This window comes from Equus asinus, chromosome 2, assembly GCF_041296235.1.
Source record: "Equus asinus isolate D_3611 breed Donkey chromosome 2, EquAss-T2T_v2, whole genome shotgun sequence".
Classification (NCBI taxonomy): Eukaryota; Metazoa; Chordata; class Mammalia; order Perissodactyla; family Equidae; genus Equus; species Equus asinus.
The window spans coordinates 89,987,437-90,270,835 of record NC_091791.1 but is presented as its reverse complement, the minus strand read 5'-3'; the positions used below and the strand labels follow the sequence as shown (position 1 = coordinate 90,270,835).

The 283,399-nt window shown below is 47.3% G+C and overlaps 8 protein-coding genes across 17 annotated transcripts in view; 7 read left to right on the top strand and 1 right to left on the bottom strand.

Moving 5' to 3' along the window:
* Positions 1-9,652, top strand: part of OPN4 (opsin 4) — an 11,113-nt gene extending 1,461 nt beyond the window's left edge. The window contains exons 2-10 of the mRNA XM_070493691.1: positions 30-175; positions 1,465-1,598; positions 1,928-2,131; positions 2,760-2,931; positions 3,346-3,510; positions 4,427-4,534; positions 5,497-5,677; positions 6,841-6,984; positions 9,286-9,652. Coding sequence (XP_070349792.1) covers positions 30-175; positions 1,465-1,598; positions 1,928-2,131; positions 2,760-2,931; positions 3,346-3,510; positions 4,427-4,534; positions 5,497-5,677; positions 6,841-6,984; positions 9,286-9,408 — 1,377 coding nt within the window. The 3' untranslated portion in view covers positions 9,409-9,652. The remainder of the gene's footprint in view (positions 1-29; positions 176-1,464; positions 1,599-1,927; positions 2,132-2,759; positions 2,932-3,345; positions 3,511-4,426; positions 4,535-5,496; positions 5,678-6,840; positions 6,985-9,285) is intronic.
* A 1,971-nt stretch (positions 9,653-11,623) lies between these two features.
* LDB3 (LIM domain binding 3) lies at positions 11,624-71,994 on the top strand. 8 transcript variants are annotated; one of them, XM_044759835.2, is made up of 16 exons: positions 11,656-11,812; positions 11,906-12,021; positions 21,705-21,856; positions 22,402-22,477; positions 27,883-27,905; positions 28,988-29,191; positions 31,323-31,337; positions 34,095-34,264; positions 34,439-34,475; positions 46,622-46,804; positions 49,914-50,056; positions 56,183-56,606; positions 57,824-58,004; positions 58,608-58,728; positions 63,751-63,866; positions 68,886-71,994. In XM_044759835.2, exons 2-16 carry the CDS (start codon positions 11,929-11,931, stop codon positions 68,973-68,975), a joined length of 2,028 nt encoding a protein of 675 aa, XP_044615770.1. In that variant the 5' UTR covers positions 11,656-11,812; positions 11,906-11,928; the 3' UTR covers positions 68,976-71,994. The 8 variants fall into 8 exon arrangements, with proteins under 8 accessions (XP_044615793.1, XP_014696995.2, XP_044615770.1 ...); XM_044759845.2 differs by lacking the exon at positions 31,323-31,337; XM_014841507.3 differs by lacking the exon at positions 46,622-46,804.
* Positions 71,995-89,529: 17,535 nt separating this feature from the next.
* Positions 89,530-227,102, top strand: BMPR1A (bone morphogenetic protein receptor type 1A). 2 transcript variants are annotated; one of them, XM_044759872.2, is made up of 13 exons: positions 89,530-89,706; positions 163,825-163,939; positions 187,225-187,440; positions 195,982-196,144; positions 197,931-198,033; positions 203,767-203,863; positions 204,027-204,126; positions 214,261-214,405; positions 218,370-218,562; positions 220,071-220,368; positions 221,885-222,060; positions 223,072-223,202; positions 223,286-227,102. In XM_044759872.2, the coding sequence occupies exons 3-13, from the start codon at positions 187,374-187,376 to the stop codon at positions 223,409-223,411; spliced, it is 1,599 nt and encodes a 532-aa protein (XP_044615807.1). In that variant the 5' UTR covers positions 89,530-89,706; positions 163,825-163,939; positions 187,225-187,373; the 3' UTR covers positions 223,412-227,102. The 2 variants fall into 2 exon arrangements, with proteins under 2 accessions (XP_044615807.1, XP_044615816.1); XM_044759881.2 differs by lacking the exon at positions 163,825-163,939 and having other exon boundaries at positions 89,579-89,706.
* A 6,609-nt stretch (positions 227,103-233,711) lies between these two features.
* On the bottom strand, positions 233,712-249,970 carry MMRN2 (multimerin 2). Its single transcript, XM_044759822.2, has 7 exons — positions 249,716-249,970; positions 240,909-241,037; positions 240,712-240,818; positions 240,530-240,610; positions 239,630-239,794; positions 237,747-239,465; positions 233,712-234,904 (listed from the first exon to the last, which is right to left on the bottom strand). Exons 1-7 carry the CDS (start codon positions 249,877-249,879, stop codon positions 234,519-234,521), a joined length of 2,751 nt encoding a protein of 916 aa, XP_044615757.2. The 5' UTR covers positions 249,880-249,970; the 3' UTR covers positions 233,712-234,518.
* A 514-nt stretch (positions 249,971-250,484) lies between these two features.
* SNCG (synuclein gamma) lies at positions 250,485-255,416 on the top strand. Its single transcript, XM_014841513.3, has 5 exons — positions 250,485-251,127; positions 251,959-252,000; positions 252,272-252,399; positions 254,820-254,891; positions 255,133-255,416. The coding sequence occupies exons 1-5, from the start codon at positions 251,007-251,009 to the stop codon at positions 255,151-255,153; spliced, it is 384 nt and encodes a 127-aa protein (XP_014696999.1). The 5' UTR covers positions 250,485-251,006; the 3' UTR covers positions 255,154-255,416.
* Positions 255,417-258,872: 3,456 nt separating this feature from the next.
* On the top strand, positions 258,873-261,480 carry ADIRF (adipogenesis regulatory factor). Its single transcript, XM_014841516.3, has 3 exons — positions 258,873-259,356; positions 260,989-261,051; positions 261,284-261,480. Exons 1-3 carry the CDS (start codon positions 259,296-259,298, stop codon positions 261,388-261,390), a joined length of 231 nt encoding a protein of 76 aa, XP_014697002.1. The 5' UTR covers positions 258,873-259,295; the 3' UTR covers positions 261,391-261,480.
* A 4,310-nt stretch (positions 261,481-265,790) lies between these two features.
* Positions 265,791-275,946, top strand: LOC139041472 (integrin alpha-7-like). 2 transcript variants are annotated; one of them, XM_070493630.1, is made up of 4 exons: positions 265,791-268,564; positions 268,735-268,830; positions 269,006-269,067; positions 273,525-275,946. In XM_070493630.1, the coding sequence occupies exons 1-4, from the start codon at positions 268,539-268,541 to the stop codon at positions 273,692-273,694; spliced, it is 354 nt and encodes a 117-aa protein (XP_070349731.1). In that variant the 5' UTR covers positions 265,791-268,538; the 3' UTR covers positions 273,695-275,946. The 2 variants fall into 2 exon arrangements, with proteins under 2 accessions (XP_070349731.1, XP_070349725.1); XM_070493624.1 differs by having other exon boundaries at positions 265,791-268,599.
* Positions 275,947-276,084: 138 nt separating this feature from the next.
* Positions 276,085-278,963, top strand: FAM25A (family with sequence similarity 25 member A). The gene is made up of 3 exons (XM_014841517.3): positions 276,085-276,454; positions 277,765-277,827; positions 278,774-278,963. The coding sequence occupies exons 1-3, from the start codon at positions 276,100-276,102 to the stop codon at positions 278,905-278,907; spliced, it is 552 nt and encodes a 183-aa protein (XP_014697003.1). The 5' UTR covers positions 276,085-276,099; the 3' UTR covers positions 278,908-278,963.
* The last annotated feature ends 4,436 nt before the right edge of the window (positions 278,964-283,399 follow it).

Below are 283,399 nucleotides of genomic sequence, written 5' to 3'. Positions count from 1 at the left end.
GATGCCCTGGTTTCTCTGTCTCTCCACAGGCAGCCGGGGCTCAGGCTGATGCCTGGGTCCCCTTCCCCACAGTTGATGTTCCAGACCACGCCCACTACACCATGGGCACCGTGATCCTGCTGGTGGGGCTCACGGGGATGCTGGGCAATCTGACGGTCATCTATACCTTCTGCAGGTGCCCAGTTGGCGGGGCTGGGGCCTGGGCATTGAGGGGAGCCAGCCATGCAGAGACAGGGCAGAACACACAGCAGGAATGCTGGTTAAGGCTGGATGAGGAGGTGGGACCAAGCCCTCAATGATCTCAGGCCCAGGCCTCGATCTTCAAGCCCAGGGAAGGGGCTGAAAAGTGGTCCAGGGCAGCTTGAGTGGCACATGCCAATCAGGCCTCAGGGACACCCTTTGTGTAGGACAGGTGTCCCCGTGTTGTACGGGTCTTGGCCCATTCTGCCCTGCTCTCAGCTCATCTCCACCATCACCTGCCCCAGCGGGCATCCTCCCTCTTCCTTCACGAGCAGGCACCAGGGTCCTGAGTCCTCAAGCCACCCGCAACCAGCCCCAGCTTCCTTCCCCACCTGCCCTGTCTGCAGGCCGAATGACTGAGACATGCAGGTGGAGGAGCGAACCGCTGGCTCTACCACCTATTAGCTGAAACGACCTTGGGAAGGTCATTCACCCTCTTTGAGTCCACTTTTCTTGTCTGCAAAATGGGGTTGTGGTTTACTTCTTGGAGTCAATGTGATGATTAAGTAGGGTCGTGGATGTGCTGTGCCGAGCAAATGAGTGTTTGAATCCTGGCTGTACTGCTTCCTGAGTCTTGTGCTCTGGAGAAAGCCACTTCACGAGTGGGAGCCTCAGTGTTCTTATCTGGAAAATGGGGGTAGATGCGAAGACGGGCGAGGGGTGAGGGTGAGGACGGCAGAGATGCTGGAAGAAGGGGACGAGGAGGGGTGTCTGAGGAGGAAGGAGGCATGAGAAGCTCGTGGGAGGGCACAGTCTGAGCTCACAGGAGGAAGAGCCTGGGGAGAAGCCACTTGGAAGACCTTGGCCTGGAGGGGCTCAGAGAAAGGAAGGGTGTGTCCAAGGAGAAAGTGTGGGTCACCCAGAGGGAATCCAGAGGGCAAGAAGAGGAAACAGACGGACGCCTCCAAACACCAGCTTCTGCGGGGCTGCACAGCAACCCTGGGAGAACCATCACTCTCTGCCTCGTTCTGAGGGAGGTGCCCCCAGAACACAGGGCAAGGGTTGCCACCTTGAGGGGGTCTCAATTCTCGGCCCGCACTGCCAGCCTCCAGAGCTGTTTGACTGGTACTTGCTGGGCAGCGGGATGGACCTGCGTCTCAGCGGCTTGTGCTTGCGTGCATGCACACACGCGCATGTGCTTGCGCATGGGCGTGCGTGTCTGTGCATGTATAGTTAGGGAAACTCCCAAGCAGAAGCACCTCCTGACGGCTTCCCCTCTTACAGGAGCAGAGGCCTCAGGACACCTGCCAACATGTTCATTATCAACCTCGCCGTCAGCGACTTCCTCATGTCCTTCACCCAGGCGCCTGTCTTCTTTGCCAGCAGCCTCTATAAGCAGTGGCTCTTTGGGAAGGCAGGTAGACACCGGGGGCTCCCTTTCGCTGGAGGGTGGAGGAGGGTCGTGACAGGGGATGCCCACAGTGGAGGGGATTTGCTTTTCCCGGGCAGAGGGGTAGCCGCCCTCCATCCCGTGAGTGAGCAGGAAGGAAGGCTCCAGTTCCAGTCCCGAGGCCTCCGCCAGACTCCGCCAGATGTGGCAAGTAGGCAGGGTGGAGAGGGACTCAGGGCTGCGTTTCTTGAGAGGTGGGGGCAGGAGCCAAGTACAGGCTGTCCCCAGACCCTCCCTCCCCTGGGGTACATGATGGGCTCCATGCCGAGGGCTGAGTTCAGGGAGCTGTGCCCACAGGCTGTGAATTCTATGCCTTCTGTGGGGCTCTCTTCGGCATCACCTCCATGATTACGCTGACGGCCATCGCCCTGGACCGCTACCTGGTGATCACACACCCACTGGCCACTGTTGGGGTGGTGTCCAAGAGGTGGGCAGCACTTGTCCTGCTGGGCATCTGGCTCTACGCCCTGGCCTGGAGTCTGCCGCCCTTCTTTGGCTGGAGTAAGTGGGCTGGGGGAAGACAGGCTGGGAGGGGAACATTCAAGGGGCTGGTAGATGGACTTGGGGTGACCAGAGGCAAGAAGGGCCAAGGGACTGCCTGAGCCCCGTGGCAGGTGGACATCCATGGGGCATGACAAGCAGCAGAGCTTGCACCCTCGGGCGATCAGAGGATGACCTGGGCTCCCATCCCCAAATACAGAGGGGGAAACCACATGGTTCCTGGGAGGCAGAAAGTGACAGGTGCATCTGGAGCTGGGTTTGCAGCAAGTCAGATGGGCAGGGGTTGGGGTGTGAGGCCTCAGCAGGCAGGGAGGTTGGCAGCAGGCCACCGCCCTACTGGGGCGGGACCAGGAAGCTGGCTGAAGCCCGGGGTGGTAGGACCCTGGGGCTCTGGTGAGGTCTCTGCTCCAAACTGGCAAGAATGAGCAACAGTGGGCTTCGCCAGCTGTCTCCTGAGCTGGTGCCCCTGCCGGAAGCGGCTTGGAAGACTCCCCTGCACAGGCCCCGACTTCCTCCCCGCAATGGGCTGGGGCTGGGGCTGGGGCTGGGGCCCGCGTTCTGGGATTCCAGGCCCCACATCCCAAGTGCCTGCTGCCTGGGAGCCTGATGGCCTGGCCATGGCTCGCAGGCGCCTACGTGCCCGAGGGGCTGCTGACCTCCTGCTCCTGGGACTACATGACCTTCACGCCGTCCGTCCGCGCCTACACCATGCTGCTCATGTGCTTCGTGTTCTTCCTCCCCCTGCTCGTCATCGTCTATTGCTACGTCTTCATCTTCAGGGCCATCCGGGAGACAGGCCGGTAAGAGCCGGGCATGGAGGAGGGGCCGATGGGAGGGGACTGCGCCCTTCGCCAGGGCCACCTCTGTCCCACCCAAGGCTCACATGTGCACCCACCCCCCTGGGCCCTCCCAGCTCCTGATGAACAAAGTCAAGCTGAGCACATGCTTATGGGGTGGGGGCCGAGAGACTAGGACCTTCCGAGGAGGGGACCTTTAGCTCAGCCGGGGGTCTTGGGGGCAGAGAAGGTACTAGCTCAGGCTGGATGTGATGGAGAACTTTCTAGGAGTCAGGGCTGCCCGCACTGGAGGGGATGGTCCCCTCCCGAGTGCCCCCAGGGGCGGGTGGTTCAGGAAGGCCCCCCTGACAGTGGCCATGTCCCTGGCACTCACTGCCACCTGAGCAGGATCAGACCCAGCCTCTGCGCCCTTCCTAGGGCCCTCCAGACTTTCGGGGCCTGGGAGGGCGGTGGCGAGTGTCCCCGGCAACGGCAGCGGCTGCAGAGCGAGTGGAAGATGGCCAAGATCGTGCTGCTTGTCATCCTTCTCTTCGTGCTCTCCTGGGCCCCCTACTCCGTGGTGGCCCTGGTGGCCTTTGCGGGGTGGGCAGTGGCTAAGGGACTGGGGCAGGGGTTGAAGAGGCAGGGGAGGGAACCCTGGGACGGCCTCTCCCTCCTGGGCCCAAGCCCAAACCCCCCACCCTCATGCCCTAAGTCCAGCATCACAGCCTTGTGCTCCTCCTGTGGAGTGAGGCGGCCCCCGCCCCAGCCGGGCCTGCCTACTTCCTGGAGGCATGAGGGCACAGTCAGGGGACCCCTGGAACACACCGAGTTGGGCCTGAGGGCCTACAAGGGATGCCAGATCCTGCTGGACCCCTTGGGAACTCACAGCTCTCCTGGAGGTTCTGGTTCCCTCTTCACCTGGCCTGTGAGCACACAGCTGGGGGTGCTGCTTGCCTCCTGCCGCATAGGCCTTTGCAGCTACAGTCTGGGCACTTTGCAGCAGCATGGGTGTAGGCTAGACTTCGGAAGCACTTTTGAGACAGCGAGAGCTATTAATCCTTGGAAGTGTTTGGGTACTTCTCCTTGCCCAGGAGCAGCCTGATCCCCTCTCGGGCCCTGCTGTGAAGTGAGAAGCAGGGGAGCAATGGGCATCAGGTTGGGGTGCGGTGTGGGGACAGCTGGGCAGGGGGCCGGGTCATTGGGGGTGGGGAGGGCTTATAGCCTGCAGCACAGGCTCCAGGGGATGGTGAGACCTGGAGAAAGCCCCCAACATGGCACCTCTCCTCCCAGCCCCTCCCTGCTTCCAGGGTCCCACTCCCCTGAGATCAGAACTCTCCCTGGTGCTGTGGTCCCTCCCAGGGTGCTGACTTGGCTGTGCTGGTTTGGGCTGGGCCAGGCCGGGCCGTGCCCTCAGCAGGACCTGGCCTAGAGGGAGAAGGTCCCTGAGATGGGAGGTGGGCTGTGGAGTCTTTGCAGAGGGCCAGCTGGCAGGGGGACCACAGCTTCTCTGTCCTAGGTACGCGCACGTGCTGACGCCCTACATGAACTCGGTGCCAGCTGTCATCGCCAAGGCCTCTGCCATCCACAACCCCATCATTTATGCTATCATCCACCCCAAGTACAGGTGCGGCCCTCCTCCAGGCCCCAGCCCCGGGCGGCCAGGCCCATCCTCACGGACACCAAGAGCCTGGGCCAGCAAATGGGATTAGAGGCTGACCATCTTTCCTGTCTCTTGTACATGCATTGGGCAGGGGCCTCTGAGCAGCTGGGAGCCGTCAGTGACACCAGGTGGCATCTGGAGCTGGTGCAACCCCCTCTGCTGCTCCAGCTTGGAGGAGCATCAGGGCTCCCTGAGCAGTGTCCAATCCTAACTATGGGATTTTCGGAGCCAAGGCCAAAAGGCAGTCAGGATAGCTGATCAGCAGTGCTGTCCCCTGCAAAGAGAAGGCCCCCCAGACAGCGACATCCTGGAGAGTCCACAGCAGGGAGAGCTCGGCAGCTCGGCTTCAAAGGCCCCGGCCAAGGCCTGCGGGTGGTTCTGGCCCAGCGCCCTCTGCTGATGGGTCCCAGCACGGCTGGCCTCCCCCATGCGGGGACTTCAGTGCTTCCTTTTGCCTGGTGGTGTCAGTCACTCACCGCCTGGCTGAGGCCAGCTTCAGGCCTCAGGCAGTCCAGCTCAGAGGTTGCTCAGGACTGTCCCGGGTCCTCATTTACAGAGATGTGGCTAGGGTCAGCCACTTGAGGGCTGGAACCGACCACCTGGCTAAACCCACGACCCTAAGGCTCTCTCCCCATGTCCACGGCCCGGCATCTCTCTGTCCATCCCTCCCCCTGTGGGTCTGTCAGTGTCTTTTACCCCAGCATCTGTCTGTCCTTCCTCATCACTTCTTGCAACTCCCAGTGTCTGTCTGTCCACTCCCATCACTCCATCATCTGTCTCTCCTTATAACCCCAATGTCTGGACCTCCCTATTTCCCCTGTGACTGTTTGTCCACTCCCATTAGTCCTGTACTGGTCTGTCCATCCACCCCCATTCCCCTTGTATCTGTCTGTCCATCCCCCTAACTAGATGTGCCATCCCTGCAGAATGGCCATCGCCCAGCACCTGCCCTGCCTGGGGGTGCTGCTGGGCGTGTCGAGCCAGCGCACCCGTCCGTACACCAGCTACCGCTCCACCCACCGCTCCACACTGAGCAGCCAGGGCTCAGACCTCAGCTGGATCTCCGGACGGAGGCGCCAAGCGTCCCTGGGCTCTGAGAGCGAGGTGGTAAGGACGCTGGGCCCTCACTGGCTGCCACCTCGCCATCCTTTACTCAACCAGGCCTCTGGGCGGGGCTGCCTCTGAGACTCAGGGACCCTCAGGACCCTGGGACACTGGCCGGAAGAGCTCCTCACAACCTCCCCATGGCCTTCCCATGCATCATTCCCCTGCCAGGCAGGGGCACTGGGACCAGAGACGCGATGGGTTGGCCTAAGGTCGCCCAGCAGCAGGGCCAGGACTGAACAGTGGTCCTCCCACTCCAGGCCATCTCTCTTCCGTGCTGGCACCAACCCAGAGGCTTGAGCCACAGGTTGGAAAGACTAGCGTTTCTGGCCCTCGATGGGTCTCCGGAGAGACAGGCAGGCGCTAGCTCAGGGACCTTGGTTCTCAGCAGTAAGCTCCCTCCTCTGGGTAGCCTTGAAAAGCCCACAGGATACAGTGGAAGCAGCACTGGCCCGGCAGCCAGAGGACCTAGATCCGAGCCTCAGCTCTACCACGGCCTCACTGTGTGAGCTTGGGCAGGTCACTCACCCTCTCTGAGCCTCTGTGTCCTCCTCTGAAAGGGAAAACAGTTACCTCTACACACAAGACTGGCTAGGGTGCCCAAGAGTGGGTGCTGACCCCACAGCTGTTGTCAGCCCTACCAGCTACCAGCCTCCAGCCCGTCCTTGGGGCCTGGAGCTTCAATGCTTCCCGATGTCCCCAGGACAGCACTCCACACCATGGGCTCCTGTCCCCAGCCACACTCAGGCTCATCCTTCACTGTGCCCACAGGGCCCACTGTGGGCCTCACCGAGAGCCTCCACTGACCTGCTCCCACTGCCCCCATCCCTGGGGGTCTCTGTCCAGGAGGAGCTGGCCCTTGCCTGAACCACTGCAGTGAATGACATCAAGGGGTGAATCTTATCTGATAACAGAGGCCCAGACCCTCATGAAGTCACGCCATCCCACATGCTTAAGAAGGCGCACAAGTGCACACACGCCCTGGCACATGCACTCACAGTTTGCAGGCATTCGGTGACCATCCGTCCTACAAACAGGGTCGTGGGCCTCACCTCAGTGAATATCCGTGGGGATGAGGAAGACAGGCCTGGGGCGGGGGGGAGGGGACAGGAGCAAGACTGTAGAATGCCCCTCTTACCTCACAGCAACTATCTTGCCTCTCCCAGGGCTGGATGGACACGGAGGCAGCAGCTGTGTGGGGCGCTGCCCAGCAAATGAGCGGATGGTCCCCCTGTGGTCAGGGCCTGGAGGACATGGAAGCCAAGGCCCCTCCCAGGCCACAGGGATGGGAAGGAGAGGCTCTCCGGAAGGTGATTGGGCCCAGCACCTGCCAATCTGTAAAGGGTGGGGACAAGGGGCACGTAGCCCAGGGAGTGGCCAGGTAAGAGAAGCTTGCCCAATGCCTTCTGGGACTCACCCCATCCCTGTACCTTCCAGCTGTCTTTGCCTGCCTGGGGGACCTGGGGGGCCTCTGTGACTCCAGGATGCTCCAAGCAGGCCCGAGTGTGGTCTGTGGTTGCACCTGAGAGAGTCTGACCCTGACGTGCATACATAGCAGGTGGTGGTGGCTATGCCATGCTCTGATGAGTATACGGCACGTGTGTAAGTGCGTGTGACCATGAGGGTGTGTGACGTGCAGCCGGCGAAGTGTGAGTCACTTCAGAAAGCCGGCACGTGCTTTCTGTCACTATGACACCACAGCACATGGGATTGAGTGTGCCCCAACGTGTCTGCTCTAAGCTGTGCGTGTGACCAAGCGTGGGTGGTGTGCACCTCTCTGTGTGATTGGAGACTGGACATACCTGGGGTGAGGGGGTGTTGCAAGCTGTGTATGTGCTCACTCCGAATACTCTAAGATTAGGATGTCACCCAGAATACTTGTGGCTATTAAAAGAAGGCCAGCTGTCAGCCCAAGTGCCTATGGAACGGAATGTCGATGGCGATTAGAGAAGGCCGTATTCTGGAACGCTGGAAATGCCATGTGCACAGGACCCGAGGCCACCCTTCCCCATGGGCTGACAGCTCCCCACCCTGCCCTCCGCTCACACCCACACAACAGCTCCCGGACTCTCTTGGGCTTCCCCAGAAAGCCCAGGACCAGAGACACTTTCTGCCTTCCTTCCAGAGGCTGCTCCCCATGTGCCCCAGGGAAGGGGAGCCCTGGGCTGCTCCTACCATTATGGGGCTCCTGCCTCCCCCAGCATTCCCATCCAGGGAGCACCCTCCCCTGATGCTCCAGCCTCGAGGAAGACTCACTGCCAGGCCCTGGGCGGGGGTACCGTGCACGGCCACGGAGGCCAGCCCGGCAGGCAGCACCCCCTAGGCGGGTGAGGGAATGAGGAGGCATGGAGCCTGTCCTAGAGGGAATACTGGGCCGGGGTGGGGCACTGGGCAGAGAGGGACAGCACATCGGCAGTCACCTAACATGTATGATAAGCACTGGCCTCTAGGTGACAGCACACGGGGTGCTGAAAGCAGAGGCAAGTCCCCGAGGGCTCCCCAGGGAAGGCTAGGGGGAGCGGGGATGGCCAGGCAGGACCATGGGGGTGGACTTGAGGTCCAGGCTGAGGAAACAGCTCATGTGAATGCAGTGGGCCACAGGGGAGCTCGGCATGTCCTTGAACGGAATGTCACCCTGTGGCCCCAGGAGCAGCTAAAGGGCCCTGTGAGCCGGTGGTGGGGATGTAGAAGGGAAGAAGGGCAGGAGGTGGTAGGAGCCACAGGGGGGCCCCATCAGGTGCTGGCCTGAGGGGCCTCCAGGCATGACCCTGGGGCAGAGAGCCCCTGGAGGACTTAGCGGGGACGTTGAGGTGGACTTGGTCAGCTTTGCAGGGTAGCTAGGCTCTCTGCCGTGGCTGGGGACGGACGAGTTGAGTGGAGTGCGCTGTGGAAGCCTGGAGGAGCCGGAGCTGGAGGACAGGCAGGGATGAGGCATTGAAGGCAGCAAGGAGAGAGGAGATGCCAGAGCCAGTGTGTGGAAGAGGAGTGGAGGGGAGTGAAGAATGGGATGGTGGGGTGAGGAGAGCTCAAGCTGGAGTTTGAGACCCTAGGGGACAAGCCAGGGGGACGTCCTTAGACATTGCCAGCTCCATCCTCTGAGTCACATTGTCTGTGGTCTGGGGGAAGGCCCATCCCCTAGCCAGAACACAACCTGGCCCCTCCATGCCACCTCTCTTCACCACTCGGTGACCCTAAACACAGAGGGTCATTGGGAGACTGCTCCCAGTGGGACACCCTGCTAAACAGGTGTGTGTGTGTGTGCTGTTTGTTTTCAGATCAAGGGGCTGCTCCCCAGCCTGGACCCCAGGATGTAGGGTGCCCAATGGCTCTCCTTCTCTTCTGGGACACATCCAGCCGCCTCACGTCCCCCTCACACACACAGACCCAGGATTACCCTGTGAGCCTGCAGGCTTTTGAAGTGGCCGCGGCACCCATGCTGTGCTGGATTCACGGCTCCGTACCACTAGACTCCTGCCCTGCTAAGTGGTCTGCACCCACTTCTCAGCTCAGCAGCCTGCACCCCAGGCACAGCCTGCAGAGTGGGAGCGCAGGCCCTCCCGCTTCCAGCATTCTCCACCTCTCCTCAAATGCTGTGTGCTGTGATTGTCCAGGCGAGGACAATGGTGATGGCTCCGTGGGACACATCAGTTATTTATGAGCTGCCTCTGCACCCGGGCTGGGCACTTCCCCGGCACAGGAAGGCCAGCACAGCGTCTCCCGCAGCCGGCAGTTGAAGCCCAGCAGAGATCTGTGTGTGCTGGAAACTGTCCCTCACCTCTGGCTTCTCCCCCCATGTGCCCTTTCCGCCACGGCCCACGCTCTTGTGCACACACGCATTTTCGGGCACCTTCTCCTGTATGTACATATTTGCATGCACACCAAGCACAAACTGCACCTGGGGTTTGTTTCAAATCAGTGGTCTAAATTCATCCCAGGGCTGTGTGTCTCTGACAGGGTATAGGAAAATAAAAAGCAGAGGAGTTCACCTCGCACAAGCATGGTCTCTACCTATTGGTGCCATGAGGGGAGAGAGACCTGGGACCTGGCCTCTGATGCTCACAGTGGTAGCCTCTCTTCCTCCCCTCCCTCTGTCCCAACCTTATTCTCACTCCTGAGGCCCATCTCGAACTGCACTGCCAGAGGCAGAGTGGAGGGGCAACAAAGACCCGGCTTGCCCCCACCCCCACTCCCCAGTGAGCTGCTGTTATCAGGAACCAGCTCTGCTCAGCCTGTGGGTACCAGCTGCTCCCTGGCTGGCTTTGGGTCTCCCAGGGGAGGCAGATGGAAGGAGGCTGGCCTTCCCCTTTAAGAGCATCCTCCAGCTCCCCCTCCCTTTCCCCAGAGGCAGCAGCAGGCATCAGGCGGGTGCCCCAGTCCAGAGAAAGAGCCTGCAGCTCCAGGTACAGCCTAGCCCGGGGCTCCCCCTCCCTGTGCAGGGTCGGCTCCATCGTTTCCCCACACTGGTCGGGCCCTGCTGATGTGCCCTGCTTCTGGGTCCTCCCCAGCCCGGCAGGACAGAGCCCGCTGGGAAAGAGGATAAGGCTGGAGTCAGGGATGGAGGAGATGGGGCCTGGGCAGGGGCAGGGGATGGTATGGGGGAGGGTCAGGTGCTGGCCATGAGCTGCTGGGGTGCATGATACCGGTAGAGGAGGTGGTGAAGTGGAGGAGACAACACAGAGCCCTCCCTGGCTTCTCCCACTTGGTATTTTTGTGACCTTGGGCAAGTTACCAAATGCCCCTGTGATGTGGGGACTCCTTCTACCTTGCATGCTGGATGTGCCAGGCCCAGGGCATGGGGTGGGGTGCTGGCAATTCACACGCAGGCCTGCACTGAGTACTCAGGGCCCAGCTCAGCTCCATTCTCCCAGCCTCAGTTTCTCCAGCTGGGAGCCAGGGTGGGCCTTGATCTGTCTCCTGACCACACAGGGCCTTAGGTTTCTTTTGGGGAAGGGCTGAGGAAGGTATCTGGACCCACGCAAGCAAGAGTCCCCAGAGGCCCAGGCCCCCACCCAGAACACACTGTCTCTGGGTTACCGGCTGAACACACCGCACACGCTTCCCCCTCCCTGGCCCTCCTGGCCCCGTGTCCCAGCAGCTGAGCCAATGGCATCTTCTCCCCTCCTCCCTGCCCCCTGCCGTTCCTGCTCAAAGGGCACCAGGGCCTGGCATGCGACACTGGCAGCTGGAGCTTTCCATGCTGCTGTCAAGTTTTCCAGAGCACAAATGAGACAGGAGAGCCAGGAATAATCGCCGGGCCCCCAGGGGGTCTGGAGGGTGTGGGCCTGCCACAGACCTGCTTTCAGTCCCTGAGCCCAGGGTGCAGGCTGGTCCCCCCGCCTCTGCCGGGTCTGGGCATTGGGAGGTGCCTTCAGCCACTGGGAGCTCATTATCTGGCACGAGTCCCCAGCGTGGCCTGGGTTTACTCCCTGTGTGACCTTGGAGAAGTCACTTAACCTCTCTGAGCCTTGTTTCCCATGGGCCGAGGCAGCAGCCTCTCAGGATCTGAGAGGATAATGGCATGAAGGGCCCAGAGCTGAGCTTGGCTGTGCCTGGCTGCTGCTCTTATGATCGTTTTTATGGCTGGACAACCCTGGGTCAATTGCTGGTCTCCTGACCTGAAGCTCTGTCCAGACCAGCTGGAGGCTCAGCTCAGTCCAAGGCACCAGCAGGGCTCCGTAGTGGATAAGGCACAACCTCAGGGTCCTCACCAGGGAGCACAGGGAAGGAAAGATGCACGTGACAGAGCTCTTGCTCAAGGATGCTCAGCCACAGTCTTCTGGGCAAAGGGGTAGGTGTGGCCGGGCAGAGAGAGAGAACATCTGGGCTCTCCAGAGGGCAGAGGGAGCAAGGAGAGGAGAGCAGGGGACAAGAGCACTATCACCGATCTGGCCAGCCCCCTATCCTGCCCCCTGGGGGGATACTGGGTGCCGGACAGCCCTCCCCAGGGGCTATATTAGAGGCGTGAGTCACGGTGGACTGGCTGGGAGGCTGTGGCGGGCGGGCACAGTGTAGGGTTACAGTCCATTTATGGGCGCGGCAGAGGGCCCATATCAGTGTCCATGGCATTCGTTCCCAGCTATTCTTAGGAGGCTCTGAGGAGCTCCACACAGCCTGGCCAGGCAGCAGGGGACGGAGCAGGCAAGGCTGAGGGTCGGGGCAGGGCCGGGGTGCGGGCTGGGGAGGCCGGTGCATGAGGGCTCTCTCACTCCCCTCTTCTCCCCTTGTCCACAGAGGCCGCCGCTGTCAGCACCAGCATGTCCTACAGTGTGACCCTGACCGGGCCTGGGCCCTGGGGCTTCCGTCTGCAGGGCGGCAAGGACTTCAACATGCCGCTCACTATCTCCCGGGTGAGTGTGCCCTGCCCACAGCCTGGCACCTGCAGGCGCAGGGCATGCTCAGAGGACCGGGCGCGCCTCTGTCCATCTGTCCTTCCCAAGGCTCTCGGAAAGCAGAGCATGCCCCAACCCAGGGCTGGGGGCTGGGACTGGACCTGACTGAATGCTGCTGGCCACAGGCCCCTGGTCTTGGCCACAGCTGTTGCCCAGCTGAGCTGGCCAGCCTGCTGAGGGTGAAACTTGGGCAAGCAGAGGGTGCTTTGAGCAGAGAGGGAAGTGCTGAGTCTGCAGGGCGGGTAGGCAGGTGGACAGAGCGCACAGTACCCTCCCAAGCCCTTATCCTGGAAGGTGGGCTCAAGGTGCCCCTAAGCCTGGAGCGTCTGCCTGGAAGCTGGCAGCCACTTTGGGCAGAGAGCACTCCTGGCATGGAGAGGGCTGGGGACAGGCGGGTGGACAGGTAGATGGACAGACTGTTGACATCGGCTGCCGTGCCGTCGGGGCTCAGGGCTGGCCTGGGCTGGGCTCCAGCACCCGCTCCATCCCAGACTCCTGATAACAGCTTCCTCCTCCCTCCACCTTCCTGGGCCCTCCAGGGACCCCGTGCTGGCCTTGTGGGGCTGGGCCTTCCTCCCTCACCTGCCCGACCCCCCACCCATCCACCCAAGGCCGCTCTGCCCGCCTGTCTCATGTCTCCTTCCCCTTGCTCACCTGGGGAAACAGCCCATGTGTCCTGCAGTGTCTGTGGTCGGGGCACAGCACTGCCTGACGGGGATGTCACAGAACATTGAAGGTTGTCTGAGTGACTCTATTGCCCGGCTGGAGACACTCAAGCCCAGAGAGGTGAGGAGCTGGATCTGCTGGAGAGGAAGGGACTTTGTTTTAACCACCGTTGTGTCCCCAGCACCAACACCCATCACACAGTATGTGCTTGGCCGATATCTGTCCGGTAAACGGATTCCCCAGCAAGTCCGGCAGAGCTGGGGCTGGAGGCCCCGGGCTCAGGGTGGACCCTGAGGTGTGTGAGGGCAGAGACAAGCCCTGCCTGGTGGGGCGAGGCTGAGGCTGAGCCCACGCAGAGCTGGTGTGGGCCAAGCGGGCAGGCTGGGGCCCTGGCTGTCACTGGAGTGTGATGGGTGGGCGGCCGTGTCTGGGTTGCTGCCCACCTGGGGACAGGAAGACCATTCCTTCTCTAGAGGAACAGACCTGCCTTGGGGTGGGGGGAGGGGGTCACCGAGGTGGACAGCCAGGGAAGGCCTGAAAGGCGCTTGGCAGAGGGGGCAGGAGACAATATCCCCACTGGAGGAGAAGGCTTGGTTGTGGAACCTGACATGGGCACTTGGGGGGACCCCAAGAAGGAGAAGCCCCACTCAGGGGAGCCCTGTAACAGCCGTAGAGGTCACATTCCTCCAGGGAGGGTGCTGGCCTTCCAGTCCAGGGAAAAGGCCCTGTCTTCCAACCTTCTGCTGGAAATCTGGCTCATTCTAAACCGAGTCTCCACCCCTCCAGACCCGCTACCCTGCAGACTGCAGGGTCCAGCACTAAAAGGACACCTAGAGCCTTGCACATGCTGCCCGATGATCTGTGACACACGGGCATTTGTGCCCCAGTGGATGCTGCCCTCCCCAGGAGCCTGTGCCCTCCCCATCCCCAGGTTTGCAGGTCTCCACCCTGTACGAGGTGGGCCACGCACCCTCACCCTCATGGGTCCTCTGGCCTCCCACACCTGGGATGGGGCCCAGATCCCCCGGCCCCACCATCCTCAAGGCCTCCTGCTGATGCTCCTGCCCCATCCTTGCAAATGGAAATTAGCCCCCCGGCTCAGTGGTACCCAGGATAGCCAATTACCTCACCCAGGGTCTATGCGCCACCTGGCCTCAGCCGGCCCAGGGCTTAAATTGCAGCACAGAGACCTTAAGCTAGACAGCAGGAAGAATGTCCTCACTGCGGGGAGGGGGTGTATTGGGATGTGCTGGAGCCAGTGACTAGGGGGGAGCTTTTAAAAATAGAACCTGCAGCTCAGGCAGGGCATCGGCGGATGGGCATAATGGCCTCTCAGCTTCCTTCAGCCCCAAATTGCCAAGGCCATGGAGCAAGCTGGACTGGATGCTGGGGCCTCTGGATAAATTCCTCTGGTGGGCCGCCGATACCCTGGGCTCCGGCGTCCAGACTTAGTGCTGCTGGCCAGGCAGGCCCCGGGACACTCAGGGCTGTGGGATCTCCTTCTGGGGCCTTTAAGACCTTCTGCACCAGGAACTTCTCCCCCAGGGAGGATGCAGGGCCAGAGCTCTCTGGAGGAGCCCTACTCCTACCTCAGCCATGCCCCGCTTCCCACTGCGGGCCAGCGGATGCTCCAGCATCCTGGCCTGTGCCTTTGCAACAGGGCGGTCGTGGCATATAGCAGTGGGGGATGGGTGAGGGCAGAGCCTGCTCATTCTCCGCAGGGGCCGACACCCCCAGGGACATGCACAGCAGGCAGGCCTGGAATTACCATCACACTTCAGAGCTGGGCAAACTGAGGCTCGAGTTTGCTTGTGAGCTCCTGTGTCCTTGGTAACCCCTAACTCCCACGCCTGCCCCCTCACCCCTCTGGGTGGGGACTAGCAGAAAAGCACTGAGTGGGGCCTGGCCCTGTCAGCTGCAGGCATAGGCTACAGCCTCTCCTGTAAAAAGGCCAGCCACCTGCAGGCTGGGTGGTGGCTCCCGTACCCACCCCACCTGCTCACCGGCCCCACAGAATCACCCTTGGGGCAGCTGCAGCCCCTCCAGGCCTGCCTTTAGTGTGTCTCCCTCTGTGGGTCCTCAGAGAAGTGGGCTCAGGAGGGAGACCGGGAGGGTGGAGGGGAAATGCCTTTATTTATCCTGGACAGGTGCGGCAGGGCCTGCAACATGAGCTGCCCTCTCACCCCCACCCTGCCCCAACCCCAGCCCGTCCTCCAGGAAGTGGGGGAGGGGCTCCAAAGGCCAGCTCCCACGCCTGTTGGAGGGGCTAGGCCAGGGGCTGGGGCCACCGTCTGGGCCTTGCCCCCTGGTGCAGGTCTCGACCCTCTTTACTGAAGACGGATGTGCTTCTGTTCAACTCAGCTGCTCACAGCTGTGTCACCTTAGAAAAGTCAGTTCGACTATTCAGCCTCGGTTTTCTCATCTGTACACTGGGGACAGGGCCTTCCCGACAGCACATGTGCGAGAGAGCTTTCTCACGCGCACTTAGGAGATATTGACACCTGTTCTTCCGCAGAGGCTGGTTGTGAGGATGGGGGAGCTGTGGGGCTGGGCCTGGACCCAGAGGGGGCCTGTGTCTCTGTCCCAAAGTCTCTACCCCTTAGGGCCTCACCCACCAGTGCAGAGGCCTCTGCCCCTGTGCTGTTTGTGGTTCCAGAGTTTATCGGACTCTCCTAGCCACCGGGGGGACACAGAGGACAGAGGGTCCCTGGGGAGGAGGAGGGGGACAGCCCGCGGCTATTCTGGGGCGACCGTGCTGGAGATTCCTGGAATTTCGAGGCCATCGTGCTGTTTCTAGGGCAGCGCCTCGCAGTGCTGACAGGCCACGCTGTTTATAGCCACGCTGAAGGTCAGGCCAGCCTCCGGAGGGCCCCCCCGAACCAACGAATGGGGAGGATAACAGGACAGAGGCACACCGACAGGAAGACGTTCTTAGAGGTCCCTGGCCAGGCCCTCTCTCAGCACGCGTCCCCTCCATGGGGCTCAGAGCTGTACCTGATCCTGAGGGCCCTAAAGGGAGTGGGCATGAGGCTGGCTGGGTCCTGGGGCATGGACTCTCCAAGGCGCTGGGCCAGGACACAGGACAAGGGCAACCTCATGGGCAGCCCAGGACTCCTGGAGCTGCAGGCGCTGTGGGCCAACAGCAAGTGGGAGCAGAGCAGGGCTCCCTGAGTGACATCTGCTGGGCCGTGCTGGGGCAGCCCCTCTGGCAGGGAGAAGTCTCCCCAGTTCCCTGTGTCTCCGTCCCTCGCTACGTGGTCCCCTCACATCTAGGGGCTGTCCATGATTGCAAAGGCCCCCACCCCAGGCCCTCCTATTCCCAAACACAGCTTCTCCACACCTTCGGAGCCAGATTCCGCCTCTGCTCAAGAACCATCCTAAGAGGCAGAAAGCCGACTTTGCCATGTCCCAGTGCTCTCTGGGGCCCAGAGAGAGTGACGTGCCCATGGGAGCATTCTACTGGTGACATCCAGGACACAGACAGAAATGTGGGCCTGCACAAGATGAGAAGAGAGAGACTCAGAAGGCCAGGGAAGGGTGTGGTCAGCTAGCGAGGGGACCAGTGACCCGTGGCTTTGGGCTTAGAGAGGTCACTGGTATGTGTGGAGTGCTGGTGAGCAAAGCCAGACAGCTGGGGTGTAGGAGGGGTGGGAGAGAGCAGGGGCAGGACCTGCTGGTCACCTCTTGGAGAAGCCTGGAGGGGAAGAAAAGGAGAGAAACATGACAGGAGCCGGTTGGAGCAGCTAAGACAAGGAGAGGGAGAGGCTTTTTTTTTAAAGACAATTTTTTTTAGAGCAGTTTTAGGTTCCCAGCAAAATTGAGTGGAGGGTACAGATTTCTAGAATGCCTCCTGCCCTTATGCGTCCGCAGCCTCTTTCACTACCATCATCCCCCATCAGGGTGGTACTTTGTTTCCACTGATGAACCTACACTGACACTTTATTACCACCCGGAGTCCATAGTTTATGTTAGAGTTCAGTCTTGATGTTGCATATTCTATGGCTTGGACCAACGTGTAATGACATGTGTCCACCGTTACTGTATCATACGGAGTATTTTTACTGCCCTAAAAACCCTCTGTGCAAAGAGACGCTTTTTGAGCATAGACAAGACTCTGGCTGGTTTATCGGCCGGGATGGGGTTGGGGAGTGGAGACGTGGGGAGACAGAAGATTCCAGTGAGAGGCTGAGGGTTGGAGCAAGGCCCCAGGGGAGACCAGATGGGACAGGAGTGGAGCAGGGCATGATAGTAATTTAATCCCACAATGTTAAATGCACTTAGGGCTCCACAGGAAATCCCCTGGGGTGGTCAGCCTGGGAGGGTTGGAAGGAGATGCTGGAAGTTGCACAGTCCATAGCATCTGCTACCTGCCATTGCCCCCATCCCCCACCACACCTACCCTGGCAGATCTAGAAGGGAAGGAAGGTGGGGCCCGTCTGGTTTTTGAGCACAGGGAGTGATGGCTGGGAGCTTCTGTGGAGCCCGGCAGCCCCTTTGCTGCCGGGGAGCTGGGGAAATAGGAGCTGAGGGCATGGGTGAGTCCTGGCCGGCGCCTTGCTGCCCTGGGACCCTGGACAGAAGTCCTCTCCCCTCCAGCTGACGCTCTAGGGACAGACAGCAGGCTGGCTCAGGACTGGTCAGTTGGGGCTGGCCCCTGTCACCCACCCTCTGCCAGCTCTGGATCTTATTTCTGGTGGAGCCGGAGGATGTACCTCCTAGCCTTGGCCTCTCTGGCACCTCTGGGGGGAGGGGCCGGGGCAGCCCCTGTGCCTCCTCAGTTGGGAGCTTCCCTGAAACTTTCCGAGCTCTGCACTCTCCTCATGCAACACCCTATTTAATAAAGGGATCCTCACAGCAATCCCGGGAGAAGGGCACTGGTGCTGTCTTTACACGGAGGTCATGCAGCCGGGCCCTGTAACCTCGGGTCTGGCTCAGACCAGAGTCCGTGCTCTTTGCTGTGCTTCCTCCCTCCCACCCCACCCCCAGACACCCACACGTCACTGGAGCCACAGCTGCTCCTGGGCGCCAGCTATTCCTGTGCCCTCTCTGGGGTGCCCTAAATCACGGCCCAGCAAGAAGGAAGGACTCCTGGGGGCTGGGCGGCCATCTTGGCGCCAAACACCCAGAGCCCGTCCTAGGGAGCTTCTGAAACAGGCCCTCAGTCCTCGAGTTCTGCCCACGGGTGGGGTTCCAGTTGCGGGGGCTGGTGACTGCAGAAGCCTGAAAAGTGAAGTGGGAATGAAACAAAACGATCATTACAAAGAGTTTTCCCAATGCTCAAAAGGGGATAGAAAGACTTTAAGGAAAAAAAAAAATCCTCCAAGGATTTGGCCACTTTGCGTCTTTTCTGGGACAAGGAAGGGGGGCCTGTAGAGAGCCAGACAAGAGCGACATGGGTATAGCATGCCTGGATTCCCTCTTCATCAGCTGGGCTCTGGACCAGGGGATTCAAGGGGGGGCCCCATCCCTCTGCTGGGCAGGCTGGAGGGAGTGGATCTGACAGCCCTCAGGCCAGGCGGGGGTGACCTCCTTAGGGTCCCTTCTCTAAGGAGACCTGGGCAGAAGCAGAAGAGCACCCCTCTTCAAGAGGATTACAGCCTGAGAGGGCATGGGCCTGGCTCAGGGCAGCCAAAGGCCAGGCCAGCTGAGCGCTGACGGGCAGACACAGGTGCAGCAGCGGAGGCGCCAGGCGCAGGCGGGAGCCAGCTCGGCGGCTCCCCAGGAAGTTTGGATACTGACCCGGCCCAGGGCAGGCTGAGCTCTTCCCCAGGAACAAGGATCACCCCAGTCCATACCTGAGGATGAGGGAGAGCCAGGCCAGGGGAAAGCAGGAGAGCCAGCGGGGAGGACTGGGGTCAGCTCGCCCATGCCTAAGGGAGAAAGACGTCCCCAGGGCAGCTCCTCAGGGAGGACGTTCCAGAGGCCCCAGGGCCCTGCGGCTTGCCCTGGCTGATCTGGCCCAGCCTGTCTTGGATGTCATTCTGGTGTCCTTGCTCATACTGTCATCCATGATCTGGACACAACTCTGGTCCTGCCTGGCGGGCGTCACCTCTGCAGGCAATAGGCCCACCCTTCCACCTGTGTCAGCCCTGCCTGGGAGCTCCCTCTGCAGGGGAGTGCCTTTCCTCTCTGGGTGGTGGAGAAGTGTCTTGGGGAGCCCTGGTGTGGGGGAGCCCTGGTGTGGGGCACCCTGGTATATGGCAGCTCAGGTGTGGGGCACCTTGGTGTGGAGGCACCTAGGTGTGGGGGCGCCCAGGTGTGGGTGAGCCCTGGTATGGGGCACCCAGGTGTGGGGGAGGCCAGGTATGGGGTGCCCAGGTGTGAGGGCGCCCAGTTGTGGGGGCACCCTGGCATGGGTGAGCCCTGGTGTGGGTGAGGCCTGGTGTGGGGGTGCCCTGGTGTGGGGCACCCTGGTGTGGGCGAGCCCTAGTGTGGGGGAGCCCAGGTGCAGGGGTGCCCTGGTGTGGGGGTGCCCTGGTGTGGGGTGCTCTGGCGTGGGCAAGCCCTGGTGTGAGGAGCCCTGTGGGCAGTTCGCTAGGACAGCAGAGGCATTGCACACGTCCTCCTGAATGGAAGCACACCGGTCTGCCACTTTCTCTGAAATGCTTCAAAAATAAGATGGGTCAACGGCCGGAGAGAAGGATAGATGTGTGTTACGGCAAGCTGAGTGACACGCTGCCGTGGAGCCTCTGCAGTGGGTGTTTGAGTGTTCGCTGTGGAATTCTTTCTTGTTCTGTGTCTGAGGATGTCTGTACTAAATGTTGGGGATAGCATAGGCCCGAACGGGAGGCCAGAGGGGTAGTGAAACGCGATTTTCTGTGGGACAGGCCTGCCGGCCAGCTGGGCTTGCCCTCGGGGGTCCCCTCTCAGGTTAGAAAGAGTTTTGTTTTTCTTGGTTGTTGTTTTTCATCCTTTGCTCAACTCCTTAAATCAAAGGAAGCAACACACTCCCGCCCTTAGCAGCGGCTCCCTACAGCCATGAATGCAGGGGTCAGGGCAATGTGTATTTTGAGAAGACCTGGGTAGTTCCAAGATGCCCCTACGGGCAGACGACGTGGCTTCCTGGCAATCCAAGGGTTTGCTTCTCTGCTGTTCCTGCCTCGTCTCAGCAGACTTAGGGACCAGGGGAGGCTGCTGTGGGCACAAGGTGGTCAGTCTTTAAGAAGTCCCTGGGGCTGAAATGACGGGTCAGTGGTGACTGGCGAGGGCTCCCCTGGTCTTGCTGTTATTCTCGGTTAGCACGTGCGGTTCCTGGCCCTCCTCTTGGAATGGGCTGCAGCCTGGTCACTGCACGGGCCCTGGTTTGGATGGGAGAGCCCTGCAAGGGGCCTAGCAGGAGGTTTCCATCCCTGTCTGGAAGCCCAGGGCCTGGCCAGAGGCCCACCCAGGCCTGGCATCCAGGGTATGGGACTGTCCCCAGGTCCTCTCCGGGCTCCTTCTAGGATGGTCCCTGGGCCTTGGCTAGAAAATGGCTTCTTCCAGAGTTAGGAGTGGGCCTTGTCTCTGGGGTATAGCCAGGAAGGTGACTGGGATGTGCCCAGAGAAGCCAGGAGGACTGGCTGGTGGACACGTTGAGAAGGAAAAGCCAAGACCCCCCTCCAGTCACAGCTTCGTGGGGGTGGCTCCCAGAAGCTCCTCCTTCCTGTGACATCACTGGGCGAGGCCTGCATGGCACTCTATGTGATGTCACGGGGGGATTCCACACAATGTCACGGGGGCCAGGTCATCAAGTCATTCTGTGTGATGTCAGCAGGAGGTGGGGGTTGCATGATATTCCATGTGATGTCACAGGGGGGTGGGGCCAGAGTCTCCATGACATTCCATGAGACATCTTTAAGGGTGGGGCTTTGTCACATTCCAGGTAACGTCACTAGGGGCCAGCCATCAAGCTATTTTAGGTGATGTCATTAGGCCCTCCAGAATTTTGCATTTCATATGATGTCACTGCAGGGGGGCCCACCATGGCACTCAGTGTGCTATTACTGGGGGCTGGGTGTGCAGAATTTGGCACTGTGCATCACGTCATCGGGAGTGGAGTCTGAGCTATCATGACATCCCAAGTAATGTCCCTGAGAGTGTGGCTTTCCTGACATTGCATGGGCTACTCCCGGCATGGAGGATCCATGGCGTTCAGTGTGATCTCACTGGCACTGGGGCCCCCAGATTCTAACATTCTGTGATGTGATTAGGGTGCAGGGTTTGGGAACCGGCCCCAGGGAAAATCTGGAAGTATGAAGCCAAATACAGAGCACTGAGCTCGGCCCTATGTCACAGCCGACCTTGCTCCCCCAGCCCTCTGCACCCCTCCCTTGTAGCACTGGGCACTTCCCCCAGGATGCTTTGTGAGGGTGCCTCTGTCCTGCCTGCTGGCCTGGCGGTGTGTCTGTGGTGGTGCTGTCTTAGCTCCTGCGTATCCCCTCCCTCCCGGCGCCTCCTGCTCCATGGGTTTTTGGGGTGCAGGTGTTACAGCAAGCTAACTGGTGTAAGAGCCCCCAACTTAAGCACGTGACTTAAGCACAATGAAAGTTTATTTCTCACTCATGCGACATCCAATGTAGTGCTCCTTAATCATCTCTCCTCCAAGCAGGGACTCCAGGATCCAGGTCCCTTCCAGTTAGCGGCTTGGGTATCCTCCTTGGCTATCCAAGGCTGCATCCAGTGAGCCGACGAACAGAGAGAGTGCAGGATAGCAAGGATGGTTGGAGGGGCAGGCCTGGAAGTGGCATGCACTGCCTCCACCCACATTCCACCAGCCAGAGCTAGTCCTATGGCCACACTCAGGTACAAAGCACTAGGAAGCGTGGTGGCTGTGTGCCGGCAAGAGAAACCAGGCTTAGCGAGCGGCAGGCACTGGCCATGGGGAATGAGAGACAAAGGCAGGCATCTCCTGGATGATCCAGGCGACTTCCCTGAGGACTGCTCCATTCTCAGGCCCACCCTCCTCATGCTCACCCCCTCATCTGCCATCCTCTCAGATCACGCCGGGCAGCAAGGCCGCCCAGTCCCAGCTCAGCCAGGGTGACCTCGTGGTGGCCATTGACGGCGTCAACACAGACACCATGACCCACCTGGAGGCCCAGAACAAGATCAAGTCTGCCAGCTACAACCTGAGCCTCACGCTACAGAAGTAGGTGGGAGCTCTCCAGAGCAGGGGGGCGGCGGGTGTGTGGGCCTCAGGGGTCTGAGAGAGGGACCGGCCATCCAGCAGCAGTCACATGGGCCCAGCCCTGCACTACCAGACCTTGCAGGGCAGTGAGGACAGCCCTGGACCAGAGGAAGGACCAGGCCTGAGTTGTTGTCAAGCACCTGCCACATCCGTGCCTCACTTCCCAGAGGAGGCTCAGAGAGGGTGGAGGGTGGTCACGGGGCTGCCAGGGTGTGGGCAGCTGGGCCTGGAAGCCAGGGTCTTCCTGCTTCCTCTTTACCCAGGCAGCCTCCCAAGGACCTAGCAGAGGCCCATGGCTGCAAAGTGCTTGGGGGCCATGATTTCTCCATCCTGGTCAGGCCCAGTGCCTTCCTGGGGACACTGATGCCATGGAGTGGACAGTGGGCCTCGGGCCCTCTGACCTGCTCCCCAGCACTCATTGCTCTCCCCTCGCCTCCCAGCCCAGGCAGGAGCTCCCAGCCCCAGGGGCAACTGTCTTCACTCGGTCCCACTTCTGGTTTCTCCAGGTCGAAGCGGCCTATTCCCATCTCCACAACAGCACCTCCGATCCAGTCCCCTCTGCCGGTGATCCCACACCAGAAGGTAGGTGCCACTGTCGGTGGCAGGCTCCACTCTCTGGGTGGTTCCTGGGGTGCAGTCCGCATCTGCCTGCCTGATCCTTGGCTGGCCCAACTGGGGCGAGGTGGCGGGGTCAGCCCTGCCCCAGCCCTGCCTCTGCCGCGGCTGACCCTGGGGAGGTGGGACAGGCCCTCGGGCAAGGGCGTCCAAGCCCCCATGAAGTGTTGAGCGTGGGGGACCCTGCCTGTGTGCTGGGCTGACGGGATACTGGCTTAGGCAGCTGTGTTCTTAGGAGGGGGCCGTCCTCCCAGCCAGGGGGGACAAGTGTCCCAAGGGCTCTGACCCTCATCCTCCTGAGGCACGGGGAGGGGAGTGACTGTGGCCTGAAATTTGGAGGCCCCAGCTTGAGCCAGTCACCCCAGGAGGACTCCCAGGCATGGAGGGGCCTGCTGGCCCTCCAGGTTCCTCCTCGGACATAGCATCTCTCCCTCTGGTTCCCATTTCACCTGCCATTTGCCCACCCCTGTAGCCCAAGCAGAAGTGCTGGTAGTGGCCGAGAGGCCGGCCCAGGGGGAAGGTGGAGCCCCGGCCCCTTCCCAGCTCCCTCCGGGCAGCTCATCCCCATATGCCCAAGGCATGCAAGGCCCACTCACCACTCCTGCAGGGGCCCACTCCCCACCTCTCCCTCATGACTTCATACTGACCCTGGTCTTTCCAGAGGGGCAGAGTGGGTGATGGGCAGGGTGGGGAGAGGGGAGAGGAAGAGGTTGACAGGGGATGGGGTTAGTGACAGATTGGGGAAGGGGGCAGAGGGCTGCTTGGGAGAAGCTGCAGAGAAAGGCTGAGGGAACCAAATGTCAGCCCCCTACTTCCTCAGTTTCCCCTCCCGCACCTCCATTCTGCCTGTCCACTGCCAGCCGGGGGGGGGAGGATCCCCTCTCATTGACCATGTGGGGGCATTTTAGTGTGGGGTTAGTAGAGCAAGAGCCTGGGCTATGCCCACCAGGTGCCCCTGCTCAGGGGAAGGGGGGACAGATGTAGGACAGAGGCGGCTCCCCCCACACCCTGAGACCCACAGCGCCCCCCTTCTCCAACCCTGCAGGCAGGCTGGCTTGGCTTGGCTTTCTGTGTGGGGCTGTGCATTTTGTCCAAGCAGAGGCCAGCTGTGGGGCTGGAGCCGTGTGCCCACCCCGCTCTTCCTAATGAGGCCCTTCTGTTCCAGGGGCCGAGCTCTGGGCCATGGGGTGGCGGGCCGCAGGGTGCCGCACTGACCCCTCTGTCTCAGGTCCATGCAGAAGCGCTGGGATGCACGTGGCCTCTAACCGCTCTCTTCTCTCTCCCCGCATGGCGGCCACCCTGGGCCAGGACCCTGCTCTGGACACGAACGGCACCCCGGGCACCCCGGAGCTCAGGCCGACCGTTAGCTCCTCCTGCTCCCAGCCCTCCGTCTTCTCCCCACACACGGGGGTCTCTGCACTCGGCCCTCCACGGGGCAGCCCGGGGGCCACGCCCGGCCTGGAGGGGGCCCTGGACTCGCTCAGCCCGACAGCAGCGCGGGGCTCGAGCCGGCCCAGGCAGTACAACAACCCCATTGGGCTGTACTCCGCACAGACCCTGAGGGAGATGGCTCAGACGTATCAGCTGAGCCTCCGAGGGAAGGCCTCGGGTGCTGCGCTCCCAGGAGGGTAGGTAACGGGCCCGCAGCTTCCACTCGTGTGCTGGGGCCACCTGGGTCCTCAGTGCTCAGGAGAGGCCTGGCCAGGTGGTCAGAGCGAGAAGCTGGACTCCATCTGGCCGGCCCCAATCCCAGGAGGCAGGGCAGGAGAAGGGCAACGAACGCAATGACCCTATTGACATTTGCCATGAAGCAGGTGCATCCTTGCTTTATACCACCCTGGGTGACGTGTCGGATTTTGCAGAAGGGGAAACTGAGGCTCAGAGAAGGTTTGGTTGACATCTAGCTGTCCAGCTACTAAGTGCTGAGCCAGGCCTGAATGCAAGAGACTCTGACCCACAAAACTATTAAACCAGGCCACCCTCCAGGACAGGACAAAGCCTGCTGTCTCCAGGAGCTCTAGGGCAGGGGACAAGCTGGTCCCTATACCTCTGGGAGCCATGAGGTAGAAGCAAGGAAGAATTAGATAGGTGGGAGGGCAAGTTGTCTAGGGCTGGGAGTGGTCTGGGAAGGCTGCCTGGAGGAGGAAGCACCGAGCTGGGTGCAGAGAGACTCAGTAATGATGTGAGGGAGGTGGACTTGCAGGACTGACCCTGGCTAGGGTGGGGCAGCAAGGAAGCAGGGCCCCGAGGAGAAAGGGACTGTGCAGGGGAACAGCAGCCCACCCCTCATCCCCCCCAATCTAGCTGGTGGGACTCTGCGAGAAGAGGAGTTAAAACAACCTGGAACTGGGGTGGGCACCATGGCGGGGCTGAGGGGAGGGAGCCCCCAAGTAGGGCACGTATTAGCTTCCAAGTCGTTCACACTTATCGCACTGTAACTCCTACCATGCACCATGCAGTCGGTATATTATCTGTGTGCTCCATCAGAGCAGGCTGAGTCAAGGCAACATGGCCCCATGGTTGGGGATTCAGGGCTCCTCCTGTGCACATGGACACGGACAGTCCATGTCTCAGGACTACTGGGCCGACTGAATGAGACAACACGTGCACAGTGCTGAGCTCTGTTCTGGCGCACTCGCTGCATGCTCCTGTCAGCGTTGCCCGAGTCTCACAGCTGGTACACCAAGGGGTCAGACTGACCCCGCCCATGCCCTTCCTCTGCTCTTGCCACGGGAGGTACCGGGCGCCGGCTCACTGTTCCCCTGGGGATCTCCGGCTTCCTCAGATCCCCCAGCTGATTCTGGGTCTTGAGCGAAGCTGGCCTTGGGCCCTCCACGGTCTGAGCCCCAGCGCCCTGGCTTCCCTGGACCATGGGGGCCGAGTCAGATAGCCCCGGGCTCTTTCCAGCAAGGAGCTTCTGCCAGAAAACTCAGGGAGGGGCAGAGTAGAAATGGCCTCCTTCTCCTGCCTCGGATGGGCTGGTAGCTCTTCCTGGGCCTCTTGGAACTGGCCCCTGGCAGGAAGGTCACCCCCTGGTGGACTGGGACCTCCCCGAGGCCCACTTGCTGTGGTGGTACCATCTCCCTTAACGGAGCCCTCAGTCTAGGGTGGCTAACAGTTCATAAGTGTTATCTAACACAACTCTCTCAGCAACTTCCGAGGTGGGCATCATTTCCCCCATTTTACAGCTGGAAATAGAAGCCCAGAGAGAGTGAGTAATTTTCCCAAAGTCACACAGCTAACCAGTGGCAGACAGGAATACACCTGGGGTGGCCTGACTCCTCCCTGGATGGAGATAGGGACCTACATACCTGCCCGGGGAAGTCAGGGGCCAGCCCCACGCCGACCTCCCACGACTTCCGTGGTGCCCTCCGCTGGCACAGGGACTTCTCACAACCTGACAAGTGTTGAATTATTCTCTGGCACTCAGAGCAGCGGGTCCAACAGTTTCCTCTGGGCGATGGGCTAGGGAGGGAGCGTGCTGGTTGCTTCATCCACAGTGGAGGCTGATGCTGCAGTCCCCCTCCAGGCCAGCAAGGGGCAGCCTCTGATGTGCTGAGGCCACCACCTTCACTAAGTGTCTAGCTGCTCCCAGGTGACACGGTTGGCCACTGCTAATCCCTGTGCCCTTCTGTTGCACACGGAACCCATGTCTAGGGGATTCTGTTCAGTTTGCACACCCCATCTGTGCAGTGGGCAATACCGTCTTGATTTTATGAGTGAGGAGATGGAGGGTGAGACAGTGGCAGTGCTAGGAAGAAAGGGTCAGGATTTGAACTCTGTCCTGTCTGGCTCCAAAAGGCAGCTCCTTCTGCTGCTCACTCTCTGGGCAGCCTGTATTCTCGCTGGAGGAATGGAGAGGAGCAGGGGGGTGTAGGACCAGCCAGGCCTGAGCATCCTCGTAGCTCTCTTCTCCTCATCCTTTCTGGGGCCGGCACTGAAGGGCCGTATCCCTCAGGTCACTAGGGGCAAGGGCCCCTGGGCAGGGCATACATCTTTGGGTCATCCTCCCCAAGACCGGGGCGCTCTCTGAGCTGTGTCTGCTGCAGGCATCTCAGGCTCCAGGTCCTCAGGTGGAAGCGAAGCCGAGGGCAGGAATCAATGACAAAGAAGGAGCCAGCTTGCCTGGGCAGGGAAGGCCAGAGGCCAACACTGCCCTCTGCGGGGGGCACAGCTGGTCAGGGCAAAGCTGACTCTGCAGCTGTCAGCGCTGGCCAAAAATGGAGAAGGAACGGAAGATCCGTGCTGGCCCTTTCCTAATATAGCTCCACTTGCAGCTATTTTGAGCTGAGAGGACAGAGGGAATTTTATCAGCTCGGAGACGGGGGCCTGGGGCTGAGCAGAGGCTGCCTGGGGCTGGGGTTTGGCTTGGCTCCCCAGGGTCCTGGCCAAGGGATGACCAGACTCCCCCAGCCAGAGCCCACCGTGGTCAGATCTGGGAAAGTGACAGAATGGGGGGCAGGAACGCCGCCACCTTCTGCATCCTTTCTCCTCCCATAGGTGCTGCTGGGGTCTGCCCCTGCAAGGAATTTGCATTTAAAGAAACGTAAGGCAGGCAGTCCCTCCCCCAAGGAAATGATGCTCCAGGAGGCTCACTCTCAGATAAGAATGAGGGGTGGGGTCCTTCTTGTAGTGTCCAAGCTGAGCTGCCTTGGCTGGGGGCTTTCCTGCTATAAGCCTTGGCCCCACAGTTCCCCCAAGCCTCCCCACTCCTCCATCCTGCCTCATTGCCCCTCCACACGGCCTTTAAGGGCAGTCACTGGGGACTACACAGACCCCCTACCCCTGTGCCCCAGGAGGAGTGACCAGGGCTGCCTGCCCCTCCTCTGGGAGGGAGAGCAGATCCCAGGGGCTGTAGGGAACCCCGCTGCACACACCTCCCTGAACGACTGCAATTCCTGCTTAATGAGCAGACCCCCCGGAACTGCCCCCCATTAAACAAGGATTAGTCCAGAGCTGCTGTCGGGCCAGGAGGCACTTGCCTTCTCATAGCAGGCACAGCTGGTCCGGTATCCATCTCCAACTTCCTTTCCTGGGGTCTACAGCCAGGTTGTATGTGGGGGATTCATGTACATGGTACATAAGTGCCCATGAAGATGATGGACAAGAAAATCCTTCTTCCTGGCAAAGCTATGGGTTCTGTGGACCTGCCAAGGGGGAAACGCTGCTGTTGGCATCTCTGACCCAAACCAGGCGGCCATGATCGGACTCTGAGCTCTTCCGCTCCTCCCTCCACACTTTCCTCACCCGGAGCCAGTCCAGGTGCTCTGCTGCCACAAGGGCCAGTCTGAGGATGGTGCCGACGCTCACACCTCCCTGCGGGAGCCTCGTTCTGACAGCCCTGTCTTCTTTGCTCTTTCTCTCCTCCCTAGGTGGTAGCCAACTCTCCAGCCAAGTTAGTATGATGGAAAGCATGGGTGTGTCCTCATGTGCATAGCCCAGCATGCGTCCGTGTGTCCAGCGGTCCGGGCAGCGTGCGCCTGTGTCAGCACGTGTATATGTGTGTGCATGTGTGAGTGGGGGTGCATTTGTGTCCCCGAGTGAGCCTGCATGTGTGTGAAGCTGCGAGGATGGAGTGGAGGCACTGGGGAGGGGTCCTGGGGCTCTGTCTGATGCCGCCCCGCTCCGCCGTTCTGTTCCCAACATCCTGCTGCAGCCGCTTAAGACTGGGCAGGCTGGCTCTGGCGGGCGGTGGGGAGACTGCCTGCTGACGCTGGGTTCTGTGTGAGCCTGAAGACGTTTCTGTCCTGGCGGCGGTGGGACCCCTCAGAAGGGCTGCGCCTGACCTTGTCTTTGCCCGGGCGAGCGCCTAGCTGTTGAAAAGAAAAGCCCTGATGGGGAGAGAATGGCGGCCACACAACACGTTGGACTCGAGGGGGCCAGAGCAGCCTGAACCCTGCTCCAAGGAGGACGCAGCACATGCACTGAAGCATCTGGAGGAGGAGAGGCCGGGGCCACTAACGGGGTGGCCTGCAGGATGAGCCCCTGCGTGGAGGAAGCAAGCTCAGAATCCCCGTGGGTGCCCAGTGGGGTTGCTTGTGGCCTGTGGGGCGTTCTCGACTCAGCTTGGGCTGCTGCTGCCTCTCACGCTGGTCCAGCTCCTGTGCCCTCCCCTGTTCCGCCCCCCAACCGGTTTTGTCTCTGCTTCCCGCGGTGTGCTGAGAGAGCTGTCAATGCCTGGCGCCCCCTGCCGACCCTACGAGGTGGTTCAGCTGAACGGGGCCTCCAGGGATGGGGAAAGCCGAGATGGGCCAGAAAAACCTCTGCACGTGGCTCGGCTCAGGGAGGGTGCCAAGAATTTTCCAGACCAGACCTGGCCATCCGCAGTCGGGGGCCTGGGGGGCCTGCCTGGGAATCAGGCTTTGGGAGATCTCTCTCGACACCCTCCACCGCCAGCCCTCCCTTGACCCCCCTGTAACACCGCCTGTTGCCCTTTTCTCCTTTCCCCTCCTTCCCCTCCCCTGCCCCCTCCCCCAGCGCCGACTACCAGGAACGCTTCAACCCCAGCGCCCTCAAGGACTCGGCCCTGTCCACCCACAAGCCCATCGAGGTGAAGGGGCTGGGCGGCAAGGCCACCATCATCCATGCGCAGTACAACACGCCCATCAGCATGTACTCCCAGGATGCCATCATGGACGCCATCGCCGGGCAGGCGCAGGCCCAGGGCAGTGACTTCAGCGGGTAAGCGCCTCCCCTCCGCCGCCCGCCGTGGCTCCTCGCTCACCGCCTCCGCCACCGGCCCCGCCTCGTCACGCGCGGGCGAGGCCACCAGGCCGCTGGGCGCCATCGGAGACTTTAGCCACGGGGACCAGCTTCCCTCCCTGGCCTTGGGCCTCCCAGGGCACAGCGCTTGGAGGGGAGCCAGCCTTTGCCCGGGCCTTCCAGAACATGGTGTTCTCTCTTCAGAATCAATGTCACAGTCAGCTTTAGGAGAAGGGTGGAGAAATGCAGAATATGCTGGTTCCTTCAAGTGCTTTTCCCAGCCTCCTCATTTCCCCAGGCTCCATGATGGGGCTGGTTTAGAAGGAGACTTCTGGAATCCTGTTAACCAGGGTCACATTCTGGATACCCCCGTCTTCTCACAACTAAGCTCTTCTTGCAGGTGGGGGGGGGGGTGGGGGGGGTGGGGGGGGGGTAGTTGCTGCATTCTTCCAATGAGGAGAGCAATTCAGATATGTCACTGGGTTTCTCGTTTGGGAAGGGGCCTCCAGACCAACCTTCTTCCATGGTGCTGTTGGCCGTCAGCCCCACTACAGAGCCCGGGGAGCACCCAGGACTGGGCCCCCGCCTCCTCCCTTTGCCCCAGGGAAGCCTGGCCTCAGGGTGCTGGGACTGAGGACAGCCTTGGTTCCTGGAATTTGCCTGTTAGCGATGGTTGAGGAACTTGAGAGTTGAGTAGGGAAAGAGTTGGCCGAAAATCATTGTGGGTGAAATTACTAATGGTACAAACACTAGTGGGGACCTCTCTCCCTCTCTCAGCATCTCTCTGTATTTCTCTCTTTCTATGTGTGCCTCTCTCTGTCACTCTCTTTCTCTCTGTCTCCTTCTCTGTCTCTTTCTGTCTTTCTGTCTCTGTCTCTCTCTCTGGTCTCTTTCTTCCTTTCACACGCACACTCTGACACTGACATACACACTCACACAGACACACACACTCACAGTCTCTTACTGTTTTCTACTCGGGAATACCATTAGTGTTGAATTAGAGAACTAACTGATGATCTCTTTGGGCAACATCTTATCCCTGAGTCAGGATCCCCAGCAACTCAAGGCAAGAAATCTTAAAATGGTGGTTGGACTTGGAGCTATGAAAAACAGATGTTGTAAGAGGGATAGAGGGGTTAGTCCTAGAGAACCCCTATCGTGTGTGGCCTTTCCAGAACCCAGCCATTGTAGCTGTGACATGAGGGCAGGTTATACAGGGCAGGCTCCAGAAGCCAAAGGATGGAAGGTTGTGTAGACTTGTGGCTCTCCTAGGGAGCGGGACCCTCTCAGGCACGCAGTACTGCCTCTGGGCCACCAGGGGGCGGAGGCTGCTCGCCCTGGAGCCCTGAGTTTCAAACTGGCGAGACTCAGGGCAGCAGCTCCTTGCAGAATTTTAGGCTGGTGTTGATTTATTTAATGCCACCGTTCAAAGCAGAAAATATCACCATGCAAGTTTAAAAACACCACCATTAGCTCATGTGTACCCAGAAAAACAAGGCTGCCTGACTAAGCCAAAGAGCTAACCAGGATTTCCTGTTAACATTTGTGTGCCACGTGTGTCCTTGGTGCGCTCTTAGAAGTGGTAACAGTCGCCAAAGGAAAGTTCATAGAAGATAATGGAAGAACTGCTCTTCACTAACTTTGTATTTTCTGCATCTTGGGAAAAGACTGCTCTTATTTGGTGTTATCACTGGGGCGCTCATGATTTTTTTTTAACATGATGCACCATTAATCTAATCTAGGCTTCTCGAAGGACCTTCCCCATCTCCCTCCTGTCCCCTCCCCTCCCCTGCCTTTGCCTTCCCTTGCGTGTCTGGGAAGCAGCGTCCTTTCCCCTCCCTTCTAACTCAGTCCTGCTGGGCTGATGCTGCCGTGGTGCCCTGGTAAGAGCTTCCCCTCTCTGCCATACGGTGCTCCGTTTCTGCTGTTAATTTCCATGATTCCTTCCTCACTGACAGATTTCTTTTTGTCTCTCTCTCTCTTCCTTCTTTATGCGCCCCACTCTCATAACTCATTTCTGATCCTAACCCTGCTCCCTTGTGTGTGCGCCGCCCCTCTGCCATCCCTTGATGGACACGCACTCACTGCTGGGCTTTCCTCTGCTTGGCAGGGCATCGCCGCTGGCGTAAGTAGACCCCACAGTGTCTGTTCCGTCGTCCGTCTGTCTGGTTTCGGGATGGTGTATGGGTTTGGTGGGATGTGTCCGAGGACGGTGGCTCTGTCCACATTCTTCCTCACACCCGCCTCACAGCCAAATGACATGCCCTGCAGCCTGTACAGGCAAGTACTTGTCTTTTGAGGTTTGCCCCAGATCATGTCACTATGGACACAGAATGAGAGTCCCAGCACCCACGCTGCCCCCCAAGGCCGAGGGTGTCTGTTCTCCTTGCCATGTTTTGTGGGGGCTCCCCCGGCTGTTCCTGTCTGCACACTGGGACAGCATAGACCTGATGTCAGAATCCACACTGGGCCATTATTCAGGGGAGAGGGTGGTAAGGGGGCCTCTTGGAGGCCACTCCCCAGAATCCTCATGGAAGATGGATCTGGAGGAGCCAGCACTGGCCGGGACCACCCATGGGAGGCGAGAGCTGAGTCAGATTTGGGGGCAGTGCACATTGGAGGAAATGCCCAGAGGTGACCTTGATGTTGTAGTGACAGTGGAGTGTCTTTGGTGGCAAGAAAACTCTGCAGGCAGCAGCTCCTGAGAGCAGCCTCAGGCCTGGTGGGCCGCAGGGCCTGTTCCATCCTCTCTCTCTAGGCGTTCTCCCTGAGCCCCAGAGACTCAAAAGGCACAGCAGTTCCTTTATCTGACTCCCAGTCCCTGTCACGGCAGCAACACCAGCCCCTGGTCTTTGCACAGTATAGTGGGAAATGGAGCCAACAGTGGGAATCCCAAGGGACTCCATCCGGCAGCTTTCTTGAACCCTTGGAGCAGTGGAAGGAACAGAGGAGCACCTCAAGGGCCCGTGCCAGGGAAGTGGCCACAAACGCCTTCCGTCTGCTTTCTGGACCACACGTTCCCTGCAGACGGCTCAAGGGCAGGCCTGGGTGTGTGGAGCCACACCTTCCCTCTCCCAGGGCACAACCCACACGTCCTCCCTTTTCCCTCCTAGCAGAGCAGGAGTCCTGGTGGTGCCATCCTATTGCACACCTTACCCAAAGACCCAGCCTCTTCTTTGGGAACCCTTGGGACTCCTCCCTGTGCCAGAAATGGCCTCCCCACTGACATGCTGTCCTCTGCTCCCTGGGCAGCCCCAGGCTCCTCCCTGCCTGGACCCCAGAAGGATCTGCTTGTCTTCCCCAACCGATCCCAACTGTAGGCTGCCAGCCCCTGTAGCTCTCTGGGCCAGGGAAGAGCCTTCAGGAAAGGAAGGGCAGCCTCTCCCAACCTTAGTTCCCTTTCGTCACTTTTCTCCACCTCTGCTGTCGTAGCCCACCCTGAGCCAGGCACAAGGGACCGATCCTGAGAAACTACCAATGCTGGGACATAGGCCAGTTCTTCCATCCAGCTCCTTGCAGACAGGGTAGAAGACGTGGGCCCTGGGTGGGTTCCTCCTCCCAGCCAGCGGCCCCTCTGGGGGGCAGGTAGAGGCATAGCGGCAGGCAGGGGGATGCTGGATGGGGCAAGTGTCTGGGCTGGGCCAGTCTCCGGGCAAGGAGCATCCAGAGTGTGCAAGGCCCCAGGGGCCGAATCAGCCTTCCTGAGCTCTTGTCACCGCAGAGGGCCTGATGGAAAGGACACTGCTGGGAGCCAGGAAGTCTGGGTTTTAACTCAGCGGGGCCCCTACATGCTGTAACCTGGAGCTAGTCGGCTGGCCTCTCTGGACCTCAGTTTCAGCATCTGTAAGAGGAGCGAGCTGGGCTGCTGGCCCATAGGCTGGGGAGGCAGGCTGTTGCTGCTGTGAGCTTCACCCGAGCCTGCTCTGACTCCTGAGAGTGTAGCCTGGGTGGCCTGGATCCCCCAGCCCTCGCTGGCCGGGTGAGTGGGCCTCTAAAAACCTTTTGCTATATCCTGCCCTGCAGTCTGATCTGGGCTGGGAGGCACTGGACCCAAGGGGCCCTGGGCTCCCTTCTGGCTCTGATCTGTGATTCATTCACTCAGCTAAGTTGTGAGTACTTACTATGTGCCAGACCCCGGGAGTCTAAGGGAAGGTCAGCAGGTCCCTCTGGAAGCCCTGTGCTGCCCTGGACAGAGGACTAGTGACCGTCCTGCAGCCCCTCTTGCAGCTCCCCTAGGCCGGAAACCACACTGTTGCGGGCGATGCCGGGCCGCGTGGGCGATGCCTTGTTGCTCCCACCTCCGCCGTGCCGGGCCTGCCTGTTTGTGGCAAAGCCAGCACCCCAGGCCTCTTCCGGGGTAGGCACGACATTGCCACCTCCCTATTTGGATTCAAAGGTGTGAGGAGGATGAGGGGTCGGCCCTGAGGAAGACTCTGGGTCCCCCGAATGGCCTGTCCTCAACAGCCCCAAACTAAGGCCCTCTCGGCGAGGTCAAAATTGCTTCAAGAAGAACTCTTCTGCCTCCTCTTCCCTTAAAAGAGACCCAGGCCCTGGGTTGGGGGTGTCCTCAGGCTGTGCCTCGAGTTGGCGAGTTGGCGTGGGTGGAGGGGTGGCTGGCAGGAGGGAGCCGAGCCCTCTGACCCTCCGTGAGAGGAAGCACTGTCTCACTGTGGCCACCCTGAGCACTGAGGACCCAGGCCGAGCCCTCATCCCAGGCTCTCAGAGGGCAGTGGGGAAAGGGTGTTGGGGTTCAGATAAGTGGGGGGGCCACCCACGGGTATGGGGGTGCAGGGGGTGTGAAGGGGATGCGACGTGGGGCCTTGGGAGGGTGGGCAGCAGGTGGCAGCCCAGCCCTCGCCCACGGCCCCCTTGTGCCTTGCAGGAGCCTTCCTATTAAAGACCTGGCCGTGGACAGCGCCTCTCCCGTGTACCAGGCTGTGATCAAGAACCAGAACAAGCCAGAGGACGAGGCCGATGAGTGGGCCCGCCGCTCCTCCAACCTGCAGTCGCGTTCCTTCCGCATCCTGGCCCAGATGACAGGCACGGAATTCAGTAAGTGACAGCTGTGGTGGGTGCGGGGGCCAGGGAGGGGAGCTGCTGGGGGCCGTGAGAGTCCTGGGTCCTGCTCCGCGGTCGTCAGGCCCACAGAAGCCGGGAGTAGAGCTCTGGTGACTTTTCTTCCTGATGCTCTGTGACTCCTTCTGACTAGCAACTTTCTGCCCACAGTGCAAGACCCTGACGAGGAAGCTTTGAGAAGGTCAAGGTAAGTGGCTGGCCTCCAGCTCTGGGGCCTGGCCCTTCCTAACCCATCCCTTCCCGGGCAGCCCCCAGGTCACAAGACTCATGGAAGGAACCTCTCCAGTCCATATATTTGGAAATTCCTGGCCCCTAAAGGGCTCCAGCAGTGCTGGCTTGGGGCGTTTGTCCCAGGTCAGTGAGGTGGGTACTTGGAGCTGAGTCTCTGTCCCCTGGGTCCAGGCTGCAGGAGTAAGGACTCCAGGCTCTCCTGGCTCTGTCCCTGGGCAGCGGGCAGGGCTGCTTTGGCCGTTGCTGGGCTGTCGAGAAGGAGGCATCTCTCCCTGTGAGCGTCCCAGGCCGGCTGCCTTGCCTCCCCGCTCATCTCAGGGCCTGTCCCCTGTGCGTCTGGAGGCTAGCACTGGGAAGCGGGCACTTGGAGGGCTGTGCTGGGGGTGGGTGCCTTACCCCTGCACTCACCTGTCCAGACCTAGTTATTAGTTCCATAAATCACTCACAGCACAATGGCTGCTGAAAGGAAAGACGAGCCCTGGGCATGAGGAGGGGCTTGTGCAGAGCTGGGTGTCTCCAGGGATGGTCCCCATCCATGGCAGGCCTGAGGCCACGGCCACGAACCTACCACCTGTGGCCTGTCAGGTGCTCGTGGCTCTGGGCATGAGGGGGTCACGCTGCCCCAGACCCTCTGGAACCTACTAGGGCCTTCCATGGTGAGGCATGGGGCCCAGTGTGATTGTGCTTACCCTTCCGGAGGCAAGTGTGTGGTCTGCATGTTCTTCCTGGGAGAGTCTGCATTGGGCCTGTGCATCCCGTGGCAGCCTCCGTGTGACAAGCCGGGGCTCAGAGGTGCTCTTCCACCCTGGGCCAAGCTTACTGTCCTTGCTAACCGGTGCGTAGTGGCCATGGGACTGTGCGGAGAGTGGGGCTGTGGGGTCAGCTGGACCTGATGTGGATTTTATTTTTGAACCTGTATTTCGGCCAATCCGAGTTGCCCCCACTCTTTGGCTGGGACATCCAAGCCTAAAGTGTGGTCCTCCCAGACCTGCTAACGATGGCATGCTGTTGCAGTAATGGTCCTTACGTTGCGGTGCCTGCAGTGTGTCTGTTAAAGAGCCTGAACTGAGACGATACGTGATTTAGCTCACAAGTTAGTATCTAGCTATTTTACGTATGACCGAGCTGTCAGCTGTCTCCTCTCCTATGCTTCACCACTCCTGCGTGCTGGTTCTGTGTCCGACCCACCTCCTCTTTGAAGCCGCCGCATAGATGCTCCAGTGAGCGATGTAGCCTTTACCAAAGGTTTGATAGAGAGGCTTTCTAGCACACACCCCACAGCAAACAGCCTAAAAGTCCCCAAGTTCCCTCCATCCAGAGCTAGCAGGGGCCTTCACCCCCCTCCCCAGAAGGCTCCGACCCCTGCCTCTCTGGGCCCCGCCACCCCCTCCGGAGCACTTCTGATCACTTTATGTTCCTCTGGCCGGTCCCTCTAGACTCGCATGTCACTAATCGGAAGGGCGCTGGTGGAGGCGGACCACAGGGGACTTCCATCTTTTCTATTTCCCCTGGAACATTTGCAGGCTCTGCGAAGTTACTGAGCGAGGAGAACACAAAAGGCAGGATTAAGGTGGTCCCCAGGCCTCCCCCTTCCCCCTTTTCAGAAGCATCTCTTGGGTCTAATTCTGCCTGGTCCTGTAGATATGTGGGGAGGTTAGCCATTCTCCTTGGGGCCTAACCCCACACATGCTTGGTTCAGCTCCCAGCAGGAGGCCAGAGGGTCTTGGGCTTCTGAGAACTCTGTGGCAGGTCCTGGAGCCTCTCCCCAGCTCCCACAGGGTTTCATTGTCAGGGAACGTGGAAAGAGAGCCCGAGAGGAGGTGCCAGCCGGCTTCCTCCCTCGGTGCCAGGCCCCCACCCCGAGAAAGCGGCTGCCTCTCACAAGCACAGTGTCACCGCCAGCCCTTCTCTCTGGGGTTTCTGGCCCTGCAGTAACGGCTCTGGGGACCCAGCAAGCCTTCTGCCCGGCACTGGAAGCGCACAAGGCTCCTGCTCCCTCTCTTTTCCTAACTTGGATTTCTGGAAGGTTATCTTCATAGCCTCCCCCAGAAATGCCCATCCTCCCCAGGGCCACAGAAGGAGGGAGGGCGTTTTCATTTCACTGAATCCCAAGCAGCCTGTGGACCTGGGGCTGTGGGGGAGGGGGAGGTGCAGAGGGTGCAGCCATTCAGTTCTTTTTGTGATTAAAGCCTGAACTAGTGACTGTGGCCACTGCTCACCTGAGTGGCCTTCTGAGCAGAAGGGAGCACACTTGTCCCCACCCTTGGTCCAGGCTGATCAGGAATCTTGCTCCGCAGGGCCTGGGCCCCACTTCCATCCATCCCCACCCCCAAGTTGGAAACTGCACCCCCAGACCCTGCTGACCCATCTTGTTGGCTGAGGGCAGCTACGGCCTGTGTCCCTTCTCCTCTCGCTTTAGTGGCTTTCACAGCGAGGAGTCCAGGGGTCTCTCCTGAAGGCTGCGTTTCCCCAGGGGGCTTCACTGCACACGTCTTCCAAGTAGCTTACTCCAGCAGAGCCTGAGTTTGCCACTCCCCGGCCCGGCAGCCTGTGCGTGCGTGGTGACGGCCTGTCTGGGCTTGGACCCGTGCAAAGGCGCTTTCCCCTTCCTGTGGCTGTGTGGGGACAAAGCTGGCGGGATGCCGTGTGAGCAGCCTCAGGCGTTCTGTGCCAGGCAGTGGCCTGGTGGCCTGGAGGACAGGTGTCAGTCTGCATGTCAGAAGACCCTGCAAACTGTCCCTTCACGTATCATTGCTCCGCCTCCGAGGCCTGTCCCACAGCCCCGCCCTCCCCTCCCCTCCTCTCTCTGGGCCCTGGCTCCCAGCGCTCTGACAGTGTCTCTGGTGTCTGGTAGCAGAGAACGTCCCTCCAAGGCTCCAGTGCCCGCCTGCTGGCCAGCCCAGGGCAGAGCACAGTCTCCAGGGACGCTTCTTTACAGGTGAGGCAAGTGGGCCCCTGAACAGCCCAAGCGTCAGCTGCGGACTTGGCTCCACTCCCAGGAAGGACCCCAGCCCCTCAGCAGACTGTCCGGGCGGCTTAAACGCTAGCCTCCTGCTGGCGTCCACATGGGTGCAGGCAGTCCTGCGGCTCCGGCCTCCATCTGAAGCAGCAGAGCACAGATAGTGCCCCCGCCAAAGGCTGAGCCTCCAATCTCAGAGAGCCCACAGCTTCCATGTGACTTCAGGAGGCCTTCCAGGGCCTGATGGCTCGGAAGTTCGGGTCCATGTTGGGCAGCCCTGACTGGGATAGGATTGGGAGCAGGCCTAGCCTCATCCTGGACCCGGCTTGAATCTGTGAGGCATCTGGATCCCCCTGCCTGGGTGTAACCATCCTGGAGAAGGCCAGTGTGTAGCCCAGACATCCCCTGGCCCCCACCTTGCGGGGCAGCTGTCTACAAGTGCCGTCTCTATGTTTACCTGATGCTCACCTGGGTGGAGAGGTCTGCGTCTCTCTTAGCACAAGTGTTAAGGAACAAATTTGATCTCAGTGACAAGTCCACAGAGAGGCTGAAGGTGAGGTTGCCTCGCACACGCCTCCACAAACGACGTAAGAACCCTCCCGTGTCCCTTCTCTGTTGTGCAACCATCCACGGGTCTTTTTCATCTCCAGTTGCCCCCTTCTGACAGAGCCAGAGCGTGGGGCTGACCGGCCCTGCCCTCCTCCCCCCTGCAGCCTCCCTGGGCACCTGGGGTCCTCTCCCCTTGCTGGGCACACCCGCCTCTGTCCGAGCTCACGGGGCTGACTCTCTTGGTACAGCACAGCTCAGGGTCCTCCCGCAAATAGAGCCCTCGTGAAGAGGCAGTGGACAGCTATCGATATGAGAGTTACCTGCGTTCCGTGGATTTTTAGTCCTTAGTGTCTGCCAGCCTAGCAAGTTTGAAAAACCATAAGTGGAGAGACCAGGACACCCCTGGGTGCCACCTGAGTAGCCCTCGAGGGTGTCCAAGACCTCTCTTCCTCTCTCTCTCGCTGGCTCTCCTCTCTCTCTCCTCTCTCTTCTCACTCCTCTCTTTGGCCATCTGTGAATTTCCAAACAGCTCCCAGCAGAACAGGCTCACTGGACTCGCCAGCCTGCCAGGACTGTCCTTGACCCTGTCCCTGAGCACTGATGACAAAGGCTGTGGGCCTGGCTGGCTGGACTGGCCGCATCTGTGCCCTGGGTGGTCCCATGGGCTGGTGGATTGTTGCCGCCCGCGGTGCTGTCCGTAGGGCAGCGTGGGCCCTGCGGCCGGGCCTCTGCTCGGGCTGCCTTTGCCCCTTCTCCCCGACCTCAGAGGCAGGTAGCAGATGACAGCCGGTGCTTAGATCATGGTGCTCCCCCTGAGTTTCTGTGTGGCTTCAGGCCATTCATGTGATATCTCTGGGCCTCGCCTTCCTCTTGGTATTAGGAAAGTCTGGGCTTGACCAGTGGTTTTCAAATATGTTAGCAGTGGGCCCCTTTTGTCAAACAGAATCTTACACAGAGACCCGACATGGGGACTCAAGGTGTGTGTCGGGGGGCAGCCTGCCTGGTAACGCATATGCGGGAAGGTGGACAGGTCTAAATGCAGGGACGCGGGACTGCCAGCCTGCAGACGCATAAGACCAGACTGCCCCATCCTCTGATTTTGAAAATCCTCAAGCTGGTCTTCCTGACTTTCCTAGGCTGGCAATTCATTTATTAAACTATTTATTTTGAAATAATTGTGGATTGGCGTGCAGTGGGAAGAAATAACACAGAGAGATTCTTTGTACCTGTTACCCCCAATGGTAACATCTTGCAAAACTACAGTACAATTTCACAACCAGGATGATGACACTGATACAGTCAAACACAGAACATTTGCATCACCCCATGGACCCCCCATGTTGCCCTGTTATGGCCACACCTCCCCTCCCACACGCACACCCTCTCCTTAACCTGTGGCAACCACTAATCTGTTATCTGGTCTCTATTTCTAAAATTTTGTCATTTCAAGGATGTTGTATAAATGGAATCCTACAGCACACGACCCTGTACGATTGGCTTTTTCAGTCAGCCTGATTCCCTGGGGATTCATTCGAGCTTTTGAGCATACCAATGGTTCATTTGTGTCTTTCTATTGCTAAGTAGTATTCCGTGGTCTGGCTGTAGCAATTAATTTTTAAAAGGAGTTTTAAACATTGTCCTCATTAAACACACTGTGTTTGTGGCTAGACGCAGCCCCTGCACCCCCCGTTTGCCCCTCTGGTCTGGAGGATGTTAGAGGCCCCTCCAGCCTAGGATTCTGGCATCCGTGGCCCTGGCCATTCCCAGGCACACCCTCGCCTCCATCTCTACGTTTCCGGCTGCTCCTTGCCTGCTTTGTCCTTTGCCCTTGGCTGAGCAGGCTGTGAGTTGAGCCGCAGAGGCCCAGCTGGCGGGAAGCGGCGGGAAGTCCTGGCCCCCTGTATGTGTGCCAGTGGCCTTGTGAGTATGCGTGTGCACGCGTGTGCCTGGCTGTGCTCAGGCCCAGGCGGGCGGGGACAGCCGGTGGTGTTTGAAGGTTTCTCTCTGGGGACAGAGAAGGGTTGGCAGAGGCCAGGGCAGCACAGGGAGGTGGCAGGTCTGCTCAGCAAGCCTCATCGTGGGAACAGGCATTCCTCCTTCTTCATGCCCAGCTTGGGGACAGAGACCATGCTAGACACACCTGCCGATTTGGTTCAGTCCCCAGAGCCCACAACCAAAGCAGCCCTGCCCAGCCCTAACCACACGGACCAGGGAGGACCCAGAGACCCCCACTGCCCAGGTCAGCCCCTCAGGCCCACTAGCCAGGCCCCCTCCCCATGGCTCCCGACTCAAGTCAGGGACTTCAGTCCCTTGATCTTGGTCCTTGGGACTCTGGTCTTGCCCTGGATGAGACAACCTCTCAAAGCCCAGTTCCTCCCTCCCATGCCCTCTGCCCCAGCTATCAGGGGAATGGCGGACACATCCCCTAACCCCTTTCTCTCTTCCTCTCTTTTCTCTCTTTCTGTCTCTCTCTGTCTCTGTCTCTCTCTGTGCCACAGGGAAAGGTTTGAAACGGAACGTAACAGCCCACGTTTTGCCAAATTGCGCAACTGGCACCATGGCCTTTCGGCCCAAATCCTTAACGTTAAAAGCTAAAAGGCTGTCCGGAGTCCTCCCACCCCTCCCAGGCTGGACCCCCTCCCTCCTTCCCCCCACACAGATCTGGCATGTGAGCCCCCACGGTGATGCTTGAGAATGGATAGCTGTGCTGGGGGGGCGCCTTGGATAGTCAAGCGCAGCAGTTCTGCTCCCTGCCCAGCCCCCCCCCTTCAGTGCCACCCTCACCACCCCTCAAATAGCCCGAGCCTCTGCTCCCCTGCCAGGGCCTTAGCTGTAGATCAGAGAGGACGTGACAGGGTTTGTTGGCATAACACCCAGAACTGAGGGAGACAACGTGCTACGGGTCGGTTTCCCACCAACCTCAGGTCCTGGGAGAGGCAGCCTGGCCCAGTGCCGGCCTGGAACAAGTCACCTGTAGGTCAGGGTCCTGGGAAGAGGCCAGCTCCCCGGCCCCACTCGCTCCCTCGATGCCCTCTGGAGCCCGGGCAGCCCAGAACAGGGCTCTCTGCAGAGGAAGTGGCAGCCCTAGGTAGATGAGGCAGAGGCCCGCCCCGGCTGTGGTGAGGTTGGAGTGTGCGCTCTCCTCTCCGCGCTGGCTCCCTAGTTCTCTCCTGTACATATAAGCATGCTGTTCTGAAATAAAGAGCATTTGAAATGAACCAAAACAGCCCCAGTCATGCTGTGCCTGTGTGCGTACCACCTGAGAGGAGCATGTCAGAGACGAGGAGAAGACAGGCGCCACCCGAAGAGGGGTGGGGGGCCCACTGGGGCCGAGACCCGTGTCGTTCTGCCCACCACTGATTTCCCGCCTTGAGGGCCCCATCCAGGCTGGGGCGCTCAGGTGGGGCCAACGGCAGGTGGAATCCATCCTGCAGCCTCCTGGGCAGCCATAGCCTCTCATGGGGCAGTGGTATGCGGGTACTCAGATGCCCCCCACCTCTCCTCCCACACCCTGCTGCAACCAGCAGACTGAGCCAGCCACCCCTCCGTGTCAGAAGCATGCTGCAGGCCTCTGTCCCGGGAACGTGCTGCTTATGCTCAGCCCTGGTCCAGGGTGTGAGAGGAGCTCTAGGCTAAGAGCAGTTCACAGGGGAACTGCTGGGGGTCCTCCGTGGGCCAGGGCCGTGGCTCAGGGGAGAGGAGGTGGAAGATGTGCCTGGTAGAATCTTGCTCAGGTGGCATGAGGGTGGGGAAGGCCTCCAGCTGGGTCTTGCTTCCAGCCCCCACCCACCTGTGGCCTTGTCCTAGTCCTGAGCATTAGGGAAGGACCAGGCTGGCAGGCTCACATCCTCCCCACCCACCCGTCTACCCATCAGCCTGTTCCTTGACTGCAGGAATCACAGGCTGCCAACATGAGAGCAAGGACACTTAGCAAATAAAAGCAGAAGCCGAGGCCCATCCCTCAGGACTCCTCCAACACCTCTGTGGCTGGACTGGGTCAGAGCCTCACTCCTACTCCCTGGGCACAGGCTTTTCTGTGCCTCCGGGGACCATGGCAATCCCACCCAGAAGGGCCAGCCGGGGAGACTGCTCTATCCGCCCGCCACCCTGAGATGCTCCCCAAAGCCCCCCGCAAGCCTGTTCCACCTTGGCCTCCCATCTCTTCCTGCCTCTAGCAGACTGATGCCAGGGCCAGGCAGGGCAGGCTGGCTGGGGGATCATCGGGGCAGGGGGGTGTGCTCCTGCCTACATCTAGGCATTCTGGAGCACACCCATTTTTAGCTGGCCTTTTAATGAGGACTTCCAAGGGTTGTGGGGCCAGGCCTGCCAGACAGAGAGGACCCAGGCAGTGGGTGTCTTAAGGCTGGCAGAGGACCTGAGCCAATGAGAGCTGGTGACCTCACAGCCCCCTCTCCCCAGCCCCCGGCCTGTTGAGCCCTCTTGGAGCAACCTGATCGAAACCCTGAAAGGCTCTCATTTGCTTTCCAGCTTGCCTGGTACCTTCCCAGTGACCCCAAGCCCCTGCAGGCAGCGGCTTGGGTGGCCCCAGGCCAGGGGTCCATGTGGAGCCCTCTGGAGAATACAGCAGAGATGTCCTCATTCAGCATTCTGTGTCCGCGGGTGTTAGTCGGGGTGCCAGCCTGGCTGCTGTGGGTGCCACAGGCATTGGAAAGGGCCGACGTGGCTGTGACTGACCACGATGCAAGGCTGATCGTGTGAGGTCTGGAGACAGGGAGCACCCCTCCGACTGGAGGATCAGGGAAGCCTTCCTGGAAGAAGGGGTCTGTGTGTTTGCTCTCCAAGAACAGTTAGGACTGGGCGTGTGCAGTCAGGAAAGGTCAGAGAGGTACTCTAAGCAGAGTGAGCAGAGGTGCTGGTGAGAAGAAGGGGTGTCCCAGAACCCCAAGTGAATCATTTTGGCTGGAGTGGAGGGAATGCAGAGGATGTCATGGTTAGGAGTGGTCCAGAGCTGGAGTGCCAGGCTCTGGGATTTTGACTGTACTCTGAAGGCAATGTGGAACTGGTGAAGGTTGCAGGGCACCATTCACACGACAGCCCGTGGAGATCGCTGTGTACTGCATGGTTCTTGAGGGGTGTCACTCGCCTAGAGTGAAAAGTCCATGGGGCCCCTGGGGTTGTGCAGTGCAGCTGCCCTGCAGCAAAGCGATGTGGTCAGGGCTGCCCTGAGCAATAGTCATCAGGGTGCAAGATGGAATGCCAACTGGGTGGGAGGCAGCATGAACAATTTCTTGACCAACCACCTGACTGTTGTGTCATCATCCAGTCAACAGAGATGCGCATATTCCATTCTCTGAGCTAATACAAATAGCATCACCACCCTAGTAATGGCAACCACCCCCAGCACCATCAATCACAATGCCCCCACCATCACCAGCAGTTCCATCCTGAGCCCAGTGACCACAAACCCCAAGACCCAGCACCAGCACCATTACCATCCCCATCCTTTTCATATGTAACATCATTGCCATCAATAAGAGCATCAATCAAGGGCCACCACAACAGAACAGGGGCACAGCATTGGCACGGTCTACTTTGATGCCAACTGGCTGAAGGAAGAGAAGGGCTGAAAAGGGGGACTGTGGCCAGGCTGTTTCTCCTCTGGCCACACCCTCCCCGTGTAGCCGTGAGAAGTTGAGGATAGTTGGTTTGGTTTGGTTTTTGGTTTGATGTTTAAACCAAAGATGTGATTACCAAAGCAGGAAGCAGCTGTAGAATCCTAGACCAGGCTGGGGTGACCTCATGGGCACCGTCTTTGGGACTGAAGCCAGGGCCAAGGAAATTCTCTGCAGGGTTTGCTCTCTGAGACCCCCTCCTTGGGGGTTTCTGGGGGCTCATGGAACTTCAGGCAGGAACTGATCTGGGCAAGAAACCAAAATCCTTCAAGATGCTTTTTAGTGCTGCCCCTACTTACCCTAGACCCTGGCTGCTTGGTGTCTGCAGACAGGAGTCTGGATAGGATGCCACTCAGCGGAACCCCAAGCAGCAGGCTCAGGTGTGTGCCCTTTGTCCCAGCTGTGTGGTAGATGATGAATTTTCCCAGGACCCACATTCGTGGATCCCGAGTTCATTTGGAGCTATGTCTGGGGAGAGCAGCAGGTAAGCTGATCTGGCAGGTGACAGGCAAAGCCAATTTTCTATTCATCCTGCAGGATGCTATCCTCAGCCTGGACATTTTCATCACTCCTGTGCGGTGTCCTCAGTTCCCTGAAGCCCCCTAAAAGTATGCGACAGGGTCAGGGAGAAACAGATAAAGGAGCCCAGGTATCCTGTGTCAGCCTGGACATTCCCAGGCCATACCTGCCCAGGCCGGGAGGGTCTGAGCAGCCAGCTTAGCGGTATGGCTTCAGGGCCTACAGCTACTTCTCTGAGGTAGCCATTTCATAGGTGTGGCTTCCAGAAGCCAGGTTCATTCATGGAGGGTGGGCAAGCGGCCTCGTGGAAGGGCCAGGGCTGGGTACTGCCACAGTCCAGAGAGCTGGGCTGCCCTACGTCCTCTCTGAACCACTAAGCTGGGAAAGGGCTGGACAGGACATGGCCCTTGTCCATCCTGGATGCTTCCTACGCAGTCACAGAGAATGGTGCTCCCTTCCGTGGGTCGGTCAACACACGGTCTTGCCACTCCTCCAGCTCTCTCCTTCCCTGACCCTCTCACATTGTTTCCTGCCTCTCTTTACTACCATCCACCTCGCCGGATGGAGGAGAGCAATTCGGCAATGCTTTGGTAGACAGCTCATGGCCCCGGGCATCCCTATGTGGGATGGACCTCTGTAGCACCTTCCTACTCCAAGTGTGGTCTGAGGACCAGCAACATCAGCATCACCTGGGAGCTTGTTAGGAATGCAGACTCCCAGACCTACTGAACCAGAAGCTGCGTTTTAACAAGATTCCCAGGCGATTCGCCCGCATATTAAACTCTGAGAATTGCCGTAGTGATTCAGAACCACCCCTTCTCTGCCACTTGGCGGACTGTGATGTTCCAGCAGAGATTCAACCTCTCTGGACCTCAGGTTCCTCATCTGTATAATGAAGTTGCCCAGCGAGGTTGAAAGGATCAGTGGAGTAACGGAGTCATGCTTACAGCTGTTTAGCACAAGCCCTCGCATCTGTAAGCACTCGCAGAGGGAAGATGATTACTCTAATTATTTCAAAGACGAATAGTGCCTTTTGTTGGGGGAGGACTCTACTTGACTGATTGCAGGCAGGCGTTTCTTTCTTCCTCCATGAGGGGCCACTCGAGGTCCTGGGTAAGGCTTCAAGTCCAAATGCCCCTAATCAGATCCAGACCGATAAGCTGTAGGATCTTGAGCAATCGGACTCTTGGTCGCCACTCCCTCAGCTATTAAATAGAGTCAATAGTACCCGCATCAGGGGGTTGTCGTGAGGAAGTAAAGACATCCTCCCGGCACACAGCACAAGGTCAGTGGATGAATCCCGTACGTAGCGTGGGGAAGTCACCCCCGCTAGGTGTTAAGTGTCCTTGCTGTTGTAGCAAGTACAGAGCTTAGTCCAGTGACCCAAATGAGCAAAAAACGTGCGTTTCTTTGCTTTCCTATAATTTAATTTTTAGCCTCTGCTCCATTTCACAGGTGGCAGAAATCGAATCCCATCAACCAGGCCCTGATGCTCCTCTCTTGCCTGGAGTGGTTTGGGGGAAGACAGGCTTACAGAATGCCATGGCGGGCAGGGCAGGGTGGCAGGGCACCTGGTCCTTGGTCATGGTCTACTGGTGCTGGCATCTGCTGGGTTGTCCCCATCCCGTCCAGTCACGCTGGTCCACACTGGCAGAGCAGTCACTCAGGGCCATGTCCATGTCCCTCTTGGGTATGTGGGAAACCTTCTACAGCCCCCAGGCCACATGATGCGCTGTCTCGGGTCTGCCTGCTACTTCACCATGGGCAAAGGGGACCCTGGGGTCCTGCCTTCCTCAGGGTTTACCCAGAAAAGGGGCATAGCCACCTCTATTCTCAAATCCTCCATGCCACGTTGCCCCCTTTCTGGTCCAGACAACCTTGACCTACCTGGCATGGTTGCGTCCGTCCATCTTCCAAATGTGTTATCAACACCCTGAGTCCTTCGCAGCCTACAGTCCGGGCTCTCACAACAACAGCCTGAGCCCTCGATAGTCAAACATCTTACCTCTGCTTTTGTCTTTGTGTCATCCTTTGCAAAGGCAATGCATGCCTCTGACGAGGTAGGGAAGAGAAAGGAAAAAGGAAGGCTGGATGGAAAGGAACCTTGACTGATAGTCCCATCTACTTTTCCCCCACGTTGTGTTTGCATAATACACTCTGAGAAAGAACAGTTAGGAAGTACACAGAAATGGCTGGGGGCGCGGTGCTCTCCAGACTTGAGGGCATTTTTGATATTACCATGGTATTCTCCCTGTAGTCTGAGCCCTTGTCTCCCGGATCCTGGGGGCCCCTTCCCTGAGCCTGGGGACATGCCTTCTGGAAGATCCTGCTCTGTCTGCAATAAGGATGGTGCCTTCCACCCAGTCCGCATCTGGTGCAGCCACCATCCCCGTGCCCAGGGGCCCCCGTGACCTGTTGTCTTTCTTGGTCCCGCCTCATCAGCACACCTATTGAGCATGCTCCAGTGTGCACCAGCCAGGCCGCCACCCCGCTGCCGCCTGCTTCTGCCCAGCCGCCTGCCGCTGCCTCTCCCAGCACAGCCTCGCCGCCCCCGGCCACGGCCGCTGCCCACACTGCCACCGCCTCTGCCACAGCCCCTGCCTCAAGCCCCGCGGACAGTCCAAGGTAACGGGCCCGCGGGGGCTGGCCCTGCCCGTGGGGACGCGAGGCAGGAGAGGCCTCATCCGGGGTCCATCTGTCGGCAGCCGTGTCCGGCCTGGGAAAGGCCCATCCATGGTGGTCAGGACCCCGAGGAAGCCAAAGCCAGCACTGCTTAATGCTGAGAGTCAGATGGAAGCTGGGGGCACATTTCCTGGGAGTGCACTGTGCCTGGCTGAGGACAGGGCAGGGGTGTGTCGCCCTGCCTCCCAGGGGCACATGCTCTAGTGAGGGAGGTAAAAATCCCACACACACACAGAGTTAGCTAACGAAGGGGACTGTGCAGAAAGGCTGTGTTCTTGGGACCGGGATTAGGGAGAATGACAGTTGTCCCTGTGGGTGGAGGATGTCAAGGAAGGCTCCATGAAGGAGGGAGCGTTGACCTGGGCACAGAAGGAGGGTCAGATTTGGCCAGATATTTACCAACTGACTTGCCCCCATCCCTTAGCCTCTCTTCTCTTGATGGAGAAGCATGCTGACTCCAGGGACCCCCGGCGTGGTAGGATTTGAATCTCTGCTCCACCCATGACTGTCTGTAACCCTCAGAAAGTGACTTGGCTTCTCCAAGCCTCAGTTTCTGCTAACGTATCTGCTACTATGTTTAACGCCATATCTATTTTATAGGGTCAGGATAGAAAAGTGTACATAAAACATCTAGCACGTACAATGCTCTCAATGTGAGTTGCTGCACTCCAGCCTGTCCTCCTGGATACCCAGCAAAGGCAGGGGGTAGTGCTGAAGGGGTGTGGGGCAGGCTGGACAGGTCGTTCTGGAGGGAGCAGGCAATGCCAAAGGCCGGTGGGCCCAGCTCTTTCTGGGCTGCGTGGAGCTGTCAAGTTGGTGTTTGGGGTCAGACAGCTTTTCCAGTCTCCCACACTCCCCTCCCGGGGTTTTGCTGGAAAGGACATGCTTCTCTGGGTCAGGGTGCATAGGTCCCCGGTGCAGCCTGAGGCAGAGTGGCCCACAGGCCTGTGTGCTGTGCCCTGACCCCTGGGTTTCACAGCGACCCAGATGGTGCCACGCCCAGCCTCTCCTCAAGGGGGACCCCGGCCTGGCCTCCACGGGTTGTTTCATCCCAGCTTCCTGGGGGCCCTCAGCAAGCTGCCTCCCCTCTGCACACCAGAGCCTTTCCAGGTAAGAGCACAAAGCAGAAGCGTGGAGGAGGGTACAAAATGTCCCTGTCTTTGAGTGGGAAGATGCCTCCCCAGTTTGGATGGGGAAGCTCTAGATGCAGGGGCCTCTTCAAGGGCAGGCTCCAGCCCCACGCTCCAGGCCTCGGAGTCCTGAGGCCCTCACGACTCCCTCGATGGGGCAAACCCTTCCTTCACAGAGAGAGGAGGCCTGGGTGGAGGTTGGAGAGGGACTACAGGGCTCCCAGCATCGCCTGGAGCTGCAGGGATCAGGAGACCACACCTTGGGGCCAGCTACCTTCCCTTCATGCATGAGGGCTGGGATGGAGCTAGAAGGAGCCAGTGGGAGGCAGATGGGCACCCCAGCCTTTCATGAGAGCATGGCCTCAGAATTTTTGCTGGATGTCTTATGTCTCTGCTTCCTCCCCCAACACCAATCCCTGATACAGGAGCCGTAGCTCCTGGGATGCTGAGAAAGCATCCTCCACTGGTGGGAGCATCTGGCTAAGACCCACTGACCCTTGGCCCTCTCCCACCAGTGGAAGCTGGGCACCCCATGGACCCTGCCTCTTCCTCCTCCATTGAGGCCTCTGCTCTACTGGTCTTAACAGGGGTTTATCAGAGAAGGGCAGGCAGGCCCAGGGAGGGGACACAATGGCCTCACTCAGCCAGAAACACGGCCACTTGGCAGGGCAGGTCTGCACATCCCCAGGTCTGGGATGCTGGCTGCCAGAGGCTCGTTCTACCTCTGCACTGTATGGGGCAGCACCGCACGCCCTTCTGGATCTGCACAGGAGCTTGGCACTAGTTCATCCCAGAACCCTAGAGAGGAAGGGACTTCCTTATCTTGAGCTCCGCCCAGCAGGGATGGGCAGGCCCTGCGCCCATGGGGAATGGGCGGAAGGAAGGCAGGAAGCCATGGGCTGGGGGGTGGTATATTTCCAGGGCCTCATGTCCCCAGCACTCCCATCAATGACCCATTTTCCCTGAGTATGGTCATGTGGTCCCCACTGGGATCTGAAAGATTCAGGGCAAGACCAGGGACGTGTTCTGTAAGGTGTTTGCTAGTTTTAAATGAAAAAGAAAAAAAAGGGTTTCACAGATGAATGAAATTGGGAAACACCGGATCAGACAAAGTTAAACAGGCTGCTTAACTCCAGAAGCTCCTGCAGCCGCTAGCTCTCCCAGAGGAGAGGCCAGTACAGCACTTCCTGAGGGCAATGAACTGGGACGCTTTTTTTCCCATCTCTTTGGTCCCATGGTCCCTGGGTCACAAATGGGAAAAGGCTGCTCTAGGCCTCATGGCAGCTAACCCAGTGGGAGAAGGCAACAGGAATTCATACGGAAGAGAAGCCTGTGTCGGGCTGGGGGGGGAGTTGAGGGGGTCTCCTGGCTTCCCATGAGCCCTCATGGAACACTCTTGCCCAGAAACCTGAGACTTTGCTGCTCCCTCCGGCAACAATAGGATAGAAAGGAGGAGGGGAAAGGCCAGGCAGTGTGAGGCTGTGAGGTGCCCCAGCAGGTCAGAAGGTGACCACCTGCATCTCTCTCTTCTGTCCTGCCTCTGAGCCCTCCGGCCCCAGCCCCACTCTGACAGTCTCTCCCCATCAGGGTGAAAGGTTTTCTGTGCATCCTCCTGTCTGGCTGGTGGCTTTCCTCCATCTCTCCTATGGCGGTGGCACCAGCAATGGGCTGTATTTCTCAAGGTGTCTCTGTTGCTCTAACCAGACTCACCAAGACTCAGCACCCACGGAGCAGCTTCCTCTCCTCTGAGACGCCCAAGGACTTTCCTTCACAGCCTCTGGCAGCTTCCCAGGATCATCTCTGTCAGGTTTCCTCCTCACAGAGGCTCCTGAAGATGGGGGAGCCAACCTGCCACAGCTGCAGGCCCTAGGGCCTGGCTGGGGCTGTCCTGCTGGCTGCTAATTCTTCTCCCTTGGTTCCAGGCCCCAGGCCTCGGCCTACAGTCCAGCCGCAGCAAGCTCTTCGGCACCTGCCACCCATACATACAGTGAGGCCCCAGCTGCCCCTGCACCCAAGCCCCGGGTTGTCACCACTGCCAGCATCCGGCCTTCTGTCTACCAGCCAGGTGAGAAGCAAAATGGGAGGGGCGTGGGCTCCAGGGGTCAGCTCCGAGGCCGCATGCCCAGAAGGATGGTGGTCAGGGAGGCCCCGCTAACGAGGCTCAGCCCTCCTTCCCCCAGCTGTGGGCCAGAATCCTATGGAGCCTGCCTCCGGCCCTGGGAGACAGGTGGGCCCTGCCAGGCAGGGATGAACCCTCCCAGCTGTGAGGAAGAGGACATTCCTGGCGGGGGATTTCAGGCTCAAGGTGAGGGAAGAGAGGGTTTAGAAGGGAGGAGCTTATTCCTCCAGGAGTCTGGGTCTGGCTCAAGCCCAAGGAGAAGCAGCCACAATGAAAATGCCACGGGCTTTGGACAGACCTGCTGCATCACGGTGTGTGCCCTGGGCCAGCTGCTCAACCTGTCTGGTCTTTGGTTTCCTCAGCCGAGACAGGATAACTGGAGGCATGAGAGCACAGGTCATAGGCAGCAGAGCGGCCAGCACAGGGCCTGCTGGTGGCTGAGCTTGCTGGCTGGCTGTTCCATCACTCTGGTCCCCAGTCTTATCATTGCCCAGGGCCCCCTCGCAGGGATGAGGGCTCAGCCCCATGACTCCCTCTTTCCTAGGCAAAGTTGGGCCTGCTCCCCAGGGCCCAAGGGCAATTCTCAAGCTGGCTTGCACCCCACCTTCCCCTGCCTGTCCCTGCTCAGTGAACCTAAGGGCTCTTTAGCAGGGATTTTCCCAGACCAGGGGAAGGTCCCGTGTGCCCTGCTCTATGGGATGTGCCCACAGGAGGGCTCCTGGCATCCGGGCCCCGAGTGCCGATATCACCATTTATCCCCTCCTTCCCACTGGACTCTGACTCTGAATTCCAGGAGGGCAGGGCTGTGGGAGTTGTCTGTACTACAGCCCTAGTGGCTGACTCAGGCCTGGCCCAGAGGACATGCTCAGCAGAGGGGGTGAAAGAAGGAACAAATGAATGAATGAATGCTGGGGAGAAGCGAAAGTCGGGGGAGGGAGCTGTGAGCTGGGCCTTCTGGTGGCCAAACACACAGGGGTAATGGGTCACCAGGGTTCCCAGAGGGGCACCTTGGTGCCTGGTCCACAGATGACTGAGAGAGCATATTAGGTGGGCACCTGCTTTTCATTTAAAGCCTTATACCGTCTACATATTTATCTTTACAGCCGTCATGAAGTTATGGAGAGCAATGACTTTCCACTTGCACGAGTGATACAAAGTGTCCTTCCCCCCTAAAATTATTGCACACCTACCATTTTGACAGATGGTAAAACTGATGAAGCGAGGAAGTTAATGTCCTGTTTGGGAAAGAATGAGGTAGCTAATTCTAATGGGGAAGGCAGAGCGTTTCTCTTTGTCATGCAAGAGAGGGGAGTTGGCTGAGCAACCGCGGGATGAAGTCTGGATTCAGGAGCACCTCTGGTTAAGGAAAATGAGAGACCCCAGAGAGCATTGTCCCTGTGGCTGGAGAGGGGTCGGGTAAGACAGGGACTGAGTGAGGGGGGCCTCGCTCCGGGGAGCTGGGACGTGCTGCGTAGGGCGGTGGAACCGCCGTCACTGTTTTATAGGCCTCACTCTGACAGCTGCGCTGAGTGTGGGCGGTAGAACGGGCTTTGCTATCAGACTGACCCCGCTGTGCTGCCTAAGATCAAGCACTTCATCTCCTGGGCCTGAATTCCCTCGTTTGAAAAATGGGCATGATACTCTGCACACCTCGCGCGCTGGGGAAAATGAAGCGCCAGCACCGTGCCTGGCGCACGGGAGGGGCCCTTCTTTGTCCCTAAAGAGGCAGAGACGCGAAGTTCTGAAGTTAAAAGTCCGCAGGGTCGCTAGCGTGTCGAGCGGGCTGCAACGACAAGCAGTCTCAGTGGGGCTGCCCGCGGCGACCGGCACAGCGGAGGGCGGGTGGAGGGGAGTTTGCAAGAGCAGCGGCGGGCGGGGGTGAGGCTTGGTCGGGGCGCAAGGAGGGCGTTCCCGTCCCAGCCGGGACAGCGCTCACCTCCCAGGCGGGTCCCTCCGGCACCTTCCGGGGCGGGCCCGGGCTTGGCGCCCCCGCCCCGCCGCCCGCTGTCCCCGGCAGGCCCGCCAGGGGGCGGCCGGGCTCCGGCGGTGGGCGCCCTCTCCGCCTGCGTCCCGGGCGGGGGCCTGGGCGCGCGGGACGTGCCGGAGCCCCGGGGCCTCGGCGGCGTTCCCAGGCAGTGCAGACGTTAACTCATTGCTGCCCGGGGCGCGCGCCGGGGCCCGCCCGCCTCCACCCCTCTCGGGGTAGGCTCTGCCACCGGGCGGGGTCCGGGGGCGGCTGGCAGGCGGCCCCGAGAGAAGCTGGGGGCCGGGGCCCGGGCCCCCTCCCCTCCTCGGCCGACCCCCCTCGGAGCAGGCCGGGCTCCGCGGGCCGAGGGCGGCGATCGCAGCCCGGATCTTATCGCTGGCGCCGCGGCCGGGCGGCCTCTCCCGCAGCACCTGGGGCCCGGGAGGGGCGCGGCGGCCGGGCCGTGGGCGGAGGGGCGCGCGCGGCCGGGGGAGGCCACGTCGGCCCGCGGGCCGGGCGGGTGCCGGGCGCTCGCGGGGAGCTGGGCCCGACCTGCAATGAGTCAGAAATCACCTTGTTTAATTACACCTTCCCGGGGCCGCCGAGTGCGATAGGAGCCTTTTGAACTTGCCAATTAGAGATGAAATATCACCTTCTAATTTGGACGGGCTTCATTCCGTCACGCAGAAATAGCAACAGCCCCGGGCGCGGAGATGGGGTATCAGGTCTCTCTCCAGGCATGTCGGGTGGTGTGCGGGGCTGGGCGGAGGGGCGCAGAAGGAAGGGGCCCGCGGAGCAGCTGCGCCCCCGCCCCGCCGAGAGGGAGGGAGGGATGCAGTGGGGGATGGGGGGGAGCTGGCGGCCGTGCCGCGAGGAAGGAAAGGTCCCCAGCTCCGGGTGGGGGCAGCCCTGGGCATGCAAGCAGCCCACCCGGGGTCCAGATTCCGGCCTGCCTCTGCCCTGCTGGGACCTCGTGTCGTGGGGCTTAGGAGAGGGGTCTGGAAGGCCTTCCGGAGGAGGGAAGTGAATGTCTGCCAGGCAGAGGGACAGGGTTAGTACTGCTGGAGGGAGGCAGGAAGAGTGGGCAAGGGCCCTCTTTGGAAGGGGCGTGCTAAAGCCCGTTCTGCTGCCTAGGGAGTGGTTAAGCAGCTATGGAGGAGTCCAGTCCGACTGCCTGAGCCCCAGTTTCAGCTAGGGTAGTTCAGTAGCTCAGTGACTTTGGGGGAGTCACTGAAGCTGTCCGAGCGAGCCTCAATTCCTCATCTGTAAAACGGGCTTGAAAATACTCTCTTCCTCATCGGATTGCAGCGAGACCTGCAGGAAATGAGGCACATAAAGGGCCTGGCCTGGGGAAGCAGTCAGTTCCTGGCAGGCAGTGTTCTGATAAGGACTGCACTGTCCAATAAAAATAAATTTTCTAGTAGCCACACTTAAAAAAAAAAGTAAAAGGAAGCAGGTGAAATTAATTTTAATATATTTTATTTAACTCAGTATATCCACAATATCATTTCAAAATGTGATCGATATAAAATAATTGTTAATGAGATATTTTACATTCTTGTATTGCACTAAGTCTTTGAAATCTGCGTGTGTTTTATCCCGTTCGCACTTCTCGATTCGGACTAGCCACCTTTTAAGTGCTCCACAGCCACATAGGGCGATGTATCGGACAGCACAGGATTAGGGTTCCTAATCCCTTTTATCGGAGATCCCCTGCTTGACAAAAAAGGAAGCAAAATCTTGCGCAGAACCCCATTATGTATATCAGAGAGGAACAAAGCTTCTCTGAAGTCCTCATAGGTCACCTCTCCCCTCACCCCCTCTCTGGTGGCATTCCCCACATCACCGCTGTCCCCAGCATTTTGAGACCCTCTGCTCTGGACACTTGGGAGCTATGCAAGGTTGTTAAGGAGGGTGGCAACACCTTGAATCTGGGCTTCACGAATTTACAAATTGCACATATCGTGTCACTACGGTAGGTCCCCACCCCTCCCTGTGAGGCAGGCAGGGGTGTCATGCATACCACCACCAGCCTGTAGACTCAGTCCCAGTTTATCTGCTTTTAGGGTGTCACATCTCCCACTCCTCCCTCCCACATCCCACAGTCTACCTGGGCTGGGCTCCCCCAGGTGCCCCCCAGGCTGTGCGATGAGCTGACAGTTCATCCCGACCCTGAGACGCAGGAGTCACTTGCCTCACCATCCTCGCTACCATTTAGTGACATGCACACTGTGCAGGTACTAGGCTAAGCACTTTATATTTCTTATCTCCCTTAATCCTCATAACGACCCGGTGAGGTCTTAAGAATCATTGCCATTTTTAGACAAGGAAATTCAGGCCCAGAGATGTTAAGGAACTTGCCCGAGGACACACAGCCAGGATACAGGAGAGCTGAGACCTGAACCCAGGGCTCTTAATGGCTGTGCCATGTGCCAGAGCACGGGGCCTCCTCCATGTTGACAGTTACTCAGTGCACCAAGATTTTCTGGAAATTGGACTTGTGTTCTTTACAGAGGCAGCTTGGCGTGATAGAAAGAATAGTTTTGGAAATGTGCTCTGCCACTTACTGGCTCTGTCTGAGCCGTGGTGACCTCAACCATGAAGGGGACTAACTCAGATGATGTGTTATGTGCCTGGTCTACCTCCTCACTAAGTGGGAAGAAGATTCCTTGTGAAGAGGGTTGTACTTTTGGAGGCCAACATCACTGCCAGGATGGCCCCAGGGCAGGACTGGGAGGTTTTACCCCTTGGGCTTTCCATAACATGGGCCTGGTCCCTACCCACCCCCAGCGCAGGGGTTTCCATGACACCCAGCTCTAAGGACCGGTCATCTGGGAGGAGGAGGTACAGAGTTGGAGCAGCAGGCCACAAGTCCTCCAGGGTGATCCAGGGCAACCAGGTGGGAGAGACCAGAGGCCAGGCCAGGGCCTTTAGCCTGAGAAAGGCCCGCCCTTCCAGGCTGGAGCCCGGTGGGGGCTGCCTTAGCACCCCTGAGCACAGTCCGTCCACCCAGGCCAGGCTCAGGGATGGGGAGGGAGGCTGTCCGGACCTGCTTCTTGGGGTGGAGGGTATGAGCCCTCTTTCCAGAGGAGCAGACTGTGGGCTGAGGTGAAGCTTCTGGAAGCTCTCTCGCTGGGAGAGGAGGCGGCTGGACGGTGTGTGCAGGACACACGCCGCTGGGTCTGCCCCCGCTGGTTCTGTGGTGGAGGCAGGAGAGCACTAAGAAACCGGGGTTTTGGGGGCCCAGCCTCAGAGGCCTTTCTCCTGTCACCCCAAAAAGCTTCTAAGCTTTCAGTGAACTGAAGGAGGGCGTTCCAGAAGTGGGCGGCGCCTTCTCTTTCTACACTCTGACTGCCTTGGGAACCTCTACGCGGTCACTCCGCAGCACTCTCCCATTCCACCAAAGTGATGTGGGGGGCACGGGGCCCCAGAAGCAGTGCAACCTGGGCCGTGTCGCCCCAGCATCTCTGCCCAGGCTCCCTCTGAACGACTCCTTCAAGACCCCCCACTCTAATCAAACCTAGGTGGAATTTCCCCCCAACACAAATCAAGCCAAGCTCTTTTTCAAGAAAACGATCGTAGCTAAACCTGAAAACCCACTGCCATCTGCTTTGTCCCAAAGAGGAGATTAGGTCCAGGTTCAGCAGATGCACCCCATTGCGGTGTTTCAGATACCAAATCACTGGTCAGAGTGCCACCAAAAGCATGTCCCAGTCAAGGCCAGGCTTACCCACGCCTACCCTCTTCCCTCTTGCCCAGCGGACCCAGACAGACGTGAGCCCTGCCTGGCGCCCCACCCCCACCCCCTCTTGTGTAGGCCCCTGGTGGCCCAGGCCTGGCTGAGCCCCACCCCGCACAGCTGCAGATATTTATAGCTGTGTCCCTCTGCCAGCCCCGTGCAAGCTCCCGAGGGCTCCGCTCCCACTGCTCTTTAGCTCCCTCGGCTCCCATTCAAATCTGGGGCATCAGGAGGTTCAGGAACACGTCTCCCATAAAAAGGGCTCTGTACTGCTCTATGTTAAAGTCACCTTTCTCCGGCTGAGGCGGGGGAAGTTGGGGGAAATGAATTCCTGACACAGTTTTCTTTGGATATTTTTGGCTTGCAGTGCCTGCGGCTACCTACAGCCCTTCCCCGGGGGCCAATTACAGCCCGACTCCCTATACCCCCTCTCCTGCCCCTGCCTACACCCCCTCACCTGCCCCCACTTACTCCTCCTCTCCGGCCCCAGCCTATACCCCCTCGCCTGCCCCAAGCTATAACCCTGCCCCCTCGGCCGCCTACAGCGGGGGCCCTGCGGAGTCTGCCAGCCGCCCCCCGTGGGTGACAGACGACAGCTTCTCGCAGAAGTTTGCCCCTGGCAAGAGCACCACCTCCATCAGCAAGCAGACCCTCCCCCGAGGGGCCCCTGCCTACACCCCGACGACGGGCCCCCAAGTGTCCCCCCTTGCCAGGGGCACCGTCCAGAGGGCCGAGCGCTTCCCAGCCAGCAGCCGGACTCCGCTCTGTGGCCACTGCAACAGCATCATCCGGTATGGTCCAGCTGGGCCCCTGCGGTGGAGTGCTGGGAGGTGGGGTTGCAGGGGGCTTGCCCGCTGTCTGGGCCCTGCAGGGGGGCAGGGGAGATGGGGGCCAGGGAGCGGGAGAAGGCCGCGTGCAGGGCAGCCTCAGGTCCCTCGGGCTCGTCCTCTGGTCTCACCCTCTCTGAGCTTTAGCTGCCATACCTGTGTGACACCCACTTCCCTGGGGAGGTGGGAGGATTCCAGAGTGCCTGGTGCCAGGACCGCCCCCTTGGGCGAAGGCCGGGTTCTAAGAATCCCAGTCTTGTCAGTAGGTTTATTGGGCATGTCGCAAGCTAGCTGACGGTGCTAGTTTTGACCCAGCTGTCCTGTAGGGTTGCTTCTGGGTCTTTCCACAGACAGGCCTGTGCTGCTCAGGGCTATATGGTGGGCATCTGTCTCACTGAAATGGAAACGAGTCATTTCACGCTCAGAACTCAGGGATCATGGCGGGTGCTTGTCTGAATCTAGTATGTTTATAGCATGTGTGTGGGGTGGGGGATGTCAAGTGAGCTTGTATCTATGAGAAATACACTTTTATTTAAAAATAAAGTAGTACATACTCGTTAGAGAAGAATTAGAAACCAGAAAAGTGAAAATTAAAATATAAAATATTTCCTTGTAGTCCTACTGTTCTGACTACTGATCTGGAACGAGGCTACCCAAGTTTGTGTCCTGGGTCTACCCTACTGACCTGTGGCCTTGAACAACTTACTTAACCTCTCTGTGCCTCAGTTTCCTAACCTGAAAATGGGTATCATAATAGTACCTGCTTCATAGGATTGTTTTGAGAAATTTTAAGCTTATTAAACAAGTTAATAAATGCGCATTTCTTCTTGAATGGTACCTGGCACAGACTACGCACTTAATAAATATTAGCCATCAGCACCGTCATCACTGCCCTTCTTATTCTAATTATTAGTAGTCAACTGAATGGCTAGTCGGTAATGCGCTTCCCCAGTCCCTACTGGTGGATGTTTGAGTTGCTTCCCCGTTTCTCTTTGTTCTAAGTGATGTAACAATGAATATCTTTTTGCACAGAGTTTTATCTAAATTTCACATTATTTCATTAGAACAGTAGCAAAAGTCAGGTTTATTGGGTCAAAGTATGACTATTGTTGGGAGTCTTGAAATATCTGGTCTCAAGCTTTTGGAGCCACCTTAGTGGGTGCTATGTTCTGCTTCCCTAGGGGCCCCTTTCTGGTAGCCATGGGCCGCTCCTGGCACCCGGAAGAGTTCACCTGTGCCTACTGCAAGACCTCCCTGGCGGACGTGTGCTTTGTGGAGGAGCAGAACAACGTTTACTGTGAGCGGTGTTATGAGCAGTTTTTTGCCCCAATCTGTGCCAAGTGCAACACCAAAATCATGGGGGTAAGTGAGCAGCCTCCCTCTCCTCTGACCCTTCCCTTTTCCCTCAACCAGTCTCTCCCCGCTCCCCAAGATTGTGGAGGTCCCACTGGGGAGCCAAGAAGTTGCTGCTAACAGAAAGAGAACAAGTCCGTGTCTATGCTAGAAGGGAGTTGCTTTGCCGCCAATGAACTAGGGAGAGCGAGAAATGATTACATGCCTGGGCCACATAGCTTGAAGTGGTGGCGGATGGAGCTTCTGCCCAGCGAGTTATCGCTTCATAGCCTGACCTCCCCGTGCACCTGCACGTGGCCTTGACCTTCCGTGCCCCTTTGATAAAATGGCAGTAACAAGCAGTACCTCCCTCCCAGGTTTGATGGGAGGGTTAAGCGTCACAGCTTATGGAAGCACACCCAGAACCTGGCAGCCAGCAACACAGCGTGAGGGAGCCCCTCGTCTGCCCGACCTGGGCCTTTCCTCAGCCTGTCCAAGGCCCTCTTCCTGGGCTCTCCTGCCCTGCTCCCCTATAGGATGCGCCAGCAGAGGCCGGGGCTTGGGGGGGAAGTCAAGCCCAGCTCCCTCTTTCCCCTGGACTCTCCTGTCCTGAGCTGAGGCTCATTCCCCCAGGAAGTGATGCACGCCCTGAGACAGACGTGGCACACCACCTGCTTCGTCTGTGCAGCCTGCAAGAAGCCCTTCGGGAACAGCCTCTTCCACATGGAAGACGGGGAGCCCTACTGCGAGAAGGGTAGGACAGTGGGGCTGTGGGGGGACCCCACAGTCTGGGAGAAGGGGGCGGGCACCGGGAACTCCTGCTTGTGTCTGCTCACATCGAACCGGCAGGAGCCTCCACATGGCAGAATCATGCTTTCTTGGGGGTGATGGGGGGCGGGTGTGTAGGTTCCTTTTTCACACATTCAGTCTGTGCTCCCTTCTTGGCACCAAATATGTGGATTACAAGTTGGCATCTTGTCACCACTGGGGAGACCTTTCCGTTGACTTCGAGTTGGAGACCACAAGGTCTAATCTGAAAAGGCTTTGCCTCTGGGCTTCATCCGGGGTTCTGTTCCAGGCTCCACCTCAGGCTGGCTTTGAACCCCTGAGTGAGTTACTAAACTTCTCTGAGCCTCGCTTTTCCCGTCTGTAAAAGGGGGAAATGCCTCACAGAGCTGTGGGGAGGATTGAACGAGAGAAAGTGGGTGAAGCAGCAAACACGTGAACATCCCCCACCCCGTGCTCCTTTGAAGCCCCTTCAGAATCTGTGGTCTCTGTCTGAATTCAGAGTTGCTCTGTTCCCCAAAATGCTATAGGTTGTCTTAAAACTTGGAGTAAATCATGAATCTGAAGGAGAAGCACTTTATTAGAGTTGGGTGTCCTGGCTAACTGGCCATTCACTTACTCCCCCCCTCACTCATCACTTGTTCACTCATTTCCTCATTTATTCATAGCCTGCCTCTTTCAGACCAGGATTTGAGGCAGGTTCCAACAGAGGTCACACAGAAATGAAGGTTAAGACAATAGAACCAGAAAGTCAGCACCAAGTAGACGAGGGAAAAGCAAGCATGCTGATTATGAGGAATAACAGAGCAGCAGTGATGGGGAGGCAAATTTGAGGGCAAAAAGAGAAACACAGTAAGTTAGTTTACTTTAAAACCAGAAAGAAAACATCCCAGTTCCTAAGCAAAACAAAATAAAATCTCTTTCCCCTGACAATAAATTATAAAAGACATTTCTTGAGTTCTTATATGCTGGTGAATTCTCTTTCCAGCTCTGAAGTTAATTGGATGACTTAGTCAGTCTGTGCCTCAGTTTCCCTATCTGTAAAAAGCAGATAACACCTGTCTTTTCCTTTCTTAGAAGCATGTGGTGATAACTGGTAATTAATAAAAGTGCTGTTGTGCCAATACAAGTTGCTGTTATTAGTTGACTAAAAGCATTATAACTTTCGTAATTTGCGATAAGCAACAATTGGTGTCTGAGGCTAGCAAAGGAATGATCGATTTCGACTATCACCACTGCCCCTTTCCATAGTCACCCCACAAAAAGACTGATGGACATTTGAGTTGCTTCCACTTCTTGGCTGTTGTGAATACTACTGCTATGAACACGGGTGTGCAAATACCTTCTCAAGACTCTGTTGTCAATCCTTTTGGGTATATGCCCAGAGGTAAGATTCCTGGATGAGTTGGTGGTTCTATTTTTGATTTTTGAGGAACCTCCTTGCTATTTTCCATAGCAGTCGCACCATCTTGCATTCCCACCAACAGTGCATGGGGTTCCAACTTCTCTACATCTTTGCCCACGCTTGTTATTTTCTGTATTTTTGGAAGTAGCCATCCCAATGAGTGTGGGATGGTATCTCATTGTGGTACCTTGTCATCATTTTTATCAACAACTTGGAAGAAGACACGGAGGGAGGCTTGTCAAATCTGAGAAACCAGAATGATAGGATCTAGACCCAAAAAGATTTCAGTTGACTGTAATAATGAGCTGACACTTCTGTATAATGATATCTTGCATAGAAGAGAGGTAGAGGGTCAGCCTCTCATTGGTGGGCCTACACCTGAGCAGTGCCCAGGCCTGCTGGCGCATCGCGATCACCTGGGGAACTTTAAAGCTATAGAGAAGATAAATTCTCAGACCTATAGAAGCAGAATTTCATGGGGTGCCCCTCCCTGCCAGGTGATTCTGATATTCCGTTCGGTTTGGGAATCAAAGCGTGGTCCCAGAATTGGCAGCATCAGTGTCACCTGGAACTTGTTAGAAATGCAGATCTTCGGGCCCCACCCCAGCTCTGCTGAATCAGAAACTCTGAGGGGTGGGGCCCAGCAATCTGTGTTTTAATGAACCCTCCAGATGATTCTAACGTTTGAGAGCCTCTGCTTTAGTAAAGCACTAAGCCCTTTTTCAACACCGAGCATCTGTGCCTTGATGGATGTTAATCCTTTTACAATAGCAATAAAATCCATTAAATACAGGGTATGAATTCAACTTGCGGCATAAGACAGTCAAAGAAAATTATAAAGACCTAATAGGAGAAGTAAAGGAAGGAATAAATGAGGAACTAGATTGTGCTCCTGGTGGGCAAGGCCCATGAACAAACTAAATTCGATACCAATTACATTCTCTTTTTGTAGAATGAATGAGGAAAAAAATCAGCTTTTTTTTTTCTTTTACTGTATTAGGGTCAGACCTGTGCTACCAAATTTTAAAACAAAGCGGCAAGTCTCCAGATCATACAGAATCAAGTTTAAAACAGAAAAATCAATCGGTAGGCAAGACTAGACATTGCAAAAATAAATTCAAGCCATTGTAAGAGCTTAATCTGTGAAAAACCATAGGCTGCACAGCAGGAGAAGGAAGCGCTATTTAATAAGGTTTTTTGGAACCATTTCTTTGTTTGTCCATTCATCATTTAGCCATCAAATGTGTGAGACTTCCTGTGAAAGGCACTGAGCATAGAGGAGGGGGTCTCTGCCCTCGAAAGCCTCAAGCAGACCCATCATCATGTGATATGCCGGCATGTAAATAGACAGTTAAGAGATATGAATGAATGAATGAAGGAATGAATGAATGCAGAGGGAGGGAAGCCCAGGAGAAGCCCTCAGGAAGCCCATCTCATCTGTCTTGGTTGGGGTTGGTGATGAGGACTTCCCAGAAGGAAGGCTGGGCCCAAAGGATTGCAGAGCTTCAGGTAGGCAAAGTGGGGAGGGTTTTCCGAGGCCAGGAACTGGTTCATACAGAGACAGGGAGGTCATAGAGAGGGTCTGGGGCACCTGGAGACGACTGGGAGTAACGAGAGAGAAGTGGGGTGTGGGGTTTGCCCTACAGTGGAGATGGGTTAGCCTATAGTCCTGTTCTCAGCCCACACTGGTAAGTTCCTACTGACCACAGAGTGAACAGTAAACCTATTGAAACTTTCCAAATGAAGCAGAATAATGTTTTCCTAGCTCTGGTGAGGTGACAGACTTCTGCCTCCTGAAGAAATTAAGTATTCCGTGAGAGACAGATTAATGGACTGCAATTTATGTAAACGCATTTGCATGACAAACTGTAATTAAACCCCAAAGGGGAAATCATGTGTTGGAGAAAATATGCAAGAGATAGAACTTATCAAAGCTCACTGGGAAATAGATAAGAGGAGAGCATGCAGTCCTGGAAAAAGGCTGAACTTTGGAGTCCTCCAGGCTCCTCACCGCTTCTGTGATGGTACCTTGACAGCCAGGTTCCTTGACTTTACAATGGCAATAATGCTTCTTCGCAGAGCTGCTGTGAAGATTAAACAAGAAACATAGAAAGGCACTAATACTGGCCTGGCACATAGTAGGCACTCATGTCACGTTCACTTCCCTCTTTTCATCATTCAAAGTAAGAGCCAACATTTTTGAGTATTTGTGCCAAGTATTTCACATACAGGCTCTTATTTACTCTGTATAACCCCATGAGTTAGGTACTATAGTTATTCCCATTATTTAGATGGGAAAGTTGAGGCATTGAGAAGTTAGGCAACTTGCCCCAGGTTTGGACAATTTCTTAGGAGAGCTGGGATTTGAACCCAGCTCTGTCTTTCTTTAGAACCCAAGTTCATAACCCCCATGGCACCTGCCTCTCGGCACGTGGTGAGACAGTGAAGGGGCACGCTGTCCACGAGGAGATCTGAGCAGAGACTCACTGTAAGAAAAAACCCGCTGTGGCAGAGCTGTGGAGAGCCAAGTACGTTTCTGGGGGCGTGAAGGCTTTATAAAAGGCATCGAGCTTCTCTCAAAGAATCTGAACGAGTTCTAGAGGGAGTGCAGTAGAAATGCTGCCCCCATGACCCAGAGAGGACAGCTCTTGTCCGGGAGAAGCACGGGACCTGGCCCCTGGGTCTCAGCCGTGTGACTCTGGCTATGCCCTTCACTTCTTGGAGCCTCGGTTTCCTCATCCACAAAATAAAACAAAACAGAAAAACAGTAATAGTTCAGTCTCCGAGGAATTTTGCAAAAACTAAGTTCATTCATTGATTTATTTTTTTATTGGTTCATCCATTCGCTCATTCATTCAACACATATGTGCTGGGTACTGACTTGTGCACCAGGCACTGCACTGGGAGTACAAAGAAAACTAATACATAGACCTTGACGTCGAGATACTGGTAAATAATACCATCTACATGAGAATGCTTGGTAAACTGTAAAGCAGGATACAAATAATAATTGGTATTATTATCTCCTTGGCTGGGGGAGTCGGCGATGCGTCCCGACAAAGTAGCTCAAATATTGTTTCTAGTAGTGAAAATCTGTTGTCAGCACAATTGCCCAATGACAGAAGAATGGCCAAGCAAAGACCATTCTATGACTCTTAAAAGTGTTATGGGTTCTCCTTCTTCCAAAATAAGCATAGCTGCTGGGAAATTTGAATCTTTTTTCTTTTTTGGGATTAGTCTGTTTGGACTACAAGAGGTGACAGGGACAGAGGCCAAGATCACTCTGCAGAAGGTTAACGACAGTTCCAGAAAGTGTTTGCCAATCAAACCAGCGCAGGGTAGTGACGGTTTTGTCACTACTAGTGAATCTGCACGACCTCAGTGCAAATTATTGGAAAAGGAAATTTAAAACACCACTCACATAACTGAGTATTTTGTCTGTAGGATGACAAATAACCAGTTAGTTTTCACCCACTGTCCCAAGCCTAGTGATTTGGGGGGTTGTCCTGGCGCTGGGTCCATGTGGCCAGGACGTTCCTCCCAGCCTGCCTGGCGGCCGGGTCCTCACTCTGCCTTTCATTTCAGACTACATCAATCTATTCAGCACCAAGTGTCATGGCTGCGATTTCCCTGTGGAGGCCGGTGACAAGTTTATCGAAGCTCTGGGACACACCTGGCATGACACCTGCTTCATTTGCGCAGTATGTTTTTAGCCTGGGGTTCTGACTTCCTGAGAGGGGGCAGGAGGGACCAAGGCGGGCCAGAGACCAACCCTCTACATCCCTTTCAGCTCTGGCATCCTGATATTCTGATCTGTTTTAAATGCTGGCAAATACAATGATGCCTTGATATGTCACAGTCAAGCCAAGTTTTATTACTAATAATTTATCAACCATTGTGGCTTTGTCACTTTCCGTTTCATGAAGGACAACAGCAGAATGTCCCAGGATCTGGGAAACCAGCAACTTTCCTCACCAGCGATGCTCTCAATAGGTGGGATCAGCCAGTGACACTGGGGTTTAAATAGGGGGTGGCTTCCTATGGTTATAGATTGTTTTAAATATGATGAAATGATTCAAGGGTTTTCCCCCCGATTTTCACCAGAAACACTAGATCAGAGCATATTGACTAATCCTATGAGAAGCTGAGATAAGGTTTCTTTTGATAGAACCTTTAGAAAGCAGAACTGAGTATCATTTCATTTTCCTAAATGGTCCTGTTCTTGATATATTGTTGCCAGGAGATAAGCCTTAGATTAACTATTAACCATGTGCAGTTTCTTTCTGCTCAACAGCCCGGTCATTTCCACCATGAGATTGGCATTTTCCTTCGGAGGGCTTTGGGTTGGGGTCGGGGCACAGCAATGAGCCCACTGACGTTTCGACTCTGCAGTCGAGTTAGAAATAGTCATCTCTGATGAGGCCCTGTAAGGTGAGACTGTAATGGACTGAGCTGTATTTGGGAAAATTAATGTGCTACTACTACTATTATTATTATTATTACTATTATTTTTAACCAGAGCTGCTCAAGGTAAATTTGGGGAATGTATGAAAGATCTGTATAGTTTAAACTTGAGTAATTTTTATAAACTTATGACACAGGACAACCCTAGTCATAAAGTTTACTGCAACACACTTCAGGTTTCACACTTCATTTCTATACGCCTCCCCCCAACTTGTGGGTGTGTTGTATTTATTCTGTGTATTAGTTTGCTAGGACTGCCATAACAAAGTACCACAAACTGATGGCTTCTACAACAGAAATTTATTCTCTCACAGCTGTGGGGGCCAGAAGTCCAAAATCAAGGTGTCAGCAGGGCCATGCTCTCCCTCCCAGCTTCTGGGAGCTGCCAGCAGTCCATGGTGTCTCTTGGCTTGGAGCTGTGTAACTCCAGTGTCTGCCTTCATCGTCACAGGGCTGTCCTGTGTGTGTCTTCACGTGGCCTTCTCCTCTGTGTCTCTCTGTGTGCTTCTCCTCTTCCTATAGGGACATTGGTCATATTGGATTAAGGGCCCACCTTACTCCAGTACGACCTCATCTTAACTCACATCTTCATTACATCCGCAAAGATTCTATTTCCAAATAAGGTCGCTGCTGAGTCCCTGTGCTGAGTAGGCGGGAGGTACTGGGGTTTAGGACTCTGGTGTATGAATTTGGTGGGGGTCACAATTCAATCCATAGCACTCTGATTTTCCAGCTCTTTGAACAGATTCTCTAGTTGCCTTTTAGGGGCCTTAACTACATCAGGGCCTCCCCTCCAAAAAGGGACAACGATATAAATATTCTGGCTTTAGGATTGTCCTCTGCAGAGCCACAGCTCAGCAAGGCACAGCATAGGGCTCTCTGACCCTTACATTCAAGCCGTGGCTTGTCTGATCCAAAGATGCTGCCTGCACAGCTAGTTACCCGACTTCTAGAAGGATCCAAGAGTCTTGGAGAAAGTCCAGGGAAGACAGTGGCACAGAAGGCCTGTTCTCCGAGGGCAGGCTCATGAGAGATCTGTGTTGCGTGCAGAGAGAAGTATGGCAAAGGAGAGCGTGGGTCTGCGCCCTCAAGCCTGCTGTGTTGGCTGAGAGTCACGATGGTACAAGTCCTGGAGAGAGACCAGAGGAAGCAGTAAAGCTTGGGGTTGTTCAGGCTGAGATTACAAATAAGTTCCAGCCAGGTGTGAGACCCAGAGCGTTGCCCAAAGAAACCAGGGAGGTCCCATCCTTCAGAGAATTGGCATGGAGAATGCTTACATCTTCCCTCAAATTAGCCGTGTGTGGCACTCACTGCCCCATTAAGATATTTCAAAACAGAACTTGGTTTAATTTTGGGAAGGCAATCTTTTGATGGGAAAACTTTGAGGGCTTTTTTTTTTGTTCTCTTTCCATCACTTTATATTTTCAGATCACTTCTAATGAGCATATATTTTTTAAAAAAAGAGTAAGAAAGGAAGATCAGGACCAGCTCTCCCAGCTGATGTGCTGTTTTCCCATCAGTTACATCTCAGGAGAGCACATACTTTAGACTATTTCAATTTACCAAACATTCCTTGAGTTTGGGGAATACGGGAGGATCCCAGAACAAATCTCCACCCTCAAGGAATTTAGAATCTTGAAAGGAAAACAAAGCTGACATATATGAGCAGTTAAAGAGCAGACAAGAGAGCATCTCTGAAGTACCAGGCATATGAAATGGAGGCACGGAAGGGCAGTGTGGGTTGGGGTGAGGGTTAAGCTCCTGTCCGGCTTTGGCACTTGAGTTCCAATGGAAAGGATTTGGGTCCTACCAATCCAGCAGGGGAGAGATGTCTTACTGGCCTCTCTTTTCCTCTAAGTCTAGTTGGTTTCCAGCCCTTCCCTATTGGTGTGGGTATCAGGAGAGGATGGGTGGTGGTGTAACTTTTGTGAGCAGTTAGAGGGGCTGCTGCAGCTAGCCTATTTCAGTGCCTTCCACTCTGTAGGGTCAGCGCTGTCCATGGCCATCACACCTTCCCAGCCAGGCCCTGATGCCACTTGACCACAGAGCCTGGGGGCTGGACCATCCTGCTGTGTCCCTGTGCTGGGTAGGCTGGAGGCCTCCTCCACCATGAACCCGACTTGCATCCCTTCTGCAGTCTCCTGGCCCAAGACACAGCATGCCTCCCTATGACGGTTCCTGCCCTCAGCCCCATCTTATCAATGAGCCACCTCTGAGGCTCTGGCCCTTCCTCACTCCTTGGTCCTCAGTGCCCTGGCACCCTTTCCAGCCTGACTCATCCCAAAGTTGTAGAATGAACCAGCACTGTCCCAGACCAGGCAGGGTCTCCTGGCCAGAGCCCCAGATGTTGACAGGCTGCTCCTTGCCAACTTGCTCCAGAGCTGCCTTTCTGTCTCCCTTGAAACCCGTCCTCATCAGTTGGATCTTGGATGCCACCTTCTTGGACTTGTCTCCAATTTGTCCCAGCAGCTTGAGGCCACTACAAGAGCCTGGTTACACTCAACATCCCTGCATCCACTTGGGATGTTTTTGGACACTTTTTCAGGTCACTGGCTTCCAGGACCTATTGGCGGCCCTGTGTGATCCCAAGTACAACATCCTCAACTGGCCATCAGGGCCTTGCACATGGAGCCACCATGATGCCACTTTTCTTTCCAACTCTGTTGAAGTGGACACATGCTCACTGACCCAAGGTCTTCTCAGGAGGATGATTCTCTATCCTCACGCCTACCTGTTCATGAGAACTCCATCTGCACTACTTCCATGGTCAGAGTCCTGGACGTGGCCCCCAATTCTGCTCCCCATTAGGGATCCTCAGTGCCCTTTCTGGGGCTGGGGCCCACCCCAGCCAATGTGACTTCCCAATTGACTCTGACCGTTGACATTTTGCCCACCCAGGGCCGGCCTACATATTGGTAGTCCAACAAACTCAGAGGGCTACCTCTGTACAAGTCCGTCCGTAAGCCCAGAACAATTTCAAGTAAACATAGCCCCTCTCTGCTGTGGGGTGTGGGAAAAATTAGCATAGAACTGGAGTCTTGCAGACCTAGATAGACATGGATTTCCAGCTTTACAACTTAGTGGGTCTGTGACTTAAGCAAGACTCTTGGGCTCTCTGAGCCTCAGTTTTTCAACTGTGAAATAGGGAAAAGTCATACCTACCCCCTGAGGTTTCCGTGAGAAGTAAATGAGATTGTGTATCTACAGCGTCTGACATCCTGCCTGACCCACAGTAACCTCCTCAGATATTCCTTAGCTCGCTTCCGTGATTTCTCCATCTTCAGACTGCGTTCATATGTTGTCATCATGGGGATATATAATTTCGCCTCTGTTTTTTTTTCTCATAGAATATTTCCCTGCATTCATTTTTCCATATTTGATTTCTTATTTTCGTGGTGGCCTTCTGTTGGAAAAATATACCATAAAAAATTTACTTAATCATCCTCCTATTGAGAGAAATATAAGTAGTTTTCAGTTTTTAGTTGAGTACACATTGCTTTCTTGTTCTGTGCAGTAGTTTCTGCAAGATGGAATTGTCCAGAGTGGTGTTACCGGGTATGGGGTGGGCACATCCTTCTGGCTCCTCCTCAGGGTTGCCACATCCCTTACAAACTGAGTTGAGTCATGTGTCCCCAGCAGTGCACGAGTAGGCCCGATTCCCTTTTGGCATTGCTGACTTCTGATCAATTACATTTTCTTCCCCACTTTCTGGCTACATTCTTGTAAGGTTAAAGGTGACAAGCCATTGAGTTTGTTTGCTTTATTTATTTTGATAGATTCACAGATAGGTGTCTAGTGGTATCTCATGGAGGTTTTCTTTTTCCTATAATTATTAGCAAGGATAGTTTTTTCTGACGTGATTGTTAGTTTACTAATGGTATTTCTTTACGTATTTATCCTCTCAGTGGATATTGATTGGTGAACTTGTCTTGGTTCCTTATAAATTTTGGAGAGCGTCAGTTGGTCCTCTTCATTGTGTATATTTTCTCTATCCCATTAGATTTAATTAATTTAAGTCAATTTGAGTTTTCTTCCACGTTCCTCTTTGGGAGTTTTAAATTTTATATGGTTCAACCCATCTCCTCTAATCTTCAGTCGTGAAGAATTTGTAGTGGGGAGAAACAGCCTGTTGTCTTTTCTCCCGTCTGCATGTGAGGGTGCTTTGTCTTACAGGGGTGACTGAAATCTTTTGCTCAGGTCCCCCTGCCTCATGGGCTATGAGGGCCCATCTCATGCCGGTCTGTTCTCTGCCCCAGGTCTGCCACGTGAATCTGGAGGGGCAGCCGTTCTACTCCAAGAAAGACAAACCGCTGTGCAAGAAGCACGCGCACGCCATCCACGTGTAGGGAGCCCAGGGCGTCGGATGCGGACAGGCTGCGAGCTGCTCCTGCTGCTGGCAACAAAGGATTCAAGGAGGCTGGTGTTTCTTTTGAGGGGAAAGAGGGAAGACAGGAAGCGACGGAGCCCTTTTGAAGTATAATTTTAGTCCTTTCTTCTGCACTCAGATCATGTATTTGCATAGTTCAGACTAGGAGCCAAATGAAGATTCCTAAACCAAGCTAGTAATTAATCCAAGACTGGAATTGTACTTCAAATGTTCAAGGACAGGAATCCAAGAACGCAAAAGTGAAAAACGAAAAGTCACTTTCCCGAAGGCGGACACTTCCCTGAGGTCCCCGGAGCAGAGACGGAGCTCAGAGCAGTTGTGGAGAATCTGGAGCGTCTGCGGAGTTCTTTCGAGCTCCTCTGGCAAACAAGCCAAGTGCCAACAGTCCTGGCTGCGGGGTATTTTTAGAGCCATAGCTGAGAGCTGGTTAGCTAAGACCGATTGGGCTTTCCTCACCAAAAAAGGAAGTGTTATTCCATGACTAGCGTCATGGCTACCTCTGCACATCAGACTTCAGGCCTTGAACAGACTCGAACATTCTAAAGGGAGCCCAGACATCCAAAGAGATGTCTTCCGGGAGCCGCTGGGCAATTGATGGGGCTTCGGGAAGGGCTGTGGCTCACACTGCAGATGGTTGAGCCAAGACGGGCTCTTCCGTTACCCTCTTTCAGTTGGAAACATTGCACTGTCCCCTGAAGGCTTCGCTCCTGTTGGAATTGCGGTGCGAAAGTGGAATTGGGTTTTTCCAGTTTTGCTTTGCTGTGTGTGAGAGGAGATTTTTACGACGACTCTGGGTTGTGTTTGGCCTTTGTTTTGCTTTGTGAGGTGCGTTAGCATGAGTGTCCCGTTTTGTGCATGCATTTCACTCCCAGGCCTATGACTGCTCACTTAGCGAGTCTTCCTTAGCACCCCTTCCCCCAACAGGCTTGGTGACCTGTGGGAAAGAAGAGAGAGGCAGTGTCTGAGACAGGATGGCAGAATAAATAAGTTGAGAACATGCCCAAGCTCCGGGTGGGGATGAAGATTACTTTCTGCCAACCTGAGTAAGAACACATGCGTTGGCAGGCCCTCCCACTCAGATCTGCAGCATCCTTCTCATATGTTCCTTTAAATCCAGCACGATTACGTACAAGTGTGTTGACTGCCGGAAGGAAAAGATGGACTGATAGACACTTATTCGCCATTTTGGCCAATATTTTGAGAATGGGTGAGCTCAGTTGACTTAGCAATTATTTAAGTATTTATTGAAATAGACTTGGGTCTTCAAACTTCTTTAAAATATTAGTGATAGCCTGAGTTAAGTAAGCATTTGAAAGCTGTTTGGTGATAGAAGCTTAGTTCCGGAGGCTGGAGATGGGGTCGTCTCCTTCCCTTGCAGGGAGCACGGTGGCGTGCTCATGGAGCCTGGCCTTGAGGCAGGCTGTGGGCGGCTGCCTCCCACCTGAGCACAGCACTGGGCACTCTTCCCGTCCACTGCTCCTCTCTCCTCACTCCTGTTTTGGATTTTCTCTTTGCACGTTTCACATGTTTTACGGGAATGCATTAGAACACTTTTTCTTCTGAGAACTGAGGCTTCCAGGGCACTGCCATTCTACTGAGTGCGTCCCTTCTCCCCGAGAGAGAAGGAAGCAGCTAGATGGGTCCCTAGCAGGAGGCCCATGTGTTTTTTCCAAGGGTGAAGCCACCACCATCCTCGGGGAGTGCCAGACGCTTTACCTTTGGAGCAATAAGAAGGTGAACATAAAGCACGAGGCAGCAAAGTCTGCTGGGAGTGCCTGGAGGTCTTCCAGGAGTAGCAAACAAGTAACTCAGAGCATTCTGTTATTTTTGGAAAGTTCAAATATACAGGGGACAAGGAGGTTGCTGACTATACAGAAAGGCTCTAAGCAGATCTTCACTAAAAACCCCCCCAAAACAACCAACTATTAAATTAAATTATCAGGGACTGGTTTTGAGGGAAGGAAAAAAAAAGTCCCCTAAAGTTTCCAAAATATCTTTTAAAAGGATTTACACACACACACATACACGCAAACACGTATGATCACTAAAAAGCGTACAGTCAGTAAAAGGAAAAGTGAAATATCTCAAAGGACAACCTCGTCACAGTCATTTATTGAATCGGTGTTTCTACATCTTAGTGTAGCTTGTGAGGCACTCTTATTCACCAAAACGCAAAATAAACAAAAAAAATATTTTCAAGGTAGCAAGGAGAGGAGGTAGTTTTGAATACGGTTCCCTCGGTGTTTGTACGTTTGGCGTAGCGTCCGGGTTAAGGTTGTATCCGTTTCAAGTTAATACTGTGGATGTCCTATGACACCACACACAGTTTTTAACCGTTCACGGTGGAGAATACACTTTGGATTTATAGTTCTTGTCTCTTAATCGTTGACATTTATTTAACATTTACAAACATTAACTTTTGGCAACTGAGTGACTTGTGTCTGCAGTGTTTGTGTTAGGAATCTAGCTTTTATAATGTTAACTTTTCAACCAAGGTATTCTTGCTTTGGGATTTTTTTTTTTAAATTTTAAGATTTCATAAGTGGAATGTAGTGTGTTAGAGGTGTGCACAAAAATATTTTGCATGTCTTTTTTTTTTTTGGCCCGTGTGAATTCTACTTTTTAAGCAAAATAAAACCCCAAAAAGGATGTGCACATACAGATATTTCTGTGTAAAGTTTTTTCATGTGACACAAAACGTAGGTCATTTCTATGCGGCTGCAATTAAAAGCAGGAGACAAAACAAAATGCCCCATGGAGAAGAAATGCAACTCGCTCGTTCTGGTGGCTGTGTGGCCCAACGGTAGTTTAATTGCCTTGTTTAAACAGACGAAGATATGTGAATAATACAAATGTTTTGCATACAAAGCGAATTTACCAGGTAAATAAACTGAAGACTAAGTTTTGCCTTTTCTTTTTGGAAACGTTTATTTATTTAGCTACTTGGTGATTAAATATTTCAGATTTATTTATTTTTATTCTGCTCTTAATGGCTTCATTTCTAGAAAAGTTCCTATATTTTCTTCTGTATGTTTTGTTTTGAAATAAGCTCAAAGAAAAATCCTCTCCTGGCATTTTTTTAAATAATGAAGGGCCTTCTGAGGGCGCTATGCTTAACAAAACAAATGCATTCTTTTTCAAGGTATTCTGTTCCTAGGCATTACTTGAAAAGAAAGAGAAAATTTCCATAATTTCTTTGATTTTTAACACCTGAATCAGATTTTGAAAGAGCTGTGCAATTACAAGCAGACATAAAATCTCATTATTTTAGTACTTTTTAAAGCTATGGCAATTTTTCAAATAGGTAATGGAGGAAAAAAAACGGCTCATAGAGTCATAGGTTCTAAAGTTGGAAGGAATCTAAGAGACCATCTGGGCATTTTCTAGATGTGGGAACCAAGGCCCCGAAAGGGAAAGTGGCTTCCCAGCGTACACAACCAGCGAGGGAGGCAGCTGGCTGCCGCGAAATAAACATGGACTTTGACATGTTAAGACCAAGGTTTACAGCAAAGCTGATCTAATACCACCTGAGTGGAGAGAGTGTCTCTCAGCTTTCCTATCTACCTGAAAATGAAGGTCTCAACACCTGCCTCACAGGCATATTTTGAGAACCAAACGCAATAACTTCTGGAAGAAAATTACCATACCAGTGTTAGTTATTATTATCATCACCAAGAGAGTCGAGTCAGAACTTAAGGCCCTCACTCCTGCTTCACTGTCTTAACTCTTCCAACTTGTCCATCCAGAAAAAATACAGTGAAAAGACAGCAGCCAGAATAAATATTACACAAATTGTCCAGGAATATAAACCACATGGATCAGAATTTGGTATAATTATAGCAAAACTTGAGCCCTCTTCACTGAGGACTTGTGGACAGAATAAAAAGTGTTTGTTCATTTGCCCATTCATTCATTCTTACAACAAGTATTTATTAAGCACCTACTATGTGCCAGGCTCTGCTCTGGACACTGGGAACATGATAGTGAATAAACAAGACAAAAAAACACTGTTGTCGTGGAACTTAGATTCTAGTGGTTTAGAATCAGCCAAACAAGATAAATAACTAAATTATGTTGGATTAGTTCTGAGGAGAAATGTTTAGACTATTTAAAGTCTAACACTGGCATTCAGCTGGACTCAGGCTCATTAATGGTGAAGATGTGGCATGAAGAATGGGTTTTAGATCAAATGTTAGGAAATAGCTGTATATGCTACTCATGGAGAGATTCACAATACACGTGTGTGAGCTGGGTGAGTACTCAGACCTCAGTAACGGAATCTGTCACCTTATTTGAGCACAGAATATGAAACTCCAATTTGGAAAACACTGCCTGAAGTTTTGGTTTGGGTTTTTCGCGAACTCTAGCTTTCCCAGGACAATCCTGACATCAAATAATCCTTCTCGATGTGCCACTCACATACTTATACCATTTCGACAACTTGGACGCTGTATCTTTTTTTTTTTTTATAAATAGCCTGTATGTTTAGAGCAGTTTTAGGTTCATGGCAAAATCAAGCGCAAGGTACGCAGATTTCCCGTGTACCCCTTGCCCCGACTCATGTCTGGCCTCGCCCACCATCAACATCCCCCACCAGAGTGGTACATTTATTACAATCAATGGACGTCCACTGACACATCATTATCAATCCAGAGTCCTTGGTTTACATTAGGGTTCAGTCTTCTTGTTGCACATTCTGTGGGTTTGAACAAATGTATCATGACACGTATCCACCGTTACAATATCATACAGGGTGGGCCTGAGGATCCTCTGTGTTCTACTATTTGTCCCTCCCTCCCCCGTAACCCCTGATCTTTTTACTGTCTCCATAGTTTTGCCTTTTCCAGAACGTCACGTAGTAGGCATCATACAGTGTGTAGCCTTTTCAAATTGGCTTCTTGCACTTAGTAACATGCATTTAACTTCCCTTCCTGTCTTTTCATGGCTTGATAGCTCATTTCTTTTTTAGTGCTGAATAATATTCCAGCAGTGTATCTTTTCATTCCACAAACATGCACTGAGTAGCTAGGCTCTATGGTAGGGATGGAGGACGACAATACAGACAAGGTTCCTGCTTTCACAGAGCTTACACTTTAAAAGGAAGAGACGAGCAATAAACAAGCAATACATAATCCATATAATTTGAGAGAATGAGTGCTATGGGTCAATACAACAGAGCAATGTGTTGGGGGCTGGAGTAAGGTACTTTTGGTTTGGCGGTCAGAAAGGCCTGGGCCGAGGAGGTGACATTTGGACTGAGATCTGAAGGATGAGAGGAAACCAGCCATACCGAAGTTTGAGGCAGAGTGTTCCAGACAGTGGGGAAAATAAATGTGAAAGCTTTACGGGAACAATTTTGGCACGGTGAAGGCCCAGGGCTCGAGAGCAGAGGTAAAGAGAGGGCAGTAGGACAGGAGGTGGAGAGCACAGAGGGCCAGGTAGGCCACGGCAAGACCACACCAGACAGTGCCTCCAAAGGCCGGCCAATTGCAAAGAGAGAAAATAAATATTTGACTACAAGTAAAGAACCTCTCTCTTTTTTTTTTTAAGAACCTCACTTTCAATAGAAGAATGAGTGTTATTTTTCCTATAAGACTTTTCACTTGAACGAAATTTCCAAGCTGTGCATCAAGCCGTTCTGGACGAACATGGCGAAACGGTCAGGGTTAAATGCAGCTGTCCAGTCTGGGAAACAGTCTGTGTGCGTGTGGCACCAAACTGTTTTCTGAAATCTGGGAAACACAGACCCGTGCTTGCATGCACACCCGCACAAACTGCACACACACGTTGTGTTTTAATTAATTGGAATCATACTATACATACTGTTCTGAGATTTGCTTTCTTTTAAAAATGATGTATTTTTAAACTCAATGTCACCGTTTGATCCTACTTAAGCCTCTATAAAATACATATTAAATATTAAGATTATGAGTTAATCGATTTACGCACTTGTGGAATACATCCTGCCCGACAAATCAGAAATAGGTCCTGCCATTAATTTCGTCAAGGCAATCAACCACCTCTCTGAACCATTAGACATCTACACCTTCAGTGAAGACTTTGCTCTGCCGTCTCACCTGGACGTCCTCGCCCATCTCTAAGCTGGCCTGTCTTACTGGCTGGAGGAATGGCCCTATGTGTGTTCTTCCCATCCTTTGTGCTGCTACAGACCCTGCCCCTTTAGGCACAAAGACTGGTTCAAGAAGTAGGTTTTTGAACCAAACCAGAACCATCAGAACCTTCCCGAGATTTTGTCAAAACGGAGCTTGGAGAGAGAGAGAGTCTCTTCTCTCACTGGTGGCTGAGCACAGAGCGTAGTCCAAAGGCTGTCGTTCCCTCCCGTGTGGAGAACGTCTGTCTGTGACCGGAAAGAAGGAAGCCAATGGGCACTGAGAAGCAAAGATTAGAGATGAGGAGGAACAAGTGTTCCGCCAACATGAGGGCTCCTGGGGCTCGTCGTTCCCGAGGCTCCACGCCTCTTTCTTCCTTGGTTTGATGAAGTTCCCCTTGATCCCTGAGCTTGTCTAAACTTGGTTTCTGTCACTTGCAACCCTAAGAATCGCAACGAACACAATGCCCAATGCTGAACGCAGGATGCCGGGGGGACTTTAAGCCCCATAGTCAGCCACTCATCTTACCCATGCCATCCCATCTAAACAGACATACCAACAGAGTGTTCATTATTGTAAACAGTTTCGAGACAAATCCGCCAGTCCCACTGCCCCAAGCCTCTCCTGGGCAGGAATTCGGGAGCCATCACTGGCTGATTTACCAACCTGCTCCTCCTCTTGTATTATTCTTCCTTTGGGTGAATTGCAGGCACCACCCAGTCATTGAAACTAGAATTAATCTGGGAGTCATCCTAAGTGGCTTTCTTCTTCGACAACAGCTCTTTCTGACAGCCGATAATTAGCACAGGCTGCCACGTTTACTTCCTGAATCTGTCTTGAGTCTGTCTTCTCTCCATCCTCAGGAATTCTTCCTGCCTCCAAACAGCTCTCCTCTAGGTTATCTCACCAGCTTCCTGACGCACCCTGTTGTCTGCATTTTGCCCCCTACCGATCCTTAAGTCCATTCCCTATACTGCAGCAAGAGAGCTCTCTTCAGAAATAAATCTGACTACATGGTGCTGCTTGACACTCACAAATGCTTCCCATTATCCCCCCCGCAGAGCCCAAACTCACTGCATCCAAGACCCCACACACTAGGCCTCATGACTCTCTAGCCTCTCAGCCTGCTGTGGACCTACCTTCTTTTTTTCTTTTCTTTTTTTTGAGGAAGACTGGCCCTGAGCTAACATCTGTGCCCATCTTCCTCTACTTTATATGCGGGATGCCTACCACAGCACGGCTTGACAAGCAGTGTGTAGGTCCACACTCTGGATCCGAACCTGCAAACCCCGGGCTGATAAAGCAGAATGTGTGAACTTAACCGCTGTGCCATCGGGCCAGCCCTGGACCTCCCTTCTCAGAACATGACATCATCCTGGCCACTCTGGGTCAGCATTCTCTCCTCAGTCTCTCCACAACACTCTTGCATGTTCAGATTATTTAATAATTGACTGTTTACATATGTTTCTCTCTCTCTCTCTCCTTTTTTTTTGTTGGTGAGGAAGATTTGCTCTAAGCTAACATCCATCGCCAATCTTCCTGGTTTCTTTTTGGCTTGAGGAAGATTAGCCCTGAGCTGACATCTGTGCCCAGCTTCCTCTATTTTGTAGGTGGGACACTGCCACAGCATGGCTTCACAAGTGGTGTAGGTCTGTGCCTGGGATCCGAACCCCTGACCCCGAGGCCGCCAAAGTGGAGCATGCTGGACTTAAACACTATGCTATGAGGCTGGCCCTACATATGTCTTTCTCACTTCTTTACACAGAAAGCAGCTACGAGGAACACATTTATGCGTTAGCCAAACACTGAAAAACTGAACGCTCCTCCACAGCAGTGTATGCATTGGATTACATTTTTTGTTTTATTCCATCTATAATTAGGCATTAGATTGGAGAGATTTCAAACTGAAATGACAAAAGGATGCCATCATAGTTCTTGCTTAGCTGGAAACTGAGTTTCTTTTCTTACAAACAAATTCTATTAAAAATCCAAAACATTTTATTAAGTAAATTCTTACAGACTACCTTTCCATTTGCAAATCAGTTATCCCCTTATCTAACTCTAGTTCAAAGTCTATTTGATGCACAAAAGTAGGTATAAAGAGACTATTTCAGGGCCAGCCCCAGTTCCCTAGTGGTTAAGTTTGGCACATGCTTTGCTTCAGCAGCCTGGGTTTGGTTCCTGGGCGTGGACCTACACCATTCGTCTGTTAATGGCCATGCTGTGGTGGTGGCTCACATACAAAAAGAGGAAGATGGGCAGTGGATGTTAGCTCAGGGTGAATCTTCCTCAGCAAAGACAAAAAAAAAAAAGGGCTATTTCAAAATAGTTTTTAGATTCAGGGGAGAAGCCAGCTAATAGAGGTTTTATCTTTTACTTTTTTTTTTTTTTTTCCTGCTGAGGAAGATTTGTCCTGAGCTAACATCTGTGCCAATCTTCCTCTGTTTTTTAGTATGTGGGCTGCCAGCACAGCATGGCTACTAACAGAGCAGTGTAGGTCCAGACCTGGGAACTGAACCTGGGTGGCCGAAATGGAGCATGCTGAACTTAACCACTAGGCCACCAGGGCAGGTCCCTTATCTTTTACTTCTAATGGAGCACTTGGGAATGCTAGAGGGTCCTAGCATTTGTGGGAGAAGGATTGGTGTAAGGCCTCCCCTGGTAGAGGCAGGAATGCACATAGTGAGGGTGATTCTATCCCACATGTAGTCTTTGCTATGGAGACCCCTGCAGTCTCCTTCCATACTTGTGACTTTCTGGTGAGCTCTGAGATAGGGAGGCACTGGAGAAAAGTAGGCACACATTGGAGAAGAACCTGATCCAGCCTGGGATAAAGGTGTTGTGAGGACATCTTTAAGAGTACAAATTTTAAACACAAAATGAATTACAAAACTGAGTATTCACTTAGAATGAGAAGAACCACAACAAATTACTGGAATTGTGGCTCTCTGGGTCTCTTGCTTCTGAAATCTCTTTAGGCAAGTCATCAGAAGAGCTCACCTAGGAACGCTCCCTGATTGCAACCTGACTTCCCCTCTCAGCCTAGAACATTCCAGCCATCCTCGGCATTCCGGGGACCTTTGAAAGTGAAGGACCCTGAAGCTTAAGCTTCCTTAGTTTCCTGGTAAAGCTACTCTGGACACAGGCCAGTAGAATAAAGGACACAGCCATTTGGGAATGCTGATTCCCTGCTCAGGCTCTGTGTTAGGAACTGGCACCATTTGTCCGGGGGTGTCTCCAGAACCAAGACCACAGGCCTTGGAGGTGGGAGAGTAAATCAGATCACTTAGTGAGGCGAGGCTTGAAACGGGCCCCTACTCTGCAGCTCGCACCTGCTGACAGGTGGCTACCTTCCTCCACCGCCTAGTTGAACTAACCCTATCTCACGGGCCCAGGTTTACGGGGAGCGTAGCTGAGACAGTAAGGCAGCTGTTGAGTGCTATGATACTATTAGGATGGAGGTTCAGGAAGGGGACCAGGGTGTTGCAGAAGAAGCCCCAGGTAGTGGCTCAGACCTCAGGTAGGAATACCAGGTCCTTTGTGAGTTGCCTGGAATGATTCAAATGACCAGAATCATCTCTGAGCATGTAGATTCATAACCAGAATGTGTCTTTCGAAGAAAGAAGCTTTTCTGCATGCACCTTCTATGTGCCAAGCACAGTACTCGGTGCTTGATGAATCCTTTCTCACTGAATCTTCACGACCCTACCAGGTTGGGAAGCCAAAGGTCAGATAGGTTATATACCTTTCCCAAAAAGGTAAGATTCCCAGCTATGATTGTCTTCTCTCCAATAGGCACTTGCTGTGGAGTCCTGTCAGTTCAACAGTCTCAAAGTTCCTCTCCTTGGTGGAAACACTACGTTCTCTCCAAAGGACTGAGAGAAGACAGAGAGTTGAGTTCAGTTCCACAAACATTCCTGCAGCCTCTACTTTGAGCCAGGCCTTGTGCTAAGTAGCTCAGCATCGTGAATTCAGAGGCGAATGAGGCACAAGACCTGCCCTCACAGAACTCAGTCTGGTGGAAGAAATAGATAAGTTATGGCGTAATTTCATACCATATGGCAATAAATGTTTCTCCAACTTTTCTGCAAAGCAGACCTAAAAGCAAAGGACAATAAACAAGTGCCGTCTAGGGACTCTCTGCAATTGTGCAATTTTTTAAATAATCTTTTAACTAAAAAAAAAAAATGCCCCTTAAGTTATTTATTATTAGATAAAACCGATGCCCTGTAGAGGGTGCCTTATAACATCACATACTCCATGCTCAATGCTAGGTACCCTAGTTTGAGAAGCAGAAGGCAAGGTGAAGGAATGGACAGAAATAAGCTTGGGGTGCCACGGGACTACTCAGGAGGGACATAACTCAGCCTGGGAGTGGGCAGCGGAGGCTTTCCAGAGAAGGAAATTCCTGAGCGAAGGCTGGAATGAAGAACTGGAGCCTAGCCCAAGCTGAAGCAGAACTCATACCCTAATTACTGCAAGGCACTGGGCTGTATTTGAAGTAAGGCTCATTAAGAGTTTTACAGTTGTTTTCTTTCCCCTTCAACATAAACACCAGTGGACCAATCACTTTCTAGAAGGAAAAAGGAAAGGTAGCTAAAATTAATTGAGTGTGGACTCTATGCCAACTGTTTTCCATACACTGTTTATCCTCACGTCTGTCTCATTAGATTGATATTATTTACCCTCATTTTATAGATGAAGAAACTGGAATTCAGAGAGGTTGACAAACTCTGCCCAAGGTCAAAAATTAGGAAGTTCAGCCAGAATTCTGTCTCCAAAGTTGGTGTTGCTTAGCCTGTTTCTGAAGTGGGTGGCTGCAGCAACCAAGAAAACAGTGGCTTGGCTTCATGTTTCAAGGATGAAAGGAAAAAAAAACACAGGGTTTCCATGAGTTCTTGTGCCGTCTCCTTTGGTTATGGAAAGTTCTGGAAAGGGACTTCTGGGCTACTCCTCTGGCTGGCATTGCTGAATCTGGCCTTGGAGAAGTAAGGGTTCACGGGCCATCCTTTGGGAGTGTCCATCGAGGTCTGCTTTATAGTTTATAATTTGCTGTAAACAGCTTACTGTTCCTAATTAAACCTGTATGATCATGCCTGAACTTTTAGGAAACGAGAACTTCTTTTTATGGTTCTCTTCTCAGTGGTAAAACTAGAGCCGTCTTCGGCTCCACAAGCCTCCTTAACCTGTTGGGCCCGGCTTCCAAGACTCTGGACTGTAGTCTAGAGCTGTGCGGATGCTGGTGAAAGGCCTGGTAAATGCCTGGGTGAAGGATTGCTGGTGATCGTGAGGCATCTCTTCCAGAGGGATGCTCTGTGATTCCATGTAGCAGGGCTCTAGGGCACCCCAAGCACAGATTCTCTGATGCCTTACACACTAGGATAGAAGGGAATCCAGATCTCTCGACTAAAATCTGCTGGCTGACAGTGATTTTCAAAGACACAGTTGCTCAAAATGACACCTTCCTCTCTCAGGACAGGGGCTGGATGAAACCCCCTTAGTTTGAAACTGGCGACAGAGAAATGCCCGGGTTCATGTATCTTAAATGTGATTTTTACTAATTGTGAAAGGAGTATGTGCTTATGGAATAAAATCTGAAAAACAGTGACATATAAACAGGAAGAAGAAAAAAGGAATCATGGTCCCACTGCCTGGAAACAACCACGATTAGCGTTTTGGCCAATTTTCTACCACTTAAAAAAAATTCATTGATTTTGTATTGTGGTAAGTACACTTCTTACATAACTGTGACTTTACAGCATGGCATAGCAACCCCCATCTCTGGTGTTCTACACGTTCAGAGAAACTCTTCTAGTAACGAACTATAGAAACGACCACTGGAAGTATGGTCTTTCCGCCATTTGCATGGAATGGTGAGAACAGAAACACCAGTTCAAGAGAAGGGCTCAGACTGTTCACGAGGCCTGAGCTGAGCAGGTCAGTCTGTGTCAGTGCTGTCCCACAGAACTATGAAGATGGAAATGTCCTTTATCTGTACTCTCCCAGTACGGGGGCCACTAGCCCCATGTGGCTACTGAGCACTTCCTGAGCCTAGACTAAGAAACCTAATTTTAACTAACTTAAAAATGACATAGCTAGACATGGCGAGTGGCTATTGTACTGGACAGCGCAGGTCTAACACAGAGGATTTATAAAAGAGTCACTTGCTGGTCTCAAAGTGTACGGTGGGCAGAGACTGAAAATTGGCATTGAGAACACAGCACCGGTCATTTCAAATAAGGACGGAACTCAGAATATTGCTCAGTAACGACAAAGGCCACCCTAAGAAAAAGTATAGAGATGGGTTCACAATTAGTCTCTGAAAAGGAAGTCAGTCATTAGCTGCCTTCTGACATCCTAGCAATTAACCAGTGTTGGGAGAACAGGTCTCTCCAAGCAGGTGCCAAATAAATAGGAGATAAGAGACTATAAAAATGAAAAGCCTTTTGGTCTTTCATCACAGGATAATCCAGCGCATGTGAATTAATGGCAAAAGGCTCAATAATAGCTTTTGTGAGGAAATAGGAACAGTGTAGCAGGATATCCTTTTTCCGCACTAAAGCACCCAATTCTTTCAATTTTATATACAGCGGAAGCAATTAATTGTACTAGAAAGAAATCCACAGCTGGCTTTTCCTGATGGCCCCATAAGCAACAAGCACTATTGTTCAGCTTCCGGGATAGATGCACAGTCATTCTACTGCACTGATGAGATTTTTCTGATTGTTTAGTTTGACTTTTCCAAGGATAAAAACGTGTGTGTTAACCTCTAAAATTTAATTCTTCTCATCATCGCACATTTTCAGTATAACCAGCTGTCAGAAATTTTTTATTTGTAATATAATCCAAGCATGTGACTTGATGCTAGCATTTCTTCTAAACTTTATGTGACTGAATCATAAGTTATTCACTTGTGTTTATTCAACGTGTTTATATGCAGTTGAACTGTACAGTCTCTGCTTTTGTGGTTAACATTCATAGTGTGGCTATTCGAGGATTGCACATAACAAACAAATAAGATTCTACGTCAAAACATTAGAAACTCAACATTTCAAACTATTGGCCTGGATAGTGTCATTTTGCCTTTTATGTGCATTAAAACACACTGTATTTCACCAATTCTTTTTTTTTTTCCTTCTTCTCCCCAAAGCCCCCTAGTACACAGCTGTATATTCTAGTTGTAGGTCCTTCTGGTTGTGCTGTGTGAGACACCACCTCAGCATAGCCTGATGAGCAGTGCCATGTCCACACCCAGGATCCAAAGTGGTGAGACCCTGGGCTGCCGAAGCAGAGAGCGCAAACTTAATCACTCATCCACGGGGCCGGCCCCTCACCAATTCTTAGATGTGCACTTTTTGACATTCTATCATCTCTGAAATTAGGATGTCTTACAATTGACGATATGTCATAGTTTAATTGACAGTGTTTTTCTTTGCTAGTTGTACATAAAATGATGCTTATGATCAATGATATCTTGGTTTTGATGAAATATGTGTATAGTTAAAATTTGCTTAGTATGATGCATTATTGCAAGTGTAACAACAGAATAACTTTTGTTATTAAGAAGAATATTCACATTGATCAAATAAATGAAAATTTTGATTAATTACACATCTCACATGGGATTCTAATTGACTTCATTCTGACAAATATGTACCTTGCCCCTTTCATTTTCCCCCAATCTTTTTATCAATTAACCAGTTCTAAAATGTTTATTTTTCTAATTATAAAAGCAATACTCCCCAGTGTGGAGAGAGAAAGCTTATGGAAGAGTGGAATAGCCATCTTTTAGGCCGCTACTCTGACAACTACTGCCAACATTTTGTCTCTATTTCCTTTTAATCTATTTATTTGTATGCATATATATTTTGCAATATAGAATTAACAAATGCTTAAATATATCTTGCCAGATGCCCTGAAAGGTATATAAAGGTAAACAATAGAACAGCTGGCTCTCTCTAAGCAAGCCAGGGACTAGGCTCCCTGCCCCCAATCCAAGTGGCACTTTCACGGCATTCAGAAGGGCCAGGAGCAGGTTTTGTACCACTTGGTCCAGGGAGCACCTTTCACACGGAGGCAGACGTGAATGGCGCTCCTTGGAGCCCAGCAGTATAGTCACCCTGTGCTCAGCACAATGCCTACAGCAGCAGCGGTAACAACCAGGCAAGGGAAGATGGAAAGGAGGAAGGAAGAGGAGTGCCCTCTTTGACCTTGAGGGATAAAGCAGCCAAGGATGCATTGATGATTTGTGACCTCTCTTCCCCTCCAGTTGGACCTTGACAACAAACGGATTAGCAGAGGCAAGGATTTCAGTAAGTACAATGGTAGTCCCAGGCTGGGGCTGCTATTTGGATATCTTGTGTATTTTGATACCCTCTAAATTGTCCTTCCCCAGGCTGGGAGGCTGGGATGCCCCTCTTCAGATGTAAGTGAATAAAGGTATGAAATCCTATTTGGGACAAAGACACAGGAATAGCTAAACTATGCAAAAAAGTCAATGAAACAGACCATAGAGAGAAGAGCTCCAAGAGTTTAGAATGGAGCAAAGATGGCTTCCTGCAAGAGGCAGTCCTTGGGCATTGCAGGCAGGAGAAAGGCATTAAAAGGAAAATGGACGGGGCCCATCCTACAGGAAGTGGAGAGACCAGGCTAGCAGAATGTCGCTGTCCACCAGCTGTTCCCAGATTTTGATGAGAATGGTGTTTCGTTAAGAACAATCGGGAAAAACTGGGCAAGATCAGTTGAAAGAGGGAATGAGCAATTAGGAGGATAGCCAGGATAATTCAGGTATGCAAGGAGGAACGCAGGTTTTAAAGGGGGTAGCAAACTAAATGAAAGATAATCTACATTTTACAAGAAACGCTGACAGGAATTGGTTAATAGTTAAATATATGATTCTGTCCCCCGGGAAAGAAATGAGGAAGTTGTTTTAAAGAGCAAATGGAACTCCAGAACTCAAACACTGTTTATTGAAAATGAATTGTTGGAATTCAAAGTCACTGATAGCTCTGTGTTATCAGGTACAGCATCTTTTAGGCTCCAGTCCCATCAAGAGAAGTGCTTTATCATTAATCCTCAAAAATACTGCCATGAAACCCTCCCCAAAACCAAACCCCGCCTTAGTTGATGTAAATAAATGAGGGCAAACTCAATAGAGAACAAAATGAAGTATCAACTATCTTAATGGCAATAAACTCTGACTCAGAAACAAACGTCAAATGAAGGAATTATGCACGTCTTACATTTACTAGATTTTAAGCTTTCAGAGGACAGGAGTCCACTATGATGCCTAGTACATTCAGTCATTCATCCATGAAGTATTTATGGACTACCTACTGGAGTGCTAGGCAGCACGCTAGAACCCAGGGGTACAACGGAGTAAGAATAAGCCCGTCCCTGTCCCCTGGAACTTCAAGTCTAGTATAGGGATGGGTACCCCCAACACCTCTGACGGATAAACTAGTACGCCTGGTCACATCGGTGGCACCACATCACACCTAGGCATATGTCGGGATAACCGTGTAGACCACATACAGTAGGCACAGCATGCTCAGTTAATGGCTCAGGATGCCTGAGCCAAGATTGTATCTCCCCTGTTATCTCAGCTTGAATCTTGACCACGACACCTTGCCTTCCTTTGACAAGTCATTCACAAGGGAATCATGCCCAGCTCCAGATGCTGGGATTTCTGGACTACTCGCCCCAAAGGAATTCTGGAGTAGAATCAGAGATGGGTTTTCCATATATATATGTATAATCTAATATAATATATACAGACACACAAACCCCTATTGCACTTTGATTATTTTTTAACCAGATACAAACAAAAAACAACTATATAGATATAGATTATAATCAAAGTAAAACCGGTCATAAACTTACTGCTCTCAGGACAGAGAAAGGCAGGGTGATGAAGGGGGTGAACTGCTACCAGGTGGGGAAGGACAAGCTTTAGCGCAGGCGGAGTGGGAGCTGGGGTGGGGAGGCACGCCAGACCTCGAGGCAGTACCTGATAGCCAGAGAGCAGTGAGCAAACAACAGGTGGTGGTCCATGAGGGTGGCAGGTAGCAGGATGTCCAACCTGACATGATGGGGGGGAGGAGGCCTGATAAGGGGATAGAAGATGGACGCAGAGACTCTAGGAACGAAGAGCGGGAGGCAAATAAATGTGGCCACCACGGGTATCGGTTAGTGCACAGCAGAGTCTGTGGTGCAGGGCTGGAGCAGACTCCAGACGACAGGCAGAGAAAATCAAGTTCCACACAGGTTAAGAGGCCAGGGCTTCAAGCACAAGAAAAGGGCTGCGAATCAGTTCTTAGAAAGGAGCCAAGGCGGGGTCCCCAATTAAGAAGCAAAGGCAGGCAGAGGCCGAGTCCCAGGCTTGGGCCTGGAGCTGTGAGAACTGCGCCTGTCTTGGGGCCTGGGAAAGGACGGGGTTCTGCCGTAAGGGGAATACTGGTAGCAGGGGGAGGAGGACCATAGGAACCATAGCCTAGGGAGGACCAAGTGGTGGCGACTCTGTAGCAACTGAGGTGAGCACTCACTCAGTAAACCATCTTTTAATCCTAACAGACAAGTGCTTTGAAGCAAAGAAAAAGGAAAATGGAAACAGGAAAAACAGCAAGCTAGAAGTACAAACAGAAGGATATCGCACCCTTACAAAGAAAAGAACAAATTTAGATTTTTAAGCTTTTCTCTATTTTAGGCACTATTTCCTTTTATATATAATCATCATCTTCTTAAACACAATTTCTGTTTTGGCTTGATCTTTCTAAACTATGATGGGGTATTAGTAACCAACGAAATGACGGAGAAGTGTTCGTGCTGAAAACAGTAGCTGTCTACTCCTCACCACACTTTTGTCCATTTAATATTGGGTGCGAAACCACCTTGAAGTGTCACCCTGCCAAGGGCACCCCTTCACTAGTCCCTCCCTACTGGGCTCCAACTTACCTCCATACCCACAAAGACTCACTGCCGCCTTTTGCCTCATAAAGTCTTTACAACAAGGAAATGACTGTGGATGGATTAACTCGGATTAATCTATTAAACTACTGCCTTCCTGAAGGCGGATGTGTCCACCTCACTGACGATGGTGTAACCCACAGCTTCCCTCACCCTTTTCGTCATAGTCCCTGCCACCTTCTAAAACTGGGTCTTGACAACAAGGTTCAGAAATGCTTAGAGGAAATTCTATCCTTCTCTCTCACTCATTTAACAAATACAGTCCTCCCTCGCTATTCGCAGGAGATTGGTTCCAGGACCCCCGTGGATACCAAAATCTGTGGATACTCAAGTCCCTCATAAAAAATGGCATAGTATTTGCATATAACCAAAGCACATCCTCCCATATACTTCAAGTCATCTCTAGATTACTTGTAATACCTAATACAATGTAAATGCAATGTAAATAGTTGCTATACAGTATTGTTTAGGGAATAATGACAAGAAAAAGAAGTCTGTTCATATTCAGTACAGATGCAACCATCATAGCCTTTTCAATCTGCAGATGTGTGTGGAGCCCGCAGATGTGGAGGACCGACTATACAGACCACTTGCCATTTGCCAGGCACAGCTGACAGTGAGACTGACAAGGTCTTTGCTCTCACGGCGTTTACATTCTAGCGTGGCAGAGAAATTCAGACGATAAACAAATAACTAAATGATAGTAAAAAGTGGTATAAAGACAATGAAATTGGGGGACCAGCCTGGTGGCGTAGTGGGTAAATTTGTGTTTTCTGCTTCAGTAGTCTGGGGTTTGCAGGTTGGGATCCTGGGTGCAGACCTGGCAGCGCTTGACAAGCCACGCTGTGGTGACATCCCACATAAAACAGTGGAAGATTGGTACAGATGTTAGCTCAGCAACAATCCTCAAGCAAAAAGAGAAAGATTGGCAACAGATGTTAGCTCAAGGACAATCTTCCTCACAAAAAAAGAAAAAACAAAGACAACGAAATTGGCTGTGATGGGGTGTTAATTTAAGATAGGTGATCAGAGAGGGTGTCCTAGAGGATCTGAGAACTGCATGGGAAGGGTCGTTTTCCATTCCAAACTAATGCTTCGTGATTGGGCATGCAACTACCACTCTTGGGACCTATACCTCAAACTAACTCTGCAGAGGAAAAAAGTCCCATTTTTCAGCCCGTTCTATTAACCTACTTAAAGGAAAATCATCACATTAGAGAATGTTAAATTTGGACCTTGAGGTGTTGCCTTTGAGTCTGGGGGCCAGACCATCCATGTCCAAAAGTCTCCGTGGGCTTCCTGGCTGCCCCATTCATTTAATGGGCAGGCAGACGGCAGAAACAGGCTGGCACACACACACACGCCAGGCACCAGAGAGAACAGCAGGCCCTGCTCAGTTGTTGGCTCGTAGGTTGCCCGCTGTGATAACACTAAGGATTGAAGCCTGGGCACCAGGTGGGCCTTACCCAAGAGGAGCAAAAGGATGTCAAGTAAAATCCCCAAAGACTTGAAAAGGAGATCCTCTCGTAGAGAAGCAAAGATACCAGGAGTAAAATTCAATGCCTCAATTTTGCTCTCATTTCTATAGTGACATATAACACAACCCAGACAACATTGATTTGTACATTTCAGAAACTTGACTTCACTAATGTTCCAATCTGAGATTCTTGTCTATTTCATAGACTGATTCATGTCTGAAAATGGAACTAGGTTGCAGAGGTTATATTAACACACTTGTCATGGTTTTATCTGTCCTGACACATTGCTCAGCATACATCAATGAGTTCTTTGGCGAATCAGCTTGACTCTCCTCGAGCAAAAGTTCCACCCTTTCCCCTAAAATTAAAGCAGAGTACTACGTAGAAAACTTGAAAAAGAAAAGTGACAAATTTTAGTGGATGCAAGGAAACTCACGTATCACAGATTCTTCCTGCATAGCAACATACTGTAACCCATGACTCTCAAACCTGAGACAGCTGGAGTTCAGAAAAAAAAAAATTAGAGAAGAAAACAGAATTTAAAAAATTCAGAATTATGGACTGTATTTGAGATATTAAGAGCAAATTTACCTTCCTAGGTAAAAGGAAGAGAAAAAGGGGATAGAATATAAGATGGTCAAAAAAATCTTTAAACAAGAACGTAAGGGAATTTAGACATTTAAACAAGAGTATAAGAGAATACTCCAGAAACTAAGCATCTCTTTAGGGAGACTGTGTGTAAAAACAAATATCATTGGCACATTCTTTTCCTTCCCTCTTTGTTTTTGCGCACAGTTTAAAAAGCGATTTTTATAAGAGCACCTCAAAAAAAAAGATGATCTTTTGCAAAGTGATATAATTTAACACAATATATCCGTTGAAATACTTACCAAAGAGATTAAGGTCACATTTGGCTGTTAAAAAGGGGGCCTATACTCTTTCTTCCCATGCAGGACGTGAAATACTTTTTACCAGCATTTCCCACAAAGAATGAGGAGAATGGAAGAAAAGAGATCGTGCCAATTATTTACATTTTCCAAATTGGAGGGCCCGAGCCTCCGGAGGGGACACGAGGTCACCAGAGTGAGCCAAAGGCAGAGAAGGCAGCAGAATCCATAGTCCGCTGACTTCAGATCTGCGGGGCACGCCGCTCCTCTCCTGCCTCCGGACTGCACGCGCCGCAGGTCGCGGGGCCCCGGGCCGGACGCCCGCCCCGACGCGCGATGCTTCGGTGCCCGCACCTCCCTACCTGCGCCCCGGCACGCCGGCAGCGGGCCCGCAGAGAGGAGCCGGGCAGTGGCGGGTGAAGGATGGATGCGCAGGGGCCGCGTTTTCCCTTTGTCGCCAAGACTACTCCCACGACCCGACAATGCCCCGCGCGCCGCATGAGTTCCGAGCGATCGGGCTCATTGCACGAGCCGGGTGCCCAGCGCGCACGGGGAGTCTTAAAGCGTGTCGGGGAAGGGTCTACGCGGACGACTCCGGGAGAGGGCCCGACCGGTGTGCGTCCCGCGGGCGCGGCGTCTGCTCCGCGCGGCTTCCGGAGACCAGCCGGCCCCGCCGAGGCGGCGGCGGTGGGGCTGCGGGGGGAGGAGGGGCCGGCGGGGCCGCGCGCAGGAGAAGCCCGCCCGTCCCCCTCCCGCCCCCGGCAGCCCGGCGCCCCCTTGCCGCCGGCCCGCCCTCCTCCCCGGCAGCGGGGCGCCGGGCCCCGCGGACCCTTCGGGCGCTTCCGCCGCGCACTCGGCTCCTTTCGCGTCCGGGGCGGGGCGGGGCGGGCCGGCGCGGGGCCAGTGCGCGCGCGCGGCGCCGAGGCCCGCCCCGCCCCCAGACCCCGGCCAGGCCGCCCCCACCGTGCGAGTGTCGGCGGTGGCGGCTGCCGAGATTGGAATCCGCCTGCTGGCGCTCGGAGGGAGGAGGGAGGAGGGAGGAGGGAGGAGGAGGAGGGCCGGCAGGAAGGCTCGGGCTCCGGCGCGTCCGTCCGCGCGAGACGACGATCGCACGGCCGCGCGAGGGGCGACCGGGCCGGGCCGCTGCACGCCGAGGGCGGAGGCCGAGCCGGGCCCCCGCGCGCCCCGGCGGCTCGCCGCGCGCCCCCGCTCCGCGCCGAGGGCTGGAGGATGAGTTCCCCGGGGTGCGGGTGAGTTGGCTCGTCCGGAGAGTGCGTGTGCGCGCGCGGCCAAGTTTCGGGGGGCCGGGCGCGCGCGGGGGCGCGCGCGGGGACATCGCTGCGGGGCGGCTCGGGCCGTGAGCTCCGCTGGGGCCCCAGCGCGTCAGGCCGCGGCCGACTGGGCCCCGCGCCCCCCGCCCCGGGCCGCGCCGCGCCGCGCCCCCCGGCCCGGCCGCCCGACGTCGGGCCCCGGCTGCCTCCCGCGGCCGCCCCGCCGCCCGGCCCCTCTTTTGTTCCCCATCCCGGGTTTCAGGCCGAGTTCGGGGAGGCGGTGTGGGCGAAAGGCGCCTCCAAGGACGCTTCTCGAATCCTTAAATGGGAAAGGCGCTCGCCTCACTCGCCCGGGAGCGGCGAGCTTGGTATTCGTGATCAGTCTGTGTACGCTGCTTCTGCTGCTGCTGCTGCTGCAAAAAAAAAAGACCGAAAAAGTCTGTTTCGTGGGGCGGGAGAGGCGGGAGGAGTTGCAAGGCCCCCCCGAACTCGGCCGCGCGGAGGTGCCAGGCTCTCGGAGGTTCACCTGTTGTCCTGCGCTGCCATGTCTGGTGATTGTGCACTTCAGCGCCTGCAAACTTTCTGCTGGATGGAGTGTCACCCATTTTTCGTCTTTCCAGACTCCTAGTGGGGAGGTTTGGCAGGGAGAGGAGATCGCTTGCGTCAGGGGAGGAAAAATGTGCTCTGTGTTAGGGTCTGGCGTCTTGTGCCTTGTGCTGCTCGGTGCTCTCGGCGGTTTGAATTTGGGCAAAGAGCTGCGGGTTCTCTGTTTTTGGACGGTTAGCAGCCTGCTCGGAGCGCACAGTGCGGACTTGGCACGTTCACCTGTGTTACGTCATGTGATCCTGATGAGAACCCTGGTCGTTGCATGCCTCGTTGTTTAGACGAGGAAACCGAGACGTGAAGAGGGTTCAATAACTTGCTCGGCGAGCTAGGGTTTGAATCAGGATTTTCCCTACTGTTCAGGAGCTGTTAAACTGAGGCATTCGATGAGTTTGTTTAAAAAAAAAAAGCAACAAAAACTCTTTTATGCACTTTTACGTTGAACATCACTTTTCGGGCACCCCTAACTTGAAATGATCGCTATTTTGTTGCTTGAGTTGCAAACAACTCGTTGATTGTATTTACTCGTAAGAGGTGTTCAAGTCTGAATTAAAGTAGAATGTAACTTAATGCTTATCACTGTGTTCAGCGGTTGGAGTAAAGTTTGTGAACCAGAATTATTGAAGTATTTAAACTTAAAGCTAAAATACAGGTGGTTCTGAGCTGGGTGTGGGTTTACACGAGGCTAATTGAAATTTAGAATGCATTTTTACAGAACCGGTGTCCTGCTTCTGTTTTGTTTTTTTCCTCCTGCACATTCTCCGTGGAGTTCATTGCAGACTTTTTCGACTTCCTTCACTTCTCCACACCCTTTGATGAAAAGACTGAGGCTTCCAGACTCGTGGATTTTTTGTCATCTGCTGCTTTTTTTCCATCTCGGTGGATGAATATTTTTTGTCCTTTATGCTAGTTAACACCTTGTTTCATTTTTCTCTTCTTTCCTACCTAGTGGAGGATAAATTATCCTGTCTTTTGTCTTAGGGTTCTGAAAAGAACAAATGTGCTGAAGGTTCCTTCAATTTACAAAAAACCTTGCCTGGGATCCACTACTCCCTCAAGCTGCCTTGTTGCTGCTTTTCCTTTTCAAATCATATCAACATTAAAAGAAAAAACACAAACAGTTTTGTCCTTAGGAAAGTAATACATGTTCATTAAGGAAAAATTCCAAAATAGCCTAAATTGAAGTAAAATTAAAATTCAGCCTGTCATAATCTTGTGATATTGCCATGAGTAATTTGCTCTTTCATCCATTCACTTCTTTACCCTGTTACCTGGATTTCACCCTCACAGAGGTCACCTATAACCTAATCAATGTATTTGAGTCCCCGTTCAAAGTCTCACTGAGCTTTTTGTAGCATATAACATTGACTTCTCCTTGAAATGCCTTTCCTTGGCTTTCGTTCATCCGTCTGTTTCTGTTATGAATGCTTACTGTGTTCTAATGCACCATGCGAGGCAATAGGATACAGCAGTGGTTGGGGCCCTTGCCCTCATGGAGCTCAAAGTCTAGTGGGGGAGACATATTGAAAAAGAAATTCTAGAATTAAATATAATTGTGGTTATAATTAAGGTGCAGAGCATTCTAAGAGCTTAAAACGGGGACCTGACCTGTTGCTAGTGGTGCTGGGAGAATCTGAGGCCTTCTTGAAAGTCCTACGGTGGAACCTGGGACAGTTCTGAAGGATGCGTGAGAATTAACTAGATAAAAAGAGGAGTTCTATGACATTAGGCTGACTTTGTTCATCCCTGCCCCTTTTCTGCTTTCTGCTCTTCCTTCCCACTTAATAAAAGTGTTCTCCAAGTTTCACTTTTCAGATCGCTTTTCTATGTGTCTCTAGTCCCTTGACCTTATTATTATTCAGACCCTTCTATCTGAAGAATTCTCAGATCTTTATTTTTTATTTCTCTCCTGCACTTGAGTCCTGTTTTTCCAGCTGCTTTATGCATATCTGTACCTGGTGGTTCTGGTTCAAACGGAACTCCTCTTCCTTACCAGACGAGTTTCCCTGCTCTTCCTTATTTCTGTTGACGTCACACCGAACCCAGACCTTTCCCGTTCAATCGATGGTTCTGCTTTCAGGGTATTGTCACTCTTCTCTGTAGTCCTGCTAACCCTGGTACCATCCTTAATAAATGTTGGTATCAGGGTTTTAATAGACTCATAACATGAGTTGGGCAGCTTTCCTTCTTTTTCTCTTTTTAGAAGCAATTTAGACTGGGGTTATCTTTCACTTGAGAATTTGGCAGACCTCAACTGTAAGAGTATTCAGACTTGGATTTTTTTTTTTCTGGAGAGGACTCTGAATAACATTTCAGTTTATTTAATACTTGTTGGTCTGTGTAGGTTTTCTATTTCTTGTGTAAATTTTTGTGTTTAATAAACTCTATTGAGTTTTCAAATCTAGTGTTATTCGGTTGTCACATAGTTCTTTTTTTTAAACTTTTATTTGATGCATATTTTTATATATATTACATACATTATTATATATTATATATGAGTTTGTATACTTGATAAGTTTTCCTTTTTGGTCTTTTTTTTTTTTTTTTAACCGAATAAAGTTCTCATCCTACTGGACTAATGTTATGTTCTTCCTGCCTTCACTTCACCATTGTCCGGATTACCTTATGCATTTCTGCCTGAATTTTAATCTTTCTTTTTTTTAATAGCCACCTTATCTCAAGCCCTCTTTATTTTTTTCTCTCTAAAAAAATTTTTTTTTTTACTAAGTTAATTTCAAAGCCCAGTTCTTGTCACTTCTCTGCTCAGAAGTTTCCAGTGTCTTCTGTTAACTGAAGTCCTTTCCATGAGAGTTGCCTCGGATGCACCTGATCTCCAGTATTTTTCTTCCTGCAGACGTTCCTTTCCCATGCTCTCCTGCTGTTGCTTATGCTGTCCCCTCTGCTTGGACTGCTTATATGGCCAACTGTCATATGGCCAAGTCCTACCCGTTCTTCAGGCCCCATTTCAAATTCCGTCTCTTTCTGATCTTCCCCATTTTCTTCTTCTGGATGGAATTCCTTTGCAAGGGATTTTTTAAGGCTCACTGAAGATTTTTTTAATCTAATATTTCTTATTGCAGTTACTTGTTTGCCTTTTTAAAAAACCAGCTTTATTGAAGTATAATTTACATGTAAGTGTGTAATTTATATACTTATACATATTTATATGCACACATGTTAAGTGTGTAGTTCCGTGAGTCATTTGGTCTTTTATAGCGATTTTTCTACAAATAATCAGGTCTGAGACTAGACAGCAGCCTGGGTCTCTAACTGACTTGGTTTCATATTAAAGTGAATAAGTGCTGCAAGGCCCTGTGTGGCCCAGCGTGGCTGGACGTTGGTTACAGCAGTGCCCATCTGACCTTTGGATCCTGGGAGCAGGGAGCTCCGGAGAGAAAGGAGAATAGCTCCCTCTCAGGCTGAGTTTTGGACTAGAAAGTCTTTCCCTTCCTTCTTTCCTCTTCCACCTTTGATTAGTGTTTATGCTTTTAGAATGCTTTTTTAATCCCTCAAGGTCCATATTGGCCGGCTCAGTCCAACTTTTAACACTTAGGAGATTAAATGTTTGGTTGCATTGAGTACCATAGTTTTTTGGCCACTTATAAAGAAATACGCTTCTAGTTAATTTTAAGAAGCCGTTGATTGTAAGATGCACCCTAATTTCAGAGATGCTAAAATATGAAAAATATATGTGCCTTAGCACTGATGAATAGGGTTTCTGTCGCTTATCCAAACTCCTGTTCCTTTAGTGTAGATGTCGGGGAGAAGAATTTAAACCCACTTAGGTGGGAGTGACTTAAAGCTCTCCTGTTACTATGAAAAGCTGTTTTTTAAAAGAGGGTGCTTGTTAAGCCTCTTTAACAAGTAAAATGTTTCAGGCGGTATAGAGAAATATTAGTTGTTGGATGGGGTCTCACACAACTAGACAGGCCAGTCTGTTTGTGAGGCACTTTGACCCCCAGCTTTCCTGTTTTTCCCCTTAATTTCTTTTGCCCATTTTCTGAACTCACAGGTTCTGAAGAACTGGTAATTTTCACAGAATGGCACAGACTACGTAAGGGGGGAATTGTGGGAGAGTTGTGTTAGCCAATTGTATGGGTTATTTTAAAGACAATATTCCGTATTTACATATCGTTGTTAACAATCATCATATATTTAGTTTTTAAAAAAGTAAATGCAAAAATAAATGTGAATGTTTGGATATTTTACTAAATCATAGTTATAATGTGTATCAATTTTTATACCCAATATTTTAAAGGCTGTTCTTTTTGTTTCTTCTTCTTCCCCTCCCCAAAGCCCCCAGTGCATGGTTGTATTTCCTAGTTGTAAGTCCTTCTAGTCCTTCTGTGTGAGCCACCAGCACAGCATGGCACCTGACAGATGGGTGGTGCGGTTCTGTGACCAGGAAACCAACTCAGGCCACCAAGGCGGGTGAGCGCCAAACTTTAACCACCAGGCCATCAGGGCCAGCCCCAGGCTATTCGTTCCTAAAAAATCAAAACAAAGCGATGTGCTCAGAGATCCGCAGTCGTGTTTTTTGAAGAGAACGCTGGTTAGAGTAGAGGCTTAAGGAGACGAGGTGATCAGTGGGATCCGTCTCTTGGTAGGCTCAGTGGGTCCCTAAACCAGGTTCATCTGGGCACTTCAGTGTAGAACTAATGAATAGACATTGGATAGATACAGAAATTATTCTTGGGTATCTGTTATTAAAAACAGGTGAATCTGAGCTATTCTGATACTGAGGACATTGCTACTCTTTTCTGTTTCTGACGAACCTCGTTTTCTGAGGGCATACAGTTGTTACACCACTGCTAGCATCTGGAGCAGTGAAGCTTGGCTGTTGCTCCAGCTGTGTGTAGTTGCCTGTGGACTTAAGGAGGAGGATGGGGTATGCCAAGTGTAGGGATAAAATAATCACCTTTGCAGTGTAGGGAGATTAGTTACATGGGGGAGAATCAGTTTGAAGAAAGGAAGACTGAGGACCCTGAGGCTTGTCGGGAGGCTGTTCCATCCTGGCCCAGACTGGATGGTGGCAGGTCATGAGGGCCTGGAATGGACAGGACTTGGTAACTGGCTGTGATGGGAGAAGGAATGGGATTGGCAAGAGTGACTCCCGGGTTTCTAGCGTGGACATCTGGTAGGGTGTGTTGTTGAGTGAGATGAACAGCATGGATGGAGAGCTGGTGTGTGGAGGAGGATAGTTCAGTTTTGATCATACGGAGTTCAAGCTGTCTCTGAAACGACCAAGGAGAGATCTGCACTTGGCAGGTGCCTGTGTGGGGCTGGAGTCCGACAGAGGTTTGCCTAGAGGTGGACATTTGGGAGTGATGACCGTGTAGCTGTGGGAATTGGGTGGCTCTCTCAAGTGACTTCTGCTTGCAAGTGACAAACCCAACTCACATTAGCTTAAAGGGGAAAAAGGCTTTTTCTCCCCTCTCACGTTTTTGAGAAGAGTGGAAATAGGTGTTGCTGGCCCTAAGTGTTCACACGATGTCATCGGGGGCCTGTCTTCTCTGCTCTCTGCTTTTTGGCCTCATTTTCAGGCAGGTACTTTCATCTGGCAGAGGAGGACCATTGGCACCTCCAGGCTCTCATGGGCCTTACTTCTCTGGATTCAAGAGGGGAAATGGGCACCTTTTCCCCAGGTGCATAGATTCTGTCCCATGGAGGAATTCTTACTGGGTCTACATGGAGTCTGGGCGACGTGCCATCATTGGCCAGGCCTGGCTTACGTGCCCACTGGAGCAGTCAGGGAGCCGGTTAAACACTGGGACTGATGGTCTTCCCGGAACCATATGAGATGGGGAAGTGGTTGTTTCCCCAAAGAGGATGGATCTGGTCAGGTGAACAACATAAATCCATTAACTTTTGGTTTTTATCCATTTTTAAGGTCATTTTTTGCGTATCTGAAGAAAAATACACAAATATAACAATCTTGTGTGTAATTTCATGGTTATGTTAGGGCCCTCATATCAGGAACTCCTGGTATATACAGCAAAGAGCCTAGACCAGCCCCAGGAAACACTAGTTTAAGACCTAGATAGAGAAATAGATATTAAGTAATTTCACAAATAATTATCTGATTGTAGTTATGTTAAGATCTACAAAAGGGAAGTACAGGGAGCTTATAAGAGTGTGTAATAAGGGAACCTGGTCTGTTTAGGGTGTGGGTGCTTTGGAAGGCTTTCCTGAGAAAGTGGCCTGTAGAATGAGATCTTAGACCAGGAAGGAGAGGGAGAATATTTTTGGAGTTGTTCAGTAGTTTTTAAAGCAAACGCTTTTTCCTTCTTTTTAAAAAATTATAAAAGTAATATATCTGTTGTGGATAATCTGGGAAATATGAAAAATTATAAAGCAGCAGAAGAACACAAGTTTTGGCTTCTAATTTTTTATAATTTCCTTTTTTTTTAACTTGAGGTAACGTTGGTTTATAACATATAAATTTCAGGTGTGCATCATTATAATTAGACTTCTGTGAAAATTACATTGTGTTTACCACCAAATGTCTAGTTTCCTTCTGATACCGTACAAATGACCCCCTATACCCATTTTGCCCTCGTCCAACCCACTCCCCTCCGGTAGCCACCAGTCTGTTCTCTGTATGTGTATGTGTGTTTGTTGGATCTCCATTTGCTTATATCAAAAAGTGAAAGGCAGGGGCCGGCCTGGTGGCATAGTGGTTCTGTGCATGTGCTCCGCTTTGGTGGCCCCCTCTCTGCAGGTTCCCATCCTGGGCCGGACCTACACATCGCTCATCAAGCCATGCTGTGGCAGCATCCCACATACAAAATAGAGGAAGATTGGCAACAGATGTTAACTCAGGGCCACTCTTCCGCACCAAAAGACCAAAAAAAGTGAAGGGGACTTGGTAAATTTTAAGATCATTTTCTGCTTTAAAAAAAAAAAAAAAGGAAATTGCATGACTTTAGTGCAGAGCAGCGAGTTGCTGAAATTGCAGGTCCTATAATGCTTTTGGTCCTGATGACATCACTGGATTTCTGACTTTTGGCTGAAAACTCACTCTTCCTGCCTTGGCAGTCTTTGTGGGCAACAAAGGGAATGGCTTATAACCAGTGATGTTCTTCTGTGCCCTGCTTTCTTATCTCCTTTTTGGAGCACTCGTTTTTTTCTTTAGCCTTGAGGTAAATTATCTGAAATGTCATGCGTATAGGCTCTCAATTTGAAGTTAAGAAATCTGGAGGAGGCTTACATTGTTGTGATACTGTTTTATGTATGTGGAAATTTGTAGATGGTTTTCTTATAAACAAGTAAATTTTTTGTAGTAAATTTCAGGAGTGTAAGATCTTGAGTGCTTAAATTTGTATTTGATTAAGAATATTTTAGATTCCTGGCTTAAAGGAGTTTCTGATAGGAAGTGTTAAAGTAAAGGCTCTTAAATTTTGGTGAAGTTCTTAAAACATGTATTTTTCAAAAAATCATTTTAAAATGTCATGAAATAGAAGTATTTCAACAGTGACCATCCAGAAGTATCTTAAATATCTACCAAATCAACAAAGTACAGTTGTTTGATGACAAGTTATTTTTTGTATCTCCAGTAATCTTTCATGTAATAAAAATGTTGGGAAAAAACTGCATTTTGAATTTATATTTGTATCTGAGTAAAGAAAAACAAGTTAATCTTCCTAAAATAGTGCTTTAGTAATCATCCTTACTTGTTAAATATTTTTCTCTGGTTTCTTATTTGCTTACAATATAAAATTCAGATTATCTCAGACTGGCCTTCTGCTCTGGCCTCGTCTCCTTTTTCTGCCTCATTCACTTCCTACTAGTCTTTTATTAGCCTAAGCCAACTAAATATCCACTCTGGATTTGGGTTTAGAATCCTTAGACCTATATTGACCACTATACTAGCCAATACTACATATGGGTGTTGAACATCTGAAACGTGGCTAATGTGAATTACCCACCGGATTTTGAAGATAGTACCAAAAAAAACCAATGTAAAGTATCTCATTGTGCTTTAAAAATATTGATTACATATTGAAATGATACTGTTTTGAATATTTTGGGTTAAATAAATATTATTAAAATTAATTTCACCTCATTCTTTTTAAAAACTTTTTTCATGTGGCTACTAAAAATTTTTAAATTATGCTTTGTATTGGACAGTGCTGCCTTCAGCTTTTCTTCTCCCTCTCATTTGCTTATCAAAATGCTTGAAAATCTAACGTGAATCTTATCTCTTCTATGAAGCCTTCCTCAGCGGTCCAAGCCGAAAAGTTAGCTCTTTTGCATCATTATTTGAAAGCCGTATTTGTGTGTTTCCTGTACCACCTACTAATGTATTAGATTTCTTCACTACAACCTTTCTCAGCTTTTATGTGGTCAAAGTCCAGTATAGTTTCCCTAACTGTGTAGTGCCGTACAGAAGTTACACATATTTGCAGTTGAAACTTCAGGCAGTACAGATGTGAAGTAGAAAGTGAAAGTCGTCTGTAATCCTGCCTGCCACCACAGATGGCTACTGTTGACAGTGTAGAGACAGGTATGGTCTTTCTTCTCCATTGTCTTCTTTCTCTCTTTCTCTTTCCAAAAATGGGATCATACTGTACATCCTTTTTTTTTAAACTTTGTTTTCACTGAATATATAGGAGGACTCTTTTTGTGTCAGTAAATGTTGATTCCTCATTCTTTTTAGTAGTCAGGTAGTACTCTATTTTATAAATGTACCTTAATTTTATTTACCAATCCCGTATGGATGAGCGTTAGATTGTTTCCCAGTTGGCTTTTGCATTACAAACAATGCTGTGGTGCTTGTACACATCCTGTGAGACTATTTTTATTTTATAGGATGAATTCTTAGAAATGCATTTACTGTAAGGGAAGCCATGCAGATTTGATATAGTGCCAGACTGCTCTGCAAAATCTTCGTAACAATTCACATTCCAACCAGCAGTGTTTGAGTCTGTTCCTCCCAGCGCGTAACAACATCCATTTATTGTCATCTTTGCCAGTTTGCCAGCTGAAAAAACAGTACTATAGTTTTAATCTGTTCTTCTTTGATTATGAGTAAGGTTGAGCAGGGTTTTATATGTATGTTGGCTCTTTGCATTTCTCTGTCCTTTGTCCGTTTTTCTAATCTATTTTTTTCTTACTCATTTGTAGCAACTCTTTTTTAGAGTATAGATATTAACTCTTTGCCATGTCGCATTTTTTTATTTGTCATTTATTTTTAATTTTTGTTTGTGATATATAAAAATTCCTTTGCTGTTGTAAGAGTATTAAAAAACAAAAAAATCAAAAATTTAAGTTGTCTTATACTCTCAACTTATTTTATGAGGTCCTTGGTGGCTGACTTCTATCCTAAAACATTTTGTTTTTCCAACAGTACTAATTCAGTGCTTTGTGCGAAGTAAGTGTTCAGATATTTGAATGTGTTAATGGTGAAGGGGTCTAGAATATGCCGCCGTGGCATAAAAATTATTTTGAGCTGAAGGCATTTGAGAATAGGTTTTTTTCCTGAACTCAGGAAATTTTATGCCTAAAAACAGAGCCTCTCAGAACTCAGTTGTCAGAAATCCCCTCCCCAGAGTTTCAAAAACCATGGAGGGTTTATTCTTATCACTGGAGAGGAGAAGAAAGGAAAAGTGGGCCCCACCCCTAAACCGACATCCTATCTCCCATCTATTCATCTAAGGGCCCATTTATCTTTCCTAAATGTCATCTGTTTTCCCATAGGTGCCCTTCTTCCCCTCCCTTCCCCCTATGAAGATGGAAGCCCCAATTCTGACTGCCTCCTTGAGTCACATTTTCCTGTAAGTTCCAGTAGGAGGATAAAAATCTGTCTTTTCTTTTGCTAACCTATCCTTTGTCCATTTAATTTACGGGCCTCAATCCTAAACCTAAGAGGATAGAGGAAGAGTTTTTCTTCCCTAACAATGGCCAGATTGTTTCTGGCTGGTAGGGCAAGGGATAATAAGTGAGGTTTCTCTGTCTAAAAACAAAGTTAAGTGTTTTAAATGTAAAGAGCATAAATGCAATTTCTTTAAACTACGTTTTTCAAAATGTCTTCTCCAGAACTGAACATTTGTTAAATGAAGGGGAATGTAGTGTTAGAGAGACCTCCCTTTTCCCTGCTTTATTCCTGCGGTAGGAACGCTGTCTGTTAATCGAGTGGCAGGCGTAGTTACTCTGTGTGTTGACTAAGCCTGTGTTCTCCTAACATTATTGTTTCCTGTTCTTTCTTTGCGTCTTAGCAATTTGCATAGGAGGTAGTTTGGGACTGGTTCCACTGGTCACATCACTGAGAAGAAACAACAAAAAAGGTCATTCAGTTAAGGTTAAGTAAGTAAACTCTTCATACACAGAAGGTGCTAATTTCTTAAAAGGGTAAAGGAATCTTAATTTGATTACAGTGGTTTTTCCATTTATCTGGATTCCACATAACTAAAAAGGTTCATTAAACCTTGAAATATTTACGTGTTTAGTTATCTATCTATATATTGTATCCTGTACCGTACTACCCTCTGTTTACTAGATGTGCGACCTTGCACCACGGCAGTCAGTCTTTCTAAGCCCTATTTCCTCATATGTAAAATGAGGGTAATGGTAGTCCTCTCTCACAGGGTTAGCTGTGAAGACTAGAGGAATGAGGGAACATTGAACACTGTTCTTGCCTCATAGTCATGCTTAATAAATGTTAGTGAAGGTGAATATTTGTGTGAGAGAAATAAGTGGAGGTCAGTTTTGTCTTAAAAAGCAAATTTGAATGGCTGAAATAGGGCCCTTGAAAGCAAATGTCAAGGACCCTATTTGAATATAGAAGTCTGTGTTATTTTTCTTCACATTATTAATATTAACATTTGATTTGCAAAGCACTTCTTTGTACCAACAGTACTGGCAAATTGACATAGGAGATTTTGTTGCCTTTTCTGTTCTGAGCATCAAGAATCGGAGGCTAATGGGGGTTAGTTGTCTCACCAAGGTCAAGGAAGTAAGAGTAAGAAGTAAGGAGAATCAGACTTTTCCTGCTTGTCTCAGAATGGAGACTAGGACCTGAGAGTGAAGTGTAGAGTGAAATCAAGGACTCCACGTTCTAAGGAAAGCCCCAAGCACTCAGTGGCCTGAATCCTTTCCCGGGCTTATGAAGATGGGGCAGAAACCCATCAGAAGATGGTGGGGGGCCTGGCCCGATGCTGTAGTGGTTACGTTTGTGCACTCTGCTTCAACAGCCCAGAGTTCGCAGCTTTGGATCCTGGGTGCAGACCTATGCCCTGCTCATCAAGCCATGCTGTGGCTGCATCCCACCTACAAAATAGAGGAAGACTGGTACAGATGTTAGCTCAGGGGCAATCTTCCTCACCAAAAAAAAAGAAGACGGAGGGGAAGGGAATTATACACAGTAGTCACTGCAGTGGCTAGTTTGCCTAGAGAGGGGCACTGTAGGTTTGCTCCCTTCTTCCTCTCTTGGGATGGCCTTCCCTTAGATGCTTAGTGGGGAAGCCTAAGAGGTTAGTAATATTATCAAAAAGTGAAGTGGAGCATCTCATGACCTAGACAATAGTCTTTATGTGGCTGATTGGTTTATCTGCCCGTTTGAGCAAAGGATAAAGAAAATTGGAGTGAAGTCTCAGTATAGACAGAGGGGTTGGCAGTGGAGTGGCCTGTATTTGTTTTGAATTTATGTTGGTTCAAGTGGGTGATGCAGAAGGTAACTAGGCTTCGGCCATCTTGCCAGGGCTGGCTCTGCGGGAGAGGGGAGCAAAAGCAGTTAGCAGAGGTTGAGTGGAAGGCGGATCTTTAGATAAGAAGTGTGCGGTGAGTAAGAGCCCCTCATCCCAGTCACCAAAGGGCTCCGGCTTGTCCTCAGAAGAAGAGCTGTCAATCCTGACTCATATGGTATAGTCACCGTTAGCCAGAGAAGTGGCAGCAACCACAGAGGACCACAGTCCTCAATGTTGAGACAGCTTATTCTGTTCTCCATCATCCCTACCCCCCAGGTAGATCAGGCCACACCCCCTGCCTAGTGGAACTTCCTTGGACCATGGCTAAACCTGAGTTTGGGGAGAAAGGGGATGATTGTAAGATTGAAGATTAAAATTTTAAACAGTAGTCAATTGGACTGGACTTGTTAATGACTAAAAGCTACTGGAGAGCTATAGGAACTGCTCCAGATGTCATTAAGGGGTGGGAAAGGGAAATTGGACCAGCAGTAGTTGGGGGTAGAAGTTGGAGAAAAATAAAACCTTTTCTCCTGTTTGTACCGATTTCAGACCCTTTGTTAAAGTTACATAAGTATCAGCTTAAGTTCCTGCTACAGCCCCTCTGACACCGAACCCATTCTTTTCTCTATATAAAGCTGTTAGAATATGTACGTGACCATTTGATGTTCCTAATGGTTCTGTTTCCAAGTGTTTTCCAGTTCTGCTCAATAATAATTTTAGCATCAAGCATATTCTATTTAATTCTAAGGATTTGAAATTTATAAACTGTATGATAACCTTTTTTGGCGGAACATTAAGTATTTTATTTTTTAGTTTTTATGGAGTTGTTGGAGTTTATCAAACCTTGGGAACATTAAATAAAAAGCACTCCATAAAAATCACTAGTTTAATATATTTTACTTAGTATAGGAGATTTGAGTTTATGAAGTTTTAAGTTAATTTTCAGCCATTATTCACATATAAAAGGTAAGTGGGTTTTAATTTAAGTAATATAGAGCAATAAACTATAAGATTGAGCTGGATTAGATAATACCTAACTTGTGTCTGGCCCTGTTTTAAATACTTTATATGTATTAATCCATACAGATCTTCTATGGTATAGGCGCTGCTGTTAGTTCCTTTTTACACACGAGGAAGATGAGGCCGCAGTGGTTCCCTAGCTTGTAGGGGTGGCACAGCTAGGACTTGGCGGAGCAGGCATTCACACCCAGGCAGTCTGACTTTTAGAGTCCATGCTCTTAACCACAGAATTATATTTGTTCTCATACGGAGTGGGATAATCTTAAGATGAAGATATGTATTGCACAGCACACACACACGCACACATGCACACGCACACGCACGCACGCACACACACGCGCGCACGCACACGCGCACACACACGCACACACCGTGCGCGCACACGCACGCGCACCCACACACACGCACACACGCGCGCACACGCACGCACACATGCACACGCACACGCACGCACACGTGCACGCGCATGCACACGCGCGCACACGCACACGCGCACACACGCACACACACGCGCGCGCGCACACACACGCACACGCGTGCACGCACACGCACACACACGCGCACACACACACGCACACACACGCGTGCACGCACACGCACACACACACGCGCACACACACACACGTTCTACTTTATTTTTCCTGCTTTATTCCCTGTTCTCCACATAGAGGAGATGAGTTTGCCTGTGTTTGTTGTAGTGCTGCCTGAGGTACTTGGTAGAACATTCTCTCCACTCGAGGTCTAAATATATATGTTTGCTGGGTTAAATTTGATTGACTTTTAACAATTAACTACTCTTTTTTTTTTTTTTAAGATCTTATTTTTTCCTTTTCCTCCCCAATGCCCCCCGGTACATAGTTGTATATTCTTCGTTGTGGGTTCTTCTAGTTGCGGCATGTGGGACGCTGCCTCAGCGTGGTTTGATGAGCAGTGCCATGTCCGCTCCCAGGATTCGAACCAACGAAACACTGGGCCGCCTGCAGCAGAGCGCGCGAACTTAACCACTCGGCCACGGGGCCAGCCCCTACTCTTTTTAATATTTAAAATTTGTTAGAAACTTTTCTTGGGTAATTTTTTGATTTATATTCTTTGACTTTCCTAATGTTTCCTTTGCATCGTCGAGAAAAGAATATTAAGAGGTCGGGGGAATACACCTGCTTTTTAAACATCTATCAAGAACCCCTTACATAAATACTTTTTAAATTAGTGCTCTGTGATATATCTCATTTCCGAGATACGTGTAAGTTGAGTTGTTGGTGCTGATCACACAGGCACGCCTTTTTTCACAGCTTTACCATGGCTCTTACTCTTAAAGTAGTTGAAATTGTATAGATATTTGCATAATATAATTGTTATTCATCTTGTTTCTTAGACTACATTTAAAATCTCTGTGAGAGAACAGGAAGAAAAAAGATAAAAACTACTGCCCCATCAATTGAAAATGAAAGTGAACAAGCCCATTTATGGGGCAGTTTTTAAAGTCAGATAGTTTGAGAAATGAAACCTGATTTTTACCCATTGATGATGCTGAGACGCCCTCTGGAATGTTAAATTGCTTATGTTGTTCCATAAAATTTTCTAAACAAAATTGGTTATGGCATGTGGACATTTAAAAAGAATCCCTTTCCTTGCAGGTTTCTCTTCAAAACAAAACAAAAACCTTTGCCTCCTGATTATGAAAGTAATGCTCACTGAACAAATTTAAAACACTGAAAAGCCCCAAGAAAAAAGTAAAAAATCCCTCATGTTCATACTATTCAAAGATAACATCTGTAAGCACGTAAGTTAAAAAAAAAACAAACCTGACTAAATGTTTCTACCGTGACTTAAGAACTTGAGGAGATTGAGTAAAGCTGAAATTGTGTTTGTGCGGTAAACCTGAATCTCTCTGAACCTGACATACAAGAAACTCAGAATGAAGGGGACAGAGAGGGGAGTTTCTAACTTTCTAAAAACAGGAAGTTTGGGAGATTTGGCTGTTTGGTTCTAGTTATTAGATCATCCTTTTTTCTGTATATTCTCACTTTTTCAGCTTTGCAACTTTAAAGCTTTAAAAACAAATTAAGGTGTTTCAAATTTGATGTGTTTTTCTGTAATAATGGACTAAAATAGAATAAGATGTGAGGAGGTAGCACCTAAATTGAGGGAGGTCAAAAACCATATGGAAACTGAAAATCCAAAACCTCTAGCAGAATAAAGCTAGAAAGAATGGAATCTAAACACTGAAATTAGACATCTGCCAGGCAGCTGTGCATTCTTTATTCATAGGTTCTGCCGCAGAAATAGCAAAAGAAGCTTTGAAAGGAAAACCTATCCTAAATAGACCGAACGTATATTCTTATTGCTAATCGTGATATGTACGTTTTCACTGTGTTTAATTCATCTTTAAGTGAATTGTTCCTCTTTTTTAGGAGTTATCCCTTTTATCCCTTTTCCAAAAATAACAGGTCATTTTTTGGGTTAAATTTAGGTTTCCTAATTATATCTTCAGCACTGAATCGACATTTTATTGAATTACAGATCAGGGGCTTTTCAGTGATACTGAAAGAGTGTGATGCTGTTGTAAATTTGTCATTTCCTTTATGTCAGTATTTAAGGATATGCGGTACTTTAGTATTTTGCCCTTCAAAAATTGCCTCTTCTGAATTTGTTTAAACAAATAATCAGGCACTTTAAAGTAGTTGAAATTTAAAAAGGGAAAGGCATAAAAAAGCTTTTACTGTGTTTTATTTAGTCCTATGATGCTTTGTAATTACTCATATTTGTATAGCTGTTGTAGCTTACAGAGCACTTTCATATCCATATCTCCTGTGATTTTCATTGTCTCGCTAACATTTTTTCTCTCTTGACTTGAAAATTAAGACAGAAGACTGTCAGTTCAGTCAGTGATCGTGGAATGCTTTTTAGTTTTCCCTACCATAAAGTTGATACATACTCAGGATTTAGAAAACATAGAAAATTACAGCAAGAAGGAAAAATATCCCCAACATCTCATAAGAACCATTGTTAATGTTTAGTGTAATTCTTTTAAATCTTCTTTTTGTATTATTGGTTTTTGCATAGTTTGTCCTGATGTTGAGGATGCAATATTTGTGTCCTTTTGAAAGTCACGTCTTAAGCATTTCTGATAAAAAATAGTTCTTAACCATTTTTGGGGCACTGTTTCAGAAAATTTCTCTCCTTGAGGAGAGAAAACATTTTAAGCTAGGATCATTTTACATAGATACACACACACACAGTGATTATATATATCAAGAAAAAAATAGATCAAACAATAACTCGCTATATGGGTGTCATTGGTGAAACTAAGGTACGTGCCTTGGTCGCATGTCTAGATACATAGATACAGATACAGCAGTTAAGAGCATGGACTCTGCTTGAGTCTAAAGCACAGCTCGGCTTCCTCCTTGCTGTGCAATGAGCAGTTTTGGCAAATTGATTAACTTCTCTGTGTCTGTTTCCTCATCTGTAAAATGGGAATAGTGATTCCTACTTTATGGACTGATTGTAAGTTTATATTTACAAAAATATAAATATATATGTTTTTTTATATCTTAAAACTGTATGTGACCCGTGGTAAGGACTTTCTAAGTTACCTAAAATTTTAGATCAGGGACCATAATCACTGACTGCTTGCTGATCGAATTAGCAGACAAAAAATTAGTAAGGATATAGAAAATCAAACAACATAATGAAAACCTTAATAGATATAGAATTCCACACCCAATAAGGGTAGAATATGACCCATTTTGCTGGGTCTTAAAGCAAGCCTCAGCAAACATGAAAGGATTGAAATCATTCACAGTGTCTTCTCACTGTAGTGGAATTAAGATAGAAATCAACAACAAAGGATAATGAGGAAACCTTTGAAATTAAGCAGTATACTTCTAGATAATTCCTGGATCAAATAAGTTACAAAGGAATTAGAAATTATTTTGGATTCAATAATAATAGAAATATGTGTCATATCAAAATCTGAGATTCTATACTTAGAGGAAATGTTATAGCTTTAAAAATAGGTATTAGAAAAGTAGAAAGGCTAAAAATCAGTGTAATTTAAGTGTCCATCTCAAGAAGTTGAAATGATTGGGGTTCATTTTTCTCAGTTTTGATTGGCTGGAGTGTGGGAGAATTTCAGTTTTATGTTTTACACAAATTCCTTTGTTAGTAAGATAAGAGGAAAGGTATGATTGACCAAAATAGGTTTACTTTGTTTTCTGGTTAGTCCGTTTGAACCCTCTCTCCCCAAAGCTCGATTCCGAGTTTGCTTGATTTCTAGGAGGCGCTCTCAGTACCTTCCTGAGAACCTCCCATTTTCTTGGCCCTTCCATAGAACCCCTAACTTTTCTAAGGAGGGGTAGACAGACATTCTGAGGAAGCAGAGGCACGAACTCGGAGATGAGCACTTGTAGTCTTGGTAATTATTTCTAAGTCTTTAAGACTTGGAAAGTATAATTTAACTCGGTAAGTATGTGATGAGCACCTCTTACAGCCCAAGACTGTCCAGACCTGGTTCTGTCATTGTGAGTAAGATAGGCCTGCTTCTGCTCTAGGGGGAGACAGCGCTGGAGGGGCACAACCCCCCCGGGTGTGTGGTCACAGTGTGGCGTTGGTGCTGGGAAAGAAAGCGTGGAGCACCAGGAGAGCGGATAACCAGGGGGCTGACAATATGGTGAGATAGGTAAAAAACTGATTAGAATAAAATTGCAAAGTAGACCCATGAAGAATCGTAGAAAGTGCATTTTTGAATGATGAGGGAATAAATCTTTAAATGTGTTACCTAGACTGACTTAAACAGTCCAGAGGCCTGAGTAGTTATCCTTAGTCCAATACTAATTAGCTGGATGGGCTTATTCAGGACATGCTGTAGGCCTCAGTTCTGTGTTCTGTGGAAGGGAAGTCGTTAAGCTAAACTAGATTAGATAATGGCTCGGTTTCTAGAGCTGAAGTGCGAATTCCATTGAAACTTTTATTAGCACTTTAAAGAGTATTTTTCCTCTAATTGTGAAAATAATATATATTATTTTTAGAAAAATTTGGACACTGTAGAAAAGAAGGACCCTCTCCCCCAAGTTTCATTTGTACTAGAGATGTGAATTTTGTTACAGAGAATATATCTTAGAGATTTGATCTCCCCACAGCCTTGGGAAGGGTTAACAGGACAATATTAATCAGAATAGGCTACATGATGCCTCATTCATGAACAAAATCCTCAAATTTCGGTGGCTGGACAGAGCAAAAAGTTTTCCTTCTTGCTCCAAGTCCAGCTTGGGTTGAGTAGGCAGTTGAGGTAAAGCCTGTTGGAGGGTTTTCCATCTCATAGCTGCACCTCTGCAGCGCAGGGCTTTGCTGGTTGTGTGGAAGGGAAGAGAACACGGAAGGGTCTGGTAACCAGCAATTATGTAACTTCAGCAGTCGGAAGCAGTCATTTGGCCTTACCTAACTGCAAGGGGACAGAGGAGTGTAGTGCTTCCATGTGCCGGAAGTAGAGGAGACCTGACTGTGGGTGAGCTTTGAAAAGTCTTAACGACTACGACCCTGCTTTTCCTGGCTGTGGTTGAGTAGAGTGAGGAGGGACCCTTGATCCAGGTGGGGCCAACTGGATCATTTTGCATAGGAATTTGCTTTTGGGTCACTGGAGGCTGGAGTTAGCGTTGGAGTGCTCAGGCCCTTAGACTCACAGGCTTTGCTCCCGCTCAGCGACGGTGGGATCCAAGCAGCTGAGTAAGCAGAGGTTGATCTGTAGGGAGGAGAGTGCATCAGATGCATTGCAGAAATAAGGGATTGTGTAGCTTTGGGGAGAAAAAATAACTTTATTGGAGTTCAGTGGCTTTCCGTTTCTCGTTCTAGATCCTTAATGAAGGCTGGCTGTAGTTCCTACACACAGATTTCTTGGGAATATGTATGGTTTCCCAACACATGGAATATTCACAAAAATTGGGCATGTTTTATGCCACATAGAATTAGATTTTCAGAAAGCAGAAATCATACAGGCTATATTTATATTTTCTGACCACAGTGCAATAGAAATGAACAGCAATAGGATGCCCCCCCCCCCAAAAATACATACAGAACAAATAAAAACGTAAATGCAAAACAAAAACACCTACCTGCTTTGGGGGAGGGGAAGAGACATACTTTTTAAATAACTTGTGGCTTAAAGAGATAATCATAACTGAAGTCACACAGTTGAGAAGTTAATTACAGTGAGAGCACCACATATCCATGTAGCCAATGTGAAAGCCTGTGGAAAATTCATAGAATTAAATATTAATTAGTAAACAAGATGAAAGCTGAATGAACAAAGTATTCAATTCACCCTGATTAAAAAAAAAACAACAAAATTAACCCAAATAAAGTAGAAGGAAGGAATTAATAAATATAAAATTATAAGTTAATGAAAAACAAAACTCTTGATCAGCAAAATCCAAAGCTGGCAGACTCTGGGCAAGTCTAATTAAGAAGAAAATAATAAAAACAAGGTAGGGACATCTCTATAAATACTGAGATGAAAGCTTTAAAAGAATATTATGTATAACTTTATGCCACACATTCTGGAAATTGGATGAAATAGATGACTTCTGAGGAAAATGTAAATTATTGAAATTGTCAGAAGGAATGGAAAAGCTTGATAATCCAGTAGCTGATGAAGAAATAGAAAAAATTGTGAAAGATACACCCTTTGAAAGGCCCACGTTTTTACAAGACTTTAAAGTAATTGATGATTTCTGTGTTACATTTGCAGAGGAAAGAGAAAAGTACAAAAAAGGAGATGCTCTCTGAAGCTTGCGTAACTCTGCTAGCAAATAGATAGTACAGAAAAAGAAAACATAGGCCATTCTCATTTATCACCTAATTGTAAAATCCAAAATAAAGTACTAGAGCCAAATCCAACAATATGTTAAAACTATAGGGTGACACCAGCTAGCCCAGGGGTTCAGGGATGTTTGAGTTTAGGAAGTCTGTTAGTGTCATTTACACTGTATTCATAAAGAAGGAAAACAATATGATCATCTCAGTTGATGACAAAAAGATGTTAGGAAAATTCACTAACCATTCTGATCGACTAGGTTTAGGAAAATAAGGAAACTTCCTCAACCTGATAAGGGGTAAAACTACCTAAAGCATATAGTAAACCCAACTAGTGAAATATTTTCCATGAAAAAAAGAACAATGCTAAGAGCTCATTCAGCTACTGTTAAACATTTAACTGGAGGCCCCCGCCAGTGGAATAAGAAAGGCTAAAGAAAAGAAGGTGCAAATATTTGAAAGGAAAAGTGAAAACGTACTCTTTGCAGAGCATATGATCTACCTAGAAAAACCGAGAGAATCAATTGACAAACTTGGAAACTAATAAGCGAGTTTAGTAAGATGGCTGTGTACATGGTGAATGAGAGTCAGTAGGGTTCCCCTACTCCCCAGTAGCCGCTCACCTGGGGCACTGCTGTTGATATCTGCTTCGTTTGAGAAGATGCGAAGCTGAGTGCGTGCTTCATGACAGCCCTCAATAGCTGAAGCTATTTCCTGTGATACCCGTCTCACCCTGCTGTAAAAAAAACTTGTCTTTGCACATGGTTCCCTGAAAGAGCGTATCTTTGAGTTCCCTGGAGTGCCTGGAGGCCTAGCCCGTAGTGTCCTGCAAGAATCCTGAGGAATGTACAGAGGAAAGTAGAAAAGGGATTCCCTCCAAAATAACTAGGCTTTTGTTTTTTTAAATGCATGCTCGCAGTAAAGAATTCAAACAATACAGAAAAGTGAATTTCCTCTTTCCTTCTCTCTTCTTGCTATCCCCCCTTCTCAGTTTACTTCTCGTCGGTAACCACTGTTGCTACTTTATGTGTCCGTCTAAAATTTTCTCTCCATTTATGAAAATGTATTTCCATTTTTTGTGTTTTATACAAATAGTATCATGCATTCTGTGTCGCAGCTTGCCGTTTTCCACTCAGCATTTTCTCTGTCTCCCTCATTCTTTTTGACCACCCATTAGACTTTATTCCCATGGGGCTCTGTGTAATCTCTTTGGCAGATCCTTTTTTCCCCATTGCTCTCCAACCCCTGAAACCGTTTCAGTGTGCCTCTTTTTCAGACTGTTCTGTTCATCTTCTTGCTCTCAAGTGTTTGTAAGTTTTCTGGGCAGTCTGTGTCCCCTTCTAAGACTAATACTTTTAAATGTGTAAAATAAAATGGATTACAGAGGAAACCAGTTATACTGAAATACAGCTATTTTTTTCCTTTTTTTTGGGCATGTTTTTTATTGAGGTAATATTGGTTTGTAATATTACATAAATTTCAGGTGTACATCGTTATATTTTGATTTCTGTATAAACTATGTCCTGTTCACCACCCAAAGACTAATTCCCATCCATCACCGCACACATGTGCCATGTCACCCCTCTCAGCCTCCTCCCTCCCCCTTCTTTCTGGTAACCACCAGTCTAATCTCTGTATCTATGTTTGTTTATTGTTGTTTTTATCTTCTACGTATGAATGACGTCATATGGTGTTTGACTTTCTCCGATATTTGACTTTGGCTGACTTATTTCACTTAGCATAATACCCTCACAGTCCATCCATATTGTCACAAATGGCAAGATTTCATCTTTTTTATAGTTGAGTAGTATTCCATTGTGTGTATATACCACATCTTCTTTATCTCTTCATCCACTGATGGGCACTTGGTTGTTTCCAAGTCTTGGCTGTTGTGAGTAATGCTGCAGTGAACATAGGAGTGCAAATATCTTTACACATTGGTGTTTTTTATGTTCTTTGGATAAATACCCAGAAGTGGGATAGCTGGATTGTATGGTAGTTCTATTCTTAATTTTTCGAGAAATCTCCGTACTGTTTTCCATAGTGGCTGTACCAGTTTGCATTCCCACTAGCAGTGTATGAGAGTTCCCTTTTCTCCACATCCTCTCCAAGACTTATTTCTTGTCTTGTTAATGATAGCCATTCTGATGGGCATGAGGTGATAGCTCATTGTAGTTTTGATTTGCATTTCGCTAATAATTAGGGAGGTTTAACGTCGTTTCATGTGCCATTTGCCATCTGTGTATCTTCTTTGGAAAAATGTCTCTTCAGATCTTTTGCCCATTTTTTAATTGAGTTGTTTGTTTCTTTGTTGTTGAGTTGTATGAGTTCTTTATGTATTTTGGATATTAACCCCTTATCAGATATATGGTTTGCAAATATCTTATCCCAGTTGTTAGGTTGTCTTTTTCATTTTGTTGATGGTTTCCTTTGCTGTGCAGCTTTTCAGTTTGATGTAATCCCATTTGTTCATTTTTTCGATTGTTTCCCTTGCCTGATGAGACGTGGCATTCAAAAGATGCTGCTAGGACTCATGTCAAAGAGCATACTGCCTATGTTTTCTTCTAGGAGTTTTATGGTTTCAGGTCTTACATTCAAGTCTTTAATCCATTTTGAGTTAACTTTTGTGGATGGTGTAAGATAATGATCCACTTTCATTCTTTTGCATTTGGCTGTCCAATTTTCCCAACATCATTTATTGAAGAGACTGTCCTTTCTTTATTGTATGTTCTTAGCTCCATTGTCAAAAATTAGCTGTCCGTAGATGTGTGGGTTTATTTCTGGGTCTCGACTGTGTTCCATTGATTTGTGTGTCTGTGTTTGTGCCAGAATAATGCTGTTTTGGTTACTATAGCTTTGTAGTATCTTTTGAAGTCAGGGAGTGTGATCCCTCCAGCCTTGTTCTTTTTTCTCAGGATTCCTTTGGCTATTCAGAGTCTTTTGTTGTTCCATAAGAATTTTAGGATTCTTTGTTCTATTTCTGTGAAAAACGTTGTTGGGACTTTGATAGGGATTGCGTTGAATCTGTAGATTGCTTTTAACTATGTTAATTCTTCCGATCCATGAGCGAGGAATATCTTTCTATTTCTTTTGTCATCTTTGATTTTTTTTTTAAAGATTCTATCTTTCCTTTTTCTCCCCAAAGCCTCCCGGTACATAGTTGCATATTTTTACTTGTGGGTCCTTCTAGTTGTGGTACGTGGGACGCCACCTCAACGTGGCCTGATGAGCGGTGCCATGTCCATGCCCAGGATGCGAACCGCTGAAACCCTGGGCTGCCAAAGTGGAGCGCGTGAACTTAACTACTCGGCCATGGGGCCAGCCCTGTCTTTGACTTCTTTCAACAATATTTCATAGTTTTCAGTGCACAGCTCTTTCACCTCTTTGGTTAAATTTATCTCTAGGTATTTTATTCTTTTTGTTGTGATTGTAAATGGGATGGTATTCTTAATTTCTCTTTCTGTTATTTGTTAGTGTATAAAAACTCAACTGATTTTTGTATGTTGATTTTGTATCCTACAGCTCTACTGTATTTGTTTATTGTTTCTTTTTTTTTTTAAAGAACAACTAGCTTTTGTTTTTTTGCTGCTTTTTTTTTGAGGAAGATTAGCCCTGAGCTAACATCTGCTGCCAATCCTCCTCTTTTTGCTGAGGAAGACTGGCCCTGAGGTAACATCCGTGCCCATCTTCCTTTACTTTATATGTGGGACGTCTGCTACAGCATGGCTTGACAGGCAGTGCATAGGTCTGTGCCAGGATCCAAACCAGTGAACCCTGGGCTGCCCAAGCAGAGTGTGGGAACTTAACTGCTGTGCCACTGACCTGGCCCCTTCCCCCCCCTTTTTTTTATGAGGAAGGTTGTCCCTTAGCTAACATCTCTTGCCAGTCTTCCTTCTTTTTTCTCTCAAAGCCCCAGTACCTAATTGTATATCTTAGATGTATGTCCTTTTAGTTCTTCTGTGTGGGGTGCCTCCACAGCATGGTTTGATCAGCAGTGCGTAGGTCTGTGCCCAGGATCCAAACCGGTGAACCCTGGACTGCTGAAGCGGAGTGCGTGAACTTAACCACTTGGCCACGAGGCCAGCCCCCATTTATTATTTTGGTTAGATTTTTGGTGGATTCTTTAGGGTTTTCTATATATAAACTCATATCATCTAAAAATAGTGGCAGTTTTACTTTTTCCCTTCCAGTTTGGATCCCTTTTGTTTCTTTTTCTTGTCTGATTGCTCTGGCTAGGACTTCCAATACTATGTTAAGTAAGAGTGGTGAAAGTGGGCATCCTTGTCTGGTTCCTCTTCTTAAAGGGATAGTTTCAGTTTTTCACTGTTAAGTATGAGATTGGCTGTGGGTTTGTTGTATATGGCCTTTATTATGTTGAGGTACTCCTTCTGTATCCATTTTCTTCAGAGTTTTTATCATAAATGGATGCTGTGTCTTGTCAAGTGCTTTCTCTGCATCTATTGAGATGATCATGTGATTTTTATTCTTCAGTTTGTTGATGGGGTGTTGAGTGACTTGTGCATGTTGAACCATCCCTGCATCTCTGGAATAAGTCCCACTTGATCATGGTGTATGATCTTTTTAATGTATTGTTGTATTTGATTTGCTAGTATTTTCTTGAAGATTTTTACGTCTGTGTTGACCAGTGATATTGGCCTGTAATTTTCCTTTTTTGTGTTGTCCTTGTCTGGTTTTGATATCAGGGTGATGTTGGCCTCATGGAATGAGTTAGGAAGCCTCCCCTCCTCTTTGATTTCTTGAAAGAATTTGAGAAGAATAGGTAGTAATTTCTTTGAGTGTTTGGTAGAATTCACCAGGGAAAGCCATGTGGCCCTAGACTTTTGTTTTTTGGGAGGTTTTTGATTACTGTTTGAATCTCCTTACTGGTGATTGGCTTATTCACACTCTGTTTCTTCTTTATTCACTTTTGGAAGGTTGTATGACTCTAAGAACTTATTCATTTCTTCCAGATTATCCAGTTTGTTGGTGTATAGCTTTTTGTAGTATTCTCTTATAATCCTTTGTATTTCTGAGGTTGAAATACAGCTACTAAAGTAACTGAAAAGTTTTTAGATATAATATGTATGTTCTTTCATTAACTAATTAAATAATCTGGTGGCAGTTTTTAACAACTTCCCTAATTTTTAAATAACGTTGAGCATAAATAATACTTTGAGTTATCTCCAACAGTGTAATTTGATGAGAATATCCAATAGCTTTTGGTTACAAAGTTACAGGTATTGCTAATACTACTGTGTGTTTTGCCTACTCTCATCATTAAATAATTAAATTTAAATTTCAGTTAGAGGTTAGTGACTAAAGATGTAATCTTGTCCTATCCAAGTTCATGGACCTCCTGAATCCTGAATTTTGTGAGGTCGTCATCCTCTGATTAAGAGCCCCTTCAGCTGAAACTTCGTTCACACCAGAGGACACTGATCCTTGTGCAGCCCACTCAAGTGGTGGAGTTTTGTCTTCCAGACCACCTCTCCTTTGGGCCTGGAGATGGGTTATCGTCCTTGTCACTCTTTGCCACTTCAGCACTGCTCTCCCTCCCACCCTACTTAAAAGCAAACAGAAAACGTGGTTTTGCATCTCCTCACCAGACAGTACCGCCAACTAGTACTGCTCCTTGCGGTTTTCCGTGGGACTGTGGCTTACTCCCCCTGACTTCACCCTTATTTCGTGGAGATTTCTTCTTACGTGGCTCACTGTCTCCAGTGCTGCTTTATTCTAGTTCTTGATGCTCTCAACAGCCAGGTGCGTGGCTGATACTTCCCCCACTTCCTGGCCTCTTGGTTTCTTGACCTCCTCCAGCGTCTTCCACTCTGCTTCAGCTGCCCGTGGTCATACCTCAGATCTGTTAAACAATGATGATATGCTTATAATTATAGTAATTGTAACTCCCTCCGTAATTTCAATTTCAAGTATGCGTCTCTCTGGTCTTGACTTTCGTCTTTCCAGCTACGCCTTCTAGTACAAACGGTCCTTCTGTTTGGGATCCACAACCCATTGACCCTGTTACCTTTTTTTGTTCCTTGCCCGCTCCACCTTATGTCCTCACCCTTCTCCTTGTTCAGTTTAAATTCTGTGGTCAGTCATAACTGCTCAGTTGCAAATGTACTTAATACCCTTGCCCTCATTTGCTTCATTGCGTAGTTGAGAAACTCCAGTGCTGGATAAATCCAGCTGTCCCTATTCTGCACTTTTTTTTTGTTGTTCAGTAAGAAACAGATAACATGAATTTACCCTCTTAATGATTTTTGAGTGTACAGTAGAGTATTGTTAGTTATACGCACATTGATCTACAAGAGATCTCTAGACCTTTTTCGTCCTGCCTGACTGAAACTCTGTACCTGTTGAACAAGTTTCCAGTTCCCCTCCCCCAGTCCCCAGCAGCCACGCTTCTACTTTCCGTTTTTGTGGTTTGGGTTACCCTCGTTACCGCATGTAAGTGAAGTTGTGCAGTATTTGTCTTTTTGTGACTGGCGTCTTTCACTTAGCATAATGTCTGCAAGGATCATCCATGTTTGTAGCAACTGACAGGATTTCTTTATTTTTTAAGATTGAATAATATTCTGTTGTATGTATATACCATATTTTCTTTATCCATTCATTCATCGATGGACATTTAGCTTGTTTCCCCTTCTTGGCTGTTCTTAATAATACCGCAGTGAACATGGGGTGTGCAGATGTCTCTTTGAGACCCTGTTTTTAGTTCTTTTGGATGTATACCCAAAAGTGCGATTGCTGGATCGTGTGGTGGTTCTATTCTTAATTTCTTGAGGAGCCTCCATGCTGTTTTCTGTGGTGGCTGCGCCAGTTTGCAGTCCCACCAGCAGTTCTGATTTCTTCACATCCTTGCAACACTTATTTTCTATTTTTTTGATAGTGGCCTTTCTAACAGGTATTAGGTGCTGTCTCATTGTGGTTTTGTTTGAATTTCACTGATGATTACTAACGTTGAGCATCCTTTATGTGCTTGTTGGCCATTTGTATATATATCTTCTTTGGAGAAATGTCTTTTTGCCCATTTTTTACAGGTTATTTGCTTTTTTTGTTAGTGAGTTATAGGAATTCTTTGTATGTTCTGATATTAACACCTTATCTAGTATATGGTTTGCAGATATTTTCTCCCATTTCATAGGTTGCCTTTTCAATCTGTCGATCGCTTTCCGTTGCTGCGTAAAGATTTTCATTTTGATGTAGTCCCATTTGTCTGCTTCTCTTTTTGTTGCCTGTGTTTTTGGTGTCATATCCAAGCAATCATTGTCCATCCCAATGTCACAAAGCTTTTCCCCTATATTTCCTTCTAGGAGTTTTGTAGTTTCAGGTCTTATGTTTAAGTCTTTAATCCCTTTTGAGTTAATTTTTGTGTGGCATAGGATAAGGATCCATCTTCTTTCCGTTGCGAGTGGATATCCAGCTTCCCAGCACCATTTGTTGGAGAGAGTGTTCTTTCCCCCCTGTGTAGCCTTGACAGCCTTGTTGAAGATCATTGACCGTATAGGCAAGGGTTTGCTTCTGGAGTCTCCATTCTGTCCAATGGTGTATATGTCTGTCTTTATGCCAGTCCCATTCTTTTTGGTGACTGTAGCTTTATATGTGTGAAATCAGGAAGTGTGAGGCCTCCAGCTTTGTTCTTCTTTCTCAATATTGTTTCAGTTATTTGGGGTCTTTTGAGATTCCATATGGCTTTTAAGGTGTATTTTCTGTTTCCGCATAAAATGCCTTAGGATTTTCATAAGGATTGCATTGAATCTGTAGAAAGCTTTGGGTGGTATGGATATTTTAACAGTATTGTCTTCCATGAACACAGGATGTCTTTCCATTTATTTGTGTTGTCTTTATTTTTTTTTCAGCAGTTTTGTAGTTTTCAGCGTACGGAGTCTCCGAAAGTCTTTCACCTCTTCGGTTACTGTTATTCCTAAGTATTTTATTCTTTTTGATGCTATTATAAATGAGGTTGTTTTCTTAATTTCCATTTCAGATTGTCCATTGTTATTGTATAGAAGTGCAGTTGGTTTTTGAGTGTAGATTTTGTAGCCTGTAACTTTGCTGAGTTTGTTTTTTAGTTCTAACGATTTTTGTGTGTGTGGAATCTTTAGGGTTTTCTGCATGTAATATCATGTCATCTGTGAACAGTGATAATTTTACTTCTTTTCTGATTTAATGCCTTTTATTTCTTTTTCTTGCCTAATTCCTCTTGCTAGGGCTTGCAGTACTATATTGAATATATAGTGGCAAGAGGAGACATCCTTTTCTTGTTCCTGATCTTAGAGGAAAGCTTTCAGTTTTCACCATTGGTTATGATGTTAGCTATGGGTTTTTCATATATCACCTTTACTATGTTGACGTAATATGCTTGTATTCGTAGTTTGTTGAGTGTTTTTATTGTGACAGATTGTTGAATTTCGTCAGATGCTTTTTCTGTACCAGTTGAGATGATCTTGTGATTTTTGTTCTTTGTTGTGTTAATGTGGTGTGTTACATTATTGATTTTCTTATACTGACCCATCCTTATGCCCGAGGAATAAATCCCACTTGCTCATGGTGTGTAATACATTTAATGTGCTGTTGAATTTGGTTTGCTGGTATTTTGTTGAGGATTTTTCATCTATATTCATCAGGGATATTGGTCTGTAATTTTCTTTTCTAGTAGTATCTTTGTCTGGCTTTGGTATCAGGGTAATGCTGGACTCATAAAATGAGTTTGGAAGCGTCCCCTCCTCTTTGGTTTTTTTGGAAGACTTTGAGAAGGATTGGTGTTAATTCTTTAAATGTTTGGTAAAATTTTCCGTTGAAACCATCTGCTCCTGGGCTTTACTTTGTGGGGAGATTTTTGATTACTCATTCAGTCTCTTTACTAGTCACAGGTCTGTTCAGGTTTTCTTTTTCTTCATGATTCAGTCTTGGTAGGTTGTATGTTTCTAGGAATTTATTTTTTCTTCTAGGTTATTCAAATTATTGGTGTATAATTTTTCATGGTAGTCTTAAATCCTTTTTATTTCTGTGACATCAGTTGTAGTGTTTCCTCTTTCATTTCTGATTTTAGTTATTTGAGTCGTCTCTCTTCTTGGTTAGTCCAGCTAAAATTTTGTCCATTTATTTGATCTTTTCAAAAAACAAACTCCAAGTTTCATTCTTTTCTTCTATTGTTATTCTGTTCTCTGTTTCATTTATTTCTGGAGTATTCTTTGTTAGTGTCTTATAACTTTGAGTTTAGTTCTTCTTTTTCTAGTTTTTTGAGTTGTAAAGTTAGATTGTTGATTTGAGATCTCCCTTCTTTTTTAACTGTAGGCATTTGCCACTGTAAACTTCCCCGTTAGAACTGCTTCTGCTGCATCCCATATGTTTTGGTATGTTTCTGTTTTCGTTTGTCTGAAGGTATTTTCTGATTTCCCATGTGATTTCTTTTTTGACCCGTTAGTTCAAGAGTTTGTTGTTTGACTTTCACCTATTTGTGAATTTTCCAGTTTTCCTACTGTTGATTTCTAGTGTTGTTCAAATCCTCTGTTTTCTTATTGACCTCCTGTCTGGTGGTTCTATCCATTATTGAAATCTCCTGCTATTATTGTGCTACTGTCTGTTTCTCTCTTCACTTCTGTCAGTGTTTGCTTCTTATTTGCGTGCATCATACACTTTTACTTTTGCTGCTGGAAGGGTGGAGAATTAACTGCTGAGTGGTCTTACTTGCAGTTAATGATCACTAAAGTCAGTTGAGCCCTTAGTGTTGCTCAGCAGTAGTTTCTAGTCCATTTACTCTCCCAGTCTGACCTCGGTGATCATTTAAACCTCCTCAAACCTCCAACACCACTTTCTGCGTATTTTCCTCTCAGTATATAACTTTGCTTTTCATCTCTCTGAGAAAATAGATGCCATAAGAAGAAAACATCCATAAGGCTCTTGCTGCTACACCTGTCTATCTGTCTTTGTCTGCTCTCCCTGTATTCTGATTTCCTCTGTATTATGGGATGCACTGACTTGGCTTCCAGCTGGGGCCACAAGCTCTATTGTGCTGTAATCCCATCCCTTCTCTCACATGGTGCAGGATCATTCTCATCGGCACACCGAATGCTCTTACTTCTCTCATCTTAAACAACAGCCAAACCTCTTCTGACTCCACTTTCCCCTCTAACTGATGCTCCATTCCTCCCCTATTTTTTTTTAAAGATTGGCACCTGAGCTCATCTGTTGCCAATCTTCTTCTTTTTTTTCTTCTTCTTCTTCTCCCCAAAGCCCCCGAGTACATATAGTTTCATATTCTAGTTGTAGTTTCTTCTGGCTCTGCTACGTGGGACACCACCTCAGCATGGCCTGATGGGCGGGTGCCGTGTCCACGCCCAGGATCCGAACTGGCAAAACTCTGGGCCACTGAAGTGAAGGGTGTGAACTTAACCACCCAGCCACAGGGCTGGCCCCTCCCTTTTTTTTCTGAAAGAAGTGTGTATCCTTTGTTTCCAGTTTTTCTCCTCCCATATCTTATGGGTCTGCCTGCTCTAATGAGGCTTTCCCTTCCAGTGCCCTGCCCTGCCTCGGCTGCTCTTGTGAAGGTTACGGTGACCCTTCCGTTCTCATCCTTGAATTATTGGACCTACGCACAGCATTTTACACAGGTGGGCACTTGCTCTGTGTTCCTGGAAACACTTTCTTCACTTGGCTTCCAGGACTGCACTTCCTTCTTAGTTTCCACCCGAGTTGTTTTGTCTTGGATCCCTCTGGGGCTCAGTCCTTAGACCTCTTTTTCAGCCATACTCATTCTCTTGTTGATCTTACCTGACCTCAAGGCTTTGAAACCACCTGTGTGTTCATGACGCCCAGCCTGAAACCCTCCTCAGAAATGTGGATTTATCCTCCACTTGGATGTCTACTAGGCAGCTGAAATGTAACTTTTCCTAAAGGAACTTACCATTCTTTCCCTCAGTAATTTGAATGTGTCATGCGTAGAATAGCTTCCCCTTGTCTGAGAATATTAAAAACCAAAAACAAAACTATTTTCCTCTACTTTAAATATCTTATAAATCTAGAATTTACTTTTGGCCTAATGAATGAGATAGAACTCAATTTTTTTTTTTTAAGGCCAGATGGCTAGCCAGTTTCTCAGAGCTCTTTATTAAATAATCAGTTTTTGTTGGGTTAACACGTCATCCCTATCATTCTGTGAATGATATCAGGTTAAAAATTACAAATAAAAATGCCATCTAATGTTTGCATTATAGATTTCATACTCTTTTAAACTATGTGTTATCTCAATTTAGAGCACACCCGTGTGAGGTAGAATAACTGATACTGGCTTTCAAAAATGGAATAATTAGGCAAATTGAATAAGAGTACAGAAACAGTCACATTTTTAGTTTAGCACATAATAGACCTGTAACAATACGCTAGTGGAGAAAGCGGTCACTAATTAACGTTTGGATACTTGCATTTTAGTTTGAAAAAAGAATTAACTTTTACATGGTAAAGACCAATAAAGTAAATTTACAATGGAAAACAATGGTGGGGTATGAAACACATAACCAAACAGATGGAAACTTTTAATCCAAAATAAAATATACAGATTTGTTGGGTAGGTACTTAAATTAGGAGTAGAAGGCGGTGGGTGAGCAGTTAGTTCACGTGGGCAGAGATATTTAGTAAAGTATCATATGCAAAAATGCTGTCTTCGCTGAATCCCAACTGAAGGCATGGAAATGAAAAAGCCCCAAAGTTATACTACACACCTATTAGCTGGCAGAGTTATGTGATAAGAGGCTATGGATAGCATATCTCTTTTGCCAGTACCATAAGTTGGATCAATCTCAGGGGAAAAGAATTTGACAAAATATACATTTTAGGGGAAAAGGAGGTTGTTTACCGTGGGGCTAAGGGTTTGACCTTAAAATTTCTGTTCAGTGATGACATACCATAGCCCTGGTCTCGCTAGGGTTTGTTTCAAGGGAGCCTACATACAAGGGGAATAAACTACTGGACTCAAGGCAGAATTTCTTAGTTCTTTTTGTCATTGTTACTTTTGCATTAATAAAATAAAATTTTGAAAGGAATTCCATTCTGTTAATGTGTATGTTGAACTAAATATCTTTCATGGGAAATGGGAATGAACTTTTCTATTTAGCTGAGTGGTGTAGGGCGAAAAACCTGTAGGCTTCCTCTTACCACTAACTTCAGCCTAAACCCTGTCTCATTTTATTATTCACACAATTGAAATGTAACAAATTGTTCACAAATGATACTTTCCCCCCAGAGTTGAGGAGGCAGTAGGATAGAGCAGTATTCAAACGTTGGTCTTGGGCCTGGAGTGGAGACACAAACTCCTGGAGGTACACGGCACATGGATAATTTTAAGTGCATCAATTTCCAGACCCTAAACTTCCACATGCGCTCATTCCTAAAACTGATCTTTCTGTGAACCAGTCTTTCAAGCAGTTTCTTCCTTACAACACTCCTTTTCGCCATTGCCTTTTTCCATTTTACAAAAGGATAGCATAATTCTTCCTCTGTCTCTACTCTCACCACGATGCATTTGCCTTGTGGTGGAAATACCTCAAGGGAGAAGAGGATATCAAGACAATTCCAAGACACCAAGACAGGGTGCTGGGACAACGGGGTCTCCAACTGCAGAAGAACGAAGGTGGACCCCCACCTCATACCGTATGCAAAAATCCACTCAAAATAAATCAAAGACCTAAACGTAAGAGCTAAAGCTGTGAAACTCTTAGAAAGGTCTAAATGCTTGTGGGCTTGGATTAGGCAGTGGTTTCTTAGATATGACATCAGAAGCACAAGCAATCATAGGAAAAAATAGTTAAGTTGGACTTCATCAAAGTTAAAAACCTGTTTACATCGAAGGACACTATCAAGAGAGTGAAAAGACAGCCCACAGAATGGGAGAAAATATTTGCAAATCATGTGTCTAATAAGTGACTTGTGTCCAGAATACATAAAGTACACTTATAACTAACCCAAAAACTTGTAGGTGAAAGTTCACAGCAGTGTTATTCATAGCAGCCAAGAAGTGGAAACAACCCACATGTCTGTCAGCTGATAAACAGGTAAAACATGGTCTGTGTGTGCAGTGAAATACTGACTCAATATGCAGCCTGAATTAACTTTGAAAACATTATGCTAAGTGAAGGAAGCCAGGCGCAGAGGACCACACATTGTATGATTCAGTTTATATGAAATGTCCAGAATAGGCAAATTCACAGAGAAAGAAAGTAGCTCTCTGGCCTGGGTGGAGGGGAGGAGTTGAGTGTGAGCGCTAACCATTACCCGGTTCTTTTTTAGGGCGATGAAAATGTTCTGGAATTAGGTAGTTGTGATGCTTGTATAGCTTTGTGAATAAGGTGATAATTGCTGAATTGTACACTTTAAAAGAGTGAATTTTATGGTATGTGAACGACATTTCCAAAAGCTCAGCAAAGCCTCAGGGACCCCTGAAGTGGCAGTTTCAGATGTTACTGTCAGTATTGAGAAACAAGTAGCTTTAATCTCTGGGGAACAAATCCTTTAATGGTTTCCACTTTTTTGCTTCAGACAAAATTGAAGGACTTTTCAGTTCCAGTGTTCAAAAATAGCCAATTTGTTAGCTGCTAAGTCATTAAAAATATTTTGATGGTAAATCACTATGGAATTTTTCAACAAATAACTGAAAAGGAATTTTTAAAATTGTGCGACTACTGACAAAATTCCTTCCATTACTATTCATCTATTTATATGAACAAAATTTCTCAGTTCTTACTTTAAAAAAGCCAAAAAACAAAAGCAGAAAAGTAGGAATATGCTAGATCATCTCATTTTAACAACAATTATTGGAACAGGTGAACGAACTAATTAAAAAAATCCATCTCATTAACATACATTTCCGGTAAAATTTTTACCTTTAAGGTTGTTAATTAATATAAAATCTGTAACATTTTTCATTTAAATCAGTTGTATATGGTAATAGTAATGATAATTAATCCCACATCATTTTTTAGACACTTCAAGGCTTATTAATATGATTAATTAAAATATATTTCCATTTAAACTGCAGAAATGTATGACTGATGGTAGACCTTCAAGCATAAAAACTTATATGCAGAGCAAATGGAATGAAAAGATGAGTTCAAGGAGAAAAAAAGGTGCAATTTTTATTTTAAAATGGATCCTGGTGGGTGTCAGATCACACTGACATTTGGATTGTGTTGAACAGATTCAAGAGTGACGTTACAGATTTATTTAAAATGTCAGTATTTACAATATGCCGGAAATCATATTCTTTGCACTTACATGACCAGCAGTGAAAGATTTTTGATGTCAACTTAAAAATGTGGGGGGGATTATGTGAGTTTTCACAATTAGCTTGTCCAGGAGTTGAAGGCCCCTGGCCGTATGCTTACACTTTGTGAGTTAAGTCGGTCTCAAATTTGAATTGTCTCTGTCGCTTATTGGTTGTGTATCTTTAACCTCTTTAAGTAGTTTTTCCATAACCAGAAACAAAGATACAGCTCCCTGGGCTGTTGTGGGGATTAAATAAGATCAAGTAAGGAAAATGTTGAGCATAGCACCTCGTGCTTAGTGCAGGTCACTAACATTTATTGAATGATTACTGCATACCAGGTACTTTCCGAAGTTCTTTACACTTGTTATCTCTTTAATCTTCCCCAGATCTTTGAGGTAAAATTTATTATTCTTGTTCTGCATAAAGGGGTTGAGTTGAGGGGCTTGCGCTCTGGACAGCAACATAATTTACCAGTGAACTGCACCAGCTCCGAAGTCCAGGTCCCTGCATTTGAATCCTGCTTTTGCCACTTATTAGCGGTGTGACTTTCCTAAGTTATATAATGTTCTGTGCTCAGTTTCCCCATCTGTGAAATGGGATAATAATAGTTCCTAAGTTGGGGCCGCCCCGTGGCTGAGTGGTTAGGTTCACGCACTCCTCTTCTGCAGCCCAGGGTTCGCTAGTTCCGATCCTGGGCATGGACAGGCACCACTTGTCAAGCCATGCTGAGGCGGTGTCCCACATGCCACAACCAGAGGCACTCACAACTAGAATATACAACTCTGTACTCAGGGGCTTTGGGGAGGAGAAGAAGAAGAAAAATAAATAAAAATAATAGTGCCTGTCAAAGGACTAACGTATTTGTTCTCTGTCCAGCACGGTTCCTTGGCAAATAGTCTTTGAACTGTGTTCAGTGCTGCATACCCTGTTCAGCAGCCCACTCCCTTGATCCTTTCTGAAAACTCTTCTGCCCCCTCTGGTTAGTTGAGCCCCTTCTCTTTTGGTCATCAGTGCAGTCTTTTCCCTGATTTCTCTGTGCCCTTTGACCGTCCTCCTGTCTTTTGTGTATGTGCACACACGCTGGTGTGGACAAGGCAGAAGAAAGCTAGTTGGATGTGTGTTTTGGGATGTCAGAGTTTTGCATTTACATTTGACTTGCTGGGAAAGGAGGGAGAAGAGTGAAAAGGTGTAGCGTTGGGCCAGAATGTTGTTAGCGACCAGTCGTGCCCAGCCACACAGGGACGGCGACCTGTGTTTTTATTTCGTCTATACAGTAGGATGTCTCATTACAGATTTTCTCATGGACAGGTTGTTTTTTAGTATTGTAAGACAATATTCAGTTGATCTAAAATGCAAAGTGGTCAGTTGTCTTAGTCCATTCAGGCTACTATTACAAAATACCATAAACCGGGCGGCTTATAAACAACAGAGTTTTATTTCTCCCAGGCTGGAGGCTAAGAAGTCCATGGTCGAGGCGTCAGCAGGTTCAGTGTCTGGTGAGAGCCGGCTTCCTGGTTGCTTGTCCTGGAAAAGGCGGCCGTCTTTTTCTCTGTCCTCACGTGGCGGAAGGTGCTAGGGAGCCCTCTGGGGTCTCTTTTAGGGGAACTTCAGTCCCATTCATGAGGCCTCCACTCTCACAGCCCGGTTACCTCCCAGATACCATCACATCGGGCGTTAGGATGTAACTTAGGCATTTTGGAGGACTGCAGACAGTCTGGAGCAGCCACTTGTATAGTCCAGCTTCTGTGTTCGTTTGCTGTTGCTGCTGGAGTGCATTAGCACACACTTAGCGGTCTAAACAGCATGAGTTTCTCTCGCAGAATCCCGTCCGGGTCTTGCCAGGCTGGACTCCGGCGTGCACAGGCCGCACTCCTTCCTGGGCGCTCCGGGGCAGAAGCTGATGCTTGCCGTTGCCAGCTTCCGGAGGCCGCCCACCATGTGGCTCGGGCCTCCCCCACTCCCCTCTGAAGCCAGCCAGGGCTCACATCTCTGCTGCTTTATTGTCTCTTTCTCCCTCTGACCACAGCTGGGAAAGAGTCTCTGCTTTTGAGGGCTCGTGATTAGGTCGAGCCCAACAGGATAATCTCTGCGTCTCAAGTTCGTACCCCAGTCACATCTGCAAAGTCCCCTTGCCACGCAAAGTAACGTAGTCCCAGGTCCCGGGGAGGAGGCTGAGGCTGTCTTTGAGGGGACCACTGTTCTGCTGCCACAGGTGGTTTTTAGTCAGTTATAGGACATTGGCGGGTTCATTTTATCTGTTTGTTTGGATGAATGTGCGGCCCGCAGGGGAGGTGAAGTGGAGGACTTTGGAGCTGGACCTGCTGTGTGTCGGCATTGTGACCTCGGGCACATTCTTCACTCCCGCACGTTTCTTCTCTGGTAGAATGGGGGACAGTAATGCTTACTAGTACGTATTGAAATGGAAATAACGGTGTTGGGCTATGGACTGAAGTCCAGAGACGGCCACTAACCTTTCTATGACTGTCTCAGCTAAGCAAATTTATGACCACTTAACTCAAAAGGTTGTGAGGATCAAATTCTGTCAAGAATGTAAAAGTGCTTTGAAATGTATAAAAATTCTATTAAATTTTTGTGGTGTTATTTTTAGAATACTTTTAAAAATATTTGTCAGTGGTGAGAGTGTTCAACACATCCTTTGATACCTGGCTAGCAAACTTTTTGTCAGGTTTTTATTGTTTTTTTTAATAGATTTTCAGACTTATGTCCTTTTGTGTGTGTGTGTAAGAAACATTTGCCCTGAGCTAACATCCGTGCCCATCCTCCTTTTTTTTTTTTTTGTTTGAGGAAGATCAGCCCGTATCTAACACCTGTGCCGGTCTTCCTCTACTTTGTATGTGGGTGGCTGCCACAACATGGCTGATGAGTGGGTCTGCACCCAGGATCCGAACCCACGAACCTGGGCTGCCGGAGTGGAGCACATGGAACTTGCACTGCTTGGCCATGGAGCTGGCCCCTTTGAGCTGAATTTTTTAATGTTGGGTAGTAGATATTCAAGTAGCAAAAATAAAGTCTTCATTTATAATTGGTTTGTCTGTGTACTCAGTGTTTGACACAAAAATATGAGTTAGATTAAGTAAAAAGCATTTTAAAAAAGTGATTTGATTTCTTTTTTCCCTGACACTGTATTAGTGCATAGACGTTTTTCCCTCAGCAGCACAAAGATGCCATTTTGAGAGGTTAAATTACTTTCTAAATGTTGCAGTGAAGGAGGAGAGAGGGAGAGAGATCAGGTTACACATTCTTTGTTCCCGAGCCTGCCGCTGCACTGCACGTTTGGGGCCGCACTGGCGAGGCTGGACCCTGCGTGTGCCAGTGTCCTCGCCCTGCCCCCGCCTGGGGACGTGCTCCCTGACAGGCCTCTGGGCAAGCGCCCTTCCAGCTTAAATGTTTGGGAACGTTGCTACTTAGTTTTTCTTTCAAAGGCTTTACTTTTATATAGTTTAGCTTCTGAGTAAACCTAAAGATGGTTTCTTTGTATATTCAAAGGTATAAAAAAATATTTTCTTCGAGAGGCCTGTAAGTTATATTTTAATATTGCAATTAAACATAAATTTAACTCAAATTAATATTGAGTTAAATTTAGAGAGTATTTTAAATTGTATTTTGAGGGAAAAAAACTTTCTTGGCATAAAATGGCATGAATTGACTGTGTGTTTCAGAAACACGCTGGTAAAAAGTCCCCAGAGCAATCACAGTGTTTCTTTTGTTCTGTTTCTTTGCTGCTTGTGGATAAATGAAGACTTTGAGAAGATTTTTCACATAAAAACTGTCATAAAAATCCCAGTACCATATTCTGAATGTTAATTTGACTGTTTTATGTTGTAATTTTTCCCAGTTCAGTTTTGGTTAGCATATAGGTAAACTTTTTTTTTAATCTTTAAGGAATCATTTAAAAAATTTGGTTATTAAAATTTGAATGTATTTCATAAATATGTGTTTATATGTAACTGGTCCCATTTCTGAGGGTTTAAGAAACTTAGCGTTCTTTGTAAACTGATTATACCTCTGTTAAACATTATTAGTCCATTAAAAAGTATTGATTTTTTTCCCTCATTTCTAGGTCTTTTTAGGTATTAATAACGTTCATCAATTCGCTTAATGCTCTTCTGAAGAATGTCACTATAATTAATAATCAGATTATATTATAGAAATATAGTCACATTTGTGTCAGTCTTTTTAGGTTTTGTGTGTGTGTGTGTGTGAGGAATATTTGCTCTGAGCTAACATCTGTGCCAGTCTTCCTCTTTCTTTTTTTTGGCTTGAGGAAGATTAGCCCTGAGCTAACAGCTGTGCCAGTCTTCCTCCATTTCGTATGTGAGGTGCCACCACAACATGGCCTGATGAGTGGTGTAGGTCTGTGCCTGGGACCCAAACCTGTGAACCCAGGCCGCCAAAGTGGAGCACGCTGGACTTAACCCCCCACCACAGGGCCAGCCCCACTTTTTAGTATTTTTGAGAGTAGATGTCATGTTTTCTAAACATACTGTTGCCCCAGTGCACTTTTTCCAAAAGAGAAAAGATGCAGCTAATAAAAGTTTGTGGTTGGCCATTGGCACTCGCTGTTCTCTTTGCCCTGTTCATGCAGGTTTTGTTCTCTCTGGCTCCTGATTTTCTAATTTATTCACATATTTCTGCTCAGTAATATGCTGTCAGGTTCAGCTTTCTCTGTTGGGGCCCTAATTCTCTAGCCTTCCCTTCACTTCTCTGCTCCCTCTCCCTTCTTGTCTGAGAAGCCCAGGCCTTGGGGGCCCGCCTGAGTCCTGCCTTCTCCCTGGAGCCTTAATTTCATCTGGGCCATCAGTCGTTTCTTCCTTTCCTCTGCTTCTGTACGGCTCATGCCAGTTTGTACTGTTTTTCTTCTTCCTAAGTATTTGTTCTCTGTCTCTGATTTGCTTGTAAATAATTATGCTAGCTACCGTTTGTGTCCCTGCAGTATGTCGAGCACCGTGCCGCTGTTGGGGGTCTTTAACCGGCTAAGGCGGGTGTTCGCCTCCACGTGGGGAAGGTGGAAGCCAGCTACGCCAAGCTGGAGGCGAAGTCACACGTCCTTCTCTCTCTGGCTCCTGTCACACATGGTGGGGATCTTACACATACTAGATTCTTAATAAGTGTGGGGTGATTAGATGACTCATAGTTTGGTTCACTTTTCCTTTTTTTTGTGTGAAGATTGGCCCTGAGCTAACATCTGTTGCCAATCTTCTTTTTTTTCTTCTTCTCCCCAAAGCCCCCCCAGTACATAGTTGTAGATTCTAGTTGTGAGTGCCTCTGGTTCTGCTGTGTGGGACGCCGCCTCCGTGTGGCCTGATGAGCGGGGCTATGTCCTCGCCCAGGATCTGAACCGGCGAAACCCTGGGCCGCTGAAGTGGAGTGTGTGAACTTAGCCACTTGGCCACGGGGCCGGCCCCTCACTCTTCCTTTTAGAGATGGTGTTTGGAAGGAGGGAGAGAAACTGAGTCTGTTAGGATTTGTGAATTTTCCATACTTCAAGTCGAACAGCATTATCAGGCGCTATCATGGGCTTTTCTGCTAAAGTTCCATGTGTCTGACGTATGGACCTTATTCCAAGAAGATGGACGTGTGGTTCCCTGTATTGTTACAGAATCTGAGACTGTGTGAAGCGGGGGAGTGTTTGAAAGTGACTGGTGAGAAGAGAGCATGCTGCTGTGGGAAGTTATTTAAATCATTAAGCGAATATATTTATTTAAAAATTAGATGTCGGTGAACCTCAGAGAAAATGGGAAAAGGGAGCTTTGAGATGTTTTTGACTTTTGAATCTTTTATTATATTTGAAAACTTTGTGCATTTGCTATTTATTATTTTGACATAAAATCATTAATTGATAGTGAGATTTCAGACACATTTTGGACACATTTTCTTAAGCAGATTTTTAAACATATCTATTCCTGATGGTGCCAGTTTTTTACTAGAAGACTGACCCATTTTAGTGCTTTGTTTTTGTAGCTCCCTAACCCCTGTTACTTTATCTTTACGAGTAATTAACCCATTTAAAACAATCTCCATACTTAAAAAATTAATACTAAATTTTTTATGTTATCAATAAAAGCATTTTAATCATTCTCTCCACATGATTTGGTAAATGTTATTGATTTTGTCTGTTTTTTATTTTTATAAATGTATAGTGTGCTTTAATTATTTAAATATTCATTGAGGCTTGGACTTAAATCCTGCTAAGGGTTTTGCTTTTTAAGATACTGGAGGTTTATTATTTATATGTGAGTGGGTGTTATAGGGAAATGAATGGCTTTAAAAACATCAAAATTAAAGACAAACAGAGACTTAGGCTAGGATATATAAAATATAAATAGACTTGTGTATTTGTGGGGTTCATGTAAGCCTGGGGCTGAAGTACGTTTAAAAGGAGCCTCGCCAAGAGAGCAGTTGTCTTCTCGCCTCCCTGGTCACGTGGAGATTGCCAGTGATGTCTTTTTACTTAAACGTGAACAGCTTTGTCAGAGCCACCATAGTACCTTGTTTTAAACTTCCTTTGTGACGCTTGTCATGACTGTAATTAAATTGCAGTTTGTGCGACCATTTCTTTCAGGTGTTTCCGCCCTCACAGACTGTCCTCCCTGTGGGTAGGGACTACGGCCTGGCTCCCTGTTACGGCCCAGCACGGCGCCTTTCCTGACACGCGTGCTCAGTAACTTCTTTGTGGCGGCAGCCAGTGTTCTTTTTTCGGTGCTCTTTAATTAATAAAAAAACTTTGGTTTTGTAAAATTTTTAGTGTTTTTAGAGGCCCTGGAAAGAAACATAGCAACCACAAAGAAGAGCTGACTTGAGTTTTGCTTGTCTTGAAAATCGCTATGACTGTTTCAGTGATTGGAAGATCAGTGAAGCTGAAGAATTTGAGGAGTTGAAATTAAGGTTTAGCTGTTTTCTAAAAGGATATCACCCTTCAATACCTTTACTTGGCATTTTTGTCATTGTGATTTAAGATGGTGGTAATTATTCTTGATTGATGATGCCTGTCAAAAAGCAAGCCTACCTGGCCATTTCTGCTGTGTTCTGAGTGCTGAGAAACAAAAACTGAGAGCTTTGTGGACTGTTACGAGTCGGCTGTGAAATGAGAGGGTGACGTCTGCTTCCCAAAGGTACTTTAGGCTTTAATGAAATACCCAAGTGGGACAATGCGTAGTAGTGGGCCTGGCACGCCGAAGGTGCTCCGTGAATGTTAATTATCACACTTGCACCATGTGCGAAAAACTTCCCTTCTCAAGAGTAGTTGTAAATTTAAAGGTGAATTTCTTTCCCATCCCAAACTAGTACCAAAATGCAAATGTGGTCCATTTTTTAAAAAGAGAGGTGCTTAATGGCGCTCAATGATGGTGGTAAGTCATTTAACCTCACTTTGAATCTCTGCATGAGTATGTTATAGAAAGACTTGTGATGTCTCTTCTCGGAGGGAAGACTTACCTAAAAACGAAAAAAAAAAAAAAATGGGAGAGAAATAAGCAGACCCACTATGATTCTAACCTAGAGGTTGTAAACTGGTGACCTGTCCTCTGTATTTGGCCTGCAGGCATGTTATGTTTGGCTCAGTGTATTTTTTTTAATTAATTGCACACAATTAAAAATTGAGAGATTTCACGAAAAGAAAATCCGGATTTTTGGCTCATCTGGAAAAACTGGAAGATAGGTGGCACAGGGCGTGTGTTCCCCGGTTGCAACAATCGCTGGAGCCAAGTAGAGGACCCTGACCTCTCGCGCTCTCTGTGGCATCCTCAAACCTGAAGTGGCTTTCAGTTTCCGTTAGTGATGGCATGTGCACTGTGTTTCATACGACGGAGTTAAGGGAGGAGGTGACAGTGCTAATGTCTCCATCAAAAGAGGGAAACCTAAAATAGAGCCGTTTCTATTTTAGGAAAAATAGAGCGTTTAATTCTTTGTGAAAATAAAGAACGTTTCTGCATATACCTCTCAAAAGGCCACAGTTTTAGGACTTAAAGAATTCATAGTAAGAACTATGATTAGTGTGATATGTGGGAAAGATGTATAATGAAAAATTTTAACTAGAAGAGGAACTCAGACATCAACAGGGATTTCTTAAAAATGAGAATAAAATAAAACTAGTGATGCTTCTGTGAGAAAAAAACCTCATGTATATAAAGAGAAATTTCCTGGGCATAAAATCTTGAGTTACTTAGAGTATTTAGAGAACAAAGAAAGTATTATGTTTTGAACACCGATAAATTTGCAAATATGAGTCTATATGGAAATATTGTTGCTGAAGTGTTACAAATACGAGCAAGAAATTTCCAGGGCAGCTTATACAAAAATGCTAAATTGTCTCTATTGAGGTTGATATGAGTACAGAGATAAATGTCACCCAGTCAGCTCTGTTTGCTGGTGGCGTCTGTGAGAGTTGTGCCTGTTTCTCGCGTCTCTTCCTTAGTCTTTGCCTCTGCTGGTTTGTGCTGACAGCGGGCCATCTCTAGTGCGGGCTGAGGTGAGGAGTCGCTTCCGTCCTTCTGCTTAGTGGTCGCGTGCTTCGGGGGTCGTCAGTCTGCAGCAGCTCCTCGCCCGCCTTCCCTTCACTGTCTCACCTGCTCCAGTCCATATTCTACCTGCCCACCACCATTTATGTCAAAGACCATTCTTTTAAAAATTTTTATTGAGGTCATGATAGTTTACAACATTGTGAAATTACAGTTGTGCATTATTGTCAGTCATCTTATAGGTGCACCCCTTCACCCTTTGTACCCACCCTCCACCCCCCTTCCCTCTGGGAACCACTCATCTGTTCTCTTTGTCCATGTGTCAGTTTATCTTCCACGTATCAGTGAAATCATACAGCGTTTGTCTTTCTCTGTCTGGCTTATTTTGCTTAACATAATACCCACAAGTTCCATCCATGTTGTTGTGAATGGGACGATTTTATTTTTATTTTTTATGGCTGAGTAGTATATATACACACACATACACACACATCTTCTTTATCCACTCATCAGTCAGTGGGCACTTGGGTTGCTTCCACGTCTTGGCTATTGTGAATAATGCTGCAGTGAGCATAGGGGTGCATGAGTCTCTTTGAATTGCTGATTTCAGGTTCTTTGGATAGATACCCAGCAGTGGGATGGCTTGGTCATATGGTATTTCTATTTTTAATTTTTTGAGAAATCGCCATACTGTTTTCCATAGTGGCCACTCCAGTTTGAGTTCCCACCAGCAGTGTATGAGGGTTCCCGTCTCTCCACACCCTCTCCAACATTTGTTATTTTTAGTCTTGGTTATTATAGCCGTTCTAATGGGTGTAAGGTGATATCTTAGTGTAGTTTTGATTTGCGTTTCCCTGCTGATTAGTGCTGTTGAACATCTTTTCATATGTCTATTGGCCATCCTTATATCTTCTTTGGAGAAATGTCTGTTCATATGTCCTGCCCATTTTTTGATCAGGTTGTTTGATTTTTTGTTGTTGAATTGTGTGAGTTCTTTGAATATTATGGAGATTAACCCCTTGCCAGATATATGATTTGCAAATATTTTTTCCCAGTTGATGGGCTGTCTTTTCATTTCAGTCCTGTTTTCCCTTGCCTTGTAGAAGCTCTTTAGTCTGGTGAAGTCCCACTTGTTTATTCTTTCTATTGTTTCACTTGTCCAAGGAGACGTGATGTCTGAAAAGATCTTTTTAAGACTGATGTCAAAGAGTGTACTGCTTATATTTTCTTCTAGAAGTCTTAGGGTTTCAGGTCTTACCTTTAAATCTTTGATTCATTTTGAGTTTATTTTTGTGAATGGAGTAAGAGAATGGTTCAAAAACCATTCTTGTCAGTGTCATTGATGGCCTCCATGGTGCCAGATTTTCTGTCCTCAACTTCAGCCTCTTGGTGGCGTTTGACACAACTGACTTCTGCATGAAACTCTTAGCTGCTGTGCCATGACTCTGCTGCCTTCCACATCTTTCAGCTGAGTCCACATGGTGGCTGAATCAGGGCTGAAGCTGGACTTCTGCTGCTTTGAGCCCTTACACGTAAGCCCTTAGGCCCAGTGTAAATTCAGTATCATAACTCAGGTTTTATACCTTATGTCCTGCATTTTGGGCTAATTTATGAAAGGACCAAAAAAAAAGGATTTGGAAAGTAAAAATAATCATATTAAAGAATCTGAACTACATTAGGAAGCTTGTTGCCTCTGTACTGCAGGTACAAATGCTTGAATGACTATGATGTGAAAGAAAGGGAGAAGAATCTAGGAATTTGACGTGGAGTATCGCATTTAAATTAGCAGTTTTTTTTATCCCTGCACCGCCAACATTTGCTTATACCATGGGTGATTTAAGCAGTCGAGGTGCAGGTGACACTCAACATCAGTGGTACTGGCTTAAGGGAGAAGAGAGAATCCTTGTAGGTACTTCTTACTCCTTCACCTAGAACAGTAACTTTAATCAATTAAAAACATTGGGGCCGGCCTGGTGGTGTAGGGCTTAAGTTCGCACACTCCACTTCGGCGGCCCAGGGTTTGCAGGTTCAAACCCCAGGTGCAGACTTACACACTGCTCATCAGCCATGCTGTGGTGGAGTCCCACATACAAAAGAGAGGAAGATTGGCACAGATGTTAACTCAGGGCCAATCTTCCTCAACAACAACAACAAAAATTGTATTCATTTTAATGACTCAGTACCAACTTGTAGGAAGTCAGCTGAATTTTAGATAATTTTTTTCATTCCAACTAAAGATAGCAGCCATGGAAGTATGAAAAAAAGGAGTTAAGTACTTTTTGTTACTATTAATCTAGCCATTACAGGAAAATCCGACAGTCAAATTAAGGTGGAAATTTGTTCTCCTTAAAATGAAGTCAGATGGGTAGAATAAAATATTCTGATCTCACTGCCATAGCAACAACTCTAAAAGCACAACGTAATTGTAATAATGTTATAGGCTTATTAAAATTGCTACATAAAACAAAAAATTACATTCAGTGTTACCTTTATAAATTTACATCAGCCTTTTTCTTGATGGTTCCTACTTTTGATGTTGAACTTAGAAATTCCTTCCCCATTGCAATAGTATTTTCAAATTCTTTATAGTTTCACATTTTGCATCTTACCCTTTTATTTATCTGGAACTGATTTTGTTGCATGAGCTAGGGATCCAACTTAGTTCTTTTCCACGGTTAGCAAATTCAACACCTTTTATTGATTTGAGATGCTGCTTTTATTGTGTTTTTATATCTATGTCTGGATCTACTTTTGATCTCCTCTTCTAATCTGTCTCTTGACAGTAGAATCATGCTGTTTATATTGATGTGGCTGTCAGTATATTTTAATACTTGGTCCGGGAAATCCTTCTATTACTTTTCCAAAAGTTTAGCATATTCCAAAGTTTATTTTTCCAAATATCTTCAGAGTCCTTTTGTCTGATTCCATTCAAAAACCTGTTAACATGTAGTGATTGATTTGCAGAAACTGGTGTCTTTAGAGTTTATAGTTTTCTAACTCACAAAGTAGCATACCTTCTTTTATTAGTCTTCTTTTTCGACTTTCAGTAAAGTTTTGTAGTATATTTTTAGGTGCTATTGTGAGATTATTTTTCCATTATATTTTGTAACTTGTTTTGCTAATACACAAACTTATTAGTTGTATATTTAAAGCATTCAAATATTTAACTTTTTTTTAGTGTTAACATCTTTTCTGTTGATTTAAATGGAGGATTTAAAAATATATAGAATATAACCTTTAAATAATGATAACTTTGCTTAATCGATTTAATCATGTCTCTTTAATCTGAAACACTTCCTTGGCTGTCTTTTGTCTTTCATGACATTAACATTTTTGAAGAATATAGGCCAGTTATTTTAGACAGTATTCCTCATTTTAGAGTTATCTGACTTTTTCTCATTATTAGCTTTCGGTGGTGCATCCCAGGTCAGAAGTCCACGTAAATGATGGTGCGTCCTTTCTCGGGGTATCACACGCAGAGGCATAATGTATCCATCCTACTTGTCATTGGTAATGTTAATTTTGATCACTGGTCAAGGTGTTGTCCAGTTTCCCCATTGTGTGGTTACTGTTTTCTCCTTAACAACTAATAAGGAATCTGTTGGGAGATATTTGAAGACATGAAAATTTCTTGTTCCTCATGATATTCTCCACTCCCCTCTAGAGTTGACTGGTCTTCACTATTATAATTGTAGTGTAGCAATTTTCCTGTGTCCTTGCTTGTTCTGCATTTATCGTGCTGCATTGTACTGTAAGAGCCCTTCTTACTCTCTTGTCTTTTTATTTAACCTGTCTGCTATCATCAGTATGGCCTAATGCACTTCTGTTTTATTCCATGAGTTAAAACCTGTTTCAACCCTTATGTTTTTTGATGTTCACGTTGCTCCAGATTTTGACAGTGGGAGTCCCCTCATCCTGGCTCTAGTGTCCTTTGGATGTGGCTCCATCTTTTTGTGTGTGTGCACTTCTGTATTTTCTGACACAGTAATGTTGGAGGCTCACGTTGGACCTTGTTTGCCCCATCTGTGGGGCCATATGAGTCACAGCTCTAAGGAAGCCAGGTTCTCTTAGTGGGGAAGCAATATATAGAAACTAAGATCTGGGCATCAGGTCTTCTCATTGATACTGGGCCTCATTGCTTCCAGTCTCTTTCAGTGAGAATATTTAGGAAATATATATATAATTATATTATTTTTTAAAAAGAATTTTAGTTTATACTAATACTTCCAATTCTAATCCAACCCCACAGGATTTTTTTCTTTTCCCCATTCCATATTCTAATTTGTTGTTTGAGTTTTAAAAATTAGGTGTAATGTGTATGTATGTATTGATATCCATATAAAATGAAATGCACATATCTCATGTGTACAGTTCAGTCAGTTGTGAAAAACACACACACTTCTTAACCCACACCCATGTCAAAAAACTGATCTGTGGCTTTTAGACTGTTTCTCATTGTGGATAATATCGATTTAATTTTTAGATATTTGAACCTTGAATGCACTTGTTCATAAATTCATTTGCACTTCAGTTGAATAGGCATAAATAAAAGTAAGCTTATTTGTATTACACCAATGAAACAAACAAAAAGAGCCTTTTATATTCTGTGGCTTAATGCAGATGGAGTTATTTCTCACTGGTCATTTTCGTTTTATTTTGTTAGAATAGTACTGAAAAAATGCTGACATTTCTTCAAGGATTGTATCACGACGTTTTTCTAATTGCAAATTGTGATGGTAAAGAATACAAAGTGTGTTTCCTTATGAGTCGGTAAAGTACTGTGGTTTCTGGAGTTTGGCCAAGTGTTTCTCAGCCCTTCTATCAATTGGTGGCACTGCCCACAGAAATTTATAACTGTCAACAGCATCCTTTTTTAACTGGTGTAACAAGAGTGGACAGGGTTGGCTAATTTCCAATGAGAAGGCATGAATTTGATTTAGAAAGGACATTTCTAGAGTGCAGAATCTGATTCTTTGAATTAATTTTACAGCTGACTCTGTAAAAGATCAGTAAAATTTTGGAGGACTAGAGAAATGACCAAAAAAAAAAAATTGGCAGAAAATTAATAATTATGGTAGGAGGAACAATAGTGAATAAAAAACCAACCTTTTCCTTATAAGATTCCAAAATGAACTGTCCATTAGTTAAATACACAAAAAACGTAACTTTAGTAGCTTTCCAAATCTGATGGAAGGTGTTAGAATGGATGAGTTTACCAAGCATGCGTGTCATGAGAAATGGGGGCTGCTCTTAATGCACCCGAAGGTCGTGCAGCTGGTGGTTCTAGTATCTGAGTGACTTAGCGTCTGAGTTAGGAAGTTTTCTGTTTCGGTTCGGAAGAAAAATGTCCAGCACAGTGAGTGATACACAGATAGAAGTGATGAACCATAAAGTAATAGTACTAAAGTTGAGGAGGATCTTGAAAACATTAATCAACTGATGACTTAATTAGAGGTCAATCTGCTGGAGGAAAACCCACGTTTATTGCATCTGACAAGGTTTGTATATGAAAAACATTTGGTTGTTACTACTAGCAAACTCACCTAACACTTTCTGAAGTTCAGCTGTATATTATGCAATGTATTTTATCAACCCTGAGACACATATATCTGCGTAATCCACAGGTGTTGATGTACTGTTATTCTCTGTACCATTAAGAAAGAAAAAAGATAGCTATTAAAACCGTGATGTGATACTGATTTTAAGACATGTTCTGATTTCACAGTTGTTAAAATGTGGAAAGATACGTGACCTAGAATTGGTGAAATACGTTACATTAATCAATAAAATGTAAGAAAAATACACCATTAAGATATATACACACACGCAGATGTTTTAAATAGATTTTTTTCCTAGAGAAGTTTTAGGTTCACAGCAAAACTGAGCAGAAGGTATTGCAATTTCCTATATACTGCCTGCGCCTCCATAGTCTCCCCCATTATCAACAACCCTCATCAGAGGTGCATTTGTTACAATTCATGAGCCTGTGTTGACACATCATCACCCAAAGTCCATAGTTTACGTTAGGGTTGACTCTTGGTGCTGTGCATTGTGTGTGTTTTGACAACTGTGTGACAGGTATCCACCATCATAGTATTATACTCAATAGTTTCACTGTCCTGCACATCCTCTGTGCTCTGCCTGTTCGACCCTGCCTCCCACCTAACCCTAGCAGCCTCTGATCTTTTTACTGACTCCATAGCTTTGCTGGTTCCAGACTGCTATATGGTAGGAATCATATAGTGTGTAGCTTTTTCTGATTGGCTTCTTTCAGTTAGTAATACGCGTTTAAGTTTCCTCCATGTCTTTTTATGGCTTGATAGCTCATTTCTTTCTAGCACTGAATAATAGTCCATTGTCCTGCTATACCATATCTTGTGTATCCATTTACCTACTGAAGGACAGCTTGGTTGCCTCCAAGTTTTGGCAATGAATAAAGCTACTATAAACGTCCTTGTGCAGGTTTTTGTGTAGACGTAAATTTTCAACTCATTTGGGATCTGAAGGAGCACAATTTCTGGATTGTGTGCTAATAGGATATTTATTCTTACAAGAAACTGCCAAACTGTCTTCCAATGTGGCTGTACCATTTTGCATTCCCACCAGCAATGAATGAGTTCCCTTGCTCCACATCCTTACCAGCATTTGGTGGTGGCATTGTTTTGGGTTTTGGCCATTTTAATAAGTACATAATGACATTTATCTGATTGTTGTTTTAATTTGCAGTTCCCTAATGACATATGATGTTGAACGTCTTCTCGTATGCTTATTTGCCATCTTTACATCTCTTTTAGTGAGGTATCTGTTCAAGTCTTTTGCCCATTTTTTAATTGGGTTGTTTGTTTTCTTATTGTTGAGTTTTAAGAGTTCTTTATACATTTGGATGATGGTCCTCAGATGTATTTTTTGCAAATATTTTCTCCAACTTTGTGGCTTGTCTTCTCATTTTATTGACATTGTCTTTTGTGAAGCAGAAATTCTTAATTTTAATGAAGTCCAGCTTATCAGTTATTTCTTTCATGGATTGTGCCTTTGGTGCCGTATCTAAAAAGTCATTGCCAAACCCAAGGTCATCTAGATTTTCTCCTATATTATTTTCTAAGAGTCTTATATTTTACATTTAGGTCTATGATCCATTTTGAGTTAATTTTGTGAAGGATGGAAAGTCTCTGTTTAGGTTTCTTTTTTTCATATGTATCTTCAATTGTTTAACACCATTTGCTGAAAAAACTGTCTTTGCTCATTGTATGGCCTTTGCTCCTTTGTCAAGGGTCAGTTGACTATATTTATATGGATCTATTTCTGGGTTCTCTGTTCTGTTTCGTTAGTCTGTTTGTCTCTTCTTTTGTCAGTACCACCCTGTCTTGATTACTTTAGCTTTATTCTGAGTTGGGTAGTGTCAGTCCTCCAACTTTGTTCTTCTTCAGTATGGTGTTGACTATTCAGGGTCTTTTGCCTTTCCGTATAAACCTTGGAATCAGTTTGTCAAGATGCACTTGCTGGGCTTTTGGGTGTAATTGCATTGACTCTGTAGATCAATTTGGGAAAAACTGACATCTTGACGATATTGAGTCTTCCTATTCATGAACGTGGACTGTCTTTACGTTTATTTAGTTCTTTGATTTTTTTTCATCAGGGTTTTGTAGTATTCCTCATATAGATCTTACACGTATTTTGTTAGATTTGTACCGAAGTATTTAATATTGGGGGGGTGCTAATGTTAATGATATATTTTTAATTTCAAATTCCATTTGTTCATTGCTGGCATGTAGGAGAGCAGTTGACTTTTGTATCTTGCAACCTTCGTGTAATCACTTATTAGTTCTAGGAGTTTTTTGTTGTTGATTGTTTCGGATTTTCTACATAGATGATCATGTCATCTGTGAACACACAGCTTTATTTCTTCCTTTCCAATCTGTATACTTTTTATCTCCTTTTCTTGTCTTATTCCAGTAGCTAGGACTTCCAGTATGATGTTGAAAAGGAGTGGTGAGAGGGGATATTGTTGCCTCATTCCTGATCTTAGTGGGAAAGCTTTGAGTGTCTCACCATTAAGTGTGATGTTAGCTGTAGGTTTTTTGTAGATGTTCTTTATCAAACTGAGGAAGTTCCCCTCTATTCCTAGTTTGCTGAGACTTTTTTATCGTAAATGAATGTTGAATATTATCAAATGCTTTTTCTGCATCTAATGATATGATCATGTGATTTTTCTTCTTTAGACTATTGATATGATGGGTTGTACTAATAGATTTTTCAGATGTTGAACCAATCTTGCATACCTGGGATGAATCCCACGTAGTCTTGGCATATAATTCTTTTTATACATTGTTGGATTCAATATGCTAATATTCTGTTCATGAGAGAGATTGGTCTGTAGTTTTCTTGTAGTATCTTTGTCTGGGTTTGGTCTTAGGGTAATACTGGCCTCGTAGAATGAATTAGGAAGTATTCCCTCTGCTTCCATCTTCTGAATAAGATGGTAGAGTGTTGGTGTACAGTCATGCGCTGTGTAACAACATTTCAGTCAACCACAGACCGCATATACGATGGTGGTCCTGTAAAATTAGTGCCATAGAGCCTAGGTGTGCAGTAGGCTGTGCCATCTAGGTTTGTGTCAGTGCACTCTGTGATGTTCGCACTAGAATGAAATTGCCGAATGATACTTTTCTCAGAATGTATCCCCATCATTAAGTGATGCATGACTGTAATATCCTCTTAAATGTTTGCTGGAATTCACTAGAGAAGCCCAGGGCCTAGTGCTTTCTGTTTCGGAAGGTTATTAATTATGATTCTATTTCTCTAGTAGATGTTGACCTATTCAGATTGTCTCTTTATTCGTGTGTGAGTTTTGGCAGATTGTGTCTTTCAAGGAATTGTCCATTTCATCTAAGTTACCTAATATGTGGGTGTAGAGTTGTTCATGGTATTTCTTGGTTATCTTTTTAATGACCCTGGGATCTGTAGTGCTAATCTCCTCTTTCATTTTTATATTACTAATTTGTGTCATTTATCTTTTTATCAATTTTAGTGATGTTTTCAAAAGAACTAGCTTTTGGTTTCATTGATTTTTCTCTTTTGATTTCTTGTTTTTGGTTTCCTTGTTTTCTGCCCTAATTTTTATTATTTCTTTTCATCTGTTTACCTTGGATTTAATTTGCTTTCCTTTTTTTACTTTCTTTCCTCCTCCTCCTTCTTCTTCTTTTTTTTTGGTGATGAAGATTGACCCTGAGCTAACATCTGCTGCCAATCTTCCTGTTTTTTTTTTTTCTCCTCCCCAAAGCCCCAGCACATAGTTGTGTATCCTAGTTGTAGGTCATTCTAGTCCTTCTGTGTGGGATGCTGCCACAGCACGCCTTAATACGCAGTGTGTGGGTCTGCGCCCAGGATCCAAACCAGTGAACCCTGGGCCGCTGAAGTCGAGCGTGCGTACTTAACCACTCGGCCACGGGGCCAGCCCCTTCTGGTTTCTTTAAATGGCAGTTTAGGTTATTGATTTTAGATCTTTCTTTTTTTCTAATATATGCATTCCATACTGTAAATTTTCCTCTAATCACTGCTTTCACTGCGTCCCATAAATTTTGAAAATTGTATTTTCATTTTTGTTTAGTTCAAATTGTTTTTAAATTTCTCCTGAGATTTCTTCTTTGGCCCGTTTCTTAGTTAGTGGTGCATAGTTTAATACCCCAGTATTTTGGGATTTTCCAGCTATCTTTCTGTTTTTGACTCTAGTTTAACTCCATTGTGGTCTGAGAGGAAACGTTATATGATTTCTGTTCTCTTACATTTGTTAAGGTATATTTTATGGCCTAGAATGTGGTTATCTGGGTGAATGTTCTATGTGAGCTTGAGAATAATGTGTATTCTGCCATTGTTGGATGAAGTGGTTGATAGATGTCAGTTACATCCAGTTCCTTGATGGTGCTGTTGAGTCAACTTTGTGTTGGCTGATTTTATGCCTGCTGGATCTGTCCGTTTCTGATGGAGGGGTGGTGAAGTCTCCAGCTCTCATGGTAGATTCATCTGTTTTTCGTTGCAGTTCTGTCAGCTTTTGTCTCATGTATTTTGATGCTCTGTTGTTAGGTGCATAGTTGTGTCTTCTTGGAGAGTCTTGAGCCCTTTATCATTATGTAATTCCCTTGTTTATCTCTGAAAACTTTCCTTGCTCTGAAGTCTGCTGTTGTCTGAAATTAATATAGCTACTCCTGCTTGCTTTTGATTAGGGTTGGTGTGGTATATCTTTCTCCATCCATTTACTTTTAATGTGTGTGTGTCTTAATATTTACAGTGAGTTTCTTGTAAACCACATATAGCTGAATTTTATTTTTTGATCCACTCTGACAATCTCTGTCCTTTTTTCCTTTCTTTGTTTTTGGTGAGGAAGATTGGCCCTGAGCTAACGTCTGTTGCCAATCTTCCTCCTTTTGCTTGAGGAAGGCTGTTGCTGACTAACGTCTATGCTGATCTTCCTCTATTTTGTATGTGATATGCCACCACAGCATAGCTTGATGAGTGGTGTGTAGGTCTGTGCCTGGGATCCAAACCCACGAGACCCGGGCTCCCAAAGAGGAGCACATGAACTTAACCACTACACCACTGGGCCAGCCCTGACAATCTCTGTCTTTTAATTGGTCTATTAAGACCATTGACCTTAAAGTTTTTAATTATTGATGTAGTTTGATTAATATTTACCATATATGTTCTGGCTTTCTATTCATTGCCCTTGTTCTTTGTGCCTATTTTTGTCTTCTCTTTTCCTCTCTTCTGTGCTATTAATCGAGCATTTAATATGATTTCATCTTCTCTTCTTTCTTACCTTATCTGTTACTTTTTTTTTTTAACTTTTTTTATTGGTTGCCCCAGAATTTTCAGTATACATTTACAGCTAATCCAGGTCCACGTTCAGATAACACTGCCATGCTTCACAGGTACTGTGGGTGCCTTATCATAGCAAAACAATCCTCATTCTTCCCTCCTCTTCCTTGTGTCATCGCTGTTGGTCATTTCACTTATACATGGCATACACACACACACGCACACAAGTAAGCATACATAATTGAATATGTTGTTGTTATTACTGTTTTGAACAATCTTAGATCAATTAAGAATGAGAAAAATAAAGTTTTCTGTTTTACCTACACTTTATTCCTCTGCTCATACTCTTTTTTTTCTTTATTTTGATCTAAGTCTCTGAACTGTATCATTTTTCTTCTCCTTAAAGAGCTTCTTTTAACATTATTTGCAAGGCAGGTCTGCTGACAACAATGCCTCAGTTTCTGTATTTGTATGTCTGGGAAAATCTTTGTTTCTCCTCCAGTTTTGAAGGGTAATTCACAGGGTACAGAGTTCTAGGTTAGTGGTTTTTTTCTCTTGATATGTTAAATATCTCACTCCTTTCTCTTCTTGCTTGTGTGGTTTCTAAGAAGTCAGATGTCTTTTGCTCCTCTATAGATAAGGTGTTTTTCCTCCTCAGTCTTCTGTCAAGATATTTTCTTTGCTTTTGATTTTCTGTAGTTTGAAAATGATATATATAGTTGTAGTTTTTTTGGTCATTTATTCTGCTTGGTGTTCTCGGAACTTCCTGGATCTGTGGTTTGGTGTCTGATGTTAATTTGGAGAAATTTTCAGTCATTAGTGTTTCATGTATTTTTTCTGTTCCTTCCTCCTCCTCTTCTCTTTCTGGTATTTCTGTTATGTGTCTGTCATACTTTCTGTAGATGTCTCACAGTTCTTTAATGATCTGTTCTTTTTCCCCAGTCTTTTTGTGGTTGCTTTTCAGTTTTGGAGGTTTTACTGAGCTATCCTCAAGCCCAGAGGTCCTTTCCTCGCACGTCTAGTCTACTGACAAGCCATCAGAGGCACGGTTCCTGTTTGTTACAGTGTCCGATCTCCAGCATTTTGTTTTGCTTCTCCCTTAGGATGTCCGTCTCTCTGCTTCTGTTATGTGTCTGTTCCTGAATCTGCTTTGCCCATCAGAGCCCACAGCATACTAATCGTAGCTGGTTTAAATTTTCAGTCTGATCATTCCGTCTTCTCTGCTGTATCTGAGTCTGGTTCTGGTGCTTGCTCTGTATCTTCAGACTGGTTTTTGCCTTTCAGTATGCCTTGTAATGTTTTCTTCTAGCCGCACCTGGTGTGCTGTAAATAGCCCATTAGTAACGTGGTGCTGAGGTCTCAGGCGAGGGGAAGCCGTCTGCAGTCCTGCGCTGGGTCTCGTTTGGTTTGGTGAACCTGTGCCTCTGGACTGTGTGCTTCACCAGTGCTCCTTGGCCATTCTTTTCCCTTTCCCCACATGGAAGGCTAGACAGGACTAGACTTGGGTATTTCTCCTCCCCTAGGCTTGCTGGACTCTGGGAAAACCCCAATAGTTTAGGCTCTGGTAAAATAATTTTTCTTGAAAATACAGGCCTTGTTAAGAAGAACAGAATGCTCCAGCCTATTTCAAAACAGCATTTTTTCCCCTCCTCCTGGCAGAATCACAAGGATATTTTTCTGTGATGACCTGGAAGAGCTCCTGGAAGGAAAACCCACAAAGTGTGGGGGTGCCCCTCTGGCTAGGTCCCTGATAACGGTTTACAAAATAGTGAATTGGCTCCCTCTCTTCTCTGAAGGTCTGGGGTGATTGACTTTTTCCTTCTTTCTGTTTTTCTTTTGTGTTACTAGGAACCCATCTTTCAAGCGTTTGATGGGATTCACTGCATTACAGTCTGTACACTTATTGAAGGTCAGGTTGTCCCTCTGGCCATTGGGAGTCTCTTCAGATTGACTCCCGAGTCCTTTCGACATGACTCAAATGGTTGTTGACCAGCATCTTTAATACCTTATAAAACAGGACATTCCAAGGACATCTTGAACAATTTCTGCCTCAGACATGGGATATTTCCATGGAGACTGGTTTCTTCCATTGGGAAATAATAATTCAAAACCACCATCTGGACTCTAGGGATGCTTATTGCCACTGAGCTGGTCTTCCTTTCTAGGTCTGTTCAGTGGATAATCCTAGGAAATAGAAATTGGCAATCCTGGTTTCCAAGGATATAGGGGTGATAGAATGTTCTGTAATTACTCGTTTATTTTATCACATATTATGTATCTGACAGTTAGACAATAACAACTACTTCCATCACCAGTATTACTGAAAAGAGTTAAAAACGTTTTTTTGTGTGCTCTCCATTTCTCTCCATATAGTTATGCTGTATATATTATCAGGTCATATAACCATTATTTACTAATTCTCCTCCTTTTCATCCTCATTAATTGACAAGTAACTGTTTAATGCTCACCTTTAGTCCTAATGTCAGTATTCCTCTAATCGTGTTGGTTCTTTGTAGCTCATTTCTTTAGAAAGGCTCATGAGAAAAATATTTCCTGAGTTCTTGCACGATGGTAATGTGTGTTGTTTATATGTGAGAGTTGGTTTTACTTGCTATTAAGGTCTTGGCTCTTATTTTTTTTCCTTGAATATTTTAACTTTTGTTCTGGCATCAAGTGTTGGTTTTGAAAAAGTCTGTAGATAATGTTATTTTCTCTTCCTTATCAGTTACATTTTGGCCTAGATGCTCAAATAGTATTTTCTTCTAAAAGACCTATAATTGCACTGTACTGTGTCTTGGTGTTGAGTATTTTGTGTCGGTATTCTCCAGTGTGCATTGTATGCCTTCAACATGTGCTGTAGCTTCAAATCTTACTTTCGGAAAATTTTCTCGAATTAGTTTTTGGTATTTTGGTATAGTTTTTAGTGGTTGGTTTCTTTTCTTGGGCTTTGTTTAGTGATTACTATTGTATAAAGAAGTTAGAACAATTGTTATCACTTTCCCAATTTTTATCCCTTGGATTTCTTCATTTCTTTTTTGATTTGTAGGATTAGACTCCTTTCCACTTTCCATTTCTCTTAATATCAGGTGTGGTTATTCACTCTTGTGTTCTTAGTCTTTGTTTTTAGTGTTTATTTCTCAACTAAAATTTTTCTAATTCTTTTTTGAGTCACATTCTCACATTTCTGAGTTCCTCTAGTTCTGATGTGGCTTTTTCGTGCCTTTTATGATTGCCTAATGCTGTCGGCGTTTTGGTAGGTTATGGTTTTATCGGGTTTGTGTGCCTGCTCCTCTGGCATGCTGCAGCTGTTTGCAGGGGCGTCGTTTCACTCTCTCCTCCTTCTTACCTACAACAACTTTATGAGATTTGCATCTGGAAACTTTCCATGGGTCATTTTGAAATTAATTTTCCTGAGCTTTTAGGAGGAAATATGGTGATTCAGGGTCGCATTTTTAACTTGACAGAAGTGTCTTGGATTGTGTTTTAAAAGACGGCCGATCACCCTCTGAGATCTCCTGGTTCTCTTACTGCCCCTTAACTCTGTGTGACCTGCTCGCCCATTGCCTCCGCCGTGCCCTTCCTGTCAGTGGTGTTTTCGCCCCCGGCAGCCTCTCGCTCACTGCTGCGGGGCTGTCCTGGGAGCCTGCTGGCGGTTCTCCAGGTGCAGAGGCCCCACTGCTGCATCGCCTCGCACCTCTTGCTGCGAGGCCCGTTGTTGTCACTGCGACCAGAGTGATGAGCTCTCCCACCTCCCCGGTTTCCCCCTATTTTCAGATTTGCCTGCCATTCTTTTTGGTGAATACCAATTTTCTGTTTGGCTTGTAGAGGTGCACGCTGACAAGCAAACCAGTTTTACCCCTGTCAAGGGTCCGGAATTGCAGGCATCAGTTTTATGTAAATAGGGTAAGGGTTCAGGCCAAAAACTGGTTAAAAATCCGTGTTAGAGACAGTTATTTTGAGGATTAAATGCAATAATATATGTACAGCACTGGGCTTATAAGTATCTGTATATGTAAAGCTGTCCCCATACTAAATACTCAACTTTATCTGTTTATCTTACCTTTTTGTTTCTTTCACTCTATCCTCATGCATAAAATGAAGAACTTGATTACTTATGTTTTTAAAGCTGCTTTAGGAAAAAAAGTCTGTGTATCTGTATTAAAAGTACCATGTTTCATAACAGTTGACCTGTCTTGGGAAAACTTGTCAATTATACAAAGTTTCAGATATTTGCAACTTGATTTTTCCTAGAAAGCTACCTTCTCATTGTCAAATTAGAAATTTATGTTTGGATTCTGGTGCTTCCTTTGACGATGCGTGTCACCTTCTAAAACTGATGGCACTTTGTGACGTGAGCTCCGTGGATCGTCACTGTGGCTGTTACAGGAGATGCCCGGCAGCGTGGTGGTTCCCGGGCGCACCCCGGAGCCTCCTGTGGTTGAGTGGTACGACTCGGTGTGCGTGCCACTCAAGAAGAAGTGATCTCCCACCTTCGTCCGGGACTTTCTTTCATGGTCCTGTGGTAGTTAGGGAGCTGGTTTCTGCTCATTCTGGCAACTTAATGAGTCCGGTGGCTTTCCAGCAGTTTCCCCACTACTCCATACCTCTCTCCCTGAGCCTCCTCCCCGCTTTCAGTTTTGAAGATGACTTCACTTTCTGTTTCTTAGAGAAGTTTGGAGGTACCCAATACAAGTTCTCTCAGTTTCTTCCTCTAAGATCTCTTTTTATGAGTCCTCTTCTTCTCTCCCTTCTGTTTCACAAGAAGTTTCTCTTTTTCTATGGCTAAATCCTTGTTTTTTGAGACTCCTCTCTCCTTGTCTGTCTTTTCATCCTTGACAGACTATTTCCAGTTAGATTACAACCCTGATCAAATTTACTCCAAATTCAAAGCAAACCAGCGAAACCTTCCTCCTTTGACGCTGCTGTCACCTCAAGGCTGTCTATCTTTCTTCTTTTCACTTCTGAACTTCTCCGAGTGTTAGCCTGTGCCTGAGGGCTCTGGTCCGTGTTTTGGCATGCTCCTTCCTTGCCATTGCCCTTTTGCCTCCATCACTTCTCTTGAATTGGTCAGCGACCCATTTAGCAAATTTGACAGCTTCTTCCATGGTTGTTGTTACTTGTCCTTTCATCAGTATTTGAAATTTTCACTATCTTTTTATTTCTTTTTTTTTTAAAGGACCTCACTTAAAAAAATTTACCTTGCAATACAAAATGTAGAAAACACAGAAAAGTAGAAAGAAGACGATTATCCACTATAATACCACTTCTCAGAGACACCGTATCACTGTTAAATTTGGGGCCATATCTGTTACATCTTTTTTTTTATGCTTTGGACAAAAGAAGGATCATACTGTGCCTGTTGTTTTGGTACCTGGTTTTTTTTCTATTTTCATATATTGTGAGTGTATTTCAGAGTACTTATTTTACGGTTTAATATACTAGTAGCTGCACAAACTGGCAGTGTTGAGACTGCCCGGGTGGAAATCCCTGCTCTAAGTTCTCACTAGCTGTGTGACCTTGAGCAAGTTACTACTCTTAGTTTGTTTCCTCATCCGGAAAATGGCGGTGGCGTTCTCATCTAACTCCTTGGGTTGCTGTAATAAATGAGATACTACTAAAACATAGCTTTTGGCACGTAATAAATGTTAGCTATCATTACTATAGGATATGAAGTTACTATAGTTTATTTAAATTCTTTCTTTTTTATTTGTTTTTGCTATCGTTAAGAATGTTGTAAGACCATCCATATATAGCTCAGTGTGCATCATGATTATTTTTTTCTGGTAGATTTTTATTAGTAAAATATAAAAGTCTCTTAGTGAAGTTGCTGGGCTAGTGGGTGTGTGATGCACATTGCTGCATTGCCCTCTGGAGAGGTTGTACTCCTTTCTACCTCACAACGTAGTACAAGAGACCGTCAGCTTCATTACACTTTTCAAAAGGCTTCATGCTGTTGCCTGCATTTTGTACTGTCCCCCACCCAGCTACAATCGAGGATGTGATGAACGTGTTGTTTTCCCTCTCTTGTCAAAATGTTGGATTTCTTTGGGAGGGGATCCCTGTTACGTGATGGTCACCCACAGATATTTCTTGATTTACATTTCATTCCTTACTTAGGTTTAACTTAAGCATAGGTATGAATTTCATTTTTTACTTATTGATTATAAGTCTTTCTGTTTTGAAAATAGTGATTTTCCTATCCTAAATAAATTCAGCTCTCCATTTTTATTCGTTACCAGTTTGTGTGTAGTTAAAACTCTAGTTACCATCTAGTGTAGTTTTACTATTTTTTAAAAGTAAGAATATTTTGAAACAGCTTTATTGAGATACAATTCACATGCCATACAAATTCACCCATTTAAAGTGTACACTTTAGTGGTTTTTAATATGTTCACAGATACATGCAACTATCACCCCAGTCAGTTTTAGAACATTTTCATCACCTCAAAATGAACCCTCATACTCTTCAGCTGTCACCTCCCCTGTAATTTTATTATTTTAAAATAATATTTTTATATTGATCCTCTTGTTATCTCATGGTGAGTTGGTCCAGGATTTGGAAAGAGCAAGTATGATTTAGGATTAAAAGTGCAGTCTCTAGAGTCTGGCTGACCTGGGTTACAGTCCCAGCTCTGCTGTGTGTTAACTGTGACTGGGCAGGTCAGTTACTTAACCACTCTGAGCGTCAGTTTCTATCTGTAATTTGGAATTAGTGAGCTACCTGTAGCCTTATAAGTTTATTTTGAGGATTAAGTAAGATAGTAAATGTACAGAACTTAGCACAGTAACTGGCACATAGTAATTGTTCAATAAATGGAGCTCAGTAAATACAGAGAATATCTTTGTTGCAATACTTTTGTTCCTAAATCAGCTGGCAAGTGTTGATGCTGTTAGGCATTGTTATTAAGTACTGAATGGTGTTTCTGTCAGTGATTCAGATAGAATATGAATCACTGTACCTAGCAGCATTTTTATACATTTTATACTATTATCTCATATGAAATTCTAATTATTCTCTGAACATACAGTTGATTTCCTCTGGATAGAGAACACTAATAGTAGCTTACACTTAGCAAGTACTTACATTTGCCTGGCACTGTGCTAGACCTGCGTTAACTGCTTTGACTCTCACCTTTCAGATACATGCAGTCATTGTCCTTGCTTCACAGATCAGGTACAGAGGAGGTTAAGCAACTTGGGCAAAGTATTACAACTGGTAAGTAAGTGGTGGAGCCAGGATTCTAACCTTGGTAGTCAGTCCGGCTACAGAGCTCATGCTCTTAACCTGTGTTCTTCTCTTTATCCTCTCCTTCCTAAAAGAATGGTAGGCGGACGTCAGACATCTTGACATCTCGGCCCTTGGGGGTTCTGTGTCAAGAAGGGCTGTGCAGTCTTCAGTGCTTGAGTGGGAGGAGAACTGCAGTTAGTTTCAGTGTCTGCTGTGGGCGTGGGCTTCGGGGGGCTGTGTCTGTACCACGTGGGAAGACCATACGTCGACTATCTTGCTCCGCCACTCTAGAAGCTGGCCCTGGATGGGACACTGGCCAGGCACAGAACACCCTCCCTGGCCCTCCTGGCCCTCCCAGTAGAATGCCCATTGGAACCTCCACCGCTTCCTCCTTGCTCGCTGTCACACGCTGCCTGCCTTTAGAGGCTGCTTTAAATTCAGCGCCCGGTGATCGCTACCTGTGAAGCAATAGTCTTTTGTGCTTCTCACTTATCGTCATGTGTGGTGGTATGACAGTATTTCTGTTGTCACCTGTTACTGTTATTTGAGCTTTAATCTATTTATGGCTTGACTCCTCAAGTTGATTAAATGTTGCTTGCTGGCAGGGAACTATGTCTTCAATGTTTTAAAATTTACTGTACTGCCCTCAGAAGTATTATCAAGTGATCTTTTTTTCTCTCTCTCGATCTCCTTGCCTGTTGATAACAGAACTGTTCTCTGAAATTCAAACATATCGAGCCTCACAAACTTAGTCCCCAAAGTACACCGTGTGTTGTGCAAAAAGGTGGGTAGTCCATAGTGAGGATGTTGGATTATGTGCATTATATTGGGATAGTTGTTTCTAATTGTCTGTCTTAAACTCTTCAAAACCGATTGTTGCTTGTTTTGAAATCTTACTTGATTGCCCTGGTTGTTGCTCGTCCTGCTTACAAGCCCCTCCCTTAGGCGTGTGACTCACTAATTTAAAAGACAGTGCTGTTCAGTAATTAAATGCTTGCCTCTCATCACATAGAGATGAGAACTTAACTGCAGGCTTCCCAACGAAAACTCTCCTCCCTGTGTTTCCCCACCTGTGGACGCGCAGCACCGTCCCACGCCTGGCCTTCGGAGGAAGTGTCCAGTCCATTGCCCCCTCCTGTTGGGAGTGATTAGTTTGCATGTTCCTGTATAAGTGATAGAATTTATATGGTGCTGTTATTTGAAAATTGTTTTCTGTAGTTTCTGGAATGTCGTTTCTTTAGTCTCATTGATGCACATACATGTTTGGATGAATGACAGTTGGATACCTAATGAAGGCAGTTTTGAAGTTTTTAATAAATAATAATTAAGCCGAATATTATACAGCAGGTTAATTGGATTAAATTCTGACATAACCAGTACATCTTTGAGGTGATAGGTGATTACCCATTTTCGTGAAGTGTACTTAGTTTTTTAAGAAACTTCTCATGTTTTAAAGGAATTCATTCCATCCTCACTACCTTGCCTTAGCAATCCTGAGAATTACAGGTATACATCATTAGGAAATAGACCTGTTCTGAGAAAGAAATTTTAAAACATTCTTCCATTTGCTAAATAGGACATTTAAAAATGCTATCTTTTAATGTATCAGTATGAGTATATCTATGTCAGCAGTATCAGCCTTTGTAAATTATACATATTACAACTGAGCCCATATGCCCTCAGATTAGTTATGATAGGCTGTTTCTGAAGCACAGCTATCCCCTTTCCTGTTAAGCAAAATGTAAGTTTTCATCCTGTTGAACAACTCATAGTTTAAAATTCCTAAGAAAAAAGTTTTAGGATTTACTAATAGAGGAAAGATCTTTGGGACTTTCTTGTAGATCTGACAGTATTGGGTTTTAAGAACCTCTATCATGTTTGCATTATAAATGTGTGTAAAGTTATAACTCATAACTGATAAAGTACTTATTTCCCCTGAATTTTTTTACTTTAAAAACTTTTAAATTGGGGCCAGCCCCGTGGCGTAGTGGTTAAGTTCGCACGCTCCACTTAGACTGCCCAAGGTTCATTGGTTTGGATCCTGGGCGCAGACCTACACGTTGTTTGTCAAGCCATGTTGTGGCGGCATCCCACATACAAAATAGAGGAAGATTGGCCCGAATGTTAGCTCAGGGCCACTCTTCCTCAAGAAAAGGAAGAAGATTGGCAGTAGATGTTAGCTCAGGGCTAACCTTCCTCACCAAAACCAAAAGCACCTTTTAAATTGATATAAAATTTGAACAGATAATAAACACCCATTTCAACTGTATTCACCAGTTCACTTGCTAACATTTTGCCTAATCTGCTTTTTCTCTGTGTATGAAAACGTACACTTTTTTCAGAGCCATTTGAAAGTAAGCTGCAAACATCTTGACACTTCTCTCCTAAAGATTATAGTGAGTGTATCTCAGGAACAAGGTTGTTTTCCTTAAGAGCTACATTATCATATCTAAGAGATTTAATATTAATGCAATAATATGTAATATACTGCCCTTATTTAAGATTTCTCTATTTTCCCTCCAAAAGTCTTCTTTATAGCTATTTTGATTTTTGATCCGGGAACCAGTCAAGGAGTATATATTGCACTTGGTTGTCATATTTCTTTAATTTCCTTTAACTTAGAATAAGCCACTATTTCTACCCCCTAACCCTGCCACCCCCTCACCCTCACTGTGGTCTTTTGTGAAATCTCATCTAGTTGTTTTTTTAAAATAGAGTACCCTACAATTTACTGTTTGTATTTTTGTGTTTCATGACTAAAGTTCTTTTGGAATTTTTTTGAAATGTGTACGATATAGATAGCACTGTGTATTTTCCATTGCAGTATTTCACCAGGGAAAGTAAACTTGTTTTGTTTTTTTTTTCCTAGTAGCTTAGTATTTGTTTTGATTGATTGTTATTAAAGATTTGTAATATCATGTCCTTAAATTACAAAATACAATTTTATAGTGCTTTCTCTTAATTTTTTTAAGTTATGATAGATTCCAAAAACAGAGGAAGTTGTATAATAGACATCTCTGTACCTATTACCCAGGCTTAAAAATACTAGCACTTAGCCATGTTTACTTCACATTAAAATAAAACTTTTATTCTAAAATCTATTCAGACATACAAGGGTATATATAATGTGGATGTACATTTTACAAAGTAATAAGAGTAAATGAGTATATCTGTCCTAACCTCCTATCTGAAAAAATGTAATGGCATCTTTACACTTCTCCAGGCCTCAGGACAATGGCTTCTTTGTCCCCAGAAAAATCTATCATCCTAAATTTGGTGTTATCCCATTACTTTTCCTTAAGTTTTCCCATTTTTGTATTTTCCCTATAACATACATTTTTTGAGCTTTATATGAATGGAATTTGACTGTATATATTCTTCTTGGACTTGATTTTTTCCAACATTATGATTTTGAAATTTCATTCACATTGATATACTTATCTGAGGTGCATTCATTTTCACTACTATGTGATAATTCCATTATATGAATATATTGCAATTTATCCATTTTACTGTTGTCGGACAGTTGGGTTTCCTCTAGTTTTACTGTTAAGAAAATGCTGCGGTAACCATTCTCATACATGCTTTCTGGTGGATATATGCAAATACATTATATACCTAGAGCTAGAATTTTTGATCTTTAGGTGTGTACACTGTCAGCTTTACTAGGTAGTGGCAAAAAACTTTCTCGTAAACAGTTGAACATTAAGCCAGGGAAGGAAGTCGAGAGGAACAGGTTTGTGAAGAAAGGATGGAAAAACAAGATAGTGAGTTCTCTTTCATGTATTTTGAGTTTTAGCATCTCATTAGAAATGCTGAGTAGGCATTTGAGATGTGTTTCCAGTTGTTAGCTCCACCCATCTGTGTTTTTTCCTGGGTTGACTCATTCAGATGGCTCTATAATATCATAGTGTAAAAATTACTTGATCGTAACAGAAGGTGTGTTCAGTTTTTATGCCCTCAGTCTCAGACTGTCATACGCAGCCTTTTTATTTTTATAGACCCTGAAACACAGAGCTACAATCAGCTAGTTTTCTGGTTCCCAGGGATGATGTAAATGAAAAGTGGGGAGAGGGTGCTGTTAGTATATTAGCAAATGTGCGTTCTAGGTAGCTGTTAGCAAGAGGGAAAAAACTTAAAAAAAAAATAAGGGTGTAGGCTAAAACAAATAAACAAGCAAGTAAATCAATCAATCAATCAATAGCGCTCTTCTGAGACCGTTTAGAACTGGAGTGAACAGCACTGTATATTAATAGTCCCTGATGATTTCACCGTGTTGCGGCGTAACTCTGTATGTGGTGTTCATTATGTTAGTTCTAAATATTCTGTATACCTCATTTGGGAAGGTGCAGCAATGCATTGTTTAGAAGAGTTGGTGAACCCTTAGCAATCTAGAATCAATTCTTGATAGAAATTTTACTGTTCATACGTGGTGAAACTTTTCCAGGGAACTTGCTCCATGCTGCTTTACCTATCAGCTAATTAGAAAAATGATCTATTGATAGTTTCTCAAAATTCTACAGGAAAAAAAATGGGTGATGTTGTGGCTAGCCTGGTGGGTATGGTAGTTAAGTTCACATGCTCTGCTTTGGCAGCCTGGTGTTCACGGGTTCAGATCCTGGGCGTGGACCTACACACTGCTCAGCAAGCCATGCTGTGGTGGTGTCCCACATACAAGATAGGGGAAGATGGGCACAGATTAGCTCAGGGCTAATCTTCCTCACCAGAAAAAAAAAAGGGGAGTGATATATATTTCTCTGCCGACTGAATTGGATTTACCTAGAAAGGGAAAGATGTATCAAGTAATTGAAACATCTTATATTGTGAATATAATGTCAATCAATTGAAGAGAAAAGTTAAAATGAAAACACAGAAATAGTTTTCATGCTTCATTGTCAAGAAGGGTAAATTGAAAAAGAACATACAGGTACATGATTATTTGGGGGTTTATTCTGCAGGTGGCTGAGTCAAACTTGCTGCATTTGGTACCCCTAGAACAGATTGACACTCTCCTAGGAGTTGCCGCTGCTTCCCACAGCCTGAGGTGAGGGATACCGAGGGGACTGAAGACCCAGCATTTGGTCTAGGAAATGCTGGTGTTTTTAGAACTCTGGTATGGGGACTCCTCCTTCCCACAGGATACTAGAAACCACTGCAGAATGTTTCCTAGGTGATTTGAAAGAAATAATGTATCTTGAATAGTCTTTGAATGGTTATTTTGCTATTTAAACTCTAAAGGAGAGGTAAAAACAACATTGTTAGAAAGTAAGGTTTTAAAAATTTTTAAATTTGAAATAATTATAGATTCATAGGAAATTGCCACAATAGTAAAGAGGGGTCCCTTGCACCCTTCCCCTTCCCCCAGTCATTACTTCTTACTACACGTAGTGCAATAGCAAACCAGCAATTGACATTGGGACATTTTGTATGTGTAGTTCTGTGCCATTTAAACATCTGTGTAGATTCGTGTAACCACCACGGCATCAAGACAGATTCTGTCACCACGAAGATCTCCCTTGTCCTGCCCACACACTTCCCCCCATGCCAGCCATTAATCTCTTTTCCATCTCTATGATTTTGTCATTTTGAGAGTGGTTTATAAATGGAATCATATAGTATGTGACCTTTTTTTTCATCCAACCTAATCCTTTGAGATCCGTCCAAGTCGTTGTGTGGATCAGTAGTTCCTTCCTCCTTATTGCTGAGCGGGATGCCCTGGTACGGGTGCACCATAGTGTAACTGCTCACCTTTCGAAGGACGTTTTATTTTTTCCAGTTTTTGACTATTAAAAATAAAGCCGATGTGACTATGCATGTTCATTTCTTTGGGAGAGGTGCCCAGGAGAGCAATTGGTTACGTGTAAGTGTATATTTAGTTTTTAAAGAAACTTCCAAACCATTTTCCAAAGTGACTGTGCCATTTTACATTCTCTCCGGTGAGCTAGGAGAGATCACATTTCTTCATGTTCTTGCCAGCACTTGGTATTGTCACTGTTGTTTATTTGAGCTCTTCTAATAGGTGTGTGTGGGTACCTCAGCACCGTCTTACTATGCGTTTCCCTGATGGCTAGTGTTGTTGACCACCTTTTCACGGGCTTATTTGCGACCCAGATGTCTTCTTTAATGAAATCTCTCTTCATATTTTTTGCCCACTTCACCTGGAAAAAAATTCTAGGGGAAGTTTTTTTTAATGTTGAGTTTTAAGATTTCATTATATATTCCAGATGTCCTTTGTCACCTATATGGTCTGCAAATGTATTTTCCCAGTTTGTACCTTGTGTTTTCATCTTATTAACAGGGTCCTTTGTAGATCAGTCACTTTAAATTTTGATAAAGTCCAGTCTATCCACTTTTTTCTATTATGGGTCATCCTTTTGATGTCTTTCTCTATTCCCACCCTCCACCCCCAGTATTTATTTTCTGTCTCTATGGAATTTCATATTCTGGATTTTTCATGTAAATGGAATCATACAGTATGTGGCCTTTTGTGCCTGGCTTCTTTCACTTAGCATGATATTTTCAAGGTTCATCCATGTCATATCGGGATTGGTTCTTTTTATGGCTTCATTTATTTTTATGGATGAATAATATTCCATTGGATTGGTATACCCCCTTTTATTTATCCATTCATCAGTTGATGGACATTTAGGTTGTTTCCACCTTTTTGCCTACACTCAGAACAGTGGTGTGCGTCCTGTCAGACCTTCAACTTCCTCACACATGTTGGGCACACGTGCGCGCACACACACCGACTCCTATAATGCGTGTATAGTTGTGGTTTTTCCCCAATAATGAAGTGACATTTTATAATTTTTTTACTTAAGGATATTTGGGATATCTTTCCATGTCAGTACAAATAGATAAGATGTATTTCATTCTTTTTAATGATAGTACTTATGGTGTTCAGTGTGGCTATTTAGCTGATCCCACACTGATAAACACTTAGGTGACATTGGGTGACTTCCTGTTTTTCTTTCTTACATAACGTTGACAATAACCATCCTTATACAGGTATCTTTGTGGTGCAGAGCTCATCTTACCTACTTTTGGATTTTTTTCTTCACTGTCAAAAATCAGTCACTTATTCAAAAATATGTAGATTACTTTCTATGTGCTAGTTACTGGACTGTGCTTAAAACAAAGGGACACAGCATTAGTAAAATGCTGTTGCTGTCTGTTCTCAGGGGTTATCTTAATAAAGAACATAGACCTATAAATAGATCATCATAATTCAGTGTGACAGATGCTACAGTGTGTTATTACTAGACTCCTGTGGAACAAGTAGCTATGTAGGGAGTGGGGAGGAGTGCACAAACGAGGAGATATTTGAGACAGATCTTTGTGAGGACAAATGGAAGTTCACTTGGCAAAAGAAGGATAAGAATATTTTGATTTTTGAATTAGAATAGCAAGTTTGAAGAAAGGTGGAAGCATTAAATAGCTTCGCATATTTAGGAAATAGCAGATAGTTTAACATGGCCGCAGGAAGCTTTTTGGCAGCGATTGTAGTGGAAGATAAAGCAGGTTAAATAGACTGAAAGCAGATTGTAGGCATGTGCTGCATAACAATGTTTTGGTCAGTGATGGACCGCATGCACAATGGTGGTCCCATAGGGTTAGTACCATATAGCCTAGGTGTGTAGTAGGCTAGACCATGTAGGTTTGTGGCCATACAGATATATGATGTTTGCATGATGAAATCGCCTAGTGATGCCTTTCTTAGAACATGTCCCCATCGTTAAGCAACACATGACTGTATAGCAATCAGTGCCCTCCTAAAGAATTTGGACTTCATTTTGTACATAATCAGAAATGACTGAAAATTTTAAACCACACTTGTGTTTTTTTATTTTCAGTACATTATTAGAGTTGTCCTGCGAATCTTATAAAACATTTCCATCACCACCCAAAATTTCCCAGTTCCATCCTTGCTCTAGGCAACCATGGCTTTGCTTTCTACCTCAAAATTTACCTTTTCTGAACATTTCATATACATAGAATCATGCAGTATGTAGTATTTTGCATCTGGCTTCTTTTACTTATTAGCATGTTTTTGAGGTGCGTTCGTATTGTAACACACACCAGTGTTTTGTTCCTTTTTATTACCTGATAGTATTCCATTGTATGGTCATGCCACACTTTGTTCATTCACCAGTACATGAACGTTTGAATTTTCTCCGGTTTTTGGCTATTATGAATGCTGCTGAGAACATTTGTATAAGTCTTCTTTATGGACATGTTTTCATTTCTCTTGCGTAGGTTCCTATAGAGGGAATTTTGGATCATATGGTGAGTTTATGCTTGTATGTAAGTTTTTAAAAAGTTGCTGAACTGTGGTCCAAAGTGGCATCAGTTTTCAGCAATATGTGAGATTTCTAGTTTTTCCATGTCCTTAGCAACACTTGGTATTGTCCGTCTTTTCGATTGTGGCCATTCTAGTGGTATCTCAATGTACTTTTAATTATATTTTCCTAATGACTTAGGATGTTTATAATCTTTTCATGCAACACGGTTGTATTTTAGAAACATGGGTACAGGGAAAGAAGAAAGAATGGAGGTGGGCTACATGAAAGATGAGAACCAGCACTAGATGTGTGTAGAGATGAGGGAGGCAGATTTTTAGGATATTTCAGAGTTAGAGTGGGAAGCATTTAGTAGCTGCCGAAATACAGTAAGTGAAGTGGAGGGAGCTGGCACTAGTGACCCCAAAATTTCCAACTTTGACAGTTGCGTAGATGGTGCTGCCATTAGCCAGAGAAGTGAATATGGGTGTATCAACAATCTTTGTGCTGGTAGATGATGGCTCTTACATTAATATTGTCCTTTTGATGTGCCACTGGAATAAATATGTAGTTTGGAAATATATATCTAGTTCAAAGGAAGGATGTATATTGAGATATAAATTTAGGAGAGTTATCATGATATAGATAAGTTCAATTCATGGAAATAAATGGTGTATATGTTCCAAAATCACTGTATCCACTGGGTTACTTTTGGTAATTGAAAACTGCTTAACCAGTAAAAGGATTTAATATAACGTAATAAAAAGATCCAGGTTAATAAAATGGTTCTAGGATTAATTCATTCGAGCATAACAAGATCACCAAGGACCTAGGTTCTTTCCATTTTTTAATGCTTTGCTTCTTTATCTGTAGGGTTGTCCTCTTAGGCTAGCTCCCTTCTTCATGGTCCTTAGATGGCTGTCATAGTTCTGCTTGACAAGTTCAAACCCAGAGTTGCCTGAAGAAAAAAAAAGCGTGTTTTTTACCTGAGTGTGTTTTTTTCATCAGTCAGGAAAACCTTTCCCAGAAGCTCCCCAGCAAACTTCGTCTCTTGTCTTACTGGCCAGAATTGCATCACGTGCTTCTTGCTAAACCACTCATTGGTGAGGGGAATGGAAATTGCCGCAGTTGGCTTAGACCAAAGCTTTCTAACCTCAGTGTGAAGCATCTTTTTCTCACGTCTGTTTTGGAAGAAGCTTTCCCCCCCTGCCTTTTGGTTCTCTGCTGGAGTTCAAATAGCTAAGGTTTTCTGGACAACTCAGTTTCATATCAGTGAGTTGTTGCTCTTCAGTAATTCAGACCAGCTTATATTTGTTGGAATGCTACTCTGTCGTCAACTTTGCTAGATTCTAGGATACAGCAATGAGTAAAGAAACATACAGTTTGGTATGGAAATGTGCTTAAGCAGAAGAGTGCTGTGACAGAATTGTACACTAGAGCTCATTTGTGTTATGCGTTTAATACCACCGTTTATATCTTTGGTTTTATGAGAAAAGGCATCTGAGTTTCAAAGTGAAGCTTATTTTCATTTTATAAATGAGCATTTGAAACATTTAGAACACAGCCTGTTCATAAGTTGACCCTCCCTTTCTGTCTTATGTGGTTACATGCTTTATTATAGAAGTACGTGATAGACCAACCTAAATTATGCTGTTCATTTGAGTTACTTACAGCTGAAACTTTATTATGTTTTTCTGAAGCGTAATGTTTGAATTTTCCGTTTGATGTACCGAAGGTTTTAACGTAATACCTTTAAGAGCCCAACTGAAATGTTTCGTAAAATGTTATTTTGTAATTTGGTTTTGGTTTTTTTAATTGGTTATATGAATGCAGCTACAGTGTTTACGGCAGTGTTTGTCCAGTACCTGAGGTGCTTTTTGTGGGTGCTAAGAGAGGAGGGATGAAGATGAGGAAGAGGGGATTAAGAGCGATGGAAAGAAAAAATGTACAGTCAGTATCGCTGAGTTTGTGAATACCAGGAAATCCCTACTTTTTGAGATCTGGTATAGACTCAAAGGTAATCTTAAATTTTGTCTGAGACTCATTATGTTTATCAAAGGCATATTAATGCTGTTCTTTTCTACAAAGCAAGTCTGACTGATAGAGGAGTTAATGGGTGACATTCTGATACCTCAGAGTTAAAGATAACTATAATATCTACAATTGATGTTTGTCACTGATGGGTTCTGTATGGTTAGTGATCTTTAAAGGACCCCGGTGGTTTAAGATTTAACCACTTTATAATTTTGAAAACCCAGAGGGATGTGTTCATTTTGATGGCAGAAAAAATATTTTGTAAAGGCAATGTGGGGTTAAAATGAACTTTTCACACTTGTTTGCAAATACTAACTTTGAGGAAATTCTCATGTTAACTTTGAATTGCAAAATATTAGAATATATCTGGAAAGGTTTGATTTTTATTTATTTTGAGTCCTTAAGAAGTTCTGATGTGTTTTAAAAGAAGTACCTTTTCCTTAATGTTTTTTCTGGAACTAACAGGCTTGCTAATTTCAGGTACAAAAATCTTTGGTGAAAATATTATTCCTTCTACTTGTTTAGTGGTTGGTTTTGACTGGATCCCTCGTAGTTGTTAAACGCAAGTTCATAATGCTGAAAGCCTGTGGTAAAGTGCCTTGTAAGTTAAGTGATTAAAGTTATTGGAGGAGGCCGGCCCTGTGGCCCAGTGGTTAAGTTCGTGTGCTCTGCGTCGGGCAGCCCAGGGTTTCACTGGTTCGGATCCTGGGTGTGGACATGGCATGGTTCGTCAGGCCATGTTGAGGCGGCATCCCACATGCTGCAACTAGAAGGACCCACAACTGAAAAAATATACAGCTATATACTGGGGAGATTTGGGGAGGAAAAAAAAGATTGGCAACAGTTGTTAGCTCAGGTGCCAATCTTTAAAAAAAGAAAGTTATTGGAAACATTTTGCCTGTGTAAATCCTATTTCTGTACGTGTACATATTTCTAGATCTCTGCTTCTAGGACTGTGGCACTGTATGGCAAGGGTTAGGAAAAGCTTCATTTTATTCACACAATTTCTAGTGTGTAAAAACTGATTAGCAGACCTGTTCTTAAGGCATACCCTGTCCTTTGATTGTCTTTTATTTACGTCTTAGTAATGAGGTCAAATTTTACTTGGTTTTCCTTAGCCCGTCTTAAATTCAATCTTGAGAAAAGATCTTCTGAAGTTTATGTTTTGTCATGTGTTTGTGTATGTGAGAGAATGGAGGGGAGGATAGATGATCCAGGATCTTGGACTTGGAAGATTCTTGAAGATATTTGAAGATTCCTTTGATTGTGTATTTTCCTTTTTTATGAACTTCAGATTTAGCCTAAAGCTTGAAACTTCTTTTTCACATCAAAGAAACAGTGTTGTAATAAATAGTGCTGTAATAAGCAATGGCTAGTAAGTGGTTTACGTGTTAATTTTATTTATTATCTGATCCATTGGAAATCTCTGATAGAATTAGAATCAGGCCATATATTTTTAAACATAGTCACTTTGATTGACTGTTTTAACCTTCATGAGAATGGGTTAATCTGAGCTTTGTTTAATATAGTGATTGCTTCCCCTCTCTTCTTCCACACACATCCTTAGAAAGAATGGAGTTGTTGCCAAAGAATGGCTTTGAAGGAAAGTTTTTATGCAGTTTTTAAAATGGAAACACAGTGCATTTATTTTTTCATTTAGGAAATAAGACAAATTGTTTAGCACGGTGAACGTCTCAGGAAAAAAACCTTACATACCAAGTGTCCATTTGGGCCCTCCCTCGTTTCTCTGAGTGATAGTCTGAGAGTTTTATAGTCATATGAGTACCCTGAAAAAGGTAAGGGACCTGGTTAAGTTGTAGGTAACTAGTGCCTTGAGAAGACTGTTAGGGACTCCTCAGTGCGCACAAAGCCTGCTCATTGCTTTCAGGGCCGGTCTGTCTTTAGTTGGACCATGAAAGATTTAGCATCGTCCTCTGGCAGCCTGTCTGCTGAGTGGAGACTCTTGTCTTTAAGAAAGGCTGCTATCTGATATGCTAGACCGTTTCAGGTTGCCCCAGTTTACGTGAATTTAGTCGTTATTGCCAAGACGACTAAACCTCAGTGTGATACAAATGATACTTCTAAATGGACTTGAAGACAAAGGCATTTTGACCTTGCAGTGGGCATCGGTAATGTTCTTACAGCTTAAAAATTTTCCCTTTTAATCTGAAACAGAATATTTTGCTGTTGAACTTTCAGTTAAAAGATACATTCAATGAAATTGTTTTTAAGATCTCTAAGTAAATAGCACACCTGTCTTTAAATAAATAAAAAATTTTACTGATTTCCGTCTTTTAGGTTGACGAACATTGTCTCTTAAGGCAGGAGGGTGCTAAGGCAGTGGTAACATAGTGGAAGCCCATCCCGTGGACTTAGACCAAGCAGTTAGTTCTTGACCCTCACAGTTCCTGGTATTCTAGGCAGAAGTTCAGCTGAAATTAAATCTGCTTGCTGAGACTTTGTGATAAACAGTGGAAATAGGGATACCAGCTGGGTGGTCGAATCTCGTTACCTAAGTAGGAATCTTAATATTATAGAATTGTGTATTTTAGTGCTGCTTCTTGCTGTTCCTGTTTTTTCAATTTAAGATGTGATTTTTTTTAGAAAGTCTAAGCTAATACAGAAATTTTACATAAGTAATTTTTTCATCAGAACTCCTGTTACCTTTGTAAAGTTGAAAATACTCAAAATGGGAAACTTCTTTGGGCAGAGGTTGGGAAAATGGTAAAATGATAGGTTTCTAACGTACTGTAGAACTTTTCCTTGACTTTACTTTGCAAATGTATAGTTTTACACATTAAATTTTTAGTATTACTTCTACATTTGTTATTTTGACAAATGAAAGTTCTTTCAGTCATAAATAAATTCTTTTTTTCCTGAACAGATTTATGAAAATATGCATCAGTTTAATACTGTGTTGGAATTCATGAGATGGAAGCATAGATCAAAGCTGTTTGGAGAAAATTGGAAGTACAGTTTTATCTAGCCACATCTCTGAGGTAAGGAAAAGTCTTTTAAGAAAGTAATTAGAACAATATGAAAACTGATTTCTTAACAATTGAAAATAGCCCTGTGTCACTGCTGTGACTTTATTTTAGTTTCTTTAGTTTCTTTAATCACTTTCCTTATGAGTTCGTAAGTAGTTCTAATATGTTTTCCTCTCCTTATAAATGTTGAACCTCTTCAAGAGTGAAAAGTATTTATTTATTACTAATCTTCCTTGCTTAGCTCTCAAAGAATAGTCTGTTTAGAGATGAGTATGCAAACAGTTAACTTAAGTGCAATTTGAAAAGTGCTGTGGGGCCGGCCCCGTGCCTGAGTGGTTAAGTTCACACGCTCTGCTTTGGCGGCCCAGGGTTTTGCTGGTTCGAATCCTGGACACAGACATGGCACCACTCATCAGGCCATGCTGAGGCAGTGTCCCACATGCCACAACTAGAAGGACCCACAACTAAAAATACACAACTATGTACCGGGGGGGCTTTGGGGAGAAAAAGGAAAAAAAAATCTTAAAAAAAAAGAAAAGTGCTGTATTGAAAAGGTGTATTGGCATCACCTGGAAAGACTCCAGCAGCATGGTCAGAGGAGAGACTTGTCAGGGAGGCTGCACATAGAAAATGACATCTGAGTGGAGTCTTGAAGGATGAGTAGATTGTTGACTGGAATTTGAGAGGCAAGTGAATTTCATGCACAGAGCCCAGCTTAAGCAGGGGAAGCTTGCAATGTGTAGAGTATACAAAAGAAGGAATCGTTTTGTGTGGTTTGAATTCAGCATGTGGGCGACGGTTTGAGGGATGAGGCTGGAGGAGGTCTTGCTTGTGAAGGTCTCTGAAAGCCGTGTTAAGGAGTTTAGACTTTATTTTGTGAGTGTTTGGCAGTCACTGAAAAATTTTAACAGGTGTTTTGGATCAAAATTGTGTTTTGTTTAAATTAATCTAGCGGTGATGAGTGATAGTTTGGAAGGGGGAGATATGAAAAGCAGAGAGATGATTAGGATACTCTTGATGAAGGTAGAAATCAACTTACGTGAAATGATGAAAACCTTTAAGCACTGGTTATTTGGCAAATATTTAATTTTCTTCTCCTGTACCCCTAAGTGTATGATACTTTTCAACCACCGATTTGAAATCGTCCTCTATTTTCTCTCCCCTCTAGTCATGCTGTTCTTTTCTCCTGGCATTCTTTTTCCTTTTTTCTTGCTTGTAAAAGGCCTATCAGCTTGTGAAAGCACATCTCAAGTACCACTTCATCCCTGAGATCCTTTCTGATCTATATTCTGTGACTCTAAGAATATGTTCCTTCTTAGTTTGGGCCCCAGAGCACTTATTTTTGTTCTATGGGATATTACTTTTTTTTGGTCCCTGTTAAACTATAACAGACGAGTCATAAAGGAGGAATCAGAAAATGAAGAACATGGTCGCCATCCTCTGTTTGAAGCCATATCAGCAAGTTACGTATATGAGTAATCCGAGGAATGATAACCAGCATTGCCAGGGGAAAGTGATGAAAGCCAAAGGAGTGAGCACATTATTACTTCATCAGGATCCACAGCTCTGAGAGCAGGATGGAACGTGGGAGCGGTTAGTCAAGCTGGGCTTTGAAAGATGAGAATAATTTGAATAGGTAAAGAAAGAATTCAAAGATATTTCTGGAAAAGCCAACTGATGGAAAATGAATATTTCTGTAGGAGTGTGGTAGAGGTCTTGGAGAAAGTAGGGAGTGTGGCCTAAAGAAAATTATATTTTAGGGAGCTCACTCTAGCAGTAGTGTGTGAGCATCCATCATTAGAGAAATGGAGTGAGGTGTCAGGGAGCTCAGAAGGTTGGAGGAGAGCTTGGGCATGAGGTGATGACAGTTTAGTCAGAGTGGAAACGGTGGAAATAGAAAAGAAAGACTCATTGGAAAGGCGTTGTGAAGGAAGAGACAGTACTGATTTGTGACTGGATGTCGGAAAGCGCTGATGATGCTTGCATTCTTTGTCTGCGTGGTAGGGATGATGTTGGGCATCCTTAGTAGCAAGCATAAGTAATTCTTCAAATTCAGTTGGAGCCGCGTTTTCTGAGTTTAAAGAAACATTAAAATTGAGGTTCTGCTGTATTGTTGGTCTCTTCCTTTGTTTACATACAGTAAATATTTTTGTACATCATTTTCAATCCTCAGCATATCGAAAAGGAGATATTATGAGAAAAGCAAAATATTGCCTCTTTTAGAAGAGCAATTTTTAAAGAAAGAAATACTATCCTGTTCATTTTTATCCCTTTTGCTATAATTTTAAATGCTGTATAAGATTTAGTAAAATTTAAGAATGTTTGAAGTATTTCTACAGGTATAATTCTGACACTCTTACTGAAGATTGATCTTGTTGTAATAGAATTCCTGCTACACGATAGGGGGCTGTGAAGAAGTTCATTAAGCAGAATTTGATAGTTCCACATTAACAAACAAGCGTTAGTATGGTAATGTCCTCAGAGAACTACCGTATGGTGATGTGGTAAGTTACCTCAGAATAAAACTAGCTAGTTTCGATGCTTTTATTAAAGTTCTTTTCAACTCTTAATTGATGAGTCATTTAGGACTTTGCAGTATTTAGAAATATTCCGACACTGTATATTGAAAATAAAGTAGTCACTATTTGTTTTGTAATTATTCATTGTGCAAAACTGGAAAACATTACGTTATTGAGGAAAAAAGCATTTACATTAAGAAAAGTCTTTGTTATTGAACTATTATCAAGTTGTTTCCTCTCTTTAACATAAATCTAAAGTTCTTGAATTAATATTTGTATTAGCGGTCGGCCCCGTGACCGAGTGGTTGGGTTTGCGCTCTCTGCTTCGCCACCCAGGGTTTCGCTGGTTTGGATCCTGGGCACGGACATGGTGCCGCTCGTTGGGCCATACTGAGGCGGCGTCCCACATGCCACAGCTAGAAAGACCCACAACTAAAAATATACAACTATGTACAGGGGGGCTTTGGGGAGAAAAAGGAAAAAAAATTTCTATCACATATTATATATATATATATGTATATTTTATGATCCCCTCTATCATTTTTAACTCAGAATAGTCACAACACTGTTTCCCAAAGCGTGGAGTGTGTACTACAAGTAGTATTCAGAATGATTTCAGGTGGTACACAGGTGAAGTCTTAAAAATTTCATAGTTATGTGTTTATTTGACATAACCTCCTATTCATGACAAGTAATACTGACTTTTAGTGACAATGTGTTTCCCTTTATTTTCTCTGTTTTGGACTGTGGTTCAGAAACTTGAGTTAATCATACCTTCAGTTTATGTAAGGCCCCTCAATTGATTTATTTTATCTCCTTTGTTGATGTCCACTCCGTTTTCCTTTCCTCCTGCTGGAGGAGAGCACTCTAATTTGTTTGGTGTGTGTCTTTAAATGGATGTATCCTTACAGAACAGACAGTGATGCTGGTGCGTGTGTGTGTGTTCGTTGACTTAATTAGGTTTTGCTACAGATATTCTGCCCTTTTTTTCCACTGTTTTCTTCAACACTAGAGAGTTAAGATCTCCCCACGTGGCTGTGTCTACACTTGTTCACTGCTTCTAACTTTGGTTTCGCATCCCGTCGGGTACTCTACCACGGTCTGCTGTTTTAAAGAGGCAGCACACTCGTGTTAAAAGCCTAGACAGTGGAGCCAGCTTGCTTCAGTTTGAGTCCTGACTGCACCACCTCTTACTAGGGTTCCTTTGAAAGCAGAGCCTGAGCAAAGGACTTAGGGCTGGGTAGTTTATTTGGAAGGTGATCCAAAGAAGCCGAAATGAGAGGATGGGAAAATGAGACAAAAAAGAGAGTACAGGAGCAGAAAGTGTGTTAGTGAGCTGGTTATCACTCCAGGCAGCTGGAGTTCAGTCCCCTGGGAACTCTGAGTGTACCTCAGTGTTGTCCCGCCAGAGGACAGGGAGCTTGGGCTATTTAGCCGCTGACTTCTGCTTTTTTGTTAATTGGGGGTTGCTCTTGGGGCTTTAACTCTAGCGTTTGTGTGGTTGTGCCTACATACACTGAGCATCTTCTTTAGGTTTGGAGAAAAGCCCGAAGAGCAGAACAGAGCAGTGCTTTGGCTCACACTTGATGGCGGATGCTGTGGGCCACGGCGTGCAACAGTCCACCCTAGGTATAAGGAGGAAAGGTAGGCTGAGGGAGGTGTATCGGAGCACCACAAGGGTCTGCTGTAGTCCACCCCTGTTATGACTCAGATCACCTCCTGTTCCGTAAGTCCACTCTGTCACTGGCCCTTCAGAGTGATAGCTGGTTGTCATCACTAAAAGAAATCCCACAAGGTTGTAATCTATCATAACATTAATAAAAAAAAAAAAAAAAAAAAACCCTGCACTGGGCCGGCCCTGTGGTGCAGTGGTTAGGTGCGCACGTTCCACTTTGGCAGCCCAGGGTTTGCTGGTTCGGATCCCGGGTGTGGACATGGCACCGCTTGTCAGGCCATCCTGTGGCAGGCATCCCACATATAAGGTAGAGGAAGATGGGCACGGATGTTAGCTCAGGGCCAGTCTTCCTCAGCAAAAAGAGGAGGACTGTCAGCAGACGTTAGCTCAGAGCTAATCTCCCCCCGCCTCAAAAAAAAATCCTGCACTGCTTCTTGATTTTCAGATTTATTCTTACAAAAGTATGCATAATGAGAATACTTGCCTCATAAAATTAGTACAAGGATTAAATGGGTTAATATATGTAAAGTATGTAGAACATATTAGATTTCTTATTTCATAGTATAAAAAACAGTATTATAAGAAAAAGCTGATAAACTTAGAGCTAAGATCATTCAAAATATGGAATAAGCCAGAAATATTTTCGGAAGAGGGCTTTTGAGTATACCCAAGTATACTAAAGTTCTGTATTTCATGACTTGGATCTAAAGTTCTTTCCTCTGACATGTGGAAACCACCAGAGGGCTGTGGTTACAGGAGCAAAGCTCCTGAGCTAGTACTTGGATGGTCATTGTTGGGTTAGTGGTAACTGGCTGTAACTCTAAGGGTTGGAGATGCATTTTTAGATGTCAGTATACTTATAAAGAGCTATTAGAGTATATTATGTGATTTTATAGTTGGTTTAACTCCCTGATTATGTTTCCCTCAAGATATTAATATCTTTTATTCCTTGCATTCATTTATTGAACATTTATTGCTTTGGTTAGTAATGTGCTGGAAGATGGAGATGACGATGACAAGTGCTGCAAGATAAGTCAAAAAACCACCTGACGAGATAAGCATTAAAAGAGGAGGCATCATGGGGCTGGCCCCGTGGCCGAGTGGTTAAGTCTGTGCACTCCGCTGCAGGCGGCCCAGTGTTTCGTTGGTTCGAATCCTGGGCACGGACATGGCACTGCTCATCAAACCACGCTGAGGCAGTGTCCCACATGCTACAACTAGAAGGACCCACAACGAAGAATATACAACTATGTATTGGGGGGCTTTGGGGAGAAAAAGGAAAAAATAAAATCTTAAAAAAAAAAAAAAAAAGAGGAGGCATCATTTCTGTTCGTTTACTGTGATGTCACCAGTGTGGAGCATGTCCCAAGTAATTAATAAATGGTTTTTGAATGAATGCTCGTCAGGAGCTGTGAAGCCCCTAGGTGCACGTTCTGAGTACACTAGAAGTGCCGGTGGGACACCTCGCTCTCCCTGATGAGTAGGGATCAGGGATTGCTGACAGAGGAGACTCATGGAACAAGTCTGCAAGAATGAATTATGGTTAACCTGGTGAAAACTCTAAGGAAGTGCACAGAGGATGTGCAGAGAAAGGAAGGTCTGGGAGGGAATGCCTGTCCAGAGAGGAGCCACCTGGTCTCGGGATGGCTGGAGCAGTGTAAGGGTGCGGAGTGGGGAGGATGGTGCTAGAAAGCCCAGCAGAGCCACATCATAACAGTCTTTTATGTCCTGTTAATTCCGTCCTATGCAATGAGAATATTCATAGATTTTTAAGCAGAGAGCATGACAGGGTCATTTGGTTTTGGAAGTTAGGTTTGGTTTTAGAAGTTAGCATTTTATTAAAAGTGACCATTTACCAGACTGTCCAGCAACTTCTAAGACGTTCTAAATAATCATATCAACCATATTTTCCGTCAACAAAAGCACTTAAGTTAAAAATGAATAACAAACAGTATATACAAACCCACGTTTAGAAATTTAAAAACCTACTTCTGCAAATCCCACAGGTCAAAAATAAAATGCTACTGTAAATCAGAAAACATCTAGAACTAAACAATAAAGAAAATTAGAACATATTAAAACTTGTGTGACACATTGTAGCCTTATGTGCTCATATTAAAAAATTTAAAAAATAAGCTAAGCATCTAATTTAAGGTAGGAAAAGAACAACAGAATAAATTCCAGTAAACTGGATGATAACGATAAAAGGTAACACTTGTGGAGCACTCACTGTGTCCCAAACCCGTGTCCCGCTTTACAGGGATTGTCTCGTTTACTCTTTACAACCCCGAGAGGTGGGTACTGTGATCACTCTCACTTTACAGATGAGAAGACTGAGGCACGCAGAGAAACATCCAAGTGTCTAGAGTGATCAGTGATAAGAACTGGGACTTGAAATTAATGGAAAAAATTTTTTTAAGGTACAGTGGAGAGGATTAACAAAACAAAGTTGATTTCTTGAAAAGGCTGATAAAATAAACCATATGAACAGTTGATCAAGAAAGATCTGGAAAGCACAAATAGTACTGGAAATGTAAAGGGGGACATAACTTCAGATATAGACGAGGTTTTTTTTTAAATAAAAGAATACCTCAAATAACTTTATGCTGATAAATTTTACAGTTTAAATAAAACAATTTTGTAAAAAATGTAACTTAATAAAATCGCCTCTGACTTAATAGGAAACTTGGATATTTCTGTAATTATTAGAGAGATTTAATTTGTAGGAAGATCTGCTCCATCCCATAGTCTTACAGATGAGCCTTTGGCACAAATGATTTTAACGGCGAGTTCTGTCAACCTACTCAAGTGGTAGATATGTCTGCATTTCCACAGACTATTCCAGAAAATAGCAAAATAAGGAAAGTGCCTCAGCTTATTCTGTGTGGCTAGTATAACCTTGATACCAAAACCAGATATAGATGATAGGAGAAAAAATTATAGATCAGTCTTACTTATGAACATAGATGCAAAACCTAACAAAATATTAGCAGTGGTGTATTTAAACAAAATCGTGTCTACATTACTGCAGTACAGTTCTGACACAAGGTACCCAGAGTTAGCGTCACTCTCCACAGGTTTAAGGGCATAGTCCCCAACAAGACTGCCCTTAGTTCAGACGCCAGTCGCCCGTTTGGGGGTCCCTAGGGCACTGCGCTTCTGGCTCACTGACTGCAAATCCAGGAGGATTCCCACAGCCTCCTCAGATTTGACAGTTCACTAAAATTACTCATAGAACTCAAGAAAGTGGTATACTTACAATGGTAGTTTCATTATAAAGGATAAGACTGAGACCATCCAAATAAAAGAGACACATAGGGTGAGCCAGTCCTGAGGGCCTGCTGGGTAAAGTTCAGCGTGCTCTGCTTGGGCAGCCCAGGTTCGGTTCCCGGGCACAAGACCACACCATTCGTCTGTCAGTAGCCATGTTGTGGTGGTGGTGGTTGACATAGAAGAACTAGAAGGACTTACAGCTAGAATATACAGCTATGTGCTGTGGCTTTGGGGAGATTTAAAAAAAAAAAATTGGCAACAGACATTACGTCAGGGCTAATCTTTCTCAGCAAAAAAAAAAAAGAGACAGAGTGAGAGACACATAGGGTGAGGCCTGGGAGGGTTCCAAATACGGAGCTTCCGTGCCCTCTCCCCCTAGAATCGGGGTGCGTCATCCTGCCAGCACATAGATACGTTCACCAGCCAGGCAGCTCATCTGAGCAGGGCGTAGAGTTTTTATTGGGGCTCCATTATGTAGGCGTGATCGAATAATTGGTCATGTATTTGAACTCAGTCTTCAGCCGTATCCTCTCCCTGAAGTTCTGGCTGGCTCTGAGCCCCAGCCCTCTAATCACATGGTTGGTCTTCAGGTGACCAGACTCCATCCTGGGTCATCCCTTAGCATAAACTCAGGTATGACCCATGAGGCTCGTGAATAACAAAGATGCTCCTGTTACCCAGGAGATTCCAAGAATTTAGAGGTTCCCTCCCAGAAACCAGGGACAGAGATCAAACTATTTATCATTCAATAATGACAAAATTGAATTTATCCCGGGAATACAAGGATAGTGTGTTAATTATTGCTGTATAACAGTTTATCCCAAAACTGAAGGACTTAAAACAACAAAAACTTAAGCTAATTTACAGAAATTCAGGAGCAGTTGACTGAGTGGTTCTGGCTCGGGATCTCTCGTGAGATTGTAGTTAGGCTGTCAGCAGGGGCTGCTTTCTCTAAGGCTTGACGTCGGGAGGACCCACTTCCAAGATGGTGCACTCTCACGGCTGTTGGCAGAGGCCTCAGTGCTCACCCTGGGCCTCTCCACAGACTCCTTTAATGTCCTCACACCATGGTGGCTGGCTTTCCCCAGAGTGCATGATCCAAGAAAGAGCCGGGAGAAAGCTGTGTTGCCCTTTAAGACCTAACCTCACAAGTCCTACTGTGTCACTTCCACGTTCTTCTGTTAGAAGGGAGTTACTCAGTCTAGCCCACACTCAAGGTTATTAGGTTCCCCCTCTTGAAAAGAAGGATATGAAAGAATTTATGAACATATTTAGAAACTACCACAAATGGTTTACTCTTTAAGAAAGCTCTTAATATGGATTATTACTAGTTAATTTATGTATTAACACATTGAAGGAAGAAAATGTTGTGATCATGTCAATAGATGGAGAAAAAGCACTTGATGAAATTCAACACCATTTATGATGAAAACTTTTGGCAAGCTAAGAATAGAAGGGAATTTTTGTGTGTGTGTGAGGAAGATTGGTCCTAAGCTAACATCTGTTGCCAATCTTTTTTTTTTTTTTGAGGAAGATTAGCCCTGAGCTAACATGCGTGCCCATCTTCCTCTATATATGAGACGCCTGTCACAGCATGGCTTGACAAGCTGTGCATAGGTCTGCAACCGGGATCTGAACCGGTAAACCCCGGGCCGCTGAAGCAGAATGTGCAAACTTAACTGCCACACCACCAGGGTGGCCCCCAGTCTTCCTCTTTTTGCTTGAGGAAGATTGTTGCCAAGCTAACATCTGTGCCAGTCTTCCTCTTTTTTATGTAGGATGCCGCCACAGCATGGCTTGACAAGCGCTGCTAGGTCCACACCCAGGATCCAAACCTGCAAACCCCGGGCCACGAAGCGGAGCGTGCCAACTTAACCACTATGCCACCGGGCCAGCCCCAGAAGGGAACTTTAAAGTGATAAAGAGTATCATTAAATTTGTAATTAACTTGGGATGAATTGACATACATGATATTGAGACTTTCTATACGTAGTGCAGTATATCTTTCCATGTATGAAAGTTTACTCTTTGTCCTTCAAGAGTATTTAAAAATTATCGTTTTTCAGTATTGTGCATTTGGAAGTGGAAAATCCCAATGAGGATTGCCAACATGTCTACCAAAACTATCATTAGACCCAGAATCCCACTTCTGTGAATCTGTACTACAGATTTTTGCCCAGACAACAGTGACAAAAGCATCTTTTCAAGTTTTATTGCAGCAGTTGCTTATAATACCAAAATACGGAAACAACCTAAAAGGTCCCTCAACAGGAGAATGGATAAATACAGCTGTAAGATATTCATAGGATGGAGCACTATGTAACAGAGAAAATGAATTAAAAGGAACTATGTGTATCTACCATGGAAATAACTTAGAACGTTGAGTGAAAAATAAGCACATTATAAAAAGACGCATATAGAACAATACAATTTTTATACATCCATAGAAAATTTAACACTGTGCAAAGCAGTGCTATGTATTGTTTGGGATGCGTACTACATGTAGAAAGAGCATATAAGGACGAGAGTGTTAAACACCGCATTCAGAGCAGCGGTTCCCTTGGAGAGAGCAGGCGGGTGTCAGTGGGATTTGCCTTGCGTTACTCAGCACCTAAGTGATAGGTGAAGTCTTGGAAGCACTGTGTCAGGGAGTGTAGTTCATGGACTCAGAGGATGTGAGAGGGGAAGACTTCATTCTGTCGTTTATTTTAAAGATGAGGAAACTAAGGCCCAGAGAGAAAAGTGAGTTGGCCAAGATTGGGCTAGCCAGTTAAGGCAGCATTTGAACAGAATCTCAGGTCTCCTGACGCTAAGACTACGTTCCTTACAATCCTTTCGGTAACATAAGAATATCAGTTGATAAGTAGCTAAACTAGATGTCTCAGGGCTGAAAGAGTGATACTAAAAAGAAAGAAAGGACAAGGGAATGTGCAGTCCATCCCATGCCACAGAACTTCATGGAAACCCTCTACACCAGCACATCTGAGTCTGAAGAGATGTGCTGACGGAAGAAAGAGAGTGAAGCGTGGATGTTTCATTCACAAGGAGGTGAGCTCTCCCTGCGTTCCCACGTGCTTCGCCTGCAGAAGCCGGGATGTGTGATCTTGAGGGCTTCGCTCTTAGACCTACAGGTTTGCAAGGTTTCGTCTCCTGTAGATGGTGCTTCATGCTTGTCAGAGAGGAGTTTCTAACAATCTGATTTTAACACTCTCTCGTCTTATTCAGGGCCTTTGGTGACTTACAATTTAAATATGAATATTACCTCTGAACGCTCGCTGGTCTGCTGAGTGCAAGATTGTGGTTGAGTGTAGGTGGTGCTATGAAGCTCCCTTTGTCAGACCACATTGTTTGCACCAAGGAAAGGACTGTATTTTCTTTTTGTCTGCGACTATTTCCACAATTACTTAACTTGCTGTAACTACGAGGTACTGTCAGAGTATAACACCGAGCCATTGTTTGCCTTAAGCAGTATTTTAGATCTTGGGAAATGATGTTTACTTATATAAGCCTTTCTTAAGATCTTTTAATTTATATGTCAAACTTGAGTATATGCAGCAAAAACAGTGGAAAATTTTCCTCACTGGATCTTGACACAACTCAGGGCTCGTAGTTACAGAAGGAAGTGGTGTGGTTTCTGTATCATTTCAGTCATGTGGAGATAAGGCAGTGGAATGGTTTATCGACAGCACAGCCCTTTTGGGAAAGTCTCTCTTGTATATGAAAGTAAAAGGAATTGGCGTGATGTTTTAATTCCTTCTGCCATATTCAGTCATCCCCTCAGCAAATATTTATTTAGTAAATAAACTGTGTGCCAAGCACCGTTCTAAGTGCTAGAAATACAGAGTGAAAAAAACAGACTGACACCCCTGCCCTTACGGAGCATACATTCTGGAGCAGGTGGCAGGCAGTAAACAAAATAAATAATAAATTATTTATCAAGTTACAGGATGACAAGCGCTAAAAAAGAAAAAAAAAATCATGGAAGAAGGACAGGAGTGCCAGGGATGGGGATGGGATGACAGTTTTAGATAGGGTGAGTGAGAACACTGTCTATAAGGGGTAACTGAGTGAGCTCTCGGAAGAGGTGAGGTGGCAAGTCATACAGGCGTCTTGGGGAGGAATGGCAGAGGCGGAGGGACCTGCAGATGCAAAGGCCCTGTAGCAGGCCACGCATGCGGGTAAGGAACTAGGAGGCTGGTGCGGCTGCCGGGCAGGAGTTGGAGCCTTGTAGGCATTGTGGACTTAAGCCTGTGCTCTGAGTCGGGAGCCACTGGAGGGTTTTGAACAGAGGTGGGGTGTGATCTCACATGCTTTTTTTCTTTCTTTCTTTTTTTTTATTCAGTTCATAATAGTTTATATCAATGTGAGATTTCAGTTGTATATTGTTTCTTGACTGTTACCACAAAGGTGCTGCCCTTCACCCCCTGTGCCCACCCCCCACCCCCCTACCCCTGGTAACCACTGAACTGTTTTCTTTGTCCGTGTGTTTGTTCACATTCCACATATGAGTGAAATTATCTGGTGTTTGTCTTTCTCAGTCTGGCTTATTTCGTTTAGCATAATTCCCTCCAGGTCCTTCCATGTTGCTGCAAATGGGATGAATTTGTCTTTTTTCTGGCTGAGTAGTATTCCACTGTGTATATATACCACATCTTCTTTATCCAATCATCGGTGGATGGGCACTTGGGTTGCTTCCATGTCTTGGCTATTGTGAATAGTGCTGCAATGAACACAGGGGTGCATATGTTACTGTGGATCGTTGATTTCAAGTTGTTTGTGTAGATACCCAGTAATGGGGTAGCTGGGTCGTATGGTAGTTCTATTTTTAGTTTTTTGAGGAATCTCCATACTGTTTTCCATAGTGGCTGCACCAGCTTGCATTCCCACCAGCAGTGTAGGAGGGTTCCCTTCTCTCCACACCCTCTCCAACATTCATTATTTTCAGTCTTAGTGATTATAGCCACTTTAGTGGGTGCTAGGTGGTATCTTAGTGTAGTTTTGATTTGTGTTTCCCTGATGATTAGTGATGTTGAACATCTTTTCTTGTGTTTGTTGGCCATATCTGTGTATCTTTGGAAAATGTGTGTTCATCTCCTCTGCCCATTTTTTGATCAGGCTGTTTTTTTTTTTTATTGTTCAGTTGTGTGAGTTCCTTATGTATTATGGAGATTAACCCCTTGTCAGATATATGATTTGCAAGTATTTTCTCCCAGTTGGTGAGTTGTCTCTTTGTTTTGATCCTAGTTTCTTTTGCCTTGCAGAAGCTCTTTAGTCTGACGAGCTCCCACTTGTTTGTTTTTTCTTTTGTTCCCTTTGATCTCATGTGCTTTTTATCACACTGCTTTGAGGCTGTTGAGCAGGTATCATGGGTGGGCCAGCGTAGAGGCAAGAAGACCAGTTAGGAGGCCATTGCAGTAATCCCGGCAAGAGATGTTAGTTTCTTGGACCAGAGAGAGAGCAGTGGAGGTAGTGAGAAGTGCCTGGGTTCGGGGTATATTATGAAGGTAGAACCAATAGGATTTGCTAACAGATAGGCTGTGGAATACGAGAAGGAAGGAAGGAGTGCTCAAGAATGACACCAAGATTTTAGGCCTGGGAAACCAGAAGAGTAGAGAGACTGTTAGCTGAGATGAGAAAGACTGAAAGTCTAGCAGATTTTGGGGGTAAGAAGAGAAAGACAGGAGTAATAAAGCATATAGCAGCTGGTCGCATTACTAAGTAAAGTTTTATACTATTTGAGCTATCTTGAAAGTAACTCTTTTTTATACCAGCCTGTGGTTTTTTTGCATATGTCTTATCAAGTGTCTTTCCTAAGATATTTGGCTTTATTCAGAATTACTAATTTTATACTACTCTAACCCAGAGTACTCAAGTGTGCCTTTCCCCTTAATCTTCCTATCAGCTGAATGTTTTTGTTGTAACAGAAAACCTGACTCTCTGACCTAAAAAATAAAGGGAATTTATTGGCTGTTAACTGAAAAGTCCATAAGTAATTCAGGCTTCAGGAAGGTAGCTTGAGCAGCTCGTTGATGGGGCTCTGCCTTCTGGTTCCCCTCCTGCTCCCAGCATTGCTGCCAGCAGCCTCTTGGGCTGCTGTTTTCTTATTCATATTCAATCTGAAAGAGTGACTTTGTTTCTGCAGGCCCAGCCAAGGTCTTGAGACTGTATTAGACAGCTCACCCCTGAATTTTCCGTTGTGGCAGAGGATAGGGCATGCTGATTGGCTTAGCCTGGCACAGAGCCTCTACTCCTGGAGCTTCAGGGAAACCTGTGTGCTCTGAACTTTTAAGAAATTGCAAGTCAAGAAAAAGTAGAGAGAAGTGGTTGATTTTTAAATTGCTTTTGCGTTGTGCAAGCGCTATGATTAACACAGCAAGAACATGATTCCTTTTTAAAGTGGTCAAGTGAGAAGAAAGAAAAGTAAAGTAAAAGTAGAATTATGTTCAGACATTAGTTTGATCAAGATAATTTTTCCTTTTAGAGGCCTAATGCTCTTGCTGCTTGAACATCTGCTACCACAGCGGAGCCTTCAGATCATGACGGAATCTGATAGTCAGTCATTCTAGTCGAGAGAGTCGGTGTTTCTCACCAAGGAGAGCACCATCGGCATCTGGTCGAGACAATTCTTTGTTCTGAGGGATTGTCCCTGCATGTTGCATTGCATTTTCTGTTTTCTCCCTGCACTGCATGTCCTGTCACACTCCAGTCCTGGTTCCAATGAAGGAGCCACCTACGTATTTCCAGATCTCCTTAGAGAGGGACAGACTTGCAAAAATTCTGACTGTTTTTGAAAGGGTGTTCTTTCAAATCAAGGGCATAAATACAGATACATTTTGATTTGGTTTCCTGAGTGGAATATAGGTTTGTTTTTTGTTATTTTTGAAGTTATGCTTTGATTTTTTTTTTAGTTCTAGAATTTAGATATATTCTCCTTAAAGATTGGTTTAGCATTTGAATTAAAGTTTTGGCCACAGAGATTTACTGAGTTAACCCAGAAAGTCTTTGATTAAGTGTTGTATTGCTCGGTGCCGGCCCAGTGGCGCAGCAGTTCAGTGCACACGTTCCACTTTGGCAGCCCGGGGTTCACTGGTTCGGATCCCGGGTGTGGACATGGCAGCGCTTGGCACACCATGCTGTGGTAGGCGTCCCACATATAAAGTGGAGGAAGATGGGCATGGATGTTAGCTCAGGGCCAGTCTTTCTCAGCAAAAAGAGGAGGATTGGCAGCAGTTAGCTCAGGGATAACCTTCCTAAAAAAAAAAAGTCTTGTATTGCTTAAGGAAAAGAGAAATTTGTTCTGATAGCCGAATGTTGGTACTCTTCCAAGTATTTTGAGACTTGGGTCACATAGGTTAGAATAGAAAGTCCAACCGGCTTTGATAGGTTAAAATTTGTGGTGAGAAAGAGTGAAATTGAAATATGCTGAGTCTAGAAGAATTCATTCCTCAAGTCAGAATATCTTAGAAGACGCTCTGAATATATATTTTAACACACTGTATAAGCATTTAGGAAATGTTAGACATACCATTGTTTCCTCTGTGGTGAGGTGAATACATACAAAAATGTGTGTGTGGTGTGTGTGTAGTCAGTCTGTTACTCTCAGATGTATTTTCTGAAAGTATTTGTGTTTGTATCGATTCGGGCCCAGTCAGGAAAGCTCAAACCACGCTGGTTATTTGAACGGAGAGAATTTGGTGTAGGGAATTGACTACACAGGTGTTAGAGGATTGAAAAAGCTAAGGGAACACTGGGATTCAGCAGAAATAGTGATTGTGGGAAGCAGATAGCACCGCTGGGAAGCTGAGGTTTCAGAACCTGGGAGCCTGGAGAGAGTGCCCAGGCCCTTTGGAGGGGGCGCAGAGCCGGGTCCTGAGGAGTTGCACTCAGACCCTGAGGTGCAGGAACCACCAGGTCTGAACAGGGCCGTGGGACTGCTTCTGAGGGTGTGGAAGGTAGCTGGAAACGGGAACCTCCTGCTACTGCCGGGGCAGAGGATGTTATTGAAGTGACTGACAGGAATAGCAAACAAGATCAGGAGGAAGGGAGTCCCTCCTCCCCTCCTCCAGCTTTCTCTCATTCCCCTGTTGGCAAAGCTATCAGGGAGCCAGCTGGTAAAAGACGTGTTGTTAGCAGTGTCCCAGCTCAGCGTCACAAAGCAGAGTTTTTATTTTATTTATTTATTTATCTTTCTGAAGAGCAATAGTGTAATAAGGGGCACAGAAACTTCTGTTTTTTCTCGCTACCTGCTGTGCGCTTCCTGACCGTTCAGTAATGATGGGATTTGGGCTTTGTCAGCAGCAGACTTGCCACTTACTGGTTGTGTGAACTTGGGCAAATTTCTTGACTTTGCTGAGCTTCTCGTTTTCCTTGCAGAGTTGTGAAGATCAAATAAAATCGTACGTGGCTCAGTAAAAAATGACTTCCTGTTTCCCTCTCGATGTACTTATTCGTGTAACTTACTGGATAGAACACTGCGCTCGGGGTTACAAGATGTGGGTTTTAGTTTGTCCTTCAAGTTACCAGCTAAATGAAATTCAGCAAGTTGTTGGAGCTCCCTGAAGCTGTCTTTTCTCTGTAAAAGAAGGAGTACTTGATTTACCGTGAGGGTCATACAGCTGGTGTGATGCATGTAAAACTCACTTGCAAATTTTGAAGGTGGTGGTGTGCTAACATATAGTTGCCATTAAATGCCATATATGAGCTTCTCTCATTTAATCTGCACAGAAGAGCTAGGTCTGCCTTGTGCTAGGCCCTGAGCTGTTCACTACCACGTTACACTGGTTTTATCTCTATAAAAATACTGTACAGAAACACAGTATTGTTTCCCATTGCCCGAATACGTGTAGAGGGATGATGGAACTCTGTTCCCTCCTAGGCGTTTCTGCAACCACTGATGCACTTCACCTGTTTTTTGGTCGTTTGTGCCTATTCCAGAGGAGAGACAGAAGAGTAACACCCAGACCCCCCCTCAGTTAACAGCTGGTGTTAAGAATCTCTTCTGAGCGTAGACGTGCCAAAGATGGTGTACAGCGTAGCATAATCTAGGACTAATTATTGGTGAGGGTTTTTTTGTTTAATACAATTAAGCAAAAAGGCTTTGGAGAAACTAGGTTAGGGAATTTGTAGTACAAAGTTGAGTGGTGTTTTGAAAATAGGTTATCTCCTGTTTTTTTAAAATACTTCATAAACCAAGAAACATTTATTGTGCATCTACTACTGAGGCCCGAGTGAGGGGTATAAAACATATGAATGCATCAACCGTATAGATAAAGCCTTACTAGTTTGCCTTGCCTCTCTCTTCCTGGAAGAAGTTATACTTGTGTTGGGGAGAATAGTATCTTGGCACAGAAGAAAAGTGAATAAATAATTTTCAATAAATTTTTGAATGAATAGTTGAACATTGGGCCAAGGTAAAATCTAGTCAGAAAGTAGTTTCGGGGACAGTGATGAAATTAGTGACCTCAAGGTGATGAAGACATGGCAATTAGAAATGTCTTTATAAGCCGAGCTCCCCATCCCTGTGGGAGGTCAGAATTTAGCTAGATGGTTGGTTTTCTTTGCTCTTTTTTCACACTTTCCAAAAGACCTGATTATGAATGTCTCACCCGTTGTCCCAATTCTCCCAGCAGGGACTCCAAGGCAGGCTTTTTGGTGAGATTCCTGTGCATTACCATAGATACACTCACAAAACTGTTTATTTAGGCATGTTATTTTCTGAAGGGTTCATGTTTAGATTTGGGTGAGATTGTTTTCCACACTGATAGAGAAATGACCGTGAGTGGCGTTGCTCCGCTCTCTGTGTCTGTATTAGCTTAGGGACTGACGGGGGCAGAGGTTAGAAATGGAGACGGAATGGATGAGTTGCTTGTTAAGGGAAAAGACAATCTTCTTATGCTAATCCCAGCCCTGGATAAGGACGAAGCAGCCGCGCAAACAATGGCTGTGGAGCCAGAGAGTCTGCGAGTGAGTCCAGAGCTTCTCAGAAAGCTTGTCAGGCCCGGCGCCTGGGCTGCCGCGGAGGCCTGGCCGCCTCTCTCCTTACTCCTCTGTGGCGTCGGCAGCTGGCCAGCCCGCTGAAAATTCCAAACCTCGCTACTAGAAAGTAAAAATTAAGGGCGGGGGGCTTAACGGGAAGAGGAAAGAATGACTTTAGTCTGTTTTTCCAGCTGACTTCAGCCTTTTCCTGTTTTTTCATTCTGATTGAACTATTGGTTCAGCTTTCTTGCTGTTTGTGAAGGTTTCAGATTTTTTATTTAAAAAGAAATTATTTGTATTTTATTGAGTCATTTTGCCTTAGTGTTATTTTCCAGAAGAAGAAGCTGCACCAATCTGAGTATATAGCAAAGGAAGGTGAATTTATTTGCATGCCTATTTGAACTAGTTAATAATAGCTTTAAATACCAGCATCATTTTAAAATTTTGATCAGGCATCATTTCAAATCTCTGCTTTTTCTTACATCTTTAATAATTGCAAGATTAGATATTTTAAATTTTAACATAAAAATTCTGATGACATATTCTAGGAGTCTCTTAAAAATATTCTTTATTTTCAGATATTAGAATTATAAAATACTCAGTTTCAAGAATCGTTGCAAAATAAAGTTACTGTTTTGCTATATCATGATTATAGAAACGGTTAATACGACGGGACAAGTAAAGAGACAGTCATCAGTATGTATATTATTAATAACAAAACAACTGACGTTTATTATTTATTGACTGTTTAATCCTGAGTTGTGAGGTCCTGACTCGTCTGGGTTAGTGACATCATCCCTGTTTTGTGCTGCGGGAACTGAGACCTGGACGGCCTGAGTGACTCCCCAAGTCACATAGCAGGTTAATCCTGCGGCTGCTGCTTGAAGCCAGCAGGCTGACATCAGAGTTCAGGCTCTTAAGTTCGCCAGGCTGTTGGATGAAAAGTTCCTTTACCTGGAACACAGAACTGGGGTCAGCTTCATGGACTCCGTCGTTTCAAAGGGCGAATGTGACAGTGTAGAGTGTGGGGCTGGGGACAATTTTTCCCCCACAAAAAATGAGCTTCTTCTTGAGACAATGTAACAACAAAGAGCATGCTTTTGGTTACCCCTTTGAAAGAAAGACGTTAGTTATGTTATCCAGTTCTTTGGGCATTGTGACTCTTTTCCTTATACTTTTCTTGTTGTACTTGGCCTTGACTGTGCTTTCCAGACTCTTTCTTTTGGTTGATTGTGCAGTAACTTACAGTGATTGGGCATATTTTATTTCTGCAAATTTTTCATAATGACCGTTACAGCAGTAAATGTTATCTATTGCCGCCCAACAAATTACCCCGAAACTTAGCAGCTTAAAACAACCAACATTTATTATCTCATACCTTTTCTGAGGGTCAGGTGGTTACCAGGATGGTTATAATTTAGAGTCTCATGAACTGTGGGTGGGGTGTCTGTGGAGCTGCCCTCCCCTGAAAGCTTCCCCGGGGCTGACGGGTCCGTGTCCGGGGTGGCTCCCCGGCATGGCTGGTGGCAGGAGGCGCGTCCCCACCGCATGGGCCTCTCTGTACAGCTGCTGGAGTGTCCAGGGTGGCTCGCCCGCATGGCTGGTGGCAGGAGGCGCGGTTCCCCACCTCGTGGGCCTCTCTGTATGGCTGTTGGAGCGTCCTTGGGACCTGGCAGCGAGCTTCACTCTGAGTGAGTGTTTCAAGACAGAGCAAGGCAGAATCCAAAGTGCCTTTTGTGATCTAGTCTCAGAAGTCACACTCTGTTGTTTTCTTCTTCTTTTATTTGTTAGAAGTGAGTCGTTTAGTCCAGTCGTTAAGTCCACCACAATGGCCTTTTGGTAGGTTTTTATTTAACTGTGAAAAAAGACCACTTGTGAATAGTAGTTTATATTCCAGCTGTGGTAATATATTACACTACATTGAATTGCACATCACGGGTCCTGGATCGTGAACTTACTTTATCAGTGAATGCCAAATAAATATATGTGGTATTAATGCTTTTATTAATCCAATTTTTAAATGGACTTTGGTGTTCTGGGACCATCTTCACTTTTCAATGTTAGAAGGCTATCTCACACAGAGCCATAGCTTTAAATGTCTCTATGCTGTTGACATAACAGATTTATATCTTCAGTCCCAAATGTTTCCTTTCAGCTTCAGAACCAAATGCCTATCAGACATTCCCTTTGGGTATTCTCAAATGTCTAAAATTGAACCCTTGATCTTGCCTCTTCACTACTTTGAAAATCCGCTTGTCCCCATTTCACTCGTTGCTCCTGCCAGAAATGTAGGGATCTTCTCTGACCCCTCGCTCCCTCACCCCACGTCTAGTCCCTGACCAGCCCCTGCTGAGTCTGTGAAGTGTGTGTTGAGTCCATCCCCTGCACCACCACGTCCCTAGTCGTAACCACCGCCGACCCTCCTGAACTCCTGCAGCAGCCCTCTTACTGCTCTGTTTGCTTCCGCTTTTCCCCTCTCAAGCCCGTTACATAGAAACCAGATAATCGCCTTCCCATTCCGCTTAGATTTAAACCCACAGTTCTTCACACAGTCTTACCGGACCTGGTCCTTGTCTTTTCCCTCTCTTCAACCTCATCTCCCAAAACACCACCCCTTATTCTCAACATTTCGGAAACACTGTTCTTTCTTTGCTCTTCTCTGCTTCAAGATCTTTGCACAGGCTGTGCCTTGTGCCTAGAACTCCCCCCGACCCCGCCTTCTTTGCCAGGCTCACTCTTAGTCTTCAGATCTCAACTTAAACGTCACTTTTCAGCATTGCTTCCCTTCTCCGTCTAGATTAAATTAAGTCATTACCCCACGTCCCTCCAGGGCCCAGCACTTTTCTTTCTTTGCATTTACCTCAAGTAAGTTCATCAGTTACTTATCATGACATATCATTTGTGTTGTTTTGTTTGATGCCTGAATATCTTACTTGTCTTGTTTAGTAATTGTGAACTCCATAAAGGCTGGGTCTTTTTTGCTCTCACCACTTTATTCTCTAATGCAGAATCATGCATATAAAAAGCACTTAATACATATTTAGGAAATCAATTAATATTCAATGGCAAGAACACTGTTTACACAGGACTTCGGGGTTGGAAGGAAGCTGGTGAATCATTTAATCAGTCTGGGCTCATTTCCATCATACCTGTCATGTCCGTGACAAAGGTGCGTTCATTCACACTTTGTTCGTTTGATACCCTGTGAGCAAAGGCCCCTGGTTCTTTCAGATGTATCTCCAGTGTAGGCATTTCTCTATCCTCTGCATTCCTGTCATTCTTCTCTATCATGTTTAAGAGGCCTGAGCAGGGGGAATCAAGTCAGATGGTTACTCTTTGATTATAGCAGTGTGCTTCTATCAATGTTTGATAAAATTGCCTTCATGCCTAGCAATTGTCATAAGCGCTGATGCGCATTGCGCTTGTGGTCAGCTAAAACCTAACATTTTTCTTTTAAAGATTAGGGGTTTCCATTGTTAGGTTACAAATGAGGCACTTGAAGCCGTTTTACCTTTAGCCTTTCCTTGGCTGGTAGCTGTCCTCCATACAAGTTACCGCAGGTGTTTTAGTCTATAAAAATTTCTCTCAGATGGGATTGTCGTGGATAGCACCTGTTACTTCCTGTGCCAGGTTGGCAAGTGTGTGATAAACATGTATGGGGGGAAACTTTTATTGAGCACCTACTCTGTCCAGACTCTCCTAAATACTTTATAATGTATAGTTTGCATTATATAGGGTACATAAAGTACCCAGTGGGGCCGTGTGGGGTAGCACTTAACACGTGGACTCTGGAATCAAGTCTTCTTGATTAGACTTATAGTTCTACCACTGACCAGCTGTATGATCTTTGATAAATTCTTTAAACTCTGCTTGCCTCGGTTTCCTGATCTGTAAAATTAAAATAATTGTACCTATCTTATAGGGTGGTTGTGATGATTAGATAAATTAATATATTCAAAGCATTTATAATGTTGCAGGTACATAGCTAGAGGTGAAGGTGTATCAGCTATTATCTCGGTTAGTTCTCAAAATAATTGTGAGTTAATAATATAATTCCAGTTACAGATGAGGAGACTCATCCAGAGAGGTTAGGTTACTTATGTAAGGCAGATCAGGATTTGAACTTGTGCCCAGGGTAGCAGAGTCACAGATGGTTACGTGGAAGGAATCAGACATATTCTTTTTCCACTAAATGGGAATGAGTGTGGCAGGTGCTTTGAGAGTAGCATCGACTGCTCTGCAGGGTGCCTTGGTTGTGACTCTGATGAGACAAGACAAAATACTAGCTTTCAATAAATCAGTGAAGAAATGGTGGCTGTACGATGGAACCAGTCACAGCGGTCAGTTTCCTGCCCAAGGCTGTGAGCTCCTTGAAGCAGGAACTGTCATACTCGTGTTCGTATTTCTAGCACCTTTCGCTGATGTGTAATATGTACTCAAAAAATGCTGTTGGTGAATAAGTGAGTGAATGAATGAATTAGTGAAAAGTCTAGAGAGGGGCGAGAGCTGGTAAGGGAGGCACACATGATGCCGTGTTTTTTCGGCCCAGGTGACTGGAGAGATGTGTGACTTTTCTCTGTGACAGCAGGTGGAGGAGGGGGAGGCAGGTCCGGAGGAGTGAGGAGGGGCATCAGTGAGTTGATGTGGACTGGTGGAGTGTAAGCCTGATGGGGCTGCTGAACACAGGCGGATAGAAACAAGGAGGGAGACCAGGGTCGGAAATAGACTGGGAACTTCTTTAGAATTAGAAGCCTGTAACAGGTATTCCTAGGATCACAGCTGTTTCATTGCAGGAAGTGAGTTTCCCAAGAAATGCGGGTAAGTCACATTACAGATTTTATTCTGTAATTATTGTAGACTTTGTGTCTTATTCTCTCAGCATTATGCAGATAGGAAGCAATTTAATTTTATAGTAGAGAAGTGAGAAATTGCAGAGATTTTAGAACTAAGCCATATTTAATGTGCATAATACAAATGACATCTCACTGAAAACATCATGTCCTCAATAATATAAGTGCCTTTGGAGAACTTGTTAAAGTGAAAAACTGTTAGCCTAGGTAAAGTAGACAGCTCGGGTTATGTATGGTAGAAATCATGCCAGGGGTAATTGTGTCATAAATGAATAAATGGCAATTTGAAGGGAGGATAAACAGAATTATATTCAGCTTTGTACCGACTAGCCTTTTTTTCTGTTACCTATTTAACTATTTTATAATTGCCACACCTTAACTGGAGAGGGTATGTTTCATGTCATCCATATTAAAAGCTCCATTTTATCCTAATGAAGTCATATTTGCAATATTTTAGGAAAATAATTTTATTTAAGATACAATTCTATTGTTTTTGCTTTAATGATAAAGCACACTGAATTTAAATGCGTGTGATTTTCTAGATAGGCTTTCTCTTTTATCTATAGAACAAATTATTTATTAGAAAGATGCAAGGTGTTTTTATCACATCTACCAGATATTGAAAGATTGTTGACAAATAGCTTAGCATTTTATATTCAACTTTTCCTGCCTTATTCTTAATATATTTAGAAATTTTCTTGATAGTAACAAAATAACTCAATTATTTTAGAGCAGCCAGAAAAGACTATAGAGATTATTTAGTGTACTTATCTTGTTTTACACGTGGATAGTTTAAGGGTGGGAGAGGTGGCAGCTATTCCTGAATTACTTTGAACTTTTGAATTACAGTGCCGTTTTTTGTTTTTTTTTAAACAAAGATGGGTTTAATCTTTAAGTATATTTCATTGTTTAAATGTATATTTGGGCATTTGTTTTCCTCAGATTTTGAGAACTTTCCAGAATTCAGTTATGTTCATTATCTTTTTAATATTTTTTGTCTTTCAGGAATCAGGAGAAAGCAGTGGAAGTTGAAGTCATTGTCAAGTGATTGGGACCTTTTACAAGGAAATCTCGTGGAATAAAAGCCATTTAAATTAGTGACATAACAAGACCAGGTATTAAGGTGACAGTGTACAGGAAACGTTAGAATAACAATGACTCAGCTATATATTTACATCAGATTATTGGGAGCCTATCTGTTCATCATTTCTCATGTTCAAGGTAAATCACTGTTCATTTCAGCAGTCTTATCTTTTCTAGTAGTTTATTTCTGTATATAAAAAAGCACTCATTCTTGCAACTCCTCTTTCAGCTCGTGTCCCTTTTTGAACCATGAGGCCCAGTATGCCCAGCGTAGCTTTTAAGTAAAGAGCCAGAGAACAAACACATGCCAAATAATTTTTGAACTTGATGTGATAGAAACGTTTTCAAGTATTTGTGAAATCTCAGTCTCTGAACCTATTGTCTTATTCATAACACAGGCCTTGTGACGTGCAACATCAGGTCTCGTGAGGGTTAAACGAGATCAAGTATGAAATAGGGTACCTCACCCCAGAGCCTAAGACACGGGGTAATAGGTACTCTAGACTGTGTTTTAAAATTTTTCTCCTTTAAAATACTTAAATAAGGAATATATGTAAATAATTTTTGAAAATCATTTTATTGTCCTTAAAAGACTTCAGAAAGATAAATGGCACTTTTGTGTGCTGAGTACTAAAATTTCTTCATAGAGGACTCAAAGTTTTATTTATGACCAAGCTCATAGTTTTACTGTTGTGTGTTCACAGCTGGGAACTCCCAAACAGGAAGTTATTGTGATGACCCTTAGGATCAGATGGGCTGGATTTCCCCATAAACTTTCTCCTGTATGGTTTAATTGGGACAATATCTTAAACTGAAGAGAGAGTGGTATTTTGCAAAAGAATTTTAGATAGAATTTATTGGACATCTTCATTCCCTTGAGTTTATGACTTTACAGATTGCTCTCTCATAACGTTTTGTTCACAATGATATGGATTAATATCTACTAACAAGAGATATGGTTAACAGCATAAATCTTTTGACATTTTTGTTTTAAAGAGTAAACGTAACAGTGAACTCTGTAGCTTCTTTGTGTTTTGTCTTAGGTATAATACCTTTATTATGACCGTGCTCAGAGCACAGAGCCCTCCTGCAAAAGCCACTTTTTTAGTGAAACACCACATTATTTAGTAAAACACCTTCCATCTGTTGTTATATGCCTTGTTGATCAGCATCAGCCAAAGCTGTCATAGTTTTGAAGATGAGTTGAATTAGTAGTAACTTTTATATTTGCTACCCACTCCCAGGTAATCACTATTTAATATTAATATTTTTAAAAATCTCTATAGATCACACAGAGGCAATGTGATACAAAATTCTCATTCTCCGCCCAGATTCAAATTATTCTATAATAGACTTTTATTAGATGAGATAAATTAGTAGTTAGTTATCAGGCATAAGTGAAAAGTCTTAGTAAGATGTTATATTTCTCTGATAAAGAGCAAAGTTTGTTACATTTCCATTCAAAAAGGATTAGTTTGATAGTTGCTTCAAGTGATAAGATAAAAATATTTGCTGTTGAAGAACTAAAACAATTATAGAAAAAATGTGGTTTCTTAGAGATTGCTAAGAAGGATTGCGGAATAGTGTTAGTGGAAATAACTTTGACTTTAGCTGCAACTTTATCTTGAATTGTGTCTCGGGAATGTAAATTTCTCTGTATCTTGGATTCCTTATTATAAAAGAGAAATAATAACACTTATCCTAGATATAAACAGGAATTTTTTAAGCATCAAATGTTATGATATAGATTTAAGTGCTTTATACTGAGATGAAGCTACTCAAGTTGCAACAGAAGAATGAGTCATCTGATCTTAACATCTAATACATATTTAGTCTCCGTTTTTGACTTGGTCACAAGGTTTAGAAATAGATTTTTGCTTTAAGTAACTGGTTACCCAACCAACAATGACTTAAAGATTTATTTTTGACATAGATGGTAGATGTTTGCTGGTGTTCATTCGTTAGTTGAGTCAAGGTTGACATCTCTGTAATTTCCTTGGCTTTTCGATCATAATTACAAAGTGGCTATTATCTGCATGGAGGAAGGAAAGGTAGAGAAGGGGTCAGCACTGGCCTCAACTGGACCTTATATTAAGAAAGCAAAAGTTGGGGGAGTGACTAGGGGAAAGCCCCTACCAAGATGAAAGCTAATTGGGGCAGGGTTGGGGGTGATTCTCATCAAGCTGGCACCGCAGGAAAGCAGATAGCAAGGGCAGAGTGAGAAAACCCTGAGAGCAGGGAGGAGAAAGCCCCCCTCCCGCCCCTGCCCAGCACCTGCTGTGGTGCCTGGGATCTCCACGGATCGCAGAGGGCTCAGGATACGCAGCTCTTGACCCTCATCCAGTGGCGATAGGTGGTAACTGTGTCCAAATAATATCACAGTGTGCAAAAACAGAGGCACGCCTTCTAACAGTATCACAAATTATGTTAAATCTCCAGACCAGAGAGGAAATGACAAGTACCCAGAAATCAGTCCTGAAGACAGAAATATGTAATCTAAATGACAGAAAATTCAAAATAGCCATCATCAAAACTCAACAAATTAAAAGAGAATGTAGAGAAACAATTCAATGAGTTCAGGAGCTACTTCACAAAAGAGATTGAAACTATAAAGAAGAAGCAATCAGAAATATTGGAAATGAAAGACACAATCGAAGAGATAAAACAAAATAGGGATTCCCTGAACACTTGAGTGGACATCATAGAGGAGCTTATCAGCATAATTGAAGATAGACATGTTGAAAGGCTCCAGACAGAGGAGGAGAGAGAACTAAGACTAAAAAGAAATGAAGAAAGTGTCCAAGAAATATCTGACTCAATGAGGAAATGCAACATAAGAATTATCGGTATTCCAGAGGGAGAAGAGAAGGAGAATGGAGCAGAAAGCTGGTTCAAAGAAACAATAGCAGAGAACTTCCCAAACCTGGGGAGGGAGATGGAAATCCATGTGGAAGAGGCTATCAGATCTCCTAAATATGTCAACGTAAAAAGACCTACTGCAAGGCATATAGTAGTGAAACTGGCAAAAGTGAATGACAGCAAAAAAATACTAAGGGCAGCAAGGCCTACAAAGGAACCTAAAAATAACCTACAAAGGAACCCCTATCAGACTTGCAGCAGATTTCTCTGCAGAAACCTTACAGACTAGGAGAGACTGGAATGACATATTCAAATCTGTGAAGGACAAAAACTTTCAGCCAAGAATAGTCTATCTAGCAACAAAGGAAACAAAAGGAAAAATAAGTGAGGCTTCATCAAACTAAAGAGCTTCTGCCAGGCAAAAGAAACTAGGATCAAAACAACAAGACAACCCACCAATTGGGAAAAAATATTTGCAAATCATATATCTGACAAGGGGTTAATCTCCATAATATACAGAGAACTCACACAACTCAACAACAACAAAAAAAACAACCCCATCAAACACTGGGCAGAGGAGATGAACAGACATTTTTCCAAAGAAGGTACACAGATGGCCAATAAACACATGAAAAGATGTTCAACATCACTAATCATCAGGGAAATGCAAATCAAAACTACACTAAGATACCAGCTAACACCTGTTAAAATGGCTGTAATCTCTAAGATGAAAAATAACAAATGTTGGAGAGGGTGTGGAGAGAAGGGAACCCTCATAATACTGCTGGTGGGAATGCAAACTGGTGCAGCCACTATGGAAAACGGTATGAAGATTCCTCAAAAAACTAAAAATAGGAATAGCATATGATGCAGCTATCCCACTACTGGATATCTACCCAAACTATTTGAAAGCAAAATCCAAAGTAACATATGCACCCCTATGTTCACTGCAGCACTATTCACAATAGCCAAGACATGGAACAATCCAAGTGCCCATCGACTGATGACTGGATAAAGAAGATGTGGTATATGTGTATATATGATGGAATACTACTCAGCCATAAAAAAAGATGAAATCATCCCATTTGTGACAACGTGGATGGATCTGGAGGGAATTATGCGTAGCAAAATAAGCCAGACTGAGAAAGACAAACACCGGATGATTTCACTCATGTGTGGAAGATAAACAAACACATGGACAAAGAGAACAGTTCAGGGGTTACCAGGGGAAGGGGGGTGGGGGGTGAGCACAGGGGGTTTAAGGGGGGCACTTGTGTGGTGACAGAGAAGAAGTAAAGTACAACTGAAATTTCACAGTGATGTAAAACTATTATGAACTCAAAAAATAGATATAAAAATGAAATCATCTGAAAAAAATTTACTGAAGAAACAACTATATGTATATTATTAAAGTTAATTTCACCTGCAAAAGTACCCCAGAAACTAACTCCCTGCCAGCAAATTATATCTTATTTTATTGGGTAAACAAACAGTTGCTGGGGCCCCTAGGAAACAAGGAGACGGGGATTGTCACAACTGGCTTACATTAATCTAAATCTATTGGTCAGGGCTGGGCACATTTCCCCCCCATACAAAATCAGAGTTTGGTTAGCTAGGAAGATGGGGAAAATAATATCCATTGGGCAACTAAAAGGATCTGGAACAGATTTATGTCTTCTCTCAGTTAAGATGTTTTCAGCTATAAGGGAAAAAAAATTTCAAAATAGCTTAAACAATAAGGAAAATGTAATTTCATGCAACAAGAAGTCTGAAGGTAGGGGGACTCCAGTTAATTAGTTCGTTGGCTCATCAAGTTCTTTCTCTCTTTCAACTGTGCTGTCCTTCACATATCAGTTTAGCCTTAGGTTAACTCACCTCACTGCCACAGTGTGGCTGCTGAGGGGCCAGACATCACAGGCAGATGTGGCAACTTCGAGTTGACAACATTCAGTGGAAGAAGAGAGATGGATGTCTCTCTTGTCTCTCTTTAATTGGTAAAGAAATCTTTCCGCAGGCACGTCCCCTGCCCCTCTTCCCACCAACATACTTCCTTCTAGTTTTATTGGCTAGAATTTATTATAAGCTCTTGTGTAAACAGTGGCAAGGGGAGTGGAACAACAATTGTTGGATTAGACAAACAGTTGTCTCCACTCAGGGTATGGCTATGCTTCCCTGGATCACATGGAGGAGAGGCAAAGACTTAAAAAATATGTGTGTTGTCAGCAAGGTAAAGGGGAGAAGACCATTAACAGTATCTGTTGCAGGGTGCCACAGTTGCCTCCCTGACATCATGCATACCCTTTCTCACATGCATGTACCAAAAGTGCTCCTGTCGATGTGAAATATTCAGTTCCTCCTCAAAGGGAGACGGAACCCAGAGTTTCATCCACTGAGTGCGTTCAGCCACTAATCCAGGACTTCTGGGTAGCCTGTAGCCTTCTCCATCAGGTCCAGATGCACCTCTTCATGATCCAGCAGTGTGTAGCTAAAAGGGAAATTACTGATGTCCAGCACGCCCGTATTTGATGATGAAGAAAGAGGATAAGTACTGTGTGAACTCCTCTTCACAGGAAGGCAGACTTAGAAACAGCCTTCAGTAGCCACTGCTCTATAGCACACAGAGAAGGAAAACTACATTACTGATTTCTGCCTATATGCAACGATATCCCATTGATCTCCCCAATTCTCCTACGTTTTGCTTTCTGATTCCCATTGTAGACGTTCTTTCCTCAGGATGGGGGACGGGGAGTTCCTCTGCTTTATACAAAGGAAGCCAATAGATTACTGGAAAAGTAGGAAAAATTATTTAGCCAGGAATAAAAATCGAGTAAAATCACTGATGCCAAGCATTGCCATTAATAACAAAGGAGCATGGTGTAAATGTCCCTATATATAGTCACTTGCAGCTTTCAGCCACTTGTCTCTGTATTTTTGTATATTTATGTGTTTTTCTGAGTTGTTATACTTGAGCACGTGAGCTACTAAATATTTTTTTGTGTGTGTTTGTTTTGAACTATAACCTATAGTCTAGCCTACCCCCCAGGCCTTCTAATTTTATGCTTTGTAAACACAAGACTTGTGGGTAGAAAGAGATGAGCATGTTCTGGGAACTGACAGAAGACCAGTGTACCCCTGAGCCTGATGGAGGGGAGTTGATGCTGAAGAGGTGCACAGAGTCCAAATCCTGCTGGACCTTGGTGGGCAAGCAGGAGGCCGGAGGTTGGCTTTTCTTCTGAGTGCATGTGAAGACATTAATTGGTTTTAAGCAGGGGAGTGACAGGATCAGATTTATGTTTATGAGATAAGTCTGGCTGCTGTGTGGGAAATGGATTGGAGGGGCCAAACACAGAAGTAGGGAGATTAGCGTATAGATTCTTATCTTGCAGGTGACTTGCTATGATGGGCCCCCCTAGTAGCAGTGGAGTCGGAGAAAAATGGAAAAAATGGAGGTATCTTTTGGAGGTTGAGTCAAAAGACTTGGGAGGACCAGGTTTGTGGAGAAAAGTCAGGAAGTCCATTTTGGACAAGTTAATTTTGAGATACTTAAGCAGGTCCAGGCTGGAGGGATAAATCTAGAAACCATCAACAAAGAGATTTGTTTAAACCGTGAGAATGCGTGCTGTCACCTGGGGAGAGAGTGCAGACAGGCTGTTGCTAGCGACTTTTCTTTGCATCCATGCCTCTGCTTAGTGAAATCTTAAAACTTTAAGATGTAACTCAGATTTCATTGCTTTTGACGCTCTAGGATGAGTCTGTGTTGTTAGCTCCTTCCTTTGTTTCTGTAACCCCTTTGTATTATGTCACTGTTCGCGTTGTGTTTCTGTAACCCCTTTGTATTATGTCACTGTTCGCGTTGTGTTTCTGTAACCCCTTTGTATTATGTCACTGTTCGCGTTGTGTTTATGTAACCCCTTTGTATTATGTCACTGTTCGCGTTGTGTTTGTGCTTATTCCCCATCCCCCTTTGCCTCCTAAGTTTCTCAAGGACCAATCAGTTTCCAGCGTTCAGTAACTTACTGTGCATAGTTGGCCTCTAATTAGTGTTTTGTTAAATAAATGTTTGAGATAATATAAATTCCAGGTACAAATTATTGTAATTAAGTTTTTATCTCATAAATTCAAATAGTATTTCAGGAAGTTACACATTTTAACCGTCATATAACTTTGAATTTTCCAGCCATCAGTGATCTCAGTGTGATCTTTGTTGTTAGTAATATCTTCATTTGTATACTATTTTATTTTTAATTAAGCACATTATTTTACATTCGCTTGATCTATATATAACCTCTTGGTTTGAATTGGGCAGGAATTATCCTCACCATTTTTTATAGATAGAGAACTGAGGTTGAGAGAGTCACTTATCTCTGGACACGTTTGGGACTTGAACCTTTGTCTTCTCACTGTGGTTTCTACCACACTATACTGCCTTTCCTGTGTATCATTAGACTTTTGAAAAATCACTTGCTTGTGGTATGTTATCTGCGTGTGCACTCCGTACTTAAATCGATGCTTCCTTCTGTTACTGTAATGGGATTTCACAACTGGGCAAGACACCTCAGATGTCCTTTAGTCCTAAGGTCCTAGTGAATGAGGCCTGGAGAGGTGACATGCTCGTCCACAGTTATCCAGCTAGCTGTTCTGTGGTAGCACCATTCTAGACCAGAATCCGCATCTCCTCATTCTAGCCCAGTGGACTTCTCCCTTCCTGCCCCCTCCTTTTTTTTCCATTTGATGTTCTTAACATAAATGAGGTCTTTAGGTTTTATAGCAATTTTGAGAATTAAGTGAAGATTATTAAAATCCAGGGCATGTGATCACTGAAACTTATTTAGCAGCACATTGTTTTCCTGTTGTCAGTGTGTGTATGTGTATTATTTTTTTTCTCTTTTCAATAGTTCATCTCACCAGTATGGCTAAATTTAAAGTCAAGTCCACGTTATGCCTTGAACCACTTATTTAACATTTATAAATGAAATACACGCACAGTTCTCTTAGTATTTCATATCTGTTTGGCTCTACATTTCCTTCCCTGGAGATCAACCCTCCAAGGACTAGCCTGGCCGATTTCAGCTGATTCAGAGGGGAGAAAGAATTACTTAAACATTTTTTAGTTCTGTTCTGCTTTCAGCCTGAAGATCCAGTACCAAATATGACAGTATCTGTCATTTGAGGCTACGAGACTCTCATGTAAGAGTACAGTTCTGTTTCTGTAAGCTGACTACTGCCCTACAGTAACCTTCAGCTCTTGGCAGCATAGTCTGGATTTGAACCAACGACCTTGAAATAAAGGGCACCAGATAATATGATTAGTCCCCATGCTCTCACAATTCCCTTACTTAAGCAATTAACATCCAAAGCAAGATGCTTAGTAACTCCACTTCCACATAGAGGCACAAATGGAGGACTTATTTTTTTAAGCTAGTCACAAGTTGTGAACCAAAGAGTTTAAGAAAAGAATGTAATTTGTGTATTTCTTAATGATTGGGAACTATCTCAGCTTCCCCGAAATCGCCTCCCATTCTGTACCTTCCTTTACACACTATGACCATATTCTGCCCTCTGCCACTACTTGTCTTTTGCGAATGCAAAAATTGTGACAGTCGTCTCCATGTTTCCCACAATACCTGGGACAGATTTTCTGTGCATAATAGGTTATTAATAAGTGTTAATTGTATGAATGAAATTTATTTTTAATGAAAGAAAAACACGTTAGCTGCAATTCCTATGATAAGAAAGCTTAGAAACTTCTGACTGAAAATTGAAATGAAAGAATTAGCTTTTCAGAAATGGTTTGTTTATGAATTTCGTGTTTGAATACAGGGCAGAATCTAGACAGTATGCTCCATGGTACTGGGGTGAAGTCAGACCCCGAGCAGAAGAAGTCAGAAAATGGAGCGACTGTGGCCCCGGAGGACACCTTGCCTTTCTTAAAGTGCTATTGCTCAGGACACTGCCCAGATGATGCTATTAATAACACGTGCATGTGAGTATTTGATGCAGCCCTTCTTGAAGCTCTGAGAAAAGGATTGCATTTAGTGCTATTTTAAGAATTGTTTACATTGTCGAAGTTTTTGTTTTTTTCTTTATATGGTATCTTTCCAAAGGGCCAAAAAGCTGCTGCTTCTGTATATAGGAACATTTATTACTCTTAAGTGATTGATGGTTACTTTCTTAGAGTAACACTGTAATATAGCTTTTTAGAGGAGATAAAAGGAATCTGGTATTTGTCTAACATTTTTAAGTTTATTTAATGATCTTTTTAGCAGGAAGTTATTGATACTCGTTGTAGAAAACTTAGATTACCGAAACCATGAAAATTCATAATTTTCCTCATAATTCTAAATTGGTTGAATATCTATATTGTTTGAATAAATTGGTTGAAATATCCTCATAATCCTAAACCTCATAATTCTAAATTGGTTGAAATATTTTACAGATATACAAGAATGATGTTGTGATATTTAATTTTATTTTCTTACAAATGAACTCTCCAGTTCAAATCTGATTTATATAACCATTTTAATTTTCCTACTTAATTTTCTGTTAGCTGTTCAACACATAAATTCTATTCCATATCCTTTGGGGACATTGAGGAATTAGCCAAAAAAATTCCCCAAACAACTCAATCTTAACAGTCAGTTAATTGTCTCCCTGTTATAAAGGTAGTAGTATCTTGTTTTATACTTTCCTAATAAGTTTATGCTCTTTGACTGTGACCAGATATAAAGCAAAAAAGTATTATACATGTAAAATTTTGAAAGTATATGGTGGTTCATCACATCTTAGATTTGTTGTTTTTCCTCTGGTACAGTTGACTTTATTGTGACAGACTGGCTGATCTGTCATGGGGTGTGCTCCCCACTATGTCACCAGGTAATTTCTTGCCGAACTTCTTGTCATAGTGCCTGCCTGATACGTGTGGGCTGTTTGTCGGTGGCTTAGCAGCCCAGAGTAAAACTGTATCATCAATTTTAGCAGAATTTCACCCCACACTTAACATTTTCTCTTTATGGAAAATGATTAATTCTGCAAGATTCTTTTAAGTAGAAGCAATACACTTCCTGATATGAATAAGTAGGAGCACAAAGAAGATTTTAGAAGCTTCTTCCTCCCCATTAAAGTCTAAATGAACATATTAGGGGAAAACTCCAGGATATCAATACTAAAATGATAAAATTTCCTTAAATATAAATACATTTATGTTAATGTCTTGAAAATCTAGCTTTTCAAAAGTTCTCCCTTTTTCCTAGGTAAAGTGCCTCTCAGGATCTTAGTCAGTCTGTTCTTCCCAAATATTCTTTTCTTTGTCATTGAGTCTGTTTTTATGTTTCATACAAACGTTTTTTATTATTATGTACAGTATGTGAATACTGAAAATCTTAGGGATAAAGAGAGGCAGTTATTTTTAAGTATATTTTTTAAACATTAAGATTATTTACATTATAAAGTTTTACAGATCAGCTTTCTGTGATCACGTGACTGATTAACAAAGAAAAGTTACAAAATAATTCATGTTTGGAGAACTTGTTTAAGAGAAATCCTTTTCCACTTGCTTTCAGGTTCTTATTGGACCTTTAGGTTTTAGTTCAGACATGACAACTTTCATTTGCCTTAAAACCCATATGGTTTTGCCAATAAATCACACACAAATGTAATTCTGATTCAAAAAACAAAGTACTAAAAGCCATCAGTACCTGGTCACATTCATACTGAGATTTAATTAGTACTTTCTGATGTGAATTTATGTTTTTTGGAATTTTTTCTTTTAGAACTAATGGGCATTGCTTTGCTATCATAGAAGAAGATGACCAGGGAGAAACCACATTAGCTTCGGGGTGTATGAAATATGAAGGGTCTGATTTTCAGTGCAAGGTAAGGTCGAATGTAAGGCCTGTGGAGTGAAGCAGGGAGGGGCCACATGAAAACCACCCACCTCCCCAGGAGAAGTGCGCCTGCTCTGCACATCGCTGTGTGTTCTTGTGAGCAGACATACTGGGGAATTACCTCTTTCTTCAAGTAATCTCATTGTGGTACTAGAAGTTCCAGATTATTTTACTTTTAAACATCATCCTGTTTCTAAATTGTCATGACTGAGAAAACTTATTTGTGGATCATAAAATTGACTGAAAAGACTTCAAGGTGATGGGCAATGATGTTTGCCTCGCTCTGAGACGACTCAGAAACCTTCAGTCCTTGTAAGGAGATCTCAGTGGAGTTACTTTAACAGTCGCAGTAAAGGCATCAGAGGATCAGTAATAAAGAGTTTCTGAACATCTTAACAGCCCTGGGTTTAAACCTAATCTCTTCAAAATCCCACATAGTACGTTTGCCGCAGGGGGGCCTTCCAGTGTTCTTGAAAAGCGGCTTTAGATAGAACTGTTGATATACAGATTTAAGCCTTGGCTATTTTAGAAAATTATTCAAATTACTAAGAAATTCTTAGGATTGATAGAAACCTGAAAGGTTACATGTTTCAACCTCTTGGCTAATGTTTGGAATCCTCCCCACGTTTGTCTCCCAGCACACACATATATTACAGCCTGTCGATTTTCTCTGTGCCACATCTTTCTAGTGATGGGCCCATTACCTCCCAAGACCACCTGTTTCATCTGTAGCAAAGATCTGGCCTGACCCGTAGAAAGCTCCTCCTCCCGGTGCCTCCAGGTCTCTCTTCCCTTCTGCCTCTCTGGACCGTAGGGAACAAATCTAATCCCTCTTAAATATGACAGCCCTTTACTGTGTGAGGAACGTCTTTTGTCCTGCTTTCATCCCCATACCCTCTAGTCTTTGCCCACTGGAAATATAGCTGACAGTGACCTCAACTGCTCCTTATATGAACAACTTTTAGAGTTACTCTCCAGTTTTTCCCTGTAATATGCAAATTTGAGTGTGGTCTGACCAGGAGAAAAGCAGAGTAAATAACTCCTTTCCCTTTTTCTAAATACAGCCAGATCTCCTGTTAGATGTTTGATTGTCACACCGCGCTCTTGAAACATACCGAGCTTTCTGTCAGCCGGAACCCCGTCTTTCACTCATGCTCCTGTGGGCTGCATCTCCTCATTCTTTATTGGTGCTGTTGGCTTCTTGACACCAATAAGGAGACAGGAATGGGATGAGTTTTGTTATGCAGTTATCCTGTACTTGTCCATGTTAGATTTCATCATGTTAGAATTCGTCCTTTGCTCTAATTTGTCAACATTTAGAGGGACGCTAATTTGGTTGTTTCTTCCAGTTTTATGCTGTTTGCATATTTATCAACCACAAACGCCATACATTTTTTAATCACTTACAAGTTATTGAAGAGAACTACACTTAGGGCACTGAGCTCAGCAGTAGTAACCAAGGTCTTGCAGGCCGTCTAACCAGGAGTATCTCGAACTGAGTTCACCAATGTAAGTTAGTTGTGAAGCTTGACAGTCTGTGTTCAGATCCGTGTGCTGCCGCCTGCTAACTGAAACTTGGGGCGAGGAGCTTTGCTCTCTTAGGTTGCTTTCTCATCTGTGAGGTTGTTCTAAGGATCAGATGAGAGAGCACACAAGTAAGGAGGTTAGCACAATGGGCAAATGTAAAGGCTTGATAAATGGAGGTTTTACCACATTGCTCATGTAACAGAGCAGGCTCCGAGCTGGGTTGTGCATATCCCTGTGTGTGCACAGACTCTTACACAAGGATCACATAGCGCCTGGGGGGTTCTGAGGGATCACTTTACAGATCCTAGACTTCCTTAGGTCCTAGTGCTTAATATTGATCTGCCTGAGAACACAGCTTCTCAAGCAGTTGCTCTTTTCCTTCCTCTCTTTTCACAATCACCCTTCTCACAGTTTACAGATCAAAGGGCTGGAATGTAAAACCTCAAATTTCCGGAAAGTGTTACAATTTGAACTCTGTCATTGTGGGAGATGTGGGGATATCAAAGATGTTTGCATGTCAAGTGCTTTTCAGGTTTTTGCTTTCAACCAAATTGCTAGATCGTTGAAAATAATTTTTGTTAATAGGATCATTATGGGAGTTTTAGCTTATGATTGGAAGGTCTTTAAAGAATTATGGGACAAGGGTGTAACAAACTCCTTTCGCTATCATCTTTTTGTTTATGTGAACAAAGTATCTTAGTACTGACCCAAAAAAAAGGAAAAAAGAAAAATAGGGGGGCTGGCCCCGTGGCCAAGTGGTTAGGTTCACGCACTCCACTCCGGCGGCCCAGGGTTTTGCTGGTTCAGATCCTGGGCCCAGACATGGCACTGCTCGTCAGGCCACACAGAGGTGGTGTCCCACATGCCACAACTAGAAGGACCCAGAACTAAAATAAACAACGATGTACTAGGGGGGGTTTGGGGAGAAAAAGCAAAAAAAAAAAAAAAGGAAAAGGAATAAAATTAATGCCAAGCCTTCTCATTCTAGCAATAAGTACTATTTATCCATGAATTTATTAACTAATTTTTTAAAGTCCTAGCCATCTTGTACCTTTGCATAAAATGTTCTTTTTATGTTAGTATTTTAATAAAGATTATAATATGTACATCGTTTTGATCAATTTTATACTAAGTGTGATAACTCAAACCAGAATAATTTTTTAAGACATTGTCACAGGAAATAAGATACATTAATTTATGTTTATATATATTTATTTTTGTGGAGAATTATATATCAAAATATATTACATTAGGGCATAATTGTTGTGGGAGACATGGAAAGGAAATAGGAGTTCAAGGAGAAAAAGATAACACTAAAATTTTCAGTTGTTAAGCATTCATTCATTCATTTTTGTAAAGTAATGATAATGGGTGTCAAAATGCTGTGTTATTTAGATTCTGTTGAATAGATTTAAGAATGATGTGACACTAAAAAAAAAAGTCATTATGTACAGTAAACCAGAAATTATCGATACATTCTATTATGGTAAAAACAATTCAAGTGTCAGCCTAAAAATATATGGGGGGATACGTTGTTTTTCAGAATTCTTTTAGGGGTTACACAAGCGAAAAATGTTGACCATCACTTCCCTAACCTTCTGTGTATCTTGCAAAGATCACTGCCCGTGTACCCAGCACCCAGCCTGGGGTGAACAGCTCTTGCACTTGTACCCTAAGCCTTCTCCCCCCAGCGCTTTCACATATTGCCAGGTTTCGAGGAAAACTGGTTCAAGTGGTAATCACCGTGCTGCGCCCAGACCTTCACTCCCCCTGCCAGTCTCTGCTGGTAAATCTAGCTTATTCTGTTTCTTCCTGTAGAATGAATTATTTCTCAGAAACCACGCTCCATTCCTTGTAATTTGGCTTCAGTTCCTTCCCCATGTACCACTCCCTTCTCCCCCAGTTTCCCGCCCCAGCTCGCTAAAGAAGTTTAAGTCAGAATCTCCTATTTCATGAATGCCAAGTGAGTTTTTCCCCACAAGCATTCCTATTGCCCACATAAATCTGGAGACACAAATGGACTTGGGCAGAGGATGGGAGTGGGGAGTGGGGACCAGGAAAGTTTGTGTCACCTTCGTAATCTAGACGCATCTGACTTTTACCTACCCAGTTAACCTGCATAGGAAGGACGAGAGGTGAGTCTGACGTTGCTGGTTCTTGGGGAGGCCACATTGAGTCTTCTAGGGGTTTATAAGCATTTTTGGCTTGTTCTGTAATCTTGGCTGGGATCTGTGTCAAGTTCACTAGAGGAGGAAGAATTATTTTATTGAATATTTACCATTTGCTTTTAATGTGCTAGGTACTTGGTATATTGTACCTCATTTTCTCCCAGTTACCCCACCTGGCGGGTATTTTTTTATCCTCCATTTTATAGCAGAGGAAACTGAAGCCCAGAGAGGAGTAAGTTCATTGTTCAGGGTCGCCAAGTTAGTAAGTGGCAAAGCGAGGATTTAAGCTATTGATTCCAAAGGACTTGCTTTTTGCATAAGACTATGCTGCCTCCGGTCTGTTGTTGCCACAGTCAAATTTCTTTCCCTTTTCAAGAAAAGTAATATAACATTTAGGTATCTCGTTTCCAGCACTGCTTGTGTCTGAAATCTTTAGATCATACCTTTCAGCCCTCTCACAAGTGCTCTCATCTTCCTGGGATGTAATTCCCCTGGGTCAGAAAATATGCACTCACAGAGTACAGAAACGCTGTAGGGTCTCTTCCTACACCTGGGGTGTCAGTTCCCACTTGCTGGTGTCTGATCTGCCTTCATTCCTGTAATCTTCCTTGACGGAGAAGACTGGAACAAAACAGGAGTTGAATAATTGTACATTTTCTTTGTCCTGCATTACCTGCTGTTTGTCAGCAAGCCACCCATGGCTGGGTGGTCTTCCAGCACTGCCAAAGAAATCCTTTCTTGGTTTTCTTCACATTTTCTCTTTCTCAGGGCTAAGCTCGTTTTGAACTTAGCCTTCCTGAAAGGATGCTTCACGCTTTTTTTGTTCATCTTTAGTTACACACTTTCGTCCCATCTTTCGCTTGTGTTTTCTCTAGATCTGGGATTATTTGAGAGTCACCTGTGTAACTCCCAACATATCTTTCTTTTCTCTTTCTCTCTATGGTCATTTAAAAGTAAAAATTGTTAATTCAGTTAAAAAGTAAAACGTGCTTTTGGAGGTTTCCAAATACTCCTGACCCATCTTCCTTGATAGAATCTCAAGTCGTGGACTCGGGTTCACCTTTTTAAAGTAATACCTGATTATACTGAGGTTTTCCCTTTCTGGCCATCTGATATTTAAGAATAACACAGTCAGTTTCTGCTTATGTTCTTGCTACTTCTACAATGACAAACAATTCCTTTCTGTTACTATTTTGGTCCTGGATGGCACTTCTCCCAGGCACTGCTGAAATGTCATCATTCAAGTTAAGGACTTGTCAAATATGGTACTATTAATCAAATAAACCGTCACACATAATTGTTGATACCTGTTCCCGTGACTACAAACTTTTTCTCGTCTGTTAGGGACACATCTCCCATCTGGCTGGTGGTCTCTAAAAACGTCTCAGGAATATTGTTTCTATATTTTGCCCTTATCCTCACCCAGTATGCTTCAACTTGCTTCATCGTTGGGTTCATTAGTTTCAACTCTGCTGTTATATGCAGAATCTACAGTATCTTCTACCTGCTTGACCTCCTTTCCTAACCCGTCTCTTCTTCAGACTAGGACATCCTCCACGTTTTCGTCTGAGCTAAAGTCTCCTCCTTCTAAGTCTCAGTACTACTACGAGATCGTATTTACCCTACTAGCTTATCATTGTAATAAAATGTATTACCGTGTTTTTTAGGAAGAGATCTCATGACTTTAATTTCTATTTTACTAAAAACAAGTGAATAGTAGTATATTAAGATGTGTCAGTGTTTTGATGAAAAATACTTAGAAACTTTTATCTATAGTTAAGTTAAAGTTTAGTGTTCTAGCACACCATCACAAACATATGTTCTCTGTAAGAAAAACCATTTTACGGTCTTCAAAACACTATTTCAGCACAAATTCTAATTTTTCAGTAATCTTTTTTTTTACACCTAAAATTTGCAAGTCCTTTTCACTCACTGAATTAGAAATTGTGTTTTATGAATATTTTAAAACTTCGTTATAAATCAAATATATCAGACTGTTTCTAATTTTGTCCTTATGCCTCCTCCAGGATTCACCAAAAGCCCAGCTACGCCGGACAATAGAATGTTGTCGGACCAATCTGTGTAACCAGTATTTGCAGCCTACACTGCCCCCTGTCGTCATAGGTAGGTGAGCTGAGAAAAGCGTGCTAGTGATTCTCAGTAAAGTAGTTCCTCTGGTTTTAACAATAAGCAAACTTTCTAGAATTTAGCACTACAAATTATTTTTTCCTTTTAAGATGTGATAGAAAGATAATATGTTTCCTTGGTTGTTTGCTTCCGTTGTCAGGCCCATTTTTCGACGGCAGCATTCGATGGCTGGTCGTGCTCATCTCTATGGCTGTCTGCATAATCGCTATGATCATCTTCTCCAGCTGCTTTTGTTACAAGTAAGAAGATAATTATTTTGATGCAGAATATTGTGTTGGATATTGGATGTAAACAGTTGTTCTTAAAGCCAGTGGGCAGAAACCATTGACCACTGAATGTGTTTCAGAAACCATCAACTTATTTTCTCTGATTGTATCTCATTTAATTAACTAGATTATAATTTTCTTAAGGGAAAAGAGAACTTTACTGCCTGTCAGTTGATTAGACAACTTGATACTTCTTGTTTTGTTCATGAGTGCTTATGATTTTCTTATTTATAGAATATTGAACTTTCTTATATCTGAATGTTTAAAACTTGTATCAGGAAACCAACTATATTATCATTTTTTAGTTATTTGGGCTTCAGAATTGTTTTCATTTAGTCATGATTTCAGAAGGTAGTTGCCTTCGTAAACTTCAGTGATAGAAAATTATCTTAAACTGCAATAATAGAACATCTTACTGGCATATGAATAGACAGATCAGTGGAACAGGTTACCAGACCCGTAAGTAGACCCAAGTATATAAATAAATTTAGTATTTGATAAAGGTAACATTTCAGATCACTGAGGAAAAGATGGATTATTCAGTAAGTGGATTTGGGAGTAGGTAGCTATATGGGAAAAAATGAAGTTGAATCAATTTCCTACAGTGAAATAAATTTTAGCCAGATTGGAGCTAGATATGTATAAAAGGAAATGATTAGAGTATTGGAACAAACCATGGAAGAATTTTTAAAAATAATCTCAGAACGTGCAAGACCTTTCTGAGTCTGTCACAAACCTTAGAAGAAAAAAAAAAAAAAGGCGACAAACACCAAAACCTTAAAATTAAAAAAGAAAGGATTGACAATGTCAACTATATAAAGATAAAACATTACTATGTGGCAGAAACCGCCATAAATGGTCAGAAGACAGACTAACAGTGTAAAAATATTGTCAGCTCATGTTACAAAGAGCTGATTTCTTGAATATAGAGAGCTCTTGTAAATCAAAAAGAAAATAATCTAGGGCCTGGCCCCGTGGCCGAGTGGTTAAGTTCACACATACGGCTTTGGCGACCCAGGGTTTCGCCGGTTCAGATCCTGGGCGCGGACATGGCACCGCTCGTCAGGCCATGTTGGGGCAGCGTGCCACATGCCACAACTAGAAGGACCCACAACTGAAAATACACAGCTATGTACTGGGGGGGGTTGGGGAAGAAAAAAGCAGAAAAAACAAAAGAAAAAAATCTAGCAATTTAGTGGGAAAATAGGCCCTCCAAAAATTAACGCATAATTTATCTAAAAAGAACTACATATAGCTCTTAAAAGAAAAATAAAAAGATGACTCAAGAATACTCATAATATGAAAAATATAAATTAAAATCATACCTGAGATATTGTTTTTCACCTATTATACTGGCAAATTTTCAAATGTTTGATAAACAGGTCTTTTCAATAAAGAGGCAGATTTGAACATACTTATTACTTTTACTGCCCCCACTGAAAGAGCAATAAAGAGTTTTTAACTTCTTTGTCCAGCTAGGACAGGGAGAACAAGAGATAAGAAAACAGGAAAAAGCTTTGGAGTCTGTGAAGCTTTTGAATGTAGTAAGTGACTTCATACACCTAAAAAATCTGATCCTAGGCTAGACATTGAGAATGCCAAAAACCAGCAGTTTATACTATAGGATTCCCCAAGAAGCTCAGAAGTTGGCAGTACCAGTTATCTCTGTAAGTGGAGTTGAAGGTGGTGTTAAAACCAAGAGGATTGCTGGAAAGTCTATTTTTAGGGAGTCAGATGCTGTGTTTGTTACGCAATACTGCTTTAAGAAATCACTCCCGAGCTTAGTGGCTTCAAACAGCAGTTGTTATCTCTGACTGCCTCTGTAGGTCAGGAATTCAGGAGTGACCTGACTGGGTGGCTCAGGGTCGTTCCTGACATCCAGTCAGATGTCAGCAGGGGCTGCGCTCCCCTGCAGGCTTGGCGGGAGCTGGTAGATCACCTCCCAAGATAGCTCACTTCTGAGGCGCATAAGTTGACGGGAGGCCTTAGTTCCTCTACGTGAGCCTCTCTGCAGAGCTGCTGCAGTGTCCTTGCAGCATGAAGCCTGGCTCCCCCGCCAGAGAGAGTGAGCCAGGAGCCTGAGGTGGAAGCTGCAGTGCTGTTTATGGTTTACACCATCACTTCGCCGTATTCTGTTGGTCACACAGGTCAGCCCTAATGCATTAGGGAAGGGAACTAAACAAGGACATGCATACCAGGAGGTGAGGACCTTTGTGGGCCATTTCAGATGCCAAGTACCACAGATACTGAGATCCCTACTACTACTCTGAATGATCACATGACTTCCCCACCATCTCCCTAACAGAAGGCTACAAGTGTTTTCTCTGGAAAGAGCAAAAATAAGGTTCTCAGCAGTGGTATCCCATTATTGAAGGTGGCGTATCATAGTGAAAACAAGGAGGTAAAGTGAATAATATTTACATATTGATGGGCCCCTCAGCCCTCCCAGAACCCTGCCAGCCAGGCTTATTCCCTCTAGACAATAGCTAGGAAGTCTTCCTGTGGAAATCCCTCCGGCCCAGGAGAAAAGACCTAAACAGGCTGACCCCAGTGAGCCCAGTGAAGTGGCCAGGCAGATGGTCTTACAGTGGAGGCTGGAATCAGTAAGCCCCACTCACACCCCAACAGCTGCCAGCTAGGCAGTGAGGACACTGATCCCTGAAAGCCAGGGAACCAGTGAGGCGAGGCTGTGCTTGCCTGCTCACCGGCTGAAGGGTTTCTGGCTGCAGAACACAGGAGGAACCCGGATGTGGCCCAGCAGGCTCTGAATCAAGGAGGTATGGCCGAGAGTCTAGGCAGCAAGCAGCAGCCGCAGTTCACAGAACCGAGTGCTGGAGAGGAGAGACCTGCACAGAGGAGGAGGTCCAGATATCTGCACAGGGTTCCCATCCAGTGTTCAGCGAATCTCTATCAGCACATACAAGTGAGGGAGCTGCCGATGGCTGAGTGATTGATACTGAACGCCTGAAAAGACTGAAGGAAACGGTATTGGGTACTCACCCAAGGTTGGAAATAGTGTCTGTTCCCACCAGCTCTGAGAGTTGAAAGCCTCGTAATTCACAGGGCTTTGGTAAGAGTACTCAAAAGGGTCTTGCCTCAGTATTGGGCAGTAATCCGCCCTAGATGAAGCATGGCTGTGGTCCCACCCCAAAAGCAAGTCCCAAAAAGATCCTTCTGTTCCACGTAGCTGCATCGTAGAACAAAGCTCAAGAATATTTATAGGAACACAGAAATACTCAGCACCCAACAAGGTAAAATTCACAATACCTCCCATCCAATCAGTGATTACCAGGTATGCGGAAAGTAGGGAAATACAACCAGTAATGAGGAATCAAAACCACCAACTCAGAACTGTATAGATTTTAGAATTAGCAGAGAAGGGCACTAAAACAGTTATTACAACTGTATTTTCATATGACCAAAAAGTTAAATGAGACATGCAAGATATAAAGAAGACCCAAATCAAACTTCAGGACACAAAATCTGTAATACCTGAGATGAAATATACACTGGATGAGAGTAGTGGCAGGTTAGACACTGTAGAAGAAAAGAAAAGTGAACATGAAGATGTAACAATAGAAACTAAACAAACTAAAACATTAAGAACTTAAAAGATGAATTGAGCACCAGTGCGCTGTGGGATTTCAGGCAAACCTAATGTATATATATATATAGTTGGAGTTTCCAAAGGAGAGAAGAGGAGGGAACAGAAAAAAAGTATTTTAAGAAATAATGACCAAAATGTTTCCAAATCTAATGAAAGCCCAGCAAACCCTAAGTATAAGAAACACAAAGAAAACTACAGCAAAGCACATTGTTATCAAATTGCTCAAAACCAATGATAAAGAAAAAAGTCTTAAATGCAGCCAGAGAAAAATGGCAGATTATATACAGAGGAAGAAAGATAAGGATGGTAGCCAACTTTTCATGGGAATCAGTGCGAGCAAGAATATAGCAGAGCAGCGTCTTTATAAAGTACTCAAAGGAGAAAGTTATGAACCTGGAATCTGTACTCAGAGAAAATATTTTTCGAAGATGAAGGGGAAATAAACACTTTGAGACATAAAAGCCCTTGAAAGAATTCGTCACCAGCAGATCTGCGCCACAAGAAATGTTAAAAGAAGTTCTTCAAGTAGAAGGAAAATCATGCCAGGTGGAAATATGAAGCTACACGGAAGAGTGAACAGCGCTGGAAATGGAGATCAAGGCAACCCCAACACAAACCAACAGTGTTTTTTAAGATCAGCCGAAAAGAACACTCGTCTCAGAATCAAGCTATGGGATACTCAAGTGTGTGACCTAGAGCAGTTCACGAGACACGCAGACACCACAAACTGTTCATTTAGGTTCTTTTTGTAGTTTTAAACTAAATATTACAGAGAACCTCATGCCTGCCCTGTTTATTTAGCTTTTGAGTTTTATGTACGAGGTTTATTTGCTTGAAAATCCATTATGGATCAGATTTACAAGATTAGTAATTTGGAGGAGTTTACATTTAGCTTGACTTTAACAAGATACAAATTGCTATCTGTAGCAAGCCATAAAAGGATAAGATTAATGTGTATCTTCCCGCATATCAAGGTTGGTATCTTTTATGTGTCTTGTTAATATTGTTTCCCTTTTTTTTTTTTTTTGAGGAAGATTAGCCCTGAGCTAACTGTTGCCAATACTCCTCTTTTTTCTGAGGAAGACTGGCCCTGAGCTAACATCCGTGCCCATCTTCCTCTACTTTATATGTGGGACGCCTACCACAGCATAGCTTGCCAAGCAGTGCCATGTCTGCACCCGGGATCGAAACCAGCGAACCCCGGGCCGCTGAAGCGGAATGTGCATGCTTAACCACTGTGCCACTGGGCCAGCCCCTCACTTTTTTTCTGATGATTGTTTTCTTCCAGTCTAGACATATTTACAAATTTATTCTTCTTGAATCTGATTTATATTCATGATTACATGGCCCTCAAAATCAATACCTTCTCCCAAAACCTCCCCTGTAATGATCACCTCCCTTCATGCTGGATTAAGTATCCTTTCTCTGCTGTTCTGCCAGTTCCTTGTACTTTCCTCTGAGATGGAATTTCTATCCTCTTTGTAAGTGATTTCTCTGACCCTTAAAAAACTGATTAAATCCCATGATCCACCCACAAAATGTGTATTACTTTTACCTTACATTTTGTATATTTGCTATCATGTGTTTACTTATTCATAATTATTTGCCTAAAGTCTGCCTTTTCCACTGGACAGGAATCTCAGTGAGAGCAGAGAATACTTGTCCGTTAATGTCGATGCTGACTGACTGATAAATTACCACTTTTCTGTTGCATTATTAAGGATAAACATGGTGAATTGGTGTGCCCTCGTGCTTGGCATGCCCTGATACGCATTAAAGTTTGTTGATGTTCACCAGCCTCCCCTGGCCCAGAATGTCTGCTTGGGAAGCAGTGTCACAGATTAATTTATCAGATAGGCCCACTTCTGGTCCATCATCCTCACTGCTGCCAGCAGGTGCCCAGTCCCACAGTAGTTAAATATTGAAAATGGAAGATTTTAAAGTTAATTGCAGCGAAAGTACTGCCAAATAATGTTTCATTTAATAAAAAAGATAAACATTTATTGTACACCTAAAAAAAGGAGTTGCTGATCATCTTTAAAGTGATTAAAAATAAGAAAAAATGTCCTTCACGTTCACGTTTATTTTTATTATTTTCTGCGCTCTCCATTTGTTCCTTTAGTTCCAGGTTTTAGGTCCAAGTTCATGTGGTATGTGCCTTGTGCATGAAGCGTTTCCTTTAACTTGGTTTCTTGCAGTGTAAGTCTACTGGCCATAAGTTCTCCCAGCTTTTGTTTATCTGAAGAATCTTCTACTTTCATTTTCCTAAGGTATTTTCACTGGATATAGAATTCTGGGTTGACTTTTTTTACTTAGAGATGTTTCCCTTTATCTTTGGTTTTAAACAATTTGACTATAATATGTTTAGGAGATGTATGTTTCTTTTTTGGTTTTTACTCTCATTTGGGGTTCACTGAGCTTACTGAATCTGTGGTTTGGTGTCTTTCTCTGTTTTTGTGAAATTATTGTCTGCTATCTCTTAACATATTTTTCCTCTTCCTTTCTCTCTCCCTTCTCCTTTTGAGATGTTTAGATTATTTGATATTGTCTCACAGCTCTTTTATTCTTCATTGAAGTTTCCTCATTTGTTTTTCTCTATATTTTTTAGTTCAGGTCATTTCTATTCACCTATTTTCAAGTTCACTAGTTTTTCCCTCAACTGTGTCCAGTCTGCTTGAGCCTATTAAAGGAATTCTTCATCTCTGGCATCATGTTTTACGTTTCTGGCATTTCCGCCTGACTCCGTTTCTCTGCTGAAATTCTTCATCTCTTTATTCATGTTGTTCATCTTTTCTACTAGAAGCTTTATCATTTTAATCAGAGTTATTTTAAAGTGCCTGTCTGATAGTTCCAACATAGGGGTCATCCCTGAGACTGGTTCTGTTGATTGCCTGACCTCTTGACAGTGAGCTATTTTCCTTGCCTTTTAGTGTGACTCATAACTTTTGATTGAATGCACTACATCATGTTTAGAGTAACAGACTGAGATAAAATATGTATATTTGCACCTAAAAATGAGCATGCCTCTAATTCACTTAAGCTGTTAGTGTGGGGGGTGAGCCAGTCTGGTCAGGAGTTGCTTTGGGCTCATCCTTGTTTACTGTTTGGGCCTGTGCCTTCAGGGCCTCACAGGTTTCCCAGTCCTCTGCTGATGGGCTGAGGTTTCGTTGTGCCTGGAGTGGGGCTTTAGTGGGGAAGAGTTTTTCTCCGTGTTCCTGCTAAGCCCCTCAGCGTTCACTGTGTTCAGCACCGCAGCAGAAATCTCCCTGCCTGCTTTTGCCCTTCCCCCAGAGGGAGCCTGCAGCCACGTGTCGCTCCTGGTGGGGCAGGTGGAAAGGGACCTCCTGAGGGTGGTAGGCCCATGTTGCTAGACCTTAAGGAAGAGGCTTTCTCAGAGTTTTGACCCTTCCTCAGCATCAGTGGATCTTTGCCTGGGCCAGAGGAAGTGTTTCCTACACACCAGTGAGAGGCAGAGGGACTTGCTCCTGCTCTTTATATCCAGAAGTAGAGGATCTTTGCCTGTGCCCTGGGGCCGAGACAGTTTGCAGGAAAGAAAAAACAATTGTGCTATACTGTGAGATCCACATTTGGGTAGAGTTTACATAGTCATAATCATGCAGACATTAAATATTGGTCTGAACAGATATTATGCTACAACCGTGTTGGGAGGATGTGAGGGGAGAAGCATTTCTGCTTGGGGAAGGACTAGGGGTGTTAAATGATAAGTTAAATCCTCATTTTCCACAGTGTGAAGTCAATAGTTAAAGCCTGAGACTGAAAATTGAAAATGTCAATATAAGCATGTTATTTAGAAATGCAGGTAAACATTAAATCAGCTTAGAAAAGTTGAAAATGTTCGCTTCTAAGAAGTACAAAATGGGTGGGAGGAGGGGAGTCTCTTGCTGATCTGGAGACAGGTGGGAGCAACCCAAGGCTGTGGACGGCTTGGGGAATACAGGCGCTCACGGGAGGCGGGGTGGCCTGTACAGTCTCACTGGAGCCTCGCATCAGAAGTCCCGAGTCAGCTCTCACTTCGGTGATCTGCACCACAGATGGGCCGGCAAGTGTTTTCCTTCAGCCTTGTGTGAAATAAGACTAGAAACTCTGAGTGTTACCCGTAAGGAAGCGGGGTAGAGGCCATACAGTGGGATAGTGTTTAGCCGTCAGAAAAGAAGGAACCTCTTTGCTTGCCATGGTGGAGTGACCCCCAGATACATTGCTAAGTGAAAAAGCAAGATGCAGAACAGCATGTGTGGGTACACTGCCGTTCCTGGAAGGAAAAAGCAGCAGGAGAGATGAACACCAATCTGTATGTTTTTGCTTGAATGTGCATAAATGTCTCCAGAAGATTACCCAGGAAACTGGCAATGGGTTCCACTTCCAGGTTCCTTCTGGGGAAGTGAACTTGACGGCTTAGGGGTGGGGGTGGGAGAAGATTTTTCACTCTGCACTCTTTATGCCTTTTGAATTTTAAATCATTTGAGTCACTTCCCCATATGAAGTTTTAAAAATAAAATTACAAAAATGATTAAGTATATTGAGCTATCCGTATGGAAAACAAATCTGACTTGATGTATTACCTAATTTCCATCCTTTACTGTAAGTTCCAATGGATTAAAGGACTAAATGAGAGAGATCAAATTCTAAAACCTTTAAAATATGTTTATGATATTAGGGTGGGGAAGGTTGTCTTAAACAAGACAAAAGAGATTGATAAATTTAATTTGACAACATTAAAACTGACATTAAACCCCATAAATAGAATGACTTGACAGTCACAGACTGAGAGAAGACTGTTGTAACGTAATTATCAAAGTTTTAGTATCCAGATTATATAAAGAACTCTTATGAATCAATCAGAAAAAAAGATAAAACACCGCAGTTGAAAACATGCAAAAACGTAAATAGGCAGTTCACAGAAAAAAATCAAACTGTGAAAAAAAAAGGTCAACCTCCTTAGTAATCAGAGGAAAACAAATGAAAACAAGTCACTATTTCATACCCATTCAGTTGGCAAAAGTCTGAAACTGTGATGTTTCCAAGTGTGGATTGGAATGTGGGGAAATGCACATTGTGATGTTATACTTTTGGTGGAAATATAAATTATTTCACTTTTGAGAGCAGTTTGGTGATAGCAATAAAATTGAAAGTATGTATACCTTCAAGAAATTCTGACACAACTGCACAACAGACAGGCACAGAAATATTTTTTGCGGTACTGTTTATATTAGCAAACTTTTGGAAATAACTAAAATATGGCTGTCAGGGTAAGTTGTGGCAAATTCATCACAGGAGCACAGGTGTTATATAAATCATTTTCTTAACGGAATAGTAGTGACTTGGACTGTGGATTCCAGACCCAGCTTCTGGGTTTGGATCCCGGCTGTACCCCCAGCCAGCTGTCTGCCTTGGGGCAGATGCTGAACCTCTGGGTCATGGTTTCCTCATTTGTCAGCTGGTAACAATAGTGCTCAACCTCTGAGGAGTTTCATAAAGATGAAGTGAGTTATGGAACAGTGCCTGACACACTCAGCATCCGTAAAAATGAGCTATGGTTTTTTAACATGTATGAATATGAGTAAATATATAAAACATAAGGAGTTTTTTTTAAAGCAAAGTGCAAAATATTAATACAACATATCCCATTTGTGTGAATTTATATCCAGAGAAACAATGTTTATGAATATGTGCCTTTATGGTAAAAGTATAACTACATAGATAGGAAGGATATAACTACATTCAGGATGGTATTTGTCTTTTAGGAGGAAAAGAGGGAAATGGAATTATCAGGGAAATGGCTGGAGCTTCACATTTTTCTAATGTTTATTTATTTAAAATATACCTAAAATAAATATAACGTAATGTTAATAATTTATTAAATTTAAATAGTCTACACGTGTTTCAATTGAATTAATCTCTACCTTTCTGTATGTTAAATATTTTGTAATTTGAAATTTTGAAAAGAGAAGGCTTCAAAAATATAATGAATTAATAGAACTTGTTTTCTTTTCCATAAACTTTCTCTTTTTTTAAGATGGAAATGTATTTATTGTTCATTTTGATACAAAAATACATACTTGTAAATTCAAATGAAAGTATTTATGTAAAGTAGAAAGTAAATATTCCTACATCCCCAGAAATAACTATTATTTACAACTTGCTGTATGTCCTTTCTGATCTTTTTAGACATGAGTACATGTAATTTAAACATTTTTTATAGCTAGGATTACACTTTACGTGCTGTTTTTTAATCTGTCTTTTTCATGTGCCAATAGACCGTGGGCATCTTTCCGTGGTAGCATGGTATGTGGAACTTCACCTCGTAAATTCCATTTCTGGGCATTATTTTAACAAAGGCTGTATCATCCTTTGATAAGACTAGTTTGGATATGATCTTGTCTGAGGGAAAAATGATGATGTCAACAATCTCAAGATCTTTATTACCTTAGAGTTATATGGTTTCAGAATTTTAATGTAGATTATTTTCTGCTTTTTCAAAGACATTATTGCAAGAGCATCTCAAGCAGACGTCGTTACAATCGTGATTTGGAACAGGACGAAGCATTTATTCCAGTCGGAGAATCATTAAAAGACCTTATTGACCAGTCGCAAAGTTCTGGGAGTGGGTCTGGACTGCCTTTACTGGTAAGATGAAATGTCATCCACGTGAATGGTGAATCGATATGGAATATGTCCTCACATGATGGTAGACAGCATAGTTATTATAGATTAGGGAACGTTACTAAACACATTTTTGTCCTTCTTCATTAGAAAGGTGATTGCAGTAATGCAAGATGAAATTAGTTAAAACTAAGGAATATGAAACAAAAAAAATAGAATAGGCAAGTAATATAGAGCCACAAGCAAGGTTAGGAAAGAAAACGTGGTCATGAAGTGCTCTGTAAGTCCTAGAGTTGGCTCCAAGTTTTGCTTTTAACAGCCAGCTTGAAGAGGAATCAAGATTCCTTGCATCTGTAGGGTTAAACTGATGGGTTGGGAGAAGTATAACTATTTCAGACTCTAAAATTGAAGGAAAGTTACTCCCACCGGTCTCCATAGAGAGGACACTTCCCTCAATACAATACTGTATGACCAAACACAAGTCATAAAAGGAATCTTAAAGTGAGTTGTAAATAATTCGAAGAGGGTTATATGTATGGAAATATTCAGATTTAGGCATCAAGAGGACCCTTATAGTAAACACTAGATATCCAGATAGATTTTTAATTGTTTGTTTAATTGCATTTGTTTAAAATAAATAGATTGATTTCTAAAAGTTCATCAAATTAAATAAGTCTGTAACTGAATTGGAAAGGCAAAAGTAAAACCGTCTTCACGTGTGGACAGCATGATCATTTACATAGACAGTCTCAAGGACCATACCGTAAAGCTACAACAACCAATAAGTGAGTTTATCAGGCTTACAGAGTATAAAGCCGTTGTACAGAATCCTCAAATTTGTATACACTGGCAACAAACAACTAGGAATTAAACTTTAAAAAGCAGCATTATTTAAAATAGCATCAAGAACATAAAATATTTTGGAATAAGCTTAACAAAATTTATGTAAGACTTGTACACTGAAAATTAGAAAATGCTACCAAAAGACATTAACAAGGCACTAAACAACTGGAAATGTAGATCCTGTTTGTGAATCAGAGGACTCGGTATTAAGATTCCAGTTTTCCTAAAAGCAATTTATAATTTCGATTCAATCCAAATCAAAATTAGAGCAAACTTTTGTAGAAAGTGATGAGCTAATTCTAATGTTTATATGGAAATGCAACGGACCCAAAAGAGCCAAAAGAATTTTGAAAAAGAAGAACAAAGAGGATTCGCCACCTCCTTTCTGGACTTAGTATAAAGCTACAGTAATCAGCACGGTGTGTTCCTGGCATGGGGGTCAGTGTGTGTCTCACTGGAGCAGAACAGAGTCTACATATGGGCACACACATATAGAATCAACTGATTCAGGTGCCAGAGTAATTCAGTGGGGAGAGACAGTCTCTTCCACAAATGGTGCAGGGAAAGGGCATCCATTTGCAAAAAAGTGAATCTTTGACCCTTACCTCACTCCATATACAAAATTGCCTTGAACTGGATCACAGACCTAAATGTTAAGGTTACAGTACAAAACCTTTAAAAGAAAATGTTTTAGAAAGTCATTGTGACCTGAAACTAATATAATATTTTATGTCAACAATTTTATACTTTAATAAAAAAAACACACAAAAAGAAAAAGAAAATCATCGTGACCTTGGGTTGAGGCAGAGAGTTCTTAGAACACCACAGGCGTGATCCTTTTGTTTTCCCTCCCCAAAGCCCAGGACATGGTCGTATATTCTAGTTGTGAGTCCCTCTGGTTCCCTACGTGAGCCGCCACCACAGCATGGCTACTGACAGACGAGTGGTGTGGTTCCACACCTGGAAACAGAACCCAGGCTGCCAAAGTGGAGCATGCCTAACTTCAACCTGTAGACCATCAGGTCTGGCTCTTGATTCATTTTAAAAAATCATAAATTAAGCTTTCTCAAAAATTTGAAACTTTTCTTATTCAGAAGACACTTTTAAGAAAATGAAAAAAGTCACAAACTGGCAAAGCAGATCTGATAAAGAACTTGTGTTACAGAATATATAAAGAACTTTTACAACTCAGTAATAAGGCAACTCAGTTTTTAAAAATGGACAAAAGATACGAATAGACACTTCCCCACAGAAGATATAAGAATGGCAGATAAGCACATGGACAGCTGTTTAGCATCATTGGGGAATGCAGATTAAACACAGTGACATGCTCCTACACAGCCACTTGTGTGGCTAAGACTGAAAATATTAAGTGCCAAAAAGGATATAAACAAATCAACTGGAAATCTCATACACTGCTGGTGGAAATACAAAATGGTACAGCCACTTTGGGAAATGGTTTGACAGTTGACTGAAAAGTTGAGCCTTACTCCCCATACAATGAAGCGGTCCTCTGCTAAGTATGTACCAAAGAGATGCGTGCGTGTCCACACACAGACCCGAATGTGAGCGTTCATAGCAGCTTTATTCATAATAGACATAAATTGTAAACAGCCCAAAAGTTCATCAGTGGGTAAACGGATAAACAAATTGTGGCACATACAGTGGAGTACTAATCGTCAAGAAAAAGGAACAAACTACTGATAAATGTAGCAACAACACAGGTGAATTTCAAGGCATTTTGTGCTAAATGAAAGAAGCCAGGCACAAAGGGCTACATTTTTTATGTTTCCATTTATGTGATATTCTAGAGAAACCAAAACTCGGAGGGAGAGAAAACAGATCAGTGATGCCAGGGACCGGGGGTGGGTGCCTTTAAAGAGGCAAGAGGGAACTTTCTTGGTGATGGAAATGTTTTATATCTTAATTGTGGTTTTAGTGGTTACATGACTGTATACATTTGTCAAAACAGTTCTCAAAAAGCGTGAGTTATGTTGTATGTAAATTAAACTTCAATAATCCTGACTGTCTAAAAAAAATTGTAAAAGGATCCTGTGATGAAATGACTTAAAGTCAGTCAGTCGGGTGTGCACAAGATCTAGCCCACTCTCAGTGCAGTTCCAAGCTGGCCCCTAGTGTTCTTTTCCATTTAGAATGACCACTAATGCTTCTGACAATGAAGGGTTTCGATTAATGTGCATCTTTATTCAACAAATATTAATGAAGGCACTTACTTTACTTTAGATATCGTCCTAAATAAACAGCTATATTTTGTGAGCAGGGAGATGGGATTCAAACAAATACATATATAAGTGATAATAAAATTGTGGTTGTAATAAGTGCAGCAGCTGAGACGTATGTATGTGCCATGGAGGTGTTAACAGAGAAACGGCACTCTCGAGGAAAGGGAACTGCACTGAGCCAGGAGTGCGCTTGCGTGAATTCTAAAAGTTGAAATAAGGTAAATGAGAGAGGTGGGATGGTGGTGATAGCGAATGATGAGGCTGGAGAATTAGGCAGGAGCCAGGTCATGTGGGGGCTTACAGACTGAGTTGAAGACTTTAAACTATCGTTTAGACTTTGCTGCATAATAAACCACCCCAAAGCTTAGTGGCTTGAGACAACAAACATTTGTTATTTCTCATGACTCTGAGGGTCTTCTGGGCAGTTCTTTTTCTGAACTTGCTCAGCTGGAGCTAGGCTGTATGGTTTGTGCCCACCGCCGACAGTTCGCACGGTACTGTTGCTGGTCTCAGAGTTCCTCAGAACAGCAAGAAAGGGCAAGCCCCAGTGCACAAACACTTCTCAAGTCTTCGCTTGCAGCACATTTGCTCTTGTTCTGTTGCCCAGAGCAAGTCATGTGGCCAAGCCCAGCGTCTGTGGAGGAGACTACCCAAGGGTGTGTGTACCCAAGGGAGGGGAGTTATTTTGACCGTTTTGGGAAACAATCTGCCACGTTGGCTAATCTCTTAGTTTGTGATTTCAGAATATATTGTGCAGTTTCATCTTCTTTTCAGTACATTGTCGGTTTTAACGTTGGTTGTGTGTACCATGCTTTTTGAAGGGTGGGCTCTCAGACCACTTTCTCAGTCTTAATAGGTTCTTTTCATCAAGAACTCAAAACATTCTACTTTTTTCTATGAAGGTGCAGCGAACTATTGCCAAACAGATTCAGATGGTTCGGCAAGTTGGTAAAGGCCGATATGGAGAAGTGTGGATGGGCAAATGGCGTGGTGAAAAAGTAGCAGTCAAAGTGTTTTTTACCACTGAAGAAGCCAGCTGGTTTCGAGAAACAGAAATCTATCAAACCGTGCTAATGCGCCATGAAAATATACTTGGTGGGTACATGTATGATTTCAGTCAATTCCATATTGTGACAAGGTTAGTGGGATGCAGGTTGAAGCCTGCCATATGAGTTTTGAAAACATGTCAATTTAATTATGTGTATTTGGCTAAAGGAAACCCAGTAGAATACATACTTTAAATACAACACAGTCCTGAATGCCAGCCAACCACTTTATTTACTACCCAGCTGAGGAAACAGCAGTGAGTTTCACATTGGAAGCAGTGCTAGTTTATTGGTCTTACTCATATCATAACAAAAACCAAGTCTTTCACAGGTAATTTAAGCAGTTTTCTGGGATAACTTTATGTACCTTTTGCTTTTTGTAAGCTCAGTCACGTTCCCCCGCATAAGATGTCGCTTCATTTACGTTCTGTGCTTAGCAGGTGTCTCCCTCCCTTCCCACTTATGCAACTGTAAAATAATTTAGATGTGATCTGATCAGTAGGGTTCGTAAACTCCTTCAGCTCTCCTGACTTTTCTTTTCAGCTGCTGTTTCCCTACCCTTTAATTTAGAGCGTGCGTAGCACCTTGCCAAGTGTAAAGTAGGCTCTTGTGTTAGCCTCCTAGGGCTGTCATAACAAATTACCACAAACTGGATGCCGTTTTGGAGGCCAAAGTTTAATCAAGGTGTCGGCAGGGCCTTGCTCCCTCAAGGCTCTTGGGGATGGCCCTTCCTGGCCTCTTCCTCGCTTCTGCTGACTGCCAGCGATCTTTGGCGTTTCTTGGCTTGTCGACAGCACTCCTGTCTGTCTCTGTCCTCACGTGCCCTTCTCTCCTGTGTGCCTATGTCCAGACTTCCTTCTTACAGTCATTGAATTAGGGCCCTCCCTAATCTCGTATGACCTCATCTGAACTTGATCACATCTACAAAGACCCTATTTCCAAATAAGGTCACATTCACAGCTACCAGGTTGACATGAGTTTGAGAGGGACCCTGCTCAACCCAGCACTCACTGACGTTGTTCTGAAAGGAGAGAGGAGAAAAAGGACAAAGGAGGCCAGTGTGTGGACCTGCTCAGTGAGCGAGCTGGCCTGAAAGGCAGTCGTGATGAGTCATTGATGGGCGGGGAGTTGGTTAGTCGGGAGCAGACTGTTAGTTGAACATTTTTAAGTTCATTATTTTAATTTGTTCACGTTTTAATTTAAAATTGAGGGCCTTTTCCACATTCCTTCTTTATAGTTCTTCATGCGTAGAGAATCACAAAGCTTGATAACATTCCCCCAGGTTATTCTGTGTGATCTTTTTCTTAGTCATATTATTATAATTTTCTTGATTATCGTTAAGATTATTTTAAATTTATTGCAGAAGTGTGTAGAGTTATGTGTGTAAATTGCAGAAATAAAAGTTTTGGCAACACATTCAAGAGGTTTTTGTCAAGCAAATAAAATTTTTATTACCTGTACGTGATACCTGAGTTATTCTCGGTATCCTGAATGAGCACTCGTTATTCTTCCTGGCTCTCTCTGATAACTAACCTTTTAAACTCATTAATTGGACAGGTTTTATAGCAGCAGACATTAAAGGCACAGGTTCCTGGACTCAGCTGTATTTGATTACTGACTACCATGAAAATGGATCTCTCTATGATTTCCTGAAATGTGCTACACTAGACACCAGAGCCCTACTCAAGCTGGCTTACTCAGCTGCCTGTGGGCTGTGCCATCTCCACACGGAAATTTATGGCACCCAAGGAAAGCCTGCAATTGCTCATCGAGACCTAAAGAGCAAAAACATCCTCATCAAGAAAAATGGAAGTTGCTGTATTGCTGACCTGGGCCTTGCTGTTAAATTCAACAGGTGAATAATTCTTTGCCTACTGTTTTGAAATATATAGTTGAGGATTTTGTCTTTTTTTTGTTATTGTTTTCTGACAAAAAAATGCATCCTACTCTACATAATTCTTGATTTTGTTTTATTGTCTTAGACATCTTTCTATTTCGCTTTGTATAGATCTGCTTCATTCTTTTTAAAGAAAGTGTTAATGCAAAGCTTTCCATAATGTAGATCTACGACAGTTTATCCCATCCATGGCCCAACTGATGGACATTAAAGTTGTCTCCAGTTATCTCCACTATTAAAACAATGCTTAGATGAACATTGTATTTTATCCATATGTAATATCCTTGAGCGTTTGTGCACTATTTCTTCACGATGGGTCCCTAGAGAAGGGACTGCTTAACAAAGAGTCTGTGCATGTTAAGCAATAGTGTATTACACATTGTCCTGTAGAAAGCGTGCATCAGTTTACACTACCATAAACAGGGTATAAGTGTGCCATTTCTCCATCACCACTGGATGTTATCAATATTTTTAAATAGTTAGAATTATAAAATTTTTAAGGAAACCATTGAAACCATTTAGAATACAGCAGCCATTTCATATTTGAGAATTCATTTCAGGCCATAAAATAAAAGTACTAGTTCATTATAAGACAAACGTTAGAAATTTTTCATTCTTCTTCCCTCATTGTTACAGTGTTCTAATCCTGTTGGTTTTTTAATCATTGTAGTGTTTATTGGTTCAAATGTTCATCAAATGCCATGTAAGAAAATATAAAATACATTATGTTAATCGCTTCAGAGTAGTTTCCAGAACCTGCCAGAGCTGAGGGCCTAACCAACAAAGCATTCATTTCTTCTAACTCCAAAATTTAATCCACAAATTGAAAAACCAATGAACATTTATTGCCGATTGTCAGTGTGGTTGTGTAAACGTGACGCACAGCAGAACTGAGTTGGTGGGAACCATAAAGAAGAGGATGTCATCCTCTGTCACGAAGGCTGAGTTTCTCGCATGAGAATGGCAAAGGCAGATGAGTCCTCTCAAATTCTTTTCACGTTCACTTGTTCGGAGATGTAATTGTCTACCACTTTTTTTTATACTCAGTATTGTAATCTTTTTTGTGGAGGCACAAAACTTGTTTGGTGACAAAACCTTACCTGAACTGACGTGAGATACTGATTGTCTTTATCCAGTTTAGTGTGAGTTTTTCACTGCTGACGTAGTAAGGAGTTTGATTAAGTGCACTGCTCCAGACCCTGCTGGGGACCGAATAGAATACGTAGCATATATTTAAAGGGTATATTACTTTTCTAAAAACTAAAAGATGCTAAATTTCAAAATACATCTGGCCCCAATGATTTATGCTAAGGGAATGTGGAAATTTTAGATAGATAGGTAGATAGCTTTTTATTTCATATGTTATATATGGAGAGAGAGAGAGAGAATGACTTTTACAAAATACAACAGAAATAGCAGATGAACTATTTTGTTCTTAGCCCTCAACCTGGACATCGTCTGTCTTTCGTTGCAGTGATACGAATGAAGTTGATGTACCCTTGAATACCAGGGTGGGTACCAAACGCTACATGGCTCCAGAAGTGCTCGATGAGAGCCTGAATAAAAACCATTTCCAGCCCTACATAATGGCGGACATCTATAGCTTTGGTCTCATCATTTGGGAGATGGCTCGTCGTTGTGTCACAGGAGGTAGGAGTTTAAGTAGCGTGATTCTGGTTATGTTTGTATCCTCATCATTCAAAAAATAACAGCTCCTTTTATATAATGTAGATGTCAGGTATATCAGAGATCCCCAAGACCACTCCCAGGTTCTGTGATTTCAATAGAGGCGCTTGTGGGACTCAGCAAATAGTTATCCTCACTGATACAAATCAAAATAAGCAAAGGGGAAAGCCGCCTGGGGCAAAGTCCAGAGGCAATCAGACGCAGGCTTCCAAAAGTCCTCTCCCTGTGGGCTCACACAGGGTGTGCGCAACTTCTCCAGCACATGGTGACAACTTGTGAAATAGTGTCATGCATGGAAGTTATTAGAGACTTAGTACCAAAAGATTTTACTGGAGGCTGGTCATGTGGGCACCCTCTGCCTGGCATGTACCAAAATTCCAAACTCCCAGAAAGAAAGCAGGTATTCAGCATAACCCATACTGTTTGCAAAAATAATATAGGCACAGTGAGCCATCCTTATCATCTAGGGGAAGTTTTCTATCAGTGAGGGAACCGTTCACCAGGCAAGTTCCCAGATGCCAGCCGAGGGCCAGCCTTGCACGCAGGCTTTCCACGGACGGCAGTCTCAGACCTCCTGTGTCAACTCTTTTCTGCATATCATGTTGTCTTTCTACTGCAGGACAAAACAAAACAAAAAATAAAAACTGTATTCATTAGTAGCCACAATTGTGTGCTTGAATAATTAGATTAAAAATTATGGTGAATGAGCATTTCAATTGTTGCTCTTCTTTGGGGGATGTTGGTATGTCCGCAGCTGTGATGGGGACCCTGATGGAGGTTGAGGAAATAATTAGATGTTAAAAAAGAGAAGAATATTCATTTACTATTGATAGTGAATCATCTACTCTCTAATTTTTTTCTTCTTTGTGTAGGAATCAGTTTTAGTTCCATAGTCCAGTAAGAGATGCTGAATAGATTGACATATTTTGTCCAGCTGCCGTTTCTGTGCCCACTATGTTTTCTAACTCCCTACAGGGATAGTGGAAGAGTACCAGTTGCCATATTACAACATGGTACCCAATGATCCATCCTATGAAGATATGCGCGAGGTTGTGTGTGTCAAACGTTTGCGGCCGCTTGTTTCTAATCGATGGAACAGTGATGAAGTAAGTGGAACTCAGTCCCTTGAGGAAGTGATTGGTGTCACCAAAGACATTTACCAGCTCATTCCATTCTCTTTACTTTTCAGTGTCTACGAGCAGTTTTGAAGCTAATGTCAGAATGCTGGGCCCACAATCCAGCCTCCAGACTGACAGCTCTGAGAATCAAGAAGACGCTTGCCAAGATGGTTGAATCCCAAGATGTAAAGATTTGACAGTCAAACAGTCACGAGGAGAAATTCTAGACTGCCAGAACTGTTTTCACGCAAGGAACGGGTGGAATTAGAGTAGAGTCAGGATGCTGACTTGGTTCTCAGACCCCCTCCTCACTACACCTTCACAGGCTGCTAATATTAAACCCTTCAGTACTCTGTAGACCACGAGCGGGGACCTTCTAAACACTTCATTCTTTATATATGGACAGCTTTATTTTAAATGTGGTTTTTGATGCCTTTTTTTTATTGGGTTTTTATGAACTGCATCAAGACTTCAATCCTGATTAATAAGTCTCCAGTCAAACTCTGGGTACTGAATCACCTGTTCATAAAATGGTGCTTTCTGTGAAAGCCTTAAGAAGATAAATGAATTCAGCAGAGATGGAGAGTACACACTTTTGCCTTCTACCTGGGAAATTTAATCTATTTGTATCCTACCTTTGTAAGCAACCTCTGGAGTATGATCTGTTTGGGATACTGCTCAGTTTACGATGGTTTGTCATGCCTTGAGAATGGTGTGTGTGTACACACACGTGCACACCAGGATTCCTCTGCTGCCATTTGAATTAGAAGAAAATAATTTATGAATGCATGGGAAGATATTGGTGGCTGTTGGTTTTGTGCTGTAAAAATGCATTATCTGACCAAGATTTGCCAATCACATAAAAGCCATTTACCTTGCAAGGTAGCTAGCCTCTCCACCAACTTTATTTTTTAACATGAAAGTTGATATAAAGGCCAAAAGAAGTTCAAAGTGTCTGTCAATTTGGACTGTTTTCCTCCCACCACCATCATTTTTTTTCATAATTATTATTTTTGGTATGAAAAGAATCCTGTCCAAAATTGGGGCTTCCAATGCCACGAACCTTCTAAAGAAAACACTTCTTAGCGAAGTGAATTACTAATTACTGCATTTGATAACAGTGTAAGTGCCTATAACCATGTTCTGTATTCTTTATTCTCAGTAACGTTTAAAAGGGAAGCTATTTATATTTTGTGTGTAATATGCTTTATTTGCAAAACACCTGCTCCTTTAAAACCATATTTTATATATGTACATATATTCATACTGTAGAAACCAGCTCACGTGTACCTCACATCCCATCCTTAAGGGAAAAAATTAAAAGATCATCAGAAAAAAATGTTATAAAGTAGAACCGCATATGAATTTTCAGAATTAATATGTTCAGAGTAGTATATCACATCTAGGAGTTTGTTCACTTCAGGTGCAGACTTTCATTAAGGCGCTGTCATCTCAGTTTTCCTTTATGAAAGGGTCCTCTACTTAGAACTTTCTGTTTCAGAGCCAATAGAAGTTTATCAACAACTGTGTGAGACATTTAAATCATTTGAGATTTTTTTGTCTTTTAATTTCTGTTTCATGACTCGTGAAGACCATAAAGAGAGTCAGGCAGAAAAGTTCAGTATCCCGTCAGTACCTGTATCTATACCATCCAGCAGTTATTCAGTGAAGTGCTGTCTGTGTTACGGGTGCCTTGCTATCCCAAGGGATAATTCGGATGTGCTCAAACTTACCACGCTTCTGTGACGCCTTTTAAATAGAACTCACGGGTGCATAAATTGAGACCGTTTTCTTTGAGTATAACATAAAATAAATGGGATTATGTCACAACGTAGTTTTAAAAAACTTTAAATTGAAGAGGAGGAATCAGAGTGTATACCCATCCGTCACCAAAAATTTGACTGACATTTAAGGATGAAACTCATACATTTGTCCATACATCAGATTTCACTCATTTGAAACTTGCTTTAACAGTTTTGACCAAGTTGAATAATTTTCATAACATAATGAAAGTTTGAAGTGTTCATCAAGATAGGTAGATTTACATACGGATAGTACCCAATAACGTGCTTTTTCAGAATGTTTTCCCATCTCTGTACTGAGAAATATAGATATTTTGATCTAAATCGCCATGTGATTTAAGAAAACTTACAAGCTCTGATCTACTTAGTCTGAGGTTAACCTGGATTTATCTTGTATTTGATAAACTATACGTTCATATTTCTTAATAATAAAATATGTAGGGGAAGGCAAACTCTCTTCTTAGAAATGTTAAAATAAAATAGTATGTGGAAGCAAAAAGTGACAGTATGTAAGTACAAGACCACTCTAATGATTTTTTAATAAATTGATTAAAAGTGATATCAAGAATTAACCTTAGAAATTTGTTCAAAAAAGTATTTTCTTGTGTAACATGTTCTTTAAAAAGGAAATGATGCCATATTTGAAATCTTAAAGTCTAAAAAATGTTGCATGAAACTTTTCTTCTCTCCTTCTTACTCTCTTACTCTTAAATTTCTAAGTTCATCCAGCAAGTAAAATACTTAACAGAGTCAGAGGAAGTATTGTTTAGTACCATACTTGTTAATTTGTAAAACCCTAGAAGCTGTTATTAGGTCCCATTTACAATCTAGCATTTTAAAAATGTGTGGCTTGTGTCTGTCTTCCCTTTAAGTAATTAAAACATAAAAACAAACAAAAAGCCAAATCTACCTGAATATAAATAACAAAAGGTAACCCTCAAAGAAAATTCTTCTAAATTCTCTGCTGGTAAATATCTCTAGGATTAAGGGCACCCAAAGCTTGGCTCCAGTGTGTTCTTTCTAAGCTTTCCCAGTGCTTTCTTATTGAACGAGTTTCTGAAGTATAAAATTTGAATCTAATTTCTCTGGAAGTGTTTTCACAAAAGATATTTCGATAATCAACATTTTATCTTGCCTTTCCAATGTCCAGAAGTGTTTCTGAGCTTAGAAAGTGACCTATAGTTTTTGAAAATTATGTTTTCCTAGAATGTGCCAGATTTTTAATTTATTCACTACCCTTTTTCCCCAGATGCTTTGCTTCCGTTTAGAACAAAAATGCAATACAATTTTTAAAGAATCATACATCTCTAAGTTGGCCCAATATCAAAGTTGATATTGAATAATTTATTCCAGGCAAGATTTTATAAATTAAATCACTTACATTTCTTGCCATACATGTTGTTTTGAAATGTTTCTAAATATTTAAAATAATTTCAACAGCAGAAATACTAATTGATTTTTTTAAAAAGATTGTTGCAGCTCTTGTACTGTTGAAAAGTGGTAATCCTTATTATTTGCTTGAGTCAGATGTTACAATAGTGTAGCCGTTCATTGTCCTGCCTCAGTGCTGTTCTGAGAGTCGCAGTGAAACCTGCAGATAGCTGACGTGTTCCTAAAAACAAATCTAGGGCAGCATCACATGAAGCCACGTGTATTGATCATCCCATAAGGAAAGTATGTGAATACGGCTTTTGCAAAGGATTAAATATATTATTGTAATTTTAGCTTGTGCTCTGTACTATGCTTTCAGTGGAATTATTTAAGCCCTTTTAGTGACTGTTGTCGTTGCCCATTTAAAAACTAAAATGTGGTATATATTGTATAAAATGAAAATATCATTATAGCTTAATTAGGGAAGTTGTACATAGACAGTGAAAGAAGGGTTCAAAACAAGCAATTTTATTATGCAATTGTAAAACACCAAAAATAGAGGCTCATCTTTGATATGTAACACACTAAATGTATTTTGTACAGCATCTGGTTTAAAAGGTGCCTTACTAAGTTTACCATTAATTGCTTTGTTCTATATATAGATTATGTCCAATGTATCATTTTTAAGTAAATAACCTTATTTTAGTATACTTCAGTGATGTGTTTTGTGGTACTGTTTCGGACTGTGTTGTGTATCGGAAGTCACACGTCTGGTGAGATTTTACAACAAATAAGTTAGTGAACATACACATGTCCCTGAAATGTGCATTTCAGCAATTAGAAACCCAGGATGGAGCCCAGGGCAGGTGAGTGGCCATACACTCTTTCTTGTGTATCAATAGAGAAGTTATAGAAAGAGAAGTGAAGAAAAGGAGGGGGGAGTTGTTCTCCTTTAAAAAAAAATTTTTTTCTAATTCTAAAAATATGTACTTGTAGAAATTTTAGAAAACATAGGAAAGAATAAACAAGCAAATAAAATCAAAGTTTTATTGCTGGATGTTACCACTATTTACATTTGCATACTTTGCATCTTTTTTCCCCTGCATACTTTTTTACAACATTAAGATCATAGTATGTCATTTTATATCTATTGAAAACAATTTTTTTAAAAATTGACTGCATAATATTCCACCAAGTAGATGGAATAATTTATTTTTTGTAATCCCCTGTTGACTATTTGGATTATTTCCATTGTTTTGGGAAATAGAACCAATGTATTGAACATCTCTGTACAAAAAGTTTTGTATATTTATTTTCTTAGATTATATTCCTAAAAATGGGACTAGCAGATATGAACTTTTAAAAGATTCTTTAAGATGAAAAAAACCCCACGGTTCTTGATGAATATCGCTGCCCAGAGGGCTTCTCAGTTACACTCCTGCTGACGGGAGTGCCCATCTCACCACCCGGCAGGTGATTTCTCAGATGATTTCTCCCGGTTCTCTCTCTGCTCGGGTAGGCCCGGCTTCCTGTCCTGTAACTGGCTGCTCTCACTGAGCACTGGACCGGTTATCTGGCTTGATGGTGCTACTGCCATGGCGGCTGCTTTTCAAAGCCTGAACTTCACGGAGCTACAGGCAGCTTCCCTCCTTCCTGCGGGCGTCCCATGAGACCCCTGCACTTGGTCTCAGCCCCCTCAGCTCAGTCAGTCGCTGTGCCTTGTGATGCCTCTTCCTAGGCAGCTGAACATGGAAATCATCATAAAAGGTTTGGGTCTAGTTGATGTCTCCCCTCAAAAATGTGTGTTTGGAGATGGCCTGAACAGGGTCCTTACGGGAATCCCCGTCTACTATCAGCGTCAGATGGCTCCTTGAGGCGATAGCATGTGCCCCCATGCGGCTTGATAAAGAAGAATCGGGGATTCCTGGCCCATCAGATACTCGCTAGCTTTCCTTCCATCTGTAAACGGCTCACCCCAAAACAGGACACATACTCATTTTTCCTTCCCAGCATCATGTGTTACTCTCACTGGTCAGTTGGGCAGAGTGACTGTTTCCAAGGTTTCTTTAATATTATTAGTATGAATAGAGGAGATGTTAAGAAAGGAGGGTGCTGTTCTTCCAGAACAGTCTGATTCTTGTAGGTAATTTCACGCAGACGCTAATGCAGTCATTAAGTCTTCATTCACTTGAAGAGATATTTTCCCTCGTCTTGCTAATGCATGGACCATTGCTGGCACTTCACATTGTATTAAGTTAGATGCATGTTCCTAAAAAGTCTTGCTTCAGTCCTTGGAGCAGTCATGCCTTGCCTAAGTGGACATGGTCTGCCGAAGGTGGCCAGCCAGTAGTGTAGGCAGAGGCCACCTAATGGCAGTGGCACTGTTCTAGTCATGGGGAGTTAAATACTTTGAGCTCAGGGCAAGAGCCGAAATGGGCCAGTCCCCCTGAAGCTGGGAATCCGGAGGAGACTTGGCTCAAGTGCAAAGGTACACACGGAATATTTGAGATGGAAGCAGAGACTGGGCTGAAAGGTAACACATGATCGCCCTTGGAGGGGGGGTTGTTACTCTCATCTTTAGACAGCGTGTGTGGCGTGCCTAGTCCTCCTCTGAACTTTATCCTCCTGGTCTTTGTCCAGTTACCCTCCCTCTGTGTGTCCCGTGTATGCTTAGAATGCGATTCAAGGTGATTCCAGATGCCCCGTGCTCACCACCTCCACCTCACTACTCATACTCTCAGTTTTATCCAGGGAACCTGAAACGGCACCGTATGAAAAGTCAATGTGAAACGCTTATATTGAAATACTGTCAAGCTAGAACTTGGGCCTTTTTTTTTGAGAGAGGAGCCATTTTTTAAAGCAAATTTAGAATGATGGAGCACATCTGTTCTGTGATGCTCTACTGTCTGACTCAAATTCAAGGAAGTGTTGAAAAACGTGAAGAAGAAAGAATTGAAAGGCTGTGGCAAAAGAGACCAACACACGTTTCAATCAGACACTTAAAAAGCAATTTGTATTATTTGATTCTGTGTTCATACGTGGCTAGTAGTTTGGCTGGAGATAGAATCTAATCTGAGGCTCTTTCCCGTAGTCTTCCAGCATCCCTGTTGCCAGTACGAAGCCCGACGTGTCTAATTCAGTCCTTTGTAGCTTAACTCTTTCACTCAAGAAACAGAATTTTCTTATTATTTTGATATTTTGAAGTTTAAACTTGCCATGTCTAGATACATTCATTCTGTTATTCAGTACTAATTGGGTCCTTTTAATCTTTCCTTGGATCTGGGAACTTTTCTCTGTTCCTTCTTTACTTCCTCCCTTCCCTTCTTCTCCTTTTTCTGGGACTTCCATTAGACAATTAGTAGGTCTCCCAGACGTTCCTCTGTTTCTTAACATGTCTCTCATGTGTTCCATCCTACCTTCTGCTTTTCGGCCCATCTACTGAGGTTTTTTATTTCAGCAACCAAATTTTATTTTAACTTTTTTATTTTGAAATAATTTCAGACTTCCAGAAAAGTTGCAAAAATAGTATAAAGAATACCATTTACCCTTCACCCAGATTCATAAACTGTTAGATTTGGCCACAGTTGCCTTGTCATTCTGTGTGTGTGTGTGTTTACAAGAATTACAAAGGCTCATCTTGGAAGGTTTGTGTACACACACACATGCATACACATACTTTTGTCTGAACTGCTTGGAGTAAATGACACCTCATGCCTCAGTCTCGCAATACTTCCGGGATGTTCTGTTACATACCACGTATGTACAATTACCAGCCCCAGGAAGGCTAACATTGACGCCATGACAGTTCTCAGCAGTACCACAATCTGTAGACCTTACTCACCTTTTGCCAGTTGTTCTAATAAAGTCCTTGAGAGCACGTTCTCCTGGTCTAGAATCTGTCTAGGACCTTGCACTGTGTTTAGTTGTCCTGTCGCCGCCTTCTCCTCCTTTAATCAGAAGCAGTTCTGTAGCTTTCGTCCCTTGTGCTACTGACCTGTTCTAGAGGGAAGGCCAGTGACTTTGTGGACGTGATGTCCTCCTCAGGGCATCCCGTCAGGAGGCCATGACCTCAGGGTGTCCCGTTATGGATGCTGTCATTGTTGGTCCCTTAAGGCAGGACTCACCATTTTTTTTTTACCGTGCAGGCATTGTTTCCTTTTGTAATTGGTATGTTATGGGCGATACTTTGAGACTGTGTGTTAGCATCCTTATGTGAATCAGTGGTTACAAAGGAATGGTGCTCTAATTCCATTATCACATCCACATTTATTAAGTGGCATTCTGCTATAAGGGAGAGGGCTTCCCTTCTCATTTACTTTTTTAGTAGTAGTATGGAATCATGGATTCTTATTTTATTCAATGAGTTATAGTCTATTAGGTCATTATTTGTGGGGGTTTTTAATACTCTTTATTTTCCTCCCCACACCCCAGTACATAGTTGTATGTTCTATTTGTAACTCCTTCTAGTTCTTCTATATGAGCCGCCACCACAGCATGGCTACTGACAGACAAATGGTGTGGTTCTGCTCCAGAACCAAATCCAGGCTACCGAAGCAGTGAGAGCACCAAACTTTAACCTCTAGGCCATCAGGGCTGGCTCAGGTCATTATCTGTTTTGATGCTCAAATGACCCAGACTTGGCTACTGGAATTCATCAGGCTGGCTCCTGGGTCCTTTTGACATGTGCCCATCATTTTTTAAGCACCTCTTTTTGGCTGATTAAGATATTCCAGGCTTATCTGGTAATTTCCTTGCCCCGGCCGTGGAGCCAGCCATTTCTCCAAGGCACTCTGGTTCCTTTTAGGGAGGACGGTATTTAGAAACCAGGATCTGGGTGGCAAATAATCAAGGTTTAAATTTCCAATTTTCTATATTGTTTCTAGAGATTTATAGATTCCAAAATCTTCCAAATTTTGGATCCTCTCGTTCCTGACACTAGTTTTCCTCAAACGTTTGGCAGTTTGGGGGAGCCGCTCACCTTTGTATTAGTGAACGCCTGCTCACCTCAGTCCTGTGTTCCTCAGCTTCCTGTGTGATCAGGAGTGATGGGACAATAGCTGTTCGTTCTAACAGCAAGAAGAAAGACTTCTTTCCTCTCTTCTTGCCTACTCAGGAGGATTCAGGCTTTCCCCGTCCACTTCCTTACCTCCTCCATCCCCCTGAAAGAGTCTGTCAGTGTCCGGCCAGGCTTTGGGGAAGCTTTCTTGATGGAGGAGGGTGGAGGAATGGTGCTCAGGCTGGAGCTGGGAGAAGTTACTGACGTTTTCAAGATAAACATGAGATACCAGAGGAGCTTCAGAGCATGAGAAGAAAAGGGACTTTTAAGAAACCTTTTTTAAAGACCCTATATCCTCTTCACAGTGCTTCTGAAACAAAGGGGAGGAGGTCAGGAGTTACTTGGACATCCTGTGTGGGGTGGAGATACATCTCTGGCCTGACTCCCGTGGGTCTTGGTTTCAACAGGGTTACACATGTTGTCTGGGCGTGGGAGCTTCCTCCCTCCGCAGAGGCTGTCTCGGCCCTGGAACTGGGGTCAGGATTGCCCTGCGCTGCCCGGGCTCGAGGCAGAGGCCACTGCTGCTGGCTGCTTAGCACAGGCAAGGGCCAGTGGGGACTGACCATCTGCTGCCTCGACTGCCCATCCTCCGCACATGCCGCCACGTGTGTCAGGCGCTGTGAGCTTGGGGCTCCCTGGAAGTCACTCCCATCTCTCCCACAGCCTCAGATGTCTTGGCTTATGGTTTCCTCTTGCTGTTGCATTTTATACTGGATCCCTTTCCCTCCTCTTTTTCAGGAATTAACTGAAATCTCCTGATCTGCTTATGGTACCTTTCATGTTTTTCAGTGACACTGTTGAATATTTTTATATAGGATTTCCCCGTCAGTTTTGGGGAGGTATGATACCACTCTGTGCTCAGTCCATTGTCTTACTCTGGATGCTGCAAATGAAGGATGTTTTACCGTTGGCCTGGGTCACGGGGGCTCTGCTTGGAAGGCACCGAAAACGACTCTCCACTCAGAGATATTAGATGCTTAGTGAAGATAAGAAGTTTATCAAACAAACTGAGGAATTCTTGCTAACCTGGGGTCCGAATTATAAAACTGTCTCAACAGAAAATGTGCCCTTAAGCTTGATATTAAGGTTTGGTGAAATTGGTTTTGTTGCACAGAAAGCACCCTCTTTTTAAAGAATCATGGTTCGTCTAGTTCTCATCCCAGAAACTTCTCAGGAGTGACTCGTCCATGCTGCTGGCAGAGTCTACACTCAGCTCTTCCATTTAAACCTTCCTGTTGGAGGGGCCGGCCTTGTTGGGGCTGGAGGACAGGGACCCCCTGTGGGGGAGAGCCCCTGTGCTCTGCTTCTTTTGTGCAGTAAGTTCCAGCAAAAATCGTAAATAGTAAGACGGCATTACCCTCGTGTTCCACTTAGTCCTCAGCACAGCCGGCCCAGGAATAGCAAGATCGAGCAGAAAGAGGACAGCGTGGGCTTTTCCAGCAGCGAGAGTGACCTGGCGCTGGCCTTCCAGTCTTGGGTCAGCGGTGGCACAGATTCATCATGCTTTGGGTCGGGATTGGTCTTGGCAGCTGAGAGCTGTGCTGGGCCAGGGGCCCTGGCCAGACTGAAGGGCAGGTTGGCAAGAGTCGACCATGTGGTCGAGATGATAAAATACCAGGATACTTCGTGAGAGCTGGTCCACTAACCACCTCATTCTACAGATGGAAAAAGTCAGGTTGTCATTCACCCTGAGGTCAAACGTCAGTGGCAGAGTGGCCTGACACACTGTCCTTTCAACACTGATGCTTGAGCACGTTGAGCACGCCAAGCTTAGTGGGAAATCAGTTCTGAGGGACAATTACTTGAATTAATGACCCCTAGAAAACCATGAGAAGGACTGGGAACCTTGTGAACCCTGACAGCCAGCTCCCGTCCTTGTTCAGGGCCCAGTCCAGTCTGATTTCCTTATGGAAAAGAGTATGTTCCACAAATATTGAATGCCTACTGCCAAAATCAAAACATTTTCTGGCAGCTGATGACGGCTTTCTCAAGCCTGTTCGCTCGAGGATCTGCAGCTTTTCAAAAACCATGTATGTCTTGGTGTTATGGGAGTAATTGCAACACGAGCTGTACAGTCTGGTCAGATAGTCATGTCACTGCCCACTGTGAAGGCCTCCACGTGTTGTATGTAGAAGTAACTAAAACTGTGAAGTCAAATATGGCCTGAAATCATGAAAGTCACATTTATCCCAAATAGTTTCATTTTGTCCCATATTTCTACCTACTTCACCAAATCTTTCTGCTCTCCATGAGTAAACCAGACAGAGGTTCGAAGGGCATCACTTTATTCCCAAGTTGATACCTGAGGGGGATGTTGACAGTCGTGCCTCCCTGCCCCCCTCAGCTCCCTTCCTGGTCAGAGATGCTAACGAGAATTAGGGTGGTCACGAGCCACGGAGGAAGGAAACAAGATGAAGGCTGCATACATTTTAGTTGGTGTTTGGCATTTCTTGGCAAGAAGAAAAAGAAGTGAAATGAAAATTACAGGTAAATTCAAGGGAGGACTAAAACTAAGCCAAAGGCACTAATGGTGCTTCCCTTGGTTACCTCAGCCAGGCCTTTATGTCCATTTCCGACCGACAGAGAGCGAACAGGCTGCTTTTCTCCCACTGCCCCGTAGTGAGTGTAGACTGGTTTCCAATATCATCCAAAATCCATTTTAAACATATGCCTCCCAGGAAAAAAAATGGTTTTCGAGTGTAAGATTAGGGAGAAAGGTTTAAAGTGTACGGATGTTCCCAACCACAAGAGGAGCAAAACAGCAAAGAAGCTGTGGAAGACGGTGGGGCAGAGAGCTGGAATCCCAGCCGTCTGCCTCAGGAGGCGCGAAGCCGACGTTCACGCCTCCCGGGGCCAGGTCCTGCCCAGAGAGGAGCATCCCAGTCCTGCTCATCATTGAGAAGTAGCCAACCCAATGCGTCTAGAGGGAGGCCACCTATACCACACTGTCTTTGCAGAAGATTTCCAGGGACAAGCTGGACCAACTGCATGGGCTCCAGACCAACCCTGGCCAGAGTCCCAGGCCCAGGAGAGCCGGGCGAGTCCACGATGTCTGGTCAGAGCTGTGCCGAGAGTTCAGGTCTTGAACATCAGGAAACCCCCAAATGCAGTGCCCGACGGGCTTCTCTTTATTACCGATCCTTGGGTTACCTCGAACCACACTCTCTCACCCTTCTGCAGCTCGGCCATAGCGAAGGTCGTGGCCGTGCCCCCGTCCCTCTGCTCCGCGCTGGTACAGACAGGGGTCCGATGGTGGCCTCCAAACACCAGCTGCCCGGCGCCTGGCCCTGGGCCAAATTCAATGCTCACGGCAAAGAAGTAGACCCCACGCTCAGGGGCCCGGAAGTAGCCGTGTTCAGCGAAGTAGCTGCCGCCAGTGTTGACGTAAGTGGCGTTGAACTTCACTGTCTGCAGGGCAGCAGTCCCTTCTGAAAGGCTGGCGTAGAAGGCCACAGGGGAGCCTGGAACACAGGGGGAAGGGGCTCAGTGACTCAGTTCCTCACCCAACTAACAGAAATAGGTCACGATTTCCGGGTAACCTAGATCTTCCCAGGGGCCACGTATCCCAGGGGGGTGGGAGGGATCGGCCAAGTCTGAGTATTTCACTAACTGAGAGAAGGGAAAATACAAGTCTTTGGTCCCTACTGGTGTACATTTTAAAGCTCTTTCTGGTTCGATCCCTTTTCCTACCAGCATCCTTGAGAGAGAAGCACCCCTGACCGAGGAACCTTTGAGTCTTGAGTGCTTCACTGGTTGTCTAAGGCTGCGTGGCTATTAAGTGGCAGGCTGGACTGGAACCCAGGTCTCTGACTCCCGGACTGCTGCCACCTGCTAGGGATCTTGAGATGTCCCAGGGAAACAGAAAGTACTACCTATCCTCAAGGTCACAATGCTAACACTGGTGAGAGAAGGAAGGAATGGTGCAGGGTGGTTCCTCCGAGATGCTGGGCACAGGACCTTACGAGAGAGAAGGAAAGAGCAGGTGGGACTGGGGTGGGACCGGGGAAGAAAAATCCTTTCAAGCTGGTCATCTTAAATGTTTTCAAAATGTTGCACAGAGCCCTGGGATGACAGATGGGGAAACTGAGGCCCAGACAGGGAAAGCTTGCTCCATATGAAAATTAATTACCAAACTGGGGGCTGTCCTCGGAGCTCCTGATTCCTGGTGCTCTTCCCACTTGGAGAAGCACCTCGGCCAGCCTTTGGAGGGTAAGTAAGACGGAGGGAACACAGGCGTGGGGCCCAGCAGCCCACACGCAGACATGGAGCCATAGGAAGCGCGCCATGTGTGGAGGGCGAAGGTACAGCAAGGAAGGAGCCAACCGAGCGGCCAGGGCCAGGAGATAGGACAGGGAGGGTGAGTCCCACCGGGGTTCCGGCCATGACACTGGCCTTGAGACCAAGCTCCCCAGTTCTCAGGGGATGAAACAAAGGTGTACAGGAGGGACCATCTGCATAGCAATTAGTGACTTAGCCCCCAGAACCAGAGCCGCAGCGCTTTGGCTCTCGGTCCAGCAATAGCCTTGTGAATGACAAAGTTTTGGTCTTCTCTAGTTCTGGAAGGTTTTCTGAGAATTACTTCATAAGAGCTTTCCCGTTTGTTTGAGACTGTCACAAGGAAGGTGCGCTGCTGGCTCTGCAGTTCCCCAAGCACCCAGGAGGGGGCGCGCTCGCCCTGCCGAAGGAAGGCCGGCCTCGGGCGCCCTCTGCTGGCGGCCGGCCCCGCCTGCACCGAGGGCACGCCTGCCTGCAGCTTGGGGTTCGGCTTTGCAAGGAGACCCCCCCACCCTGCCAGGCAGCGGGGGGACCCCACCCCCAGGAGGCGAAGTGTTGTGCCTCAGCTTTGCCAGCAGGCAGACTGAGAGTGGGCTTCCCTGCAGGGCACGAATTCAAGCCCTGAGGCCTTTCTGCAAGACAAATAAAGGGGAATTTTTATTTGTAATTTTAAGGAAAAAATTTCTTTGAGACAACAAAGTATTGCAGTGGTAAACTCAGGGACCTAAACCATCCAGCAGGGGGCCTTGCCCCACTCACACGAGGAAAGAAGAACGCAGAGTCAGTGTCAGTGGACACAGCCCCCGCCCTGAAAACAGTCACTGGTTTCTCCCAAAGTGTGTTCGTCTTCCCAGCAGCCATCCATGCAGGTTCGCCCCCGGGCAGAGGGAGAAACTGAGACAAGCGAGTGGTGCAAGAGAGCGGGCTCTGTCCACTGCCCCGGGAGGCACAGGCCTCGGGGCCATAATGGAGGCTCCGCGGGAGTGGGGCAGGCCAGGGAGGAAGCTTCAGCAAGGCGCAGACTTCCCTCCTATGTGGGTACACCAGGGTCCAGATGGCCCAGATGGTGACCTTGTACTTAGCCCCACGGCCGGGCGAGGAGGTGGCCAGCATCCCTGGCAGGGAGAGTCCGTGGAAGCAAGGGCCTAGGGGTCCCCTCTGCAGGGCCACACTCAGGGAGAGGACGGGAAGGCTGGCTGCACATCACTTCAGCCTCAGAGCCAGCTTCCCAGGCGCGGTCCCCAGGGCTCTGCAGAGACCAGGCATCGAGGGCCCTTCCCAAGGGAAGAGCCAGCACCCTGAAGACAGCCTCACCGGGTTGAGGTCCTCTGTGCCGCTCACTAGCTGTGCGAGCAGGACACCTGCCCTGACTGAGCCTCTGTTTCGGATGAGGTGGCAGTGACAATGCATCGTGGAGCTGTTGTCACGATCCAACATGGCAAAGCCCAAGAAGGGTATCGCCGGGGACCAGGTACGGAGCAGCAAGACGGGTCAACTATGTTAGCAGAGAGAATGAGCGCCCATCAGGGCCCAAGGCCTTGCCCTGTATTCACCTCTTGGAGGGTGCTGCCCACCCATGGCAGGTGACACCAGCCCCTCTGCACACACTCACTTGCACATAGGGGAAGCTGGTTAAAGACACATGCGGGGGTGAAGTGGGGTGCCGGGAAGAGGGGAGATGGAGCCATTTGCAGGTGTGGCATGGACGCCAGGGAAGCAAGCCGCCGGCTCTCTGGTTAGAGTGGCAGGCAGCCGGGGCGCACGTGGGAGCCTCGGCCGCTTACATGGAGGGGCGTTGCCTGCTCCTGACCGTTGGTTCTTGTGACTTCTATCTCCTTACACTCCAGTTTGCTTAAGAGGCCCCTGGCCCCGAATGGAAGGAAGGTGGGTCAAGGGCCAGGCCGGCCCTGAGGAGTCCTGACTGGTGCATCCTGTTTTCTTTCCCCTGCGGCCCCTCTGGGGTAGAAGAGCTGCTTGCAGACAGCCCCGTCCTTGCCTGGCCTGGTCCCCCTGTGCCCAGGAACTCACCTGCCTCCCAGAGCACCGGCCCTTGGACCTGCGCATCCGCTTGCTTCCTGTCCCTCCTCCGGGAAGCTTCCAGACCTTTCCGCTGCTTCTTCTCTTTCCTGCTCAGCATGGCCTGCAGCTTCCCCAGGTCCAGGCTGACGTTGGCCGCCACAAGCCCCTGGAAGTTCCCGAAGAGGCTGTGGAAGAGCCGCTCGTGCTGCTCCAAGCCGCGCTCCGTGGCGGCCAGCGCGCCCTGCAGGCCCTCCACCGAGCCGTTGAGGGAGGCGGCCCACGAGGCCTCGCAGCAGCGCGCCGCCTGCTGCACCGCCGGGCCCAGACGCTGCAGCTCCCGCGCCAGCTCCGCGGCCTCGCCGGGCTCCGGGCGCCGCGCCGCCTGCTCCAGGGCGTCCACCCGCGCGGCCAGCGCGTCCCAGCCGAGCGCCTGCTCCTGCAGCCCGCTGGCGGCGTCCCGCAGGCCAACGCGGATCTGCTCGTAGCTCAGCGGCAGCGGCCCCGGCGCCGCCTCGGACATCTCCTCCAGCGCCTCCTCCCCGAAGAGGGCGGCCAGCACGGCCTCGTGCCGCAGCGCGTCTTCCAGCAGGGCCGCGAAGGAGCCGTGCAGCCGGCCCAGCTCGCCGCGCATCTCCGCCTCGGCGGCCCGCAGCGCGCTCGCCTCGCCGCCCAGCGTCCGCAGCTGGCTCCGCAGCCGCGCCGCGTCCGCCCGCGCGCGCTCCGCCTCCTCCCGCTGCTCCTCCTGCGCCCGCGACACGGCCGCCACCGCGCTGCTCAGCGCCTCCAGCGACGAGCCGTCCAGCCGCCGCCGCTCGTCCAGGCTCACCTGCGTCTCCTCCAGGGCCCGCGTGGTGTCCCTCTGGCCTTCCCGGATCACGTCCAGGTCGAAGGAGAGCTTCTGGCAGTTGCAGTCGCGGACGTACTTGATGAGGTCGGCGTGGCCGCCCTGCAGGTGCTGGAGGGTGAGGTTGAGCTCCAGGAGCTGCCGCTCCATCTCCTCTTTGTTCTCCTCCATGATCAGCGACCTCTCCATCAGGATCACGCGCAGCTCGCGCAGCGCCGTGTGGTTCACCTGCAGCTCCTCCACCTGCCGCTCCACCTTGCTGATCTGATCGAAGGTCTCGTCGGATTCCGAGTACAGCTCCTTGATCTCATCCACGTGCCGGGCCAGCGTCGCCCGCATATCGGCCAGGGTGCTTTGTAACTCCTCTTCCCTGCGTCCAGCTGCCACGTGCAGCGCCGAGAGGTTTCTCTGCAGCTGGCCCAGCCTGGCCTGCAGGCTCTCGGGCTCCGGCCTCGCCCCTGCCCCTGCAGCTGCCACCACCAGGCTGCCATTGGCCCCCAGGGACTCCTGGGCCTTAAGGAGCCTCTTCACCTTAGTGTCCACATCGGCCTGGACCTCGGAGAGGGAGTGCTGCAGGGACTGGTGCTGGGCGTGCAGGCGGTCCTCCACGTCCAGCCGCAGCTGGGCCACCCTCTGGGCATTCTCCTGGACCTTGGTCTCAAATTTGGCCCCAAGCTCTTGGAAGTCAGCCCTGGCCACAGCGCTCTCCTGGACCCTCTTGATGGCCTGGCGGTTGGCCTCCACATCCAGAGATAGGTTTCTGATGGCCTGGGACAGGCTGTGCAGGCTTTGGTTCAGGCTCCTCCAGACGGGGCTGAAATGCACTTGCAGGAAGGCATCAATGTGAGACGGCAGCACGTGCTCCAGGGATGTGCCAGAAAACTCTGCAACAGACACGCATTTTTACACTTGCCTTGCAAGAGCAGCCACCCCTCCTGAGGCAGGGACCAGAGGGGGTCCTCTGAGGTCGGGGCCTTCCTGCCTCCCCTCTCACTCATCCCCGGGGATGTGACCAGGCTCTTGCTCAGCCCCTGAGTCTGCCACTCACCAAGCTCCGTTTGATTGGCCTCAGTCGTTGCTGCTGTGAAGTTGCCTTCCAAGGACTTCCACGGGCCAGGAAGGCTGTCCGCCACCTCGTGAATGTCATTCTGGAGATCTCCCAGCAGGCCTTCCTGCTCCACCACGGTGTTGCTGATCTCTGCTGCAGGGGCGCCTAGAAGACACAGAAAGATGAGTGTCATGGGCTCACTCCTCTGGGCTGGGCAGACGGCGAGATACAGAGAGGGAGATTCCGGGGTTGGGGGCAAGGAGGTGTGTGCTGAGGTCCTCTGAGCAGGAGCTGAGGAGCCCTTAGCCCCAAGAGGGCAAATACATGGCAAGGGAGCCCGCCCTGCCCCCAGCACCCACAGCAGACATGACTAATCGATCAGAGCATACTTTCCAGGGACTGGCCTCTCAGCATGGTTCTAGGCAGCCCTTGTCGATGGACAGGATTCACCAAGTGATGAAACTCATTCACCAGCCCAGCCTCGGCCCAGCCTTGAAATGCTCCACACATGGGGTCTCTTAGCGCTTCTCCTGTGCTGACCCAACAGCAGGGACAGCATGACTTCCTGGCCCTAGTCAAGGGAGGTGTGGGAAGGCTTCTTCCAGGCCATGAGAGCTTGTGCAGTTCAAAGGGCAAAGGAGGTGCCGTCTGAAGCCATCCTTCCAGAAAGTGGGGTCGAGGGAAAAGGTGTATGTGCTTAGGCAGCAGCCAGGTGACTGAGGACCCTGTGAACTGGCCTGGGGCAGGAGGGCGGGGGTAGGGTGACACAGGGCTACCGAGGGGACCCTGCTGATTTGAGGGGTAAAGTTTCCAGAGATGGCACTGCCCTACGGGAGGAGAATGGGCCTGGGCACGTGGGTTCTTTCTGCTCTACCTGCATCTTCCAGGAAAGCAACATACCAGGTTCCAAGCCGTGTGGGTTGTCCCAAGGCTCCTGGAGGCCGTCACCTGGGTCTGCAGGCTCAGGGACCCCAGTAGGATCTGCAGAGAGGAGGCATCAGATGTTGACCCCGGAGGTCAGAGGAGCTGCATGACCTCTGGGGTCAGCGGTTGAAGGGGGAGGGGGCCACAGGGAGCCCTACCGTGGTGCTGGCAGTCGGGACCTGCAAAGCCCGGGCAGCACCTCCATTCCGTGGAGACCAGCACCTTCTGCTTGACCTGGTACAGCGGCTTGTGGGCCACACGGTACCTGGGGGGAGAGAGCCAGGTCAGCGACTCCAGGGTGAGCCAGCTCAGGGTCGCCAAAGGGCCCGCCCCGCCCTGCCCCGCCCCCACTCACATGACTTTGACTCTCTGGCAGTCCGGAGCCCCCTGTGGACATGGCTGCTGTGAGTGGACAAGGAATTTCTCTGTTTTGCAAGCGGCTATGAAGGTGACCAGCCTGGACTTCTGGTAGGAGCACCAGTTACTGGAAAAAACGAACCAGAGGACAGGGCTGCTGAGCCATGCCCAGGCCCCCACGACCCTTCCTTGAGGTCAACAGCAGGTGCTAGTGCAGAGCACCTGCCCCACCCAGTGCAGTGGATTCTGGAATCCATTAGCCTGAGAGGGAGTGTTCTGCATTATTCATCCCTGACGCCACAGCAAATCTCCACAAACCCCACCTGCAAGACACCCGCACCACTGCCTTCCAGAAACCGGCCCCTGCTGGGGGGGAGGGGGACACAGAGAGGCTGAGCAGCACCCCCAACATCACACAGCCAAATCACTGGCTCTCCTGGTGCCAGGGAGGCCACATGGGGCTGCTGGGCTGGGGAGTCCTGGGTTTGAATCCTTCGCAATTTCTGGCTGCGTGACCTTGAGCGGGCACTTAGGGAATTCTGCTTCCCCGTTCATCCGATGGGGATCCTAATACCCTTCTCCATGGCGGAGGAGTATCGAGCGCCTGGCCCTGACACGTGCTCAGTGAATGCCACTGCCCTGCCCCAGGACCACTCACATCTCTCCTCAGCAGAGGGCCTGCCGCAGGGAGGGCACCCACCTCCTGGCCGTGCCCCATCATGGCCATTACAGAAATGGACATTCAGACAGTTGGGGACGGCAGCCGGGCCAGGCAGTCCCTTCTCTGGGAAGGGCCACCCACACCGGTCCTGCTGGGTGGTTTGCACTCAGCATCCTGAACGCCTGGGAGGCAGCCCCTCCATCCGTGACCTTCTGCGGGGGGGTGGGGGGGGGTGCCGCGGGTCCTGGAGCGGGAAGTGTTCATGGGGATGGCGCCCCAGTCACGACAGGTGGCGGGCTGGAGGGGCACAGGAGAAGGGGTGGGAGGGCCCTTCCTCTGGCAGTCAGTGCCCAGAGCAGAGCTCCCCAGAGCTGCAAGTGCAGCGACCTCCACGCTTGGCCAGCTCGGCACGTCCTGGGGGCGCCGCGCTGCGCCCAAGGCCAGCAGCACTCAGTCAGACACGGAGGGACCAACCTGCCCTTCAGGGACCCTGGGAGAGCAGGCGATCTGGGCTGGTGTGGCAGCTTAGGCCCCGGGAGACCTGCAGGAGGAGGTGACAACTTGGCACCAGGAGCTGTGACCAAGGTGTGTGGCCCCACTGAGGTGCAGAGGGTGGGGGTGGGAAAGGGGCTGCAGAGGTAAAGAGAAGCCTCGAGTGCCAGCTGAGGAGCTGGACTGTGACCTGGAGGCATGGGAAATCATGGTGGGGGGCGGTTAAGCAGGGAAGTGACAGGAAAGAGCCACCCTGGTTCCTGGGGGCAGATGGGACAGGAGAGGCAAGAGCTAGGTGGCAGGGGTCTGGGTGGGAGATGCTGGCAGCTTGTCCTGGATGAGGACGGTGGAGATGGAGAGAGATGGCCGCATGCGTGAGTATATATCAGGAGGCAGTCTCGGGGGTCTTGGAGATGGAGTGGCTCTCGGGGCTGGGATTTTATTCTCTGGAGCGGATCTCTATCCTGGGGGCCATCAGACCCCATCACACAGGGATACTGCTGGGGAGGACAGAGGCAAGCACTGAGAGGGATGGAGTGACCATATCTGTTTTGAGGGCTCAGCCCCCGAGTCTGCTTTCCCACTTGGCCCCCGGAAGCCTGGCAGCCAGGCTTTACCCTCACAACAGCAGACTGAAAAAGCTTATCAGGACAATGACCCCACTCAGGAGCAACAACCTGAAGACACAGTCAGCAGGGCTTCCCCCAGTGAAACAGCCCAGGGAACCGCCTATGACAAACAGGTCAGAAAGCCCCATCCAGACACCGGCTTCTAGACAGCTTCTCAGTCTCCAGCCTTGAGTGGGAGACATCCAAGGATGCACCCTGAGGAGAATCTTTATTACAAAAGAGGGAGGTCAAGATGTGGATGGAAGAAAGTCAACTTGGAGAAAACCAAGATTGTGCAGGGAGAAGAGTACGTCTCCCAAATTTGCATCAATAGCCCCAGATTGATAAGACAAGTTACTGCATCCAAGAAACAAAGAACAGGAAACTATTTAAAAAAAATGGGAGAAGGACATTCAGAGAATGACAACAAAAACACGTTGGAAATTAAAAATATAATGGTAGAAATGCAAAAGAAATTTAAGAGAAATGTTAGAGGGTAAAGTTAAAGAAACTCCTCTCTTAAGAAGAGCAAAGAGAGGGGCCGGCCTGGTGGCGCAGCGGTTAAGTTCTCACGTTCTGCTTCTCAGTGGCCCGGGGTTTAGCAGTTCGGATCCCGGGTCCGGACATGGCACTGCTTGGCAAGCCATGCTGTGGTAGGCGTCCCACATATCAAGTAGAGGAAGATGGGCATGGATGTTAGCCCTGGGCCAGTCTTCCCCAGCAAAAAGAGGAGGATTGGCAGTAGTTAGCTCAGGGCTAATCTTCTCAAAAAAAAAAAAAAAAAAGAGCAAAGAGAGAGATGGAAAATAGGAGAGAAAAGCTGAGAAAAATAGAGGGCCAGTGTTGGAAATTCAACATCCAAACAATAGGAGTTCCAGAAGAGAACAGAGGGAGGAAGTCATTGATAGAGAAAATCAAACCAATATTCCAGAAGTGGACTTGAATTTTCAAATTCAAAGGGCCCACCAATTATCCACAAGATGAAGAAAATAAACTCAGCTTAAAGCGCATTGTCATGAAATTTTAGAACTCCAGGAATGAAGATGACCTTACACTTTCCAGAGAGAAAAATCAAGCCACACACCACTCTCGATAGCGATACTAGAAACTATAACACAGTGGAGAAGTGCCTTCAAGATACTGAAGGAAAATTATTTCCAATTGAGAATCTGACACCCAGCCTAACTACCAGCCCATGTAGGGAGAGCAGAATAAAGACATTTTCAACAAGCCAGCTTTCAAAACCTTTCCCTGCCCAGAACCCCTCGGCAGGGAGCTGCTGGAGCAGACTTGGCAATCTTGCCCTCAAATCTTCACATCAAAACCATCCCACGGCACTTTAAAAATAGGAGCCTCTGGGCCCCACCCCAGGCCAGTTAAAGGAGAGCTTCTGGGGTGGGGCCTGGGCATCAGCACTTAAGGCTCTGTGAGTCATTCTAAGGCACAGCCCAGGGCTGAGTACCACTAGGCCAGCAGTGCTCCCCAGCACAAGAGAGGACACCAAGAAAGAGGACAGTGTGGCGTCAGGAAACGGGAGTTCCAGCTGGGAGGGGAGGTGAAGGGAGGCCCCAGGAGGATGGTGAAGAGAGACCCCAGGACAACGATGGGCAGTGGGTGAGGGGCCACAGTCCAGACCGAGGGACAGCTGGAAGCTCAGAGAGGCGTCTCCAAGAAGACACAGGTGGTCAAACACCTGAGGCAAATGAGAGTTGAGAGCAGATGTGGACCATGGGCCGAGAGTCCGGAATTGAGTGGTGACAAAGACAGAAAACTAAGAAAAAGGAAACAAAGATGAAGATAATTGTTTACTCCGGGGAAAACCAAAAGTGCACAGGGGGAAGAAAAGGATTTATAGTTTTTTTCAAGTCTCAACTCTAAGTAGCAAGCATAGTCGCATGAATGTACTCAAAATGACAATGTGGGAGAATGATGGATGGGAAGGGCATGTGTGTGCGTGCGTGTTGGAATGACAGCTGAGTCATAGACAAAGCTGCTTCCCAAGAAGTAGCAATAGAAGCATGTTATCCAGAGATACAGAGGTAAATGCCCAAAGCATCACCGAGAGTTGAAAGTCATTGCCTTTGGGGACCAGAGGGGGCTGGGGCTTCTGATTGTCTCAACAAACCTTACAGAACTGGTCCACTCTAACCCAGGGGTTAGCAAAGTTTTTCTGTAAAGGGACAGACACATAGAAAATACTTTATACAAGACCAACTACATAATTTGTGGGGCTCAGTGCAAATGAAAATATAGGGCAAGAGTGGAGATTAAGCCAAGTGCAGGGCCCTTCTTAGTGCCGGGCCCTGTGACACCACTCAGGTCACATGCCCATGAAGCTGGCCCTGATTTTAGGTTTTCCAGGACATATGGACTCTGTGGCATTTACTCGACTCTGCCGTTGTAGCAGGAAAGCGGTCCCTGACGATATGTAAATAAATGAGCCAGACCGTGTTCCAATAAAACTTTATTTACAAAAACAGGTCGGGGGCCACATTTGGCCCACCGACCACAGTCTTCTGAGCTCTGCCTATGGGACTGTGTAACGAATAAAAATGAAACTTCAAAATAAAATAATTTCCACCTGGAAGAGAAAATGCAGGTGAACAGGTAAAAACATTTTGGAACACATTTGGAACACCGAGGAAGGAGTTTCTCATCCAGCTCTCAAGACCGACTCTAAAGCCAAGTAATGAAAACAGTAGGGTACTGGCTCAGGATCTGAGAAACCAGCCAGCGTGGGGCAGAGCCCAGCAAGGGACCCAGGAGTCCCGAAGGACTAGTAAATGGCAAAAAGGAGGCACACCAAAATCGGGACAGAAGCAAAGAATGTTCATGGTGGTCTGTGAAATGTGCTGGGCCCACAGCTCAGGCGCCCTGGGGGAGACGGCGGCCTGCACAGACTGTTCCAAGGACTGGAAAATGTGCCCCACCCCGCCCCGGCCCTGGGCCCCCTGGAAATTCCTGGAACACGGGCTCAATTCTAGGGAAAAGTATTTCTCGCAACCAGTGGTTCTCAGTAGGGGAGAGGGGATGTGCCCTGGAGACTCGGAGTGTGGGGGTGCTCCTGGCATCTAGTGGGTGGAGGCCGTGCTGCCAACACCCTACAAAGCCCGGGACAGCCCCCTCCCCCTGAAGAATCAGCCAGTTGTGCCGAGGTTGAGAAACACGGGCTCCAGACAAAGCTCCACTCCTCGCACAGCCTCTGATCCGCTGTGGAGGGCCCAGCCGGCCTGCGCACCGGGTCTGGTCCAGCCTGCCAGGGAGTGACCAGGACTTTCCATCTCGAGCTCCTGGAGCCGGAAGCGGTGCTGCCCACCCTTCCTACCCAGGAACTTTCTCTCCTGACCTGCCCAACCGAACTCCTGGCTCCGGCAGCCACTATTCTCCCTGCCCACGCTCCCCTTCCCTTGGCAGCCCCGTCCCCTTGGCACAGTACAGGCTGCTGGCCCAGAAGCCCTGGGAACATTCCTGACCTTTGCTTTGGTTTCCTCCAGCTCTTGGCAGCTTCTTGCTGGCCCTCGGCGCCCCCAGCCCAGCTCACTCAAGCGCCCCATTGTTCTGCCTGCCTCCTGGTCTCAGGCCTCCTCCCTCTCTGCGCCCTCACTTGGGAAGCGGTGCTGGGTGCCCTCATCTTCCAGTGGTCCGCAGAGGGGCAGTTGCCGGCCTAGAAATGAGTGCGGGGGTCCTCCAGCCTGGTTTGGGCCAGCCCTGGGCCTCTGACATGGCCCAGACCTGATGTCCCACCCCAGGCAGGAAGGAATCGGCCCACCCCTTGGAGCTTCTAGGTGGAAGCTGGACAGCCGGGCTCTCCTCTCCCCTCCTGCTCCCTGGGCTCAGGGTGACCTTGAACAAGGCCCTTCCCCCACTCCTGGAAATGTGGAGAAGATTCCCGCTCTGGGCCCCTCCCTGGGGCAGAGGGAGGGGAAGGGCTGTTAGCCGAGCATCCTGAGTTACCGCCACCCTTGGGACTCCTAAGTGCCTCTTAACCAGCCAGGAAAACCCCCCTCGGACAGCCCCTTACGTCTTCCTAGGGGAGAAGGGCGTGGTCCCGGCATCCGTGCTTTCTAGGCCCTGAATGCAGCCCTGAGTGTGAGCACTCAAGGGGAGAATCTTGCAAAGCTTTGTCTCTGAGCCAGAAGCAGCCTTGGCAGAGGAGCCGGAGGTCCACTCGGTGTCCAGCCCAGAGCCCGGGTTCCCTGAGCGTGACTACAACCAGTGGGGCTCCTCCCTATTCATGCCCAGGACCTGTGCCTCAGAGAGCAGGAACAGGTGCAGGAGATGCAGCCATGGCCCAGAGACCGGTGGCCTGGGCTCCGCCCTGCTCCTGTGTGACCTTCAGCGATATGCATGACTCCTCTGGGCCTTGAGCTCCCAGCTGCAAAAACCACAAACTGCTCCTTGTGGGTGGGTCAGGAGAAGCTGATGCTGGTGGCCGGGGCCAGCTGGGTGTCTGGAAGAGCATCGCCTACACGCCTGCCCTCTTGGGGGAGACAGGACAGAGGACGTCTGGGATCCGCAGCCCTGCAGATGTGGGCCCGGCCTCTGATCCGTCACTTAGGAGCTGTGTGGCCCTGGGTGGCGTTCCCACCCCTCTGAGTCTCACAGCATGTAAAGTGGAGAGAACAGTGTTGCTGTCGCAACAATGTGGAGATGGGGCACCTTGCCTGGGGCTCAGTCCTGCCCGGGAAGCAGGTCTTGGGTTTGAGGAGGCCACATCCCCACCCCCACCCCCACTGAAGCCAGGGAGCAAGGAAGAACCCCCCCCACACACACACACTGCTGGCCCATGGGGCCCTGCCCCCACCAGGTCCCAGGGGACCTGGGAAGCACTCAACCATGCCCCTCCCCCACGCCAGGACCTGACATCGGGCACCAAGTTGTTCTGTTCCCTCTTCTCCTTGCAAAGGGCCTCATCTGGGCCTGCGTGGCCCTGTGGCCCTGGGAGCGGGGGCGAGGGGCAAATGCAGGGCAGGAGGCCTGGCCGCAGAGTCTGCTGGGCCTGTCACTGATGGTGTCGCCCTGCCTGAGCGCCGAGCGCCTGTCCCCCTCTCCCTCCCCCGTTGCAGGGGAGGCCGGCAGCATTTCTGCCTCGCTTTTCCCAGGAGCTCCGGAAGCAATCAGCCCAGGAAGCCACGCAGCGCTTCCTCCCTTTCTCACCGGCCCCTCCGGAGGCGTTGACAACTGGCCACTGGGGACCACAGCTTCTGGGTTGTGGGAAGGAGACCCAGCAGGTGGCAGGGACCCCCTGGAGCCCCTGGGGCCAGGGCTTGGGACACCTGCCGGGGCATTCCTGGGCCAGGGCCCTTGTGCGCACACCTGCTCACACTCTGCACACACTGGGACCACCGGAGAATAGCTGGGCTGCCCCCGAGGGGCAGCCCCTGAGGAGTCCACAGGCCCACCGTCTCTGGGGTAGGGAAGGCCGTCCCTCCCACAGCCAAGAGGGTCTGCTCCCATCATTCCCATCCTCCCTCCCTCTTTCCCCTCCACCTGGGCCCTCATCCTCCCTTTCATGGAAGAAAGCCAGGCAGCCCAGAGATGGGGGCATGGAGCTAATGGCTTTGCAGAGAGAAGGCTTGGTCCTCGGTCCTGAAATCAGAGCTTGGTGACCAGCTACCCCACCAAGAGTCACCCACATCTCCCAGCTCAGAGCAGAATGGGGGTGGGGCAGGAGTGGGGTCTCTCCGGGGTGCATCTTCTCGGCCCACACACCCCCCCCCTTGGCCAGCCCCCCTCCCCGAGCTCCCAGGGCTTCTGGGCCAGCAGGCGGTACTGTGTCAGGTGGGGGGGCTGCCATGGGAGGAGGAGTGTGGGTAGGGAGGACGGTGGCTGCTGAGCCTGTCTTGCTCTTGCCCTCCGCTCTCTCTCTGATCAAATCCACTTTCGGGAAAGTGTCCAACAAACGCATTCACCTTGAAGTGTCAGAGCTTACAGAAGAACCATCCCAGGCAGGGGGCTCTGAAAGCCAGTGAGATGCTGAGTCTCAGACAGATCGGAGAGTCTGGGGGCCGGGGGGTGTAGGGTGGCGCCCTTACCCTCCAAATCCACATAGATGCCCCCAACCAAGTCTGTGGGGCAGTGGGGAGGGGCTGGGGCTGCCTCTGAGTGCCCAGGGACCAGGTCATGAGCTCTGGAGTCAGACTCAGATCCTGGTTCCAGCTCTCCTCAGCTGTGTGACCTTGGACCAGTTGCTCAGCCTCTCTGAGCCTCAGGCTCCTCCTCTGTAACCAGAGCTGTTGGGAGGATGAACCGAGGTCACATTTGGCAAGATGCCAGGTCCAGTACCCGGCACCTGGTGCTCTAACTGTGGGGTACCCTGCGGAGGCACCCGCAGGCCCAGCACTTCATCATCAGGAGGATTCCTGGCCCTGGACAAACGGAACACTGGAAAATAGACCCTGGTCCAGTCGTGAGACAATCCTGCCCATTTCCAGAGGGGCACTGAGGCAGAGCTTGCTCAGGCCGCGGCCTCCTTTTTGTTCTGGAGACAGAGCAAGGCACCGTCCCTGCTCATTGCTCGGCTCTCACGGCCAGGCTGAGGACCCCGCCCCAGTCCCCCGGCACTCAGATCAAAACCCAGTCCCCAGGAGCTGGGGGACAGATGTCCTCAATGGCTTAGGCTGCACCAGCCTCACCAGGGCTCAGCCAACAAAACCGACTCGCTTCGAAAAACAGGAGCCACTGCCAGGCCAGCTGGAAACTTCCAGAACCACAGCCCCTCAGCGCTCCATGCTAGGTGGTTGATGGCAAGAAGTGCTCCCGCCCTGTACAACCCGGAGGTCCATTTCCTGCCACAGGTCAGGCAGGGACTTCCTGTGGTCCTAAGGCTTGGCCCTGGGGTGCCCAGGCTAGGCTGGCTGGGGCTGGCCCCTTGACCAGGAGCCTGGGGCCTGGCACTTGATGCAGCCTCATAGCTGGCCCAGCAGGTCGATAACATTAGCCCATTTCACAGATGGTACGTGAGGCCCAGAGAACCCCTGCTCAGCCTGAGCTAGGAGTCAGGTCCTGCACCATGACCTACCCCAAGGTCCAGGCCCTCCTTACCGTCCGGTGGGGTCCCTGCCGGTGTCCTCAGCCTCTGCCCTCCAGACCCCAGGTGGCCTGGGGCTGCGTGAATCAGAGGACCTGCTACTGAGGGCCTGGGCACAGGCCCCCAGCAGCCCCCAGCTGAGGGGCCCGCCCAGGCACAGCAGCAGCATCAGGATCATGCTGGCGGTGGAGCAGACTCGCCTCTTTGAGTGACTCCAGAAACTGCCAGTGCCGGTGACGCTGTCTTCAAGTTAAGTCTCAGAAGGAAAAGAAAGCACGGGGACAACAAAGAGAGGAAGTGGCCTGGGCCGGCCCACCCGGTGAGCCCCGTCCGGCCCCCTCACCCCCTGTCCGGCCCCCACAGAGGCAGCCAGCAACACAGCCCGGTTCCTGTGCCCTGAGAGGACTAGGGTCAGGGACACTGAGGGTGTGGGAGACACAGGGAGGTGGCCCTACCAAACCCGTCCCCATGGGACTAAGCAGGAGTGCTGAGGTGGGGCTGCAGGAAGCGGTCAGGGCGGCCTCAGGGAACCTGCTGCCCCTCCACGCTGGTGGTCAGGAAGCGGGCCACTGCATGCCTGCTCAGCACTCCCCCAACTGGGCTGTGGGGACAGCAGGGGGTGGAGGCTCAGAGGGGAAAGGAGCTGTCCTGGGGCCACCTGGTGTGTCGCCAGAGGCCAGGGCATGGGGAACCCCTCAGTGCGCCTCTGTCCCAGCTCCTCCCCCTGGCCTTGGGGGAGCCCTCGACGGGGGCATCCATGGTGCTGGCCACCCAGGCCAGTCTGAGAGATTGGCCGCTATTGCCTGACAGGCCCGCGTGGCTCTGACCCCTGCCCTACCACAGACACTGGTAGCAAAGGCGACTCCCCTCTCTGCCCCATCTCTGCCCCAGATGCACACAGACACAACAGCCTCAGGCCCCAGAGCACCAGCGGGGGCCACCCCTGTGGGTGGGCAGGACAGGGAGTGAAAGAGGCAGTGATGGATGAGGATGTGTCCAGACTCCGACAGCCCCTCCTGGGAGGGCGGGGGCAAGAGGGGAGGGTTGAGCCAGCAGGGGCCCAGGGGACCTGGACCCCACTGCCCCACCCTGGGGGAAGGTGAGGGCCAGCCTCGTCCCTCCCTCCCTCCCCACCATCCCCCCTCCAGGCTGGCAGGGCTCCCGCAGGCCGGCCGCTGCATCATCAATATTTCATCGGCCGTCAATAAGAGGCACCAGCAAGGATAGCGGCTGCAGCAGCACTCACGCCAGCTCCAGCCACCGCACGCCCGGAGAGCCAGCCTCCTGTCCCTGCCCGCCACCACTATGGACGTCTTCAAGAAGGGCTTCTCCATCGCCAAGGAGGGCGTGGTGGGCGCTGTGGAGAAGACCAAGCAGGGGGTGACGGAAGCGGCCGAGAAGACCAAGGAGGGTGTCATGTATGTGGGTGAGTTTGGGCGCGGCAGGGCGGTGCGGCTTGGTGCCTGGATCCCAGGGGACCTGGTTACCTTGGGTCTGACCTCGTCCCCCAGCCCCAGGGAGGGGTTTTAGGAGGAGTCGAGGACCTGGCTGCTGAGTAAGGGTCTCCGGGTCCTGGAGCACCCCGTGGTGATGCACACACACACGTAGCCTCCTGCACACACATGAATCTGTTTGGGTCCCCCTCAGGGCCCAGGGGACTCTGGAGCAGGGCAGCAAGGGGTACTCAGCTCTCAGACACACCTGTCTGTGCACCCACAAATGCACCCCGGCGTCCCCCTGCCCTGGCATCACCCACAGGCCCCTCGACTCGGAGAAGAAGCCACACTGAGCCTGGACCCGCTGTGGGCTGAGCAGGCAGGTGCTCGGCAGCCAGGCCACAGGTCCCCACCTGACTCAGGGAAGGGGTGGGGCTGGGGGAAGAGACCCAGACTCAGCGTCCTGTCAGCCCCATGCCCCGCAGCTCGCTCCACAGAGGAGTCTGAGGGGATGACTCAGCTCTCGTGAGCCCTGTCCTGCGGCTGCTTCCAAGGTCCAGGCCACACCCCGTGGGGTCCAGACCCTTCCTCAGGCCCGGCCCCTCTCATCCTCCATCCTGTCCTGTCCACTTCCGATCCATCCACTTCCTCCAGACACAGCAGGAAGTGGCCTTTGAAGGGCCGGGGACCCCCGGATACCATCCTCACCCGCTCCCCGCCCCACAGCTGGTCCAGCTGTTCTGTGGCATGTCTGCCCCCTGACCACTCCCCTCCCAACACCGGGAGGAGCGCCCCGGCTGACGCCTCCGCTTCCTCCCCAGGAACCAAGACCAAGGAGGGTGTTGTGCAGAGCGTGACTTCAGGTGAGGAGCCCCAGGACCAGGGGACCAGGGGGCTGGGACCTCCAGGGACTTCTGCACCCTAACTGGGGTCCCAAGGTGTCCATGGACGGCCCTCCACAACCTGAGGCTAGACCCAGGGCCGGCCACCCCCATCATCGCCAGAGCTCCCCTGGAGTGGGAAAGGGTGCAGCCCAGGCTCTCCGCAGAGCCAGAATTTCCAGCGCCCTGGGAGGGGGCTGCTCTGCCCCGGTGGGGAGGGTTAGGACCCAGGCCAGCCAGAGTCCTCCCGCAGTGGCTGAGAAGACCAAGGAGCAGGCCAACGCCGTGAGCGGGGCCGTGGTCGCCAGCGTCAACACCGTGGCCACCAAGGCCGTGGAGGAGGTGGAGAACGTGGCGCTCACCGCTGGAGTGGTGCGCAAGGTGAGACCCGGCCCCGCCCCGGCTCCATCCTTGCCCCTGGGCCCCAGAGAGAGGAGGAGGCATCGTCACCCCGCTGACCATAAGGAAGAGGAGACTCAGGGGCCGTGGTCTGTGCTGGTTGTTGCCACACCCATTAACGCCTGGAATGCTCACACCCATCCCTGGAAGGCGGGCCGCGGGGGGGGGGGGGGAGGGGGGCTGCTGACCACGCCCTCTTGATGGTGCTCAGCATTTAGGAGATACCGCACTTTGCTAGTGAAGGCAGGGCCCCACGTGGTGACAGGCAGCCTCCCAAGGCAGTAGACACCAGGCCAGAGCTGCCCCGTCACCGCCCTCCCGGGGCCCAGCCTCCCTCCCCGGCCCAGTGGGCTGGCGCCTCCTCCCCGGAGGAGCAGGGAAGCAGCGCCCCCTGGTGAGAGAACAGCAGGAAGGGTTCCGACCCCACCCTCCACCTCCGCCTTCGTGAGCGTGTGCGTGTGCGCTGAGTGTGCACGTGGGCGTGCCTGTGCGCGTTCCGGAGGCAGAGCCCAGCAGCGGTGGGGGGAGGCCGGCCGGGTGAGCCTCCCCAGCCCCCACGACGGAGCAGGCTCGGCCTGAAGCCGTTTACACTTCTTAAGTCATTTAATCAGCTCATCGGCACGAAGTCTCATGAGATAGGGTGTGGAAACAAGGCCCCGAGAGATTAAGTAATGTGCCCGAGGTCCCACTGCTGCTCTGCAGTTCCCAGGGCGGCCTGGCGCGCGAGCACCTGCTCCTAAAGAGTGGGATTCATATGGGGCTGGAGGGAAGGTACAGCCCACTCGGGGCGGCATCTGAGGCAGCCAGCACTGAGAATCCCTGCTCCGGGGAGTGGGTGGGTGGAAGGGTAGGGGCCTCCCTGCCCCTGCTTCTGGGGCAGTATTAGGCGTCTGCTTCCAGGGCTGGTACAGTGTCTCCATGTCCTTGGAGCAGGCAGCTGCTCCCTCTCCCAGTTCCCACCCCTGCCTCTTCCGAGCTGTGTGACCTTAGAAAGCTACTCAACCTCTCTGGGCCTCCATTTCTTCATCTGTAAAGTGTGGGGTGGGGGATCCCTCTCCCTGGGCTGTGCGATGATGCAGGCAAAGGGCCCTCATGAAGCAGTTACACCAGCTCATGGTGAGCACCCAACAAAGGGAGGTGACTATCATCGTCATCATCATCACAATCATCAGTGCTCCTGGGCAGGACCCCCAGCAGATGCCTTCCTCCCTTCCCCACCGCCCAGCACAAGAGGCCCTGGGATAGGGCCAGGCTGGCCCTGGGTCTCTGAGAGGGAGCCCCAGCACTCCTCTCTGACCTTTAGGAGGGCTGGGGAGTGCCCAGAGCCACCCCAGGGGAACATTTCCTGGTGACACCCAAAAACCAGCCCCAGCCGCCCTTCCCTGAACTGTGGAAGAATGCAGCCCCACCCGCCTGTCCAAGCGCTCACACCACTGGCCTCGTGCCTCCCGCCTCTGCGCTGGGCAGCAGGGCCAGGCAGGAGGTCACCTGCCTTTCGCCTGGAGAGCCCGCCCCAACTCTGCTGACACAGTTCGGTCCCCTTTTATGCCCCACAGGGCAGTCCACCAAGGGGCAGGATGGCCCTGTGGTAGCATGTTGGTGGCAGGGCCCTCCAGAGGTAGACAGTGAGACCAGGGTCCAAGCTGATCGCCCAGTCTGGCCCCTGTTCATGACCACCCCGCAGCAGGCCCCCACCTCAGACAAGTGTCTAGCTGGATGCAGGGGGGTAGGAGGAGACAGAAAGTGGGACAGGATTGTATAACCCCTGCTGGCCCTGGCCAGACCAGCTGGAGCCCAGAGCCCATCCAGGAGGCAGGGAGAAGGGAAGAAGGAAGCACACCTGCTACTGGGGAGAGGGATGAGCCTGGAGCAAGCCGGAGCTGATCTCTCAAAACCCCACTGCTTCGAGCTGGATCACTGGCCTCAGGGTTCTCACATGAACAGCGATGACACGCCTCTCCTCCTAGGGCTGTTTAGGGGCTCCCAGGACAAGGGTGTGTGATGTGATTAAGTAACACTGAAGGTGGGGTCAGGCCTAGGGCTTCAGAGGCCACTGCCCACCCCCACCCACCCCACCCACCCCACCAGGCTTCCTCATCGAGGAGGCCCAACCAACGCCTGCCCAGAGACTTGGCATCAGCGTGGGGGGAGGTGAAGCTGGGCTCCGGGGTACATAATACCCCCAGAAGGACTTGGCATCATCAGACGGAGCCCCTGCCGTGGGTCCTTACATGTGGCTCTGTCACCCCCCTCACGTCTCCCTCCCCTGGCCCTCCACGCACAGCACGGTGATGAGGGCCTCTGCTCATCTTTGAGGCCAGGGTGGATGAGGCCCCGGGTGCAGGGCAGCTGGGGGCCCTGCCCCCTCCGCACGGTCCCCCATCACCTTTGCTCCCCAACAGGAGGACCTGGAGCAACCTGCCCCCCCACAGGAGGACAAGGCAGCCAAAGCGGAAGAGGAGGTGGCTGAGGAGGTAGGAGCTGGGCTCCTGGGGAACACCGGGGGTCCGCAGGCAAGCCTCCTTTCCTCCTGGACTCCCAGAGCCCCCAGGAGCCCCTTGACCCTCTGCAGCCCCCTGAGCCTGAGTGTGAGCCTCCCTCACGAATGACCCCTCAGGGCAGAGGGCACGGATGACTCCTGTCCCCACCCGACACAGGGTGGCCACTGAGGGGTGGGAGCCCAGAGCTGTGTGTGAAGGTCACTCTCTCTCCCAGGCCAAGAGTGGGGGAGACTAGATGGCTGTCATCAGCGGTGGAGCCAGAGAAACACCCCTGCCTTGGACGCATCCCCTCCCGCACGAGGAGTGCCCGGCCCTGGAGTGTGACCGGCGGGCTGCCCCTGGTCCCCACGCCCACAACCGGCTGCCCACAGGCCTGTCCTCCTGTGCTGCTGCCACCGTCTTCACCTCCCTCCCCTCCTGCCCTCCACTCCTTCTGACCCACAGATGCTGCTGTGAATTTTTTTTTTTAATGATTCCAAATAAAACTCAAGCCCACGCCCCAGCCCTACCAGCCCCTCCTTCCTCCATGGGCCTCCTTCATGAAGCCCCCTGGGCCCCCCCAGAAACAGGAGCTGGGCCAGCCTGTGGAGGGGTCAGGGAAGCAGGGCCAGGCCACGTACCCTCCAGGGACACCCTGGGTGTTTCTAGAACCTGCTCAGAGCAGACTCTGCCTTCAGGGACGCCCCCACTGTCCCCAGCAGCCCCCTACCACTGCCTTTTAACATGGAGGAAACGGCCCTGCTTTTGGCAACTCCAGACACCATCCGGGACACGCCGTCCACAGGAGCACAACACCCATATGGCCCCAGGTTTCGAGCTGTAGCGCACCCTCAGGACGGAGCCCGCTGATGCAGGAGGGCGGGGGACCTCCTGAGCCCTCCTGCCGTGTGTCCTTGGTGCCAGTGTCCTTCAGGGAACAGGGACACCCAACATCCCTCCTTGGAACAGACAGTAATGTTCAAAGATGTGGAGTCTAACCCACAGCGAGGACTCTCGGCATCCTCCTCAGCAGAGGACATGACCCCCGGGGCCCCTCCCGCCCGGCCCCACCCAGCCTCGAGCTCCCCTCCAGGCTGGAGCTGGGCTTTCCCTCCCTTCCCCGAGAAGGCCTGTCAAGCATCATCAGAAATCACAACAGCTGAGATGCAGGCACATAAGGCTCCACCTTGAGAGGAAAAGAGCAGAAAAGGAACATTTGCTGAGCTCCTCCCAGGCCACAGATGCTGTGCAGCGCTCTTTACCTCACTGAATCCTCTGAACAAACCTACTAGGAGGAGTTGGCATGATCCCAGTTTCGCCGAGAATGAGCTGAGGAACAGAGAGGTTAAATAACTTGCCCAAAGGCAAGGAAGCACCCGGATTGGGGACTGCAGGTGGGCTGGCCCCAGAGCCTCCCAGTTGACTCCCAGGTTCTGCTGTGACCACCCGGACTGCATGGGCTCCAGTGTGCTTATGGCAGATGCCACCCCCCTCAAGGTTTCAGAACAAGCCAGGGCCTGGGCTGGTCGGTGTCCTACACGAAGGGCTGTTGGCATCACACCCCAGAGTCTTGTTCAGAGGTGGCTGAGCAGAGACCAGGTTGCCTCCACTTTGACACCCAGACAGTTTGGGCTCAGAGCATGTAAGTGACTTGCCCAAGGCCTCCAGCCCAGGGTGTGGGAGCCAGAGTGCACACCTGACTCCAGACAATGCCCTGTCCACACCACCTTCCTATCCTCCCTCTGTAGTGGGGAGCAGGGGTCAAGGGCAGCCGAGGGGGCTGGTGACCCAGTCAAGCACATGCTGAGATGGGTTGTATCCTGGCCCGCTGACTGTGGCATCTGTTGCTGACGAAGCAGAAAGGAGCAGGGGGCTGCTGGTCCCCCAGCCCTGCACACCCCACCATGGGAGGCATGAAGGGTCTGGAAGAGGTCCAGGGCAGGCAGGGGTGTTCCCGCCCCGGGGCCCAGACACTGCACATCAGCAGGCCTGTGCATGCCCCAGGAGCAGTTCACCAGGGGCCTGGGTGTGCCTGAGCTCCCTGAGCTGTAAGAGAGAGCAAGGAGGAGCCGGGCCCACTCAGGTCACTGGGCGGACAGGGGACACCTAGACCCGGCCCCTGGGGACAGCACTTCATGAGGTTCTCAGTGCCCCCCGCCACTGCTGAAGGAGCCTGGAACGTCCCTGCTGCTTGTCCCCACCCTAGACACATACTCAGGGCCCATTCTTGGGGTCCAAGGGCAAACATCACAGTCTGCCCCAAGTACCCCTTCCCCACCCCATGGGCACCTGCCATGTGCTTTGCCTTGAAACCCCCTATCGTGTGCTCTCGCCGGTGGGGCTGCATCTCATCTTCCTGCCCTAGAGAAGGAAGGCCCCTCCTTACCCCTCTGCTTACCTGAGAGGCCAAGCACCCCGCCTGCTGTGAAGGGCCCTCGGCTCAGTGTGGGCACCTTTCAGCCCGTTTAATCCTCACAATAACACTTCGGGGGACATTCTGTTATTGTCTCTCCCCATCCAGGATGGGGACATTGAGGCTGGGAGAAATGAAGGGACTTGCCCCAGGGGGTCTTGGAACCCAGGAGCTCTGACTCCAGTGCCTGTCTCCATTTTCACCTGCTTGGCCCGCCTGTCCCTCCCACAGAGGCCGCTGCCTCTCTGGCTGGCTCCTTGCCTGCTGGGCCTGGCACGAACAGCATCCGCGGCCCAGCGATGAGCTCACTGGAGCAGTGTGACAGCCCTTCCTGGCTAAAAGGACTGGTGCCGCTGGTGGGATTTCAGGAGGGCCGGCAGGCCCGGGGCCGGACTAGGCTCCCGCGAGGCCCGGAGGCAGCCCTCAGGCGGCTCCCTGCAGCATCTTTGCGCTGGGGGCTGGACCAGGCTCGCGGCCGGGAGGGGCGGGGCGGGGCGGCAGCTTCGTTAGGCCGCTCGGCGTCCCCTCCCCCTACCTGATTTCAGCTCCCGCTCCTTCCTCTTGCCCGGGGTTGACCTATCTCTATTAATCCATTCAGCGCGTGTGTTGTGTGTACCCCCTGCCTCTCCCCGCCCTCCGCCCCCAACTATTGGAGGCAGGGCAGGGGCCAGAGGAGTGGACCTGGGTGGGGAGGGGCCACCCAGAGCTCCAGAATAGGGGAGACCTCAAGAGAGGTGCAGAGACAGGCTCAGACAGGGAATCCGAGAGCGTGGCCGCGCGGGGTGGAGACGCCCAGGGGGTGCGCGGGTGCCTCCGGAGCTCGAGAGGGCTGGGAGGCCGACCTGCGCCCCGGAGGGCCAGGGGGTTGTGCCTGGCCGGTCGTCTTGCTGTCCCCGGGATCCCTGGCTCCTCCACTCGCACGCAGGTCTCTAACCCCCTCCCGGCGCCCCTGGGGCGTCACCACGCCCCGAGCGCACCCCATCCCTGGGCGATCTGAGTGGCCTGTGGCTCCACGGCTGTCTTCTTCGCTGTGTGACCTGGGGTGCTTCCTGCCCAACTCGTCGGGCTTTGGTGACCGGCAGCAGTCTTCTCGCCTGGGCCGGCCACACACGGACCGCCCTCTCCGTTACCTCCCATCCACTTCGGGCCACATCGTCCCCAGGGGCGCGGGCGGTGATCGCCCTCTCCAGGGGGCATTTTACCCTCCCCTACCCACCCCAGTGTCCGTCAGGTCCCAGTGGCCGCTGGGCAGATGGCCAGTCTACAGTGTCCAGGCCGAGTGTGTGGGGACAGGTGGCTGGGAGGTGTCAGGGCCCTAGGGTTTACTGCCCACCGATGCGGATTCGAGTCTCTAACGTGTGAGTTTGGGTAAGACCTAACTCGCCCTCTGTGTCTCAGTTTTTTCTTATCAACTAATTAAGAACACCCATTTCACGAGGTTGTTGTAAAGATCGGACCTGAGGCTGTAAAGTGTTGGGGCGGCGTGGGGCACAAGGTAGGTGCTCAATAAAAAGGAGCTGCTGTTATTAATTTCAACTCCAGCCTTGAGATGCTGACCTGGCGCAGACCCAGCGCTCACCAGTTGGGGGACCCTCAAGGTCGAGGAGGGAGGGATCACGTCGAAGGGGTGGGGGGAGGTATGCGTGGGCCCCCTCCTGCCCCCAGCCCCTCTTTGGCCCCAGATACAAACCCTCTACAGCCCCTAGCCCTTCTCTGGACCCTGGTTGGGGCCGCCGCCCTCCCACCGCGGCCCACCTGAGGCCAGGATGTGCCTCCGGCCGGCGGAATTTGGAGCAGAGCCCGTCACTCCCTCGAGCCTGTCTGCTGGGAACCGCCCCGCCCTGCGCCCCCCGCCCCCCCTCCGCGGGGCGGGCCGGCCCTGGGGCGCCTTAAAAGCCAGAGCTGACACTCCGGTCGTAGCCGCGGCTAGCAGGATCCAACGTCGCTGCGGATACCCTTAACAACCTCGCAGACCCCCCGCAGCCATGGCCAGCAAAGGCTTGCAGGACCTGAAACAGCAAGTGGAGGGGGCGGCCCAGGAAGCCGGTGAGGCCAGCGCGCGACCCGGGGCACACGCAGCGGGCACCCGGCAGAAGCCGGCGCTCTGCGCGGCCCAAAAGTGCGCGGGCGGCTCAGCCTCAGAAGGGCCCCCCGGGACGCAGGGACCCGGCAGGACGCCCGCCCGGACCAGCCCAGGGGATGATGCCTTGCGGGAGGCGGGGGAACAGCTGCGCCCCAAGACTGGAGCCATCACGGGAGGCTGCGCCGACGGGGAGCGGCCCCACCCCGGTCCTTAGGGCAGGATGAAAGTCCATGAGACAGCGTGCTCTGCCGGCTGGGGGCTCCACGCACGGGACGGGATGGGATGGGGAGATGGCTCCAGACTCCATGGGCTTTGAGACCTCCTCCCACCGACTTGGGAAAAATGTTCCCTTACTTTTAAGTCCTCACCCAGGGGGCCTTCCCACCCTCCCGCGGCAGGGCAGCTCCCAGCCTTGGCTTCTCCGCCTCCACCCCTCTCCTCCTCAGACCTGAGGTTACAGTTGGGGGCCTCAGAGAGGGGGGTGGTGGGTTAGAGGCGAGGGGATGTGAGGAGACCCCTGGGCTCACCAGCGTCAGGTCTTCCCGCCTCCCTGGGACTTCAGCTCACCATCTGTCCTGCACATGTCCCAGTCAACAGACAGCATCCAAACCAACCCCTCCTTCACCAGTGCCCCAGGGAAAGCCCACAGTTGCCCCCCCGAGACTAAAATGCTACCAGGAAGCCTCTGTCTACAGGACCCTTCCTCTGGGCCTCACTTTCCCCATCCGTAAGCTCCTTCTCAAAGCCTCCTTCTCTTTGGTCCTGACTGGCTGTCAGACAAAGCCCCCAGGAGCCTCTGTGAGCAGCAGATCTAGGGCCTGCCTGAGCCCCCACCCCTGTCCCCCAGCGTCTGGGTAAGGCAGGCACCTTCCTGTGAGCAGCAAGGATGAGTCAGTTCTCCGGAGGCCAGAGCCACCTGTCTGCCCATCCAGCATGGGGGAGGCATCTGAGCCCCTGGAAACCCTGTTCAGCACAGGCACAGAACTTGGGTCCAGAGGTGATGGCCTGAACTTGAAGTTGCCCCTCCTTTCTGCACTTGTTTCCTAATGCCTTAAGCCGCCTGCCCACAGGGCACTGGCATCCTTGCTTGTGTGCCCAGGGGCCAGGCATAGGAGGGAGGAGGTGGTGAGAGGGAGGAGGTGGTGAGAGGGCCTTGGAGAAGCGGGCGCCCCAGGGCAGGAAGTGGGATTCAGGCATCCAAGTCGGGCTTCTGGGGGAGAAGTTGCTCAGGAGGGCAGGGTTCTTCCTGGACCATGCCCAGCAGCAGCAGCCACAGACCAGATGCAGCTCCAGCCCAGCCCGGCCCTGCCTGCCTTCCTCTGTGGGCATTTTCTCAGCAATCCTGGAGATGGGAAGGGAAGCAGGCCAGAGGGGAGGGGCCCAGAGTTACAAATAAACAAGAACACCCGAGGGGCATGGAAAGGGCTCATGTGTCTCAGGGCTGGGTGGCCTTGGTCAAGGGATTTTTCCCTGGATGGCATTGGCCCCTTGGGCCAGTGGGACTGACTACTCTAGAGAACAGATAGGGGTGGCAATGTGGGGCCCCTGTGGCTGTCTTAATGGAGGGGGGGGTAAAGGCCACATCTCTGTTCCAGTGACCGCGGCCGGAGCAGCAGTTCAGCAAGTGGTGGATCAGGCCACAGAAGCAGGGCAGAAAGGTCTGGTGGGGCCCAGCAGGCGGCGGGGGGCAGCGGGGGGCAGTCCCAGCACACTTCCCACCCCACCCCGCCCCTGCCCCGGCACACCCTTTCCTCTGCAGCCCCTCTGTGCACACTGCCCCACGGCCTGCTTCCTGGGGAGGGAGACCGTGCCAGGCTCGCCTGCATAGCTCTGGTTCCCCAGGGCCCCACCGTCACACGCCCTCTCCCGCCCTCTCAATTCCATCCCCAGCCATGGACCAGGCGGCCAAATCTACCCAGGAAACCATCGACAAGACTGCTAACCAGGCCTCGGAGACTTTCTCGGGATTCGGGAAAAAATTGGGCCTCCTGAAATGACAGAGGGGAGCCATGGGTGACACCTCCAGGCCCTGAGCTCTGGTCAGCGGCTGCCCCCTGGCTTGCGCCTCATTAAAGCACGTGTCCCTACGCTGCGTCCACTTCTTGCCTCCACACAAGCTGGGCCCAGCTGTCCCTTGCCAAGAGCGGAGCCCCCATATCCAGAAACCCAGCCCCCACCTCCAGAGTCCTGGCACTCCAAATTAGGAAACCTAGACGGACTGTTCGGTTCCCATCGTCTCAGCCGCGTATCCAACCGCTCCCTCATGCGAAGTTCAGTCCCCATTTAGGTACGTGCCCCTCCCCGGCTCGATCCAGGAGCCAGCCCCCGGCCCCGGTTCCAAATCCGCTCCCCCAGCTCCAGGAAACCGGCCCCTCCTAGGAGGGGGATACTCGGTCCCCGGATCCTCGAGGGGCTGCGCTCGGGGCGCCCAGGGCCGGGGGCCTCAGGAACTTCTCCCTGCGAGGGGCGCCGGAGCACCCCCAGGCTGGGCGCCGGGAGTTCCCGGGGACGACTCGGAGCCGCAGGGGCGGGGCTTCCGGCCCTCGCCGCCCCGCCCGGCCCGCGGGCTGTTTGTGCGCGGCCCCGCCCGGCCGTGGGCCACCGAGCAGGTTGGGACAGGCGACGAAGCGCCGCGGACTTGTAGGGTTGGGCGCGGCCGCCAGGAGGAGCCCCGCCCACGCCGCGCCCCCCGGGGAGGGGCCTGCGCCGCACGGGGCCACGCACGTGGGCGAGAAGCGCGCGGACCGGGATGGGCGCGTGCGCGCGAGAGCCCCTCATCCTCACCCCAAGCATCCCCCTCCGGGACCGGCCGGTATCTGTGGTGCGGGACGAAGGCCGGCATTTGCGTTGGGCACGTCCCCCAGAGGGACCAGGGTTCCCGCACACCTAAGTCCCTCCACCTCCCGCCCCCAGTATGTGCCCGCGCACGCGACACCAGCCCTAGGGACGCCCTGCTGATGAGTGACTCACAGTTGCCGCCGGATAAGGCCCGGCCCTGGCGCCGGCGCGGGCTCCTGCGCCCCCTGCGTCCGCACTCCCTGGCACCCCTCGGCTGGCGACGCCGCGTCCCCCGCCCCTCCCCCCCGCCTTGGCCCATGATGCCCCCCGCTCCGGACGAGCGCTCTGTCTGCTGGAGCACGCGCGGAGTCAGGCCGCTTCGTCTCCCAAGCACCGCTTACGCGGCGCTTCCCAGTTAGGGGTAGATGGAAAGGAAAAGCGTCGTCCATCCTCCCCACGGTGACCGGGCCGGCTTCCTGGGACGCCTTCCGCGGCCTGCCGCTAGGGGGCTGTGTACCCCCCTCCCACCGGCTCTCGCTGTGAGTGACGATCTGCACCGGTGACCTTTCCCTTCGCCAATCTGAGATCCCTCCCAAGCCGACAAGAGCATCTCCCACCCTCACCCCAGGGCGGAGCTCAGGTCCACGCTTGGTTCCCTGTTGCTGACTGTCCCCCAAAGAAGGCCTCCGAGGCTGCAAAGTGGGCCAAAGCTGCTTCCTCTGGCCCCAAAAGGTCTTTGAAGAGACACCCCAAGCATTCTGAGGGCGCTTCCAGTATCCAGCCCCTGCCTCCAGGAGCGGATGCCAGGGTCGGGAGAGACCGTTGGGGCCACGCCGGGAGGCCCGTGGAGCTGCACTGGCAGAGCCGTTGCAGCTTTTCTGGTGTGCATCCTTGCCATGGTGTCTCAGGGGGAAGTCCCAGATGGCCCAACAGTGCCCCTTGGTCCTGCTCTGAGTGATTGCCTTAGGGGATGGGTGTGTGACACGGGTCTGGCTAAGGAGAGGAGAGGCCAGCTCTGAGGGCCGTGGGGCTTCTAAGAAACGTTTTTCATGCTCAAAAAGAAGGCGAGGGAAGAAGCAGTCCCTCCTCTTCTGCTGGACAACTTTGTGGCTGGAAATGAGGCTCAGAACTGTGGCGGCCGCTTGGAACCACAGGAGGAACAAGCCCAAGGAAAAGCCAGAAATGCAGAAAGAACCTGGGTCCGGGGTTCCTTTATTCAGTCTCTAAGTTAACCAATCCTGCTGCTGCCACTTGGCTGGGCAAGAGGATGCCATTTCCTCATGGTTGGAGCTGCTGTGCATTAGATTTTCTGTTGCAAACAAAAGCTTATATCAGGGTCCTCCACCTGCCAGCCTGCCCCTCACAACGCCCCTCCCCATCTCTCTCAGCCACATTGACTTTTTTTTTTTTGCTGATGAAGATTAGCCCTGAGCTAACATCTGTACCAGTCTTCCTCCACTTTACATGTGGGTCGCTACCCCAGCGTGGCGATGGGGTGTAAGTCCTCCTGGGATCCGAAGCCACAAACCCAGGCCGCTGAAGCAGAGCACACCAAATTCAACTACTGCACCATGGGGCCAGCCTGCACTGACCTTTTTCATTTCCCTTAACATCATGCTCCTGCTTGCCTCAGGATCTTTGCACATGCTGGTTTTTGTTCTGCCCAAAATGCTCTCCAGCTCTCCATCGTTGCCCAAAACCACCGCTGTCTAGGTGGCTGCCCCTCTTTCATCCCTCAGGTCTCAGCTTTCCTGACCGCCCCCCAACACACACACGGTCACACTTTGAATGAGTGCAGCTGCGACTGATACCCTCTCACACCCTAGACTTCTCTTCCACAGTTGTATTAATGAGCCACTTTCCTGTGTGCCCCTCTGGGGTGGTTGTCCCCAGGGCTGCAGGCAAGTCCCATCTACTGATTAGGGCATGCCCAGTGCCCAGCAAGGAGCTCTGGCAACATCTAAATGAACCCCCCATGCAGCTGGTCCTCCTACGGTCCGGGCAATGCCTGTTTCTCTGTGCCTCTATTCCCCCAGCGCTCTATTCTGTTTCCTGCCCTAGGGGGCGTGGCCAGGTTACACTTGTCTTTGGCCCCATGTCTGGAACACATGGGACTCAGGGGAGCCAAGAGGAGCCCAGGCCTGTCTCCATGAGGCTAGCTGCGCCCAGCCCGGCAGAGGAGAAGACAGCTGTGGCCACTACACCTTTTGGGTCTCAGTCAAGTCTCAAAGATCAGTTCTTCCCTCAGCAGTTCCCAAACCCTAGTTCTCCAACCAGCCAGACACAAAGTTGCTAATACTGCCTTTCGGTTCCCCTTGCAGCCCTGCATTTGCAGGCCCAGGGCTTTCCTGACGATAGATCTCTCTAGATGGTGTTCCTCCCTCCCTCCCGTCTGCCCCTTCCTCGCGGCTCCTGCTCAGTCAGTAGGATGAGCCTCCTTTGCGTTTCTCTCTGTGCTCCAACACACACTGAAACCTTTACCCCTCGGCTTCTGAGCTCTGATTCCCCTCGGATTACGGATGAGACAAGGGCCAGCGTTTTCTGCTTTCCAGCTTCCTTTTTTTTGTTGCTAGTTGTCTCGTTTCTACTTTGTGAAAATACCGGAGCATTCACATTCCATTCCTCTCCCCCTGAGCCACACCTTGGTTTTGCTTTGATCGGCAGCTGAAGATACTAAAAGCTCTCTGCTGTTCCTCTGGCTGAAATATTTTCTGCTGTCTCTTGGTTGGTTGGAGTTAGTCCTCTAGAAGTTTCCTCAAGAATGAAATATTACAAATGAACTGAGAAGACATCTGAGATCTGAGTTAATGATTGTTACAGCTAGGCCCATTGGGTTATTGTAATGTGCCCATGAGGGTTTATTGTGTTCTATTTCTGTGTATGGCATTTTCTATTTAAAAAAAGTTTAAAAAGCCAAAATAAAAATAAGAAAAGAAGGACTTATGTGAACCATATTCTGAGTTCTTAAATGTGAGGTATTGTTGGTCTATAACCTGTATATTTTATCCTTGGCTGGTTTCAAATTTCCAGCTCCTGCATTTTTCCTCTAGCATCTTCCAGGTGTGGCTGCACTCCCGTCTGGCACAGAGGTGGAGAAGTCCCTGGAAGGCTGGCTTCTAATTCACTGGAATTTCTGATAAGTGACTTGATCTTTCTGGCTGGCTGTCTTTATCTGTAAAGTACAATAATTGTTCTAGGGTTTGTCTCAGTGATGATTTTTCTGACTCAGTTTTCCCTAAGATTTAATTTGCCCTTTCAATATTTTTAAAGATTTTATTTTTCCTTTTTCTCCCAAAGCCCCCTGGTACATACTTGTGTATTTTTAGTTGTGGGTCCTTCTAGTTGTGGCGTGTGGGACACCACCTCAGCATGACTTGATGAGAGGTGCCATGTCCACGCCCAGGATTGGAACTGACGAAAGCCTGGGCCGCTGAAGCAGAGGCGCGGACTTAACCACTTAGCCATGGGGCTCGCCCCACCCTTTCAATATTGAGTCCAGAATTATTTTATTTCGGGAACATTTCTTTTTTTTTTTTTATTTTTTATTTTTTTATTTATTTTTTATTTTTTTTTATTTTTTTAAGATTTTTTTTTACTTTTTCATTTTTCTCCCCAACGCCCCCCGGTACATAGTTGTGTATTCTTCGTTGTGGGTTCTTCTAGTTGTGGCATGTGGGACGCTGCCTCAGCGTGGTCTGATGAGCAGTGCCATGTCCGCGCCCAGGATTCGAACCAACGAAACACTGGGCCGCCTGCAGCGGAGCGCGCGAACTTAACCACTCGGCCACGGGGCCAGCCCCTTGGGAACATTTCTTAATTGTATTTTGTGTGTGTGTGAGGAAGACTGGCCCTGAGCTAACATCTGTTGCCAATCCCTCTCTTTTTGCTTGAGAAAGATTGTTGCTGAGCTAACGTCCGTGCCAGTCTTCTGCTACTTTATGTGGGACGCCGCCACAGCGTGGCTGATGAGCGGTGCTAGGTCCACGCCAAGGATCTGAACCTGTTAACCTCGGACCAACAAAGTGGAACGCGTGAACTTAACCACTACGCCACTGGGCCGGTCCCTCTTAATTGTATTTTGAAATATTTGCTCTGTTCCACTGCTTGCTTGCGTTCTTGGAATCCCAATTGTGGGCCCGAAGTTCTTTTCTACCTGGTTTCCACATCTGTCATCATCTCCCAAACACTGTGTATCTCTTTAATCTGATTGCTTTTTTTCCTTTGCTTTTCTTCATTTCTGTTCCATAGGCACCTACTGGGCTTCTTATAGTTTCGTCTTCATCTCTGCATTGGTTTGTTTTATCTTTTTTCTTCTATTTTACTCCTGAGACATGTCAGTTTCTGTTCTGCCTACTCCCATTGTCTGCCATCTCTCCCCAGAATTCTGGTAATTCTATTTTACAATCCTCCTTCATAACTACTAATGCTTTATGAAGTGCCTTATTTACTTTTTAAAACTCATGTTGAAATTTAATTCACGTTGAGTAGTAATTTTTATGTGCCATCTTTGAGGTAATCTTTTATAGGGGGATTTCTTCATATGCAGTGTAATTATGGTATTTTTTTAATATCTAAAAAATCGTATGTTTTTACTGTTCAGTAGAAAAAAGGGAAGTGCATATCTATGGTATGCTAGCCTTTCTGTAAAGAAAGAAGGAGGATTTAAGAAAATGCACGTTTCTGCATATTTGTGGAAAGAAAATGCAGGAGCCATAAACCAGGGATAAACTAAAGAGACTGGTTACCTACAGGGGCTGGCTGGGAAGGTGGTGGAAAGAATCAGGAGTGAGAACAGGGTGGCAGAGATGAGGAGAGAAGGACGCTTCTCTGAGTGTGTATCTTTTTGTATGGCTCTGATTTGAAGAACCATAGTAATACTTCACGTACCCCCAAAATAAACAAACTATTAAAAGCAACTAGAATGTGGAAGAGGGAGAACCCAAAATGCACTATAAACAGTAACAAATGATCCTCACTCTATTACAAATGGAGAAAATGACTGAAAGGGGTGGGAAAGGAAAGAAAAATCCTAAGTAGCTTTGGAAAATAGTATGTTGACTGGATTCTGTAAGGCTAAAGGCAGAAAAAGCTGCACATGAATTCTGCAATCAGAAATTTGATTCAGTCAGTAACTGTGTTTCTCACAAGATTGTGGGTTAGCGGTTTTGAAATAATGTATATATTTACAATGTATATATTAGAATTTATGTGTATACTAGAATTAGACACACAAGTAAATGTATTTTAGATAATAAGAACTGGATTTGTCACTGTTGGAGAAAGAAATTACAAATAAGGAATGGGGAACACTGTGCTGTTGGGCTGGAATCTGAGGTATCAATATATACTCATGGTTTTTAATTATATATGTTGATAGATAGATATAGAAATGCATATGTGTGTGTGCATGAATAGGTTAGTGAACACATACGTATACTACCTAGATCTGTCTGCCGAAAGGTCCTAGAAGCACTGACACCCCAACAGCAATGAGCACCCCATAAACCAGATCTTGATCTCTAAATACCATCCCCTAATAAAGGAACCAGGGCTGCCAGGAGAAGCAGTTAATTGTAGTGCTGGGGCAGGAAAATACAAGATCAGCCCAGAACACCTTGTAGTCCCAGAAAGTAAGGAAATGCTAAAATAAATAAATAGAAGATAGATAGATACATAGATAGATAGATAAGTAGATACATAGATACATAGACAGAGAGATAGATAGATAGATAGATAGATAGATAGATAGATAGATAGAAAGAAAGGAAAGGTGGGAGCTTCTGGAAAGAACACAGGAGCCAACCTGAGGGAACTTCTAATGGCCAAAGCTGGACTAGTTTGAGCAGCAAAATAAATAATGATAGTATTGGATTATAAGCCATAGAATAAGATAAATATTCCATACATGAATCCATACTTATATGGGTAAATAGCAGATTGAATAAATGTGGAGAAGGGACAACTCTTACAGTAGAATTCCAATTAATTAATGTAGAAGGAAGGATGGAAATAGTGAATAGGAAAACACCACAGAAATAATTATTGCAGATAAGATTCACTGATGAATGCTAAAATCAGTGTGCAAAAGTTTGGGGAGTAGTCAGATTTTTTTTTTTTTTTTCTGAAGAAGATTTGCCCTAAGCTAACATCCATGCCAATCTTCCTCTATTTTTTTTTTGTGGGGGGGAGTGGTTGTGAGGGAATGGGTTGGGTGGAATAAGGGGGCCTGGCAGCAGAGGCCTGGGGAGGCAGAGGCCTGGTGCTGATGGGCTGTGGGGAACTGATGGTCTGGTCCTGCAGGTGCTGGAGGGCGAGGCTGTGGGCATAAAGAGCTTCGGATACTCTCTGTCGGGCGGCCTGGACATGGATGGGAACCATCACCCCGACCTGCTGGTGGGCTCCCTGGCCGACACGGCCGTGCTCTTTAAGTGAGCCTTCCAGCTCCTCCCTGAGGCCCTGAGCCCCACTCTAGTGCCATATCTGAGACTGAGGAGTCTGCCCACCTCCCCTCTTTCCCAACCTCATGTTCATGTTTCTTGTACCCTCAACTCCCCACTCCCCAGGGCCAGACCTGTCCTCCATGTCTCCCACGAGGTCTTCATTGCTCCACGAACCATCGACCTAGAACAGCCCAGCTGTGCTGGTGGCCACTCAGTCTGGTGAGGCGGGATCCAGGGGGAGGGCGGGGGAGCCTCTGGAGTCCAGTTTTCCCCGGTTCCCCCTTTCTCTGTATAGTTTGAGGCTGGGGCTGAGGCTGCGGAAGGTGGGGCAGGGTGGGGGTGGGGCCCTGGCCCATGAGCCTTGTGGCTCAGGAGCTGCCCTTTGCCCCCACAGTGTGGACCTCAGAGTCTGTTTCAGCTACATTGCAGCACCCAGCAGCTACAGCCCTATTGTGGGTGAGTGAGGTCCCCCTCACACCTCCCACCCCGGTGGGTTTCAGGATGGGTCACTCCGAGGTGGAGAGAAGACCACCCTGGGGACAGGCTCAGGCTGGAGCAGGTCCCCAGCTCACTGGCTCTTCTCCTCTCCCCGCATGTCTTCCTCTATTTTTTAAAGATTTTATTTTTTTCTTTTTCTCCCCAAAGTCCCCTGGTATATAGTTGCACATTTTTAGTTGTGGGCCCTTCTAGTTGTGGCATGTGGGATGCCACCCCAGCATGGCCTGATGAGCAGTGCCACGTCTGCACCAAGGATCTGAACCAGCAAACCCTGGGCTGCTGAAGCTGAGCACGCTAACTTAACCACTCGGCCATGGGGGCTGGCTCTCAAATGGTTTTTGACAAGGGTGCCAAGATCATCCAATGGGAAAAGGACAGTCTTTTCAACAAATAGTGTTGGGAAAACTGGATATTCACATGCGAAATAATGAAGTTGAACCCTTACCTTACACCATGTACCAAAATTAACTCAAAATGGATCAAAGAGATAAACATAAGACCTAAAACTATAAAATTTTTAGAGGAAAACATAGAGGGAAAGCTTGGTGACATTGAATTTGGAAATCATTTCTTGGATATGACGCCAAAGAAGGCACAAGCAATAAAAGAAAAACTAGATAAATTGGACTACTTCAAAATTAAAAACTTCTGTGCATCAAAGGGCACAACCAACAGAGTGAAAAGGCAACTTACAGAATGGGAAAAAATATTTGCAAGTCATATGTGTGAGAAAGGGTTAATATCCAGGATATATAAGGAAATCCTACAACTCAACAATTAAAAAAAATCCAATTAAAAAATGGATAAAGGACTTGAATAGACATTTCCCCAAAGATGATACACAAATGGCTGATATGCATATAAAAAGATGTTTGACATCACTAATCATCAGACGAATGTCAATCAAAACTACAATGAGCTATCACCTCACACCCATTAGAATGACTGTTATCAAAAAGAGCAAATAAGTATTGACAAGGATGTGGAGAAATTGGAACCCTTGTGCGCTGTTGGTGGGAATGTAAAATGATGTGGCTGTTATGGAAAACAGTACGGCAGTTCCTCCAAAAATTAAAAATAGAATTACCATGTGATCCAGGAAAAGCACTTCTGGATATATAAACAAGGAAATTGAAAGCAGGGTCTTGAAAAAAGTGTCTGTAATCCATGTTCATAGCAGCGTTATTCACAATAGCCAAAAATTAGAAGCAACCCAAATGTCCATAGATGGAGGAATGGATAAACAAAATGTGGTATTGTATGTACATACAGTGGAATATTGGATAAACAAAGTGTGGTAGACACATACAATGGAATACTGTTCAGTTTTAAAAAGGAAGGAAATTTCAACACGTGCTACAATGTGAATGAAGCTTGAGAACATTATGCTAGGTGAAATAAGCCAGTTACAAAAAGACAAATACGATGTGATTTTACTTATATGAGGTCCCAAGAAGAGTCAAATTTTCAGAAACAGAAAGTAGAAGGGTGGTGCCGGGGGCTGGGGGAGGGGGAAATGGGGAGTAGTTGTTTAAGGAATATAGAATTTCAGTTTTGCAAGATGAAAAGTTCTGGAGATTGGTTGCACAACAATGTGAACATACTGAACACTACAGAACTGTATGGTTCAAAGTGGTTAAGATGGCAAATTTTAGGTAGTGTGTATTTTACTACAATTTAAAAAGATTTTTTTCAAGTTTGAAGAGAAACAGAATTTGCAGTCTTAAAGTCTCTCCCCCAAGATGTTTATTAACTACAAGGGCAAGACAGTTACTTTACGGCGGAGAAACCCGGCAGAAACCACCTTAACCAAAGGATCAAGTTCAATGTCACTAGTTATTGTAATAAGTAATAAGATGTCTCAAGGTCAGGAACCCTGTGACATGAGGCACCGGGAAGGGTCCAACATCATTGCTGTGCTTCTCTTGCCAAAAATACATAACCTCAGGCCAATCATGAGAAAATATTAGACAAATGAGAAAGATTTGACAAAATGAGCAGACCTGGTTACAAGTGTCAAGGTCGTGAAAGACGAGGAAAGACCGAGGGACTGTTACTGCAGTGCCACAAAAGTGGAGGAGACTAAGGAGAAATAACAACTAAATGCAGTGCGCGGGGGCTGCCCGGTGGCAAGGTAGTTAAGTTCACACATTCTTCTTCCGAGGCCCTGGGTTCGCAAGTTCAGATCCCAGGCAGGGACCTACACTGCTCATCAAGTGCATGCTATGGCGGTGTCCCACATACAAAATAGAGGAAGACTGGCACAGATGTTAGCTCAGGGCCAATCTTCCTCACCCTCCAAAAGAAAAAAAAAATGAGGTGCGTGATCCTGGATAGCATTCTGAAAGAGGAAAAGGATATTAGTGGAAAAAGTGGTGAAATTCCAGTAAGGTTTTGAGATTAGCTAATATGTTAACTTCTAATTTAAATAATTTAAGTTTACTTAAACTTATTTATTTAACTAATCTTTATTTAGTTAAATAACTTTAAATTTAGCTTAACTAAATATGCTAATGATAATTCCCTGGTTCCGATCATTGTACTATGGTGTAAGATGTGAACGTTAAGAAGGGTTGGGAGAGGAAGACAGAGAAACTATATGATTTTTCCAACTCAATGTTAATTGAGAAGAGAGAAACCTACTCTGTCAATCATAAAACCCTTGTACTCAGGACGTATGGGAGGCTGTCGGGAAGCCGAAGCTCAAGTCTGGAGTGGACTTTCGCGGACATCAGTGGGAGAGTCCCTGGCCGGGGGGTGGGCTCAGGGTCGTCGCTCAGGCTGGGTTGCTCAGGAGCTCTTCCTTCACCAAAGTGCTGGACTCATGCCTGAAGCTGGGATCCCTCTGCCTCTCAGAACACAACTGGCTTCAGGAAGATTCTACTGGCAGCCTTCCTTTCCCAGTCGCAGCCTCCAGAGGTTCCCTCCCTGCCTTCCCAAGGGCCCCCTTCTCTCTTGGAAGGCGCTACTCTCTGAGATCCGGCACCTCTGGACTTCCTTGGGCACGTTCCTCCTCCTTCGTCACCTTCTCAGATCTGAGTCCTGTCCCAAGGAGCTCTTGCTCAGAGGGTCCTCTCCTACTGGGAGTGAGTGTTGCTGGCAGTATCTGAGACCCCCACTGCTGGCCACCCTTCATCGCCTGCTCTTCTGTACTTCCTGGCCTTCCCACAATGGTTCTGCTGGTCTCACCTGCTGCTGCTGCTTCTTTTTTTTTTTTTTTTTTTTTTGAGGAAGATTAGCCCTGAGCTAACATCTGCTGCCAAACTCACACCCGTGCCCATCTTCCTCTACTTTATATGTGGGATGCCTACCACAGCGTGGCTTGTCAAGCAGTGCCATGTCCGCACCCGGGATCTGAACTGGCAAACCCCAGGCTGCCGCACCAAAATGTACACACTTAACCGCTGCGCCACCGGCTGGCCCCTCACCTGCTTCTGGACTTGCAGTTTCCCAGTCTCCTAGCTTCTCTGAAGTTAAGTTTGATGTGTGTTGGTGATGGGCTTTTTTTCTTCTTCTTCCGTGCTCCTTGTTGTGCCATATAGTTTCAAGAAGGAGGAATAGGATTATTTAGAATTAAGCTGCTGCCATGTTACTTCCACACCCGAAAGTCGGGCAGGCTGAGCTGGTATTCTCTGTTTACAGATGCTCCACAACTCCTCTCCACCCTATCCATCCTCCCTGCCTTCGCCCTGGGGACCTGCCCTCTTGAACTGCATCACCGAGTTCCCTCATACCCGGGCCCCAGTTGGGTTCAATCAATGGGCGTTGTTGGTAGGAGATGGGAGATGGAGGGGAGAGGTATTTCTCTCTCCTGCTCCCTCCTTGCTGGGCGTGGTTTGGCAGTAGCCGTGTTCCTCTGCCGATGGCTGCAGCTCCTGTCGGATGACGCTCTCCTACAGCTGCATCTCTCCTCGGGGGTCCGTATGGTCCCTCCCCTACCCCTGCAGACACAGGGATCTAACAACTCCCACCTTTGCTGGTCCCTGGGGGCCTCACCATCCCTCACTGGTTCCCTTAAGTCTGTCCACTCCTTTGGGAACAGTCCCTTCCCTCAGGTACCCCTTCGAAGTGCCCTCTGATGTGCCACCGGGACTGTCACTGACACCCACGGATGTGTGAGTGTTGATGTGCTGGGGAAGTCTTCCTCTGGTGACTGACGACCCAAGTCTTCAGGAGTCTGGCCGTGGCTCCCCTGTGGCTGGGAGGGGTCGGTGTGTGCAGGATACGTAGGCTCAGCATACACTGTGAGCTCAGATCCCTGGAGCAGAAGTAGGAGAAGGCGTAGGCAGGATGGACAATCCTAAAAGTCAACATTCATGACGTCCGCAGGTCAGATCACATGAGAGATCGTCATGCTTCAGACATAAGACAGCCCTAAGGACTTAAGTACTTAAAATAAATATTTGTTTTTTCAGAATTGGGAATTGCTAAGCTGGCAAATTGCTATTTGAAAAGTTGGCTCTCCTGGACCCGTGATGCAGCCAGCCGGTGCCTTGCCAAACTGGGTTGGTGGGCAAATTCCACTTGGAGAACTAGTCGGCTCACGTCAAGGCTCGATTCTCCCTGCCTCGAGCTCTGGGCTTGACCTTCTGACTCAGGGCAGGCTGACCTGGTGCCTGTGATCAAGGGCTGCTCCATTGGGCTGCAGCGTTGGCCGAGCCTCTACCAGGATGGGGTGGTTCCTACCTGAGTCATCCTCAACCTCATCCAGCAGGTAACGTGGTTCCCTGCAGGAGTCACCCGAGCCCGGCCCCTCGGTGCAGAATCCAGCCCTGGTTAGGAGGGTCTTGGGCTGTCCCAGGTTCTTCGGCTGGAAGGAGTCCACTCTCAGGGAGCCACGGGCTGGGCTGAGAGGACGGGGAGCTCGTCACGCTGGAGCTGGGAGGCCAAGCAGGACTGGATCTGGCCGAAGCCCCAAATCTGGGGCCCAAGTCTGGTCCTGGGCAGCCTGGCCTCTCCAGGCCTCTTGCCTTCTCCCTGTTGGCCATTTGGCATCTGAGTCTGGACCTAGCCTTGCCAGGACATCTGGGGTCATGGTGTGTTGTCCCTGGAGTTAGGGCGCTCACCAGCACAGTGCATTAAAGAGGAGCAGGGTCTCATGGGCGGGGGGACATGGGGAGGGTAACAGTAGTCTGACAGCGAGGGAACAGTGCAACCAGGGCGTGTGCTGGACCAGGCTCCGGGCTGTCACTGGAGCCAGAGTCCTGTTGAGTGGTCACGCCCTGACAAGGGCCTGTGGAGGGGCTGCTGAGCTCCTGGGCAGAGGCTGACAGTGAAGAGCACCCCAGGTTGGGGACTGTTGGGGAGGGCTCTTTGGGGTCTGGGAGCCATCCCAGAACTGGTGGGTGACACTGCCTTCCTGTTAGGGGAACAGGCACAGAGGGGACCCCTGTGGGGATGAGGGACACAGACAAGCTCAGAGGAAACCACCAAGGGGCTTTGATAGGTCCAGGGACCCTGTGGATCCCTCAGCTCAGTTCCCACCAGCTGTGTCCCAGAAGGACCCCACTCTCCGTGGCGTGGCCCCAACGCCCTGAGCAGAACCCTCTGGAATTTGGCTGTAGCAAGGGGAAGACAGAGCCATCTGGATCTGCTTAAGCTCTAGGTACCCTCACTTTCCCCTTCTGAGCCCACAGGGTCATACATACGTGTTTATAAAACTTCCCACAGTAGTATTACAGTATTCTTTTTCCTAAAGAAGGCCTCTCCAAATTGTTTAAGACCTGACCCACTCCTGTCAAGGGAGATGGCACGTGTCGGGCTATGGCCTTGTGACCCAGAGTTCCTGCTGCTCACAACACCCACCACCCACCCCAGGAGGGGCCTCTTAACAGCAGTCAGAAGTGTGGGAGGGCCTCTGCCCCATAGGGCCCAGGCTGTGAGGGCCTGTCATGGGGTAAACACTAATTAGGCCCCACCACACCCTCTTGGGCAGCTCTGGGGGTTGAGGAAGCCTGCAGAGGGGAGGGGACCTCAGACTGCTGTCCCAGGCCTGGACCGTGTGAACGGGGACTCGCGAGGACCTTCCTTCCATGTGGGGGTCACATCCCTCCAGCCCGCTGCCTCCAAGGCAGCCTCATGCCCCCGCCACTCTTTGGCCCCCCTGCTGGTTGCTCAGGGCCCCCTGCCAAGTGGCCCCTCCCTAGCATATCAGTGACAACATGGAGGGAACAGATGTTTACCAAGAGCTTGCATGATCCCACCAGTGACACGACCAGGAAGGCATGGCTGTCCCCATTTTATAGATGAGGAAACTGAGGCTCGGATCGGGCTAGTGACTAAGAGAAGCAGCACGTGGCATGTGGCTTGAGGCTTCTCTCTCCTTTCTGAGTAACCAGGGAGGCGGCCTGGCCCCCTAAGCCCGTGATGCGTCAGGGAACGGTAGCGTGGCTTTCTGGGAATTCCTGCTAGGGCCAGAAGCACCTCCTCAAGGGGTGGTGGGTCCTCCACCTACTCCTCCAGGACCTCCTGGGGGCACTGCCGACCTCATGGGGCCTCCCCGCAAGGCCAGGCCCCAAGGTGCAGCAGGGGCCGGTTCCCTCATGTGCCGCCTGTCCCAGCGCCGGGCCACCCAGGCGCTCCCATGAGTGAGAACCAGCTGACTACCAGCTGGGTGTGACAAGGCCTCTAGTCAATGGTGTGTCCTCCTTTGCCTTGGGCGACGCATGGCTGGGGTCCCCCTACCTGTCCGATGGAGGCAGCAAATTCACTCTGCAGAGCCCAGGGCCTTGGGAATAGGGAGGGGCTGGCCCCACTTCACTTGTGTTACTGGCCTGAAGGGCCGCCCAGGTCCCCAGGCCCAGGGAACTCCCAGCGCTCTGACTAGGCCACCCTGGGGACCCGGGACAACAGGCTGGGAGTCCTAGGCCTTGTCTGAGTACACACCAGTGCCCAGGCTGTGGGGAGCTCCAGCCCAGGGGGCTGGCACAGCTGCTGTCCCAGTGCCCCTCATCCCACAGGGAACTTGGGCCACTGGCCTGGGGGAGGCGCATGGCCCGGACTGACCTCTCCGTCCAGCTTCAGCCCTGCTCCCTGGCCCTGCCCTCACAGGGTCCCAGGATACGAGGTGTGGGGGTCTCCTGCTGCCAGAGGGGCAGCATCTGGGCCACAGCACTGGGGCGCCCCACCCAGCCTCTTCCTCCCGAGCCGTCTGTGCTGACTCATCGCCAGATGTCCCACTCAGCTGGGGCCCAGCCAGGCATCAGAGGCATCTATAAAAGCACACTGGTGCTCGCCCCACCATCCTGCTGGGCCACGACCTGCTGCCACACAATGCTGGGAGGCCTGGGGAAGCTTGCCGCCGAGGGCCTGGCCCACCGCACAGAGAAGGCCACTGAGGAGGCTGGTAGGGACCCGGTTGCTCCTGTAACCTGAGCCGTTCCCCTCTGGCTGGGGGATGCGGACAGACACGGCTGGGCCTGTCAAAGCTGATCCCAGCGGGGTTGGGGCAGGCCTTGGCCCCATGGGGAATCCTGGCCAACCAGCTCCACCAGGACAGGGTGGAGGAGGGGGCTACAGAGGCCAAGGAGGGCAGCTTGGGGTTGGGGGGGGGAGCCATGAGGGGTCCACTGCCTCAAGCAACCCTCCCACCATCGGACCTGCTGTGCCACCTGTTGTTGGGGTCTGTGGCTGAGGGCAGGAGGGGGCCAGCCCAGAGGAGGCCCCTGGGGGCAAGAGGGGACACTGGGTGCTGAGTGAGCAGCCGGTGGCTTGAATCCTTCCCTCTGGAAATCTGGGGAGCCCTTCCACATCGAAACAGCCTATTCTGAGTATCCTCTACAGAAAGAGAGGATGGATTTTTTTTTACCGTAACTTTAAAGCTTCAAAGATTTCTTCATTAACAAACCACCGAGTCTGATTCTGTTCGAAGTCGGTCCCTGGGGTTTATGGAAAGGATATTTTCACTTTCTTCGAAGTCCCATGCAGAGAGGCCAGCAGCTGCATGCAGGGAGCTAACCGAGCTCCCACCTGTGGACAGTTTGTGAAAAACAGCTTGTGCCTGAGTTCGCTGTTCTCCTTCTAAATGGCTGCAGACGTGTCTGGATTTCATTTGGCAGCTCCACCGCGGGTGTGGACGGCCCTCTGTCATCTTTCCTCTTAGCCCTGTGACTTCCGTATTATCCTCATTCTACCCATGAGGGAACCCAGCAGTGGAGGGTGGTGTTGGCATCAGAACCCAATTGCCGACTCCCAAATCTTCCGGTTCTAGCACGCTCCCACCCAAGCTTTAAACAACTCCTAGGTGGGCAGAGCGCCCTCCTATTGGGGCGATGGCTTTGGGGCACTTGGTTTTGCTGGAGGCAGGCCAGCAGCACCCCTAGGAGGTGTGGTGACCTGGGAAACAGGCCCAGCCTTGGTTCCAGGTCCCTAGCTGAGAGGAGGGCCTGCTCGTTGGCATTCCAGGCCGTGTCAGGCCCGAGGGGCACGGAGGGCCTTGTGCCCTTCTCTGGCTCACTCAGTTTGTCTCCTGGCAGCCAGGCCCCACTCGAGTCTCTGAAGGGAGCCAGCTGAGGGTCCTTCTCGTGAGCCAGCCTGTCCCGGCTGGGGCAGCATCCCAGAACCCCATGCAGGACATCCAGAGCTGGCCGGGCCCCGCCACCCGGAGGAGAAGCCGGCTTGCACTGTGTTCTCACTCGGCTTGTCTTGTTTTTTCAGCTCATGTCGTGGAGGGAGTGGTGAAGGAGGTGGTGGAGCATGCCAAGGAGGCTGGAGAGAAAGGTACGGCCAAGATCAGGCCGAGGAAGGAGGGAGGGAGGGTTGGAGGGGAGGAGGAAGGAGGGAGGGAGGGAAGCTGGATGCTGGCAGCATCTCCTTCTTTGCCTAACCAGGTCAGACCCTGCCCCTGCTGTTGCGTCCTTTCAGTTAGTATACAATTATCTATACTCATCTGCAGCCACAGCCCACACTTTGCTGAAGCAAGATCCACCTGGATAGTTCTCTCTGTGGAATGTTAAGAAGATGATGTCACAGAAGACTATGTGTCAGCACAAAAATATTTAAGACAAAACTATATATTTCTATGTGTATGTGCTGTGAGCATAACCATGCAAAAAGCATATGCATACCTCATTCCTTACAACAAAATAGGTTCCAGATGGATCAAGGACTTAAATATAAATACTTGAAGTTATTAAATTGTTAGAAGAGAACATAGGCTATTTTGGCATAATCTTGGAGACAGGAGGGTCTTTTTAACCATTACAGAAAGCCCAACAGCCATAAAGGAAATATTAGGTAAATTTGACAATATAAAACTTCAAAATTTTCATAGTAAAAAAAAACCAACTATAAGCCAAGTCAAAAGAAAAATCACAAACTGAAGAAAAATATTTGTAATAGAAATGATAACCCAATATAAAAATGACCGAAAGATGTAAACAGACATTTCACGGAGAAATGAAGCCCAGGCAGGTAACATACCCGTGATGTGAGCAGATGCTCAGTCTCACTTGTAAGTGAAGAAATGCAGGTTGTTGCGTGAAATAAATCAAATTTGAGCACAGTCCTCTGGGAGCTCTGCTGCCCGCTGCCCCATCGGGGCTCCTCCAGGCCATATCCAGAGGACTGCCACATCCCACAGGCCACTCCAGGCAAGACTAGCCTAGCAAGTGGCTTCAAATGTTTCTTTGCTCACCCAGACATTATGCCTCCTACTTCCTGACAGCCATCGCCGAAGCCTTAAAGAAGGCCCATGAGACAGGGGACAAAGTGGTGAAGGAAGTCACTGACACAGTGACCAACACAGTCACAAATGCTGTCACCCACGCGGCGGAAGGCCTGGGGAAGCTGGGACAGTGAGCACGCCCACCACCACTGGCCTCTTCCTGAACCTCAATAAAAAGCTGTGAAATGTGTACACCGAGCCCTGGATTTATTCCTGTTTGCATGGAAACACCGCCTGTGTCCCGAGTGGCCCCTGTGCGGGGCAGGGGGTCAGCACATTGGCACTCGCTGGGGGTCAGCTAGGTCCCCGTGGTTAGTCAGGTGTGCCACTCTCACACTGAGATTTCTCACGTCAGCAAGGGGCTCTTGAAGAATCGTTAGTGTCTGTGCTACATTTCTTAAACGATGGTTTTCTCAGAAATGACCTGTAGCTGTCAGACACCTCCGTGCTTCAAGGATTCCCCCAAAGGAGGACTGTCATTCAGTTTTCATGTTCTTGGGGTTTTCCTTGAAATGTTCTCAGGGAAGGACTTGGAGAAGCTAACAGACCAACCTGATGGAGAGGTTTGCTGGGCAGGCTCAGACAGTGAGTTGCTTCACATTCTGAAAGAGCCTTCAGAGAACCATTTCTGCTGGACGGTCACAGGGTCGGTCAAGGAGGACCTCAGCCCACTGCTTATTGGCTGTTGAAGCCACTGTCAGATCTCCACTCGGAGACTCGCGTTAGGCCTAATTGGTGGTGGTGGTGAAGAACGCCTGGCCTTCCCTCCTTCCTGCCACGGTGAGTCGGTACCGTAAAGGGTAAAGGTTATGTTTCAGCAGCATTGAGCTTAACATTTTGGAGTAACAAAAAGGAAATGATTTGTAAGGATGTGGCATTGCTTATCTATCTTGCTGGAAGTCACTTGTCCTTTGCAGAAATTAGAAGAAAAGGTGTTTTAAGGAATGAGTTGGTTGCACACCATATTTCTGGCTTCCTTTTAGAATTGGGTTTACAAGTTTCTGAACAGCCCAGGGATATCCAGTGTCCTGGCTTGGAACTCTTGCCGCTGTCCAGCTAAATCTGGACCTTCTATCTTGGTTTGGCTCCTGATGACTTTTGAATTCCTCCAATCCAAACCCAAGCTCAAAAGGATGGGAGCACTGTGGGTGGCAGTGTGGACTGGAACATCTCTCTGGACAGCACCTTCCCTTCCCAGACTTCACTCGGCAGGTGTTCACAGGTACACACAGATGCCCAAAGGGCAAACACACAGATTCAGCGTGGCGTGTAGTAGCAAGAGATTGGAAACACCCTAAAATGCTAATCAGAAATCAGGTTTTGCTTTGCTTATTAGGTTTGACACACAGTATAGAGCTGACATCTGTTACTTCTAGTGTATTCAAATGCCCTAGCCTGAAAAATGGGACCTGTGCCTAGATGGCCACCAAGAGGGACCAGTTAACAATTACCGCATGTATATGAAATGGAATACTCCACAGCTGTTCAGATGAAGAAAATGTACATATATCTTATGAGAACACATCCAAATAAGTTAATCAGTTGTAAAATATGCATGTAGAATAAGTTCATTTTTACAGAGCAAACACATTATTATAGAAGAATAGAAAAGAACTAGTAGCATATTTATAGCAAACATATTAACAGTGCTCATCTCTGTGTGTCTGTGGGAATATGAGGAATCTTTATTTTCTACGTTATGTATTTATATCATGCTTGAATTTAAGAGAAAATCAACCCAAATATATCTTAAAATGTGACCGTAGAGGGCTCGTAATAGCTTATTCAAGATTCTTTCTCAATTAAGTGCTACTCAAAATTTTTCTGGTTTGCAAACTATGTTACCACTTGGTGACAAGATAAATAAAGAAACAGGGAGCACTTAGAAACTCTTATAGCAGTTTGACGTTGCCCGGACCTCCAGGAGTGTGATCAGTGGACAATCTTGTTGGACAGGGTAGAGACTAGCTCAGTGTGTGGAGCTCGTACGGCAAGTCGTACGGGAACTAGTCATATGAAGTGGGACCACAGACCATGATGAGTTAGTTTAAGAAACAAACAAAAAACCAAAAAACTGGCCCTTCACGGCAGAGAGCTGGAGAAGCACTGTCCACATTCCCTTAAGTTCACCTTGAAGTGTGCTGTTCTAGAATAAGTACTTCTCTCTCTCATTTTCTTTTTACTGCGTGTGCTGTGCAATGAGGGGTGTGACATGAACCTCAGATAAATTATAAACGTGTTGTAAAAAGTAATAGAGAGTGAGGCCGGCCCCGTGGCGTACTAGTTAAGTTTGGTGCATCCCACTTCAGTGGCACAGATTCTTGGGTTTGGATCCTGGGCGTGGACCTACACCACTCGTCAGCCACGCTGTTGTGGAGACCCACATATAAAGTAGAGGGAGACTGGCACAGATGTTAGCTCAGAGCTAACCTTCCTCAAGCAAAAAATGCAGAAGATTGGCACAGATGTTAGTTCAGGGCAAATCTTCCTCAAGCAAAAAACGAGAAAGATTGGCAATAGATGTTAGCTCAGGGTTAATCTTCCTCAGCAAAAAGAAAAAAAAAAGCGATAGAGAGTGATGTCAGAGAAAATGGTGGAGCAAGTTCCCTCAAAAATTCTCTTCTCTGTAAAAGAGATGAGAAAACTGGCAAAAATACGGTCAGAATCAACTTTTTTTCAGAGGGAGAGGAGAGAAAAGGGCAGAAAGATTCTTTGAATAAATGGCTGAAACAACAAATTTGATGAAAAACATTAACCCATCAAGAGGCTCAATGAACCCCAAGCGGGATAAACTCAAATAGATGCACACCTAGGCATTTCATAATGAAATTGAGGAAAGCTGAAGCACAGAGAAAATCTTGAAAGAGAAAGAAAAAAACAAGTCATGACATAAAAGGGAGGCTCAATAAGATGAACAGGTGACGTCTCATCAGAAACCACAGAGGCCAGAAGACAGTGGGATAACCTATTGAAAGCGATGAATGAAGATGACTGTCAACCAAGGATTCTGCATCCAGCAGCCACAGCCTCCTCACCTCACATTGGCACAGTCTCCTAGACCCATAGGGCCACCACTCCATGCTGCTGACCCTGCTGTCATTTAGGGCACAGGCTTGCCCTGTCCCACCAGCTTCATGACGTGTGGGAGGGTTGCAGAGGTCCAAGTATCCCCAGGTTCCTGCAGCTCCCTGAGGCCACTGCTCTGTGCCAGCATTTGCTACTGCAGGCTTCCCAGGAGAGGGTGGTCTTACGGCAGGACCCGTCTCCAGCAGGCTCGGAGGATCAAGTTGCTGTGCACATGTTTCCCCAGAAACTTTGGCCAATTTGCAACTAGCCTCCCTGGATGGTTCCTGAGGTTCAAGTCTAAGTTAGTGGGTTTTTATTTTTCCCTTCATTTATTTTTAATTGAGGTGAAATTTATGTAACACACAATTAAACATTTTAAAGTGTGTAACTCAGTGGTATTCACAATGTTGTGCAACCATCACTTCTGCTTTCAAAACTTTGTCATCATCTCAGAAAAACACCACATTCCCACTAAGTAATCACTCCTCATTCATATACTCCCCTCCAGTCCCCTCTAACCACTAATCTCCTTTCTCTGTCTATGGATTTACCTATTCTGGATATATCATATAAAAGGAACCATATATATGGCCTTTTGTGTCTGGCTTCTTTCACTTAGCATGTTTTTGATGTTCATCGAAGCTATAGCATGTCCTTCTTTCCTTTTCGTGGCTGAATAATATTCCATTGTATGTCCACACCATAATTTGTTTATCCATTGATCTGTTGATAGGCATTTGGGTTGTTTTCATCTTTCGGTTATTATGAATAATGCTGCTACACAAGTTTCTATGTGGACATATGTTTACATTTCTGTTGTGCATGCACCTACCTAGAATTGTAATTGCTGGGCAATATGGTAATTCTATGTTTAGCTCTTTTAGGAACTGCCAAACTGTTGTCAACAGTGGCTGTACCATGTTACAGTCCCACCAGCGATGTATGAGGGTTCCTATTTCTCCACATACTCATCAACACATATGTTCTGATTTTTTAAAATTAAAGTCATCTTAGCAGGGGTGAAGTCATATCTCACTGTGGCCCTGATTTGCATTTCCTTAATGACCAATGATGTTGGACATCTTTTCACGTGCTTGTTGGACGTTTGTCTATCTTCTTCGTATTCTTCTTTGGAGAAATGTCTATTCAAGTCCTTTGCCATTTTATAATTGGGTGTTTGTCTCTTTATTCCTGAGTTCCATCTTAAATATTTTATTTGAAAATATTTATAAAATATTTTATTTCAGAATATTCTAAACATTCTGTATGTTAAGCCCTTATCATATTCATGATTTGTGAATATTTTCTCCTATTCTGTAGGTTGTCTTTTCACATTCTTGATAATCTCCTTTGACACACAAAAGCTTTTAATTTTTATGAATTCGAATTTGTCTACTTTTTGTTACTTGTGCTTTTAACATCATGTCTAAGAATCCATTACAAGGCCGTGAAGATTTACCTCTGTTTTCTTCTAATAGTTTTGCAGTTTTCTCTCTTATATTTAGGTGTTTGATCCACTGGGAGTTAATTTTTGTACACGGAGTGAGGAAGGCGTCAAAG

Bases quoted from the DNA above. Each gene is read 5' to 3' on its own strand.
- LDB3 (XM_044759830.2), top strand. From the start codon at position 11,929: ATGTCCTACAGTGTGACCCTGACCGGGCCTGGGCCCTGGGGCTTCCGT. The intron at 56,607-57,823 runs GTATGGTCCAGC...CTGCTTCCCTAG, and splicing joins CACTGCAACAGCATCATCCG to GGGCCCCTTTCTGGTAGCCA. The intron at 58,005-58,607 runs GTAAGTGAGCAG...TCATTCCCCCAG, and splicing joins GCAACACCAAAATCATGGGG to GAAGTGATGCACGCCCTGAG.
- BMPR1A (XM_044759872.2), top strand. From the start codon at position 187,374: ATGACTCAGCTATATATTTACATCAGATTATTGGGAGCCTATCTGTTC. The intron at 203,864-204,026 runs GTAGGTGAGCTG...TTCCGTTGTCAG, and splicing joins ACTGCCCCCTGTCGTCATAG to GCCCATTTTTCGACGGCAGC. The intron at 223,203-223,285 runs GTAAGTGGAACT...TTTACTTTTCAG, and splicing joins ATCGATGGAACAGTGATGAA to TGTCTACGAGCAGTTTTGAA.
- MMRN2 (XM_044759822.2), bottom strand. From the start codon at position 249,879: ATGATCCTGATGCTGCTGCTGTGCCTGGGCGGGCCCCTCAGCTGGGGG. The intron at 239,466-239,629 runs GTGAGTGGCAGA...TGTCTGTTGCAG, and splicing joins GGCCAATCAAACGGAGCTTG to AGTTTTCTGGCACATCCCTG. The intron at 234,905-237,746 runs GTGAGTTCCTGG...CCTGTGTTCCAG, and splicing joins GCCGGTGCTCTGGGAGGCAG to GCTCCCCTGTGGCCTTCTAC.
- SNCG (XM_014841513.3), top strand. From the start codon at position 251,007: ATGGACGTCTTCAAGAAGGGCTTCTCCATCGCCAAGGAGGGCGTGGTG. The intron at 251,128-251,958 runs GTGAGTTTGGGC...CTTCCTCCCCAG, and splicing joins GGAGGGTGTCATGTATGTGG to GAACCAAGACCAAGGAGGGT. The intron at 254,892-255,132 runs GTAGGAGCTGGG...TCTCTCTCCCAG, and splicing joins AAGAGGAGGTGGCTGAGGAG to GCCAAGAGTGGGGGAGACTA.
- ADIRF (XM_014841516.3), top strand. From the start codon at position 259,296: ATGGCCAGCAAAGGCTTGCAGGACCTGAAACAGCAAGTGGAGGGGGCG. The intron at 259,357-260,988 runs GTGAGGCCAGCG...TCTCTGTTCCAG, and splicing joins GGGGGCGGCCCAGGAAGCCG to TGACCGCGGCCGGAGCAGCA. The intron at 261,052-261,283 runs GTCTGGTGGGGC...TTCCATCCCCAG, and splicing joins CACAGAAGCAGGGCAGAAAG to CCATGGACCAGGCGGCCAAA.
- LOC139041472 (XM_070493624.1), top strand. From the start codon at position 268,535: ATGGATGGGAACCATCACCCCGACCTGCTGGTGGGCTCCCTGGCCGAC. The intron at 268,600-268,734 runs GTGAGCCTTCCA...CCCACTCCCCAG, and splicing joins GACACGGCCGTGCTCTTTAA to GGCCAGACCTGTCCTCCATG. The intron at 268,831-269,005 runs GTGAGGCGGGAT...TTGCCCCCACAG, and splicing joins GCTGGTGGCCACTCAGTCTG to TGTGGACCTCAGAGTCTGTT.
- FAM25A (XM_014841517.3), top strand. From the start codon at position 276,100: ATGGCCCGGACTGACCTCTCCGTCCAGCTTCAGCCCTGCTCCCTGGCC. The intron at 276,455-277,764 runs GTAGGGACCCGG...TTGTTTTTTCAG, and splicing joins GAAGGCCACTGAGGAGGCTG to CTCATGTCGTGGAGGGAGTG. The intron at 277,828-278,773 runs GTACGGCCAAGA...ACTTCCTGACAG, and splicing joins CAAGGAGGCTGGAGAGAAAG to CCATCGCCGAAGCCTTAAAG.